At 63.5% G+C, this 268446-nt stretch overlaps 15 protein-coding genes across 31 annotated transcripts in view; 7 read left to right on the top strand and 8 right to left on the bottom strand.

Moving 5' to 3' along the window:
- Positions 1 to 7533, top strand: part of SLC12A9 (solute carrier family 12 member 9) — a 13759-nt gene extending 6226 nt beyond the window's left edge. Inside the window, exons 7-14 of the mRNA XM_084616124.1 lie at positions 511 to 622; positions 1290 to 1447; positions 1542 to 1624; positions 2305 to 2429; positions 2801 to 2993; positions 4208 to 4382; positions 5004 to 5150; positions 5533 to 7533. Coding sequence (XP_084472250.1) covers positions 511 to 622; positions 1290 to 1447; positions 1542 to 1624; positions 2305 to 2429; positions 2801 to 2993; positions 4208 to 4382; positions 5004 to 5150; positions 5533 to 6356 — 1817 coding nt within the window. The 3' untranslated portion in view covers positions 6357 to 7533. The remainder of the gene's footprint in view (positions 1 to 510; positions 623 to 1289; positions 1448 to 1541; positions 1625 to 2304; positions 2430 to 2800; positions 2994 to 4207; positions 4383 to 5003; positions 5151 to 5532) is intronic.
- A 346-nt stretch (positions 7534 to 7879) lies between these two features.
- Positions 7880 to 11174, top strand: UFSP1 (UFM1 specific peptidase 1). Its single transcript, XM_084616125.1, has 2 exons — positions 7880 to 7930; positions 9147 to 11174. The coding sequence occupies exons 1-2, from the start codon at positions 7917 to 7919 to the stop codon at positions 9844 to 9846; spliced, it is 714 nt and encodes a 237-aa protein (XP_084472251.1). The 5' UTR covers positions 7880 to 7916; the 3' UTR covers positions 9847 to 11174.
- A 163-nt stretch (positions 11175 to 11337) lies between these two features.
- Positions 11338 to 12766, bottom strand: LOC311513979 (N-acetyllactosaminide beta-1,3-N-acetylglucosaminyltransferase 4-like). Its single transcript, XM_084616195.1, has 3 exons — positions 12550 to 12766; positions 12152 to 12412; positions 11338 to 11830 (listed from the first exon to the last, which is right to left on the bottom strand). Exons 2-3 carry the CDS (start codon positions 12297 to 12299, stop codon positions 11367 to 11369), a joined length of 612 nt encoding a protein of 203 aa, XP_084472321.1. The 5' UTR covers positions 12300 to 12412; positions 12550 to 12766; the 3' UTR covers positions 11338 to 11366.
- An 8642-nt stretch (positions 12767 to 21408) lies between these two features.
- Positions 21409 to 36442, bottom strand: SRRT (serrate, RNA effector molecule). 2 transcript variants are annotated; one of them, XM_084616393.1, is made up of 20 exons: positions 36333 to 36442; positions 35500 to 35641; positions 35118 to 35246; positions 30312 to 30461; positions 30039 to 30230; positions 26919 to 27088; positions 26433 to 26602; positions 26099 to 26200; positions 25759 to 25867; positions 25403 to 25572; positions 25246 to 25307; positions 25071 to 25149; positions 24188 to 24379; positions 23779 to 23949; positions 23493 to 23646; positions 22741 to 22934; positions 22498 to 22654; positions 22063 to 22152; positions 21782 to 21878; positions 21409 to 21672 (listed from the first exon to the last, which is right to left on the bottom strand). In XM_084616393.1, exons 2-20 carry the CDS (start codon positions 35616 to 35618, stop codon positions 21597 to 21599), a joined length of 2583 nt encoding a protein of 860 aa, XP_084472519.1. In that variant the 5' UTR covers positions 35619 to 35641; positions 36333 to 36442; the 3' UTR covers positions 21409 to 21596. The 2 variants fall into 2 exon arrangements, with proteins under 2 accessions (XP_084472519.1, XP_084472520.1); XM_084616394.1 differs by having other exon boundaries at positions 30039 to 30227.
- An 8579-nt stretch (positions 36443 to 45021) lies between these two features.
- EPHB4 (EPH receptor B4) lies at positions 45022 to 65843 on the top strand. Its single transcript, XM_084616594.1, is given in 20 exon segments — positions 45022 to 45074; positions 46027 to 46458; positions 48124 to 48229; positions 50277 to 50347; positions 52116 to 52479; positions 52482 to 52799; positions 54221 to 54277; positions 54280 to 54375; positions 54964 to 55293; positions 56439 to 56560; positions 57095 to 57260; positions 58287 to 58389; positions 58554 to 58621; positions 58785 to 58898; positions 61268 to 61515; positions 61976 to 62191; positions 62761 to 62910; positions 63089 to 63282; positions 64273 to 64428; positions 64623 to 65843. Coding segments are annotated over 18 exon segments (2949 nt in total). The 5' UTR covers positions 45022 to 45074; positions 46027 to 46458; positions 48124 to 48177; the 3' UTR covers positions 64747 to 65843.
- A 9340-nt stretch (positions 65844 to 75183) lies between these two features.
- Positions 75184 to 86209, bottom strand: LOC311514009 (uncharacterized protein). 2 transcript variants are annotated; one of them, XM_084616264.1, is made up of 14 exons: positions 85861 to 86209; positions 85495 to 85635; positions 85001 to 85255; positions 84401 to 84479; positions 82673 to 82941; positions 81304 to 81388; positions 80905 to 81082; positions 79999 to 80246; positions 79624 to 79728; positions 79161 to 79280; positions 76828 to 77076; positions 76543 to 76723; positions 76252 to 76318; positions 75184 to 75675 (listed from the first exon to the last, which is right to left on the bottom strand). In XM_084616264.1, exons 3-12 carry the CDS (start codon positions 85151 to 85153, stop codon positions 76590 to 76592), a joined length of 1620 nt encoding a protein of 539 aa, XP_084472390.1. In that variant the 5' UTR covers positions 85154 to 85255; positions 85495 to 85635; positions 85861 to 86209; the 3' UTR covers positions 75184 to 75675; positions 76252 to 76318; positions 76543 to 76589. The 2 variants fall into 2 exon arrangements, with proteins under 2 accessions (XP_084472390.1, XP_084472391.1); XM_084616265.1 differs by lacking the exons at positions 75184 to 75675; positions 76252 to 76318 and having other exon boundaries at positions 76585 to 76723; positions 79635 to 79728.
- Positions 86210 to 93042: 6833 nt separating this feature from the next.
- Positions 93043 to 106066, bottom strand: ACTL6B (actin like 6B). The gene is made up of 14 exons (XM_084616434.1): positions 105939 to 106066; positions 103841 to 103917; positions 103550 to 103715; positions 101977 to 102077; positions 100079 to 100176; positions 99624 to 99718; positions 99159 to 99265; positions 98878 to 98967; positions 98428 to 98489; positions 98110 to 98224; positions 97378 to 97458; positions 97036 to 97131; positions 93585 to 93671; positions 93043 to 93205 (listed from the first exon to the last, which is right to left on the bottom strand). Exons 1-14 carry the CDS (start codon positions 105961 to 105963, stop codon positions 93125 to 93127), a joined length of 1281 nt encoding a protein of 426 aa, XP_084472560.1. The 5' UTR covers positions 105964 to 106066; the 3' UTR covers positions 93043 to 93124.
- Positions 106067 to 107944: 1878 nt separating this feature from the next.
- On the top strand, positions 107945 to 120500 carry GNB2 (G protein subunit beta 2). Of its 4 annotated transcripts, none has more exons than XM_084616335.1 (10): positions 107945 to 108072; positions 114902 to 114974; positions 115583 to 115621; positions 115723 to 115829; positions 116346 to 116409; positions 117359 to 117521; positions 117678 to 117744; positions 117932 to 118133; positions 118966 to 119182; positions 119753 to 120500. In XM_084616335.1, exons 2-10 carry the CDS (start codon positions 114918 to 114920, stop codon positions 119857 to 119859), a joined length of 1023 nt encoding a protein of 340 aa, XP_084472461.1. In that variant the 5' UTR covers positions 107945 to 108072; positions 114902 to 114917; the 3' UTR covers positions 119860 to 120500. The 4 variants fall into 4 exon arrangements, with proteins under 4 accessions (XP_084472461.1, XP_084472463.1, XP_084472462.1 ...); XM_084616337.1 differs by lacking the exon at positions 107945 to 108072 and adding an exon at positions 109071 to 109177; XM_084616336.1 differs by lacking the exon at positions 107945 to 108072 and adding an exon at positions 109073 to 109416.
- A 1214-nt stretch (positions 120501 to 121714) lies between these two features.
- GIGYF1 (GRB10 interacting GYF protein 1) lies at positions 121715 to 150089 on the bottom strand. 6 transcript variants are annotated; one of them, XR_014709810.1, is made up of 27 exons: positions 139432 to 140361; positions 138875 to 138931; positions 138682 to 138761; positions 138088 to 138217; positions 136590 to 136685; positions 136169 to 136280; positions 135846 to 135954; positions 135727 to 135767; positions 135118 to 135330; positions 134390 to 134610; positions 133996 to 134119; positions 133694 to 133888; positions 132897 to 133042; positions 132367 to 132526; positions 131245 to 131411; positions 130640 to 130755; positions 129942 to 130046; positions 129598 to 129698; positions 129437 to 129519; positions 128743 to 128871; positions 128195 to 128350; positions 126599 to 126750; positions 126300 to 126457; positions 125899 to 126062; positions 125677 to 125818; positions 123518 to 125193; positions 121715 to 123365 (listed from the first exon to the last, which is right to left on the bottom strand). XR_014709810.1 is itself a non-coding variant. In XM_084616331.1 (27 exons), the coding sequence occupies exons 4-27, from the start codon at positions 138714 to 138716 to the stop codon at positions 125141 to 125143; spliced, it is 3108 nt and encodes a 1035-aa protein (XP_084472457.1). In that variant the 5' UTR covers positions 138717 to 138761; positions 138875 to 138931; positions 139432 to 139606; positions 150046 to 150089; the 3' UTR covers positions 121715 to 125140. The 6 variants fall into 6 exon arrangements, 4 of the variants coding, with proteins under 4 accessions (XP_084472457.1, XP_084472458.1, XP_084472459.1 ...); XR_014709811.1 differs by having other exon boundaries at positions 121715 to 124203; positions 124238 to 125193; XM_084616331.1 differs by adding an exon at positions 150046 to 150089 and having other exon boundaries at positions 121715 to 125193; positions 139432 to 139606.
- Positions 150090 to 151569: 1480 nt separating this feature from the next.
- On the bottom strand, positions 151570 to 169350 carry LOC311514008 (chloride channel protein ClC-Kb-like). Its single transcript, XM_084616263.1, has 22 exons — positions 168191 to 169350; positions 167293 to 167421; positions 166916 to 167044; positions 165444 to 165583; positions 165093 to 165170; positions 164884 to 164962; positions 161677 to 161802; positions 161171 to 161255; positions 160831 to 160911; positions 160180 to 160264; positions 158029 to 158208; positions 157730 to 157799; positions 157203 to 157313; positions 156461 to 156674; positions 155559 to 155692; positions 155299 to 155426; positions 154676 to 154721; positions 154474 to 154526; positions 154179 to 154226; positions 153163 to 153267; positions 152248 to 152334; positions 151570 to 151875 (listed from the first exon to the last, which is right to left on the bottom strand). Exons 1-22 carry the CDS (start codon positions 168363 to 168365, stop codon positions 151774 to 151776), a joined length of 2385 nt encoding a protein of 794 aa, XP_084472389.1. The 5' UTR covers positions 168366 to 169350; the 3' UTR covers positions 151570 to 151773.
- A 538-nt stretch (positions 169351 to 169888) lies between these two features.
- On the top strand, positions 169889 to 172020 carry POP7 (POP7 homolog, ribonuclease P/MRP subunit). The gene is made up of 2 exons (XM_084616123.1): positions 169889 to 170101; positions 170870 to 172020. The coding sequence occupies exons 1-2, from the start codon at positions 170031 to 170033 to the stop codon at positions 171264 to 171266; spliced, it is 468 nt and encodes a 155-aa protein (XP_084472249.1). The 5' UTR covers positions 169889 to 170030; the 3' UTR covers positions 171267 to 172020.
- A 2726-nt stretch (positions 172021 to 174746) lies between these two features.
- Positions 174747 to 181963, top strand: EPO (erythropoietin). Its single transcript, XM_084616433.1, has 5 exons — positions 174747 to 175220; positions 178597 to 178727; positions 179169 to 179255; positions 179404 to 179568; positions 180692 to 181963. The coding sequence occupies exons 1-5, from the start codon at positions 175208 to 175210 to the stop codon at positions 180830 to 180832; spliced, it is 537 nt and encodes a 178-aa protein (XP_084472559.1). The 5' UTR covers positions 174747 to 175207; the 3' UTR covers positions 180833 to 181963.
- Positions 181964 to 185084: 3121 nt separating this feature from the next.
- TFR2 (transferrin receptor 2) lies at positions 185085 to 200759 on the top strand. Of its 2 annotated transcripts, none has more exons than XM_084616392.1 (19): positions 185085 to 185103; positions 189121 to 189170; positions 189340 to 189553; positions 189912 to 190107; positions 190538 to 190678; positions 190816 to 190927; positions 191606 to 191728; positions 192004 to 192120; positions 192659 to 192798; positions 192951 to 193123; positions 193375 to 193494; positions 193848 to 193930; positions 194327 to 194390; positions 195499 to 195566; positions 196249 to 196325; positions 197675 to 197759; positions 197860 to 198087; positions 199806 to 199946; positions 200118 to 200759. In XM_084616392.1, the coding sequence occupies exons 2-19, from the start codon at positions 189138 to 189140 to the stop codon at positions 200358 to 200360; spliced, it is 2358 nt and encodes a 785-aa protein (XP_084472518.1). In that variant the 5' UTR covers positions 185085 to 185103; positions 189121 to 189137; the 3' UTR covers positions 200361 to 200759. The 2 variants fall into 2 exon arrangements, with proteins under 2 accessions (XP_084472518.1, XP_084472517.1); XM_084616391.1 differs by lacking the exon at positions 185085 to 185103 and adding an exon at positions 185487 to 185550.
- Positions 200760 to 201947: 1188 nt separating this feature from the next.
- On the bottom strand, positions 201948 to 220575 carry LOC311513982 (phosphatidylinositol 4,5-bisphosphate 3-kinase catalytic subunit alpha isoform-like). 3 transcript variants are annotated; one of them, XM_084616200.1, is made up of 22 exons: positions 220129 to 220575; positions 217773 to 218031; positions 217381 to 217543; positions 217067 to 217276; positions 216410 to 216619; positions 213754 to 213996; positions 212923 to 213008; positions 212666 to 212771; positions 212285 to 212388; positions 211280 to 211414; positions 211000 to 211124; positions 210441 to 210522; positions 210125 to 210289; positions 208946 to 209049; positions 208653 to 208824; positions 205800 to 205906; positions 205336 to 205457; positions 204045 to 204123; positions 203676 to 203846; positions 203432 to 203549; positions 203157 to 203308; positions 201948 to 202472 (listed from the first exon to the last, which is right to left on the bottom strand). In XM_084616200.1, the coding sequence occupies exons 2-22, from the start codon at positions 217959 to 217961 to the stop codon at positions 202187 to 202189; spliced, it is 3129 nt and encodes a 1042-aa protein (XP_084472326.1). In that variant the 5' UTR covers positions 217962 to 218031; positions 220129 to 220575; the 3' UTR covers positions 201948 to 202186. The 3 variants fall into 3 exon arrangements, with proteins under 3 accessions (XP_084472326.1, XP_084472325.1, XP_084472327.1); XM_084616199.1 differs by having other exon boundaries at positions 212285 to 212437; positions 216410 to 216660; positions 220129 to 220445; XM_084616201.1 differs by lacking the exon at positions 210125 to 210289 and having other exon boundaries at positions 212285 to 212437; positions 216410 to 216660; positions 220129 to 220574.
- Positions 220576 to 236247: 15672 nt separating this feature from the next.
- ZCWPW1 (zinc finger CW-type and PWWP domain containing 1) lies at positions 236248 to 265197 on the bottom strand. 4 transcript variants are annotated; one of them, XM_084616387.1, is made up of 15 exons: positions 265090 to 265197; positions 262379 to 262695; positions 260672 to 260750; positions 259267 to 259333; positions 256258 to 256409; positions 255461 to 255601; positions 254644 to 254760; positions 253415 to 253535; positions 247970 to 248045; positions 247324 to 247428; positions 242479 to 242562; positions 241450 to 241522; positions 239877 to 239941; positions 238857 to 238896; positions 236248 to 237737 (listed from the first exon to the last, which is right to left on the bottom strand). In XM_084616387.1, exons 2-15 carry the CDS (start codon positions 262679 to 262681, stop codon positions 237427 to 237429), a joined length of 1734 nt encoding a protein of 577 aa, XP_084472513.1. In that variant the 5' UTR covers positions 262682 to 262695; positions 265090 to 265197; the 3' UTR covers positions 236248 to 237426. The 4 variants fall into 4 exon arrangements, with proteins under 4 accessions (XP_084472513.1, XP_084472515.1, XP_084472514.1 ...); XM_084616389.1 differs by having other exon boundaries at positions 255470 to 255601; XM_084616388.1 differs by having other exon boundaries at positions 255461 to 255598.
- Positions 265198 to 268446: the final 3249 nt, after the last annotated feature.

Here is a 268446-nt window from a genome sequence, read left to right as displayed (position 1 = left end):
GGGGGCCAGGACTCCTGGGTTCTCTCCCGGCTCTGGGTGGGCAGTGGGGGCTGGTGGGTTAGAGTGGGAGGGGGGCTGGGAGCCAGGACTCCTGGGTCCTATCCCCAGCTCTGGGAGGGGAAGGGGGGCTGGTGGGTTAGAGCAGGGGGGGCTGGGAGCCAGGACTCCTGGGTTCTCTCCCGGCTCTGGGTGGGCAGTGGGGGCTGGTGGGTTAGAGTGGGAGGGGGGGCTGGGAGCCAGGACTCCTGGGTCCCATCCCGGCTCTGGGAGGGGAGTGGGGGGCTGGTGGGTTAGAGCAGGGGGGGCTGGGGGCCAGGACTCCTGGGTCCTATCCCCGGCGCTGGGAGGGCAGTGGGGGCTGGTGGGTTAGAGCAGGGGGGGCTGGGGGCCAGGACTCCTGGGTTCTCTCCCGGCTCTGGGTGGGCAGTGGGGGCTGGTGGGTTAGAGTGGGAGAGGGGGCTGGGGGCCAGGACTCCTGGGTCCCATCCCGGCTCTGGGCTGCCGTTGCAGGGGAGTTGAGGAACGCCAGCAGCTCCATTCCCAAGGGCACCATCATCGCTGTGGTTTACACCTTCGTCATCTACTTCCTCCTCTTCCTCATGACCAGCTTCACCTGTGAGAGGTGAGTGGGGGCAGGGATGGATTCGGGGCGGGGGGGAGGGGTTGGACACCCTGCTGTTGGCACCAAGGGGAGGGGCTAAAAGCATAAGGGTGGGGCTAAAGGAGGAACTGGCCAATGGGGCGGAGCTAAGGGAGCAGGGGGTGGGGCTAGGAGCAAGCTGGTGGGGATGGGCGGAGCTTCAGGGCTGCGGTCAGGGCAGGGGTGGGAGGGAAGATGAAGGTGGAGGCGGGGCTATCGGGGATGGAGTGGCGGGGGGGGGGGAATTGCCAGGGGGCGTGGCTAATGAAATAGGGCCGGGCTAAGAGGCGGGCTGGGGGGCCGGGCTTAGGGCACAGTTCATGTGCAGAGGGTGGGGCAAAGGGGTGGGGGCTATGGATGGGTGGGGCTAGGGGTGAGGTGGGGTTCAAGCAGACAGCTAGTTGAAGTGGGTGTGGCTCATGGGAGAGGGCGTGGTTTATAAGAAGGGGGCGTGGCTCAGGGCCAGTGTAAGAGGTGCGGATCAGGCACAGAGCTCCTTGAAATGGGCGTGGCTTGCAGAGGGGGCGTGGCTTTCCAGGCCAGACTAAGATGAGGGGAAATGGGCAAGGGGCAGGGACAAGGCCTGCCGAGGGGAGCTGGGTGGCAGTGGGTGGGCGGGGCTCAAGGCCTGGCTCCGCCCCCTTTCCAGGACACTGCTGAAGGAAGACTACGGCTTCTTCCGGTCCATCAACCTGTGGCCGCCGCTGGTGCTGGTCGGGGTTTACGCCGCGTCCCTTTCGGCCTCCATGAGCTCCCTCATCGGGGCCTCCCGCATCCTGCACGCGCTGGCCAAGGACGACCTGTTCGGTGAGCCCCCCCCCCCGGCCTGTCCCGAGGAGGCCCCCCAGCCTCCCGACTCGGGTCCCTCCGTCACTCTCACGCGCTTTCCTTCCCCCCCCAGGCATCATCCTGGCTCCGGCCAAAATCGTCTCCAAGGGGGGGAACCCCTGGGTGGCCGTTCTGTACACCTGGGCCCTGGTGCAGGTAAGCGCCCCCCCACCCTACCTCCTGCTCTAACCTGGTGCCCTCCCAGAGCCGGGGAGAGAACCCAGGAGTCCTGGCTCCCAGCCCGCCCTGCTCTAACCCACCAGCCCCCACTCCCCTCCCAGAGACGGGGAGAGAACCCAGGAGTCCTGGCTCCCAGCCCCCCTGCTCTAACCCACCAGCCCCCACCACCCTCCCAGAGCCGGGGAGAGAACCCAGGCGTCCTGGCTCCCAGCCCCCCCTCCCCTCCCAGAGCCAGGGAGAGAACCCAGGAGTCCTGGCTCCCAGCCCGCCCTGCTCTAACCCACCAGCCCCCACTCCCCTCCCAGAGACGGGGAGAGAACCCAGGAGTCCTGGCTCCCAGCCCCCCTGCTCTAACCCACCAGCCCCCACCGCCCTCCCAGAGCCGGGGAGAGAACCCAGGAGTCCTGGCTCCCAGCCCCCCTGCTCTAACCCACCAGCCCCCACCGCCCTCCCAGAGCCGGGGAGAGAACCCAGGAGTCCTGGCTCCCAGCCCCCCTGCTCTAACCCACCAGCCCCCACTGCCCTCCCAGAGCCAGGGAGAGAACCCAGGAGTCCTGGCTCCCAGCCCCCCTGCTCTAACCCACCAGCCCCCACCCCCCTCCCAGAGCCGGGGAGAGAACCCAGGCGTCCTGACCCCCCCTTCTTGGTCCCCCCAGCTGGTGCTGTTCGCAGGGAAGCTGAACACCATCGCCGGGATCGTCACTGTCTTCTACCTGGTGGCGTACGCGGCCGTCGACCTGGCCTGCCTGGCGCTGGAGTGGGCCTCGGCCCCCAATTTCCGGTGTGGGGGGGCAGCTCTGGGGAAAGGGAGTGGATTTGAGGGGGGGCAGTGTCCAGGCCTGGAGAAGGCAGGGGTGGGGGTTCATAGGAAAACTTGCCAGGGTGGGGGCCAGGATCCAATTCAGGTTTTCAGAGCTCTGGGGAGGGGGGGGGGTCCGGGTGAGTTGGGGGGGCCAGGGAGCTGGGATTGGGGGCATCCCTGGTGGAGTGGGGCCTCTGTGGGGTGGGGGTGGGCTGGGATTTGGGGCATCCCTGGCGGAGGGGGCGCGTCCATGGGGCGGGAGGGGGCTGGGATTTGGGGGGTCCCTGGCGGAGGGGGGCCTCTGTGGGGTGGGGGGGCCTGTCTGTAACCCCCCATCTCTTCCCCCCCAGCCCCACCTTCCAGCTGTTCAGCTGGCACACCTGTCTGCTGGGCATCGCCAGCTGCCTGCTCATGATGTTCCTGATCAGCCCGGCGGGCGCCTCGGGCAGCCTGGTGCTGATGCTGGCCCTGCTGGGCTCCATCCACCTGCGGGCGCCCGCCAGCTCCTGGGGCTACATCAGCCAGGCCCTCATCTTCCACCAGGTACCGGGAGAGAACCCAGGCGTCCGGGCTCCCAGCCCCTGCCGCTCTGAGCCCCCCAACCCCGCTCCCCTCCCCCGAGCTGGGGAGAGAACCCAGGCGTCCAGGCTGCCACCCTCCGCCGCTCTGATCCCCCCAAACCCCCGCTCCCCTCCCCGAGCCGGGGAGAGAACCCAGGCGTCCGGGCTCCCAGCCCCTGCCGCTCTGACCCCCCCCAACCCCGCTCCCCTCCCCCGAGCCGGGGAGAGAACCCAGGCGTCCGGGCTGCCAGCCTCCGCCGCTCTGACCCCCCCAAACCCTCGCTCCCCTCCCCGAGCCGGGGAGAGAACCCAGGCGTCCGGGCTGCCAGCCTCCACCGCTCTGACCCCCCCCCCCAAACCCCCGCTCCCCTCCCCGAGCCGGGGAGAGAACCCAGGCGTCCGGGCTGCCAGCCTCCGCCGCTCTGACCCCCCCCCCAAACCCCCGCTCCCCTCCCCGAGCCGGGGAGAGAACCCAGGCGTCCGGGCTCCCAGCCCCTGCCGCTCTGACCCCCCCAACCCCGCTCCCCTCCCCCGAGCCGGGGAGAGAACCCAGGCGTCCGGGCTGCCAGCCTCCGCCGCTCTGACCCCCCCCCCCCCAAACCCCCGCTCCCCTCCCCGAGCCAGGGAGAGAACCCAGGCGTCCGGGCTGCCAGCCTCCGCCGCTCTGACCCCCCCCCACAAACCCCCGCTCCCCTCCCGGAGCCGGGGAGAGAACCCAGGAGTCCTGGCTCCAAGCCCTCCCTGCTCTGACCCACCAGCCCCCACTCCCCTCCCAGAGCCCAGGAGAGAACCCAGGTGTCCGGGCTCCCACCTCCCCCTGCTCTGACTCCCCAGCCCCTGCTCCCCTCCCAGAGCCAGGGAGAGAACCCAGGTGTCCGGGCTCCCTTCTATATCTGACCCCACCCCCTCCGACAGACCAGGGATTGGGGGGGATCCGTCAGCCATCCCCTTGCCCCTCCTCCGCCCCCCGGTACTAGGAGGAGGGTCTGTCAGCTGTGGGGGGATTGATGGGAGGGGGGGCAGTGGGGTGGCCCAAGAGCCGGGGACAGGACGGAGGCCACTGTGGGTTGTGGGGGGGGCTGGCTTCATGCCATGGGAAGATGGGGGTCTATGGGGCGGTGGGCGGAGTCGATGGGGTAGGACTTTTGGGGGGCCTGTGCCCAGCATTGGGGGCGTCTCCCTCTTTCCGCCCCCCAGGTGCGGAAATACCTGCTGCTCCTGGACGTGCGCAAGGAGCACGTGAAATTCTGGCGCCCCCAGATGCTGCTGATGGTGGCGAACCCCCGGAGCGGGGCCCAGCTCGTCCGCTTCGTCAACGACCTCAAGAAGGGGGGGCTCTTCGTGCTGGGCCACGTGGAGATCGGCGAGCTGGGTGAGGGACCCAGGCGTCCGGGCGCTTGCCACTCCCCTGCCTCGCCCCACTGAAGGAACCCAGGAGTCCTGGCTCCCAGCCCCCCCTGCTCTGACCCACCAACTCCCACTGTCCTCCCAGAGCCGGGAGAGAACCCAGGAGTCCTGGCTCCCAGCCCTCCCTGCTCTGACCCACCAGCCCCCACTGCCCTCCCAGGGCCGGGGAGAGAACCCAGGAGTCCTGGCTCCCAGCCCCCTCTGCTCTGACCCACCAGCCCCCACTGCCCTCCCAGGGCCGGGGAGAGAACTCAGGAGTCCTGGCTCCCAGCCCCCCCTGCTCTGACCCACCAGCCCCCACTGCCCTCCCAGGGCCAGGGAGAGAACCCAGGAGTCCTGGCTCCCAGCCCCCCCTGCTCTGACCCACCAGCCCCCACTGCCCTCCCAGGGCTGGGGAGAGAACCCAGGAGTCCTGGCTCCCAGCCCCCCCGCTCTGACCCACCAGCCCCCACTGCCCTCCCAGGGCCGGGGAGAGAACCCAGGAGTCCTGGCTCCAAACCCGCCCCCAGCTCTAACCCATTAGCCCCCTCCCGGAGCGGGGGAGAGAACCCAGGAGTCCTGGCTACCTTCTATTTCTGCCCCCCAGACACGATGCCCTCCGACCCCGTCCAAGCTCACTACAACTTCTGGCTCAGCCTGGTGGATAAACTCAACGTCAAGGCGTTCGTGGATCTGACCCTCTCGCCTTCGGTCCGACAGGGGACCCAGCACCTGCTGCGCATCACGGGGCTCGGTGAGTGATGTACCCGGCCGCCCCGCCCCAGAGGTGGCCGCATCTCGGCGCCGGGCGAGGGGTCCCTGGCTCTCCGGCCGCCCCGCCCCAGAGGTGGCCGCATCTCGGCGCCGGGCGAGGGGTCCCTGGCTCTCCGGCCGCCCCGCCCCAGAGGTGGCTGCATCTCGGCGCCGGGCGAGGGGTCCCTGGCTCTCCGGCCGCCCCGCCCCAGAGGTGGCCGCATCTCGGCGCCGGGCGAGGGGTCCCTAGGTCTCTGGCCGCCCCGCCCCAGAGGTGGCCGCATCTCGGCGCCGGGCGAGGGGTCCCTGGCTCTCCGGCCGCCCCGCCCCAGAGGTGGCCGCATCTCTGCCCCCACTGACCCTCTTTCTCCCCCCCCCACCAGGCGGCATGAAGCCCAACACCCTGGTGCTGGGTTTCTACGACGCCTGTGTGCCCGATGACGAGTTCCTCCGCCACCCGGCCTTCAGCCAGGCCCAGGAGCGCGACCCCTTCGGGGTGGACCAGCCGGCCCTCCAGGCCCACTTCCCCCCCGTGCGCGGGGCCGGCGCCCCCAAGGCCCTGCCGCCGGCGGAGTACGTGGCCATTGTCTCGGACGCCGTCAAGATGCACAAGAACGTCTGTCTGGCCCGCTACTTCCCGCGGCTGGACAAGGAGCGGCTCTTCTCCTGCAAGGCCGAGGGGTGCTTCGTGGACGTGTGGCCCCTCAACCTGCTGCGCCCCGACACCCCGGCCTACGTGGACGTCTGCAGCCTCTTCCTGCTCCAGCTGGCCTGCATCCTCACCATGGTCAGCTCCTGGCGGGCCGCCCGGCTCCGTCTCTTCCTGTGCGTGGAGTCGGGCGACCGGGGCTGGCTGGCCAAGGAGGAGAAGCTCAAGGAGCTGCTGGGCAAGCTGCGGATCAAGGCCGCCATCCGGGCGGTCGCCTGGGACCACGTGGTGGCCCTCCACGGCCAGCGGCCGGCGGCCGGCGAGCCCTTCCTCAACCCGGCCGCCCACCGGGTGACGGACGAGTACCTGGCGGCCGTCAACGCCCTGGTGCTGCAGCAAGGGGGCCAGGTGGCCGTGCGGTTCCTCTACTTGCCCCGGCCGCCGGCCGACACCGCCGCGTACGAGCGCTACCTGGAGCAGCTGGAGATCCTCACCCGGGACTTGGGGCCCACCCTGCTGGTGCACGGCCTGACGCCCGTCACCTGCACCGAGCTCTGAGGGGGGCCGGGCCGGAGGAGGACGGTGGGGGCAGGAGGCTTTGGGGTCTTCGCCGGCTCCCGGCGAGGGCCTGGGGAACTCCTGGAGACCGCGCCGGGACATCCGGCCTCCGGGCGACGCGCACCCCGTGGGATTAGCTGAGGGGGCCTGGCCTTCGAGCCCCCAAAACCTGGTGCCTGTAATGAGTGGGTGGAGGGGGAGACCCCCCCCCATCCCCCGCCCCCAAACTGAGGCTGCAATTCGGGGGGGGGGCTCAACCTCGCAACTGTTGGAACCCCTTTTCCCTCATTCCGCTTCTGCTGTACCCCATGATCTCTGCACCCCCCACATTCCTTCATGGCTTAGTAGGGGGTTCCCATTTTTCCCAGGTACCCCCACATCCATGCACCCCACATTCCTGCACTGCTTAGGGGGTCCTAATTTCCCAGGTACCCCCACATCCATGCACCCCATATTCCTGCACTGCTTAGGGGGTCCCCATTTCCCGAGGTACCCCCAAATCACTGCTCCCCACATATTCAATCTCCTCCCATCACTGCTTGGGATGGGGTCCCCTTTTTTTGCCCGGGGCCCCAAATCACTATCTCCTGTTCTTCCGCTGCACCTCATTCAGGGCTGTGTGGGGGTCCCCCATTTTTTCCAGGCACCCCAGATCACTGCACCCTGAATTCTCTAGGGCTGGTGGGGTCCCCAGCTGTTCCTACACTCCCCCAAAAACCCTTCGGCGCGGGGTTTGCCTCTTCTGTGCTCCCCAGTCTCTCTTCTGAGGAGGCCCCAGGCCCCCCAACGCCTGTTGCCTTAGCTCCATGCCCCCGAACTGTACAGCACTGGGGTCCCCCCTCCCGCAACAGCCCACCTTGTGGAGGGGGGTGTCCTACTCCAGCAGGGCACAAGGTGGCGCCCTTAACTAACCCAGCCGGGATTAACCCCTGGAGGGGGGGACAGAAGCTGGGGGGATCCCCAAAACCAGCCCCCCCCCCATATGCAGTTTATTTAGGCTACTAGGCTATTTTTGGTAAACAGTTCTCTCTGGGATACCTCATGTAACACAACTGACCAGCGCCCCCTGGAGGAGGGGGTAATAACACAGTAAACTAAGGGTGGGGGGAAGTTGTGGGTCGGGGAGATATTTAGACATGTATTTTAACGAGCGCACTCAATAAATGACAACGCAAAAAAGGACAGTGGCCAGTGCCTGTGTGGTTATGGATTGATTATTTGGGGGGTGGGGGCTGGGAGCCGGGACTCCTGGGTTCTCTCCCCGGCTCTGGGAGGGGGGTGGGGGCTGGTGGGTCAGAGCAGGGGGGCTGGGAGCCAGGACTCCTGGGTCCTCTCCCCGGCTCTGGGAGGGCAGTGGGGGCTGGTGGGTCAGAGCAGGGGGGCTGGGAGCCAGGACTCCTGGGTTCTCTCCCCGGCTCGGGGGTGGGAGGGGGCTGGGGGTTGGGATATGGGGCTGACTGTGCACAAGACGCTGGTCACCAAAGAGTTAACCCCGGGTGGGGGCGCACGGTGCATGCTGGGAATTGTAGGCAGAATCCAGCGCTTGGGAAAACCAGCCACATGGAGGGCGGCGGGTGAGATTTCAGTGGGGAGCCCGGACTCCTGGGTTCTCTCCCCGGCTCTGGGAGGGGGGTGGGGGCTGGTGGTTAGAGCAGGGGGGGCTGGGAGCCAGGACTCCTGGGTTCTCTCCCCGGCTCTGGGAGGGGGGTGGGGGCTGGTGGTTAGAGCAGGGGGGGCTGGGAGCCAGGACTCCTGGGTTCTCTCCCCGGCTCCGGGAGGGGAGTGGGGGCTGGTGCTGGGGGAGCCCGGACTCCTGGGTCCCCCCCATGCCGGAAGAGGGGGGGGCCCAACCACGAACATTTCCCTGCTGTTAACCCCTGGGGGCCTGGGCCAGGTCTGGCCGGGTTTCTGCTTTGAAACCCCCAAATCAGCGCATCTGGGGAGGAGGCGCATAATCTGTCTCCCCCGCCTCAACCCACCAGCACCCACAACCCTGCTACAGGGAGAACCCAGGAGTCCTGGCTCCCAGCCCCCCTGCTCTAACCACCAGCCCCCACTCCCCTCCCAGAGCCAGGGAGAGAACCCAGGAGTCCTGGCTCCCAGCCCCCCCTGCTCTAACCACCAGCCCCCACTCCCCTCCCAGAGCCAGGGAGAGAACCCAGGAGTCCTGGCTCCCAGCCCCCCCTGCTCTGACCCACCAGCCACCACTCCCCTCCCAGAGCCAGGGAGAGAACCCAGGAGTCCTGGCTCCCAGCCCCCCTGCTCTAACCACCAGCCCCCACTCCCCTCCCAGAGCCAGGGAGAGAACCCAGGAGTCCTGGCTCCCAGCCCCCCCCTGCTCTAACCACCAGCCCCCACTCCCCTCCCAGAGCCGGGGAGAGAACCCAGGAGTCCTGGCTCCCAGCCCCCCTGCTCTAACCACCAGCCCCCGCTCCCCTCCCAGAGCCAGGGAGAGAACCCAGGAGTCCTGGCTCCCAGCCCCCCTGCTCTAACCCCCCAGCCCCCACTCCCCTCCCAGAGCCGGGGAGAGAACCCAGGAGTCCTTACATTACATCCTCTTGCTCACAGAAGAGTTGAGATGTGATTTCCCTCCACACTGGGTCTGGACCTTGCTCAATCGGCCCTGCAATGTCAATGGCCTAGATTGTTCCCCACCGGTTACACCCACCCACCCCAGAGGTGGCCGCATCTCGGCGCCGGGCCAGGTGGTCCCTGTGTCACCAACCGCCCCTCCCCAGAGGTGGCTGCATCTCAGCACCTGGCCCTAATACAATTTCTCTCTCCCCGCAGGGCGGTCCCGAGGTCTCTGCTCCCCGACATTCACCAGGGCCTCCCCTTCCCGGGCTCCCCAACACGGGCCGCTCTGGTCTCCGGCTCCTACCTCTATTACCACTACGGCTGTGACGGGGTGGACGACCGGGGCTGGGGCTGTGGCTACCGGACCCTCCAGACCCTCTGCTCCTGGCTGGCGGCTGCGGGGGCCGGAGCGGGACCGGGGGGCTCCCCCAGGCCAGTCCCCTCCCTGCCTGCCATCCAGCGTGCCCTGGTGGAGATGGGGGACAAGCCCCCGGCCTTCGCCGGCTCCCAGGACTGGATCGGCACGGTGGAAGCCACCTTGTGCGTGGATCACTTTTTTGGGGTGCCGTGCAAAATCGTGCACAGCCCCCGGGGAAGTGGGCTGGGGGAGCAGGTGGGAGCCTTATATGCCCATTTCCAGGAGGGTGGGGGGCCTGTGATGCTGGGGGGTGACGCCGACAGCTCGTCCAAGGGGCTACTCGGGGTCTGCTCCATGCCCGCCGGCCACCATCTCCTCGTGCTGGATCCCCACTATTACCGGGGGGCTGGAGGCCTTGGGCGGGAGGGGATGCAGGCGGCGGGGTGGGTGCACTGGCAAGGCCTGGCCTCCTTCGACCCCGCCTCCTTCTACAATCTCTGCCTGCCGCAGTTCTGGCGGGACCCGAGTGAGGGGGGCGGCGCTGGTGAAAACTGATTCGCACGAGCGAGTGTCTCCCGGACGGCCGCCAAGGCAGTCACTGGGCCACGTGAATCTTGGTTTGCACGAGTGAGAGTCACCCAGCGCGTTGCACAAGGAAGATGTCACTAGGACTCGTGAACATTGGTTCGCACAAGCGAGAGTCACCAGGACGGCCGCCAATTGCTTTGCACAAGGAAGATGTCGCGGGGACTCATGGGGTTTGCACGAGCAAGAGGATTTTGCCCTAGGCTGCTGCTCTCCCAGCCCGACCTCATTTTGGGGCCAAACGCCGCCAGTTCAGGGATAAGGAAAGCCCCCTCCCTCCCTTCCCCCCCTGTGCTCCAGGGGAGGGCGGATGTTCAGCAGGAATGAACATTGGGACATCTCTGAGGGTGAGATTTACCTGCATTTAGTTTCCTACTGTATTAGGCTTAGACTTGCGTGTGTTTGTTTTATTTTGCTTGGTAATTTACTTTGTTCTGTGTGTCATTACTTGGAACCACTGAAATCCCACTTTGTGTATTTAATAAAATCACTTTTCACTTATTAATTAACCCAGAGCATGTATTAATATCCGGGGCAGCAAACAGCCGTGCATCTCTCTCTATCAGTGTTATAGAGGGCGAACAATTTGTAAGTTTACCCCGTATAAGCTTGATACCGAGTAAAACAGATTTATTTGGGGACCCCATTGGGATCTGGGTGCTGGCGACTGGAGCATTTCTTAAGCTGTTTTCAGTTCAGCCTGCAGCGTGTGGGGGACGTGGTTCAGACCTGGGCCCGTGTTTGCAGCAGGCGGGCGGGTCTGGCTCGACAAGACAGGGCGTGGAAGTCCCACGCTGGCAGGGAAAACGGGCTCAGGGGTAGTCCCAGCACGTCAGGAGGCAGCTCCCAAGGGGGTTTCTGTGCCCCAACTCGTCACAGGGGTGTTGCCAACACTTTTTTGGAGGACGGAGCTAAAATTCAGAGGGATCTGGATAGAACTGGGCCAAACTGAAGTTGGACAAAGACCAATGGACAGTGCTATATTTAGGGAAGAAAACCCAAATGCCCCAATTACTCCCGGGGGAATTCTGCGCCCCCAAAAGTAACAATTCCTGCTCCGGTCCTGGCAAAAAGCAACACACAGACCGAGAGAGCCTTTGTTTTCCCCTCCTCCAGCTTTGAAAGTAACTTGTCTCCTCACTGCTCATTTTCGTCAGGGGCCAGCGAGGTTATCCGAGCTTCTTAACCCTTTACAGGTGAAAGGGTTTTTCCTCTAGCCAGGAGGGATTTTAAAGGTGTTTACCTTTCCCTTGATATTTATGACACCCCCCCTGGCAAATATGTCCCTCACCCCAGCTCAGACACCCACTCCCCCTGTGGCCCTGCACCCCCACTCACACCCCCTGCCCCCATCCCCATGTGGCTCTGTGCCCCCACCCAGCCACTCCCATGTGGTCAGCGCCCCCTAGAGGGGACAGGCCCCAAGCCCCATTCCCCGCCCCCCTGAGGTAGCCAGTCCCCGCCCTGGGGCTGGGTGGGAGTTGCTGCCCCTAAGAGGGGAGAGGCCCCATCCCGTTGCACCGTTGCTCCTCGTACAACCCCCTCCACACCTCCTCCACCCTGTCCAGCGACAGCCCGTGCACCATCAGTGCCTCCGCGTACAGACACAGCTCGTCCTTCGTGCCGAAGACCCGGAATCGGTCATCATGCCGGTACCGCAGCCCGGCGGCCAGGACCAGGAAGCCGAAGTAGACGTCATCCAGCGGGAAGACGGGGATGCGCTCGGTGGCCGCGGCCAGGGCCGGGATGCTGGCCCTGGGCATGAGGAACCCGCCCCCGGAGGGGAAGAAGGGGTATTTGCCCTGGGGGAACAGGGTGGAGGAGACATGATATTTCCCAGCTCTCATCACGACTGAATGTCGCTGGATGTTACCGTGGATGACCTGGGAGGCGTTGGGTGTCTGGCCCACGTAGGTCACCAGGGCGGGGGGGTTCACAAACTCGTCGTCGTCGCCTGGAGGAAGGAAAAGACGCTAGTGAGGGTGCAGCTGGGGGCCGGATGGCCTCGCCAGAGCCCGGGAGAGAACCCAGGAGTCCTGGCTCCCAGCCCACCCATCTCTAACCCACCAGCCCCCACTGCCCACCCAGAGCTGGGGAGAAAACCCAGGAGTCCTGGCTCCCAGCCCACCCATCTCTAACCCACCAGCCCCCACTGCCCACCCAGAGCTGGGGAGAAAACCCAGGAGTCCTGGCTCCCAGCCCACCACCCATTCTGACCCACCAGCCCTCCCTCCCCTACCAGAGCTGGGTTGAGAACCCAGGCGTCCAGGCTCACCTTTGAAGATGAAATCCGCCTGCCCGCAGCGCGCCCCCACCCAGTGCAGGAAGCAGAGCTCCTTGAGTGACAGGTTGTGGTGGCTCTCGGCGAAATCCCACAGCACCACGTCCCCAAATTCCTGACTCTCCTCTTCCAGCAGCACCATGTGCCGGGGGTCGGGCGACACCCCCACGAGGAAGACGGGGCGGACCCGGTAGCCCCCCAGGAGCCTGGGCCGGGCCCAGGTGTGGCGGGCGGTGGCCCGTCTGGTGGTGGACGCTGGGTGAAAAAAGAAAAAAAAGCAGGAACTAGTCCACAGTGTGTCGTACAAACACGGAAGCAGGACTGAATATGGAACCCAGGAGTCCTGGCTGCCAGCCCGCCCTGCTCTAACCCACCCAGCCCCCACGGCTCACCGGCACCGGTAGCTTTGCAGCTGGGGGAGCTCGGTCTGGAAGGCGGCGTAATTCAAGCGGAAGGTGCAGGTCCCGTCACTCAGCTCCACCGAGCCGGGGCCGGGCTGGAGCTGGCCTGTGAGGTCTCTCTCTGCTTGAGGCTCATGGTGTAGGATAGCCAAAAAAGAACCCCAATCAGCAGGATCCGAGTGCCCCAGCGCTTCATCTCTTCTCCCCCCAGGGCTTGGCTGACAGTGAAACAAAGGGAGGCGGAAACTAGCTCAGGGTGTGTGGAACAAACACTGGGGTAGGGCTGAATATATAACTCAGCAGACCTAACACCCAGCCCCCTCCCCCCGCTCTAACCCATCAGCCCCCACTCCCCTCCCAGCGCCCGGGAGAGAACCCAGGAGTCCTGGCTCCCCGCCCCCCCTGCTCTAACCCACCAGCCCCACTCCCCTCCCAGAGCCGGGGAGAGAACCCAGGAGTCCTGGTGTGATGAAGTGGGGCTGTTCTTAAAGTTCTCTCTGAATAGTGTGTGAGTGCCTCAGTTTCCCCTATGTCTTTATTAAGTCTCTAGGTGGTGGGATAAGGGGGGGTGGGATTGTGGCAGAGCCCTAGAGGGCCAGCATGATGGTGTCTGCACAGAGAATGGCCGACACCCTGTCTCCTGGCTACTGATGGCCTGGGCCCTTCCCCCCTGCCAGGTGCCAGCTGAAAGTGTTGGCGAACAAAGAGATCAAGTGGCCTCCTGGCCTGGGATAGAGACAAAGGCCAGATGGGGGAGGGGGGGGAGAGTTTCAGTTTTGGAGCCGGCTGGGGAAATGGAGGGAGGGCCAGATGGGGCTCTGGCCTCCCTGCCCCACAAGACAGACCCGGCTGAGGGGTCCGGTTCTCTGCACCTACAAGCTCTGTGTTAGACCATGTTCTTGTCGTCTAATAAACCTTCTGTGTTACTGGCTGGCTGAGAGTCCCGTCTGACTGCGGAGTTGTGGGGCAGGACCCTCTGGCTTCCCCAGGACCCTGCCTGGGCGGACTCGCTGTGGGAAGCGCACGGAGGGGCAGAGGATGCTGAATGCTCCGAGGTCAGACCCAGGAAGGTGGAGCCGGGTGAGCTGTGTGTCCTGCAGACAGGCTGCTCCCAGAGAGGAGACTCCCCCAGAGTCCTGACTGGCTTCATAGGGAGCCGTTCCAGAGCATCGCCCGGGGACGCCGTGACACCTGGCTCCCAGCCCACTGCTTTAACTACTAGACCCCATTCCCCTCCCCCAACTGAGGAGAGGACCCAGGCGTCCTGCGGTTCCTTCAAAGATGGTAACTCCCCTCAATGTGTGCGACATTCCGTTACACAAAGCTCCAGGGTCGGGTCCCCGGCGTCCCCTGGCAAACGCGGGCAGGAAAGGTTGAAAAAAAGGAAAGCTATGGAAAGGAAAGCGACGGAAACGCCGTATCTGGCCAGGGTCCGATCAGGCGTTGATTTTCCCCTCACCCCAACACTCAGCGTTTTCAGAACTTCGCTGCTTCCTTCCTGGCCGTGTGCGGACGAAATCCGTGGGAACCCGCCGCCTCCAGCTAGGGAAAGATTGAGCCTGTCTGAACTGGCCACGGCTGAGATTTCAGCCGCGGGGCGGGAACATCCCAAATCGTTCCTTCCAGTCTGAGACGGTATCAAGTAATTAGCGGCCGATCCTCGGTGCCTGGTCTCTTCCCCGCCAGCGAGTCTGGTGTTGGGGAAAAGTGTCCCCGAATCGCTTCAGAGATCGCTTCAGGAACAGCCAGCATGGATTCACCAAGGGAAGGTCATGCCTGACTAATCTAATCGCCTTTTATGATGAGATTACTGGTTCTGTGGATGAAGGGAAAGCAGTGGATGTATTGTTTCTTGACTTTAGCAAAGCTTTTGACACGGTCTCCCATAGTATTCTTGTCAGCAAGTTAAGGAAGTATGGGCTGGATGAATGCACTATAAGGTGGGTAGAAAGCTGGCTAGATCGTCGGGCTCAACGGGTAGTGATCAATGGCTCCATGTCTAGTTGGTAGCCGGTATCAAGTGGAGTGCCCCAAGGGTCGGTCCTGGGGCCGGTTTTATTCAATATCTTCATAAATGATCTGGAGGATGGTGTGGATTGCACTCTCAGCAAATTTGCGGATGATACTAAACTGGGAGGAGTGGTAGATACGCTGGAGGGGAGGGATAGGATACAGAAGGACCTAGACCAATTGGAGGATTGGGCCAAAAGGAATCTGATGAGGTTCAATAAGGATAAGTGCAGGGTCCTGCACTTAGGACGGAAGAACCCAATGCACCGCTACAGACTAGGGACCGAATGGCTCGGCAGCAGTTCTGCGGAAAAGGACCTAGGGGTGACAGTGGACGAGAAGCTGGATATGAGTCAGCAGTGTGCCCTTGTTGCCAGGAAGGCCAATGGCATTTTGGGATGTATAAGTAGGGGCATAGCGAGCAGATCGAGGGACGTGATCGTTCCCCTCTATTCGACATTGGTGAGGCCTCATCTGGAGTACTGTGTCCAGTTTTGGGCCCCACACTTCAAGAAGGATGTGGATAAATTGGAGAGAGTCCAGCGAAGGGCAACAAAAATGATTAGGGGACTGGAACACATGAGTTATGAGGAGAGGCTGAGGGAGCTGGGATTGTTTAGCCTGCAGAAGAGAAGAATGAGGGGGGATTTGATAGCTGCTTTCAACTACCTGAAAGGGGGTTCCAAAGAGGATGGCTCTAGACTGTTCTCAATGGTAGCAGATGACAGAACGAGGAGTAATGGTCTCAAGTTGCAGTGGGGGAGGTTTAGGTTGGATATTAGGAAAAACTTTTTCACTAAGAGGGTGGTGAAACACTGGAATGCGTTACCTAGGGAGGTGGTAGAATCTCCTTCCTTAGAGGTTTTTAAGGTCAGGCTTGACAAAGCCCTGGCTGGGATGATTTAACTGGGAATTGGTCCTGCTTTGAGCAGGGGGTTGGACTAGATGACCTTCTGGGGTCCCTTCCAACCCTGATATTCTATGATTCTATGATTCTATGTGCTCCAAAGTTCACTCTTCTCTCACCTTTTTACAACCAACGTTTGCCAAGCACAGAGCCTGCGGGGTCAGCACCACTCCTAGGGCAATCAACCCCTCATGAGCAAACCTTCCTAAGGAAGCAACTAAGACCCTGAGAAGAAGACAAGACCCCAGCACAGGAGATTGGCCCAGGTTTAAGCAACAAACCTGTATGGTAAGGACGGCAATGTCCAGTGGGGTGAGGAAACCTGCTTCATCTAGATGTTGCCCAGTCTAATAGGGTTGAGAGTTTAGACTGCGTGCTTAAATTTTATTTTATTTTGGTAACCACTCTGCCTCGTTATGCTTTGACTTATAATCACTTAAAATCTATCTTTATTGTTCATAAATCTGTTTGTTTGTTCTCCCTGAAGCAGTGTGTTTGGTTTGCAGGGTGTCAGAGGCTCCCCTTGGGAGAACAAGCCTGGTATGTTTCAGCAGATCGAGGGACGTGATCCTTCCCCTCTATTCGACATTGGTGAGGCCTCATCTGGAGTACTGTGTCCAGTTTTGGGCCCACACTACAAGAAGGATGTGGAAAAATTGGAAAGAGTCCAGCGAAGGGCAACAAAAATGATGAGGGGTCTGGAACACATGACTTACGAGGAGAGGCTGAGGGAACTGGGGATGTTTAGTCTGCGGAAGAGAAGAATGAGGGGGGATTTGATAGCTGCTTTCAACTACCTGAGAGGTGGTTCCAGAGAGGATGGTTCTAGACTATTCTCAGTGGTAGAAGAGGACAGGACAAGGAGTAATGGTCTCAAGTTGCAGTGAGGGAGGTTTAGGTTGGATATTAGGAAAAACTTTTTCACTAGGAGGATGGGGAAGCACTGGAATGCGTTACCTAGGGAGGTGGTGGAATCTCCTTCCTTAGAAGTTTTTAAGGTCAGGCTTGACAAAGCCCTGGCTGGGATGATTTAATTGGAGATTGGTCCTGCTTTGGGCAGGGGGTTGGACTAGACACCTCCTGAGGTCCCTTCGAACCCTGATATTCTATGATCCTATGAATGTCTTTGTTAAATTGACGGACTCGTTTGCAGCGTCCAGAACTGGGCTCTGCAAGAGGGAGGTTCCCAGGGTTGTGTCTGGGACTGGAGATGTTGGCTAGTGTTATTTGGTTGCACAGTCCAAGGAGCAGCTGGCATGCCAGAGGCTGTGTGTGACCAGCCCAGGAGTGGGGCTTCTCGGAGCAGAGCAGGATCAGGCTGGCTCCCGGAGTCAAGGATTGGCGTGGCCCGGTAGATCACCGGTCCGGATAACAGCAGAGGGGAACGTCGCACCCTCGCACTGGTGGTGAAAATGGTCAGAGGGGGCGGGAAGTGCTCGCCGGGTGGTCACTTCTCCCGGAGAACTTTAATCCAGTCGACCACCCGCTCGAACCTGAAGTGAAACAAAGGCCGGCGGAAACTAGCCCAGGGTGTGTTGAACAAACACTGGGGCAGGGTGCAGGAAAGGGGAAGCCAGCTGCTACTGGGCTCCGCCATGGTGGCATTGGGGCTTCGGCAAGCTGGCTGAGCAGCCAAGTGCCCCCGGCTCCGGCCGCATCCCGAACACCGTCTGGGACGGGAGACTTTGTATCCGCCCCAGTCCCAAAGCCTTGCGTCTTTGCCCTTCCCGGCTGCATCCCGTCTCTGGCCGATCGCTCTCTTCTCAGGGCGAGTCTGCCCTGGCCGCCCACGACAAGATTTTGCAAGGCTGCCGTCAGCTTGTGGCCAGAACGGCCCCTAAAATCAGTGCCCCCAACAGCTTGGCCTTCGGACAGGCTTGCCGGGGCTGGGAGGCGCGGATGAGATCAGGCATTGGGGGTTTTTTCCACCCGCAAGGCAGAGACGGAAGCTGTTTCTCCGTTTGCTGTTCTGTCTTCCTGGTTTGTCTGGCCTAAAACCAGGATCCAACTTTGACGGCAACTCCTGAGATCTCTCCCCGGCTCTGGGAGGGGAGTGGGGGCTGGTGGGTTAGAGCAGGGGGGCTGGGAGCCCAGACTCCTGGGTTCTCTCCCCGGCTCCGGGAGGGGAGTCTATTGGGTTAGAGCAGGGGGCCTGGGAGACAGGACGCCTGGGTTCTCTCCCTGACTCTAGGAGGGGAGTGGGGGCGGGTGGGTTAGAGCAGGGGGGCTGGGAACCAGGACTCCTGGGTTCTCTCCCCGGCTCTGGGAGTGAAAACTGTCTCTGGGTCTGAAGCGCTCACCGGGTGGTCATTTCTCCCGGTGAATTTAGCTGGTTGCTACAATCCAACCGCCCGCCCGCTCGAATCCCCGCTGTCCTTGGGCCCCGCGCCGGCCTGCGTGTCTGGCCCAGACAGGGTTTTTTGAAACGGGAGCAGGTCTCCGGAGCCCTTTTTCGACGCTGCAGACGCTGCCCCCAGCCCTGACTTTCTGCCGCACCAATCAGAGCATCTAGTTTTCGCGCTGCACTGAACTGTCCGACAAACGACATGCAGACGAGGAGCTCGGAAAAGAACGATGTGGGGTTGGCGGGAGGTCTCCCACGAGGGTCCCACCGGGATCTGTTCTGGGTCTGGTGTTGTTTGACACCTTCCTTCACGACTTAGCTGCAGGAATCGAGAGCTGCAAACTTGGTAAGACGACAACACAAAGCTGGGGCGGGCGGGGTGGGGGGTGGGTGGGTGTTGCCAACACTTTTTGGAGGGCGGAGCTAAAATTCAGAGGGATCTGGATAGAACTGGGCCAAAGTGAAGTTGGCCAGAGACCAACTGTATTCAGGGAAGAAAACCCAAATGCCCCGATTACTCCCGGGGGGAATTCTGCACCCCCAAAAGTAACAATTCTGCACCCCCTAGTTTCAAATTTTGCATCTTTTATTCTTCAAAATCACAGGATCTAATCACACCTGTTCCAGTTATTTCTGGTCGTTTGATTCAAAATACCCGTCAGACAGCGTGTCTGTAGGAGGAGACCCACCAGGAAAGACTGAGGAAATGCTTCTGTGACAAATCGCTTCCTTACGGGCCATATTAACGCAGAGCACTGGGTAAGAATTCATTTAAACTACAATACAGAACCGTGTTCTCCGCCCCCCTCAGAAGCAGGGCAAAGGCTGGGGGGAGTCGGGGTCAGGGAGGGGGCTGAGGGGGAGGGAAGTAAATTGCAGGGAAGGAGCCTGGGGATGAAGTTGGAGGGTTGTTGGGTTTTGGTGGGGGAAAGTCTAGAACATGTGTTTTTGAGGAGGCCGGAGAACGATAGTTAGGGAGCTTCCCCCATGCAGAGCCTGGCTGCCCACTAGCCTCTCCCATTCAGTCCAGCACGTCTGCCCCTGTCCCCACGTGGCCCTGCACCCCATGTGTCCCTCCACCCCCACTCCTCCCATCCCCATGTGACCCTGCACGCCATGTGGCCCTCCACCCCCACGCCTCCCATTCCCATGTGACCCTGCACGCCATGTGGCCCTCCACCCCCACGCCTCCCATCCCCATGTGACCCTGCACGCCATGTGGCCCTCCACCCCCACGCCTCCCATCCCCATGTGGCCCTGGACCCCATGTGTCCCTCCACCCCCACGCCTCCCATCCCCATGTGACCCTGCACCCCATGTGTCCCTCCACCCCCACTCCTCCCATCCCCATGTGACCCTGCACGCCATGTGGCCCTCCACCCCCACGCCTCCCATTCCCATGTGACCCTGCACGCCATGTGGCCCTCCACCCCCACGCCTCCCATCCCCATGTGACCCTGCACGCCATGTGGCCCTCCACCCCCACGCCTCCCATCCCCATGTGGCCCTGGACCCCATGTGTCCCTCCACCCCCACGCCTCCCATCCCCATGTGACCCTGCACCCCATGTGTCCCTCCACCCCCACTCCTCCCATCCCCATGTGACCCTGCACCCCATGTGTCCCTCCACCCCCACGTGGCTCTGCACCCCATGTGTCCCTCCACCCCTACATGGCCCAGCACCCCATGTCCCTCCACCCACTCCTCCCATCCCCATGTAGCCCTGCACCCCATGTGTCCTACCACCCCCATCCATGTGTCCCTCCACCCCCCACAGACACCCACTCCTCCCCTCCCCGTGACCCTGCACCACCTCCCCACGTGTCTCTGTGCCCCCAGCCAGCCACCCCCTGTATCTGTACCCGTCCCCTTTCCCCATCCCCATGTGTGTCTGTGCCCCCGATCTCTGCCCCCCCAGCCACTCCCATCCCCCCCCCCAACTCTAACCATTGGGCTGCACCGTCCTGATAGTAGGGACGGGTCTCATGGACTCCGGCTGCTGAGCCGGACTGCCCTACACTGGATGCGGTCCACCTTAATTGTGTCACATTGGGCCTTTCTGTCCCCCCTCCAGTCTGTCCCCTGGGGTCTCGTTTTCTCTCCCAAGAAGCAGCTGGCGATGCACCGTGGGGGTCTCCTTCCGCCCAAGACATGGGGGGGGGGGGAGGGCTTCTTCCTAAGCACTCTCCTCGCTGAAGAGAGCCAGCGATCATAGTCCCCGATTTGAGGGGTGTGTGTGCCCCCCCCCATTTTGATCAAGCAAATGACAACCACATTGTGCTAATTCAGCCACCAGGAATGGATAAAAGAGACCACCTCGCTAAGGGTTTACTGGCACAAGCAGGGTTTCTGGGGTTTGGGCACCTTTTCTAAAACAGCTTATTGTGACTCAGGTCGTTAGGAAGGTTGGCTCCTCAAGAGTTGATTGCCCTCCAGAGCGGGGAGGGCCGTAGGCTGTTTGGGTTGTAAATGGCAGTTGTAAAAAGACTAGAGAAGGGTGAACGTTGGAGCCGCTCTCCGAAGTGAGTCAGCGAGATTTTTCCTGCCCCCCGACGGTGAAGAGACCAGGCATCGCGGCTCAGCCGCCTCAGACTGGAGGGAACGATGTGGGACGGTCGCGCCCCGTGGCCGAAATCTCAGCCGTGGGCGGTTCAGAGAGGAGCACGCTGGCTTGGCTAAATCTTTCCCCAGCCGGAGGCGGTGGGTTCCCACGGATTTCGTCCGCACACATCCGGGAGGGAAGGAGCGAAGTGACCCTGCTTTGGGTTCTGAAAACGCCGAGTGTTGGGGCGAGGGAAAAATCAACGCCTGGCCGGACCCTGCCAAGATACAGCGTTTCCGGCTCTTGCCTTTTTTTCCACCTTTTCCCACATGCGTTTGCCAGGGGATGCCGGGGACCCGACCCTGGAGCCTTGTATACACATTGACGGGAGTTACCATCTTTGAAGGAACTGCAGGATGCCTGGGTTCTCTCCTTGGCTGGGGAATGGGAGTAGGGGGTCTAGTAGTTAGAGCGGGGGGGGACTGGGAGCCAGGATTCCTGGGTTCTCTACCCAGCTCTGGGAGGGGAGGGTGGGTGGGATTGTGGGTTAGAGCAGGGGGGGCTGGGAGCCAGGACTCCCTGGTTTTCCCTGTATCCCCCACTCCCCCGGCTCACCACAATGCTGGAGAGAGATAGATTTTAATAACAGCAATCATTAGGTTTCAGAGTTAACTCCCCACAAACCAAAACTGATCTGTGTCTGTGGTCAGTGTGACGACAGTTCTGTTTGTCAGTGCGCAAAGGCAATGCCAGTAGATCGTGCTGCTGCACATGCGGCTTAGTGCCTTGAGTGTGTAGGACCCACAAAAATGGCTGCCTACTGGAAATGGGCAGGAGGGGAGCCAAGGAGGGCTCCTGATTGCCGCGCAGCTGTGGCGAAGGGAAGCGGAGTCGAGGTAGCAACATGACACCGTTCACTCTGGTCCCTAACCATGGCTGATTTGAAGTGTCAGGGCAGAGAAGGAATTTGAGGTATAAAATCTCCCCCCACACCCCTAGTCCCACCCATGGCCCTGTTGCTAAGCGATGCACGCTACCCAGCGGGCGTTTACATCCAGGTATTTATTGAAATCAAATAGGGACCGAAAAGGTGAAATGTACAAAAGGAAAACAGTTGGCAGTGGGGTGAGGTGGGGAATTCGGTGGCGGAGACTCGTATAAAAAACGCTGGCGGGGGGAGGGTCAGTTTGGGGGGAACAGGGTGGGGCTTAAAACAAGGGGCGGGGCCGTCTCACTCAGAAGAAATCCACGTCTTCAGGGGCATCCAGGTCTCTGTACTCGACGATCGCGCGGGGGTCGCCCCGGACCATCCTGGGGGGGGGGGAAGAGATGGAGTGGGTGAGAGCCATGGGCCCTTTCTGCCCCATATCCACCCCCCCCCAAACACCTCTCGCCGATGGGTTCACTTTTCCCCACCTACCTGTTCCGCGGTTTGTTGAGGTAACTGCCCTGCCCCCTGAAGGTGTCGTAGTTACCGCGGCCGGCGGCATAGGGGGCGTGAGGGTAGGGGGGGCCGCCTGCAGGAGGGACAGACGGACACGAGTCAGCAGAGGATACAACTCATATTGTCATCCAGGGACCCCTCGCCCGGCGCTGAGATGCGGCCACTACTGGGGTGGGGATCCCTTGCCCAACACTCAATCCCCACCCCGCTCCCAGCAGCAAGGGGCACCCCCTACTGACCCCCGTGGGCCAACTTACCACCGTATCCCATAATAGGCGGGCGCGGCTGTCCATAGGGCATGAGCCCCTGGGGTGTCTGGTGTGGGTAGGGCAGCCCAGGGGTGAGACCTGGAAGGAGGGGAAAAAAGGAAGGGCAGAGGTGTAAGACACTGGTGGTCCCAGCCCCCCGTGCTCTAACTCACCAGGCCCCCGCCCTTCCCCGAGCCGGGGAGAGAACCCAGGAGTCCTGGCTCCCAGCCCGCCCTGCTCTAACCCACCAGCCTTCACACCCCTCCCAGAGCCGGGGAGGGAACCCAGGAGTCCTGCCTCCTCCCAGGGCTCGAAGAGAACGGCAGATCCCTGCCCCATACAGCAAAACAAGACCCAGGAGAGCAGACAGCCCCTGAACTCCAGGGCCACGACACCACCTCCCCCCCGCCACCCTCTGCCCTCTCCCTGGGGGGCGCTGCATACCCTGCCCGGGCCCGGGGGGCTGGTTGGGTTTGATCTCGGGCAGCGCCGGGCGCTTGGCGTCCAGGAGGAAGCTGTTGAAAAACGACACCTCCTTCTTCACCTCCTCGATCTTCTCGGCATGCTTGTTGAAGATGTGTTTGCGCACGAACTCGGGGCCCTGCCAGGGGGCGGAGACAGGGGTGAGTGGGGGAAACCGAGGCAGGGGGAGCCCCTCACCCCACCCCCCGGATCTTCCCCACGCACCTTGAATTTCTTCCCGCTGAGCGGGCAGAGCCACTTGTCCTTGCCCAGCTCCTGGGTGTTGGCCGTGACGAATTTCTCCACCTCCTGCTCGGGGTCCTTCTTCCCCATCTTCTGGGCCTCCTCGTCCGACAGAGACTCCCGCACGGTGGAGAGCGGGGCCAGCTTCTCCTCGAAGGTCTTCTGCCACTCGGCCACTGCGGGGCGGGGAACCCAGGAGTCCTGAGCACCGGCTCCCTGGCTCCAACCCCGCTGCCCTCCCCGAGCCGGGGGGAGAACCCAGGAGTCCTGGCTGCCAGCCTGCCCTGCTCTAACCCACCAGCGCCTGCTCCCCTCCCAGAGCCAGGGAGACAACCCAGGAGTGCTGGCTCCCAGCCCCCCCGCTCTAACCACTAGCCCTCACTGCCCTCCTCTCCCCAAACTGGGGAGAGAACCCAGCAGTCCTGGTCCCCAGCCCCCCCTGCTATAACCCACCCGCCCCCACTCCCGTCCAAGAGCCAGGGAGAGAACCCAGGAGTCCTGGCTCCCAGCCCCCCCTGCTCTAACCCATGAGACCCAGCTCTCCTCCCCGAGCCAGGGAGATAACCCAGGAACCCTGGCTCCCAGCCCAGCCTGCTCTAACCACTAGCCCTCACTGCCCTCCGAGATCCAGGGAGAGAACCCAGGAGTCCTGGCTTCCAGCCCCCCCTGCTCTAACCCACCAGCCCCCACTCCTCTCCCCTGGGCGGGGGGAGAACCCCGGCGTCCGGCGGTACCTTCCCCGTGGCTGACACGGTTGGGGGGCATGGGCCCGCGCACGTGGATGATCCCGCAGCGGTTGGGCATCTCGTCCTCGTTGAGATACTCCGAGGTGTTGTAATAATCCACTGAGTGCACAATCCGCAGGTAAACCAGCAGCTTGTCCAGCACCTGGGGGGGAAAGGGGGGTCAAGTCCAGACAGGCCCCTGCCCCCCGAACCAGCCAGTCCCCACCCTGGGGCCGGAGAGGAGCCGGCGCCCCCAGAGGGGACAGGTCCCGGCCCCATTCCCCGCCCCCCTCACCTTAATGAGCTTCTCGTCCCTCTCCACGTTGATCTCGGCCGGGTTCCCCTCCTTGGGGGGCTCGTCGGCCGCCTCCCCGCTCTTGCCCAGCAGCTCCTCCTCCTCGGCGTTCACCTCCTCGATCAGGTAGTCCGTGATGTTCTTCAGGATGGGGTTCTGGGAGGGCAGGCTCTGGGGGGGGGGCACACGGGACAAGTGAGCGAACGGGGGACCCGGCCCAAAAGCCTGTGGGGCGGGGCGCCCCCCTTTAGCCGCCTCCCAGAAGCCTGTGGGGGGCACAGATGGGCCCCACTGGCCGTAGATCATGCCCCCAGAATCCTTTGCAGGGTCTCCAAGGTGTGGGGGAAGGATGCTGGGAAGCCGTGGGGCAGAGGCATGATACCCCCCCCACCCCGGCCCGTGTACTCACCGAGACCTGGGGGGCCTCGCGGGACTCCCCCGCCCCCCAGAGCTGGGTGCGGTCGTCCAGGGTGTGGATGAGCTTGGCAGCCAGCTTGATGTCATTGCGCACGATCTGCTTGTGCTGGGTGATGCCGTTGATGTTACGGACGCGGCGGGTGAGGTCGCGGTTCACGCCGGGGCTCAGCTCGCACTCCCGGAGCTGCGGGGGAGACACGGACTGAGCAGAGATGCGGCCACCTCTGGGGCAGGGCGGCCGGTGACCCGGGGACCCCTCGCCCGGCGCTGAGATGCGGCCACCTCTGGGGCGGGGCGGCTGGTGACACGGGGACCCCTTGCCCGGCGCTGAGATGTGGCCACCTCTGGGGCAGGGCGGCCGGTGACCCGGGGACCCCTCGCCCGGTGCCAAGATGCGGCCACCTCTGGGGCGGGGCGGCTGGTGACACGGGGACCCCTTGCCCAGTGCTAAGATGCGGCCACCTCTGGGGCGGGGCGGCTGGAGACCCGGGGACCCCTTGCCCAGTGCTGAGATGCGGCCACCTCTGGGGCAGGGCAGCCGGCGACCCAGGGACCCCTCGCCCGGTACTGAGATGCGGCCACCTCTGGGGCGGGGCGGCTGGTGACATGGGGACCCCTCGCCTGGTGCTGAGATGCGGCCACCTCTGGGGCGGGGCGGCTGGTTATACAGGGACAACCCCCAGAGAAGTGGGGGCATCGGGGCCAGCCCTCCTTAGAGCTGTGGCTGACATCTCCCTTTCCCAGGCAACACACAGAGCACACGGCTCTGGGGCAAGGACGAAGGTGTCCATGGACAGACCCCCGCCCCCCCCAACTCCACTCGGGCGCAGCCTCCGACACCCCCCACCCCCATGCCCCACACGCTGTGGCCTTACCCGGATGTTCTGCAGGCTCCAGCAGATCTCCTTGATGTTCACGCTCCGGTTGAAAGTCACCCAGCCCCTGCGGAAAAACCTGGCGCAGATGCCTGGAGTTAGTGCCCGGGCACACGGACCTCCCACAGCGCCCGCCTCTGCCTGGCTTCCCACCCCCCCAGTGGATGCCACCTACCTCCTCTCGGGCTGGGGGTCGGATAGGGCCACGCGCATGAAGCCGGGGTACCGCTTGCAGAGCTGCGGGGAGAGAGAGATCGGGGGGTGTTAGGAAGGGGACTGGATCTATACCCCCCACCTGCAGCCGCCCCAGAATATCAGCCCCCCCAGCTCACCGCCACGATCTCGGCCTGAGAGATATTGGGGGCGATGTTGCGCATGAAGAGGGAACAGGTCTTGTGCAGAGGGCGGGGTTTGCACTCCCCGCCGTCCTTCTCCTTGGCCTTCGTCGCCGCCACCGCCTCCTCCTCTTCCTCCTTCACCTTCTCCTCCTTGGGCTTCTCCTCTGCACCAGGCAGGACAGAGTAAGGGTGGGGCCGGCCCATGTCCCATTCCCCGCCCCACTGAGTCAGCCAGTCCCTGCCCTGTATCCCGTATCCCATTCCCCGCCCCCCTGAGCCAGCCAGTCCCCGCCTTGGGGCCGGGTGGGAGCCAGCGCCCCCTAGAGGGGACAGGCCCCTGCATGTCTCACCCTCCTTGTCCTCGGTGCGGCCGCTTTCGGACTCTGTCTCTGACTCCGAGACGCTCCCCTCATCGTAGCTGTCGTCCCCGCTGCGTTTCCGCTTCCGCTTCTTGCTGACCTGAGAGGAAAAGAGGGAGCCCGGTGACCGGCAGGAAAGGGGGCAGGGACTATGAGCAAAGGGGTGGAGTCTGCGAGAAACAGGGAGCACAGGGCAGGCAGGAACTGGCATGAAGGGGGTGGGACATGTCAGAAGGAGCACAGGGGGCAGGGCAGAGGATAAATGGGCGGGGGCCAGTCAGGAGGGGGAGGAGCAAAGGGGACCAGGAGGGGGTGGGGCTGCAGGACCCACCTTTTTGGCCTCTTTCTCAGCTTCTTCCTTCTTCTCCGGCTTCTCCTCTTCCTCCTCGGAGGACTTCTTGGCTTTCTCCTCCACCGGCTCATCACTGTCAGCCTGGGGGAGCGGGGGGCACCTGTCAGAGACTCTTCACCCCCTCCCCCCCAATGAGCAGGCCCTCCACCCTGAGGGAGCCCAGCCTGCCTCCCCCCCCACACCCGCAGGATGACAGGATAACGTCTCTCTACCCAGCTCCTTCGGATGGCACCGATCACCCTGGCGCCTGGGCGAGCGGGCCCAGTGGGGAAACTGAGGCACGTCGGAGCCAGGACTTGTCAGCTCCCCTGACCTTTTTGCCGTCCTCCTTCTTGTCCTCTTTGTCCGAGCCCTTGCGGTCGGCGTCAGACAGGCGGGCCTCGTCCTTCTTCCCCGGTTCGGCCTTGTCCTGCCTCTCCTCCTCTTCCTCCTGATCCAGGATCTTCAAGTCGTTCTCTGTGCCTCCCTCCATCTTGATAACGGCTGGGGAGGGGGGAGGAGAGGGGGAATTGGCGAGGGTCATTGTGGGGTTGTCGGCACGGCACGGGGGGGACCCCCGCCCGCCTCGGCCAAGTTGCTTCCCCACGAAGAGTAAAGAAAAGGCTGCTGCTGCAGGGGGAGGATCTCCCTTCAGCTCCAGCAGTAGAGGCCCCCGTCTTTGGACCCCAAGGTCGGGCGTTGCCTGCCTTTCGGATCCCTAGACTGACAGGGTCTTTGGATCCAAACTGTGGGTTTCAGGGTGGCTCCCCTCCCCGATATCTTTGGAACCAAAGCCCGCCCGTCCCAGGCCCCCCCTTACCGGCATCCAGCATCTTGACGATCGCGGTGGCCTTGTCGATATCCAGCTGCAAGTTCTCGAACCAGCCGTTGTCCATGAGGTAGAGGAAGACGCTGAGCCGGTTCTGCAGGGCGCCGTGGGCCTCCTGCTTCCTCTTCCCCGCTTCGTCCGGGTGGTACTTGGAGCGAAACCTTCGAGCCGGGAGGGATGGGAAAAAGGCAGACGAGGAGAGATCAGAACAGGGCGCGGCGGGAGGGACGATGCTTAGCACATGCAGGTTGCGTTGGAGAAGGGGGGAGGCGCCGTAAAAAAATTCGGGGCGGGGAGGACGTGGGGAAGCAGGGACCAGCCCCCGCCCCGGATCTTATTTATTGACGAGTTGCGCTGGACACTGGTAGGAAAAAATGAGTTCACCACATTGGTTTGTTTTTTAAAGCTACGCTCTCCGTTCGCTACCGGCCAAGCCCAGGGCAGGTTTGACCCTCTTAGCCAAGTGCCTGGTGGACGACGTTCAAATTGGAGCCCCGCTCGGATTGCGCGGAGGCAAGCGAGCCGAGAGCTGGGGGGGGGGGATTGAGGGTTCGGATGCCTGGTTTCGCTCCCCAGCAATGGCAGGGGAGCTGGGGGCCAGGACTCCTGGGTTCTCCCCCCCCCCCCGGCTGTTTAGACGGTGAGCTCTTTGTGAGCCTGGCTGGTGGCTGTCACAATACAGACAGCAACAGATCCCAGCTGGGGTCCACAAGGCCGGATCCCAGTTGGGATCAATTCCCCATCGCTCATGCGGGGCAGAACGGGGGGGCCAGATCCCCGCTGGAAACCTGGGACCCGGGGGTCTGTTCTTCAGTTCACTTCTAATCTCATGCCAATCGTTTCCCCTAGACTTTGGCTAGCTGGAGGACACGGTCTTTGGGGCAGGGAATCTGGCTGGTCCCTCGCACTTCCCACCTGTAGATTCAGTGTCCGGTCCAAACCAGGGGCTCAGATCTCGGTCGGGGGGTTGGTGGGAGCTCTAAGGCCAACCATAACACCAGAGTTTGTAACGCTATTTAGATGCCTAACTCCCCTGGGTCTCCGTGGGAATCAGACGCCTAAATTCCTTGAAATAAACCAAGATTCATGGCCGGAATTGAAGCGTTCGCTTGTTTTCGCACTGGTTTTAAAAGGGAACGTCGCTGGCGGGAAGGGGGGCAATCAAGACCCCCCGTTCCTACCTCGGGGAGGCGGGAAGGAAGAGTCGATTGTTTTCTGGTACTGTATATTTGTTTGTTTGTTTTTTAAGAGTTGAGGTCCGATCGAATAAGACAGAACACGTGTCATACATACACTCAGGATCAACTCCAGCTTTCCGACGGGAGCCTGAGAAATTCCTTCGGTGGTTTTAACCACTGGGCGCTTTATTTTGGCTACGGAGTGACGGGCACTCGTGCTCTCTCGCCGGGCGGTTTAGTTAACCGAAAACAAAACAAAAAAAATCCCGGGTTGGGTGGGTTTGTTTTTTTTCCGCGGCTGTCTGTCTGATTCCTGACCATTGTACATTCATCTACACACTGCATTGTGCTCAGTGCTCGGCCCTGGCTATCTAGCTAAAAAAAAAAAAAAACACCCAAAAAACACGGGCGAGAGAGAGGAGCCGGAAGAAAAAAAAAACCAAAAAAAATCAAGAGATTTAGATTCTCCAGGCTGACGGCAAAAGTGACTTCTGATTTTGAATTCTCTTGATTCTGGCACTTGGGAGGAGGGGAGAAAAGGGTAAGTTAACAGTTATCAGCCACACACACCCCCAAAAAAATAAAATAAATAAATTAAGAGACGGCTGCTAAAATTAAGAGAAACCTGTAAGCTAGCATCCAAGAACCACACGCACGGCTCGCCACGCAGCATCCAAGAACCACACGCAGAAGTCACCACACAGACAGTGCTCCTACATTCACTGCGGGAGGGGGGGTTTCATACACCGGATTTGTCGACAGGGGAAACTGAGGCATGGTGGATTATGCCCTCGGTCTGGAAGGGGTGTGGGGGCTGGTGGGTTAGAATGCAGGGGCTGGGAGTCAGGACTCCTGGGTTCTCTCCCCGGCTCTGGGAGAGGAGTGGGGGCTGGTGGGTCAGAGCAGGGGGGGCTGGGAGGTAGTGTTTTCTAGTGGCAAGGAGTCAGGGTGCCTGGGTTCCATACCAGGCTCAGATACATGACCGTGGGCAAATCATGTCTTTGTGCCTCAGTTTCCCCTCCTGTCCTGTTGCCTGTCTGGACTGCAAACGCTGGGACAGGGACTGTTGCGTGCTTGTGCCTGGCAGAAGGGTGGTCCCCCGATCTCAGCGGGGCCTTGTCATTGGTCATTGTCTGATGCGGCCAGCACAATGGGACCCCCAATCTCCTTTCGGTGGTGGGGAGGTCAGCGTGGCACCCTTCATGACACCCCTCCTGCACTCTTGCCCTGGGGCTTCTAGCCGCTACTGTAACGCGTCCAACAAACCATGCCCGTTTTACAGAGGGGGAAACCGAGGCAAGGGGAGCCGCTCATCAGAATCGGGAGGGCTGGCTCCTACCCCCACCTTCTCTCAGCGCTGACCCGATCCCAAACAGAACTCCGGCCACCGAGCCCACAACGCCAATGCCCGCTCAGGCACGTGGCCAAAGTGCCAAGCGATGGCTGGGACCGCGGGCCAGGGAGACCCCACAGATCTCTCGGGAACGGACACGGCCCCATAGCTGGGATCGGGGGGGGGGAATAGCTAAGAAGCTGGTGAAGCGAGGCCAGCTGCCCGGGGTTAGCCACACCCGGTTAGCCTTCGTTCTACGGCAGGGATCGGAACCACGGGTCCGTTGTGGCAATCCCCACCCCCTCTGCCTGAGATCAGAACCACTGGCCTTCCCAGCCCCCCTACGCTGGATCAGAACCGCCTGGCAGCCTCCCCCAACCTTGTCCAACCGGATCAGAACGGCAGCAACCCCCCCCACCTCCTGGCTGTGTCGGATCAGAACTCAGGGTCTGTGACTTTCAACCTCCCCGGCACCGAATCGCCCAGCCGCCCCCCAAAACTCCTGCCCTGCTGGGTCCGCCTGGTTCTGTCTCCGGGCCGGATCTCGCACGCACGCACGCACGCGGGGGATGCCGGGGCCGCGCCCTGTGGCGGACGTACCACTCCTCGTCCTTGTGCGCCAGGAAGAAATCCTGCATCTGCTGACGCCGGAAATCCAGCTTGTAATCGTTGTACCGCTTGACAGCCTCCGTCTCGTCCACCGAGTCGTCCAGGGAGAGCAGGAATTCCTTGAAGCTCTTCATGACGGGCGGGGCCATGCCGACATCCACCTCGGCGATGTTACCCAGTCTGCTTGGGGGGGCCGAGACGGTCAGTGTGCGCAGGGGAAGGGGGAGGCAGAGGTGGGGGAGGAGCAGGAAGGGGGCGAGTTACCTGGCTTGGATGGGCAGGAGATGGTGTTGCTGCATGACGTGCATATCGGGGTGCGCCCAGGGCTGGGGGGGCCCGTAGGTGGGGCCGGCGGTCGCCCCGCTATACGGCATCTCGTACCCGCTGTGGTAGGGGTCAGTGCTGTGCTCATCCCTATAGGGGGGGATAAGCAAGGGCTCAAAATCACTTTGGGCGAGGCAGGGCCAAGAGGGGCCTCGGGGCAAACAGCTGGGGTCTGCTAGAAAGCCCCAGGGTGTAACCAGTTAGTTCATTTTCCCGTTCGTTTCTCGGGTGATATTACAATTCGCTAACGCGTCACGTATAATCATCATGTTGAATACAGTTAAATTGCAGGATTATAAAAGTATAAGATTGATTAGCAATTAGAAGGGATATGGCTGAGGGCTATAAAATCATGACCGGTGCGGAGAAAGTAAGTAAGGACGTGTTATTTACTCCTCATAACAAAACAACTAGGGGTCACCCAATGAAATGAATAGGCTGCAGGTTTAACAACAAACAAAAGGAAGTATTTCTCCACCCAACGCACAGTCAACCCGTGGAACTCCTCGCCAGAGGATGTTATGAAGGCCAAGACTAGAACAGGGTTCAAAAAAAGAACTAGGTAAGCTCATGGAGGACAGGTCGATCAGCGGCTATAAGCCAGGCTGGGCAGGGATGGTGTCCCTAGCCTCTGCTTGCCAGCAGCTGGGAATGGATGACAGGGGATGGATCACTTGACGATTCCCTGTTCTGTTCCTTCCCTCTGGGGCACCTGGCATTGGATACTGGGCTAGACCGACCTTTGGTCTGACCCGCTACAGCCGTTCTTATGTTAGACAATTATCTATTACGTATCTAAGTAAATAGGGCTGAAACGCAAGGCCTGTAAGATTTTAGCTTAGCCATACTAGGCCTTAGAGTTAAGAAAACGCTTGACATAAAAGTCAGCGGTTCTCAACCAGGGGTACGTGTTCTCCAGGGGCCGCAGGGGTCTTCCAGGGGGTACATCTACCCTAGATATTTGCCTAGTTTTACAACAGGCAGCATAAAAACCACTAGAGAAGTCGGTACAAATTAAAATTTCACACAATGACTTCTTTAAATACTGCTCCGGATACTATACGCTGAAACGTAAGTACAAGATTTATATTCCAATCTATTTATTTTATAATTATATGGTACAAATGAGGAAGTCGGCAATTAATTTGTCAGTACTAGCGTGGTTGTGACGCTTGTACATTTAGGTCGGATTTTGCAAGCACATAGTTGTAAAGTGAGGGGTTTGGAAGACAAATCAGACTCCTGAAAGGGGGACAGTCGCCTGGAAAGTTTGAGAGCCACTGACATAAATGACCAACGAATGACCCTAAGCCACAAGATTACGGGGAAAAGATGTCCTCCAAAAAATTGACCCTAAAATTAATTTTGGACTACAAGATGTCTGGTAGTCACATTTTAACGCCTGCCCCAACTGATGTGTGTAAATGGTAATGAGACTCAAAGAAACTAACCCTAAGAAAAATGGGGTGCCCCAATATTCTTGGGGGACAATACAAATAAGGAAAAAAGGTCGGCCTTTTTCACACGCAGAGTGCAGATGCAGTCAGAATCACAAGATATAAGAGGGCAGTCAGATTGGACAGAGCAATCATGAGTGACTTCGGTTTCATTGCATCAAAAACCAGGTCAACGACAGGTTTTGACTTCAAAAGGGCACGTCCGGGGAGTTGAAAGGAATTAGTCGAAGAAGTCGGCTGGACCGAAAGAGCACCAGGAGGCTTGGAACATAAAAACGATCTGAAACAACGGGGGAAAACGTGTCAGGAAAGACTCCAGCCCCGGCAGGAGGAATAACGACCTCCAAGAAGCGAGGAGGAGTAACCAGAGAGCATGGAAAAAAGGGGATGACCAGCAAAGAAAGTGGTTAGAAAACACAGGACCAAAGTGAGAATGGCTAAAAGTCCTGCTGACTAGGCTCTCGCCAAGGAAATGAAAATATATACGGGTTTTTAAAGACATAGAAATAAAAAATATCAGGAAAGATGAGGTCGGGTCGCTATGCAGTGGGGATAGAGACAGTAAGAAATGATCAAAATGTGGCCCGCAAATTAAATAAATACTTGACCCCGGTTTTCAATGGGGACGTTAATATAGAATATGGATTGCCAGGATTCAGTTACTTGGTTATATAATCAAAGTAATAAAGTGAGCGCTGTCCACTTTGTATTCTGTGTTGTAATTGAAATCAATATATTTGAAAGTGCAGAAGACACCCAAAAATAGGATACAGAGGGACCTAGACAAATCGGAGGATTGCGCCAAAGGAAATCTGATGAGGTTCAACAAGGACAAGTGCAGAGTCCTGCCCTTAGGACGGAAGAATCCAATGCACCGCTACAGACTAGGGACCGAATGGCTCGGCAGCAGTTCTGCAGAAAAGGACCTAGGGGTGACAGTGGATGAGAAGCTGGATATGGATCAACAGTGTGCCCTTGTTGCCAAGAAGGCCAATAGCATTTTGGAATGTATAAGTAGGGGCATTGCCAGCAGATCGAGGGACGTGATCGTTCCCCTCTATTCGACATGGGTGAGGCCTCATCTGGAGTACTGTGTCCAGTTTTGGGCCCCACACTACAAGAAGGATGTGGAAAAATTGGAAAGAGTCCAGCACAGGGCAACAAAAATGATTAGAGGACTGGAACACATGACTTACGAGGAGAGGCTGAGGGAACTGGGGATGTTTAGTCTGCAGAAGAGAAGAATGAGGGGGGATTTGATAGCTGCTTTCAACTACCTGAAAGGGGGTTCCAAAGAGGATGGCTCTAGACTGTTCTCAGTGGTAGCAGATGACAGAACGAGGAGTGATGGTCTCAAGTTGCTGTGGGGGAGGTTTAGGTTGGATATTAGGAAAAACTTTTTCACTAGGAGGGTGGTGAAACACTGGAATGCGTTACCTAGGGAGGTGGTGGAATCTTCTTCCTTAGAAGTTTTTAAGGTCAGGCTTGACAAAGCCCTGGCTGGGATGATTTAATTGGGGATCGGTCCTGCATTGAGCAGGGGGTTGGACTAGATGACCTCCTGAGGTCCCTTCCAACCCTGATATTCTATGATTCTATGATTGTTTAATGCGATTAATCACATGGTAAATTTTTCTTTAATCGTGTGGTTATTTTTCTAAAACGAGATCAGCCCTACTTAAAACGCAAATCATCAATGCTGAGTGACCAAATATACAAACTGAACATCCTTACATCAAGCTAACTAGTTTTTAAGTTTCCTTTGCCTAGCTGTAAATTGCGATTATTGTCGGCGACGGAAATAATTTTTCATCCCTCTGCGTGAAATCGATGCGTGCAGATAAAAAGCTAATCTTTCCGAGCCTGAACCAGGGCATGACAGCAGTGTGGCTGATGGAAAAGTGCGTCTAGGAAGGAAAGTCGCCCTATCAGAGGTGGAAGAAAAACTTTAAAAAGCGTAATGCTCTCAAATCCGTGGGGAGTGGATAGTTTCCAGCCCAGAATACTGAAAGAACTGGCATGTGAGATGGTTAGTAGCAAAGATTTTGAATAAATTTATCTATTCGAGGGTAGTACCGTATGAACGGCTAAGGATCGGTCTCGGGACAGATCTTATTCAGTAGATTTGTAAATGAGCTTGGCACAAAAATAAGGAGCGTACTCATGAAATTTGCTAACGATACAGAATCGGCACAGAGGAAGAGCTAGAAGGCGGGAGTGACAGAAATGGGCAGAAATTTAATAGTCCACAACAAAAATTTCTGCTACAAGCTGGGGCCGCGTCAGCTGGAAACAGCTGAGCAGGAGAGAGACCCGGGTGTGCGGGTGCTGAGCCACCAACACGACGTGGCCGGGGAAATGGCAAAAATGCAATCTAGGCTGCATCGGGCGAGGTATTTCCAGGAGACGGAGCGAGAGAAATATTAACGCCGTTGTAGATGGCAGGGGGAAGTCCCCGTTGGAATACCGGCCGCAAATCTGGTCCCCCATATACAAGAAAGATAAATTTGAACATGAATAGTTGCGGAGAAGAGATCCTAGGACAACGAGGGTGACGGAGAACCCCGTCTTATGAGGGGAGACTGGATGAATCTGACTCGTTTAGGCTCACACATTGGGCGGGGGGGGGCTGACTGCTTTCTAGAAATACGTTAGGGCAGGCGAAGAGCTGTTGGAGCAAAAGGCCAGCATTGGATAAACTGAACAGGAACAAATTCAGGGGGGAAATACGAAAGTTTCTAACCATCCAAGGGGGCTCTGCCTCCCGATACAAGAAATGGGGGCAACCAGCAAAGTGAGTTTACACAGAGCGTGCAAATGTATAACAGGGCTGCTTGTGTTAGTGGGGGGCAGGACTTGGCAGCGCTGGGGGTCCCTTTATGTTCCTAATGCTCATGCTTCCGGGCTGCGGCCAGCCAGCATCTGAGGTCAGGAAGGGTTTGGTTTTTTTTAAATAAAACCTCAATGTATTCAGGGAGGTTATTTTTAAATTTCCTTCTTCCTTCTCTCGGGTACTTGGCTGGCTGGTTCTTGCTCATACTCTCAGGGTCTAATGGATCTTGGGGAGGGTTTCACCTTCCTCTTCAGCATGGGACACAGGACACTTGCCAGGATTATCTGGGTCTCTCTCCTTGAATAGTCTCCCTCGGGCACCTCGTCCCGCCTGCTCTCTGCCTAGGGCACATAACAGTCTAGCCTCCTTTGGCCCCACTCCAGCTGTGGCCTCTGCCAGACAGGTCAGGCCAGCCTCGACCCCCACGGGCGGGCGCAGCAGGGGGCATTCACTCACCAGTCTCGGCGCATGCGTTTCTGGGGGGGGCTGAGCTCGTGCCGGGGGGGAGAGAAACGCTCCCGGCGGTTGCGGTCGTAGTCCCGGTACTCGCCCCGGCTCCGGCGCTCCCGGCCGCGGTCCCATTCCCTGCGGGGGCAGACACACCAATCACACCCCGATATATCCCTCCGCCAGAGGACAGCTGCACTCCCCCCCCCCCGATATATCGCTCTGCTCCTGCCCCCAGCAAATCACCCCTCCATATGTACCCCTTGGGGGCAAATCACCCACCCACACGTATCCCTCCACCTTGGGAGCAAGACGTCCACACAGAGGTAACCCTTCGCCCGGGGAATCGAAGCCAGAGGCTGCTCCAGGCGCTCCCCGGACCCCCCCGCACCTGTCATTCCAGTCGTCTCGCCGCCGGTCATCGCGCTCCCGGGAGCGATCGTAGTCGCTTCTCTCCCGCCGGAACTTGTCCCGGCGCCGGCGGTCGTATTCGTCGTCGCTGTCGCCCATGGCGGCGGGAGCCGAGGAGGGAGCTGCGCGGGGGGGAGGGGGGGGAAAGGGGTGGAAACCTGGCCCGAGGCGGAGATGGGAGAAGCCAGGGCTGGAGCAGCTGGGACCCCCCTTTGGAGCCGGTGTCCCCAGCGCCTGCCCTCCCGCCCCCAGCCCCCTTACTGGCCCCCCAGCCCCCTAAGCGCAAGCCCGGCTTCTCCCCCAAACCCCAGCTCCCCTGGAAGGGAGGCAACGTCCCCCAGCCCAGCTCCCCGCAAGGCCCTTTGATGTGACCTTCCCCCCGCATCGCCTCCCCTCCCGCGGCCCTGTACCTCTTCGAGCCGGGAAACTCCCCCCCCCGGCCCGGCGCCCCGCCCCCGCCCCAAATCTCCCCCCCCGCCCCGGCCCGGCGCCCCGCCCCCACCCCAAATCTCCCCCCCCCGCCCCGGCCCGGCGCCCCGCCCCCGCCCCAAATCTCCCCCCCCCGCCCCGGCCCGGCGCCCCCCCCCGCCCCAAATCTCCCCCCCCCGGCCCGGCCCGGCGCCCCCCCCCCGCCCCAAATCTCCCCCCCCCGCCCCGGCCCGGCGCCCCCCCCGCCCCAAATCTCCCCCCGGCCCGGCGCCTCCCCCACCAAATCTCACCCCTCCCCCTCCCCCCCCCGCCCCGGCGCCCCCCCCAAATCTCACCCCTCCCCCCGGCGCCTCGCCCCCCAGCCCGGCCCCCCCCGTGTCTCACTCTCGCTCTCGGCGCTCGCGCTGCCGCCTCCGGCTCCTCCCCGTGCGCGCCCCGCTCGCTTCCTGCCGCCCGCCGGGTCCCCGGATGCGGGAGCCGGAAGCGGCGCCTCGGGGCGGAAACCGGAAGTGCCCGGACTCTATGGTTCCGGCGAGGCGCTCTGGGATGAAGGCGGAACCGCCCTCTATGGTGCCTGCGCGGGGCAGGGCGGGCGCTCTCTCTAGGGCGGGAGGACTTTGCGGGGCGGGCGGGAGACTCCTAGGCGGGGGGGGAACGCTACGGTACGGGTGAGGGGGACACTCTAGGAATTCGGGACTCTATGGTAAAAGGAGGCGGACCGAGGAGCGACGCGCTAGGGGGCAGTGCAGCCCTCTATGGTGCCGGCGGGCCGCTCTAGGTCGGGAGAACTCTATGGTGCGGGCAGGAGGGACGCTCTAGAGCGAGGTGCACCTCTATGGTAGAGTCGAGCGATGCTCTAGGAGAAGGGAGCCCACTCTCTGTCCCCGGTAGGAGAGCGGCACAGCTCGGGGCGGGGGGGGGTCTGGACGCTCTAGGGCGGTGAGACTCTATGGTGCCACGAGAGACACTCTAAACCACAGGCCAACTCTATGGTGCGACAGGAGCCGCTCTAGCCCGCTCCCCCTCTATGGCGCACAGGGAGACACTCTAGGGAGGGAAAACTCTATGATGGCCAAGCCCCCTGCCCCTCCCTCTCCCGGACTCCTGGGTTCTCTCTCCCCTGCCCTGGGAGGGGAGTGGGGGCTGGAGCAGGGGGGCTGGGAGCCAGGACTCCTGGGTTCTCTCCCTGGCTCTAGGAGGGGAGTGGGGGCTGGGGGGGTTGGAGCAGGGGGGCTGGGAGCCAGGACTCCTGGGTTCTCTCCCTGTGCCCAGTAGCCCCCCCCCCGTCCACCATCTTCCTGGTGGGTCTGATCACAGCGGGGGGGGGGGCTTAGTGGGGGTACCAGGCTGGGGGGGGGGAACGAAGCACCGAGGCAGGTGTTTTTATTAAAAATCCCAACATTTAATGTATTTCCAGTAAACAGGCAGACACTGCGAAACCCGAGGCAGGAGGGGTTGGAGCAGCGGGGCAGGCGGGGGGGAATCACAGATTTAAAGAGAAAAATCCCCCCCACCCCAAGACCGAACCCCAGGCTGCCTTCACAGGACCTCTGGGGGACGCCCCCATCTGCGGGGGCGGGAGAGACGAAAGGGGAGCCTCCCTCTTCACACCCCCCCCCCCGGGCTGGAAACATACAAGGATGCAAAAAGAAGGGGGGCAGAGTTGGCAGGCGGATGCGGGGGGTTGCAACACATCACAGAGGGTCACTGGAGGTCCAGGAGGTATCCCAGAATTCCCTGAGAAGAGGAGCGGGAGGGAGAGCGGCGTTTCCCATCATCCTCCAAGGCGGATGCTCTGGATTATCTGGAAGATAGCTGGGGGTGGGGCGGAGAAGGGTGCAGAGTGAGGCTGGTGGGCGGGGGGGGGGGGGCTCTCAGGGGCACAGCTTGGGGTAATAGGAGGGGCTTGTTCTCAGGCTCCTCCCCCTCCCAAGGGCAGCTGGGTTGTGTACCTAACTGCAGGGATGGGCAGGCCAAGGTCCAGAGGAAGTTCGAGGAGCCGAACCCCTAACTCAGGGCTGGCCTGTCTGGTCCCATTAGTAGGTTTCAGAGTCAACACCTAGGGGCACCGCTCTATCGTTGATGCTGCTGGGACAGTACATCCCCAGGGGAAGCTTCTCCCATCTCTGACATCAGTAGGGGCCAGAGTCAACAACCCCAGTCCTCCAGCTGTCACCACCACTGTTGCCATTAACCCATCACACGTCCAGCTAACTAACTTAGTTGTCAGTAGACTTCAGAATGAACACCATCCATGGGGCAGCGGCTGTTCTTAAAGGGCAGACCAAGCACCCTACATGGGAGCAGTTTATGCCTCATACGTTTCAGACTAAATTTCCACCCAAAGCGCTCTCCCAGCGCTAAGTACACTCTGAAACCTAATGATTGAATATGGCGAAACCTTCTGATATCCACGGGCAGAATGGACACATTCACGCACACGGCTCCCATCATTAGGTTGCAGAGTCAACACACTTGCATGCAGCATACACCCGTCTCTAGCTCCCAACATTAAATTTTGGGACGAACACGACACATGGGGCTGAAGTGCATCAGGGCCCCCTTTCCTTGGTTCAAGAGTTAACCCCACAATTGCCCGCATTATTAGGTTCTTGTGTAGATGTCTCGTACGGGTGGTGCTCCTGCCTCTAGTCCCAATCATCAGGTCCCGGGGTAAACAGTCTGTTCCTCTTGGATTCCCACCATTAGGCCTCAGGGTAAACACCATGCAATGAACCATGATGCCATAACTAGGAAGCAGCATCAACACCCAGGAAGGGACACGGCCTGCGTCTCTCTCACCATTAAGCTTCAGGGTGAACGCTATAAATCCTTCCCAATGGAAGGCGTCAAGAGAACAGGCAGATCTCGGTCCCTAAGGCCCCCCATCATTAGGATCCAGAGTGAACAGACCATCCCACCCGACTGACCTGAGCCACAGACCACGAACACGAACAGGGCCAGCAACCATGGCCCCACGGCGGCTTTCTCCTCTGGGGGGGCTTTCTGTGTGGGCCAGAGAGAGCGTTAGGGATGGGAAATCGCCCCCCCCAGCCCGGCGGTGCCCCCCCCGCTCCCGCCCCCCAGCCCCGCCAGTGCCCCTCCGCTCCCGCCCCCCAGCCCCGCCAGCCCTGCCGGTGCACCCCCACTCCCGCCCCCCAGCCCCGGCGGTGCCCCCCCAGCCCCCCCAGCCCGGCGGTGCCCCCCCCGCTCCCGCCCCCCAGCCCCGCCGGTGCCCCCACACTCCCGCCCCCCAGCCCCCCCAGCGCCCCCCCCGCTCCCGACCCCCAGCCCCGCCAGCCCCGCCGGTGCCCCCCCACTCCCGCCCCCCAGCCCCGCCGGTGCCCCCACACTCCCGCCCCCCAGCCCCCCCAGCGCCCCCCCCGCTCCCGACCCCCAGCCCCGCCAGCCCCGCCGGTGCCCCCCCACTCCCGCCCCCCAGCCCCGCCGGTGCCCCCACACTCCCGCCCCCCAGCCCCCCCAGCGCCCCCCCGCTCCCGACCCCCAGCCCCGCCAGCCCCGCCGGTGCCCCCCCACTCCCGCCCCCCAGCCCCGGCGGTGCCCCCCCAGCCCCCCCAGCCCGGCGGTGCCCCCCCACTCCCGCCCCCCAGCCCCGCCGGTGCCCCCCCCGCTCCCGCCCCCCAGCCCCGCCGGTGCCCCCCCGTACCGGGGCGCGGTGCAGGCCCCCGCGCTGGGTGATGCTCTTGCTGTGCCGCTCGTTGGCCACCCTCATGCGCTGCACCCCGGACATGATCCCGCCGGGCCCCCCCGCTGGCTGGCCCAGACTCCGCGCCGCTCACGGCGCATGCGCCGGGGCAGGGCGGGGGGCGCGAAGTAAGTCGCCGGGCGCCGCAGCGCGCAGGCGCCCGCCCCGCGAGAGGCGGAAGCGACGTGACGAGCTTTCGTCGCTCGCGTGACGTAGCAAGCCGGCGCTCAGCAGCCACGCGGCACCATTGCGCATGTGCGACACCTCTGGGCTCTTGCCCATGGGTGTTGTGGCGGGGGGACGCCATTTTCGAACGGCTCCTCTAATGCGCACGCGCAGCGGCTTGAAGCCAAGCTGAACGCAGTCATTGGTTCCCCCAGCGCCTCGCCCTGGGATGTCACGTGACAGGGGACCTGCGAAGCCATTTTGTCCTGCAGGCTGCATGGGCGTGGCCATCTTGGTTCCTTTTGTCATGTGATCAGGGAGCGAGGCCAATCTGGGGGAGGCCATCTTGACTCCCAGTTGTCATGTGATAAGGCGACATAAACATCCCCCCCTTGTGAAAATAAGGTGGAGGGAACCCAGGCGTCCGAGCTCCGCCCCTTCTCTCCCCCCCAGCCCAGAGTCAGGGAGAGAACCCAGGCGTCCTGGCTCCCAGCCCCCCCTGCTGTAACCCACCAGCCCCCAGTCCCCTCCCAGAGTCGAGGAGAGAACCCAGGAGTCCTGGCTCCCAACCCCCCCTGCTGTAACCCACCAGCCCCCACTCCCCTCCCAGAGTCAGGGAGAGAACCCAGGAGTCCTGGCTCCCAGCCCCCCCTGCTGTAACCCACCAGCCCCCACTCCCCTCCCAGAGTCAGGGAGAGAACCCAGGAGTCCTGGCTCCCAACCCCCCCTGCTGTAACCCACCAGCCCCCACTCCCCTCCCAGAGTCAGGGAGAGAACCCAGGAGTCCTGGCTCCCAGCCCCCCCTGCTGTAACCCACCAGCCCCCACTCCCTTCCCAGAGTCAGGGAGAGAACCCAGGAGTCCTGGCTCCCAGCCCCCCCTGCTGTAACCCACCAGCCCCCACTCCCCTCCCAGAGTCAGGGAGAGAACCCAGGAGTCCTGGCTCCCAGCCCTCTGCTCTAGATAGATTCGGGCGGTTTGGGGTTATTTGTCCCTAACTTCACGGGGGCCACAAGGAGACCACCCAAAACCCACCCCTGCCCCTCCAAACACCCCACCTCAGATCTGCCAGCCCCCCACCCCCCTCGGTGTAATCTGACAGTCAGCAGAATCCGCTCTGTTTTATTTTTTCCTCTGTCCAGGAAATTCCACCTCTGGTGCCAGACATTCATCTGCCCAGATAATTGTTCGGTTCCTGCAGGGTTGGGGGAGCGAGGGGAGGAGTGATTCCTCCTCCGGCGCGGAGATGCGGCCACCTCTGGGGCGGGGCGGCTGGTTCATTGGGGACCTCCCGCCCAGCGCTGAGATGCGGCCACCTCTGGGGCGGGGCGGCTGGTGACCCGGGGACCCCTCGCCCGGCCCTGAGATACAGTCACCTCTGGGGCGGGGCAGCCGGTAACCCAGGGACCCCTTGCCCGTCACTGAGATGCAGCCAGCTCTGGGGCGGGGCGGCTGGTGATACAGGGACCCCTCGCCCGGCGCTGAGATGCGGCCACCTCTGGGGCGGGGCACAGCTGGAGCTCCCCGCCCAGCCAACCGTGTTCACCAGGGGCCCCAGGCAGGGCAGGGCAGGGGCCACGGGACTGGCGGAGCCGGAGGAGCTGGGGAAATGAGGTGTCACATCCTGCCCTGACCCCGCTCCCCTCCCACGGAAACGGCAGAACAAAGGGTATTTCCTGACTGCCGGGAGAATAGAAACAAGGAGCAGGGACCAATGGGTAGTGTAAGGGGGGCTGGGAGCTAGGACTCCTGGGTTCTCTGCCCGGGTCTGGGAGGGGAGCGGGGTCCGGACGGTTAGAACAGGCGGGCTGGGAGCCCGGACTCCTGGGTTCTCTCCCCGGCTCTGAGGCAGGTAACTTCTGCCCACAGCTGGGCTGCAGGGACAGGATTCCCTCCTGGCTTGGCTCTGGTCTGCCCCCCTTGCCCAATGGGGGGGGCAGCGGAAGGGGCAGGGTGGGGTGTCCAGGGCCTGTTTTCCTTGGGCTCGCTGGAGCCAGGCAGGAAACCTGCTCAGAGAAGAGCAAACCACAGCCTCTGACGCAGGTCAATGCCAGGGGGCGGGGGGGGGAGAAGCCAAGGGGGCTGGACACTCTCTCAGCCCCTGGGCAGCTCCCAGCTCTGGGGGGCAGGGGAGGGCTCCTGGGTTAGAGCTGCCCACCCCTGCTCAGCACGGCCAGTCATGGCAAGGCCGAGAACCCAGGCGTCCTGGCTCCCAGCCTGCCCTGCTCTAACCCCCCAGCCCCCACTGCCGTCCCAGAGCCGGGGAGAGAACCCAGGCGTCCTGGCTCCTAGGCTGACAGCAGGTGGTCATAACAAAGCTAACAGCTCCAGCTCTGTGTGGCTGAGAGATTTGGGGTCACTGGGCAGGGAGCGGGGGGGAGGGGGAGTCGGCACCGGCTGGGCCCACATGGCCTGGGACTTGGCAACACTGACCCACAGCTGAATATGCAGCCGGGGGGCTGGGGAGTGAATGGGGCGGGGGGGGGTTGATGGATGGAGGCGGAGCGGGGTAGGGGGGATAGAGGGGGGTCGGGGGGATGGAAGGAGGTTGAGGGGGTGGAGTGGAAGAGGGGGTGGGTGGGGGGAAGGGGGGATGGAGGGAGCTTGAGGGGGGATGGAGGCTTTGGGGGGGTGGGATAGGGGGAAGACAGGGTGGGAGGTGGTGTGGGGGGAAGGATGGAGGTCGAGGGGGGATGGAGATTAGGGTGGGGGGATGGAGGGGGGACGAGGGGGTGGGAGGAGGTGTGGGGGGAAGGAGATTGGGGTGGGGGGATGGAGGGAGGGTGGGGGGACGAGGGGGTAGGAAGAGGTGTGGGGGGAAGGAGATTGGGGTGGGGGGGATGGAGGGTTTGAGGGGGGAATGGAGATTTTATACCCTGAACGTGTTCATCTCAGCCCAGACGGAGATCTGGGGCGGGCCATGGGGGGCCGTGTGACTGGCTGGTGGCAGCCTGGGCGGGGGGGCGTACATGGAGGGGGCTGTGGGGCAGGTTATGGGGCTGTGTCCTCGTTACCCCCCCCCCCATCACAGACCTATTGGTTCCAGGAACCTGCCCAATCAATCAACGCTCATTTCCCACAAGCTCGTTACCCCCCCCGATCCCGCCCCCAGCCCCACGGAAACTCCCCCCCCCCCGTCCCTGGGAAGCACCAGCGGGAGCCCCCCCATCTCCCCCGGCCTTATCTCCCCGCCCGGCCCTGCCAGGCCAGAGGGGTCAGGAAACAGACCCCTGGCTGGGGCGGGGTGGGGGGGCTGGCCCTGACCCTAGGGGGCACCGGTGCCCTGAGCCCGACCCCTGCGCCCCATAGAGGCCGTGGAGATAAATTAGTTCCAGGCCGTGCTGCGGGGGGGCAGGGCTGGGCTGGCAGGGGCTGCAGGTCGGGAGTGAGGGGCACCGGCAGGGCTGGGGGGGGCGGGGGGGGGAGCAGGGATGTTCTGTCTGACACATCTGTCCAGATGTTCCTCATTGGGCCCCTTAACGTCTCTTTTTCCCGTCCCCTCTCCGTCCCCCTTGGGAGCGGAGTTGGAGGGGGGCGGGGGGAGATACTTGCCCCACAATCCACCCCCCCACCAGGGAGGAGGAGACCAGAGCCAGGGAGAGAACCCAGGAGTCCTGGCTCCCAGCCCCGCCCTGCTCTAACCCCCCAACCCCCCACTCCCCTCCCAGAGCTGGGGAGAGAACCCAGGAGTCCTGGCTCCCAGCCCCCCCCCCAACCCACCAGCCCCCACTCCCCTCCCAGAGCTGGGGAGAGAACCCAGGTGTCCTGTCTCCCAGCCCCACCCTGCTCTAAGCCCCCAACCCCCACTCCCCTCCCAGAGCTGGGGAGAGAACCCAGGCGTCCTGGCTCCCAGCCCCCCTGCTCCACATTTCATTGTCCACCACTGACCAGGGAATCATGTGAAGAGTCCCCCTCCCCCCCGGCTCTGGGCCCCCCAGCTCTGCTGGTGCCCCTCACTCCTGACCCACAGCCCCCTGCTAGCCCTGCCCTGGGTTGCTGGAAGGGAAGGGGGGCAGACGTGAGGGGGAGGGTGGGTTCTGGGTGCTGAATAGGGAGGCATCACCCTTGAGTGTTGGCAGTACAGGGGCTTTGACACACAGCGGGTACTTCCCCTGGCAGCCAGCAGGGGGCGCATGCCCACTTTGCTGCACCTCCCCCCCCAACACACACACAGAGCACAACACAACACACTGTCCCCCGGCACAGACACACCCCACAACCTCCAACAAGCCCTCTACCCTCTCTCTCACACACACACACAAACAACGCACCCTCCAGCAACCACCTCCCCACATACACAACACAACACATCGCGCAGCCCCGGTGCACACAGCACTGCCTGCCGCAAGCTTCTACACACGCACACACAGAGATTGTAACAACCCCTGTAACACACACACAGAGACTGCAACAACCCCTGTAACACACCCCACAACCGCCAACAACCCCTGTAACACACACACACAGACACACACAGAGATTGTAACAACGCCTGTACACACACCCCACAACCTCCAACAACCCCTCCTCACACACACACAGAGACTGCAACAACCCCTGTAACACACACACACAACCTCCAACAACCCCTGTAACACACACAGAGAGACTGCAACAACCCCTGTAACACACCCCCACAACCTCCAACAACCCCTGTAACACACACACAGAGACTGCAACAACCCCTGTAACACACCCCACAACCGCCAACAACCCCTGTAACACACACAGAGAGACTGCAACAACCCCTGTAACACACCCCATACAACACAACACAACACATCACACTGCCCTGGTACACACTGCGCCGCCTGCAACAACCCCTCTACACACACACAGACTGCAACAACCCCTGTAACACCCCCCCACAACCCCTGTAACACCCCCCCCACACACACAACCCCTGTACACACACACACGCCCCATACAACACAACACATCACACTGCCCTGGTACACACAGCGCCGCCTGCAACAACCCCTCTACACACACACACACACAGACTGCAACAACCCCTGTAAACACCCCCCCTCCCCACACACAACCCCTGTAAACACACACACACACCCACAACACAACACAACACATCGCGCCGCCCCTGGTACACACAGCGCCGCCTGCAACAACCCCTCTACACACACACACACACACACAGACACCCAGAGCCCTACGTACCCCCCCACACCCCGCCCCTCCCGCAGATCCCTCCCCTCCCTCCCGCAACTGGGCGCAGAAAGTTGCGAGCCGCAACCCGGGGTGAGCGGGGGAAAGTCGCGGGCTGCGCGGGGGTTTTTTTTGGGGGGGATCCCCAGGGAGGGAGTGAAGGGGGGTCCTGGGGGGGGGATTTTCAGCCCCCACCGATCTGCAGCCGGGAGCTCAGGGCAGGGTCCCGGGGTAGCGGCTCGCGGCTGCAAGCTGGGGGGGGGGGGCGGGTCGGGTTTGCAAAGATTTGGGGTCCTCCCCAACCAGGATCTCGGGGTGCTGTCGGGCAGGGCGAAGGCTCATTGGGGGGGGCAAGATTTGGGGGGTGGGGCTGAGTTGTGCCCAGATCTGGGGCCGGGTCGGGGGGGAGAGACGAGAAAGTTATTGCAAAGAGTTTGCAGGTCTGGAAAGTGTTTTTGGGGGGTCGTTTCGCGCAAAGATCTAGGGGTCCCCCTGGAAGGATGAGGCTTTGGGGGGCTGCAGAGGTTTGGGGGGATCTTAGCCAAGGCTTAGGGGTGCAGCATTGCTTTAGCCCAGCTCAGGGTGAGCGGGATTTCTGGGGGAGGGGGGAACCACAGCTCTGCCAGAGTTTGGGGGGATTCTCAGCAAGATTTGGGGGGTCCCCTTTGAGGGCAGCGACTATGGGCAAAGCTTTGTGGGGGCAAGGCCCAGGTGTGAGGGAGGGGGGGCTCACCGGCCAGAGGCAGTGCTAGCTTATTTGGGGGTCCCTAAATATTTGGGGGTCCCAAAATATTGGGGTCCTGCTTGAGCTGTGTGGATCCCTAAGCAATTGCTTAGTCCGCTGACACCTGGCTTCAGCTTTGCTTAGTTTGGCAGTACTTTTCGCAAAGGTCTGGGGGGGTGCACTGCAGATTTGGGGGGGCCAGACAGGAATTGGGGGGGCGCTTCTTGCAAAGAGCTGGAAGGGGGACAAACTCCTGAGCCAAGCGCCAATGCCTTCCCCCTGCCTGGATGCTAGTTTTTTTTTCTTTCCTTCTTTTTCCAGCTGCCTCCAAAAATCTTGGGGTCCCCCCCTTCATTGCTTCCTTTGTCCATGGGGCTGGGGGGTCCAGCCCAGCCAGGCCCCTTCACCCCACTCGGGACCGGCTCGTGGGAGCGCCTCTAGTCTGCCCGGGGCTGCTTCATTTTTCTGGACTTGCCTATTGTCCGCGGCGCGGGATTGTTTCCGGACCAGCTATTCCAGACCCGGGCCCTTTCCTGGGGATCAAAGCGTCCCTGACGCGGGAGGTTTCCGGACCCACTGCTCTAGACCCAGGACTTTTCTGGAGCTCCGAGACGCCGGACATTTTAGGGGAACCCGGCTCAAGGAATTTCTCCAGAATCAACTTTTTGCCAGACTCTGAAAGTTTTGGAGAATCTGGTTTTGCTGGATGGACGGAGTTTGGCTCCGTTGATTTGCTAGAGGCCACATTTGTAGGTAAACCTGACCCCCACCCCCCGGGAAAGAAACTTATTTTTGAGATTATTTTTTCTAGATTGGGAGGCAAATCTGGGTTTGTTTTTTCCCCCTTGACTGGGGAGAAATCTGGGTTATTTTTCTAGCTTGGGGTGAGATCAGGGTTTAATATTTCTAGATGGGAAGAAATCTCAGTTTAACTTTTCTGGATCAGGAAAAAATCCGGGCTTAATTTTTCTGGATTGGGGCGAAATCTGGGTTTCCCCCAGATTGGGGAGAAATCTAGGGTTGATTTTTCTGAATCAGGGTGAAATCAGTTTGTTTGTTTTTCTAGATTGGGGAGAAATCAGTGTTTAATTTTTCTGGATCAGAGTGAAATCCGGGTTCCTTTTTCTAGATTGGCGGCAAAATCGGGGTTTGCTTTTTTCTAGATTGGGGAGAAATCTGGGTTCATTTTTCTGGATCAGGGTAAAATTGGGGTTTTTTTTCCTAGATCGGGGCAAAATCTGGGTTTATTTTTTTCTAGATTGGGGAGAAGTGTAGGCTTGATTTTTCTGGATCAGGGTGAAATCTGGGTTTTTTTCTGAATCAGGGTGAAATCGGTTTGTTTTTCCCCTAGATTGGGGAGAAATCTGAGTTTATTTTTTTTCTGGATCAGGGTGAAATCTGGGTTTAATTTTTTTCTAGATTGGGGATAAATTAGGGTTTAATTTTTCTGGATCAGAGCGAAATCTGTGTTCATTTTTTCTAGATTGGCGGGGAAATCAGGGTTTGATTTTTTCTAGATTGGGGAGAAATCTGGGTTCATTTTTTCTGGATCAGGGTGAAATCGGGGATTAATTTTTTCTAGATTAGCAGTGAAATCAGGATTTGCTTTCTTTCTAGATTGGGGAGAAATCTGGGTTTATTTTTTCTAGATTGTGGAGAAATCTCAGTTTAATTTTTCTGGACCAGGGTGAAAGCTGGATTTATTTTTTTTCCAAATTGGGGGTGTCAGGGTTTAATTTTTCTGGATCAGAGCGAAATCTGGGTTCATTTTTTCTAGATTAGCTGTGAAATCTGGTGATTTTTCCCCCCTAGATCGGGGCGGGGAAAACCAGGGTTTCCTTTTTTCTAGAGTTGGGGGAATCGGGGAGTCAGACAAATGTGAGGAGTTCAAACTTTCTAGACCAGGCCAAAATGGAGGGTTAAAAGGTTTTGGGTTTAGGGGACGTTCTGGGGTTTCGATTTTCGAAGACTGGGGAAAAAGTGATTGTTTCCCTCTAGACGAGGGGAAGATGGGGTGTCCATTTTGTGCTCCACGAAAGGCATTTGGGGGATTCGTTTTTCCAGATTAAAGACATTGGGCGGGGGGGGGGGGCTAATTTGCTTGTTAGCCTAGGGAGAATTTCCTCTAGATTACCAAAAATTGGGGAGGAGTGAGTTGATTTTTCCACACCAGAAATTGATTCACAGGTTAATCTTTTCCAGACTTGGTCATTTATTAGGACGTAAATATTCTTGTGGGTCGAATTTTCAGGCTATCCAGGGGTAGCTGACTCCTTCCATATAGCGGAAAATCTGGGGGATTCAATATTCCCAGATCAAGGCAGTTTGGGGGGCTGGCTTTCCGGCCGAAGGGTTATTTTTCTGGAGTAAAGTTTCCCCGATTGGGAATTTTCTCCCCCCGCCCGGTTGGTTGATCAGGATTTCGCGACAGCAGTTTTTCTCCGGCCAAGGAATTCTGGATTGCCCCGAGCCATGGAGGTCTGGCTGCTTTGTCTCTGGATCCCCCTCACTCAGGCCGTGGAAGGTGAGTGGAAATTGGGGGGATTTGGGCAGGTTTCAGTGTCTTTGGGAGCCAGGACTCCTGGGTTCTCTCCCCGGCTCTGGGAGGGGAGCGGGGGCTGGTGGGTGAGAGCAGGGGGGGCTGGGAGCCAGGACTCCTGGGTTCTCTCCCGAGCGGAGGGGGGCTGGCGGGTTGGGTTGGGGGGGGTTGCAGCCATCCATCCCGTCTGCTCAGCTCTCGCCTGGGGTTTGATTGACAGTGTTTTTTACACTAACAGAAAGTGGGCTCGGAAAAGTTCACTTCCATCTCCAAAAGTTTCTTTCTTTCTTTCTTTCTTTCTTTCTTTCTTTCTTTCTTTCTTTCTTTCTTTCTTTCTTTCTTTCTTTCTTTCTTTCTTTCTTTCTTTCTTTCTTTCTTTCTTTCTTTCTTTCTTTCTTTCTTTCATTTAAGCCCTTTCTTTCTTTCTTTCTTTCTTTCTTTCTTTCTTTCTTTCTTTCTTTCTTTCTTTCTTTCTTTCTTTCTTTCTTGCAGAAAAGGAGCAGCGCGTGGAAGCTGGCTTGTTGAAAGAGAAAACAGGCCTGGAAAGAAACGTGATGGAAAACAAGAAAAACAACAACAACCCCACCACCCACCCTCTTCCACTCTTTTCTTTCATTCTTTCTTCCTCCGGGTTTGTTCTGCTGAGTGAACATTTTTGCCTTTGAAAACTTTGTCTCCCCGCCGCCCAGCTCCTGGGGAACCTTTTCTCCTTCATTAACTCCCCCCCCCGTCTTGCTTCTTCTTTCCCCCGGCCCCCCAAAACCCTTTACAGATGTATCTTACTCCTGGATTTTGCCTCTGTCTTTTGCTCCATCCCTTTGTCCTCCAGCCTTTCAGCCCAGGACGCCTGGGTTCTCTCCCCATCTCTGGGAGGGGAGTGGGAGCTGGTGGGTTAGAGCAGGGGGGGCTGGGAGCCAGGACTCCTGGGTTCTCTCCCCAGCTCTGGGAGGGGAGTGGGGGCTGGTGGGTTAAAGCAGGGGGGGCTGGGAGCCAGGACTCCTGGGTTCTCTCCCCAGCTCTGGGAGGGGAGTGGGAGCGGGAGCTGGTGGGTTAGAGCAGGGGGGGCTGGGAGCCAGGACTCCTGGGTTCTCTTCTGAGTGTTATTCCCATGAAGTGGGAAGACCCCTCCTTGCACAGGGATTTAATCCCTTTCTCCCACCCCAATTCTTTGTGGGGCTGGCGGCATTCGAACTCACAGCCCGAGCCGGCTGGGCCGGGGTCCCGCTTTGCCCTGGCATGGAGTAGGGTGCGAATCCGGAGAGAACCCAGGAGTCCTGGCTCCCAGCACCCCCTGCTTGCAACAACCCAGCCCATTCTGGGAAGCCGGGCAGGCTCAGAGGCCGGGAGTTCGTTCACATCTGGCACGGATTTAGCCCGGGCTGGGGTCGGAGGAGAACACAGATTTCGGGGGGAGGGGTCACGCTCCGGCAGCTGGAGCCGGGAGGCCCAGAAGGGGGTGGAGGGGGGCTGGAGCTGGGGCCGGGTGGGAGCCGGCGCCCCCTAGAGGGGACAGGCCCCGGGCCCCGTTCCCCACCCCCCTGAGCCAGCCAGGCCCCGGCCAGTTGCTGGTTTCCCCGTGTGGCCCCCCCAGGCCCGACACGCCATGGGGTGGGCCAGACGCCTCGCACGGCCGTGCGAGCGTGCAGCACCAGAGCCGTGCGAAGGAGCCTGCGGGAAAGCGAGTCGGGGTCTCTGTGAGCTGCTGTGCCCCCGGGAAGGCCTCCGTGTACCCCCGGGGTACGTGCCCCCCCCCCCGGGTCAGACCCTCAGCCCGAGCAGACTCAGATTCACCATGTAATGACCCATCATGCACCACCCCACAACACCCATGAGCATGGGTGGGGGGACAAGAATTGTGTCTGCATGGGAAAGCATTTAGGGGTTCGCTGCCCGGCTCTGGGAGGGGAGCGGGGGCTGGTGGGTTAGAGCGGGGGCGGGGGGCTGGGAGCCAGGACTCCTGGGTTCTCTGCCCCTCACTCCAGACCAGCAGGGCCCCCCTTTTCTCACCCCCATCACTTTTTCTGTTTCCCAGAGACCTTGCTGAACACCCGGCTGGAGACATCGGATCTGAAGTGGACGACGTACCCCCAAACTGACGGCCAGGTGAGGGGGCTGGCGGGAAGCGGGGGCAGGTGGAGGGAGGGGGCTGGGGAGAGGGGTGCGATATTGTGTTGGAGGGGGCCAGTCGGGTCACAGGCTCTGTGAGATGGGGGGAGGCTGGGAAGGGGGATCTCAGGTTGTGGGGAGCGCAGTGGGTTCTGGGGAGGCAGGGGATGTGGGCAGGTTTGGGGGGGCATGTGGAGGAATAGGGGTGCTGGGTGTCTGGCCACCCAACTGACTGAACTATGTCCCCATCCCTGTGCTCTGCCCCCCGTCTCCTCCCCCTGCACCCATCTGCCCATCTCTCCCTCCCCCCTGGACTCGATCCCCTCATCTCCCCCTGCACCCCATCTCCAAATCACCTGCTCTCTGCCCCCGTCTCCTCCCCCTGCACCCCATCTCCGAATGGCCTGCTCTCTGCCCCTGTCTCCTCCTCCTGCCTCCCATCCCCCATCTCTCTGTCCCCCCTGCCCCCATCCCCCCATCTCCCCCTGCACCCCATCCCCCATCTCTCCCTTCCCCCTGGACCCCATCCCCTCATCTCCCCCTACACCCCATCGCCAAATCACCTGCTCTCTGCCCCCCATCTCCTCCCCCTGCCACCCATCCCCCATCTCCCCCTGCACCCCATCTCCAAATCACCTGCTCTGTGCCCCCATCTTCTCCCTTTGCACCCCATCTCCGAATTGCCTGCTCTCTGCCCCATCTCCTCCCCCTGCATCCCATCGCCCCATCTCCCCCCTGCACCCCATCTTCGAATCACCTGCTCTCTACCCCCATCGCGTCCTCCTGCCACCCATCCCCCCATCTCCCCTGCACCCCATCTCCAAATCACCTGCTCTGTGCCCCCATCTTCTCCCTTTGCACCCCATCTCCGAATCACCTGCTCTCTACCCCCATCGCCTCCTCCTGCCACCCATCCCCCATCTCCCCCTGCACCCCATCTCCAAATCACCTGCTCTCTGCCCCATCTCCCTGCCCCCCATCCCCCATCTCTCTGCCCCCCTGTCCCCATCTCCTCCCCCTGCACCCCATCCCCCATCTCTCTGCCCCCCTGCACCCCATCTCCGAATCACCTGCTCTCTAACCCCATCGCCTCCTCCTGCCCCCCATCCCCCATCTCTCTGCCCCCCCTGCCCCCGTCTCCTCCCCCTGCCCCCCATCTCTCTGCCCCCCTGTCCCCATCTCCTCCCCCTGCACCCCATCCCCCATCTCTCTGCCCCCCTGCACCCCATCTCCAAATCACCTGCTCTCTACCCCCATCGCTTCCTCCTGCCCCCCATCCCCCATCTCTCTGCCCCCCATCTCCGAATCGCCTGCTCTCTGCCCCCCGTCTCCTCCTCCTGCCCCCCATCCCCACATCTCTCTATCCCCCCTGCCCCGTCTCCTCCCCCTGGCCCCCATCCCCCATCTCTCTGCCCCCCTGCCCCCATCTCCTCCCCCTGCACCCCATCTCCGAATCGCCTGCTCTCTACCCCCATCGCCTCCTCCTGCCCCCCATCCCCCATCTCTCTGCCCCCCATCTCCGAATCGCCTGCTCTCTGCCCCCCGTCTCCTCCTCCTGCCCCCCATCCCCACATCTCTCTATCCCCCCTGCCCCGTCTCCTCCCCCTGGCCCCCATCCCCCATCTCTCTGCCCCCCTGCCCCCCATCTCCTCCCCCTGCCCCCCATCTCCGAATCGCCTGCTCTCTACCCCCATCGCCTCCTCCTGCCCCCCGTCCCCCATCTCTCTGCCCCCCATCTCCGAATCGCCTGCCCGCCCCCCGGCAGTGGGAGGAGCTGAGCGGGCTGGACGAGGAGCGCCAGCATTCGGTGCGGACCTTCGAGGTGTGCGCGGTGGAGGGCCCGGGCCGGGAGGCCTGGCTCCGCAGCGGCTTCGTGCCCCGCCGGGGGGCGGCCCACGTCTACGCCGAGCTGCGCTATACGGTGGTGGAGTGCTTCTCCCTCCCGCGCCCGGCCCGCGCCTGCAAGGAGACCTTCAACGTCTTCTTCTACGAGGCCGAGCGGGACCTGGCCACGGCCACCGACCCGCCCTGGCTGGAGAACCCCTGGGTCAAGGTGGACACGGTGGCGGCCGAGCACCTGACCCGCAAGCGCCCGGGGGCCGAGGCCACGGGCAAGGTCAACGTCAAGACCTGCGGCTGGGGCCGCTGGCCAAAGCCGGCTTCTACGTGGCCTTCCAGGACCAGGGAGCCTGCATGGCGCTCCTCGGCGTCCGGCTCTATTTCAAAAAGTGCCCCGGGGCCGTGGCCCGGCTGGCCGCCTTCCCGGAGACGGTGCCCCGGGAGCTGGTGACCCCCGTGGCCGGCGCCTGCGTGGCCGGGGCCGGACCGGAGGGGCCCGGGCCCCTCAGCATGTACTGCCGGGAGGACGGGCGCTGGGCCGAGCACGCGCCCGCCGGCTGTGTCTGCCTGGCCGGGCACCAATCCGCCGAGGGGGACACGCAGTGCCGGGGTGAGGCGCCCGGACGCCGGGGTTCGGGGGGGGGAGGCCGGACACGGGGGGGATCTGCGGGGAGGTGGGGGGCGGAGGCTGGGGTTCCGGGGTGGCCCGGATGCCTGGGTTCCCGGGATGGGAAGCCAGAGACTTGGGTTCCCGGGATGGGGACTTGGCTGCCTGTATTCTGGGGGGGGGTCAGATGCTGGGGTTCCGGGGTGGCCCGGATGCCTGGGTTCCTGGGATGGGGACTTGGCTGCCTGGATTCTGAGGCGGGGGCCGGACACTGGGCAGGGGAGGTTCAGGGGGGGAGGCCGGACACGGGGGGGCCTGTGGGGAGGTGGAGGGCAGATGCTGGGGTTCCGGGGTGGCCCGGATGCCTGGGTTCCCGGGATAGGAAGCCAGAGACTTTGGTTCCCGGGATGGGGACTTGGCTGCCTGGATTCTGGGGGGGGGTCAGATGCTGGGGTTCCGGGGTGGCCCGGATGCCTGGGTTCCTGAGATGGGGACTTGGATGCCTGGATTCTGGGGGGGGTCAGATGCTGGGGTTCCGGGGTGGCCCGGATGCCTGGGTTCCTGGGATGGGGACTTGGCTGCCTGGATTCTGAGGCGGGGGCCGGACGCTGGGGTTCGGCAGGGGAGGTTCAGGGGGGGAGGCTGGACACGGGGGGGCCTGTGGGGAGGTGGAGGGCAGATGCTGGGGTTCCGGGGTGGCCCGGATGCCTGGGTTCCCGGGATGGGGACTTGGCTGCCTGGATTCTGGGGTGGGGTCAGATGCTGGGGTTCAGGGGGACTGGATGCCAGGGTTCAGGGGGACTGGATGCCAAGGTTCGGGGGTGCCAGACACCGGGGTTCCCAGGGTGGGGGGCTCGACACCAGGGTTCTGGGGGGCTCTGGTCACTCAGGTTCTGGAGCAGCTGGATACTTGGGTTCTGGGGGCCCCGGATGCCTGGGTTCCAGGCTGGGAGGGAACAATTGTGGGTTCTCCAGCGGCGGGTCTAGGAACTAGGTGCTAGGATCTAGCTGCAAATCGGTGGGGGGCAGGACTCCTGGGTTCTCTCCCTGGGGAGCGGGAGGGTCAATCAAACCCCTCACATGGGAGGTTTGGGGGGAACATTCATCTCTCTGAGATGCAATAGGAATCCCCCCCACGGACCAGCCGCCCCCCCGGCAAAGGAGACTCTGGGACGCGGGACCTTTGAACACCTGGCCAGGGCCCCCCCAGAGCCAGAGGCTGGCGGAGAAAGAATCCAAACTATGGGTGGGGGCAGACACAAAGGGGGGACAAGTGGTGCTGGGATGCGGCCACCTCTGGGGCGGGGTTGCTGGGGACCCGGGGACTCCTCGCCCGGCGCCGAGATGCGGCCAGCTCTGGGGCGGGGGCGGTTTAACCCCTTGTTTCCCAGGAAGGAGCCGTCTGACCCTGTTTGTCTCGCCAGCCTGTGCCCCCGACACCTTCAAGGCGACGCAGGGGGAGGGCTCCTGCCAGCCCTGCCCCCCTTCAGCCATTCCTCCGCGCCCGGCTCTGCCATCTGCTCCTGCCGCAACGGGTACTTCCGCGCCCAGGCCGACCCGCCCGGCTCCCCTTGCACCAGTGAGTCGCTCGGGGGGGGGGGGGGCTGGGAGCCCGGACTCCTGGGTTCTCTCCTCGTCTCTGGGCAGGGAGTGGGGGCTGGTGGGTTAGACTGGGGGGGCTGGGAGCCCGAACTCCTGGGTTCTCTCCTCGTCTCTGGGCGGGGAGTGGGGGCTGGTGGGTTAGACTTGGGGGTTGGAAGCCCGGACTCCTGGGTTCTCTCCTTGTCTCTGGGCAGGGAGTGGGGGCTGGTGGGTTAGACTGGGGGGCTGGGAGCCAAGGGGGGCTGGCTCTGGGAGGGGAGTGGGAGCTGGTGAGTCAGAGCAGGGGGGGCTGGGAGGCAGGACTCCTGGGTTCTCTCCTCGTCTCTGGGCGGGGAGCGGGGGCTGGTGGGTTAGACTGGGGGGCTGGGAGCCAGGATGCCTGGGTTCTCTCCCTGACTCTGGGCGGGGAGTGGGGGCTGGGGGTTTAGACTGCGGGGGGCTGGGAGCCCGGACTCCTGGGTTCTCTCCTCGTCCCTGGGAGGGGAGAGGGGGCAGCGGGATTCGACCGGGGCGGGCTGGGAGCCCGGACTCCTGGGTTCTAGCTCTCTGTGCCCTCCCCCCGCAGCGACCCCCTCGGCCCCGCGCAGCATCGTGGCCCGGCTCAACGGCTCGGTGGTGGCTCTGGCCTGGAGCGAGCCCCTGGAGAGCGGGGGCCGCCGGGACGTGACCTACAACGTGCTCTGCTCCGAGTGCCCCGAGGGGCTGCCCTGCCGGCGCTGTGCCCGCCTCGGCTTGGCCCCCGGCGCCGCCGGGCTGGCAGAGCCGGGGGTGACGGTCCAGGGGCTGCAGCCCTACGTCACCTACACCTTCGAGATCCAGGCCGTCAACGGGGTGTCGCACCTGAGCCCCAACCCGCCCCAGGCCGAGCTGGTCAACGTCACCACCAGCAAGGACGGTGAGCGGCCCCCCCCGGCGCCCCCCAAGTCTGCCTCACAGCCCCCGCGGCCCCGCCAGAGCCCCTCACTCCCGAACCGCAGCCCCCCCCGGTGCCCCCCACGTCTGACTCACAGCCCCCGCGGCCCCGCCAGAGCCCCTCACTCCCGAACCACAGCCCCCCCCGGTGCCCCCCACGCCTGACCCGCAGCCCCCCCAGACCCCCTGGGCCTCCCGCGTCCGACCGGTAGCCCCCGGTGCCCCCCACGTCTGACTCACAGCCCCCGCAGCCCCCCACGTCTGACTCACAGCCCCCGCGGCCCCGCCAGTGCCCCTCGCTCCCGAACCGCAGCCCCCCCCCGGCGCCCCCCAAGTCTGACTCACAGCCCCCGCGGCCCCGCCAGAGCCCCTCGCTCCTGAACCGCAGCCCCCCCCCGGTGCCCCCCAAGTCTGACTCACAGCCCCCGCGGCCCCGCCAGAGCCCCTCGCTCCCGAACCGCAGCCCCCCCCGGTGCCCCCCACGCCTGACACGCAGCCCCCCCAGACCCCCTGGGCCTCCCGCATCCGACCAGCACCCCCCGGTGCCCCCCACGTCTGACTCACAGCCCCCGCGGCCCCGCTAGTGCCCCTCGCTCCTGAACTGCAGCCCCCCCGGTGCCCCCCGCGCCCGACCCGCAGCCCCCCCCGGTGACCCCCACGTCTGACCTGCAGCCCCCCCAGACCCCCTGGGCCTCCCGCGTCCGACTGGCACCCCCCAGTGCCCCCCACGTCTGACTCACAGCCCCCGCAGCCCCCCACGTCTGACTCACAGCCCCCGCGGCCCCGCCAGTGCCCCTCGCTCCCGAACCGCAGCCCCCCCCCCGGCGCCCCCCAAGTCTGACTCACAGCCCCCGCGGCCCCGCTAGCGCCCCTCGCTCCTGAACTGCAGCCCCCCCGGTGCCCCCCGCGCTCGACCCGCGGCCCCCCCAGACCCCTTGGGCCTCCCGTGTCCGACCGGCAGCCCCCGGTGCCCCCCACGTCTGACTCACAGCCCCCGCGGCCCCGCCAGAGCCCCTCACTCCTGAACTGCAGCCCCCCGGTGCCCCCCACGCCCGACCCGCAGCCCCCCCGGCCCCGCCGGCGCCCCTCGCTCCCGACCCGCAGCCCTGACGTGCCGTCTCCCCCCAGTGCCCCTGCCCGTGGACAGGGTCCAGGGGTCTCTCTCCCCAGCCGGGATGGTTCTGAGCTGGCCGGTGCCGCACCCCCCCAGCGGGCGCATCCTGGACTACGAGGTGAAATACTACGAGAAGGTGAGCGGGGGGAGTCGGAGGGCGGCTGTGGGGGGAGGCTCCTGGAGGGAGGGGGGCTCGGGAGGGGATGGAGAGGAGCTGGGGGAGGGGACTAAAGCTGGGGGGACCGGGCGGGGAGGGGGGGAGGGGGTCAGGGATCAGAGGTGGGGGGGGGATTGGGATGGGGCTGTGGGAGGGGGACGGAATCGGGGGAGGGGGATTGTGGTGGGGGGGAGGGGATCAGGAGGGGGGCAGATCAGGAGGCGGTTGGGGGGACAGGAGGGGGAGAGGGAGGGCACCAGGGGTGGGGATCAGGAGAGGGGTTGGGGGGGTGAGGGGAGGATCGGGAGGGGGTTGGGGGGAGGGGATCAGGAGGGGGGCTTTGGGAGCGGGAGTGGGCCATGGGAGGGGATCAGCAGGGGGCTGCGGGAGGGGGAGGGGATCGGGAGGGGGGTCGTGGGGGGTGAGGGGAGGATCAGGAGGGGGGCAGTGAGTGGGAGGGGAGGTCTCCACGACGCAGAGCTGGGACCGACCCCCCCCCTTTATCCCCCCCAGGGCGCAGCGAGCGGGGAGTCCCCCATGTTTGTGAAGGCGTCGGAGGCCCGGGTGACGCTGGACGGGCTGCGCCGTGGGGCGTCCTATGGGGTGCGGGTCCGCGCCCGCTCCGAGGCTGGCTACGGGGACTTCGGGCCGGAGTTCCTCGTTCCCGCGCAGGGCAGCGGTGAGTGACCCCCCCTGGCCGCCCCCAGCTCCGGCCCAGCCCCCCACCCCAGCCCCCCTCGGGCCTGAATTCCCCCCCCGGAGCCTCTGGCTCCCACCGGTGTCGACGCTCACGCGGGCCCCGCAAGATGCAACCAGGGCGTTGGGCCCGGGGGCCAGGTTCAGATGGTGCCAGGTTGCCCGAGGAGGAAGTTTGCACGTGGAGGACAGTTGCACGAGGAGGAAGGTTGCCCGGGGGTGCCAGGTTGCACGAGGAAGAAGGTTGGAGGTGGAGGACAGTTACACAAGGAGGAAGGTTGCACGGGGGTGCCAGGTTGCACGAGGAAGAAGGTTGGAGGTGGAGGACAGTTACACAAGGAGGAAGGTTGCACGGCGTGCCAGGTTGCATGAGGAAGAAAGTTGGAGGTGGAGGACACTTACATGAGGAGGAAGGCTGCATGGGGGTGCCAGGTTGCACGAGGAGGAAGGTTGCACGGGGGTGCCAGGTTGCACGAGGAGGAAGGTTGCACGGGAATGCCAGGTTGCACGAGGAAGAAGGTTGGAGGTGGAGGACACTTACATGAGGAGGAAGGCTGCATGGGGGTGCCAGGTTGCACGAGGAGGAAGGTTGCACGGGGGTGCCAGGTTGCACGAGGAAGACGTTTGCACGGGGTGCCAGCTTGCCCGTGATGGCAGGCTGCCGGCGAGGGTGGAGACACGATTCTCCATTGCCTGGCGGCGTGGCTGCACCCCATCTGCCACCTGGGTTCCTAGCGCCGCCCCATTCGCCTGCCAGGATCTGCCCCAGCGTCCCAGGGGCTGGCCCCCATTGCCCCCCCTGGGCAGATCAGGGCCTGGTGCCCCCCTTGTGACCTGTTCCAGTACAGCAGGTGCCCTGCCTCAGTTTCCCCACCCAGGCCCTTTGGTTTCTTGGTGCCCGCCTGGCCGGGCGGAGTCTCTCCCACTCAGCCGGGCAGGTTGGGTGGGCGGACGCTGACCTGACCCCCCCCGCCCCGGGGCAGCCCCCTGACAGCGTCTCTCTCCCCAGAGGCGGGGGGCCGGGCGGAGCAGCTGGGGCTGATCGTGGGGGCGGCCGCCGTGGGGGCCCTGCTGGTGCTGGCTGTGGTCGCAGTGGCTGTGATCTGTGTCAGGTGAGATCCCCCCCCACCTCCCCGGCGCGGGTGGGGGGCGGGACGGGGGGCAGGGCGGGGGTGGAGGGACGGGGGTGGGCGGGGTCCGGTCAGGTCCTCCCCTGGGGGGTTCGGGGCAGGGTGTCTCTTGGCTGCCCCCCGACTCTCTCTCCCTCCCCCGGCAGGAAGCACGGGGCGGGGGGCCGTGACCCCGAATACTCGGACAAACACAGCCAGTACCTCATTGGGCATGGTGAGTGGGGGGGACGGGGGGGCAGGGAAGGGGGGGTGAGGGGGTGGGTGAGGGGGCTGGCGGGGGGGGCAGGGCAGAAGCAGGGGGTGGGGGTGGGTGGCCGGCGGGGTCCCCGTCTGGGGGCTTTTGGCTCTAACTGCCCCCCCCGTGCCCCCTTACTTAGGCACCAAACTCTACATCGACCCCTTCACCTACGAGGACCCCAATGAGGCCGTGCGGGAATTCGCCAAAGAGATCGACGTCTCCTACGTGAAAATCGAGGAGGTGATCGGAGCCGGTGAGCCCTGCACCCCTAAACCGGCCCTGGGCCTCCCCCTGAGCCCTGGACCCCAGCCCCGGGCCCCCACCCCCACTTCGGAACCCCCCAAACCAGCCCCGGAACTCCCCCCGAGCCCTGGACCCCCGAACCCCCCAACCACCCCTGAACCCCCCAAACCCCCACCTCTGTACCCTGAGCCCCCAAAACCCACCTCTGTACCCCAAAACCAGTCCCCCTGAGACCCCAAAGCCACCCCTAAAACCTCAAACAGGCTCCTGAGCCTCCAAACCCACCTTGTAACCCCTAAACCAGCCTCTGAACCCCCAAACAGGTCCCTGAGCCCCCAAGCCTACCTCTGAACCCCCAAACCAGCCCCAGAACTCACCCTGAGACCTGGACCCCCCTGAACCCCCAAACCACCGCTGAACCCCCAAACCCACCTCTAAGCCCCCAAACCCACCTTTGAACCCCAAAACCAGTCCTCCCTGAGACCCCAAAACCATCTCTAAACCCCCAAACAGGCCCCTGAGCCCCCAAACCCCCTTTGCAACCCCCAAACCAGCCCCTGAACCCCCACACCCACCTCTGAACCCCCAAACAGGACCCTCAGCCCCCAAACGAGCCCCGGAACTCCCCCTAAGCCCTGGACCCCCTGAACCCCCCCAAACCACCCCATAACCCCCAAACCCACCTCTAAGCCCCCAAACCCAGCTTTGTACCCCAAAACCAGTCCCCCCTGAGACCCCAAAACCATCCCTAAACCCCCAAACAGGCCCCTGAGCCCCCAAACCTCCTTCACAACCCCCAAACTAGCCCCTGAACCCCCACACCCACCTCTGAACCCTCAAACAGGTCCCTTAGGCCCCAAACGAGCCCCAGAACTCCCCCTGAGCCCTGGACCCCCTGAACCCGCCCAACCACACCTGAACCCCCCAAACTCACCTCAGAACCCCAAAACTAGCCCCTGAACCCCCACACCCACCTCTGAACCCCCAAACAGGTCCCTGAGCCCCCAAACCCACCTCTGAACCCCCAAACCAGCCCCAGAATTCCCCCTGAACCCCCAAACCCACCCCTGAACCCCCCAAACCCACCTCTGTACCCCAAAATCAGTCCCCCGAGACCCCAAAACCATCCCTAAACCCCCAAACAGGCCCCTGAGCCCCCAAACCCACCTCTGAGCCCCCAAACCGGCCCCAAAACTCCCCCTGAGTCATGGACCCCCTGAACCCCCAAACCACCCCTGAACCCCCCCAAACCCACCTCTGTACCCCCAAACGAGCCCCCCTGAGCTCCCAAACCCATCCCTAAACCCCCAAACCGGCCCCTGAACTCCCCCTGAGCCTCAAACTCCAAACCCCCTCAACCTCCAAACCAGCCCCTGAACCCCCAACCCCCTGCATCCCTAAACCCACCTCTGAACCCCCAAACCAGCCCCTGAGCTCACCCTGAGTCCTGAACCCCACGCACCGCTAAACCGGCTCCTGAAGCGCCAAACCTGCCTCTGCCCCCCCCCAAACTCCCCCCAAACCCCCAACTCCTCCTGAACCCCAAACTGGCCCCTGCAACCCGAAACCAACCCTGCACGCCTGCAGCCCCAAACCGGTCCCTGAACTCCCAAACTGCCCCTGAGCCACCAACCCCCTGCACCCCCAAGTTCATGGCTTCTGCTCCCCCAAATCCACCGCCCCTGCAACCGGGGTCCCAGAGGGGCCGGGGGGCCCATGCTGCGGTTGCTCAATTGGGGCAATCCCCCCAAAACGGGTGGTTATTTCTAATCATTCGACCCACCTGGTTACCCAGACGCCAAATGAGCAGGTCGCCTTAAAGCGCCCCCAGCCTTTGGGCTCCCCGCTCGGCCGGGCCACGTCAAGGACGGCAAGGACGATTAGAAATCCGGTTCGTTCTCTAAGAAGTTCTTGGACACGTCGCCCCCACCAGGCCAATTAATTGGTCGCTTCTCAGCCAAATCCACTTGGAGCCGGGGACCCCTCAAGCTCGCGGCTCCGGTGGCCCCCCGGATCGGGGCCTGAGCGTTTCGCCAGCCCCCCAGCAGGCTCTGGCGAAGCCTCTTGGAAGTTAGCGCCTGGGATTGGCACCCGGCAGCTGCCCGTCTCCCGCCGTTGGCAGGCGCGGTGAAGCCGGGGGTGTCACGACATTCGCGGTGCGTCGAAACGGCGAGATTTCCTCCGTCACTGAACGAACGACTCATTTCATTCCTTCGCCTCCTTCTCTCCTTTTTCTCTCTCGGCTCGTTGGTTCTCTCCCTCTTTCTCCCCGTCTTGTTCTTCCTTTCTCATTAATCCTCTTTCTTTCTTTCTTTCTTTCTTTCTCCCCGCCTCGTTCTCTTTCTCTCTCTCTGTCTCGCTCCCCCTTTCCCGCGGCAGGGGAGTTCGGGGAGGTCTGCCGGGGCCGGCTGAAGGTGCCCGGGAAGAAGGAGAGCTGCGTGGCCATCAAGACGCTGAAGGGGGGGTACACGGAGCGGCAACGCCGGGAGTTCCTCAGCGAGGCCAGCATCATGGGGCAGTTCGAGCACCCCAACATCATCCGGCTGGAGGGGGTGGTGACCAGCAGCACCCCGGTCATGATCCTCACCGAGTTCATGGAGAACGGGGCGCTCGACTCCTTCCTGCGGGTATGGGGGACCCCAGTACGGGGGGCAGGGACCCCCAGACACCCCCAAACCACCCAGATCATGGCGAACGGGGCCCTCGGGTTCTTTTTTGGGGTACAGGAGACCCTGGAATCCAGGGCAGGGGCCCCTGACCTAAAGGGGGGACCCAAAAGCCCCCTCATGCTGTGCCCCCAGCCCTCCAGAGCAGTGCAGTGGTGTGGGCCCGCCCCCACCTCTTCTGGCCCCACCCCCTGGGGCCCCTCCCCTGCCTCTGTGACCCCACCCCGTCGGGTCCTGCCCCTGTCATCCCACCCACCCACTTGGGGCCCTGCCCCTGCCTGTGTGATCCCACCCCCGGGGTCCAGCCCCTGCTTCCGTAGCCCCGCCCCTGTCCCTGTAGCCCCACCTCCACCCCTGGGGCCCCGCCCCCTGCGCTGGGGCCCCGCCCCCTGCGCTGACCCCGCCCCCGTCTCCCCCCCAGCTGAACGAGGGGCAGTTCACGCCCATCCAGCTGGTGGGCATGCTGAGGGGCATCGCCTCGGGGATGCGCTACCTGGCCGAGATGAGCTACGTCCACCGGGACCTGGCCGCCCGCAACATCCTGGTCAACTGCAACCTGGTCTGCAAAGTCTCCGACTTCGGCCTCTCCCGCTTCCTGGAGGAGAACTCCTCCGACCCTACCTACACCAGCTCCCTGGTAGGGCCCGGACGCCGGGGTCCTCCCCGCCTTGGGGCGGGACGCTGGGTTCTCTCCCTGGGTCAGAGCAGGGGGGCTGGGAGCCAGGACGCCTGGGTTCTCTCCCCGGCTCTGGGAGGGGAGGCAAGTCCGGTGGGTCAGAGCAGGGTGGGCTGGGAGCCAGGACTCCTGGGTTCTCTCCCCGGCTCTGGGAGGGGAGCTGGGTCCCGTGGCTCAGAGCAGGGGGGGCGGGGAGCCAGGACTCCTGGGTTCTCTCCCTGGCTCTGGGAGGGGAGTGGGGGCTGGGGGGTTGGAGCAGGGGGGGCTGGGAGCCAGGACTCCTGGGTTCTCTCCCTGGCTCTGGGAGGGGAGGCGAGTCCGGTGGGTCAGAGCAGGGTGGGCTGGGAGCCAGGACTCCTGGGTTCTCTCCCTGGCTCTGGGAGGGGAGTGGGGGCTGGTGGGTCAGAGCGGGGGGGCTGGGAGCCAGGACTCCTGGGTTCTCTCCCTGGCTCTGGGAGGGGAGTGGGGGCTGGGGGGTTGGAGCAGGGGGGGCTGGGAGCCAGGACTCTCTCACCCCCCCCCCTCCCCAGGGCGGGAAGATCCCCATTCGCTGGACGGCCCCCGAGGCCATCGCTTTCCGCAAGTTCACCTCGGCCAGCGACGCCTGGAGCTACGGGATCGTCATGTGGGAGGTGATGTCCTTTGGGGAGCGGCCCTACTGGGACATGTCCAACCAGGACGTGAGTACGCCCCCCCCCACCCCCCCGCGAGCCTCCCCCCTCCTCCGCCGTGGGCTGGGTCAGAGCAGTTCTGGCTGTCACCGGCCGCCCCGCCCCAGAGGTGGCCGCATCTTGGCGCCGGGCGAGGGGTCCCCATCGAGCCCCCCCCAGCTGTGTCTGAGCCGCGCCGCCCTCGCAGGTGATCAACGCCATCGAGCAGGATTACCGCCTGCCCCCCCCGGCCGCCTGCCCCACGGCCCTGCACCAGCTCATGCTGGATTGCTGGCAGAAGGAACGAAGCGCCCGGCCCCGCTTCGCCCAGATCGTCGGCTCCCTCGACAAGCTGATCCGCAACCCGGCCACGCTGCGCATCGTCGCCCGGGACGGCGGCGGGTGAGACCCTCGGGGGCTGGGACCCGGGGGGCTGAGATATAGGGGGGCGGAGAGCGGCTGGGCCTGGAGCAGGGAGGGGGGCTGGGATATGGGGGGCTGAGAGTGGCTGGCCCCGGGCCAGGGATGGGGGGCTGGGATATGGGGGGCTGAGATATTGGGGGGGCTCAGAGCGGCTGGGCCCGGGGCAGGGAGGGGGCTGGGATATGGGGGGCTGAGAGTGGCTGGCCCCGGGCCAGGGATGGGGGGCTGGGATATGGGGGGCTGAGATATTGGGGGGGCTCAGAGCAGCTGGGTCCGGGGCAGGGAGGGGGCTGGGATATGGGGGGCTGAGAGTGGCTGGCCCTGGGCCAGGGATGGGGGGCTGAGATATGGGGGGGCTCAGAGAGGCTGGGCCTGGGCCAGGGAGGGGGGCTGGGATATGGGGGGGCTGAGAGTGGCTGGCCCCGGGCCAGGGATGGGGGGCTGGGATATGGGGGGCTGAGATATTGGGGGGGCTCAGAGCGGCTGGGCCCGGGGCAGGGAGGGGGCTGGGATATGGGGGGGCTCAGAGCAGCTGGGCCCGGGGCAGGGAGGGGGGCTGGGATATGGGGGGGCTCAGAGCAGCTGGGCCCGGGGCAGGGAGGGGGGCTGGGATATGGGGGGGCTCAGAGCGGCTGGGCCCGGGGCAGGGAGGGGCCTGGGATATGGGGGGCTGAGAGTGGCTGGCCCTGGGCCAGGGATGGGGGGCTGAGATATGGCGGGGGCTCCGAGCGGCTGGGCCCGGGGCAGGGCTGGGGGTGTTGGGGGACGGGAAGGGTGGGGTTAGGGGGCCACCTGCTCCCCTCCCCCCCTTTTCACCCCCAACCCCCTGTTCTTTTGGGGTCCCCTCGCACCTCCCCAGGGCAGGGATCCAGCCGCCGCCCCAATTCCTGCCCCCCCATGGGATAAACCCCCCCAGTCTGGGGCAGAGCAGCCCCTGTATAATGACACGAACCCGGCCCCTGCCCCCAGGCCGTCCCACCCCCTCCTGGACCAGCGGGCCCCCCACTACGCCGCCTTCGGCTCGGTCCGCGACTGGCTCCAGGCCATCAACATGGGCTGCTACGAGGAAAACTTCACCACGGCCGGATTCGGCTCCTTCGAGCTGCTCCGCCAGATCTCCAGCGAGTGAGTGACCCCGGGGCTGTGGGGTGGGGGGCACCGGCAGGGCTGGGGGGGCCAGGGGGCTGCGGGTTGGGAGTGAGGGGCACCGGCAGAGCTGGGGGGGGCAGGGCCAGGCGGGCCAGGGGGCTGCGGGTCGGGAGTGAGGGGCACCGGCAGGGCTGGGGGGCTGCTAACCTCCCATCGCTCTGCCCCCTCAGGGACCTGCTCCGAATTGGGGTGACCCTGGCCGGCCACCAGAAGAAGATTCTCTCCAGCGTCCAGAACCTGCGAATCCAGAACAAAACGGCCCCGTCCGGGGGGGCTGCCGGGAGCCGATTCTGACCCGATTTGGGGCTTGTGTCCGGCCTGGTCCCCCAGAGCTGGGAACGAACCGGGCCCCGGGGTACTAATGGGACCTGGACTGCGCTGCAGGGGCAAGTCTCGAACCCGGAACTTGGGGGACCCTTGCCCCCCCCCCCAGGGCTTGCGCTTTGCCTATCTCAGCAGGGAGAATGTCGGGGGGGGGGGTGGCCTATTGGTGGAGGGTCCCAAGATGGCCGCCCGCGGCCGAGTCCCAAGATGGCCGACGAGCCCTTCGGTCAACGGCCAAGATGGCCGCACTTCAGGCTCCCAAGATGGCCGCTCTTGCTTGGTTGCCGGGTAGTGCTCTGGACCCCATCAGGTCCCAAGATGGTGGTCGGGGTGGGGCTCCCACGATGGCCACCGCTGGTTGGGGTGACCAAGATGGCTGGTCTCCGAAGCCAGGCAACCAAGAATCCAAGATGTCTGCTCTATGGTCGGTCTCCAAGATGGCCGCCCCAGGAGCAAGATGACCGCCCTTTCGCCGGAAGCGCACCCCCCCAACCCCCGGCACCTACTTGAATCTCTAGGCCCCTCCCCCACCATTGGGGGGCCTATAAACTTGGGATGGCCCCCCCCATTAAGCCAAAGAGTGACTATGGACAACGGTGATGTCATGGCTGCCCAGTGATGTCATAGACTGGGGACGGCCAGAACGGCGGGTCACGTCATCTCCCCAGGGACTGCCTCATGATGTCATCAGGAGCGGCTCTGATGTCACAGTCGGGATCCTGCCGGGCGATGTCATCGATCTGCATCGGGAGCCCGGTGATGTCATCGTTTGGGGGCCCGTGAGGTCATCGCCGCAGGACATTGAGGGACGCTGGGGGGGGGGGCTGCTTTGTGAGGTCATCACCGGGCGCCGGGCTTTCACCTTCATATTGAAGGCGAATTTAACGGGGGGCGGGGGCTTGTTGTGATTCGCTGTTGAACCAAAGTTCGGGGTGGGGGCAAATTGGGGGGTAGGTAATTTCCAGGCTCCCCCCCCCAGAGCTGGGACAGTGTGTGGGGGAATCCCACCCGCCCGAGCTGACCTGGATTTGGGGTCCCCCCCCCCAAAATAAAGTGGGATTCACTCAGCTCTCTAAGGAAGTGGAATGAGGTAACACCTGGGGGGGGTCTATTTCACGTGGGGGCGGGGCTTCAGAGGGGCGGGGCCTGGTCCAGCCCCGCCCTCTCACGTGGGGCTGCTGGGTTTTAGGCGTCGATTGGTTCGGGGGCCACAGTGCGATCGGCGAGACACTAAACTCCGCCTCTGGGAGCCAGGACTCCTGGGTTCTCTCCCCGGCTCTGGGAGGGGAGTGGGGGCTGGTGGGTCAGAGCAGGGGGGGCTGGGAGCCAGGACTCCTGGGTTCTCTCCCCGGCTCTGGGAGGGGAGTGGGGGCTGGTGGGTCAGAGCAGGGGGGGCTGGGAGCCAGGACTCCTGGGTTCTCTCCCCGGCTCTGGGAGGGGAGTGGGGGCTGGTGGGTCAGAGCAGGGGGGGCTGGGAGCCAGGACTCCTGGGTTCTCTCCCCGGCTCTGGGAGGGGAGTGGGGGCTGGTGGGTCAGAGCAGGGGGGGCTGGGAGCCAGGACTCCTGGGTTCTCTCCCCGGCTCTGGGAGGGGAGTGGGGGCTGGTGGGTCAGAGCAGGGGGGGCTGGGAGCCAGGACTCCTGGGTTCTCTCCCCGGCTCTGGGAGGGGAGTGGGGGCTGGTGGGTCAGAGCAGGGGGGGCTGGGAGCCAGGACTCCTGGGTTCTCTCCCCGGCTCTGGGAGGGGAGTGGGGGCTGGTGGGTCAGAGCAGGGGGGGCTGGGAGCCAGGACTCCTGGGTTCTCTCCCCGGCTCTGGGAGGGGAGTGGGGGCTGGTGGGTCAGAGCAGGGGGGGCTGGGAGCCAGGACTCCTGGGTTCTCTCCCCGGCTCTGGGAGGGGAGTGGGGGCTGGTGGGTCAGAGCAGGGGGGGCTGGGAGCCAGGACTCCTGGGTTCTCTCCCTGGTTCTGGGAGGAGAGTGGGGGCTGGTGGGTCAGAGCAGGGGGGCTGGGAGCCAGGACTCCTGGGTTCTCTCCCCGGCTCTGGGAGGGAGGTGGGGTTTTTTCACCAGCTGCTGTTTATGTGACCCCCAGCAGCCAGGGCAGGAACAGGAAACGGGGGGGGGGGGAGGTGCCACCCAGGCCAAGCCCCACCCTGTGGACAATGGACAATCTGACCCATGGACTCACCCCTGCCAGAGCCGGGGAGAGAACCCAGGAGTCCTGGCTCCCAGCCCTGCCCCCGCCCCTGCCTGCTGTATTCATTCCTTACGGAGGAGTCCGTGCCAGATGCTCCCCCATTTTCAGATTTGGGGGGCGGGGGGGCGGGGAGTTCATCTTTAAAAGGGAAAGTTTGTGGAGTTGTAGCTAAGAATGTAAATAGAGGGGCCCAGCTAGCAGGGGGCTGCTGGGCGGGAGGGGGGGGGGCTGGGGGGCAGGGGGCTGCTGGGCGGGAGGGGGGGGCGCCGGCGGGGCTGGGGGGCGGGGCTGGGGGGCGGGAGTGAGGGGCGCCGGCGGGGCTGGGGGGGCTGGGGGTCGGGAGTGAGGGGCGCCGGCGGAGCTGGGGGGCAGGGGGTCGGGAGTGAGGGGCGCCGGCGGAGCTGGGGGGCAGGGGTTGGGGGTCGGGAGTGAGGGGCGCCGGCGGAGCTGGGGGGGCTGGGGGTCGGGAGTGGGGGGCGCCGGCGGAGCTGGGGGGGGCTGGGGGTCGGGAGTGAGGGGCGCCGGCGGAATGGGGGGGCTGGGGGTCGGGAGTGAGGGGCGCCGGCGGAGCTGGGGGGGGCTGGGGGTCGGGAGTGAGGGGCGCCGGCGGAATGGGGGGGCTGGGGGTCGGGAGTGAGGGGCGCCGGCGGAGCTGGGGGGGCAGGGGGCTGCTGGTCGGGAGGGGGGGGCGCCGGCGGAGTTGGGGGGGGCGGCGGGCTGGGGGTCGGGAGTGAGGGGCACCGGCGGAGCTGGGGGGGCTGGGGGTCGGGAGTGAGGGGCGCCGGCGGAGCTGGGGGGCGGGGCTGTGGGGGCAGGGGGCTGGGGGTCGGGAGTGAGGGGCGCCGGCGGAGCTGGGGGGCAGGGGGTTGGGGGTCGGGAGTGAGGGGCGCCGGCGGAGCTGGGGGGCGGGGCTGTGGGGGCAGGGGGCTGGGGGTCGGGAGTGAGGGGCACCGGGGGGGCTGGGGGTCGGGAGTGAGGGGCGCCGGCCCCCATCCGTTGCCCTGTCCCAGAAGAGGGGCCCGCTAGCTTTGGCCCGCCCTGGTTTGGCACCGACCCCACCAGATACCCCAGTAGCCCCCCCGCCCCCTTTCCCGGAGCCGCAGCCCCGCCTTCCAGGGGAGAGTCCCCGCTGCTGAGCCCCCACCCCGCTCCCTGCCCCACAGTACCCCCTAGCGCCACCCTGGGGTGCCATCAGCTTCTCCCCCTTCGGGGGCCCCTGCCAGCGCCCCCCCCCCGACTCTGGACAACAGCCCCGGCTCCACCCCGTCCCATCCCCCCTCCTGTACATTGTCACTGCCTCAGTTTCCCCACCCCCAGGGGCAGCCTCAGGGCACTCTGAGCACGGATCCCCACCAGCTCCCCCCGGCTCCGGCTGCCCCTGTCCCCCCTACCCCGAACTCTCCCATCTCGGGGTGTCTCCGAGACCCCCCCCCTCCCCGCTCCCCGCTCGAGGTCTCTGTGGATTTGGGGCCTGGCCCCAGCTGCTGAGGGTCCTGCTAGGACTGGGCTAACTGCGGGGAGAGTTTGGCTACCACCGGCCAGCCAGGGTTCCCTCCCCGGCTCTGGGAGGGGAGTGGGGGCTGGGGGGTTAGAGTGGGGGGGGGGGGGCTGGGAGCCAGGACGCCTGGGTTCTCTCCCCGGCTCTGGGAGGGGAGTGGGGGCTGGGGGGTTAGAGGGGGGGGGGGCTGGGAGCCAGGACGCCTGGGTTCTCTCCCCGGCTCTGGGAGGGGAGTGGGGGCTGGGGGGTAGAGTGTGGGGGGGGGGCTGGGAGCCAGGACGCCTGGGTTCCCTCCACGGCTCTGGGAGGGGAGTGGGGGCTGGGGGGTTAGAGTGGGGGGGGGGCTGGGAGCCAGGACGCCTGGGTTCTCTCCCCGGCTCAGGGAGGGGAGTAGGGGCTGGGGCTTAGAGCAGGGGGGGTTGGCAGCCTGGGAGCCCCCCCTGCTCTAACCCCCCAGCCCCCCCTCCCCTCCCAGAGCCGGGGAGAGAACCCAGGCGTCCGAACCAGGGATCTCTGGGGCTGGGGTAACGGGGGTTGTGGGTTGCCCCCCATCCCGTAGCACAGCGCCCCCTAGCGCCGCCCTGGGGCCAGCCCCGCCTGCCTCCCTGAAATAGAGCAACAGCGCCGCCTGGTGGCCCTTCTGTGGTACTGCGCATAAATGGCTCAACAACCGAGTGGGGCCAGGAGCCAGGACTCCTGGGTTCTCTCCCCGGCTCTGGGAAGGGACTGGGGGCTCGTGGTTTAATGCGGGGTGGGGGGCTGGGAACCAGGACTCCTGGGTTCTCTCCCTGGCTCTGGGAGGGGAGTGGGGGCCGGTGGGTGAGAGCGGGGGGGCTGGGAGCCAGGACTCCTGGGTTCTCTCCCTGGCTCTGGGAAGGGACTGGGGGCTCGTGGTTTAATGCGGGGGGGGGGGCTGGGAACCAGGACTCCTGGGTTCTCTCCCCAGCTCTGGGAGGGGAGTGGGGGCCGGTGGGTGAGAGCAGGGGGGCTGGAAGCCAGGACTCCTGGGTTCTCTCCCTGGCTCTGGGAAGGGACTGGGGGCTCATGGTTTAATGCAGGGGGGGGGGGGCTCGGAACCAGGACGCCTGGGTTCTCTCTCTGGCGGTTTCTCTCCCAGAACTAAAAGCCCCTTTAATATAAATGAAGGAAAATCCACATTTTGGGGAGGGGTATTTATTAGTTTTAGGTGCGAATCAGAGATGCGGCAGGAACCTCTCGCTTGGTGGCTGAGGGGTCCCCTTGTCTCTACGTTCCCCAAGTCGGGGTGGGGGTGGGGGATAGACCAGGAATTCTTGGCCCCCCCCTCAAAAACCAGAGCTGGCGGGGGAGCTGTGTTACAAATCCAGGCATGTCGCCTTCAGGACCCAGCCCTGGTGTCGCTTCAATGGGCTGCGTTGGGCCGGGGGGGTGGAAACCTAGGAGAGAAGGCGAAGAGATGTGGGGGTGAGTTCGTGGGGTATGGGGGGGTGAAGTTACAGGGTGGGGGGGGCAGCATCCCTAACTGGCGGAGAAACAGCTGAGCAAAGCTACACTTCAGTGTCAGGATACCATTAACCTGTGGAACTACCAGCCACTTGATTCTGTGGGCTAGGAGAGGCTGAGATTGGACGGGTGAGGTGATGGGGCTGAGGGTGGCATTATAGGGGGATAAGGGCTTGCCGTGCCCCCCCCCATAGGAGGGTGACTAGCTGAGCGTAGCTAAAGTCAAGTCAAAGCTAGGGCGTCATTAACCTGTGGAACTAGCCGCCACCGGGGACAGACGGGCTGGCGAATCTGTGGAACTACCCGCCACCGGGCGCGGCCGGCCTGGCATTAACCTATGGAATTACCCACCACCGGGCGCAGCTGGGCTGGCGTTAACCTGTGAAACTACCTGCCATCGGGTGTGGCTGGGCTGCCGTTAACCTGTGGAATGCCATGCCTCTGGATTCCACAGGGATGACACCGTCTCGGAAGGGGTGAGTAGGAAAAGGTGAGGTTGGGGGCTATGGGGAGATGGAGGGGAGTTATAGGAGGGTCTTGGGGGCAGAGCTTCCAGGCGTACAGCCGTCATTACAGGCCACTCACTGGCCAGGCAGTGTCAACCTGTGGAACTCCCCGCCACTAGATGCCGCAGTCTCCTACCTCGGGCATTAGCACCCCAGCCCGCTGAGGGTCCCGATTCGCTCCAGCTTCATCCCGAAGCAGCCCTGGGGCGCCGGCGCCTTCTTGGTCCGGCCCCGAAACTTCCTCTGGCCGTTCATGAAGTCGGCAAAGAAGCGGGCCCAGGCGGGGTTGAGGGAGGGGGGCTCGGGGCTGTCGCGCAGGGGGCGGATCCCCACCTGGGGGAAGTGGGGACTGGGGGGCACAGGGACGTCGGCAGAGAGCGGGCGGGGGAGGGCTTCGCCCCCGAAGTCACCCAGAGTCTGGGGGTGAAGAAATAGGGGACCCCATTAAAGAAACATGGCACGGACACAGGGCCCCCCCCATTATATCCCAGCCCCCAGGTGCCCCGGCACAGAGACATGGCCCCAGCTCTGGGAGGGGAGTGGGGGCTAGTGGTTAGAGGAGTGGGGGCTGGGAGCCAGGACTCCTGGGTTCCCTCCCCGGCTCTGGGAGGAGAGTCGGGGGCTGGCGGGTTAGAGCAGGGGCGGCTGGGAGCCAGGACTCCTGGGTTCTCTCCCGGCTCTGGGAGGGGAGTGGGGGCTAATGGTTAGAGGAGTGGGGGCTGGGAGCCAGGACTCCTGGGTTCCCTCCCCGGCTCTGGGAGGAGAGTCGGGGGCTGGCGGGTTAGAGCAGGGGCGGCTGGGAGCCAGGACTCCTGGGTTCTCTCCCGGCTCTGGGAGGGGAGTGGGGGCTAATGGTTAGAGGAGTGGGGGCTGGGAGCCAGGACTCCTGGGTTCCCTCCCCGGCTCTGGGAGGAGAGTCCGGGGCTGGAGGGTTAGAGCAGGGCAGCTGGGAGCCAGGACTCCTGGGTTCTCTCCCCGGCTCTGGGAGGGGAGTGGGGGCTGGTGGTTAGAGAATGTGGGGCCAGAAGCCAGGACTCCTCCCTAGCCCGGTACCTACCTTCGGGTGCCAGAGGGGGGCCGGTGAGGTGAACCGAGGGAGGAGGAGGAGGAAGAGCAGGGTGGATGAAGGCTGCATGGTCCCCACGGTGTGTGAAGGGGGGCGTCGAACCCTGGGCCGTCCCTGCGAGTGGTGGTGCTGGGGGGTCCGGCCGGGTGTCTGGGTCCCACTGGCTTCTCCTTCTCCCCGGCCCCGAGTGTATAAGGGGCCCCGAGGTGGTGACGTGCCCCCCCGGCCACTCCCTCCTGGGATACATCACCCGGGGCAACAGATCCTGGCCCCCGCTGGGGCAGGAGGGGGCGGTGGGAATGGGGGACGCAGGCCGGGGGGGCTTTTGTGCAGGGTTGTCGGGGTGATGAGTTACTGGGGGGGGGAGAGTGGGACTCTGGAAACAGACAGATGCCCCTCACTTCCGACTCGCAGCCCCTGCCCCCCAGCCCTGCCCCCCACCAGCCCTGCCAGTGCCCCCCACTCCCAACCCGCAGCCCCCTGCCAGCCCAGCCCTGCTGGTGCCCCTCACTCCCGACCCGCAGCCCCTGCCCCCCCAACCCTGAGCTGCCCCCCATCCCCCTGTGTATTATTTCCCATCTTCTCCAAGCCAAGACGGTTTCGTGACCTTTTGCCCGGAGCCCTGGGCTCCTCGCCCCCCATCCCCCCCTTTAAATCCATCACACAGGGTAACCTGGTGTGGGGCCGGAAAACATCCGGGGGGCAGAACAGGGCCAGACCCGGCGTCACTCCGCCAGCAGGTTGCCCCAGAGACCAGCCGGTGGCCCGCAGGGAATGCGGCTTCCAGCCGCTCTGGGCTGGGACGGGTTGGGGGGCTGGCTGGCTCGGGGGTGGGGGGCAGGGAATGGAGTACGGGGCCTGTCCCCTGTTGTGGGGGTGCTGGCCTCTAACAGGATGTTAGAGATCAGGCTTGGAGTTCGAGACAGGAAGTGGTTCTGGGAGTTGTCCTAAAATCCTGCCCCCCCCCCCGCCACCTGGCTCTTAATTAATGGCCTAATCCTTGGATTAACGAGCCCAGGGGGCTAATTAAGACACGGGGGGATTAGGGCCGCTCAGGCCAGGTCCAGAGCCTGCAGCCCAGCTGGGGACGAGCTGGGCCATTGTGTGGGGGGCAGCTGTGGGGGGGTCCCGGGGCTGCTTCCTTCCAGCAGGAGGCCCCGCTGAGCCAAGCCCAGCAGGGAAGGGAGGCTGCCATGGGCTGGGAAGGGGGGGGAAGCACAGCTGAGCCCTGGAGAAATGGGCGGGGGCGAGGAGAGCCCCACATGGGGAGCTGCGAGCCAGGACTCCTGGGTTCTCTCCCCAGCCCTGGGAGGGGAGCGGGGGCTGGTGAGTTAGAGCAGTGGGGGCTGGGAGCCAGGACTCCTGGGTTCTCTCCCTGGCTCGGGCAGGGGAGTGGGGTGCAGAGGGAGGCAGGGGGAAGCCCGGACTCCAGGGTTCCTGCGCCCGGCGAGCCAACAGGACGTGAGGTGCTGACAGAGGCAGCTGGCGAAGGCGCTGGGAGGCCGCGACCCGTCCCCCCCACCCCCAAACAGGCTAAAATAAAAACACTCCTGCCCCCCACCCAACTCCATGACCGAGCTGGGGGGGGGCGATGCAGGGAGACAAAGGAGCGAAGATTCCTGCCCCCCACGCGGGGTTCCCCGGCCAACCCCCTATTCACCAGCCACCAGGCTGACGTCAGAAGGGAAAGGCTCCGGGGCTGGCACCCCCCCAGAGATGGCCATTCAGGGCTGGCTCCGGGCCTGACCCACTGCTCAGCCCTGATTTAGGGCCGATGCTTGCTGGAAAGAGCGTTGGAGAAAGATGGGAGACAAAGGGACCTCCCCCCTCCTGATTTAACCCACCAGCCCCCACATCCCTCCCAGCGCCAGGGAGAAAACCCAGGAGTCTTGGCTCCCAGCCCCCCTGCTGTAACCCACCAGCCCCCGCTCCCCTCCCGGAGCCGGGGAGAGAACCCAGGAGTCCTGGCTCGCAGTGGGGTGTCTGGAGTGGAGAGGGGGGCGGACACAAGAATCGATCCCAGCCAGTCGAAGTGTAAATTTATTCTCCTGCCTTGAATGTGGCCCAGCCCTCAGGACAGACGGCCGGGAGGGACACCAGGGAAAGAACCCAGGAGTCCGGTCTCAGGAGGTGCCCGTCGCACTGGCGGGGAGGGGGGCAGGAAACAAGTAGCTGGGGGGGGCAGGGGGCCGGGGGGGGGGCTGTGGCGTGCAGAGAAAACGACACAGGATCGTTTCTGGGGACAAGACAAGACCCCCACGTTCGTTATCATGACGTAATTTGATTTATGACCGATAACTAATACCTGTGTGTAGCCCCCCCCCACAGCCCCCCACCCCCCAAATATTCTGCAGCTGCTGTATAGTTACCAGCCCTGCCTGGAGCTTGGGGGGGCCGGAGCTTGTGGCAGGGACCCGGCCAGGAAAGTCGGGCACGAGGAAGGGTCCCTGGTGGGCGTGCACCGGTGCCCTGCCACGTTGGCAGCAGAATGTTTCTGTGACGGAGCGGGACTGTTCTTAGCATTTCCTCTGAATAGTGTGGGGCTGCCTCAGTTTCCCCTAGGCCGTTCTTAAGTCTCTAGGGGGTGTGATCCTTGCAGAGCCCTAGAGGGCAGGTGTGGGCAGGGGTCTGGACACAGAGAATGGCCGACACCCTGTTTCCTGGCACCTGATGGCCTGGCCCTTCCCCCCTGCAAGGTGAGAGCTGAAGGGTTGGAGAACAAAGGAATCCGGTGACCTCCTGGCCCGGGAAAGGAACAAAGCCCAGAGGAGGAGGGGCTGGGGGGAGTTTCAGTTGGGGGCTGGCTGGGACATGGAGTGAAGGGCAGACGGGGTTGTCTGGCTCACTGCCCCCAAAATGGACCCAGCTGAGGGGTCCTGTTCTCTGTACCTACAAGCTCTGTGTTAGACCATGTTCCTGTCGTCTAATAAACCTTCTGTTTTACTGGCTGGCTGAGAGTCCCGTCTGACTGCGGAGTTGGGGGGCAGGACCCTCTGGCTGCCCCAGGACCCTGCCTGAGCGGACTCGCTGGGGGAAGTGCACGGAGGGGCAGGGGGGCTGGAGGCTCCGAGGTCAGACCCAGGAAGGGGGAAGCCGGGGGAGCTGTGTGTCCTGCAGACAGGCTGCCCCCCGAGAGGAGACTCCCCCAGAGTCCTGCCTGGCTTCGCGGGGAGCAGCTCCAGAGCATCGCCCAGGGACCCTGTGACAGTTACCCCCCCCCCCAAAAATCTGCCATCGCACCCCCCCCCCCCCTTCCTGTCAGCGCTGGGTCTTTGCTGTGTCATGGGTTCGGCGGGACTGATCCCCCCTCCAGGGCGGACCTGGCTTCCAGCCGGGGACCCAGCCTTGAGGGGGCTTCAATTGCACTTTTGTGCTTTCCGGGGTGGACTTGATTTCATCCGGCCGGGCTGGGGCTGGCGGGTGATGCCGTCCTCCAGACGGGGCCTCGTTCACACCCCTCACCCACCCGACGCCGGTTACCGCAGGGCTTGCAAAGTGGGGTGAGCCTGTTAAAATGGGGTTTGAGCTGCCCCGCGGAGAAGGGCGGGGACCGGCACCCAGGGACCAGACATTGCAATGGTGAAACAGTGCCCGGGTCCGGGATTTAAGCAGCAAATTGCCAGTGAAAGTCAATTACCCAGTACCCGGGCGTACCCCGTTTTATGAATGAATGCGGTTTCATTCATAAACTTTACTTAGGAAGTTTTATGAATAAAGCGAACAATGAAAAACAATTTCGTGGATCGGCAACCGGGGACCAGACGTTGCAATGGTGAAACAGTGCCCAGGTCCGCGATTTAAGCAGCAATCGGCTTGCCAGCGAAACTCATTTAGCCAGATCTCGGGGTACCCGGTTTTATGAATGAATGCAGTTTCATTCATAAACTTTCCTTGGGAAGTTTTATGAATAAAGTGAACAATGAAAAACAATTTTGTGGATCGGCTCTGCAAGAACCCAGGCGTCTGGCCTCAGGAGGGGCCCCTCGCCCCTGGGGGGAAATGGGTGGCCATGGGGGCTGCAGATCTCGGGTGCCACCAGCCCCGCGCCGGCCCCTCATCACGGGGGTATCGGGCTGAGCCGTCGCGGGACAGGGGCAGGCCTCAGAACCGGGTGATTTGATCCTTAGTGCCGCAGTTCGCGGGGTCCCCCTGGCCTAGAGGAGCGAGAGAGAAACAGAGTCACTGACAGATCCCTCGCCCGGCGCTGAGGTGCGCCCACCTCTGGGGCAGGGCGGCTGGTGACCCGGGGACCCCTTGCCCGGCGCTGAGATGCACCCACCTCTGGGGCAGGGCGGCTGGTGACCCAGGGTCCCCACCCCATGGATATAGCCAGGACTTTCCCACACAGATCATCAGCCAGAGCCCCAAACTTTTTGGTCTGGGAATTTCCTTAGTTTTTGTTCTGGAAATTGAACCCAGGCATCCGGGCTCCCAGGCCCCACTCACCTCCCAGAGATGGAGAGAGAACCCAGGAGTCCTGGCTCCCAGCCCCCCTGCTCTGACCCACCAGCCCCTGCTCCCCTCCCAGAGCCCGGGAGAGAACCCAGGAGTCCGGGCTCCCAGCGCCCCCTGTTCTAACCCACCAGCCCCCACTCCCCTCCCAGAGCCGGGGGGAGAACCCAGGTGTCCTGGCTCCCAGCCCCGCCCCCCAGCTCTAACCCACCAGCCCCCCCTCCCAGAGCCGGGGAGAGAACCCAGGAGTCATGGCCCCCCGTCTCTGCCCCACTCACCCGGGGCTGCTGGCCGAGGTGCCGTTGGGCGTGAGATTGTCGTCAGCGCTCTGCCCGTTGTAGTTCCCTGGAAGGGGAGGTAGGACGGAGGCATGAGGCCGGGATGGGACCCAGGCGTCCGGGTGCCAGAGGGGGGCACCAGGGGACCCAGGCATCCGGGGACCGGGGGAGCCAGGCATTTGAGCGTGATGGGGGAGAACCCGGGGACTCAGGCGTCCGAGCGGGACGGGGTGCACCAGGGGACCCAGGCATCCGGGCACCAGGGGACCCAGGCATCCGGGCCGCACTCACCGCAGAGCCCGTAGAGCCGCCCGGCATAGGATGAAGGCACCTGCACCTCAACCCGCCGGGTCCCGTCGTGCCGAACCCGCAGCCCGACGTCCGTCTGCAGCAAGGCGTAGGCACCGTTCACCCGCACCCCGAGCCGGCCCCCGGCCAGGGCCACCAGCAGGGTCACCCGCTGCCCGTCCACCTAGGGAGAGAGAGAGGGGCCGGGGCGGGAGTGAGGGGCACCGGCAGAGCTGGGGGGAGCCCACGGGGATGTGGGGCGGGACGGGGGGGGGGGGAGAATCTCACCGTCACTCAGCGCCCCTTGAGCAGCGCCACCCGGTGGCCGAACACCTCCACAGCCGCAGCGCGGACATAGGAGACCCGGGTGCTGGCCCCCCCAGTGCTCGTTGGTGGCCTCGACGGAGAAGCCGGGGAGCCCGGTGCTGGCGTTGCACGTCTGGGTCAGGGTGTAGCTGCAGGTGCCCATGAAGTGGAAGAGCCGCCCATCGAAGGTGGTGTCGTGAGAGTCCCCCGCTGCCACGCAGACCCCCCAGCCTGCGGGGACCAGCCGTTACTTGCAGCGGCCACAGCCCCCCCGCCCCAGAGGTGGCTGCATCTTAGCACCAGGCGAGGAGTCCCCATATAACCAGCTGCCCCGCCCCAGAGGTGGCCGCATCTCGGCACCGGGCGAGGGGTCCCCATATAACCAGCTGCCCCGCCCCAGAGGTGGCCGCATCTCGGCACCGGGCGAGGGGTCCCCGTGTCACCAGTTGTGACGTTATGAGTGCAATAAACCATCTCATTGAAAGGTGACAGGACCAGAAAGAGTTAATGGACTCACAGATTAGGCTAATTAGGAAGGGATGTAAACAAACGGAGGGGGGCGGGGAATGCAGCCGGCATGTCAGAGAGAGAAGGGGCGTTGTGTGTACTCCGGGCTTGTGAGGGGAGCGAACGAGTCTATTCCTAACGAGTGGTGTCTAGTCCCATGGCTCGGATTCAGAGACCACAAAAGGAAGATGAACATTTTGGGACTGTGGTCTCTCGGTCTCTCTGGAGGTCGTGGTCACCTGGATCTGAACTGTTAATGGATCAATGACCCTGTGCTAATTGCCAGGACGGAGCGGATTGTTTTCTCAGGCCAAGAGGCCGCTGGGCCCATCTAAAAACCCCCGGGGTGTGACCCGTCTTCCTCTCCGATGGGCTTTGGGTCTCCAGAAGGGGAAACCCAGAGCCGTAAGGATGGAGATCCCTGGGCGCTGCCGGGAGTCACCCCGAATATGGACCGGGACGTCGCACGCGAGGTGAATCTGTCGTCACCGGGACATGCGTCACGCGGAAAGGTCTCTTGCAGGGTGTGCTGAGCATGGTCATCCTAGTTATCTACATGTCTCGCTCTTGGAGCCGAATCTGGGGTCGTAAACTATGACTCCGAGGGCCACCCGTAATTATGGGCCATTAATGGTGGCTTAGGAGCTTGATGGCTCCCGTTAACCGGGACAATGGGTTGCAAATGGCTCTGTTCACTCACAAGGCCTCCTGTGAGCCAGGCCGGGAAGATCGGAGGCAGGGGGTGGGGGGGTCCTCCCAGGACACATGACCATGTCACGTGACACTGGACTCCATCTTTAACCTGGGGCCTTTCCGTTTAGAAGGAGGACCCAGGGAGGCAAAGGGGGTGGAGCAGAACAAAGGGGGGCTGCAGTCAGGAGAAACCCCCAAGTTACTAGCTGAGCTGGAACAAGGGCTGCCCTGGGGAACGGATGGGCCCAGACTAGGGAGGAGTCTAGCCTGCAAAAGAAGCTCATCTCGGAGGGTGAGACTTGCCTGTATTCAGTGTCTCAATGTATCAGGCTTAGACCTGCGGGTTTTTGTTTTATTTCCCTGGGTCACTTGCTTTGCTCTCTCTCTTGTTTATTAATAAACCCAAAGTGATGAATACCTGGGGGGGGGCAAACCGCAGGGCATGTCTCTCTGTCAGTGTTATGGAGGGTGGACAATTTATGCGTTGACCCCCGTCTAAGCTTGATACCGAGTAGGGGGACAGTGAGGGGTGTGGGAGGTTTGGGGGGGCTATGGGGTGTGTGGTGGTTTGGGGGAGCCATAGGGGACATGGGGGGTTGGGGGGCCATAGGGGACATGTGGGTAGTTTGGGGTGGGAGTAGGGGGCATGTGGGTAGTTTGGAGGGGCCATAGGGGACATGGGGGGTTGGGGGGCTGTAGGGGGCATGTGGGTGGTTTGGGGGGGCCATAAGGGACATGGAGGTTGGGGCTGTAGGAGGCATGTGGGTGGTTTGGGGGGCCATGGGGGGCATGTGGGTGGTTTGGGGGGCCATAGGGGGCAGTGGGGGACATGTGGGTTGGAGGGTTGTACGGGGCATGTGGGTGGTTTGGGGGGGCCATAAGGGACATGGGGGTTGGGGCTGTAGGGGGCATGTGGCTGGTTTGGGGGGCCATAGGGGGCAGTGAGGAACATGTGGGTTGGAGGGCTGTAGGGGGCATGTGGGTGGTTTGGGGGGAGTAGGGGACATGGGGGTTTGGGGGGCTGTAGGGGGCATGTGGGTAGTTTGGGGGGCTGTGGGGGGCACAGGAGGTTTGGGGGGGCTGTAGATGGGCACAAGGGGGTGTCTGTCACTCACTTGCCGACACCCCAGCTGTCCCCGAAGTCCCCGGCAGAGCCGGCCGCATGGGGAGTCCAGAAGTCATTGCCGGGGTCCCCGTTGTAGTCACCACAGAGCCCACACAGGGCACCCCAATACCTGGGGGGGGTGAGGGGGACGTCAGAGGGGGACAGAGACATAACCCCCCGCCCCCATTACCTCCCCACTCCTCCACCCCAGAGCCATGGCCCCCCACAATTCCCCCATAACCCCCCAATCTCTGCTGACCCCCAGCCCCTCCCACCCCCCAACAGCCTCCCTGCTGTTAGCCTAAAAGTGGGGGGTGTTTCTTCTGACCCCACTAACCCCTTCCAGGATCCCCGTCAACCCCTGGGACCCCCAACTTCTGTGGACCCCTCCTGACCCCCATGAGCCCCAATTCACCCCCTACCAAGCCCCTGGCCCCCCGCACGCCATGACGCCCCCCCACCCCGATACTCACTGCCGGCTGACCTGGACCTCGGCGAAGTGGTTCCCGTCGTACCAGACGACCAGCCCGAAATCCGTCCGGACCTCGGCGAACGTCCCAGACAGACGGACGGAAGCGCTGGGGGCGGGGAGGGCAGGGAGGGTCACCTGGGAGCCATTCACCTGCAAACACCAGCCCCCCCAAACCCCCCAGCCTGGGGTTAGGCAGCGATCCCCCGCCTGGCACTGCGATGCAGCCACCTCTGGGGTGAGGCAGCTCCCTGTGGCACAGCGCCCCCTAGCGCCGCCCTGGGGCCAGCCCCGCCTGCCGGGGGAGAGCGCCCCCTGCCGAGCCCCCCGCCCCGCTCCCTGCCCCACAGTGGCCCCTAGCGCCGCCCTGGGGCCGTACCTGCACCACGTGGTTCTTGAGCAGGGCGACGGTGGCCCCCGGCAGCTCCACAAACACGGCCCGGACGTAGGACACGGCGCCCTGCCCGTGCCGGGGCTCGTTGGCGGCGTGGACGGCGAAGGGGGCCAGGGCCAGGCTGGCGTTGCAGGGCTGCGCCAGGACGTTGGGGCAGGTGCCCTGGAAATCGAACTTCCTCTTGTCGAAGGTGGTGTAGTGGGGGTCGCCCGCGGCCACGCAGCTCGCGGAGTCTGGGGGCAGCCAGAGATAAGCACCAGCCCCCGCCCCGCTCCCAGAGCCGGGGAGAGAACCCAGGAGTCCTGGCTCCCAGCCCCCCCCTGCTCTAACCCACCAGCCCCCACTCCCTTCCCAAAGCCGGGGAGTGAACCCAGGAGTCCTGGCTCCCAGCCCCCCCGCTCTAACCCACCAGCCCCCACTCCCCTCCCAGAGCCGGGGAGAGAACCCAGGAGTCCTGGCTCCCAGCCCCCCCTGCTCTAACCCACCAGCCCCCACTCCCTTCCCAGAGCCGGGGAGAGAACCCAGGAGTCCTGGCTCCCAGCCCCCCCTGCTTTAACCCACCAGCGCCCACTCCCCTCCCAGAGCCGCGGCGCACTGGCAGCCTGGCCGGCAGGGCAGGTCGCAGCTGGGCTGGGGGTCGTCGCAGTGTGGGGGGCAGGCCGGGCCACAGGCCTCGTAGTGGGCCTTCGGGGGGCACGGGACGGAGGAGCCTGCAGGGGTGGGGAGCGTCCAGTCACACCACAACCCAGCGGGCCCCACCCCGGGGGGCTCTAGGGGCAGGGAGTTAGGGGGTCTGCCCCACTGACCCCCCCCCCCCGCCCAGGGGAATCTGGGCACAGGGGGAGGGGAAGGGCCGGACCACCCACCCTCTGCCTCCGTGGGGCGACGCACCTGGCAGAGTCGATGGGGTCACAGAGGGGGCTGGAGACCCAGAGGTGGGGGCGGAACCCGTTGCTATGGAGCTGGTTGCCGTTGGTGCCGGTTGCTACGGTAGCGGTTGCCGTGGTGCCGTTTGGCCTGGCAGTCCCTGCTGGGGAGGAGCCCAGCGTGGGCGGGGTAACCGGGGCTCCTAGGGTGGGGGACACGACAGAGACACACGCGAGCGGGAGGGACCCGTGTGCTGGGTTCCCCCCTGACACGGAGGGGGGGACACGTCTTGCACATGCCTGGCACACGCCCCCCCACACGGACACACACGACAATCCTGCATCTCTCTCCTGTCAGCCCATCCACCCTGCCCCAAGGATACAGCCCCCCCCCGCCAGACTGAGCCCCCCTGGCCCCCCTCACCTGGGCAGGGCCCCCTCCTCACCGACACATTGTCCAGGGCCACGTCAAGGTAGGGCAGGTTGCCCCGCACCACTTCAAAGACGATCTAATTCAACACAGCGGAGTCAGGGGCCAGCCAGCTGCTCCCTCTCCCCAGGGGCCCATCAACCCCGGCGTCCCGCCTGCCCCGAGATCAGCCCCCCTGGGCCCATCAACCCCGGCATCCCGCCTGCCCCGAGATCAGCCCCCCTGGGCCCATCAACCCCGGCATCCCGCCTGCCCCGAGATCAGCCCCCCTGGGCCCATCAACCCCAGCAACCCGCCTGCCCCGAGATCAAGCCCCCTGGGCCCATCAACCCCAGCGTCCCGCCTGTCCCGAGATCAGGCCCCCTGGGCCCATCAACCCCAGCGTCCCGCCTGTCCCGAGATCAGGCCCCCTGGGCCCATCAACCCCAGCGTCCCGCCTGCCCCGAGATCAGCCCCCCTGGGCCCAGCAACCCCGGCGTCCCGCCTGCGCCGAGATCAGCCTCCCTGGGCCCAGCAACCCCGGCGTCCCGCCTGCGCCGAGATCAGCCCCCCCTGGGCCCATCAACCCCGGCGTCCCGCCTGCCCCGAGATCAGCCCCCCTGGGCCCATCAACCCCGGCGTCCCCCCTGCGCCGAGATCAGCCCCCCCTGGGCCCATCAACCCCGGCGTCCCGCCTGCCCCGAGATCAGCCCCCCTGGGCCCATCAACCCCGGCGTCCCCCCTGCGCCGAGATCAGCCCCCCATGGCCCATCAACCCCGGCGTCCCCCCTGCGCCGAGATCAGCCCCCCTGGGCCCATCAACCCCGGCGTCCCCCCTGCGCCGAGATCAGCCCCCCTGGGCCCATCAACCCCGGCGTCCCCCCTGCGCCGAGATCAGCCCCCCTGGGCCCATCAACCCCGGCGTCCCCCCTGCGCCGAGATCAGCCCCCCTGGGCCCATCAACCCCGGCGTCCCCCCTGCGCCGAGATCAGCCCCCCTGGGCCCATCAACCCCGGCGTCCCCCCTGCGCCGAGATCAGCCCCCCTGGGCCCATCAACCCCGGCGTCCCCCCTGCGCCGAGATCAACCTCCCTGGGCCCATCAACCCCGGCGTCCCCCCTGCGCCGAGATCAGCCCCCCTGGGCCCATCAACCCCGGCGTCCCCCCTGCGCCGAGATCAGCCTCCCTGGGCCCAGCAACCCCAGCATCCGCCCTGCGCCGAGTTCAGGCTCCCGGCCCTGTCCCACCCTGCAGCAGGGAGTTCCAGGGATACCACGGCGGAAGCAGCAATGCCCCAGAGGGCTAACGAATCAGGGGACACCCTAGAATGGGGGAGGGGGGCCCCCACCCCAGCCCAACCCCCCTGCCCCCGCAATCCCGCTCACCCGAGTGGGCTGCAGGCGGCCGGCGGGCACGCTGGCGGAGCCCGGCAGCCAGGCTGGGCTCTGAAGGCCGGTGCGGGTCCAGAGGGGGAGGGCGGGGCCGGAGGGCCCCCGGGCCAGCACCCGGAGCTGGGTTCCGGTCTGCACGATGCCGGCCATGTAGCAGTAAAACACCACGCAGACGGCATCCGCGGTGCAGAAATCCCGGGACTCCAGGCTCACGGACTGGCCCAGCTGCAGGCTCCCGGCCTCGGCGTAGATGTAATAGCCCTCTGTGGGGGGGGGGGGCGGGTAGGAGGAGATGTGGGGGGGTTAACAGGAGACACGAAGAATCCCTCCCTCCATCCATCCCCACACGCGCCCGCCCGTCCATCCTTCCTTCCATCCTTCCCTCCATCCATCCCCACACGCGCCCGCCCGTCCATCCTTCCTTCCATCCCTCCCTCCATCCATCCCCCAGCATGCCTGGCTCTCCACCCGTCTATCCCTTCATCCCCGCACGCGCCCACCCGTCCATCCTTCCTTCCATCCCTCCCTCCATCCATCGCCACACGCGCCCGCCCGTCCATCCTTCCTTCCATCCCTCCCTCCATCCATCCCCACACGCGCCCGTCCGTCCATCCTTCCTTCCATCCCTCCCTCCATCCATCCCCACACGCGCCCGCCCGTCCATCCTTCCTTCCATCCCTCCCTCCATCCATCCCCACACGCGCCCGCCCGCCCGTCCATCCTTCCTTCCATCCCTGCATCCATCCTCACACGCGCCCGCCCGTCCATCCTTCCTTCCATCCCTCCCTCCATCCATCCCCACACGCGCCCGGCTCTCCACCCGTCTATCCCTTCATCCCCACACGCGCCCGCCCGTCCATCCTTCCTTCCATCCCTCCCTCCATCCATCCCCACACGCGCCCGCCCGTCCATCCTTCCTTCCATCCATCCCTCCATCCATCCCCCAGCATGCCTGGCTCTCCACCCGTCTATCCCTTCATCCCCACACGCGCCCGCCCGTCCATCCTTCCTTCCATCCCTCCCTCCATCCATCGCCACACGCGCCCGCCCGTCCATCCTTCCTTCTATCCCTGCATCCATCCTCACACGCGCCCGGCTCTCCACCCGTCTATCCCTTCATCCCCACACGCGCCCGCCCGTCCATCCTTCCTTCCATCCCTCCATCCATGCATCCCTCCCTCTCTCCCCGGACATGCCCACCTATCTATCCCAATCCACCCCCTCTATCTATCTATCTATCCCCATTTACCCCCCCAGCTCCCTGTCTGACCCCCTAAACGCCCTGTAACCCCCGCCCGTCGCTGATTCCCCCGTCTCAGCCCCTCTGCTGAGGCCCAACAGACTCGTGACACGGAACGTGCTGGCCCCGGCCGGGCACCCCACAGGGGGGCGTGTGAGGTGGCCCCGCCCTGGCCCGCCGGGCGACAAGCGGGTGAGGCTGGGCCCGAACGGGTGTGAGCCCGGCCCGGCGGTTGGGGGCAGCTGAGAAATCGCTTTTCTCCGGGCCCAGGAAAGCCACGACCCGGACGGGAGCCGGGGGTGGGGGGCAGATGCTGCCCCCCTCCCCAGGGACCCCGGAGATTAACGGGACTGAATGGGGATGTAAAAAACCAAGGAAATTCCCAGACAAAGAACTTGGGGAAGCTAAACCCCGCAGCAGGGGAAGGGGGGGATTTGAGGTGGAGGAGGCGGGGGGGCGTCCGTCCGTCTGTCTGTACGTACGGGAGCAGGGCCCCAGGCGGATGGAGACGGAGTCCAGGGCCAGGTCGAAGTCTGGGGTGCGGGCGGCTCGGAAAACAACCTGCCGGGAGGAGGAATAGACAGAGAGGGGGCTTCGGGGGGACCCCTGGGAGCCTCTCCCCCCGCCAGCCCCCCCGACCCGCCTGCCGCGACCAACCTTCCCCTTCTGCTTCCCCATGCCTCCCCACATCTTCCTACCTCCTGTCCCCAGACCCCCCCTGCCCCCCACCCTCACACCCCTCCCCCACCCAGCCCTCCTTCCCCCACCCTCATCTTCCCCTCCCCCCACCCAGCCTCCACCCCTACCCCTTCCCCACCCTCACCTTCCCCTCCCCCACCCAGCCTCCACCCCCACCCCCACCTTCCCCTCCCATCACCCAGCCTCCACCCCTCACCTTCCCCTCCCCCACCCAACCCCCTTGCCCCACCCTCACCTTCCTCACCCCATCCAGCCTCCACCCCTCTCCACCCCCTTCCCCTCCCCACCCAGCCCACCTTCCCCCCTGCAGCCCCCCACCACGCAGCCCCCCAGGCCACATGCATCAGGGTTAGGTGCTGGGTGGAATATGCCCCCCCGCTCACCTTAAAGGGCTGCTCGGGGGGGGCGCTCAGGGTGACGGCCCCCCTCAGCCAGGCCGAGCTCTGCAGTCCCGTCCGGTTCCACTGGGGGGCGCCGTAGCCGGCGGGGCCCCGGGGCAGCACCGCGAGCCAGGACCCCGCAACGTCCCCGTACATAGTAGAGGAACTCCAGGCAGACGACCGAGGCCCCCGCCAGCTCCAGACTGCGCAGCTCCACCGCCCCCGGGGCCCGGGCCACCGGGGTGACGTAAAACCCCGCTGGGGTGGGGCGAGAAACTCCTCTTAGCCAGGGACACCTCGCCCGGCGCCGAGATGCGGCCCCCTCTGGGGCGGGGCGGCTGGTTACACAGGGACCCCCCGCCCGGCGCTGAGATGCGGCCACCTCTGGGGCGGGGCGGCTGGTGACACAGGGACCCCTCGCCCGGCGCTGAGATGCGGCCACCTCTGGGGCGGGGCGGCCGGTTAGGCAGGTCTCCCACCAGCCCCACCTTTCTTACCTCTCTCGGGGGTCCCTCCCGGGGGCCCGGGGCTCTCCCCTGGAGCCAGGCCCTGGGTTCTCATCCAGTCTCCAGCATCGGGCCGGGTCCAGCGGCAGAAGGGGTGTCCGTTGTCGTCAAAGTCGCACTGTACCAGCTCGCCTGGCCGGGGGGTGAGGAGAGGGATGTGAGACCCACACGGACCTCTGGCCTCCCTCTGCCACCCACCAGGGCCCTGGGGAACAGACTCCCCCCACCATCTACTTATGGACAGAGAGGGAGGCTAAAAGCCAGAGGTTATGGGTTCAGGCAGGTGACAATTTAGCCCTCCGAGTGAGAGGGGCTTAGGGGGTGATGGGGGGGGCGGCCCGTGGGTCTGACACTCACCGACTCCAGCTGGAGGGTCGCGGGACGAATCCACCCTGCACAAAACACATGGGAATGGGGTACAGAACTGGGCCCTCCTAACCCCCTGAGCCGGGGGGTGTCACGGAGTGTGGGGGAGTCCAGGCCCTGCACCCCTCTTCCTGGGATCCACTGAGACTCTCAGCCAGCCAGTAAAACAGAAGGTTTATTGGACAACAGGAACACAGTCCACAACAGAGCTTGTGGGAACAACCAGGACCCCTCAATCACGTCCTTCTGGGGGAGCAGGGAGCTTAGACCCCAGCCCTGGGGTTCCCTGCGTTCTTCCACCCAGCCCCAAACTGAAAACTAAACCCCCCCAGCAGGTTCCCTGCTGCAGCCCCTGTTCACATTCCTGGGCAGAGGTGTTACCTCCCCCTCCCCCTCCTGGCTCAGGTGACAGGCTCTCAGGTCTCCCATCCCCAGGGCACATTCCCAGGTCAACACTCCCCCCTCCCTGCTGCGTCACATCGTCACATCTCTCCCCCCTTCGAGACTGAACTGAGCGGGGTCACGCTGACCAGTGACCTGGGGAAGTTCGGGGCCCCCTCTCCGGGACAGCGCGTCCGCTATCAGGTTGGCACTTCCCTTCACGTGGACCACGTCCATGTCGTAATCCTGCAGGAGCAGGCTCCATCTCAGGAGTTTGGCGTTGGCTCCTTTCATCTGGTGCAGCCAGGTCAGGGGAGAGTGGTCGGTGTAGACGGTGAAGTGTCGCCCGAAGAGATGGGGCTCTAGTTTCTTGAGGGCCCACACCATGGCCAGGCACTCCTTCTCGATGGCCGCGTAGTGTTGCTCCCGGGGTAGCAACTTCTTGCTCAGGTACACGACGGGGTGTCTCTCCCCTTTTTCATCCTCCTGCATTAAGACCGCCCCCAGTCCCGTGTCTGAGGCGTTGGTGAACACCACAAAGGGCTTGTCAAAGTCTGGGTTTGCCAGAACTGGGCCACTGACCAGAGCCTCCTTCAGCGCCCGGAAAGCCTCCTGGCACTGCTCGGTCCAGACCACCTTGTCTGGCTTCCCCTTCTTGCATAGCTCCGTGAGGGGGGTGGCGATGGCGCTAAAGTGGGGCACAAATCTTCGGTAGTATCCTGCCATCCCAATAAAGGCTTGGACCTGCTTTTTGGTGTGGGGAGCGGGCCAGTCTCTGATCACCTCCACCTTGGCTGGTTCCGGCTTTAGGCGGCCGCTCCCCACCCGATGGCCCAGGTAAGATACTTCCGCCATCCCCACCTTGCACTTCTCCGCTTTTACAGTCAGCCCAGCCCCCTGGAGTCGGTCCAGCACTTGTCTAACCTGGGACACGTGGTCCTCCCAGGTCTGGCTAAAGACACAGATGTCATCAATATACGCCACAGCAAAACTCTCCATCCCCCTCAGGAGCTGGTCCACCAGGCGCTGGAAGGTGGCCGGCGCTCCCTTGAGGCCGAAAGGCAGGGTCAGGAACTCATAGAGCCCCAGAGGGGTGATAAAGGCCGATTTCAGTCGGGCATCTGCATCCAGCGGCACTTGCCAGTAGCCCTTTGTAAGGTCCATGGTGGTAAGGTACCGAGCTCCTCCCAGCTTGTCTAGGAGCTCGTCCGGCCTGGGCATGGGGTAGGCATCAGATACAGTGATGGCATTGAGCTTCCGATAGTCCACACAGAACCGGACCGACCCGTCCTTTTTGGGGACCAGCACCACTGGCGAGGCCCAAGGGCTGGCAGATGGCTGGATCACCCCCAAAGCCAGCATGTCCCGGACCTCTCTTTCCAGGTCCTGAGCAGTTTTCCCTGTGACTCGGAAGGGGGAGCATCTTATCGGCGGGTGTGACCCTGTCTGCACCCGGTGGACAGTCAGATTAGTGCGTCCAGGCTGGTTGGAAAACAGCTGGCGGTACGGATGCAGCACCCCCCTGACCTCAGCTTGCTGGGCAGCGGTTAGCTGATCCGAGAGGGGAATTGTTTCCAGGGGGAAACCAGCTCTGGTTCCAGGGAATAGATCTACTAAAGGGTCATCTCCCTGCTCTTCCCACTGTCCACACACGGCCAACACCACATTCCCCCTGGCATAATATGGCTTCATCATATTCACATGGTACACGCGGCGGTGGTGCGCCCGGTTCGACAGCTCCACCACATAGTTTACCTCATTGAGCTGCTTGACGACCTTGAAAGGGCCCTCCCAGGCGGCCTGTAGTTTGTTCTTTCTCACTGGGATGAGAACCATCACCTGATCCCCGGTGGCGTAGGCACGGGCCCGTGCCGTGCGGTCATACCAGACCTTCTGCTTCCTCTGGGCTCTGGCCAGATTCTCCCTGGCCAGGCCCATGAGTTCAGCCAGTCTCTCTCGGAAGATCAGGACATACTCCACCACTGACTCTCCATCGGGAGTGGCCTTCCCCTCCCACTCGTCTCTCATCAGGTCCAGGGGGCCCCTCACCCTCCTGCCATATAACAGTTCGAAAGGCGAAAATCCGGTCGACTCCTGGGGCACCTCCCTGTACGCGAACAGCAGGTGCGGTAAGTACTTGTCCCAATCCTGCGGGTGCTGGTTCATAAAGGTTTTCAGCATCATCTTTAGCGTCCCGTTAAACCTCTCCACCAGCCCATTGGACTGGGGGTGATAAGCTGAGGCCCAGTCGTGCCGGACCCCACATTTCTCCCACAAGCACCGGAGCAGGGCCGACATGAAGTTGGAGCCTTGGTCTGTCAAGACTTCCTTGGGGAACCCCACTCGGCTGAAAATGGTCAGGAGCGCATTGGCCACGGTGTCTGCCTCAATGGAAGCTGAGGGCACTGCCTCGGGGTAGCGGGTGGCAAAATCTACCACCACCAGAATGTATTTCTTCCCCGACCGGGTCGTCCTGCTGAGAGGCCCCACGATGTCCATGGCCACCTTCTGGAAAGGCTCCTCTATGATGGGCAAAGGTCTCAAAGCCGCTTTCCCCTTGTCCCAGGCCTTCCCCACCCTCTGACAGGGGTCGCAGGATCGGCAATACTGCCGGACAGTGGTAAAGACCCCGGGCCAGTAAAAGTTCTGTAGCAACCTCTGCCGGGTGCGCCGGATTCCCTGGTGCCCTGCGAGGGGGATGTCATGGGCCAGGTACAGGAGCCTGTGGCGATACTTCTGGGGGACCCCCAGCTGCCTCCTGATCCCACAGGACTCTACTTCCCTTGTGGGAGCCCATTCTCGGTACAGGAACCCCTTCTCCCACAGGAACCTCTCCTGGCAGCCTCTCCTCATGGTCCGTCCCACACTGAGGTCGGCCAGGTCCCTGAGCTTCCGCAAGGAGGGATCTTTCCTCAACTCGGCCTGGAACTCAGCGGCTGGGGAAGGGATGGGGACCGGTTCCCTCTCACTGGCCGGGTCTGAGGCCACAGCCTCTCTGAGCCGTGCCCCTCGGTGCTCCCTCCCCACCAGGGTAGGGTCCTGCGCCTCCGGTGTGATACCCTCCCCGAGGTCAGGGCGCAGTGCCCCTCACCGGCTCTGGCTACGCGTCACAACCAGGGCGGCCTGGGGCTTGCTTGGCCAGTCCTCTAGGTCTCCCCCCATCAAAACTTCAGTGGGCAAATGGTGGTGTACCCCCACATCCTTGGGGCCCTCCTTGGCCCCCCATTTCAGGTGTACCCTTGCCACGGGCACCTTAAATGGGGTCCCGCCCACCCCTGTCAGGGTCAGATAGGTGTTGGGCACCACCCGATCTGGGGCCACCACCTCGGGCCGGGCCAGCGTCACCTCTGCGCCCGTATCCCAGTATCCATTGACCTTCCTCCCATCCACCTCCAGGGGAACAAGGCACTCTCTCCGGAGGGACAGCCCCGCGCCCACCCTGTAAACTGAGCACCCTGAGTCCAGAGCCTCCAGCCCTCTGGCGGAGCTGGCCTGGGGTACTCTTCCCTCCTGAGCAGGTGGTAAACTGGTAGGCCCCCTTTCCTGGGCCGTCTGCCCCTCGTCCAGCTGGGTCCCTACCCAGTTAACCCTGGGTAGGTTGGGTCTGCTCAGTCTGTCCCTGAGCCCGGGGCACTGGGACCGTACGTGGCCTCTCTGGCCACAGTGATAGCAGCTCAGGTCACGTTGGTCCCCTCGAGCGGGTCGGAGGGGCCCAACGCCAGGCGTTCCCCTTGGGAGGGGGTTCTCCCTATTTCCCCGCTGGGAGGCCCCCTGGTGACCCTCTCTCTGCATCGGGGGGGGCCTGTTCTTTTGGGACTCCTCCCGGCTACCCCCGACCGACTGTTCACAAACTCGTCGGCCAGCTGCCCTGCGTGCTGGGGGTTCTCGAGCTTTTTGTCCAGCAGCCACAGCCTCAGGTCGGAAGGGCACTGATCATACAGTTGCTCCAGTACGATTAGGTCCAGCAGGTCCTCTTTAGCTCGGGCCCCAGCTGTCCACTTGCGGGCATACCCCTGCATCCGGTTGGCCTGGTGTAGGTAGGTGACCTCAGGCGTTTTACGCTGACTCCGGAACCTTCTCCGGTACATCTCGGGGGTCAGCCCAAACTCACGGAGCAGGGCCTGTTTGAACAGTTCATAGTCCCCTGTCATCCGGCTGTACACCTCCACGGCTTTGGGGTCCAGTAAGGGGGTGAGGAACTGGAGCCTGTCTGCAGGGTCAACCCTGTGCATCTCGCAGGCATTCTCAAAGGCCGTCAGGAAGCTATCTATGTCCTCCCCCTCCTTCCGCTGGGCCAGGAAGCACTTATCAAAGCTCCTTGCAGTCTTGGGTCCCCCTCACGCACCGCAGCCGGGGCCCCACTGCTCCTCAGCCTGGCCAGCTCCTGTTCATGCTGTCTTTGTTTCTCCTTCTCCTGACGCTCCCTCTCCTTCTCCTGACGCTCCCTCTCCTTCTCCTGACGCTCCCTCTCCTTCTCCTGACGCTCATGTTGACGTTGTTTCTCCTCATGTTGACGTTGTTTTTCATGATCCTCCAGCTCCCTCATTTTCATCTCCCTCTCCCATTCCAGCCGCCTCCGCTCCAGGGATGGGGAGCTCCGCCGGGAGGATCCCCTGCTGGGTGCCGGGGTCAGGGTGCCCTCGGTATTCGCTGGGCTTCCCCCAACCCCTCCCCCGGACATAGGTAGGAAGGGTCTCGGGGTGTCCTCGGCAGCAGTCTGACCCCTCCCAGCCCGGTAAGGCCCCAGGGCCCACGCTGCGTCCCCCGGGCAGCTTCCCTCAGGGACAGGGATCGGGTCATCCAAGCGATCCCTCTCCTCCAACTGGGCAATCAGCTGTTCCTTGGTGGACCTCCCGATGCGCAGCCCCCTCTGCCTGCACAGCTCCACCAGGTCGCTCTTCAGGCGTTTAGCGTACATCTCCCTGCTGGCCACTCGCAGGCCGGGCAGCTTCCCACGGTTTCCAGGAAAAGCCCCTCGTGTGCCAGTCCTTCTTGAGGTCACGGACTCTTTGCCAGGGTCGAGCTGCAGACTCCTCCGCCCCTGGGACCGCTCGCTGCAATCCCCTGGGGGACCCTGTTACTGCAAAAGTCTTTCTCTCTGGTCACACATTCCCAGGGGTTAACCGCCCCCCGAAACCGTCTCTCTCTGGATCTTCAGCACGCCTGGTCCCCGTCAATTCCCCTTCCTTTTACTGCTCCCCAGTCACTTACTGCAGGAAGCGCCGTTCACGGGGTGCAGTAGATCCCACCGCTGCCACCAGTTGTCACGGAGTGTGGGGGAGTCCAGGCCCTGCCCCCCTCTTCCTGGGATCCACTGAGACTCTCAGCCAGCCAGTAAAACAGAAGGTTTATTGGACAACAGGAACAGTCCCAAACAGAGCTTGTGGGTACAACCAGGACCCCTCAATCACGTCCTTCTGGGGGAGCAGGGAGCTTAGACCCCAGCCCTGGGGTTCCCTGCGTTCTTCCACCCAGCCCCAAACTGAAACTAAACCCACCCAGCAGGTTCCCTGCTGCAGCCTCTGTTCACATTCCTGGGCGGAGGTGTCACCTCCCCCTCCCCCTCCTGGCTCAGGTGACAGGCTCTCAGGTCTCCCCTCCCCAGGGCACATTCCCAGGTCAACACTCCCCCCTCCCTGCTGAGTCACATCGTCACACTCTCCACAGCACTGGGAGGGGAGTGGGGGCTGGTGGGTTAGAGCAGGGGGGCTGGGAGCCAGGACTCCTGGGTTCTCTCCACAGCACTGGGAGTGGAGTGGGGGCTGGTGGGTTAGAACAGAGGGGCTGGGAGCCAGGACTCCTGGGTTCTCTCCACAGCACTGGGAGTGGAGTGGGGGCTGGTGGGTGAGAGCGGGGGGGCTGGGAGCCAGGACTCCTGGGTTCTCTCCACAGCACTGGGAGTGGAGTGGGGGCTGGTGGGTTAGAGCAGGGGGGCTGGGAGCCAGGACTCCTGGGTTCTCTCCACAGCACTGGGAGTGGAGTGGGGGCTGGTGGGTGAGAGCGGGGGGGCTGGGAGCCAGGACTCCTGGGTTCTCTCCACAGCACTGGGAGTGGAGTGGGGGCTGGTGGGTGAGAGCGGGGGGGCTGGGAGCCAGGACTCCTGGGTTCTCTCCACAGCACTGGGAGGGGATTGGGGTCTGGGAGCCCGGACGCTTGGGTTCCTTTCCCAGCATTATGAAGACACTGGACGGTTTTCTCCTTTTCGGACGTTTATTGCGGGCCGTTGTCTAGACGCCACGTTCGCACCCATGAAAATGAACCAAGCCAATTAACGAAGCACGTAACGAGCTCGCGATGGGCACCGGGGGGGAGGGGGGGACATGGCACAGCGAATGGGGGCCTGTGACTCGGGGAGGGGGGGAGCAGGGAAAGAATTGGGGGGGACTCTGTTCTCCCTCTGACCCACAGGGGGCGCCACCTGTCATGGGCCACCCCAGAGTCTGAACTCAAGCCCCTCTGCCACTAACAGCCCCCCCCCGCCCCACACCCACCCCATCCCTGTGCTTTCCTTTAGCCCCTGCATATAAGGGAGTTAGAAAAGGGGAGGGGGAGCCCGGACTCCTGGGTTCTTTCCCCGGCTCTGGGAGGGGAGCGGGGGCTGGTGGGTTAGAGCAGGGGGGCTGGGAGCCAGGACTCCTGGGTTCTTTCCCCGGCTCAGGGAGGGGAGCGGAGGGGGTAATGATGAAAAGACATGGGATTAGGACGAGGGGGGGGGCTTGGACCCTCCCCCAGCTTCCCCCAGCCAAAGGTCTTGTGACCATAATGGTGAGAGCTTGGGGACTGGAAGGAGAAGGGTGGGGTGGGGTGGGGAGGGGACCCTGGGGGCAGGTGCCCGCGGGAACCCCAGCCCCACCGCCAGGGGGCGCCGGCTGCATCAGGGGCATTTCCGCTCCACGCACTGCTTCCCGCCCTCCTCGTACTCCTGCTTGGAGATCCACATCTGCTGGAAGGTGCCCTGGGGAGAAGAGACCAGGATAGAACCCAGGCGTCCGGGCTCCCAGCCCCCACCCCCTGCTCTGACCCACCAGCCCCCGCTCCCCTCCCAGAGCCGGGGAGAGAACCCAGGCGTCCTGGCTCCCAGCCCCCACCCCCTGCTCTGACCCACCAGCCCCCGCTCCCCTCCCAGAGCCGGGGAGAGAACCCAGGCGTCCTGGCTCCCAGCCCCCACCCCCTGCTCTGACCCACCAGCCCCCACTCCCCTCCCGGAGCCGGGGAGAGAACCCAGGCGTCCGGGCTCCCAGCTCCCCTCCCCCGTTCTGACCCACCAGCCCCCCCTGCCCTCCCAGAGCTGGGGAGAGAACCCAGGCGTCCTGCCCCCCCGCGGGGTCACTCACTAGCGAGGCGAGGATGGACCCCCCGATCCAGGGGCTGAATCTCCGCTCCATGGTGCTGTTGCTGGCGATGAGTTTGAGGCGCATGCTCTGGGGGGACAGAGGGGGGCGGTGGGGAGCGGCCCCCGTGGGACCGGCCAGCAGGGGGCAGCGTTGTGCACACCCCTCCCCCCACAACCCCTCCACACACTCCCCACAGACCCCCAACAGCCCTTCCACACAGACACCCCACAGCCCCTCTACACCCCCGCACAGCCCCCCACAACCCCTCCACACACACACCCCCCACACCCCCACAGCCCCCCACAACCCCTCCACACAGACACCCCACAGCCCCTCTACACCCCCCCACAGCCCCCCACAACCCCTCCACACACACACCCCACAGCCCCTCTACACCCCCGCACAGCCCCCCACAACCCCTCCACACACACACCCCCCACACCCCCACAGCCCCCCACAACCCCTCCACACAGACACCCCACAGCCCCTCTACACCCCCGCACAGCCCCCCACAACCCCTCCACACAGACACCCCACAGCCCCTCTACACCCCCGCACAGCCCCCCACAACCCCTCCACACACACACACCCCACACCCCCACAGCCCCCCACAAACCCTCCACACAGACACCCCACAGCCCCTCTACACCCCCCCACAGCCCCCCACAACCCCTCCACACAGACACCCCACAGCCCCTCTACACCCCCGCACAGCCCCCCACAACCCCTCCACACACACACACCCCACACCCCCACAGCCCCCCACAACCCCTCCACACAGACACCCCACAGCCCCTCTACACCCCCCCACAGCCCCCCACAACCCCTCCACACACACACACCCCACACCCCCACAGCCCCCCACAACCCCTCCACACAGACACCCCACAGCCCCTCTACACCCCCCCACAGCCCCCCACAACCCCTCCACACAGACACCCCACAGCCCCTCTACACCCCCCCACAGCCCCCCACAACCCCTCCACACACCCCCCAACAGCCCCTCCGCACACACACCCCACACCCCCACAGCCCCCCACAACCCCTCCACACAGACACCCCACAGCCCCTCTACACCCCCGCACAGCCCCCCACAACCCCTCCACACACACACACCCCACACCCCCACAGCCCCCCACAACCCCTCCACACAGACACCCCACAGCCCCTCTACACCCCCGCACAGCCCCCCACAACCCCTCCACACAGACACCCCACAGCCCCTCTACACCCCCGCACAGCCCCCCACAACCCCTCCACACACACACCCCCCACACCCCCACAGCCCCCCACAACCCCTCCACACAGACACCCCACAGCCCCTCTACACCCCCGCACAGCCCCCCACAACCCCTCCACACACACACACCCCACACCCCCACAGCCCCCCACAACCCCTCCACACAGACACCCCACAGCCCCTCTACACCCCCCCCACAGCCCCCCACAACCCCTCCACACAGACACCCCACAGCCCCTCTACACCCCCGCACAGCCCCCCACAACCCCTCCACACACACACACCCCACACCCCCACAGCCCCCCACAACCCCTCCACACAGACACCCCACAGCCCCTCTACACCCCCCCACAGCCCCCCACAACCCCTCCACACAGACACCCCACAGCCCCTCTACACCCCCGCACAGCCCCCCACAACCCCTCCGCACACACACCCCCCACACCCCCACAGCCCCCCACAACCCCTCCACACAGACACCCCACAGCCCCTCTACACCCCCCCACAGCCCCCCACAACCCCTCCACACAGACACCCCACAGCCCCTCTACACCCCCGCACAGCCCCCCACAACCCCTCCACACACACACCCCCCACACCCCCACAGCCCCCCACAACCCCTCCACACAGACACCCCACAGCCCCTCTACACCCCCGCACAGCCCCCCACAACCCCTCCACACACACACCCCCCACACCCCCACAGCCCCCCACAACCCCTCCACACAGACACCCCACAGCCCCTCTACACCCCCCCACAGCCCCCCACAACCCCTCCACACAGACACCCCACAGCCCCTCTACACCCCCGCACAGCCCCCCACAACCCCTCCACACACACACCCCCCACACCCCCACAGCCCCCCACAACCCCTCCACACAGACACCCCACAGCCCCTCTACACCCCCCCCACAGCCTCCCACAACCCCTCCACACAGACACCCCACAGCCCCTCTACACCCCCCCCACAGCCCCCCACAACCCCTCCACACAGACACCCCACAGCCCCTCTACACCCCCCCACAGCCCCCCACAACCCCTCCACACACACACACCCCACACCCCCACAGCCCCCCACAACCCCTCCACACAGACACCCCACAGCCCCTCTACACCCCCGCACAGCCCCCCACAACCCCTCCACACACACACACCCCACACCCCCACAGCCCCCCACAACCCCTCCACACAGACACCCCACAGCCCCTCTACACCCCCGCACAGCCCCCCACAACCCCTCCACACAGACACCCCACAGCCCCTCTACACCCCCCCACAGCCCCCCACAACCCCTCCACACACCCCCCAACAGCCCCTCCGCACACACACCCCACACCCCCACAGCCCCCCACAACCCCTCCACACAGACACCCCACAGCCCCCCTGTGACGGAGCGGGACTGTTCTTAATGTTTCCTCTGAATCGTGGGGGGGTGCCTCAGTTTCCCCTAGGCAGTTCTTAAGTCTCTAGGGGGTGGGATAAGGGTGTAGGATCCTTGCAGAGCCCTAGAGGGCAGGTGTGGGCAGGGGTCTGGACACAGAGAAGGGCCGACACCCTGTTTCCTGGCCACTGATGGCCTGGGCCCTTCCCCCCTGCAAGGTGAGAGCTGAAGGGTTGGAGAACAAAGGGATCCGGTGCCCTCCTGGCCCGGGAAAGGGACAAAGCCCAGAGGAGGAGGGGCTGGGGGGAGTTTCAGTTTGGGGCTGGCTGGGACATGGAGTGAAGTGCAGACGGGGTTGTCTGGCTCACTGCCCCCTCCCAAAATGGACCCAGCTGAGGGGTCCTGTTCTCTGCACCTACAAGCTCTGTGTTAGACCATGTCCCTGTCGTCTAATAAACCTTCTGTGTTACCGGCTGGCTGAGAGTCCCGTCTGACTGCGGAGTTGGGGGGCAGGACCCTCTGGCTGCCCCAGGACCCGACCTGGGCGGACTGGCTGGGGGAAGCGCAGGGAGGGGCAGGGGGGCTGGAGGCTCCGGGGTCAGACCCAGGAAGGTGGAGCCGGAGGAGCTGTGTGTCCTGCAGACAGGCTGCCCCCCGAGAGGAGACTCCCCAGAGTCCTGCCTGGCTTCGCGGGGAGCAGGTCCAGAGCATCGCCCGGGGACCCCGGGACACCCCCACAACCCCTCCACACACACACAGACCACAACCCCAAGAATCCCCGTACACACACGCAGAGCGGAGGGAGCATTGCCCACGGGCACACACTCACGGGGGGCGTTTTCTGCGACAGCTCGCGGTTCAGCCGGTCGGTGAATCCCTGCAGCAGGGTGTTGCCCCCGGTCACAATGACGCTGCCGTAGAGACCCTGAGAATCACCGGGAGACGGTTAGTCCCGGGCCCCCCTCGTCCTTGGGCCCCCTTCGCCCCTGGGCCCCCCTCCCCCGGCGTCCCCCACCACGGGCCCATCTACCCCGGCGTCCTGCCTGCTGACCAGATCACCCTCCCCACAGGCCCAGCCAAGGGACTCCAGTTGCAGGGAGTCCCACAGGGCCCAAGGGCCCAGCCCCACACCCCACGGGGTGGGGGGAAGAGCGGGGGGGAGGGCACGCACCGGCCTGATGTCGATATCACACATGCCGATGCTGGTGGTCACCACGTGCCCGACGCCCAGCATGGTGTTACCAGAGAGACCCTGGAGAAGGGGACAGAATTGGGGGAGGGGCAAGCATTAATGGGGGGCCCTTCTGCCCTGCCCCCGGACTCCCCCTTCCCCAAATATCACACCACCATCTCCTCCCAACCCCCAGCCTCACCCTGGACAAAGTGGGGAAACTGAGGCAAGGAACGATTAAAAAAAGACAGGGGTTCTGGGAATGGGGGCTGGTGGGTTAGAGCAGGGGGGCTGGGAGCCAGGACTCCTGGGTTCTCTCCTCGGCTCTGGAAAGGGAGTGGGGGCTGGGGGGTCAGAGCAGGGGGGGCTGGGAGCCAGGACTCCTGGGTTCTCTCCCTGTCTCTGGCAGGGCAGTGGGCTGGTGGGTTAGAGCAGGGGGGGCTGGGAGCCAGGACTCCTGGGTTCTCTCCCCGGCTCCGGGAGGGGAGTGGGGGCTGGGGGGTCAGAGCGGGGGGGGCTGGGAGCCAGGACTCCTGGGTTCTCTCCCCGGCTCCGGGAGGGGAGTGGGGGCTGGGGGGTCAGAGCGGGGGGGGCTGGGACCAGGACTCCTGGGTTCTCTCCCCAGCTCTGGAAAGGGAGTGGGGGCTGGGGGGTCGGAATGGGGGAGCTGGGAGCCAGGACTCCTGGGTTCCCTCCCGGCTCTGGCTGGGGCGGGGCTGGGGGGTGACCCACCTTGACGTTGGAGGGGTCGAAGAGCCCCTCGGGGATGCGCAGCCGCTCAGCCCCATAGTCCGTGTTGTACCCGTTGGGCATCTCGTAGTGTACAGTGGGCATCTGGGCAGCCACCCTGCGGGAGGGGGGCAGAGGAGGGGCAGTGCCCCCCGCCACTTTCAGGGGGGAGGGGGCTTCCTCCCATGGCCCCACTCCAACAGACTCCCCCCACCCTGAGTGCCCAGCCCCCCTCCCTCTGGCAAAGCCCTGCCCCCCCTCCTCCCACCACCGTGCCAGCAGCTTCCCCCCCCAGTGCGCCCCCCACCCCCCAGCACTCACTGCTCGTCATATGGGGAGTCAGAGACCTGTAGCACTGAGGCCTGAAAATCCTGGATCACCTCCTGGCGGGGGGGAAGAGGATATGGGGGTCAGTGATTTGGGGAGAGAACCCAGGAGTCCTGGCTCCCAGCCCCCCATGCTCTGACCCACCGGTCCCCGCTCCCCTCCCAGAGCTGAGGAGAGAACCCAGGAGTCCTGGCTCCCAGCCCCCCCTGCTCTGACCCACCGGCCCCCGCTCCCCTCCCAGAGCCGGGGAGAGAACCCAGGCGTCCTGGCTCCCAGCCCCCCCTGCTCTGAGCCACCAGCCCCCACTCTCCTCCCAGAGCCAGGGAGAGAACCCAGGAGTCCTGGCTCCCAGCCCCCCTGCTCTGACCCACCACCCCACTCCCCTCCCAGAGCCGGGGAGAGAACCCAGGCGTCCGGCCCCCAGCCCCGCCCCCCCCAGCTCACATTGCAGGTGTAGTTGTGCCAGGACTTGGAGACCTGGGGCAGCTTCTCCTTCTTCTTCCAGTTGGGGGGGGCCCCCTCACGCACGGGGTCCTGGGGGGGCGGCAGAAAGATGGGGCAGGGGGGAGCCGTGAACCATTCCCCTCCCAGACCCCCTCCCTCCCCGCAATCCCCCCAGCCCCTCCCGCATCAACCCCCGCCTCCCCTCACCTCCCCCCCTCCTGCATTCCTGTTTTCCCCCCCAGCCCGCCACCCCCCCCACAAGGGACCCCCCCCCTCCGCACCTTGGCAGCGATCATGTAGGGGGGCACGATCTCAATGTTCATCTCCTGGAAGAGCTCCCGGCACTGCATGGAGATGAAATCCCCGGCCAGCGGCGACTTCACAATCCCTGGAACCCCCCCCCAGAGCCGGGAATGAACCCAGGAGTCCTGGCTCCCAGCCCCCCCTGCTCTAACCCACCCGCCCCCACTGCCCTACCAGAGCCAGGGAGAGAACCCAGGCGTCCTGGCTCCCAGCCCCCCCGACTCTAACCCACCAGCCCCCACTGCCCTACCAGAGCCAGGGAAAGAACCCAGGCGTCCTGGCTCCCAGCCCCCCCGACTCTAACCCACCAGCCCCCACTGCCCTACCAGAGCCAGGGAAAGAACCCAGGAGTCCTGGCTCCTAGGCCCCCCGACTCTAACCCACCAGCCCCCACTCCCCTCCCTGAGCCGGGCAGAGGACCCAGGCGTCCGGGCGGTGCCCACCTTGCTGCAGGATGTACCCGTCGTGCACGGGGATGGCCGTGGTGTGGGTGGCCCCGCTGTCCAGCACCAGCCCCGTGCTGCGCCCATTGGCAAAGCTGGCGGGGGGGGGTCAAGGGGGCAAGATGGTTCCTGGCTCTGTGGAACTCCCTGCCGCAGGAGCAGGGTGACCGCCTCGGAGCGGCTCTCTGTCCCCCTCCCCGCTGCCTGTGCCCTACACGGCCCGAGGTGCCCGCGGCCGGACCCCATGCCAGGATCCCCCCTTTTCCTCCCAGCCCCCCAAATCTTCCCTACAGCCCCCCAGTCCCTGCCCAGCTCCCCCCATCGCAGCCCCCGACATGTCCTCTCCAGCCTGCCAGCCCCATCCCAGCCCCCCAGATCCTTCCCAGCCCTCCCCCACATGTCCTTTCCACTTCTCCAGCCCCCCAGATCCCTGCCCCCGGCCCCCCCCAGGATACGCGGTGAGCACGGCGGTCTTGCAGAGGAAGAAGGCCGGGATGGCGTAATGCTCGAACATCAGCTCGGTCAGCTTCTCCCGCTTGGCCCGGGTGTTCCACTGCGGGGAGAGAGACCAGCGGTGGGGGCGCTGGGGGGCCAGGGCGGGATATCGGGGGGCAGGGGGGTGATGTGATGCCGGGGGGCGTGGGGTGGATCGGGGTGATGGTGTGCAGGGGGGGTGACGTGATGTCGGGTGGGCGTGGGGTGGATCAGGGTGATGTCGGGGTGCAGGGGGGTGGATGGGGGGGTGATGTTGGGGGTGTGGGGGATGACGTGATGTCGGGGTGCAAGGGAGTGGATCGGGGTGATGTCAGGGTGCAGGGGGGTGACATGATGTCCGGGGGCATGGGGTGGATGAGGGTGATGTCGGGGTGCAGGGGGGTGGATTGGGGTGATGTTGGGGTGCCGGGGGGTGATGTGATGTCAGGGGGTGCAGGGTGGATCGGGATGATGTCGGGGTGCGGGCAGTGACGTGATGTCGGGGTGCAAGGGAGTGGATCGGGGTGATGTCAGGGTGCAGGGGGTGACATGATGTCAGGGTGCAGGGGGATGGATCAGGGTGATGGGGTGCAGGGGGTGATGTGATGTCGGGGGCATGGGGTGGATCAGAGGTGATGGGGTGCAGGGGGTGACCTGATGGGGGACACGGGGTGGATCAGAGGTGATGTCGGGGTGCAGGGGGTGGATGGGGGGGTGATGTTGGGGGTGTGGGGGGTGACGTGATGTCGGGGTGCAAGGGAGTGGATCGGGGTGATGTCAGGGTGCAGGGGGTGACATGATGTCAGGGTGCAGGGGGATGGATCAGGGTGATGGGGTGCAGGGGGTGATGTGATGTCGGGGGCATGGGGTGGATCAGAGGTGATGGGGTGCAGGGGGTGACCTGATGGGGGACACGGGGTGGATCAGAGGTGATGTCGGGGTGCAGGGGGGTGGATGGGGGGGTGATGTTGGGGGTGTGGGGGGTGACGTGATGTCGGGGTGCAAGGGAGTGGATCGGGGTGATGTCAGGGTGCAGGGGGTGACATGATGTCAGGGTGCAGGGGGATGGATCAGGGTGATGGGGTGCAGGGGGTGATGTGATGTCGGGGGCATGGGGTGGATCGGGGTGATGTCAGGGTGCAGGGGGATGGATCAGGGTGATGGGGTGCAGGGGGTGATGTGATGTTGGGGGCATGGGGTGGATCAGAGGTGATGGGGTGCAGGGGGTGACCTGATGGGGGACACGGCGTGGATCAGAGGTGATGTCGGGGTGCAGGGGGGTGGATGGGGGGGTGATGTTGGGGGTGTGGGGGGTGACGTGATGTCGGGGTGCAAGGGAGTGGATCGGGGTGATGTCAGGGTGCAGGGGGTGACATGATGTCAGGGTGCAGGGGGATGGATCAGGGTGATGGGGTGCAGGGGGTGACGTAATGTCGGGGGCATGGGGTGGATCAGGGGGATGTCAGGGTACAGGGGGGTGACATGATGTTGGGGCATACGGGGTGGATCAGAGGTGATGGGGTGCAGGGGGTGACCTGATGGGGGACACGGGGTGGATCAGAGGTGATGTTGGGGTGCACGGGGTGACGTGAGGGGGCACAGGGGGTGGATCAGGGCTGATGTCCGGGTGCAGGGGGATGTCGGGGTGCAGGGGGCGGATCGGGGGGGATGTGACGACACAGGGGGGTGATGTGATGTCAGAGGCATGGGGTGCACCAGAGGTGATGTTGGGGTGCAGGGGGTGACGTGATGGTGCACAGGGGGTGGATCAGGGCTGATGTCCGGGTGCAGGAGGATGTCGGGGCTCAGGGGGCGGATCGGGGGGATGTGACAGCACGGGGGGGGTGACGTGATATTGGGGGGCGTGTGGGGGACCTACCGGTGCCTCGGACATGAGCACGGGGTGCAGGCCGGGCTCCGACTTGACGTGTTTGCCATAGGTGTGGTCCAGGATGGCCTGGAAACAATCCCAGTCCTCGACTGGGGGGACAGCAGCGTTGGGGGGGGGCGAGGGTACAACACGGGGAGGGGGAGGGAGAGATACGGGGGTGGGGCTCGGTTAAGGTGGCACCAACCTGCTTCCCTCCAGCTCCCCTGCACCACGTGGGGCCACCCGTGGGGGTGGGGAAGCCACTGGGGGGGGTGCCCATGGCAGGGGGTCCAGAAGCCATGGAGGGGCATGGCGGGGGGCAGGGTGGGGTCCTGTGGTGGGGGATCCTGTGGCAGGGAGGTAGCAGGGACCCGTGACGGGGGGGCCGTGGCACGGGGGTAGCGGGGGCCCGTGACGGGGGGGCTGTGGCACGGGGGTAGTGGGGGGTCATGACGGGGGGGGCCGTGGCACGGGGGTAGCGGGGGCCTGTGGCAGAGGAGTAGTGGGGGCCCGTGGCGGGGAGTAGTGGGGGGTCGGGACGGGGGGCCCGTGGCGGGGGGGCAGCAGGGGCCCATGGCAGGGTGGGCCGTGGCAGCGGGGGTCGTGACGGGGTAGGCCGTGGCGGAGGGGCAGTGGGGGCCCGTGGCGGGGGGGCCCGTGGCACAGGGGTAGCAGGGGGTCATGACGGGAAGGGCCGTGGCACGGGGGTAGCGGGGGCCCATGGCAGGGTGGGCCGTGGCAGCGGGGGTCGTGACGGGGTAGGCCGTGGCGGAGGGGCAGTGGGGGCCCGTGGCGGGGGGGCCCGTGGCACAGGGGTAGCAGGGGGTCATGACGGGAAGGGCCGTGGCACGGGGGTAGCGGGGGCCCATGGCAGGGTGGGCCGTGGCAGCGGGGGTCGTGACGGGGTAGGCCGTGGCACGGGGGTAGCGGGGGATCATGACAGGGGGGCCGTGGCACGGGGGTAGTGGGGGGTCATGACGGGGGGGGCCATGGCACGGGGGTAGCGGGGGGTCATGACGGGGGGCCGTGGCACAGGGGTAGCGGGGGCCTGTGGCAGGGGAGTAGCGGGGGCCCGTGGCGGGGAGTAGTGGGGGGTCGGGGCGGGGGGCCCGTGGCAGGGGGGCAGCAGGGGCCCATGGCAGGGTGGGCCGTGGCAGCGGGGGTCGTGACGGGGTAGGCCGTGGCACGGGGGTAGCGGGGGATCATGACAGGGGGGCCGTGGCACGGGGGTAGTGGGGGGTCATGACGGGGGGGGCCGTGGTGGGGAGTAGCGGGGGCCCGTGGCACGGGGGTAGCGGGGGGTCATGACGGGGGGCTGTGGCGGAGGGGCAGCGGGGGCCCGTGGCGGGGGGGGCCGTGGCACGGGGGGTCATGACGGGGGGCCGTGGCACAGGGGTAGCGGGGGCCCGTGGCGGGGGGTAGTGGGGGGTCGGGGCGGGGGGCCCGTGGCGGGGGGGCAGCAGGGGCCCATGGCAGGGTGGGCCGTGGCAGCGGGGGTCGTGACGGGGTAGGCCGTGGCGGAGGGGCAGCGGGGGCCCGGGGCGGGGGGCCCGGGGCGGGGCCCCGGGGGCCAGACCCTCACTCATGCCGTTCTTCAGGGGCGACAGGACCTCGGTGTTCTCCCGCGGGACGTGCAGCGAGTTGGTGTCGATGTAATAAACCTTCCCCGGCTTCTTCTCCTTCTCCCCGTCCAGATCCAGCGCCGCGTCCTCGGGGGCCAGCAGCCCCACCGTGGTGGGGAAATCCGCCTGCAACGGGGGCGGGGGGTGAGCCAGGGGGCCTGTCCCCTCTGGGGGGCCCCGGCTCCCACCCGGCCCCGGGGCAGGTTGAGGGGGCTTCCAGGGACCCCCACGTGGGGGGCCTCCGGACGTACCTTGGGGCAGTCTTCTCCGGCGTAGCCAGCTCGGACTGAGAACGAGCCGATGTCAAAGACGAGCGCCCCCACCTCATCTGGGACAGAGAGAGAGAAACACTCGGCACCCGCCACCGATGCGCCCAGCTCTGGGGCGGGGCGGCCGGTGACCCAGGGACCCCTCGCCCGGCGCCGAGATGCGCCCAGCTCTGGGGGACCCCTCGCCCGGCGCCGAGATGCGGCCACCTCTGGGGCGGGGCGGCCGGTGACCCAGGGACCCCTCGCCCGGCGCCGAGATGCGCCCAGCTCTGGGGGACCCCTCGCCCGGCGCCGAGATGCGGCCACCTCTGGGGCGGGGCGGCGGGTGACCCGGGGACCCCTCGCTCAGCACCGAGATGCGCCCACCTCTGGGGCGGGGCGGCGGGTGACCCGGGGACCCCTCGCTCAGCACCGAGATGCGCCCACCTCTGGGGCGGGGCGGCGGGTGACCCAGGGACCCCTCGTCCGGCGCCGAGATGCGGCCACCTCTGGGGCGGGGCGGCCGGTGACACAGGGACCCCTCGCCCGGCGCCGAGATGCGCCCAGCTCTGGGGGACCCCTCGCCCGGCGCCGAGATGCGGCCACCTCTGGGGCGGGGGGGCGGGTGACCCGGGGACCCCTCGCTCAGCGCCGAGATGCGCCCACCTCTGGGGCGGGGCGGCGGGTGACCCGGGGACCCCTCGTCCGGCGCCGAGATGCGGCCACCTCTGGGGCGGGGCGGCGGGTGACCCGGGGACCCCTCGCCCGGCACAGAGACGCAGACACCTCTGGGGCGGGGCGGCGGGCGACACGGGGACCCCTCGCCCGGCGCCGAGATGCGGCCACCTCTGGGGCGGGGCGGCCGGTGACCCAGGGACCCCTCGCCCGGCGCCGAGATGCGCCCAGCTCTGGGGGACCCCTCGCCCGGCGCCGAGATGCGCCCACCTCTGGGGCGGGGCGGCGGGTGACCCGGGGACCCCTCGTCCGGCGCCGAGATGCGGCCACCTCTGGGGCGGGGCGGCGGGTGACCCGGGGACCCCTCGCCCGGCACAGAGACGCAGACACCTCTGGGGCGGGGCGGCGGGTGACCCGGGGACCCCTCGCCCGGCGCCGAGATGCGCCCAGCTCTGGGGGACCCCTCGCCCGGCGCCGAGATGCGGCCACCTCTGGGGCGGGGCGGCGGGTGACCCGGGGACCCCTCGCCCGGCGCCGAGATGCGGACACCTCTGGGGCGGGGCGGCGGGTGACCCGGGGACCCCTCGCCCGGCGCCGAGATGCGGACACCTCTGGGGCGGGGCGGTGGGCGACCCGGGGACCCCTCGCCCGGCTCAGAGACGCGGACACCTCTGGGGCGGGGCGGCGGGCGACCCGGGGACCCCTCGCCCGGCGCCGAGATGCGGCCACCTCTGGGGCGGGGCGGCGGGCGACCCGGGGACCCCTCGTCCGGCGCCGAGATGCGGCCACCTCTGGGGCGCGGCGGCGGGTGACCCGGGGACCCCTCGCCCGGCGCCGAGATGCGGCCACCTCTGGGGCGGGGCGGCGGGTGACCCGGGGACCCCTCGCCCGGCGCCGAGATGCGGACACCTCTGGGGCGGGGCGGCGGGTGACCCGGGGACCCCTCGCCCGGCGCCGAGATGCGGACACCTCTGGGGCGGGGCGGTGGGCGACCCGGGGACCCCTCGCCCGGCTCAGAGACGCGGACACCTCTGGGGCGGGGCGGCGGGCGACCCGGGGACCCCTCGCCCGGCGCCGAGATGCGGCCACCTCTGGGGCGGGGCGGCGGGCGACCCGGGGACCCCTCGTCCGGCGCCGAGATGCGGCCACCTCTGGGGCGCGGCGGCGGGTGACCCGGGGACCCCTCGCCCGGCGCCGAGATGCGGCCACCTCTGGGGCGGGGCGGCGGGTGACCCGGGGACCCCTCGCCCGGCGCCGAGATGCGGCCACCTCTGGGGCGGGGCGGCTGCAAGTGTTCGATGACCCAGATCCAGCTGACCCCCCCCAACCCCTCCCCCTGCAGCACGGCGCCCCCTGGGGGCTGCATGCTGCTGCTGTGATTTATGCCTGGAAATAAAGGGGGGGGACATTAAAGGGGGCCCCTTACCTCCTCCATAGACCCCCCCACTCATCCTGCCTCCGCTGCGCCCCCTGCCCCGTGCGGCTCCTGCGGGGGGAGGGTCCCGGGTGCCGGGGCGGAGGGGGTGTGGGGGGGAGGGGCGATTCAGCACCCAGGCGGCGGGACAGCGACCGTGGATGGGGGGGGCCCGATCTGTAGAGAGGGGGTGAGGGGGAGCTTTCGTCCCCGCCAATCAGAGGCCTCACCCCCCTCCCCAAGCAGCCCCTGATTGGTCAATCGCAGAGACAATAAGTGACAATCTGGGGCTTTCTTAAAGGGGCAGGGATGGACGGCGGGCGGGAGGGGGGCGGGGAATTAGTGTCGGGGGAGGGATTTTTTTAGCGTGGGGGGTCGGGTCTCAGGTAACAATCTCCCCCTGCTATGGGTTTGCCCTTCCCCTCCCAGAGCCGGGGAGAGAACCCAGGCGTCCGGGCTCCCAGCCCCCCCTGCTCTAACCCACCAGCCCCCACTCCACTCCCAGAGCCAGGGAAAGAACCCAGGAGTCCTGGCTCCCAGCCCCCCCTGCTCTAACCACCAGCCCCCACTCCCCTCCCAGAGCCAGGGAAAGAACCCAGGAGTCCTGGCTCCCAGCCCCCCCTGCTCTAACCCACCAGTCCCCACTCCCCTCCCAGAGCCAGGGAAAGAACCCAGGAGTCCTGGCTCCCAGCCCCCCCTGCTCTAACCCACCAGCCCCCACTCCCCTCCCAGAGCCAGGGAAAGAACCCAGGAGTCCTGGCTCCCAGCCCCCCCTGCTCTCACCCACCAGCCCCCACTCCCCTCCCAGAGCCAGGGAAAGAACCCAGGAGTCCTGGCTCCCAGCCCCCCCTGCTCTAACCCACCAGCCCCCTCCTTCTATTTATTAAAATTATCTAAACATCCCTCCCCACACCCCCTCTATCCATCCCCCATCCCACCCCCCACACCCCTCTATCCACCCCCCTCCATCCGCCCGTCCCGTCCCCCGTCTATGCGTTCCCCTCTGTCCGCCCACCCCACCCCCTCTATCTATCTCCCGAGCCCTTTATACCCCCCCCCCACTTTTCATACCTGTCTCCCTATTCAGTCCTACCTCCTCTCCCCCACTTCCATACCCTGGATTATTTCAAACCAGAAAAATCCTAAATTCCTCCAGACGGGGGGCAGATACCGAGCTGGTGGGTGTAGGAATTTAACAGTGGGAGCCAGGACTCCTGGGTTCTCTCCCTGGCTCTGGGAGGGGAGTGGGGGCTGGTGGATGAGAGCTGGGGGGGGGGCTGGGAGCCAGGACTCCTGGGTTCTCTCCCTGGCTCTGGGAGGGGCGGGGAGTGGGGGCTGGTGGGTGAGAGCAGGGGGGGCTGGGAGCCAGGACTCCTGGGTTCTCTCCCTGGCTCTGGGAGGGGAGGGGAGTGGGGGCTGGTGGGTGAGAGCTGGGGGGGGGCCTGGGAGCCAGGACTCCTGGGTTCTCTCCCTGGCTCTGGGAGGGGAGGGGAGTGGGGGCTGGTGGGTGAGAGCTGGGGGGGGGGGTTGGGAGCCAGGACTCCTGGGTTCTCTCCCTGGCTCTGGGAGGGGAGTGGGGGCTGGTGGGTGAGAGCTGGGGGGGGGGGATTCGGAGCCAGGACTCCTGGGTTCTCTCCCTGGCTCTGGGAGGGGAGGGGAGTGGGGGCTGGTGGGTGAGAGCTGGGGGGGGGGGTTGGGAGCCAGGACTCCTGGGTTCTCTCCCTGGCTCTGGGAGGGGAGGGGAGTGGGGGCTGGTGGGTGAGAGCAGGGGGGGCTGGGAGCCAGGACTCCTGGGTTCTCTCTAGATCTGTCCCTGTGGTTTGCACTGTCAGCGTCAGCCCCCCGGGGGGGGTGTATGTGCGGGACAATTGACCAGGGACATGCCCCCCCACACACATTTGGTAGCAGCAGCAGCTGGCGGTGGATGGGCAGGGGAGGGGTCCCCCAATTCCCCACCCCCCCCCGCCATTGGCTGCGATCACCGCGCGGTCACCCAGCTGCACCGGGCTGCTGCTCCGGCTCCGTCCGCCCCCACCCCGCCCTGCCACCGCGCGGGGAGTAACGGGGGGGGGCTACTCCCCCCAGCCAGCAGGAGCTGCTGCGACCCCCCCCAGGACCCCAGTGCGTGTGGGGGGGACTGCACCAGGTAACCCGCCCCTTCTCTTGCTGGGGAGATAGATGTGAGATGCGTGCTTGGATGGGGGGCGCGTGGGTGGAGTCGGGGGAGGGGCTGGGAGCCAGGACGCCTGGGTTCTCCCCCCAGTTCAGAGAGGGGAGCGGGGGCTGGGGGGTGAGAGCAGGGGGGGCTGGGAGCCAGGACTCCTGGGTTCTCTCCCTGGCCCTGGGATGTGGAAAGTTCCTTGGTGAAAAGGTGCCCAAGTGAGTGGCTGGGACGCGAGCATTTCAGGGACTTGGTATAGCCCAGCTCCCCCTGCCGTTTTCGATGGTATAGTCGGAGCCCACGCACGCCCCCTTCGCCGTTGGTACAACCCACTTTCCGGGATGGTATCTCCCATCCATCCTTACCCTCCCCCGCTTTTTGGAGTTGGTCTCACCCTGCCCACCCCCGGAAGTGAATTGGTATCTCCCTTGTCTAGTTCCTTCCCTCCGCACCTCTGCAAGATGGTCTCTCCCTTCCCCCCAGGAAAAGAGATGTCTCCTATCCATAGTACCCCCCGTCTGAGAGTACCCCCCCTGCCCTGCCCGCTCAGAAAGCGACTTGGTATCTCCCACCCTTAGGTTTCCCCCGCACCACCCTGCTTCCCCAGAGAGTTGGTATCTGCCATTGTCTGCCTTCCCCCATTTGGGCATTGGTATCACCCTGCACCCCCAGGAATTGAGTTGGTTTCTCCTATTCCTAGCCATCCCCCCCCCGCTAAATGGTCTTCCCCCTCCTCCGGGGAAGTTAGTTGGTATCTACCAAAGCAAGCCCCGCCCCTTATTGTTTCCCCCCCTTCCCAGAAAGTGACTTGGTATCTGCCATTGAAAGCCTCGCTCAACCCAAGGAATGAGTTGGTATCTCCCATGGCAAGCTCCACCCTATATGGTAGATGGTTGTCACCCTGTCCCCGGGAAGTGTGTTGGTATGTGCCATTGAGAGGCCCCGCCCATGTCACCCTCACCCCCGCAAGTGAGTTGGTATCTCCCATCGGAACCCTGGGTAGCTGGTCTCACTCGGCCTTGGAGGAAGTGACTTGGTATCGCCCATCGCAAGGTCCAGATGGTATCGTCCTAGCCCCCCAGGAAGTGAGGTGGTCCCGCCCACACAGTGATTCCCCCCGCATACGGGGCACTTGGTCTGTCCCGGGCTCTGGGCGCGGTCGCCGGCAGCCGCATCACCGGGGCGGGCAGGCGGCGAACGGGCGGGGGGGGCGGATCCCTCCGCCGCTGAGTCCCGGCCCGCGCAGCGAGACCAGGCCCGAGCGGATCCTTCCGCCCAGGGGAGCGGCCCGGAAACGAGTCCCCCGGCCCCGGAACGAGGCTGCGCCAGGTACGGGGGGGGGACCCCCCAGCCCAGCGGTGCCCCGCACTCCCGACCTGCAGCCCCTGCGAGCGCAGCTGGGGGGGGCTCGGACGCCTGGGTTCTCTGCCCGGCTTCCGGGGGGGGGGGGCTCGGACGCCTGGGTTCTCTGCCCGGATTCTGGGGGGGGACCTCGGACGCCTGGATTCTCTGCCCGGATTCTGGGGGGGGACCTCGGACGCCTGGGTTCTCTGCCCGGATTCTGGGGGGGGGGGCGGCCTCGGACGCCTGGGTTCTCTGCCCGGATTCTGGGGGGGGGGCGGCCTCGGACGCCTGGGTTCTCTGCCCGGATTCTGGGGGGGGGGACCTCGGACGCCTGGGTTCTCTGCCCGGATTCTGGGGGGGGGCGGCCTCGGACGCCTGGGTTCTCTGCCCGGATTCTGGGGGGGGGGGACCTCGGACGCCTGGGTTCTCTGCCCGGATTCTGGGGGGGGGACCTCGGACGCCTGGGTTCTCTGCCCGGATTCTGGGGGGGGGACCTCGGACGCCTGGGTTCTCTGTCCGGATTCTGGGGAAGGGGGGGGGCGGCCTCGGACGCCTGGGTTCTCTGTCCGGATTCTGGGGAAGGGGGGGGCGGCCTCGGACGCCTGGGTTCTCTGTCCGGATTCTGGGGAAGGGGGGGGCGGCCTCGGACGCCTGGGTTCTCTGCCCGGATTCTGGGGAAGGGGGGGGCGGCCTCGGACGCCTGGGTTCTCTGCCCGGATTCTGGGGGGGGGGACCTCGGACGCCTGGGTTCTCTGCCCGGATTCTGGGGGGGGGGACCTCGGACGCCTGGGTTCTCTGCCCGGATTCTCGGGAAGGGGGGGGGCGGCCTGGGACGCCTGGGTTCTCTGCCCGGATTCTGGGGAAGGGGGGGGCGGCCTCGGACGCCTGGGTTCTCTGCCCGGATTCTGCGGAAGGGGGGGGCGGCCTCGGACGCCTGGGTTCTCTGCCCGGATTCTGGGGAAGGGGGGGGCGGCCTCGGACGCCTGGGTTCTCTGCCCGGATTGTGGGGAAGGGGGGGGCGGCCTCGGACGCCTGGGTTCTCTGCCCGGATTCTGGGGGGGGGGACCTCGGACGCCTGGGTTCTCTGCCCGGATTCTGGGGGGGGGGACCTCGGACGCCTGGGTTCTCTGCCCGGATTCTCGGGGGGGGGACCTCGGACGCCTGGGTTCTCTGCCCGGATTCTCGGGAAGGGGGGGGCGGCCTGGGACGCCTGGGTTCTCTGTCCGGATTCTGGGGAAGGGAGGGGCGGCCTCGGACGCCTGGGTTCTCTGCCCGGATTCTGGGGAAGGGGGGGGCGGCCTCGGACGCCTGGGTTCTCTGCCCGGATTGTGGGGAAGGGGGGGGCGGCCTGGGACGCCTGGGTTCTCTGCCCGGATTCTGGGGAAGGGGGGGGCGGCCTCGGACGCCTGGGTTCTCTGCCCGGATTGTGGGGAAGGGGGGGGCGGCCTCGGACGCCTGGGTTCTCTGCCCGGATTGTGGGGAAGGGGGGGGCGGCCTCGGACGCCTGGGTTCTCTGCCCGGATTGTGGGGAAGGGGGGGGCGGCCTGGGACGCCTGGGTTCTCTGCCCGGATTGTGGGGAAGGGGGGGGTGGCCTGGGACGCCTGGGTTCTCTGCCCGGATTCTGGGGAAGGGGGGGGCGGCCTGGGACGCCTGGGTTCTCTGCCCGGATTCTGGGGAAGGGGGGGGCGGCCTCGGACGCCTGGGTTCTCTGCCCGGATTCTGGGGAAGGGGGGGGCGGCCTGGGACGCCTGGGTTCTCTGCCCGGATTCTGGGGAAGGGGGGGGCGGCCTGGGACGCCTGGGTTCTCTGCCCGGATTCTGGGGAAGGGGGGGGCGGCCTCGGACGCCTGGGTTCTCTGCCCGGATTCTGGGGAAGGGGGGGGCGGCCTCGGACGCCTGGGTTCTCTGCCCGGATTCTGGGGAAGGGGGGGGCGGCCTCGGACGCCTGGGTTCTCTGCCCGGATTCTGGGGAAGGGGGGGGCGGCCTCGGACGCCTGGGTTCTCTGCCCGGATTCTGGGGAAGGGGGGGCGGCCTCGGACGCCTGGGTTCTCTGCCCGGATTCTGGGGAAGGGGGGGGCGGCCTGGGACGCCTGGGTTCTCTGCCCGGATTCTGGGGAAGGGGGGGGCCTCGGACGCCTGGGTTCTCTGCCCGGATTCTGGGGAAGGGGGGGGCGGCCTCGGACGCCTGGGTTCTCTGCCCGGATTCTGGGGAAGGGGGGGGCGGCCTGGGACGCCTGGGTTCTCTGCCCGGATTGTGGGGAAGGGGGGGGCGGCCTCGGACACCTGGGTTCTCTGCCCGGATTGTGGGGAAGGGGGGGGCGGCCTGGGACGCCTGGGTTCTCTGCCCGGATTGTGGGGAAGGGGGGGGCGGCCTCGGACGCCTGGGTTCTCTGCCCGGATTCTGGGGAAGGGGGGGGCGGCCTCGGACGCCTGGGTTCTCTGCCCGGATTCTGGGGAAGGGGGGGGCGGCCTCGGACACCTGGGTTCTCTGCCCGGATTCTGGGGAAGGGGGGGGCGGCCTCGGACGCCTGGGTTCTCTGCCCGGATTGTGGGGAAGGGGGGGGCGGCCTGGGACGCCTGGGTTCTCTGCCCGGATTCTGGGGAAGGGGGGGACCTCGGACGCCTGGGTTCTCTGCCCGGATTCTGGGGAAGGGGGGGCGGCCTCGGACGCCTGGGTTCTCTGCCCGGATTCTGGGGAAGGGGGGGGCGGCCTGGGACGCCTGGGTTCTCTGCCCGGATTGTGGGGAAGGGGGGGGCGGCCTCGGACGCCTGGGTTCTCTGCCCGGATTGTGGGGAAGGGGGGGCGGCCTCGGACGCCTGGGTTCTCTGCCCGGATTCTGGGGAAGGGGGGGGCGGCCTGGGACGCCTGGGTTCTCTGCCCGGATTCTGGGGAAGGGGGGGGCCTCGGACGCCTGGGTTCTCTGCCCGGATTCTGGGGAAGGGGGGGGCGGCCTCGGACGCCTGGGTTCTCTGCCCGGATTCTGGGGAAGGGGGGGGCGGCCTGGGACGCCTGGGTTCTCTGCCCGGATTCTGGGGAAGGGGGGGGCGGCCTCGGACACCTGGGTTCTCTGCCCGGATTGTGGGGAAGGGGGGGGCGGCCTCGGACGCCTGGGTTCTCTGCCCGGATTGTGGGGAAGGGGGGGGCGGCCTCGGACGCCTGGGTTCTCTGCCCGGATTCTGGGGAAGGGGGGGGCGGCCTCGGACGCCTGGGTTCTCTGCCCGGATTCTGGGGAAGGGGGGGGCGGCCTCGGACACCTGGGTTCTCTGCCCGGATTCTGGGGAAGGGGGGGGCGGCCTCGGACGCCTGGGTTCTCTGCCCGGATTGTGGGGAAGGGGGGGGCGGCCTGGGACGCCTGGGTTCTCTGCCCGGATTCTGGGGAAGGGGGGGGCCTCGGACGCCTGGGTTCTCTGCCCGGATTCTGGGGAAGGGGGGGGCGGCCTCGGACGCCTGGGTTCTCTGCCCGGATTCTGGGGAAGGGGGGGGCGGCCTCGGACACCTGGGTTCTCTGCCCGGATTCTGGGGAAGGGGGGGGCGGCCTCGGACGCCTGGGTTCTCTGCCCGGATTGTGGGGAAGGGGGGGGCGGCCTGGGACGCCTGGGTTCTCTGCCCGGATTCTGGGGAAGGGGGGGGCGGCCTGGGACGCCTGGGTTCTCTGCCCGGATTCTGGGGAAGGGGGGGACCTCGGACGCCTGGGTTCTCTGCCCGGATTCTGGGGAAGGGGGGGCGGCCTCGGACGCCTGGGTTCTCTGCCCGGATTCTGGGGAAGGGGGGGGCGGCCTCGGACGCCTGGGTTCTCTGCCCGGATTGTGGGGAAGGGGGGGCGGCCTCGGACGCCTGGGTTCTCTGCCCGGATTGTGGGGAAGGGGGGGCGGCCTCGGACGCCTGGGTTCTCTGCCCGGATTGTGGGGAAGGGGGGGCGGCCTCGGACGCCTGGGTTCTCTGCCCGGATTGTGGGGAAGGGGGGGCGGCCTCGGACGCCTGGGTTCTCTGCCCGGATTGTGGGGAAGGGGGGGGGCCTCGGACGCCTGGGTTCTCTGCCCGGATTCTGGGGGGGGCGGCCTCGGACGCCTGGGTTCTCTGCCCGGATTCTGGGGGGGGGGACCTCGGACGCCTGGGTTCTCTGCCCGGATTCTGGGGAAGGGGGGGGCCTCGGACGCCTGGGTTCTCTGCCCGGATTCTGGGGAAGGGGGGGGCGGCCTCGGACGCCTGGGTTCTCTGCCCGGATTCTGGGGAAGGGGGGGACCTCGGACGCCTGGGTTCTCTGCCCGGATTCTGGGGAAGGGGGGGGGCGGCCTCGGACGCCTGGGTTCTCTGCCCGGATTGTGGGGAAGGGGGGGGCGGCCTGGGACGCCTGGGTTCTCTGCCCGGATTGTGGGGAAGGGGGGGGCGGCCTCGGACGCCTGGGTTCTCTGCCCGGATTCTGGGGAAGGGGGGGCGGCCTCGGACGCCTGGGTTCTCTGCCCGGATTCTGGGGGGGGGGACCTCGGACGCCTGGGTTCTCTGCCCGGATTCTGGGGAAGGGGGGGCGGCCTCGGACGCCTGGGTTCTCTGCCCGGATTCTGGGGAGGGGGACCTCGGACGCCTGGGTTCTCTGCCCGGATTCTGGGGAAGGGGGGGGCCTCGGACGCCTGGGTTCTCTGCCCGGATTCTGGGGAAGGGGGGGGCGGCCTCGGACGCCTGGGTTCTCTGCCCGGATTGTGGGGAAGGGGGGGGCGGCCTGGGACGCCTGGGTTCTCTGCCCGGATTCTGGGGAAGGGGGGGGCCTCGGACGCCTGGGTTCTCTGCCCGGATTCTGGGGGGGGGGACCTCGGACGCCTGGGTTCTCTGCCCGGATTCTGGGGAAGGGGGGGGCGGCCTCGGACGCCTGGGTTCTCTGCCCGGATTGTGGGGAAGGGGGGGGCCTCGGACGCCTGGGTTCTCTGCCCGGATTCTGGGGGGGGGGACCTCGGACGCCTGGGTTCTCTGCCCGGATTCTGGGGAAGGGGGGGCGGCCTCGGACGCCTGGGTTCTCTGCCCGGATTCTGGGGAAGGGGGGGGCCTCGGACGCCTGGGTTCTCTGCCCGGATTCTGGGGAAGGGGGGGGCCTCGGACGCCTGGGTTCTCTGCCCGGATTGTGGGGAAGGGGGGGACCTCGGACGCCTGGGTTCTCTGCCCGGATTCTGGGGAAGGGGGGGGCCTCGGACGCCTGGGTTCTCTGCCCGGATTGTGGGGAAGGGGGGGGCCTCGGACGCCTGGGTTCTCTGCCCGGATTCTGGGGGGGGGGACCTCGGACGCCTGGGTTCTCTGCCCGGATTCTGGGGAAGGGGGGGCGGCCTCGGACGCCTGGGTTCTCTGCCCGGATTCTGGGGAAGGGGGGGGCCTGGGACGCCTGGGTTCTCTGCCCGGATTCTGGGGAAGGGGGGGGCCTCGGACGCCTGGGTTCTCTGCCCGGCAGGTCCGGGCTCCTGCTAACCCCCCACCCCCCGCAGGGTCCCGGCCGCGGCCATGAGCGAGCTGGAGCAGCTGCGGCAGGAGGCGGAGCAGCTGCGCATCCAGATCCGGGTGAGTGGGGGGGGGGCAGAGCCCCCCCCCGAGCGCGGAACCCAGGAGTCCTGGCCCCCAGCCCATCCCCCGCCCCCTCTCCCCTGCGCTTGTGGCTGTTTGTGTTGGTGGCAGGGCTGGGGGGGGGGGACAGCGCCCCTTGCTGTCTGCATGGGGGGGGGAGCAAGGACGCCTGGGTTCTCCCCCCTCCCCCGGCTCGGGGAGGGGAGGGGGGGCTGGGAGCCAGGACGCCTGGGTTCTCCCCCCTCCCCCGGCTCGGGGAGGGGAGGGGGGGGCTGGGAGCCAGGACGCCTGGGTTCTCCCCCCTCCCCCGGCTCGGGGAGGGGAGGGGGGGGCTGGGAGCCAGGACGCCTGGGTTCTCCCCCCCCCGGCTCGGGGAGGGGAGGGGGGGGCTGGGAGCCAGGACGCCTGGGTTCTCCCCCCCCCCCGGCTCGGGTAGGGGAGGGGGGGCCTGGGAGCCAGGACGCCTGGGTTCTCCCCCCTCCCCCGGCTCGGGGAGGGGAGGGGGGGGCTGGGAGCCAGGACGCCTGGGTTCTCCCCCCCCCGGCTCGGGGAGGGGAGTGGGCTTGGGCGGTTCGGATTTTAACCCGATGTCCGTCCCCCCCCAGGACGCGAGGAAGGCATGTGGCGACTCCACTCTGAGCCAGGTGAGCCGTGCTGGGCTGCGGCCTCGGCCCCCTTGCTGGGGTCCCTCCCTGCCCCTCCCCCGTCACTCCGCCCCTCACCTGTCTACCCCCCACCCCCCCAGATCACGGCCGGGATGGACCCCGTGGGGCGGATCCAGATGCGGACGAGACGCACCCTCCGCGGCCACCTGGCGAAAATCTACGCCATGCACTGGGGCACCGACTCCAGGTGAGAGCTCGCCCGGACGCGGCCACCTCTGGGGGGGGCGGCCGGGGACCCCGGGGCCCCCCCGCCTGGACGCGGCCACCTCTGGGGGGGGGCGGCCGGGGACCCCGGGGCCCCCCCGCCCGGCCGCGGCCTCCCCTGGGGGGGGGGCCGCCGGGGACCCCGGGGCCCCCCCGCCCGGCCGCGGCCTCCCCTGGGGGGGGCTTCAGTTCTTTCAGGCCCAGAAGCAATCGAGGATCTTTTATCCCATTGGCCGGGATCAGCTTTGGTTTTGATTGGCCCGGACTCCGGGGTTCCCGTCCCATTCCTGGGCCTGGGGAAGGCTCGAAGTGGAGTCTCCTAAATTAGAAGCATCTGGGTTCATATCTGCTCCGGGGCACCAGCCCTGCCAGGGCGGGGGGGGAAGAACCCCCCCTGCTGAGCCCCCACAGCACCCCCTGGGGCAGTGGGGCCAGCCTGCCAGCGGGGGGGGCAGGCCTCTGGTCCCCGCTGTGCTCACATGGGGTCTCTCCCCCCTAGGCTGCTGGTGAGCGCCTCACAGGATGGGAAACTCATCATCTGGGACAGTTACACCACGAATAAGGTGAGGGGGGGCAGGCCGGACCCCCGGGGGGGGAGGGGGGGGGCTCCTGCTGGCCGGTCCGGGAGTCCGATCGAGTCCAGAACTTGAAGCCTCCCGCTGGCCGGTGTCTTGCCTGCCCCAGGGCCCCTTTCCATGGGGTGCTGCCCCAGTAGGACCCCCCCCACTCTGGATCTCCCCTCCCAGGGGAACCCCCAAAGCCCACCTTGCTTCAGTGGCGATGGCCGGTGGTCCTCCAGCCCCCTTTCCTTGGGGCAGACGCAGACTGTGATGGCCACTCATCGCTGGTAAGGGGGTGGGACCAGCTGCCTCTGCCTATCCCCGGGCTGCCCCTCTGCACCCCAGTACCCCCCTTAGGCCTTAAACAAGGCCAGGCCAGAGCCTCCCTTTGCCCTTCCCGCTCCTTGGCTGGCGTGAGCCGCACCCGGCTCCTCCCCGAGCCCTTTTCACTAGGGCCAGGTGTGGCCTGGTTAGGGCGTGGCCCCACCTGTGGGTACTTCCCCCAATCAGCCCAGCCCTCCTCCACCGGGGCACATGGGCCCAGGGGGAGGGGAGGGAAGCTGGTCGGATGGCGGGGTGCCGGGGCTGATGGGCTGGGGTGGGGGGAGCTGGACGGATGGCGGGGGGGAGCTGGACGGATGGCGGGGTGCCGGGGCAGATGGGCTGGGGTGGGGGGAGCTGGACGGATGGCGGGGTGCCGGGGCAGATGGGCTGGGGTGGGGGGAGCTGGACGGATGGCGGGGGGAGCTGGACGGATGGCGGGGTGCCGGGGCAGATGGGCTGGGGTGGCGGGAGCTGGACGGATGGCGGGATGCAGGGGCCCGGCGGGGAGCAGCCGGGATGCCGGGGCCGATGGGCCCGGCGGGGAGCAGCCGGGATGCCGGGGCCGATGGGCCCGGCGGGAAGCAGCCGGGATGCCGGGGCAGATGGGCCCACCTTTCCCTCCCCCCAGGTCCACGCCATCCCGCTGCGCTCCTCCTGGGTCATGACCTGCGCCTACGCCCCGTCGGGGAACTACGTGGCTTGCGGGGGCCTGGACAACATCTGCTCCATCTACAGCCTGAAAACCCGGGAGGGGAACGTGCGTGTGAGCCGGGAGCTGCCGGGCCACACGGGTGAGCGCCCGGGCGCCGGGGTGTACTCCCGCCTGGGGGAGGGGACGGGGGTCTGGTGGTTACAGCGCGGGGGCTGGGAGCCCGGACGCCTGGGTTCCCGGCCCGGCCGGCGCCCCGGCCCCGAGCTGATCAGCATCTTGCCGTCCCCCCCGAAAGGTTACCTGTCCTGCTGCCGATTCCTTGATGACAATCAGATCATCACCAGCTCCGGGGACACGACCTGGTGAGTGCCCCCCTCCCTCCTCTGGGGAAGGGTGGGGCCGGTATAGGGGGCAGGGCTGGGGGGGGGAGAGGGTTGTGGAGTGGGGGGCGGAGCCAGTGGGATGGGGCGGGGCTGGGGGCGGGACCAGGGGCTGGGGCCTGGAGGGGCGGGGCCAGCAGCTGTCCCAGCCTCTCCCCCGCCCCCCCAGCGCGCTGTGGGACATCGAGACGGGGCAGCAGACGACGACGTTCGGGGGGCACAGCGGGGACGTGATGAGCCTGTCGCTGGCCCCCGACGCCCGGAGCTTCGTGTCCGGAGCCTGCGACGCTTCCATCAAGCTGTGGGACGTGCGGGACAGTATGTGCCGGCAGACGTTCACCGGGCACGAGTCGGACATCAACGCCGTGTGTGTGAGTGCCGGGGCCCCCCCGCGGGCCCCCCGATCCCCCTCCACCACCTCCCCCCGCACGCGGACGTTCACCGGGCACGAGTCGACATCAACGCCGCGTGTGTCCGTCCGTGGGACCCCTCAGACCCCCCAGTGTGTGTGTGTGAGCCCCGCTCCCCCAGCCCCCCCATATGCACCGAGCTTCACATAACCCCCCCAGCGCCCCCCATGGGACGGACACACCCCCGCAGCATCCCACCCAATTTAGAAATCCCACCCATCTCGGGGGAGATGTCTCCTGGGTTCTCTCCCCAGCTCTGGGAGGGTAGTGGGGGCTGGTGGTTAGAGCAGGAGGGGCTGGGAGCCCGGACGCCTGGGTTCTCTCCCCGGCTCTGGGAGGGTAGTGGGGGCTGGTGGTTAGAGCAGGGGGGGCTGGGAGCCCGGACGCCTGGGTTCTCTCCCCGGCTCTGGGTGGGGAGTGGGGGCTGGTGGTTAGAGCAGGGGGGGCTGGGAGCCAGGACTCCTGGGTTCTCTCCCCGGCTCTGGGAGGGGAGTGGGGGCTGGTGGGTGAGAGCAAGGGGGCTGGGAGCCAGGACTCCTGGGTTCTCTCCCCGGCTCTGGGTGGGGAGTGGGGGCTGGTGGTTAGAGCAGGGGGGGCTGGGAGCCAGGACTCCTGGGTTCTCTCCCTGGCTCTGGGAGGGGGGTGGGGGCTGGTGGTTAGAGCATGGGGGACTGGGGGCCAGGACTCCTGGGTTCTCTCCCCGGCTCTGGGAGGGGAGTGGGGGCTGGTGGTTAGAGCAGGGGGGCTGGGAGCCCGGACTCCTGGGTTCCCTGACGCCCCCCTCCCCGCCCAGTTCTTCCCCAACGGGAACGCCTTCACCACGGGCTCGGACGACGCCACCTGCCGGCTCTTCGACCTGCGGGCCGACCAGGAGCTCATGCTCTACTCACACGACAACATCATCTGCGGCATCACCTCGGTGGCGTTCTCCAAGAGCGGGCGCCTCCTGCTGGCCGGCTACGACGACTTCAACTGCAACATCTGGGACGCCATGAAGGGCGACCGCGCAGGTCAGCGCTGGCAGGCAGGACGCCTGGGTTCTCTCCCCGGCGCTGGGAGGGGAGTGGGGGCTGGTGGGTGAGAGCAGGGGGGCTGGGAGCCAGGACTCCTGGGTTCTCTCCCCGGCTCTGGGAGGGGAGTGGGGGCTGGTGGGTTAGAGCAGGGGGGCTGGGAGCCAGGACTCCTGAGTTCTCTCCCCGGCTCTGGGAGGGGAGGGGGGGCTGGGAGCCAGGACTCCTGGGTTCTCTCCCCAGCTCTGGGAGGGGAGTGGGGGCTGGTGGGTTAGAGCCGGGGGGCTGGGAGCCAGGACTCCTGGGTTCTCTCCCCGAGCTCTGGGAGGGGAGTGGGGGCTGGTGGGTTAGAGCCGGGGGGCTGGGAGGCAGGACGCCTGGGTTCTCTCCCCAGCGCTGGGAGGGGAGTGGGGGCTGGTGGGTTAGAGCGGGGGGGCTGGGAGGCGGGACGCCTGGGTTCTCTCCCCGGCCACTGGGAGGGCAGTGGGGGCTGGTGGTTAGAGCAGGGGGGCTGGGAGCCCGGACTCCTGGGTTCTCAGGGGCTGGCCTCACCCCCGTCTCCTCCCGCAGGGGTCCTGGCCGGCCACGACAACCGCGTGAGCTGCCTGGGGGTGACGGATGACGGGATGGCCGTAGCCACCGGCTCCTGGGACAGCTTCCTGAAAATCTGGAACTAGCCCCTTTCTGCCCCACACCCTGGGGGCGTGTCTGCCACTGGCCCCACCCACAGCAGGGAGTGGGCGTGGCTTTAGCCCCTCTGGGCCCCTCCCCTTTTAATTTCTGCCAATTTTTTTTTCTTCTTCTGATTGAAAGGAAAGAAAAACGGCCTGCTGAGTGGGCGGGGCCTGTGTCCAGCAGTGACCTTTGACCTGGGGGTGGGGCATGAGATGATTGACAGCTGGGGCAGGGTCCTGTCTGCTGTAGGGCAGAGGAGGGGAGGGTTACACCCCAATTATCCTGCCCCCTCGTACACCCTCCCCCGTGTTCCCAAGGCTCTCCGGGGGAGGAGTGGCTGATCTGCCCTGCCCACTGTGCGTGGCTCCTCCCCCATATGGGGGGGTGCACCCCAGGCTCCTGTAGCCCCTCCCACCCACCTGGGTGGGGGTGAGGGGAGAGAGCAGGCTACCGGGGTAGATGGGCCCTTGACTCTGAGTCTAAGGAGGGGCAAAGTTAGACAGGGTGGGGCCTCCTGTCCTGCCCCCCTAGGGGCTTCTCTCTCACCCTGTTGGCTGGGGAGGGGGGGCGGGGGCTGTTCTTCGCTGGGGTGTTTGTAGCCGGCTCCCGGCACCGCGTAAAACCGTAAACCGACCAAAACCAACCACCTGCCTCCCTGTTGTTACTGGGGGTCGGGGCGGAGGGTTAGAGCAGGAGGGGTTGGGAGCCAGGACGCCTGGGTTCTCTCCAGGGCTTGGGGGGAGAACAACTGTGGGGTTAAATGCCCCTAGTCACCTTGCACCCCCCTGCCCTGAAAGGGGTGGGGCTTGTAACTCTCCACTCCCCTCCCCCTTTCCCTGTTCTTTAGGGGGAGGTCCCTGCTCCTGCCCCAGAGATCATTATATTATGGGGTGGGGTTGCCAGGTGTCCAGTCCGCTGCAGTAACTGGCCTCTGCCATTGGGGGGGGGGGGGCACGAGCAGAGTGGCTGCCCCCCAGCAACTCGCATTAAGGGGGAGGGAATCACCAGCCCAGCCGCTTGGTGCTGCGGAAAGAACCCAGGAGTCCGGGTCCCTGGAGCCTGGTGTCCTTGCCCAGCTGGGGGCGGGGGAGACCCCAGGCGTATGGCTGTGTGGGGGCAGGGAATGAACCCAGGAGTCCGGGTCCCTGGAGCCTGGTGTCCTTGCCCAGCTGGGGGCGGGGGAGACCCCAGGCGTATGGCTGTGTGGGGGCAGGGAATGAACCCAGGCATCCTGATTTCAGCCCCTCCCCCTCCCCCGCTGGCAAGCACATTCAGGGATGGGCCAGTGGCTACCCTGTGCCCCCCAAGTCCTTGGGGTGGGGGGTTTACACCGCACTACCCCTGCCTGCCAGAGACCAGTGGAAATCTGTACCCAGTTTGTCACTGAGAGCATGGGGGGGGGGGAGAGAACCCCGGAGTCCTGGGTGTCAGCCCCCTCTGGAGAGGGGCTAGGAAAAGCCCCCCATCCTCCTACTAATACTTAGCAAGGGAGGCAGACATAGTGGCAGCCACTCTAGCACCTGGGGAAACTGAGGCAGGCCCCGCCTTTCCTGCTGTGGGCTGTGGACCTCGCTCCCTTAAATACCAGCACGGTTGGGGTGGTGTAAACAGATTTCAGAGATGCTCATGCCACCATCGGGGCAGGGCCAGGGCCAGACAGCCCCCCACTTCAGGGGGGTCCCCTTCAAGGCACCGGTGCATATGCAGCCCTTGCCTCCATCCCCTGGGCACTGGTTTTTGCTGGCAAAGGTTTCCCCCCCGCCTTTCTAGGGGGGGGGTTAAACACCCCTCCAAGTTTCTGTACCCCCCCAAACCGGGGGTGGAGACGGCAGAAGAAAGAGACCGGCTCTCGTGGGCGGGGGCGGGGAATATCTACAAACTTTAATTCCACGCGGGCGAGACACACACACAAGAACCAGGGGGTTCCTCCCCCTGGCTTGACCCCGCCGGGCGGCTTGAGAAATCCCCGGGGGGGGTCCCCGCGAGTCCGGCGGGCGGATGCGCATTGGCACGGCTCGCCGCCCGGCCCCCCCCCACAGCGGGTGGAAAGCGACCGAGTTCAGTTCGTTATTGCTAGATAGAAAACCCACGTCCGGCCCGGCCCGGCCCGGGGGCTGGCCACCGGGCTAATACTGCCCCGGCCTCAGTTTCCCTTTTCTTCGGAAAAAAACCCAAACACCCAATGTGGAGATAAGGCAAATTTTGCAGGAACCCGTGCGGCCGGGGAAACGCCCCCGCGGTGGATAGAAAACGTCCTGCCGGCGGCCGGTCTCCACCGTGGGGCCAGAGGAGATGGTTCGGCTCAACCCCTGTAGAGTCAGATTGCTCGGGGGTTGGGGGGGTGTAAATGCCCCCCCACCCTGCTGGATAGCCGGGGGAGAAGCGAACCGAGGAGACAGCCCTTAGCTGGAAAGGTCCGAGAGCGACAAATCACCGAATACATTCTTGTGGCAAATTCAAACACGACTGGGGGCGCGGTGAGAGCTGGTCGCCCCCCACCTGAGCCCAGTCCAGGGGGGCGGCCCAGGACTGAGGTTAGCCGGAGATCCCAGGGCGTCAGATTGTCCCCTGCTGCCCCATGTGTCCCAAGGGGTGCTCCCAGCCGGATCCGGGACACCATCAGCTCATTGGTTCCCCCCGGGACCCTCGCTGGCCCGAGGTGCGGGACCCTCGCCCACAGGTGGAGATTCAGTCGCCCCCCCGGCACCGCGGGGGCTCTGTGACACAGCAAACAGGGGTGGGGGGTAAATCCTTTGCCGGCCTATTGCACGCTGACCGCGCGGAGGCCACTACAGGCCAATACTGACTGAAGGGGGCAAAGGGGGTGAAAAACCAGATCAGGTCACATCCAAATCTTGTGTCCTTTGATCCATTGACCGAGCGAAGGAGAGGTGGGGGAAGGAGGCAGGGTAACCCCCTATTCCCGCTAACACAGTAACCATGGAACCTCACAGTATTTGCTGTAGGGCCTACCAAAACCAAGGAGGTCCCAGACCAAAAAGAAAAAAGAAACCAACCTCAACTTTCGACATACATCTCAAAAATAAAAAAAAACAAAAAAACAAGTGTCTTTGCCATTTGGTCGATTGAAAAATTCATAAACCACAAACGTTAAAAAACAAACGGAAACCCAATGGGCTGGGGGGGGGGTAACCCCAAAAGCTGCACTGGTTTGAAAAAACAAAACAAAACACAACACCAACAATCCAGAGGCGGGGGGAGGAAGAACACCCGTCAGAAACTGTAAGTCTGGCCGTTCGGCGGGACGTCTTCCACGCGGGGTTCCTGGCTCGCCGCAAACGGGGAAAAGCTTCATGGCGTCTCGCGCGAAGGCTGGGAGAACGTCCCTCCTCCCGCACACTGATTTCCAACGGGATGACTTGTGAGGGGTGGGGGGGGAAGGGGGAATAAAATAAAAACGTCTCCTCCTCGGGAAGATTTCGACGACTCGGAAAGGTACCCTGTGTAGTGGCAACCGTCCCGTGAGACACGAGGCCCCAGAGACGGGCTGTAAACAAAGAAACAACAGATCCATACGCGCAATTAAAAAAAAAAAAAATATTCAAGCCCAAATAAAAAACGAGAAAACAAACGAACCAACGGTTTCTCCCTCCCCACCAAAATCTGTACAGCTGCATTATTGAGAGAGAAATGTCTCACCTCTCCGGGTGGGGATCGGTCACAGAAAACCCAACTGTGTCTCCGTTTTTAAAAAATCTCTCTCTCTCTACCTCGAGAGAGCGTGACCGGAGCTTTATTTACTTGGGTCTAAGCCGCAGCCCCAGCCGGGTGCTGGGAGGGGCTGGCGGATTTCGGCTTTCCAATTCTTGTCCAAAGATACATTCATCAATGAGTGTGGGGCGGGGTCAAGCCCCCCCAGCCGCCGCACGCACAAAAATGCTCCTCCATCAAAAAAAAAAACAAAAAAAACAAAAAGAGAACCAAACCAACCAACAAACCCCCGCCCCAACCAAGGGCCGTTGGGTTGGGGGCGCACATCTAACGGGGCGCGGGAAAGGCTAAATAAACGAGATGCCCAGAGAGCTTAATAAAAGAAAGGGGCCTCGCAACCCCCCCAAAAAACGATGGGCAGAAGAAATCATCTTCCTATCAGCTGGGCAGCGTAATGCCCAGCGGGGCAGAGAGGAGGCTGGCTTCACGGGGCGGAGCTTGTGGGGAAAAATCCAGCTGGGGAGGCGGAGCTTGTAGAAGAAATCCAGCCGGGGAGGCGGAGCTTGATGCAGGGAGCTTGCAGGGCCTGGAAGCTTGCAGGAAGCGAGGTGAGGCGTCCGGGCGGCCCGTAACGGGGGAGCTCCGAGGCGTCCGGGCGGCCCGTAACGGGGGAGCTCCGAGGCGTCCGGGCGGCCCGTAACGGGGGACAGGAACTGGCAGGAAGCCAGGAGAGCTTTGCCGGTTAGAAGCTCGCCCTGAGCCAGGTGAGTAGCGGGAGCTCGCGGGAAGAGCACCCGGCTCCAGGGACCGGAGTCGGCTGCCGTCATTAGCGTTGCCGTTCTGCCCCACTCCTCCCGGGCACCACGAGGGAACCAACGGGAGGGGCAAGTCGGTTGTTTCACGGTTGTGCAACTTTCAAAAAAAGAAACAAACAAAAAAAACCGCAAGGTCTCTTCCAAAAAGAGAAAAACGAACATGGCGAGAGCAAACCTCCCGTGTCAAGCTGTGTATATAGCGATATTTACATCCGGCCCCGCAGCGCGAGACACCAGGCCAGCTCGCGACAAGCGGGCCGGGCAGTAAGTGCATTTCTTCAAGTTTTCTATTTTTGTGGGTTTTTTTGTTTTGTGTTTTTTTTAAATGAAATCTTCTCTTTTCCCCTTCTCGAATTTTCACGTCTCTCCTCGTCCTGTGTGAAAATAACAGTGTTTCCTAGAGCGATTTTTGTTTTGTTTTTAAAGTTTCTTTATAAAAATTTCCTCCAGAATCAACAAAAAAATCCATTTTTTCCTTTTTTTTTTTTTTTTTTATCAGTTCTTTGTAAAAAGTCTCGATAAAGTGCATCAGCGGGTTGCATTTTAAGGTGCTTCGTGTGTTGGAGAAAGAAGTGCTCACACATACTCCTCGTCCGAAGGCGGGTCGCCGGCGCCCCCTGATCCGAGCGCGCGCGCCGCCCCGCCCCCCCCGCCAGCCCCAGTGCCCCCCGCTCGCCAGGGGGCGGGGCGGAGGAAAGGGGAGGGCGCAGCACGGCCGCCTCGTCCTTTCGCAGTGCACATTCAGGTAAGACTGAATCGGTTAAGAAGGCAGCAGAGTTCCTATTGCTACGAGACCTCAGTAGTCGTCAATGCTTTCCACCTCGCCTGACGGGCCGTGCAGCGAATAGCCTGGGGGCAGAGCGGGGCACGAAGGGTTAATCGGCTGCGCAGCCCCCCCCCGGCTCTCACCCACCAGGCCCCCGCCCCTCCCAGAGCCGGGGAGAGAACCCAGGAGTCCTGGCTCCCCCTGCTCTCACCCACCAGCCCCCACCCCCCTTCCCAAGCCAGGGAGAGAACCCAGGAGTCCTGGCTCCCAGCCCCCCCCCCGCTCTCACCCACCAGCCCCCACTCCCCTCCCAGAGCCGGGGAGAGAACCCAGGCGTCCGGGCTCCCCCTGCTCTCACCCACCAGGCCCCCGCCCCTCCCAGAGCCGGGGAGAGAACATAGGAGTCCTGGCTCCCCCTGCTCTCACCCACCAGCCCCCACCCCCCTTCCCAAGCCAGGGAGAGAACCCAGGAGTCCTGGCTCCCAGCCCCTCCTGCTCTCACCCACCAGCCCCCACCCCCCTTCCCAAGCCAGGGAGAGAACCCAGGCGTCCAGGCCCCACCCTACCCAGGATGCTGGGGTCAGCGTGCAGCATGACCGGTCTCCTCTTGATCTTCACCGGCTGGCTGCCCTCGAAGGGCGGCTGTTTGGTGCCGTGGTTGGCCGGGAACGGGGAGGGCAGGTTGCTGGAGCTGAGCCAGGAGGCTTCCTGGTGGGAAGGGGGGAGGGATTAGTGCGGCGCCCCATCCCTTGCCCCTCCCCCCCTGGCAAGGGGAGAGCGCCCCCTACCTGCTGCTGCTGGCGTTGCTGGCTGGCTTTCTGCTTGGCGCGGCGCTCCAGGAACTGCTTGGCAAACTCTTTGGCTTCCGGGGTGTCGCCCAGGTAGGAGCGGATGAAGTCGTGCACGTCGTAGGGGGACTCCACCTCCTTCAGGAACGCCACCACCGTGGGGACTGCAGGGGGGGGGAAGGTGGGGGGGGGTCAAAGAGAGCCAGCCCCCGTCGCCCCCCCCCCCAAGCACCCACCCACGAGGCCGAGGAGAGGCCTGCGAGCTGCGGAAAACAGGCAGGGAGTGGGGAAACTGAGGCAGAAGGCGGGGAAACTGAGGCAGAAGGCGGGGAAACTGAGGCAGAAGGCTCCCAGCACCCCCCAGGGGCACAAGGAAGCCAGGCGTCCGGGTGCCGGCGTACCGTCGAGGTTGCTGCAGCTGTTCAGGACATGCAGCATCTGCTCGCACCACTGCGTGAAGCCGTCCTGGGGCTTGTGGATCCCCTGCAGCAGCTTCAGCAGCTTCTCCTCCTCGTCCGTCTTCTTCCGGCTCTGCCGGCCCGGCCCCCCGTAGCTGTCCCTGTGGGGGGGAGGGGTGTCAGAGAGAGCCACAGGCCCATCCCTGTGCCCCTCCTGCCCGCCCCGCAGCCCAGTCCCCCCCCGGCGGTGCCCCTCACTCCCGACCCACAGCCCCTGCCCCGCCCCCAGCCCATGGGCTCACCCGAGGGAGGGGCTGCTGCGGCTGCTCTTCAGGCCCAGGCTCCTCACATTCTTGACGCCCTCGTCCCACGGGCTGCTCTTCTCATGGCTGCTCCACAGCTGGCTGGAGTCGGCGCCCCACTGCGAGGGGCTGTTCATGCCGAGCCCCCCGTGCTGGGAAGGGAAAGCCAGGTCACCGCAACCGGGGCTGGGACGCGCCCACCTCTGGGGCGGGGCGGCAGGTGACCCGGGGACCCCTCGCCCGGCCCCGAGACGCAGCCACCTCTGGGGCAGGGCGGCTGGTTGCAGAGGGGATGGGACACTTCTCCTGGGTGGGGCAGGGCGGCGCCAAGCCTGGCTTGGGGCAGGACATGGCCGGGGCAAGGCCAGGGCAGAGCCTGGGAGTGTGGCCTGGCTGGGGGCGGGGCCAGGGCAGAGCCTGGGGGCGGGGCCAGGGCAGAGCCTGGGGGCGGGGCCAGGGCAGAGCCTGGGGGCGGGGCCTGGCTGGGGGTGGAGCCTGGCTGGGTCACAGGGGCGGAGCCTGGCTGGGGGTGGAGCCTGGCTGGGTCACAGGGGCGGAGCCTGGCTGGGGGCGGGGCCTGGCTGGGGGCGGGGCCTGGCTGGATCACGGGGGCAGGGCCTGGCTGGATCACGGGGGCAGGGCCTGGCTGGGGGCGGAGCCTGGCTGGATCACAGGGGCGGGGCCTGGCTGGGGGCGGAGCCTGGCTGGATCACAGGGGCGGGGCCTGGCTGGATCACGGGGGCGGGGCCTGGCTGGATCACGGGGGCGGGGCCTGGCTGGGGGCGGGGCCTGGCTGGGGGCGGGGCCTGGCTGGATCACGGGGGCGGGGCCTGGCTGGATCACGGGGGCGGGGCCTGGCTGGGGGCGGGGCCTGGCTGGATCACGGGGGCGGGGCCTGGCTGGGGGCGGGGCCTGGCTGGGGGCGGGGCCTGGCTGGGGGCGGGGCCTGGCTGGATCACGGGGGCGGGGCCTGGCTGGATCACGGGGGCGGGGCCTGGCTGGGGGCGGGGCCTGGCTGGATCACGGGGGCGGGGCCTGGCTGGGGGCGGGGCCTGGCTGGGGGCGGGGCCTGGCTGGATCACGGGGGCGGGGCCTGGCTGGATCACGGGGGCGGGGCCTGGCTGGATCACGGGGGCGGGGCCTGGCTGGATCACGGGGGCGGGGCCTGGCTGGATCACGGGGGCGGGGCCTGGCTGGATCACGGGGGCGGGGCCTGGCTGGATCACGGGGGCGGGGCCTGGCTGGATCACGGGGGCGGGGCCTGGCTGGGGGCGGGGCCTGGCTGGATCACGGGGGCGGGGCCTGGCTGGGGGTGGAGCCTGGCTGGATCACGGGGGCGGGGCCTGGCTGGATCACGGGGGCGGGGCCTGGCTGGGGGTGGGGCCTGGCTGGATCACGGGGGCGGGGCCTGGCTGGATCACGGGGGCGGGGCCTGGCTGGGGGCGGGGCCTGGCTGGGGGCGGGGCCTGGCTGGGGGCGGGGCCTGGCTGGATCACAGGGGCGGAGCCTGGCTGGGGGCGGAGCCTGGCTGGGGGCGGAGCCTGGCTGGGGGCGGGGCCTGGCTGGATCGCGGGGGCGGGGCCTGGGGCCACTCACCGCTCTCTGCTGCGCCCGCTGCTGCTTCTGCAGCTGCCGCTCGCTCTCCTGCAGCTCCAGCAGGGCCTTCATGCCCCCGGGGGGCTTGGCCAGGCCCCCCCAGGGCGCCACGCCCTGCGCTTGCAGCAGCTTCAGCACCAGCTCCTGCTGCCGGCACTGCGGGGAGCAGGGGCGTTACCGGGGACGGCCCAGAGCCCCCCAGCCCAGAGCGGCGCTTCGTGACCCACGGCCGCCCCCAGGAGAACAAAGTGGGGATCTGGGGACCCTGGGGGGGAGGGGGCAATGGCCCCCCTCAGACACCCGGGGTCTCTGCCTTTCATGGGAGCCCCACAACCCCTCTGGGGAGCAGATCAGGGCCCCTAAAACACAAGGGTAAACTGAGGCCCGAAGGCGTGCTAAAGGAGAAAGAACCCAGGAGTCCAGGCTCCAAGCCCCCCGCCCCGCTCTGACCCACCAGGCCCCATTCCCCTGTCAGAGCCGGGGAGAGAACCCAGGAGTCCTGCCCCAGAGCTGGGGAGAGGGTCCGTGGGGGTCAGGGGGGCCTTGACCTGTTTGCGCCGATACAGCTCCTCCTCCTCGCGCCGCTTCTGCTCCTCCTGGCGCCGCTTCTCTTCGCGCCGCTTGCGTTCCTCCTCCTCCCGCTTAGCCCTGAGCTCCGCATCGCGCCGCTCCTGGAGCTGCGGCACCCGGGGGCAGGGCGGGTCAGGGGGCCCCGGCTGGCAGAGCCCCCCACGCCACCCACCCAGCTGCCAGGGACTCGGGCAGCGCTGAGATCCCACGTAGCCCCGCTGCCGAACGGCAGCCAACTCCGCTGCTGTAACCCCTCCCAGAGCCGGGGCGAGAACCCAGGAGTCCTGGCTCCCAGCCCCCCCTGCTCTAAGCCCCCAGCCCCCCCTCCCCTCCCAGAGCCGGGGCGAGAACCCAGGAGTCCTGGCTCCCAGCCCCCCCTGCTCTAACGCCCCAGCCGCCGCTCCCCTCCCAGAGCCGGGGCGAGAACCCAGGAGTCCTGGCTCCCAGGCCCCCCTGCTCTAAGCCCCCAGCCCCCCCTCCCCTCCCAGAGCCGGGGCGAGAACCCAGGAGTCCTGGCTCCCAGCCCCCCCTGCTCTAACGCCCCAGCCGCCACTCCCCTCCCAGAGCCGGGGCGAGAACCCAGGAGTCCTGGCTCCCAGGCCCCCCTGCTCTAACCCCCCAGCCCCCACTCCCCTCCCAGAGAACCCAGGCGTCCTGGGGCCCGGCACTTACTTTCTGTTGCAGTTGCAGTTGTTCTAGGATTGGACCCTGAGTTGAAGAAGTAATTGGTATATCCCATAGACTGGCCTCACCGCCTGCGGGAGAGACGGGAGCGTCAGGCCCTGCGTGGCGCCCCCCGCTGGAGCCCCCCGGAGCTGCGCCGCCCCCCTTACCTGCGGGCTGTGAGGCTGAGGTATGCGTGTCCCACAGGGACCCTGTGTCTGGCACGGACATGGATCGGTTCATCGCCGGGATCAGGTTCTGCTCCCCAGCTCTGCAAGGCAAGGGGGGCCCCTGCTCAGCGCTGAGCTCGCCCCCCCACAGTGCCCCCGGGAGGAGAGAGAGCCTCCGCCACCCCCAGGGCCTCTCCTGTGGGGTAAGGCAGCTACTAGCCAGGGAGAACCCAGGAGTCCTGGCCAGTCAGACAATGTGCAAGTCCCCCTCTCCACCCCCCAGATGGCAGCAGGAGAGTGGGAGTCAGAGTGCGGGGAAGTGGGGGGCCAGGGGGGTCACTCACCGGGGTTTCAGAGCCTGCAGCTGCTGCAGGAAAGCCGTGAGCTGCTGCTGGGTCAGGTCCCCGGCCGCCAGCTTCTGCTGCAGCGCGCACTGGGCAAACTGCGGCCTGCGGGACGAGAGCGGCCGGGGAGTCATGGCCGGCCCCCGCCAGGGCCCCTCAGTCCCGGCCCCGGGCCCAGGCCGCGGCAGGAGGGGACGGACGGGGGGACCGGCCCCGGGCTCCGCGCCCGGCCCGCGGCAGGAGGGGACGGACGGGGGGACCGGCCCCGGGCCCCGCCCGCGGCAGGAGGGGACGGGGAATGGTGACGGGGACCGGCCCCGCGCCCCGCCCGCGGCAGGAGGGGACGGACGGGGGGACCGGCCCCGCGCCCCGCCCGCGGCAGGAGGGGACGGGGAATGGTGACGGGGACCGGCCCCGCGCCCCGCCCGCGGCAGGAGGGGACGGGGAATGGTGACGGGGACCGGCCCCGCGCCCCGCCCGCGGCAGGAGGGGACGGGGAATGGTGACGGGGACCGCTCCGCGCCCCGCCCGCGGCAGGAGGGGACGGGGAATGGTGACGGGGACCGCTCCGCGCCCCGCCCGCGGCAGGAGGGGACGGGGAATGGTGACGGGGACCGCTCCGCGCCCCGCCCGCGGCAGGAGGGGACGGACGGGGGGACCGCCCCGCGCCCAGCCCCTCCGAGGCGCCGGGACCGTACCTGTCTGGCAGGTACCTGTTGACGAGCTGCAGGAACTGCTGATGCTGAAGCTGGTGGTAGAGGGCGGCCGCGGCCAGCTCCTGCTGCTTCTTCAGCCGCTCCTGGTCCAAGTTCCCCTGGGGGCAAGCGGCAGAGACAGGCTGTGGGGCCAGTTTCAGACCCGGATGCGGGGTGGGGGGGCTCTGATCTCAGGGGCCTGTGACTCCGGGACATCTCGCTTCAACCTCCGGCCATTGGACGCTAACTAAGGATTGTGGGGGGCAAAATAAAGAGCTGGGGGGCCCCCCAAAAGGTAGATGGGGGGCCGAAGGAGACACCCTGCCACCCTTGGCTGCGGAGAGGAGCTGGGTATGTTTCGGTTTACACGACACCAGTCGCTCCCCATCTCCCTGGCCTTGCAGGACGAACCAATTCGGGTCCCCCCCGGGGCTGGGCCGAACAGGATCTCCCCGCCTGGCCTGGGGGCGGCTCTGGGATTCAGGGTGGGCGGCTGCCGAGAGCGGCAGGCTGGGCTTTCAGGGAGCTGGGGGGTCCCCCCAGGCGAGCCTGGCCCCGGGCTGGTTCGGGGACAGGGGGCGGACCCCGTCCTGGGGGGCTCGGCTCACCAGCAGCGGGGGCGGCGACGGGCCCGGAGCGAAAGGCACTCTTCCCCACATCTTGATCACCTCGCCCAGCGGCTGGAAGCCCTCGTCACAGCCTCGCTTCACCAGCAGCGACATGGTGAAATAGCCGGCCTGGAACCACTCCGCCATCTCCTGCGTGGTGAAGGGCCCTGCGGGGAGCGGAGAAACAAGGATGCTTATGCAAGGACCCCTCGCCTGGCGCAGAGATGCAGCCACCTCTGGGGCGGGGCAGCTGGTGACCCGGGGACCATCGCCCGGCGCTGAGATGCGGCCACCTCCGGGGCGGGGCGGCGGGTGACACAGGGACCCCTCGCCTGGCGCCGAGATGCGGCCACCTCTGGGGCGGGGCAGCTGGTGACCTGGGGACCCCTCGCCCGGCGCCGAGATGCGGCCACCTCCGGGGCGGGGCGGCTGGTGAGACAGGGACCCCTCGCCTGGCGCCGAGATGCGGCCACCTCTGGGGCGGGGCAGCTGGTGACCCGGGGACCATCGCCCGGCGCTGAGATGCAGCCACCTCCGGGGCAGGGCGGCGGGTGACACAGGGACCCCTCGCCTGGCGCCGAGATGCGGCCACCTCTGGGGCGGGGCAGCTGGTGACCTGGGGACCCCTCGCCCGGCGCCGAGATGCGGCCACCTCCGGGGCAGGGCAGCAGGTGACATGGGGACCCCTCGCCCGGCGCCGAGATGCGGCCACCTCCGGGGCGGGGCGGCGGGTGACACAGGGACCCCTCGCCTGGCACCGAGATGCGGCTACCTCTGGGGCGGGGCAGCTGGTGACCCGGGGACCGTCGCCCAGCGCCAAGATGCGGCCACCTCCGGGGCAGGGCAGCAGGTGACATGGGGACCCCTCGCCCGGCGCCGAGATGCGGCCACCTCCGGGGCAGGGCAGCAGGTGACATGGGGACCCCTCGCCCGGCGCCGAGATGCAGCCATCTCTGGGGCGGGGCAGCTGGTTAACAGCAGCACTGCCAGGGGGCAGACAGGGAGTTCCTGGCCGGGAATCAGCTGCCCCGCTGCCGTATGGAATCGAGAAGGGGCAGGGGGCATCTTGCAGCTCCGGGGACAGGAACCCCAGAGGAACTCCCTGCTGTGACCCCCCCACACCTTGGATCTCCCCCTGGGGGTCCTTGTAGAACCACTTCATGGCGGCCTCGTGGGAGAGGGGCAGGGCGGCAGCCGTGTTGCGAGGCTCCTGGATGGCCTGGGTGAAGCGCTCCTCGTCCATGGAGCTTTCCTGGAGCGCGGCAACCATCTTCTCGGCTTCCTGGGGTGGGGACTGAGGTGAGACCAGGCCCTGGCCACCCCCAAACCCGGGGGCACAGCAGGGCAGCGGGGAGGGCAGATTGGAAGCAGCACAGACATCACCTTGAGCTGGGGGCAGGAGGGTTCCTCTCTCTTCCCCACAGCACAGACCAGGAGTGTGGGGGGGGGGGGGGGGAGGAGAGAGAACCCAGGAGTCCTGGCTGCCAGCCCCCCCGCTCTAACCCACCAGCCCCTGCTCCCCTCCCAGAGTCGGGGGGAGAACCCAGGATTCCTGGCTCCCAGCCCCCCCTCCCTCTGCTCTAACCCACCAGTCCCCTGCTCCCCTCCCAGAGCCGGGGAGAGAACCCAGGTGTCCGGGCTCCCCCACTCACCTGCTGAAGATGTTTCATCCCATCTTCGTCCTCGGTGTCCCCGATGGAGAACTCAGTAGCAGCATTGGGGGTGGAGGAAGGGGAGGGGAGGGTGGAGACCGCGCCCGGGCTGAGCTGAGACGGGAGGCCCAGGACGCCTGGGTCCCCTGGGGAAGGAGGGAGGGAAGGGGTCACTACATGGATCCATTACCTCTTCCCCCACCCCCCCTTCCATAATGCCACCCCCTGTTTTTAGAGGGGTCCTAAGATAGGCCACGACCCCAGCCTTGGTAGCCTTCATGATGGCTCTGGGAGCTGTCATTTCAGGCTCGCCACAGACAGGCAGTCGGACAGTCTCTGCTAAAATCAGCAGGACTGAGATGAGACGTTAGTAGGTTTCAGAGTGAACACCCTTCATTAAGACGCATAGGAAGCTATTGTTTCAGGCTCTCAGCAGGCTCAGGCAGCGTTCAGCTCTCGAGAAGCATTGCAAGGGGGTGTTAAGGTAGGTGGATGGTTTCCACTGAGGTTAGCAGGAGAGGCCTGGACCATCAGTAGGTTCCAGAGTGAACATCCCATTGAGTGGGGCCGGGATCTTTTCTGCCAGGCTCTCAGCAGACTCCAGCAGCGCCCACTTCCAAAGGGGACAATGAAGACACTAGCTGTGAAAATGTCTTGGCCCTCAAGGAAGAAATGCATTCTGGGATGGGGGAGAAACCACCACCAGCCCACGCCTGTGGGGGCAGGATCGTACCAAGTCTAATAGGCTCAGGCCACCAGTGGGGGAACCCACCCTCATCTCCCCGCCCACTTGGTACCTTCCGCAGCAGGCTTCGGCTCCTTGTCGCAGGTGCCAAGGGGCGCGGCGGGGTCCGAGCCCCCCAGCAGGGTGCTCTCACATTCACTAGTGGCAGTGGCAACAGTAGCAGCAAAGGGGGGGCCCGACAGCCAGGGGGCGCCGGGCGGGGAACATCGCTTCTCCTCCGGGGCCGTCGAGGGATCCTTCCGGGCCTCTGGAGAGACAGAAAGAGAGAACGGGTTACCACCTGGGGGGCTGCCCCGAACCTCCCGACCCCCTCACAGCCAGGTGGAGTGGGGTCCCCCCACGAGCCCCCCTTACCTTTCTCAGGGGCCTCCTTCGAGCCAGGCTCCACGTCCTCCTTCCCCTCCAACCTCTCCTCATCTTCCTGCAACGGATGGAAGTCGAACACCTGCTCCTCAGGGATTGGCTCCTTGGGGCTCTTCTGTCAGAGAGGAGGAGGGGCTCAGGGGTCAGAGGTCAAGCCAGGACCCCCAAGCACATAGCAGTGGGGAAGCATCCCACCCCAAATCATGTCAATCTGATCACCGTTCTGCCCACTCCCCAGCCCAACCGACAGCAGGAGCTACCCCAAAGGACAGGGCTCAGGGGCAGGACTCCTGGGTTCTCTCCCTGGCTCTGGGAGGGGAAGGGGGGCTGGTGGGTTAGAGCAGTGGGGCTGGGAGCCAGGACTCCTGGGTCCCCCCCCCAGTACCTTGAGGGGCATGAAGGCGCCGGAGGAGTCGAAGGTGCCCATCTCCTCGTCCTCGTCGTCCATGCACCACTCGGGCAGCCCGTCCTTGTCGTCCTCGAAGCTGTCGCTGCCCCGGTGCCGCCGCCCGCCCCGGTCCTCCTCCCGCTCCCGGAAGTCGAAGTCGAACTTGCGCCGCCGGCCCTCGGGGTGCTCCCGCCAGCCGGCCGAGCGGGGGGCGCCGTCTGCGGGGGGGAGGAGGGTTACTCACTCAACAGGGGGGAGCTGGGCTGCCACGAGGGGTGCTCCCAGCCCCACCCGAAACCTCAGAACAGGGACAGGACCTCCCATGCCCTGCCCCCGCCTGTCCTATGGCCCCTCCTACCACCCATCATGGGTGGGGTCCCCCACAGGCCCCGCCCCCGCCTGTCCTATGGCCCCTCCTACCACCCATCATGGGTGGGGTCCCCCACAGGCCCCGCCCCCAGCCTGTCCTATGGCCCCTCCTACCCCACCCATCATGGGTGGGGTCCCCCACAGGCCCCGCCCCCAGCCTGTCCTATGGCCTCTCCTACCCCACCCATCATGGGTGGGGTCCCCCACAGGCCCCGCCCCCAGCCTGTCCTATGGCCCCTCCTACCCCACCCATCATGGGTGGGGTCCCCCACAGGCCCCACCCCGAGCCTGCCCCACCCACAATCCCCAGAGTCATCCCCCCCCCGCCCACGGGCAGCTTCCCCAGCAGGCCTCACCTGGGCTGGCCGACCGCCAGCGCTCGCTCTCACGCCGGGCCCCGCTCAGCCGCCAGCTGCCCCCAGCAGCCGCCCCGGCGGGGGTGGGTCCGGCACCCCCCCCCGCCTCTTCCTCCTCCTCCTGCTCCTCCCGCAGCGTCCGCCAGTTGTTGCTGTCCGAGCGGGCATAGTCCTTGCGGGGGGGCAGGGCCCCCTCCTCGAAGGGAGCCCGGGCTGGGGGGGGCAGAGGGGGAGAGGCAATCAGTGGGGGGGGGGCCGAGTCACATGTGCCCCCCACATCCAACCACCAGGGGGTCAGCCCCGCCTTCAGGGCAGCTTCTAAGGAAAGGGGGAGCCTCTCCCCCCCCCAGTAGAGCACCTGGAAGAAGGGTAGCTCCCTGTGGGGGTGGGGGACAGAGCCCCCTCTTCCTCAAGGTGTCTGGGTGTTCCCAGTAGATGGCCCCCCCAATTCTCAGGTATGACTGTGGGGACCCCCTCTTCCTGTGAATATCTCTGTAGGATCCCCGACAGACAGCCCCCCCGGTCCAGTCCTCGGGTCCCCCAGGGTGTCCCCCCAGACAGACCGGGCTGTTACAGCCCCCCCCAGCCAGGCAACCAGGAACCACCTACTTCCATCCCGCCGGGTTGGCTTCTCGAACCGCCGCTCGCCCCTGCCGGAGAGAGAAGGGGAGAGGTCAGAGCCTGGCCCCCTAATCCCCACGGGCCCCCCCAGCCCGCACCGCACTCACCTGTCATCCCAGCTTTGGCTGCGGTGGATCTCCCGGGCCCCGCGCCCAAACGCCCCCTCCGGTTCCTCCGGACTTCTTTGGTAAAACCCGCTCTCGCCTCGGCCCCGGCCTGCGGGGAGAGAGCGCTGAGACCCCGGCCTGCCAACGGGGGGCTTCCCTGGGCCAGCCCTGCCCCACTCCCAGGGTCCCGCCAGGAACAGCCCCCACCGGTCCCCGTGCACCCCCAGGGCATGGGCCCCCCTTTGTCGGTTCCCATTATCCCCGCATCCCCATCCCCCCCACCAGATCCTGGTGCCCGGACCCCCAATTCTCCCCCTAGATACCTCGGCTCCGGGTACTGCCCCTCCCCCGGGAGACTCCAGTGGGAGCGACTCCGCCTCCTTTTCCCATCAGCCTCAGCACCGCCATGCTGTTCACAGACATGGAGAAATTCCTCTGTAACAGAGCCGGGGGGCGGGGGGGTTAGCACCCAGACATCACTCCAGCCTGGCAGATCGGGGGGCCAGGCCCCTGCCCCGTTCCCCCCCCCCCCCCCCCCCGAGCCAGCCAGTGGGGTGGATAGGAGCCGGCGCCCCAAGAGGGAAAAGGCCCCATGTCCCATCCCCAGGACTGCCCCTGGGGATCTTGGTCGTAAGGGGTTCCCTTGTCTCTGCAGACCCCCCCCGATCTCTGTTGGGGGGGTGGTCTGTGCAGCCCCTGGCACAAGCAGAGGGTGTCCCCAAGGTGCTCCCCCCACCCCTCTACCTGCTCCTCCTCTGTTAGTGGGACCAGGGCCAGCGGCTGCAGCGGCTCCTCCTGGAGAATGGCAGCGAATTCCTTATCCTGGAGCTCCTCTGGGACCTGGGCGGGGACGGAGAGAGCAGCTGGGGGGGTGCGGCTGGGAGCAAACCTCCCCTGCCCCCCCCCTGCAAAAACAGCAAGGCCACCCCCTCTCTGGTGGCCTCCCCCACCCCCAAAGCCAGGGCTTTCACTTGGGGTGCACACCCCCCAGTGAATCTCGAAGGGGAGCCCCAGAGTCACACCAGGCTTGCCCTGTGGATGATCTGAACTCGGACCCCAACAGCCCTTATCCCAACCGATTAGGGGTCACCCCATTGGGCAGCCAGAACCCTGCCCCCTGGTCACCTGACATGCCATGGGCCGGCCACGGTTTGTTTTACGCCTAGGGGAATTTGGCGCCACTGCGCATGTGCAGAATTTCTGTCCTCCGCGGAGTTCTTTGATTCCCCGCAGAAGGAAGCAAAGGGAAGACACAAGAGTGGTCATGTGACTCCCCCCCAGCAGTATGTTTCGGGGGGCCCAGGGCAGGCGGCAGAGAGGCAAATCACTGTGGGGCAGGAGGCAGGACTGGGAGTACCCAGCTGCTAGCTCCTACCCTGCGCCAGCTCAGCTGCTCCTCCCAGCTGGGCTGGGGAGGACGGGACTTCCTCTTTCCCTGCACGGCTTCTGGCGCCAGGTCAGACCCACCCCAGATTTCTCCCCTGGCTGCAGGAAGCTCTGCAAACTCCCCACCCCCCACTTCCTGCACCCATCGCTCCTCAGCTGCAGGAGGAGGGATCCCTGTACAGGGAGCTGCTTCCCCTTCTGCCCATCCCCCGTCATCCCCAAACCCACTGAGCCTCACCAGCCCCCTGCACTCAGAAACCTGCCCCAGACGAGCCCCACTCCCCCACTATCTGAACCCCCACTAAACCCCCCACACCTGGACCCCCCCTCTGTTGAGCCCCAACTACCTTCACCTGCACCCCCCTGCAGAGTCCCATTACCAGAGCACCCACAAGCCCCTGTGCACCCAGATACCCCCACAGAGCCACCTGCACCCAGACTGCCCCACACAGAACCCTCTCAACCCCCACCTGGATCCCTCCACACTTGGCTCCTGCCTTGCTGAGCCTGCCTGCCCACAGCTGGCCTGGAGGGGCAGGGCCCTGGGGTGTTTCTGGGGCCGTCCCGGTCCATGCGCAGTGTCAGGTTTGGGTGCAACCTCACCACTGAGTCAGTGTCCCGGGGGGGGGGGGGGCAGAAGCTGCAGGGGGATCTCCCATCTCTGCACAACCAGTGGCCTGAGCTCCCCACTGCCAGGCTGGAGCCTCCACATTTATTTGGCATGGACTGGGCTTTGGCTACCTGCCTTGGCTGGCACCTTAAAGGCAGGGGAGGCCGGGGGTGGGGAGGGGGGGTTACAAAGCCCTTTCACAATTCCAGCCCCTGGTAGCCCCCCACCAGCCGGGCACACACGCACCTTGTTCTCTTTGACATAAAGTGCTAGCATCTCTTCTCTGCCGTAGCGATACTCAGCGAGCTTGTACTTTGGCATGGCAGGAGAGGGCGGGGGGGAAGCCACGCTCCCCCCACTGGACAGCGCGCGGAGCCTGGGGGGGCGGGACAGACAGACAGTCAGCGACAGGGCCGGGCCAACGCACATGGCTGCGTACACAGAGCGAGGCCATAAGGGCGTCTGGCCAGCTAGGAGCCTTCAAGCAGGGCTTTAGGGTTAACTTAGAATGAGTTAGAGCAGGGGGAGATGGAAGCCAGGACTCCTGGGTTCTCTGCCTGGCTTTGGGAGGGGAGTGGGGGCTGGCGGGTTAGAGCAGGGGGAGATGGAAGCCAGGACTCCTGGGTTCTCTGCCTGGCTCTGGGAGGGGAGTGGGGGCTGGCGGGTTAGAGTAGGGGGAGCTGGGAGCCAGGACTCCTGGGTTCTCTCCCAGTTTGGGGAACAGGGTCTAGTGGGTGCATTATCAACTTATTTGCCCCGAAGTTAAGGCACAACCAGTGTTTGTGGCTCTCCCTGGGCCCTGCCCCCCAGCTCCCCCGACCCCCAGTTCCCTGTGCTCACCATTCCGGTCCAAAATTGAGCGTCTCGGCGGCCATCGCCCTGTGTGTGTGCGTTGAGTTTAGCTTCTATTGTCCTACGACCTGCACAGCGAGGAAGGAAACCGGGCGATGAAAGGCGGGCGCCCCCATCCCATCACTCTGGGCTCCCTGCCCCCCACCCCGACCTCTCACAGCCCCCCATCCCCCTTCCTTACCTGCTGGCTACAGCCCCACGCCCCTCACCGTGGGAGGCTGGGCCCACGGTAGCGAACCTGCAGCCAGAAGACAGAACCCAAGGGGGGGCAGGGTTAGGATCAAGGACTATCCCCCCACTCCTCATTTCACATTCCCCCCATCCCACTGTCTCCCCCTACCCAGGCCTTCCCAGTGCAGATCAGCTGTGGGTGGGGGGTTAAGAAGGGGTGAGGCCCCCCCGCCCCCGAGGGGGAGTTCTGGATGGGAAAAGGTAGGGGCGGCTCTTGGCCGCTCTCCAAAACACCGGTCCATTTCAGATATCTACCATTACCTAAGGGATAAATAATTCTAGCCTATCCCCCCACCCCTCAACGTTACCCCCCAAAGCTTCCATATGCCTCCCCCAGGAACCAGCTCCATGGTCTATGTGATTACAGCAGGGGGGCTGGGAGCCAGGACTCCTGGGTTCTCTCCCCACCAAGTTCTGGGAGAGGAGTGGGGGCTGGTGGATTAGAGCAGGGAGGCTGGGAGCCAGGACTCCTGGGTTCTCTCCCCCCCCACCCGAAGCGTTTCTCACCAAGACGGCAGCGGCTTGCTGGTCCAAGCGCGCTGGGGGATTTCCGAGAGGAAGGGGTGGGGGATCTGTGAGCACCCGTCTCTCCGGGTCGCTTGTGGTGCAGGGGGGCTGATGAGGCTTTTGGGCCGTTCTCCCCCCACGACAGAGTCGGAAGCCGGATTCACATTGGGAAGAGCTGCTGGGGAAAGAGGGGAAGCGTTAGTCCACACGGTGATGGATTCGGGGGGGGCCACCACTGGCTTCAGACCCCTGTATCCTGCAGAGCGTAGCCCCCAGCATGTGGAGTGGAGGTAATTCTCCAGTAAAGGGCATAGGACACACAGTGGAACAATTCCCATCCCAGCCACTGGAGGGCACAAGAACATAGAGCTTCCATTGCACTGTCCTTTATGCAGGATGTAAGGCAAAGGGAACCCAGGACCCCTTACTCTAAGCCACCAGAGCCAGGGATAGAACCCAGGAGTCCTGACCCTCCACGCCCCCGCTCTAACCCACCAGACCCCAAACCAGAGCTGGGACTAGAACCCAGGACTCCTGACTCTGAGCACCCGCATCAGCATGTGGCAGGGAGATCCACAGGCTCTTTGGGGCCAGAATACCATCTGAAGCCTGCCCGGTTCCACGTCAGCCTGCCCCTGGTGCCAGCAGAGACCCAGCTGGGCCTGGGCCGGAACGGCTGCAGGCCAGGCAGCCCAGCCAGAGGCGGGAAGGTGTTGGGGGGAGAAAGAGAAGGTTGCATAACACCCATGTCAAGATTGTGGGAAACCACAAAGAGCAGAGCGGCCAATCCTCTGGCAGGGCCACCGTCGAGAGCTAACGGACAAACGCCAAACCGTGGGGCGCTTAGGCAGAGCCGGGGAGAGAACCCAGAAGTCCTGGCCCCCAGCCCCCCTGCTCTAGCCCACCAGTCCCCACTGCCCTCCCCGAGCCGGGGAGAGAACCCAGGAGTCCTGGCTCCCAGCATCCCTGCTCTAACTACACTTCGCTCCATCACTCACAAACAGCAGTTTCCCGGCCCTTCGGCCGAGGCCTTTCGGAGGCAAAGACCCCGGAGCTAGAACCTGACAGGAAACTGCCGCAGCATTTCCAGCCCGGGTACCCCTCCCAACCGCAGGCCTGGGGGGAGTGTTACCAGCTGGGGGTTTGTATCACAGCCAGGCGTATGCGAGACCTCAGCGAGGGCCCCCACCCCGGCACCACGCAGAGCCGCCAGGCCAATATCAGGGCAGCTATGAAACAGAGATAAGAATCCTGCCTTTGCCTCCTTTGACTGGGGACAGGGCCTGTCTCTTGCCGTGTGTCTGGGCAGCGCCCGGCACGACGGGGCCCTGATCTCAGCTAGGGCAGGGCCTGTCTCTCAGCCTGTGTCTGGGCAGCGCCCGGCCTCACGGGGATTTGATTGGCTTGGAGGACACAGAAATAATCCCACAGCAGGGGCATTCACGAGAATCGGATCCTGGCCAGGAGGCCAATTTCCGATCCACGTCTGGCTAAGATGCGAATAAAGCAGATCACCGTGCTGAGCTCGCTCCACGCTACGCTGTGTTCCCAGTGACCGCTAAGCCGTATCAGACCATCCAAGTTGTATCAACTTCATTTCCCCAGCGAGATTTCAGACTTGTCAACCCGAAGCGAGCGGCGCTCTGACTCCTTCCAGGAAGATATTCTCCCAGGCACACTGAAGTTACCCGTGTTCAGCTCCAGCTCATCCAGCCCCGAAAGCCCCCTCTGACATTTACACAAGTTTAACAAAAAGATTGTAATCTCCTGGGGGCAGAGACCTGGCATGATCGGGGCCCCAGTCCCTGACGTTATCTGTGATACAGCCCCCAGAAACATGTCCCAGCGAGAGGTTGAACCAGCTCCTTCTACAAAACGTGAAGATAGATACCCCCAGTCATCCCTCCCCAGCTCCAACCACTAGACCCCACTCCCATCCCACAGCTGGAGAGAGAACCCAGGAGTCCTGGCTCCCAGCACCTCCTGTTCTGACCCACCAGCCCCCACTCCCCTCCCAGAGCTGGGAATAGAACCCAGGAGTCCTGCCTCCCCACCCCAACCCAGTATGTCCCCCTCTCCATCTCGGGACAAGCTACAAAATATACAGCTGAGGTTGTGAAAAGCGAGCGACGATTTTGGGCCCCCCGACTTGTCTGATTTTCAGGGGATCAGTGCCTCAGTGCTCCAATTCCCACCCCCATGCCCATGTCTCAAGTCTGAAACCTGCCCCCCGCAAAAAAAAAAAAAAAAACACCCCAAACATTCAGTCCCCAAAAATCACCACGTGGCTTTTGGGGAATCTTTGACATTTACCAGCTGCCTTAAATTCACGGAGACGTCAAATGCCCCAGTCACAACTACGTGGGTGAAACCAGACTACGCTCTCCAACGAGCTCACAGCAAAACACGAGAAAGGGCACCACCAACCAGCCATCGCCCCACGCCTGACAGCCCGGTCCCCTTCGGAAGGCATGCCCGGGCACTTGAGTGGAGTTATGAATTTGACACTAAAAACTCATAACCTCAGACACAGGTTTTATGGCTCAATTTCAATTTCTCGCACCCCCTGCCGCTGGCTAACCCTTAATCCCCCACTCCATTTTAAGTGGTCTCCCACAACGTGGGTTAACCACTTTTGTGCAACGATCTACCCCAAAACTCAGATTGAGCTCAGACTCTCCGGTTTCCTTCCCGGCCCAAAGTTGATCCGATAAAAGAAAGTCTAATCAAAGACACTATCTCACTCACCTTGTCACCCCTGGCCCCCCCCCGCCCCCCCAGGCCTTGGTAAATATTCATAGGTCACTCCCATCAGCACCAGCCCAGTGGGCATGTCTCAAGAGCTACCAGAGGGTAGCTGGCTACTGTCTTACACTACTTTGATTGGGAGTTTTCCCGGCACAATGTTTTTGTTGTGGCTGCACCCAGCAGCCTGATGTGGGCAGTTCAAGGAAGACCACTTCCAGCACCCGGCCTTCCCTCTCCATCCCCACAGCCCGGTCTCTCTCTCTGCATCCCTTCGCCGGCTCCCGTTTCTCCGAGGCGTGAAACATCGGCTACGTGTCTTTCCTTTCCGGGCCGATCCCCTGCAACCCGTCAGCTCGCTGACGCTCAGCCTGGCGCGTCCCATCAGCCTCCATTGCTCACTGGTTCAACTTCCAAAGGAGCCTCTTCACCTTTTCTACCACAGCCCCCTCACGCCCACCTTGAAGCTCTCTTTGGTCATGACGCTTACCAAAAAACCCTCAATGGCGCTGTTCCAACACTGTCCCGTTGTTTCCATGTACCTGCTATCTCTTGTCTTACCCTTCCACTGCAAACTCTTTGGGACAGGGGCTGTCTTTTGGTTGTTTGCACTACATCCGGCACAGTGGTATAAGACCAGGGCTCTATTATGCAGCAGATTCGTAGATCACAACCGACTCGGCCGGCTTTGGAATCATCTAGCCCAGAGATACAGGAGAAACTTGGAGTTACGAACCAACAGGTCAACCACACACCTCGTTTGGAACTGGAAGTACACAATCAGGCAGTAGCAGAGACCCCAAATAAAAGGCAAATACAGGACAGTTCTGTGTTAAACTACTAAAAAAATACAGGGGAAGTTTAAAAGCAGATTTGACAACGTAAGGAAATTGTGCGCTTGTTTCATTTAAATTAAGATGGTTAAAAGCGGAATTTTTCTTCTGCGCACTAAAGTTTCAAAGCTGCATGAAGGCAATGGTCCGTGGTAAACTTTTAAGAACAATCAGAACGTTTTGTTCAGAGTTACGAACAACCTCCATTCCCCGAGTCATTCGTAATGCCGAGGTTCTCCTGTCCTCAGACCTCAGGAGCCAAATTAGCGAGCCACATTACCCAAACGAGCCACAGCAGTGCGACCATATAATTTCATTTACTATAGTGCTGGAGGTTCATATTTAACCAGTATGACAGGGAAATCATTTTTACACATTATTCTCACAGCAAATGAGCATGACCAAGTATTATTTTATCAACTACCTTTGAACAACAACACAGTAAAAGAATCCTGATGTGATATAATTATTAATCAATCACATGCTGCAAAGAGGAGACTCATTAAAAAGCCACTTGCAGCTCACGAGCCTCAGCTGGAATCTCACTGATTTAGTCTGACCACCTGGGTGACGCTGCCCGGAGAATTAATTTCTGCTTGAGCAGAGCTTTAGTAAAAATGTCCGAGGTGGCCACACAAACCAGGTAGCGATCCCAAGTCTAGCAAGACCTAAAGGCTGCCTAACCTCTAAGCTACCGGCAGCTCTTTAAAGTTAAAGCGCAAATCTAAAAACAACCCTGACTCCGTGTTCTATGTACGTGAGCTTGGAAGGATTGGATTTTTAATCAGTAAATGTTGGTAAACATCCATTTCACCAGACACATGCAAACCCGAGGAAAAAAATATTTCCACTGATAACAGAAATGTACAGAGTGGCAAAGTAAGAAAAATGCTGCTTGAAACCTTAGGAGAATTTGTCTGTTTTGACACACAACGTCAACAATGTGTTCTAACGGTTAGAAACCTCTAACTTTTTGAATCTCAACATCTACTGTCATTAAATAACGATTTAATAATTTCCCCTCAACTGTGAATTAAAAACAATAAAAATATTTTACAATGCCCTAATATAAAAATCAATATTATCCATCAAAATTAAAAAATAAAGTAAAACTTGAATTCTGCTAAACCTATACAAACAGCAAACGGTACAGACGACGAGCACAGATGGGAATAGGTTCTGGGAAAGCAGATACACATTCAAATAGACACAGTAGTTAATAAACAGGCTTGGATTTTTTTAAATAATTTTGATGGATGGTTTATTCTTAAGCATTAGTTTGATTCTCAATTTCAATTTGCACAGTTGTGCAAAATGCTGTGGTTTTATCGATTTAACTGTTCACATTTACAGGAAATTCAGAGGGGCCAGTCAGTCATCATTTAATTACCGCAGAGGGAGATTCAAAAAGTTAAAGCTTTAGAACCATTAAAAAACATCGTTAACGCCACACGTCAAAACAGACGTCAATTTCACAGGAAACACCCAACCCCTGGAAAAAATATTTCCATGGATAATTGAAATTCAGGGACAAAGTAAGAAAAATGCTGCTTGAAAACTTCTTAGTTTGATTTAAGGATAAGTTCTGAAGCTGCATTATTCTGACTTTGCTGGTCTGGAAATGTTCATTATCCATGGAAATATTTTTCCCATGGGTTGCGTGCGTCCCGTGAAATAGACAATTCTGCTATTTATAATAGAAATCTAACCTTCCAAGCCTATTAATAATAGCGCATGACCCTCTCGGCACATTTAAAAGAAATAACAAGCCTTAACACCGATCTGTATCCCTAGCCCAACTCAAACACTCAGTTCACACAAGCATTCATAAGAACAGCCAGACTGGGTCAGACCAAAGGTCTGTCTAGCCCAGTATCCAGTGCCAGGTGCCCCAGAGGGAATGGACAGAACAGGGAATCATCCAGTGATCCGTCCCTTGTCACCCATTCCCAGCTCCTGGCAAACAGAGGCTAGGGACACCATCCCCGCCCATCCTGGCTAATAGCCACTGATCGACCTGTCCTCCCTGAACTTATCTAGTTCTTTTTTGAACCCTGTTATAGTCTTGGCCTTCACAACATCCTCTGGCGAGGAGTTCCACAGGTTGACTGGTCGTTGTGTGAAAAAATACTTCCTTTTGTTTTAAACCTGCTGACTATTCATTTCATTGGGTGACCCCGATGAAGTGGGCTGTAGCCCATGAAAGCTTATGCTCAAATAAACTTGTTCGTCTCTAAGGTGCCACAAGTCCTCCGTTTCTTTTTCCCTAGTTCTTGTGTTATGAGGAGTAAATAACACGTCCTTCTTTACTTTCTCTGCACCAGTTATGATTTTATAGACCTCAGTCATATCCATACCTGTGCTCCAAACACAGCCTTCACTTTATCCCATCTCTGCTTCCCCCCACACCTGCCCCATCCAGCTCCCTCCCCCGTAACCAAACCCACCCCACTGTGGCAGTACCAGGACATTTTCAGGCATCACTTTGTTGACTCTGCCTCCGTCTGTCTGCTCTCAAAGCAGAGACCATCTACTACTTGGTGTTTGTACAGCACCTTGCGCAAGGGAGTACCTAGGACCAAGAGCAGGACCCTCTGAATAAAGACTTATTACGACACATTTCCACCACCAGAGCTAACTCACAGACGCAGTTATAACAGACGCACCTCACTCCAACTCCACAAAGCATCGCGGACAGATGAACTTTCAGATATCTTAAAGCTGGAAGGGGTCATTACTTCGTCTCATCCAACCGGCCGCATAGCATGGATCAGAGAACATTCACCCCAGGAATCCTGCACCGAACCCCCAATTTCTGCTTTTGAGACACGGAGCGTATCTTTTAAAAAGACACCCCCGATCCTGATTCAGACTCCAGGAGGTGGGTCACTGGGTCAGTTGCTCCAGTGGGTTAAATTTCCCTCCCCGGTGCAAACCCACAACTTGGTTTTAGTCTGAATTTGTCCCCTTGGAAAGATTTCTCCCCACATTAGAGCCCAGGATCAAGTCACCTCTGAACCGTCTCTTGGATAAGCCTGAACCCAGCCCCGACTTGGAATTAAAAATTTGCGGCCTCTCTGAGGGCAGCGAGATGACAACACTAAAATGGGGCCCCCGGAGCTGGGAGACCGAGCGTGAAGGTCCAACCCTGGCACTGGTGCAGACTCCTGGGGGCCATGTCTCGATTCCCCCGGCTGCACATAGAGGGAACAGACCTAGCAGACCACAGTTACTCTCTTAGGCTGGCAGTTTTCAGCTGCCCCACTGGGGTCTGGTGGTTACCCCCCGCCCCCTTGACCATACCTTACTAGGAGACAAACAGACGCGACAGCAGCAAAGGCGGCGTGAACACAAGACTTCACACCGGCCAGGACTTCATCTGCCTTTCAAACCAACGGGACCTCAGGACTCTTCTGGCACAGATTTGTACAGCGCCCGGCTCAGAGGAAGCAGCAGGACTGCACCGGGACTCAGGACCCCTGGGTTCGCTCCCCGGCAGCGCTGCCATCACCAATTGCGTGACCGCTTTCCCATCACCCTGCCTCAGTTTCCCCCCGTTATCGAGCACCACCGTGGCACGGAGGCTGCCCGCCCCCACCGCTGGCGTGGTGGGCGTAGCTAGATGGACAAAGGCATGAGGGACCATTGCAAACATCTAGTCTGAGCCGCTGCACACCCAAGGCAGAGAACTGCCCTGGAGCAGGGCTTTTAGGAAAACCGCCCTTGCTGACGGGGAACCCGCCCAATCCCGGGTCCGTCGTCCCAACGGTTTGTTACCCGCCCTGTCAGAAACGTACACCTTATTTCCAGCGTGACTTTCCCCGCCAAGAACGACCACTCACCTGCCCCCGTCCACACGGACAGACGGACGCTTCTTTGCCATCTTTCATTCCCTCCCACAGCACCCACACCAGTGGCCCATCGGGGGTGTCTGTGCGGCCCCCGGCACAACGGGGACCCCCCCCCCGGCTCTCAATCGGGCAGGGGGGTGTCTGTGCGGCCCCCGGCACAACAGGGACCCCCCCAGCTCTCAATCGGGCAGGGGGGTGTCTGTGCGGCCCCCGGCACAACAGGGACCCCCCCAGCTCTCAATCGGGCCGGGGGGTGTCTGTGCGGCCCCCGGCACAACGAGGACCCCCCCCGGCTCTCAGTCGGGCAGGGGGGTGTCTGTGCGGCCCCCGGCACAACAGGGACCCCCCCCGGCTCTCAATTGGGCAGGGGGATGTCTGTGCGGCCCCCAGCACAACAGGGACCCCCCCCCCGGCTCTCAATTGGGCAGGGGGATGTCTGTGCGGCCCCCGGCACAACGGGGAACCCCCCGATCTCAATCGGGCAGGGGGGTGTCTGTGCGGCCCCCGGCACAACGGGGACCCCCCCCGGCTCTCAATCGGGCCGGGGGGTGTCTGTGCGGCCCCCGGCACAACGGGGACCCCCCCCGGCTCTCAATCGGGCCGGGGGGTGTCTGTGCGGCCCCCGGCACAACGGGGACCCCCCCCGGCTCTCAATCGGGCCGGGGGGTGTCTGTGCGGCCCCCGGCACAACGGGGACCCCCCCCGATCTCAATCGGGCCGGGGGGTGTCTGTGCGGCCCCCGGCACAACGGGGACCCCCCCCGATCTCAATCGGGCAGGGGGGTGTCTGTGCGGCCCCCGGCACAACGGGGAACCCCCCGATCTCAATCGGGCAGGGGGGTGTCTGTGCGGCCCCCGGCACAACGGGGACCCCCCCCGGCTCTCAATCGGGCCGGGGGGTGTCTGTGCGGCCCCCGGCACAACGGGGACCCCCCCCGGCTCTCAATCGGGCCGGGGGGTGTCTGTGCGGCCCCCGGCACAACGGGGACCCCCCCCGGCTCTCAATCGGGCCGGGGGGTGTCTGTGCGGCCCCCGGCACAACGGGGACCCCCCCCGGCTCTCAATCGGGCCGGGGGGTGTCTGTGCGGCCCCCGGCACAACGGGGAACCCCCCGATCTCAATCGGGCAGGGGGGTGTCTGTGCGGCCCCCGGCACAACGGGGAACCCCCCCGGCTCTCAATCGGGCCGGGGGGTGTCTGTGCGGCCCCCGGCACAACGGGGACCCCCCCCGGCTCTCAATCGGGCCGGGGGGTGTCTGTGCGGCCCCCGGCACAACGGGGACCCCCCCCGGCTCTCAATCGGGCCGGGGGGTGTCTGTGCGGCCCCCGGCACAACGGGGACCCCCCCCGGCTCTCAATCGGGCCGGGGGGTGTCTGTGCGGCCCCCGGCACAACGGGGACCCCCCCCGGCTCTCAATCGGGCCGGGGGGTGTCTGTGCGGCCCCCGGCACAACGGGGACCCCCCCCGGCTCTCAATCGGGCCGGGGGGTGTCTGTGCGGCCCCCGGCACAACGGGGACCCCCCCCGGCTCTCAATCGGGCCGGGGGGTGTCTGTGCGGCCCCCGGCACAACGGGGACCCCCCCCGGCTCTCAATCGGGCCGGGGGGTGTCTGTGCGGCCCCCGGCACAACGGGGACCCCCCCCGATCTCAATCGGGCCGGGGGGTGTCTGTGCGGCCCCCGGCACAACGGGGACCCCCCCCGATCTCAATCGGGCAGGGGGGTGTCTGTGCGGCCCCCGGCACAACGGGGACCCCCCCCGATCTCAATCGGGCAGGGGGGTGTCTGTGCGGCCCCCGGCACAACGGGGAACCCCCCGATCTCAATCGGGCAGGGGGGTGTCTGTGCGGCCCCCGGCACAACGGGGAACCCCCCCGGCTCTCAATCGGGCCGGGGGGTGTCTGTGCGGCCCCCGGCACAACGGGGACCCCCCCCGGCTCTCAATCGGGCCGGGGGGTGTCTGTGCGGCCCCCGGCACAACGGGGACCCCCCCCGGCTCTCAATCGGGCCGGGGGGTGTCTGTGCGGCCCCCGGCACAACGGGGACCCCCCCCGGCTCTCAATCGGGCCGGGGGGTGTCTGTGCGGCCCCCGGCACAACGGGTACCCCCCCCGGCTCTCAATCGGGCAGGGGGGTGTCTGTGCGGCCCCCGGCACAACAGGGACCCCCCCTGGCTCTCAATCGGGCAGGGGGGTGTCTGTGCGGCCCCCGGCACAACGGGGACCCCCCCCCGGCTCTCAATCGGGCAGGGGGGTGTCTGTGCGGCCCCCGGCACAAGGGGGACCCCCCCCCCGGCTCTCAATCGGGCCGGGGGGTGTCTGTGCGGCCCCCGGCACAACATGGGGGGGGCCCAGAAATTCACCCAGTTTCAAGGAGACACATCAAGTCAGAAAGGCCGAGGCCGGCCGGCCCAGCAGCTGCACCAGAGGGGCAGAGAGCTCCCGACAACCCAGCCCACACCCTCCCCCCGGGGATGTGGGGGCCCCCCCCGGCCCGGGGGTAGCTAGAGAACGACCCGGCGGCCGCAGCCCGGGGAGGGGGTGGGGGGGCGGGACAGCAAGAAACAAGGGGGCTGCAGAGGCGCCCCCCTCCCAGCCCCCGGTTCGTGCAGCCGCTCAGGCAAGGGGGGTGACCAGATAAAACCCACGGGGGGGGGCGGGGGGGGCTTATCCAGGGAGGGGGGGGGGACGGGCACAGCACGCCGGGGCAGGGCGGGAGAAAAGGGGGCTCCTGGGCAGAGCAACCCCCCTCCCCGGCACTTTTGCCCCGAGCGGGGGTTGGGGGGGGGGCTGCATGTGCCCAACCCCCCCCCCCCGCCAGCCAGCGACTCGCACCCTGCTCCCCCCCCCGCACCCGCCCAGGGAAGGAGGGTTCAGTGTGAGGATGGGGGGGGAGGGGGGGTCCCCACACTCCCCCCCCGGGCCCTGCATGGGAAGGGGGCTGGGATTCTGCCCCGGGGGGGGCACATGGGGAGCAGAGCCCCCCCCCATAGCCGGGAGGGGGGAAGGGAGGCGTTTCGGGGGGGGCTCCCCCCCTCAGGGCCGGGTTAGGGAGGGGGAGGGGCTGTTGGGAAAATGGGGCGCCCCCCCCGGAATCTCCATGGCTACGGGGCCCGGGGGGGGCGGGGCCCAGGCCCGGGGGGGGGTCCCGCGGGTGGGGGGAGGGGCGGGGGGACACCCCGGGTCTCACCGCGGCGCCCGGCTCGCGGGGGGCGGGGCCTGGCGGGGGGCGGGGCCGGGGGGGGCCCTGGCCGACGGGGGGAGGCTCCGGGTCTCTCGCCGCTTCCGCCGCCGCCGCCGCCGCCTCCTCCTCTCGCCGCTTGTTTGTGTTTGTACCAAGATGGCGGCGCTGCGCCGCGTCACGTGACGGGGGAGCCCGGGGACCGCGGGGGGAGGCCGCGAGCGGGGGGGGGAGGGACGGGGTGTCACGTGACGGGGGGGGGAAGGAAACCGCCGCCCGGCTCGCGTGATGCAGGCGCGCGCGCGTCCCCAAAGCGAGGCTGCGGCAGGAGGGGGCGGGGCCGCCCCCCCAACGCCAACCGCCGCCCCGGACGCGGCGCGCGCCTGCGCCCCAGCGCGTGGGGCGGCCCCCTCACCCGCGCCGCCAGCATCACGTGACGGGGACCGGCCCTCGCGCGCGAGCCGCCTGTCCCGCCCGCTCCTCACAGGGGGGCTCGGGTCACGTGACACCTCCCCCCACCACACGCACACAAAATGGTGGTTCGCGCCTCCTAGGGTGCGCGAGACCACAACGTCCCGGCCCCAGCCGGATGACGTCACCGCCTAGCCTGGTGGGGCCATTGTCACACTGTGATGTCACCGCGGGAACAGATGATGTCACCCCCTGGCCCTGTGATGTCACTGTGCCGCCCTGTTGTGTCATCGCCAGGACCTGTGATGTCACCACGTGGCCCTGTGACGTCACCGTCCCACACTGTTCTGTCATTGCCTGGCCCTGTGATGTCACCGTCTCTGGTGTTGCCATTGTGTCAGGCTGCAAGGCCATTACATCAGCAGATGATGTCGTCGCACGGCCCTGTGATGTCATAGTGTCACTCCATAATGTCAGGGAATTGAGCTGTTCCTCCGGCCGCAATAACCCCTCGTGGCCCCCCTTGATGCCATCAAAATGACACGATGGCGCGGTGTGAGGCCCTGATGTCACCACGCTGTCATTAGGTTCCTCAACGACAACGCGCCCTTACATCTTCTGCCATGATGTCACCCCATGCAGCAGCGATGTCATTGGAACACAAAATGATGTCACCGGCCACCCTTCTGACCAAGGACAGCCCCCAGCATGTCATGGTGTCACAGCACAATGCCGTGAGGTCATCGCCTCAGCCCCCAGCACCATTGTGTGCCCTATGATGTCACTGGGGAACAACGTGACTTCCCCTGATGCACCGGTGACTTGGCATGTCACACAAGGATGTCACAAGCTAAGGCTATGATGTCACTCTGTCAGGTTATGATGTCATAACCCTATATCCGGGCACCATGACAACCACGTGTTTCACCACGAGAACCCAGGCCCCTGCTCTGACCCAGGGGTGGGTGCATCTCCAGCCCCCCACCAGTCCCCACTACCCTCCCAGAGCCCGGGAGAGAACCCAGGCGTCCTGGCTCCCAGCCCTCCCTGCTCCAACCCACCAGACCCCTAGAAAGATGGGAGTGGGGAATAAAAGAGAGACAAAAAAATGTAACCCGTTTTTTATTGGGTGATTGGGGGGGCGTTCTTCGGGGGGGCAGCACCTGAAAACGGGGGGTTAATAATTTAGGGGTCACTGGGGGGCTATTGGAACTGGGACACGGGGAGGACAAGAGAGAAAAGATGGGGACCAAGGTGCTGTGGGGGGCTTTCTCTCCCCTGCCCCTGCTCCGGGGTTTGGGGTTAGGCCGGATGTTTCGATCCCCGCTAGGCTGAGGCTCCGTTGGGGTCCCCCTCGCGTTGCCCCCCGTCATGGGGCCGGCGCCTGGCAAAGGTGCCCTTGATCGATCCCTCCACGGCGGCTTTGAGCTGTTGGGGGGCAGAGACAGCGCGTCAGGGACACCCCCGCCCCCAAACCTCTGAGCCCCCCCCGGCCCCAATTTCACCCGTGACCCCCACCTCCTTCCTCAACTTCCCTGAACCCCAAAGGTCCCCCTGCGACCCCAACATCCTCCCTGACCCCGGATTCCCCAGGATCTCCCCCCATGCCCCCTCTTGACCCCACTGTGACCCCCATGCCTTCCCACCCCCACATATGATCCCATGACCCCCCCATCTCCTCATGACCCCACGAGCTCCCTGCCCCACCCACAACCTCTCTGATCTGCTTGATCTCCCGTGTACCCCAACCCACACCCCCCATCTCCCCTCCCACCGCCCCCCATCTGCCCCCCACCCTACCTCTCGGAGGCTCACCACCCCGACCAGCCGGCCCACGTTGGTGACATAGGCTGTCCGCAGGCCCAGCAAGTTGAACAGATCATAGCACTGGGGGGGGGACGGGGGGGTCAGACGTCAAAACAAGGGGGGCGGATATTGCGGGGAGCCATATCCGCCCCCCTTGAATCAAGGTTGTGGCTCAGGGGTCGGGACATGGCAAGGGGGGCCCACAGCAATGTGGGGGGGGGGCATTAGCTGGACTTGGGGGGGCATGGGTCATAATTATATGCAAATGAGCCACACCCCATTGCATAAGCCAATTGATGTGCAACGGTCTTGTTCCCCCATTACATATGCAAATGTATGGAAAGCAGGCCTGCAAATGAGCCGGCCCTGCTAATTGCATATTTAAATTCATCTGCAACTCCTCCCAGCCTAACCGCCTATGCAAATTGCCCTACCAGCCCCTCCGCCCCTAATTGCACGTGCAAATTGATGTGCCGCGGCCTCTCACTCTAACTGCACATGCAAATTCACCTTAACACCTTCATTGCTTATGCAAATCCCTATCACCATGTATAAGCGCTTACCCCTGAGCTAATGCAAATGAGCTGCCAGCAGATTTGCATACAAAATTTAACCTCCCCAAACGTTAATTGCTCTGCGTCCAGTGTGCAGCCGATGCCAGGGACGGCCCTATTTGCATATGCAAATGCCTGCCAATCAGAGCTCTGCTCAAGCCCGCACCAGCCATTCCCCACCCACCCAGACTCGGGTCCTGGCAGGTCCGGGCTGCAGATTGCCGGCTCCCAGAATCCCTTGCGCCACCTCTGGCCGCGCGGTGGCTGCAAAGCATGCTGGGAGGGCAGAGCGGGGGGCGAGGGCGCGATATTGGGGGGACCCCCCCCGCACCCCGAGGCCGCCGGCAGCACCCACCTGGTAGAGGGTCTCGTTCTCCAGCAGGCGGTAGGGGGCTGGGTCGATGGGCAGCTCCTCCAGCCGGACCAGCTCCTGCAGCTGCTGGCACTCCCAGTCCTCCACCTGCAGCCGGGCAAAGCATCCTGGGAAATATCCCGCCGGCTCCGCCCTCCCCGGGGTCCTCCCAGAATCCTTTGCACCAGCCCCCGCCAAGCAGCCGGGGCAAAGCATCCTGGGAAATATCCTCCCCAGCTCCAGCCCCCTCTCCCGGGGTCCTCCCAGAATCCCTTGCACCTGCTCCCGCCAAGCAGCCGGGGCAAAGCATCCTGGGAAATATCCCCCCGGCTCCAGCCCCCTTCCCCGCGGTCCTCCCAGAATCCTTTGCACCAGCCCCCGCCAAGCAGCCGGGGCAAAGCATCCTGGGAAATATCCTCCCCAGCTCCAGCCCCCTCCCCCGGGGTCCTCCCAGAATCCCTTGCACCTGCTCCCGCCAAGCAGCCGGGGCAAAGCATCCTGGGAAATATCCCCCCGGCTCCAGCCCCCTTCCCCGCGGTCCTCCCAGAATCCTTTGCACCAGCCCCCGCCAAACAGCCGGGGCAAAGCATCCTGGGAAATATCCTCCCCAGCTTCAGCCCCCTCCCCCGAGGTCCTCCCAGAATCCCTTGCACCTGCTCCCACCAAGCAGCCGGGGCAAAGCATCCTGGGAAATATCCCCCCGGCTCCAGCCCCCTTCCCCGCGGTCCTCCCAGAATCCTTTGCACCAGCCCCCGCCAAACAGCCGGGGCAAAGCATCCTGGGAACACTCGAAGACGCATACAAACCCCGATAGTCTGGGGGGGCCAGTCTGAACCCCGATAGTCTGGGCCACCCGCAAGTCTGACATGTGATAGTCTGGGGCTGGGGGGGGAGATTTGAGCCTCCCCCGCCTCTTCAATCGCCCTGCAGACTCGGGGAGGGCTGGGGGAGGGTCACGTCCCCCCGACCCGGGTACCCGGGGGGGTCCCCACGGACAGGCAGCCCCGCCCTCGACATACCAAGTGATGCACGTCCTTCATCTTGACAGACAGTTGGGTGCCTCGCTCCTGCGGGGGGGGGACACGGATCAGCACCCGCAGCATCCCCATGGGGGGGCACGACAGCCCTTCCGAGCCCCCCAGTCCTCCCCTGCTGCACTCCATGGGCCTCCCTTTAACTGACCCCCACTCCCAGCCCCTGCATCTACCAATGGGCCCCCCTGCTCCCCCCTGCTTCCCCCCCATCAATGCATCCTCCCAGCCCCCACTGCATCCTCCCAAACGAGGGGGCCCCCCTTCCCTGCCCCCCCAGCACCTCCTCTTTTGATGTCTCCCCGTCGCCCGGCTCAGCAGAAACTCTCGGTGTTTCTGGAAAAGGGAGAGACACAAGGGGTGGGGGCAGGTCAGATCACCCCCCTCCCCGCCTCTGACTCTCCCCCACCATCCCAAACCATCCCCCCCAGTCTCCATGTGCCCCCCCTGCCCTGCAAAACCCCCCCAACCCCCGTCCTGCTCACCTGGCTTCTCCTCTGGGGTTCCTGAAGCGCCGTCTGCACCCAGCAGCTGCAAGGGAAAGAGTCACAGAGTCAAACCGCGGCTGCTCGCCCGGCGCTGAGATGCGCCCACCTCTGGGGCGGGGCGGCTGGTGACCGGGGACTCCTTGCCCAGCGCTGAGATGCGGCCACATCTGGGGCGGGGCGGCGGGTTTCATGGGGGCCCCTTGCCCGGCGCTGAGATGCGCCCACCTCTGGGGCGGGGCGGCTGGTGACACGGGGACCCCACACCCGGCGCCGAGATGCGGCCACCTCTGGGGCGGGGCGGCGGGTTACACGGGGACCCCTCACCCGGCGCCGAGATGCGGCCACCTCTGGGGCGGGGCGGCGGGTTACACGGGGGCCCCTCGCCCGGCGCCGAGATGCGCCCACCTCTGGGGCGGGGCGGCGGGTTACACGGGGACCCCTCGCCCGGTGCCGAGATGCGCCCACCTCTGGGGCGGGGCGGCGGGTTTCACGGGGGCCCCTCGCCCGGTGCCGAGATGCGCCCACCTCTGGGGCGGGGCGGCGGGTTTCACGGGGGCCCCTCGCCCGGCGCCGAGATGCGCCCACCTCTGGGGCGGGGCGGCGGGGCAGGCATTACTCACGGGCTGTGTGGGGCCGCTCGCCTCGGACCGCCAGAGCAGATGCTGGAATCGCTTCTCCGCGCTCAGCTGCTCCGACAGCAGCTTGGCGAGATGCTTCCGCCGGACGGAGCCCAGCAAGATCCTGGACTCTGCAGACAAGCCGGGGGGGCGGGGGGGCGTTAATGGGGCCCGGGGCCTGTCCCCTCCAGGGGGCGCCGGCTCCCCTCCGGCCCCCGGGCGAGGACTGGCTGCCTCGGAGGGTGCAGGGGGGCCACACTGACCTTGGGAGTCCACGAGGGGGAACTGTTTGAGGCTGGAGGCCTTGAGCAGCCCCCTCAGGTCCTTGTACCTGCAGCCCCGGGGCAGGAATTGGAGATCGGTGACCATGAAATCCTCCGCGTAGATGTCGTGGGCCCTGGGTGTGAGGCGGGACGGGGGGTTGAAGCCAGAGGGAGAACCCAGGAGTCCTGGCTCCCAGCCCCCACCCCCCGCTCTAACCCACCAGCCCCCCCTCCCCTCCCCGAACCAGGGAGAGAACCCAGGAGTCCTGGCCCCCAGCCCCCCCGCTCTAACCCACCAGCCCCCCCTCCCCTCCCAGAACCAGGGAGAGAACCCAGGAGTCCTGGCCCCCAGCCCCCCCCGCTCTAACCCACCAGCCCCCCCTCCCCTCCCAGAACCGGGGAGAGAACCCAGGAGTCCTGGCTCCCAGCCCCCCCTGCTCTAACCCACCAGCCCCCACTCCCCTCCCCGAACCAGGGAGAGAACCCAGGAGTCCTGGCTCCCAGCCCCCCCACTCTAACCCACCAGCCCCCCCTCCCCTCCCAGAACCAGGGAGAGAACCCAGGAGTCCTGGCCCCCAGCCCCCCCCGCTCTAACCCACCAGCCCCCCCTCCCCTCCCAGAACCAGGGAGAGAACCCAGGAGTCCTGGCTCCCAGCCCCCCCACTCTAACCCACCAGCCCCCCCTCCCCTCCCAGAACCAGGGAGAGAACCCAGGAGTCCTGGCCCCCAGGCCCCCCTGCTCTAACCCACCAGCCCCCCTCCCCTCCCAGCACTGGGGGAAGAACTCAGGAGTCCTGGCCCCCAGTCCTAACCACTAGACCCTACTCCCCTCCCAGAGCCGGGGGGAGAACCCGGGCGTCCTGGCTCCCTGCCCCGGGCGGGACCCCGGCGTCCGGGCGCACCCGCTCCGGCCCACGCCCAGCTTGGGCAAGTAGGGCAGCTGCTTGGCGATGATGATGCCGTCGAAGAAGGAGGCCTGGAGCCGCTGGCTGAGCCCGTTGGCCACCAGCACCGCGATGAGCAGGGGCAGGACGTGGGACATCTGCCCCGTCAGCTCGAACACCAGCAGGGCCGTCGACAGCGTGTGGGTCACCGCGCCCGAGTAGGCCGCCGCGCCTGGGGGGCGGGGGGGGGTGAGCCCTCGGAGCCCCCCAGAGCCCTAACGCCGCCCGCCGAGCCCCCCTGCGAGGAAGTGGGGACGTCCCAGGGGCCTGACTGGCTTCGTAGGGAGCCGTTCCAGAGCATGGCCCCGGCGACGCCGTGACCGCTGGTGTGAGCGGTGGGATCCGACGGCGCCCCTGGATCCAGCCGTAAGCCGTGAAACGAAGGGGGATTAACGAGGAGCAGGCGTGCTGAGGGCTCAGAAGGGGGCGGTTTTGGGGGGCGGTTAACCCCGGGGAGGGTGTGAGCAGGGATCCCCCTGGGGGCCGCGGGGAGGGGGCTCGGCCCTGGGAGAGGGGTGGTGACCCGGGGAAGGGGAACCGTGGGGAGCCGAGAGCACCCAGGCCCGGGAGTCCACAAAATGTGAAGAACATTCGCACTTCGTCACACCCCTGCCGAGCCCCCTGCCCCCTGCCGAGCCCCCCCCGAGCCCCCCTGCCTCCCGCCACGCCCCCCCCCGGTGCCCCCGACAGCAGCTCATACCGGCCAGGGCGTAGGCCGCGGGGCCGATGGCGATGCGGATCCCGTCGGAGACGATCCCCTCGGGGAAAACCTTGGCCATGATCTCCCCATAGAGCCGGCCCAGCCCCGCGCCTGTGGGCACAGAGCCCCCCCCACCCCCCGGAGGTTAGACGGGGACCCCCGGCCAGACCCCCCACTCCCCTGACCCAGCCCATCCTGGGATATAGGCAGGGCTGGGAGGCCGGACGCCTGGGTTCTCTCCCCGGCTCTGGGAGGGGAGCGGGGGCTGGTGGGTCAGAGCAGGGAGGGCTGGTGGGTTAGGACTCCTGGGTTCTCTCCCCGGCTCAGGGAGGGGAGCGGGGGGGCTGGGAGCCAGGACGCCTGGGTTCTCTCCCCAGCCGCTGGGAGGGGAGCGGGGGCTGGTGGGTTAGAGCAGGGGGGCTGGGGGGCAGGACTCCTGGGTTCTCTCCCTGGCTCTGGGAGGGGAGTGGGGGCTGGGGGGGTTAGAGCGGGGGATGGGCTGGGAGCCCGGACGCCTGGGTTCTCACCATAGACGAAGACGGGCAGGAAGTAGCCGGCGGGAACGACCATGGTGGTGGCCAGAAGCAGCATGAAGAACTGGGGGGAGGGATGAGTGAATGAAACAGCCCCCCCTTGCCCCCCCCTCCACTCCAGCCCCCCCCCAACACGTCGTCCCCCAGGGCCAGCCAGACACCGGGGGCGCCAGATACCAGAGGCACCCCCCTCCCCCCAGTGATGCCCCACAACGCCTCTCGTGCCCCCCTCCCCCGTCCCGGGAGCCCCCCTCCCCCGTCCCAGGAGCCCCCCACCCCCCCCGGCCCCCCACCTTGGCGAGCAGGAAGAAGCTGAGCATCTCCAGGGAGGAGAGCTGCGGGTGGGTCCACTGGAGCCAGGGGTCCCCGTAGGAGGGGTGGGGGGGCTGGCGGGAGGCATTGAGCCCCCCCAGCTCCGCCCGCCCCCAGGTGCAGTTGTTGAAGAAAGTCTCCAGCAGCTCCTTCATCGTCAGCTGGGGGGGGAGAAAGGGGGGGTGAGACGGGGAAGCGGGGGGATCCCAGCCGGGGGGGAGAAAGGGGGGTGAGACGGGGAAGCGGGGGGATCCCAGCCGGGGGGGGAGAAAGGGGGGGTGAGACGGGGAAGCGGGGGGATCCCAGCCGGGGGCGGAGAAAGGGGGGTGAGACGGGGAAGTGGGGGGATCCCAGCCGGGGGCGGAGAAAGGGGGGGTGAGACGGGGAAGCGGGGGGATCCCAGCCGGGGGGGGAGAAAGGGGGGTGAGACGGGGAAGCGGGGGGATCCCAGCCGGGGGGGGAGAAAGGGGGGTGAGACGGGGAAGCGGGGGGATCCCAGCCGGGGGGGAGAAAGGGGGGTGAGACGGGGAAGCGGGCGGGATCCCAGCCAGGGGGGGAGAAAGGGGGGGTGAGACGGGGAAGCGGGCGGGATCCCAGCCAGGGGGGGAGAAAGGGGGGGTGAGACGGGGAAGCGGGGGGATCCCAGCCGGGGGCGGAGAAAGGGGGGGTGAGACGGGGAAGCGGGGGGATCCCAGCCGGGGGGGGAGAAAGGGGGGTGAGACGGGGAAGCGGGGGGATCCCAGCCGGGGGGAGAAAGGGGGGGTGAGACGGGGAAGCGGGGGGATCCCAGCCGGGGGGGGAGAAAGGGGGGTGAGACGGGGAAGCGGGGGGATCCCAGCCGGGGGGGAGAAAGGGGGGGTGAGACGGGGAAGCGGGCGGGATCCCAGCCAGGGGGGGAGAAAGGGGGGGTGAGATGGGGAAGCGGGGGGGATCCCAGCCGGGGGGGAGAAACGGGGGGTGAGACGGGGAAGCGGGGGGATCCCAGCCGGGGGCGGAGAAAGGGGGGTGAGACGGGGAAGCGGGGGGATCCCAGCCGGGGGCGGAGAAAGGTGGGGTGAGACGGGGAAGCGGGGGGATCCCAGCCGGGGGCGGAGAAAGGGGGGGTGAGACGGGGAAGCGGGGGGATCCCAGCCGGGGGTGGAGAAAGGGGGGTGAGACGGGGAAGCGGGGGGATCCCAGCCGGGGGCGGAGAAAGGGGGTTGAGACGGGGAAGCGGGGGGATCCCAGCCGGGGGGGGGAGAAAGGGGGGTGAGACGGGGAAGCGGGGGGATCCCAGCCGGGGGCGGAGAAAGGGGGGGTGAGACGGGGAAGCGGGGGGATCCCAGCCGGGGGGGGAGAAAGGGGGGGTGAGACGGGGAAGCGGGGGGGATCCCAGCCGGGGGGGGAGAAAGGGGGGGTGAGACGGGGAAGCGGGGGGGATCCCAGCCGGGGGCGGAGAAAGGGGGTTGAGACGGGGAAGCGGGGGGATCCCAGCCGGGGGGGGGAGAAAGGGGGGTGAGACGGGGAAGCGGGGGGATCCCAGCCGGGGGCGGAGAAAGGGGGGGTGAGACGGGGAAGCGGGGGGATCCCAGCCGGGGGGGGAGAAAGGGGGGGTGAGACGGGGAAGTGGGGGGGATCCCAGCCGGGGGGGGAGAAAGGGGGGGTGAGACGGGGAAGCGGGGGGATCCCAGCCGGGGGGGGGAGAAAGGGGGGGTGAGACGGGGAAGCGGGGGGATCCCAGCCGGGGGGGAGAAAGGGGGGGTGAGACGGGGAAGTGGGGGGGATCCCAGCCGGGGGCGGAGAAAGGGGGGTGAGACGGGGAAGTGGGGGGATCCCAGCCGGGGGCGGAGAAAGGGGGGGTGAGACGGGGAAGCGGGGGGATCCCAGCCGGGGGGGGAGAAAGGGGGGGTGAGACGGGGAAGTGGGGGGGATCCCAGCCGGGGGGGGAGAAAGGGGGGGTGAGACGGGGAAGCGGGGGGATCCCAGCCGGGGGGGGGGGAGAAAGGGGGGGTGAGACGGGGAAGCGGGGGGATCCCAGCCGGGGGCGGAGAAAGGGGGGTGAGACGGGGAAGTGGGGGATCCCAGCCGGGGGTGGAGAAAGGGGGGGTGAGACAGGGAAGCGGGGGGATCCCAGCCGGGGGGGGGTTACTCACCCGCGCCCCCAGGTACTGCCCCAGCCCGTGGGGGAAGGTGACGCTCGCCAGCACCAGGGAGACCAGCCCCGCGTGGAGGATTTCGCTGCCGGGGGGGGGAGAAAACGGGGTAGATGGTAAATTAAACGGGGGGTGAAGGGGGAGCAAGGGGAGACGGGGGGCAGGGCGGCGGTGGGGCCTGGCACTGGGAGATGGGGGGCTGGGGGAGGCAGGGGGGCAATGGGGGCAGATGGGAGCAGGACGGGGGAGGGGTCTGGCACTGAGGGAATATAGGGGGGCTGTGATGGGGGCTGAGCTGATGATGGGAGGGGCTGGGGGGGAGATGGGGGCAGGGCGGAGGAGGGGCCTGGGACGGGGGGGGGCTGGGGGAGATGGGGGCAGGGCGGAGGAGGGGCCTGGCATGGGGGGGCTGGGGGGGAGATGGGGGGCAGGGCGGAGGAGGGGCCTGGCACGGGGGGCAGGGCGGAGGAGGGGCCTGGCACGGGGGGGCTGGGGGGGAGATGGGGGGCAGGGCGGAGGAGGGGCCTGGCACAGGCGGCTGGGGGGGCGATGGGGGCAGGGCGGAGGAGGGGCCTGGCACGGGGGGCTGGGGGGCGATGGGGGCTCCCCGGGGGCGGGGGGAGGGTTTGGGGGGCACCGGGGGGCACTCACCCGCGGCTCAGCCGGGCCAGGAGTGGCAGGAGGCGGCGGTGGCAGAAGAGGAAGACGCAGCAGAGACCCCCGCACAGCGCCCTGCGGGGACACGCGTCAGGGCGAACCCCGGCGTCCGGGCCCCGCGCCTCCCCACCGCACCCCCTCCCGGCCGGGAGAGAACCCAGGCGTCCTGGCCCCCAGCCCTCTGCCAGCCTCTGTCCCCTGGGCGGGGGCGGGGCCTGGCCGGCTGGGGGCGGGGCCTGGCCACAGGGGGCGGGGCCTGGCCGGCTGGGGGCGGGGCCTGGCCACAGGGGGCGGGGCCTGGCCGGCTGGGGAAGTCGGGGTCCCCCCCACTCACCCCAGCAGGGCGAACGAGAGCAGCTCGGGCAGGTCGAAGGGGAACTCGACGCGCCAGCTGGTGCTGAAGAGCACGGCCACCGTCTCTGGGGGGGGGCACCGGGGGGGCACGGTTAGTCTGGGGGGGCTGGGTCCCCCCGTCTTCCCAGCCCGGCCCCTCGCCCGGCCCTCAGCCCCCAAAGCCCTGTGATCCGGCCCCCCTGCTCCCTCCCCCGTACCCCATTTCTTCAGCCCCCCCAAAAACCCTCTGACCCCAGATCGCCCCCTCCCCTGTACCCCATTTCTCCAGCCCCCCACAACCCTCTCCCCTGGATCTCCCCCGCCCCCCAGTCCTCCAGCCCCCCACAACCCTCTCCCCGGATCTCCCCCGGCCCCCCAGTTCTCCAGCCCCCCACAACCCTCTGCCCCGGATCTCCCCGGCCCCCCAGTCCTCCAGCCCCCCCCGCCCTCTCCCCCGGCCCCCCCCGCCCCCAGTCCTCCAGCCCCCCCGCCCCCCGCCCCCCGTACCGCTCTCCCCATGGAGCAAGGGCAGCAGGCGGAAGCCGAGGGCCGCGCAGGTGGCAGAGAAGAAGCCGCGCCAATAATCCCGCAGGGCGAAGTGCGTCCCGGTCGCCTCCACGGAGAACAGCACCCCTGGGGGGCAGGGGGGGCAGCTGGGATCCGGCCCCCCGGCCCGGCCCTGAGCCCCCCGCGCGCCCCACATGCCCCTCCCGCCTGCCCGTCTCCGGCCCGCCAGGCGTCCCCGAGCCCCCCACGTGCCCCCAGACCTCCCCACGCCCCCCCAGGTCCCCCAGGGGTCCCCGAACCCCCCACGTGCCCCCAGACCTCCCCATGCGCCCCCCCGGGTCCCCCAGGGGTCCCCGAACCCCCCACGTGCCCCCAGACCTCCCCACGCGCCCCCGGGTCCCCCAGGCGTCCCCGAGCCCCCCACGTGCCCCCAGACCTCCCCACGCGCCCCCCGGGTCCCCCAAGGGTCCCCGAGCCCCCCACATACCCCCAGACCTCCCCACACGCCCCCCGGGTCCCCCAGGGGTCCCCGAACCCCCCACGTACCCCCAGACCTCCCCACGCCCCCCCGGGTCTCCCAGGGGTCCCCGAACCCCCCACGTGCCCCCAGACCTCCCCACGCGCCCCCCTGTCCCCCAGGGGTCCCTGAACCCCCCACGTGCCCCCAGACCTCCCCACGCGCCCCCCGGGTCCCCCAGGGGTCCCCGAACCCCCCACGTGCCCCCAGACCTCCCCACGCGCCCCCCTGTCCCCCAGGGGTCCCCGAACCCCCCCACGTGCCCCCAGACCTCCCCACATGCCCCCGGGTCCCCCAGGGTTCCCTGAACCCCCCCACGTGCCCCCAGACCTCCCCACGCGCCCCCGGGTCCCCCAGGCGTCCCCGAGCCCCCCACGTGCCCCCAGACCTCCCCACACGCCCCCCGGGTCCCCCAAGGGTCCCCGAGCCCCCCACGTACCCCCAGACCTCCCCACACGCCCCCCGGGTCCCCCAGGGGTCCCCAAACCCCCCACGTGCCCCCAGACCTCCCCACGCCCCCCCGGGTTCCCCAGGGGTCCCCGAACCCCCCACGTGCCCCCAGACCTCCCCACGCGCCCCCCGCGTCCCCCAGGCGTCCCCGAACCCCCCACGTGCCCCCAGACCTCCCCACGCGCCCCCCTGTCCCCCAGGCGTCACCAAGCCCCCATGTACCCCCAGACCTCCCCACACGCCCCCCTGTCCCCCAGGGGTCCCCGAACCCCCCACGTGCCCCCAGACCTCCCCACGCGCCCCCGGGTTCCCCAGGGGTCCCCGAACCCCCACATACCCCCAGACCTCCCCACGCGCCCCCGGGTCCCCCAGGCGTCCCCGAGCCCCCCACATGCCCCCAGACCTCCCCACGTGCCCCCGGGTCCCCCAGGCATCCCCGAACCCCCCACGTGTCCCCAGACCTCCCCACGCGCCCCCCCTGTCCCCCAGGCATCCCCGAACCCCCCACGTGCCCCCAGACCTCCCCACGCGCCCCCCGCGTCCCCCAGGCATCCCCGAGCCCCCCACGTACCCCCAGACCTCCCCACACGCCCCCTGGGTCCCCCAGGCGTCCCCGATCCCCCCACGTACCCCCAGACCTCCCCACGCCCCCCCCGGGTCCCCCAGGCGTCCCCGAACCCCCCACGTGCCCCCAGACCTCCCCACGCGCCCCCCGGGTCCCCCAGGCATCCCCGAGCCCCCCACGTACCCCCAGACCTCCCCACACGCCCCCTGGGTCCCCCAGGCGTCCCCGATCCCCCCACGTACCCCCAGACCTCCCCACGCCCCCCCCGGGTCCCCCAGGCGTCCCCGAACCCCCCACGTGCCCCCAGACCTCCCCACGTGCCCCCCGGGTCCCCAAGGGGTCCCCGAACCCCCCACGTGCCCCCAGACCTCCCCACGCCCCCCCCCGGGTCCCCCAGGCGTCCCCGAGCCCCCCACGTGCCCCCAGACCTCCCCACGCGCCCCCCGGGTCCCCCAGGGGTCCCCGAACCCCCCACATACCCCCAGACCTCCCCACGCCCCCCCCGGGTTCCCCAGGCTTCCCCGAGCCCCCCACGTACCCCCAGACCTCCCCACACGCCCCTCTGTCCCCCAGGGGTCCCCGAACCCCCCACGTAGCCCCAGACCTCCCCACGCGCCCCCCAGGTCCCCCAGGCGTCCCCGAACCCCCCACGTGCCCCCAGACCTCCCCACGCACCCCCTGTCCCCCAGGGGTCCCCGAACCCCCCACATGCCCCCAGACCTCCCCACGCCCCCCCGGGTCCCCCAGGTGTCCCCGAACCCCCCATGTGCCCCCAGACCTCCCCACGTGCCCCCCGGGTCCCCCAGGGGTCCCCGAACCCCCCACATGCCCCCAGACCTCCCCACGCCCCCCCGGGTCCCCCAGGGTTCCCTGAACCCCCCCATGTGCCCCCAGACCTCCCCACGCGCCCCCGGGTCCCCCAGGCGTCCCCGAGCCCCCCACATGCCCCCAGACCTCCCCACGCGCCCCCCGGGTCCCCCAGGGGTCCCCGAGCCCCCCACATGCCCCCAGACCTCCCCACGCGCCCCCCCGGGTCCCCCAGGGGTCCCCGAACCCCCCATGTGCCCCCAGACCTCCCCACGTGGCCCCCGGGTCCCCCAGGGGTCCCCGAACCCCCCACGTGCCCCCAGACCTCCCCACGCTCCCCCCAGGTCCCCCAGGGGTCCCCGAACCCCCCACGTACGCCCAGACCGCCCCACGCGCCCCCTGGGTCCCCCCAGCGTCCCCGAGCCCCCCACATACCCCCAGGCGTCCCCACGCGCCCCCCGGGTCCCCCAGGTGTCCCCGAACCTCACACACACACACCCAGATGGCCCCATGCTCCCCCCAAGTCCCCCATGCATCCCCCAAACCCCCCACATACCCCCAGACCTCCCCATGCCCCCCGGGTTCCCCAGGGGTCCCTGAACCCCCCACGTACCCCCAGACCTCCCCACGCGCCCCTCTGTCCCCCAGGCATCCCCGAGCCCCCCACGTGCCCCCAGACCGCCCCACGCACCCCCCGGGTCCCCCCAGCGTCCCCGAGCCCCCCACATACCCCCAGGCGTCCCCACGCGCCCCCCGGGTCCCCCAGGTGTCCCCGAGCCCCCCACGTACCCCCAGACCTCCCCATGCGCCCCCCGGGTCCCCCATGTGCCCTCCTCAGCCCCCCCGTGAGCGCTTTGGGGTCACTCACCTCCCACGGGGGCCACGAAGCAGCAGGCCACCCCCACGGCCGCCCCGGCCACCAACATCTCGTACTTGCGGGCCGGGTTCTGGGGGGCAGAGATGGGGGGTGAGAGGCAGGTGGGGGGCTGGGGGAAGGGCGGGAGGTGGGGGAGAGGCCAGGGGAGGGGTTGGGGGTCAGGGGAAATTTGGGGGGACCAGGGACCCCCCCGGACTCACCTCCTTGGTGCCAGCAACTCGCACCATCACCCGGCCCAGCTGGGTGGCCAGGATCGTGGCCATGTGAACAAAGGGGCCCTGGGGAGAGAACCGGGGTCACGCAGCTCCGGCCAGATCCCCCCCAATCCCCAGCCCCCCAATCCCCCTAACACACCCAGCCCCCACCTCCCAGATCCACAACCCCCCAATCCCCCACCCCCAGAGACCCCAGCCCCCCAATTCCTCCAGCCCCTGACCACCAGACATCCCCCCAGAGACCCCTCTCCCCTAGCTTCCCACAGACACCCTGTCCCCCCAATTCCTCCCAACACACCCAGCTGCCCCCCGTCCCCCCAGATCCCCCCCACTCACCACTTTGCCCAGGAAGATGGTGCTGCCGGCCCCCAGGGTGCAGATCACCCCCACCAGCTTGGCCAGGCCGGTTCGCAGGGTGAAGAACTCGCTCAGCACGACCCCCCGGAGCGTCACCTTCAGCTCGGGGATCCCGGAGCCTGGGGGGGGACGCGTCAGAGCCCCCCACGGCCCCGGAGACCCCGTGTTCACCCCCCCCACAGCCCCAGGGATTGGGGACCCTGCATTCACTCCCCCCCACAGCCCCAGGGATGGGGGACCCCACGTTCACCACCCTCGGCCCCAGGGACCCCGCGTTCACACACCCCCCATGGCCCCAGGGATCGGGGACCCCACGTTCACAGCCCCCTATGACCCGGGGATGGGGGACCCCGCATTCAGCCCCCCCACGGCCCCAGGGATCGGGGACCCCACGTTCACACCCCCCCACAGCCCCGGGGACCCCACATTCACACCCCCCCACGGCACCAGGGATCGGGGACCCCACATTCACTCCCCTTATGGCCCCAGAGATCGGGGACCCCGCGTTCACAGCCCCCCACGGCCCCAGGGATCGGGGACCCCACGTTCACCCCCCCACAGTCCCGGGGACCCCACGTTCACACCCCCCCCACGGCACCAGGGATCGGGGACCCCACATTCACTCCCCTTATGGCCCCAGAGATCGGGGACCCCACGTTCACAGCCCCCTATGACCCGGGGATGGGGGACCCTGCGTTCAGCCCCCCCACGGCCCCAGGGATCAGGGACCCCACATTCACACCCCCCCACAGCCCCGGGGACCCCACGTTCACACCCCCCCCACGGCACCAGGGATCGGGGACCCCACTTTCACTCCCCTTATGGCCCCAGAGATCGGGGACCCCGCGTCCACAGCCCCCCACGGCCCCAGGGATCGGGGACCCCACGTTCACCCCCCCACAGCCCAGGGGACCCCACGTTCACACCCCCCCACGGCACCAGGGATCGGGGACCTCACATTCACTCCCCTTATGGCCCCAGAGATCGGGGACCCTGCGTTCACAGCCCCCCACGGCCCCAGGGATCGGGGACCCCACGTTCACCCCCCCACAGCCCCGGGGACTCCACGTTCACACCCCCCCCACGGCACCAGGGATCGGGGACCCCACTTTCACTCCCCTTATGGCCCCAGAGATCGGGGACCCCGCGTTCACAGCCCCCTATGACCCGGGGATGGGGGACCCCGCGTTCAGCCCCCCCACGGCCCCAGGGATCGGGGACCCCACGTTCACACCCCCCACAGCCCCGGGGACCCCACGTTCACACACCCCCCACGGCCCCAGGGATCGGGGACCCCACTTTCACTCCCCTTATGGCCCCAGAGATCGGGGACCCCGCGTTCACAGCCCCCCACGGCCCCAGGGATGGGGGACCCCGCGTTCCCAGCCCCCCCAATGCCCCCGTCCCTGGGACCTCGGGGCTGCGGTGGGGTTGGGGGGCCCGGGCCCTACCGGCAGCCTGCGGCGAGATGTACTTGGCGACTCCAGCCGCGACCGTCATGAACCCCGTGTGGTAGAGGACCCAGGAGAAATACTGCAGGGCACGATACCCCTCCAGCGTGTCATACACCCACAGGTTGGCTGGGGGGCAAGGGGGGGGGTCAGTGCAGGGCCCCAGGGCCAGGACCCCCCCCCGCCCCCCAGCGCCGTACGGGGGGCTCCATGGAGCACCCGGGATCTGGGGCCGGGGGTCGAATGCAGGGAGGGTTCAGCGGCTCACAGGGGACCCCAAATCATGTCCCCCTCATGCTGCCCCTGCCAGCGATTCCCCCGGCCCTGGGGCCCCGCGGGATGGGGGGGCTGGGGATCGGAGGGGGGGTCGGGGGCACCTCGCTGGAACTTGGAGATGACGACGTCGAGGCCGAAGCTGATGGTCGCCATGCAGATGCCCAGGAGGAAGAGGAAGATCCAGTCCTCGCCCAGCTTCAGGATCGGGGAGCGGACGGACAGACCCAGCGCTGCCAGAGAGACGGACGGAGGCTGCCCCACACTCCCGACCCGCAGCCCCCGGCCCTGCCGGTGCCCCTCACTCCTGACCCGCAGCCCCCCCAGCCCAGCCGGTGCCCCTCACTCCCGACCCGCAGCCCCTGCCAGCCCACCCCCGCCCCCCCGGCCCTGCCGGTGCCCCTCACTCCTGACCCGCAGCCCCCCCAGCCCAGCCGGTGCCCCTCACTCCCGACCCGCAGCCCCCTGCCAGCCCAGCCCTGCCCCCCCAGCCCAGCCGGTGCCCCTCACTCCTGACCCGCAGCCCCCCCAGCCCAGCCGGTGCCCCTCACTCCCGACCCGCAGCCCCTGCCAGCCCACCCCCGCCCCCCCGGCCCTGCCGGTGCCCCTCACTCCTGACCCGCAGCCCCCCCAGCCCAGCCGGTGCCCCTCACTCCCGACCCGCAGCCCCTGCCAGCCCAGCCCCGCCCCCCCCGGCCCTGCCGGTGCCCCTCACTCCTGACCCGCAGCCCCCCCAGCCCAGCCGGTGCCCCTCACTCCCGACCTGCAGCCCCCGGCCCCGCCGGTGCCCCTCACTCCCGACCCGCAGCCCCCTGCCAGCCCAGCCCTGCCCCCCCAGCCCAGCCGGTGCCCCTCACTCCCGACCCGCAGCCCCTGCCAGCCCAGCCCCGCCCCCCCAGCCCTGCCGGTGCCCCTCACTCCAGACCCGCAGCCCCCTGCCAGCCCAGCCCTGCCCCCCCAGCTCTGCCGGTGCCCCTCACTCCCTACCCGCGGCCCCCTTACGTTTCAGAGCCTGTATCACTCTTTGCACAACCTTGCACCCCCGTGGCCGCTGGTCCCTGCCAAACAGCTTCTGGTACGTCTCCCCGAGCAGCTCACTGTCCAGGTGCTGCCCCTGGGTCCCCGGCCCCCCAACCCCCTCCTTGGCCTCCCCCTTTCTCGAGTTGCACAGCCCCATGGCCCTGACTGGCTCCAGTGGCTGGCACCCACCCCCTCTCCCTAGGGTTTATAGCCCCATCAGCCCTGCCCCACCCTGCGGGGAGCGGAACCAGCTGCCTGGAGCCAGGGACACCGGTCTGGGCCGGGCGAAGCCAGGCGGGGGGGACGACAGAAAGAGAGAGTGTGCGGAGATTAGAGGGTGGGTGTGGGGACAGACAGACAGATAGATGGGGTGGATGGGGATAGATAGATAGATAGAGGAGTGGGTGGGGATAGATAGACAGGTGGGCGATGGATGGCCAGAGGCCTGTGTCTAGGGACATACAGTGTCACTGTAGCCATGTGGGGCCCAGGGTGAGGTTAGATCTTTTCCTGGATGGACTTCTGTTGGCCTGGGGACGGACAGACAGACAGAGGCAGATTCTCTGCCAAGGCCAGCGGCTCCGATCTGGCCCCAGGGCCGGGCACTGGCCGGCTCTGCTCCGGGCAGCGAGGTTGGGGGGTGAGGGAGTTAGTGGCTAGTACCTGAGCTTTGCAAAGCTTCAGGGCATCCCCCTCCGCAGTCCCACCCTGCTGTTGTGGCAACAAACCCAGGGGAAGGGCCCCCAGCTGTCTGGAGCCTGTGGGAGTCACCTCTCCCTGGGGCACCCAGTACCAGAGGGGGGTGGGAGCCAGGACTCCTGGGTTCTCTCCCTGGCTCTGGGTTATGGATTAACAGGGGGGCAGGCGAAGGGCTGGTCTGGGTCCAAGGCGACCTTTGACTCCCCGGGAGCAAAGGCATCCTCAACAGGTGGAAAAATAAACTGGGCATGAAACTTCCAGGTGGCTCTGTCCTCGTGGGGGGGTTTGGAAACTGCCCCCCCTCCCCACCACTTTATAGGGTGGAAAGAATGTCAAGCCCCCCACCCCCGCCCCGGAATTCGGGGGGGATGGACGTGGGGGATGGACAGACAGTCCCTGCCCGGGGCTGGGGGTGGGGGGTGGAATAGTCCAGAGAGGGACCCGGGGGGCGGGGGCTTCATTCCCTTCCTGAGCTTTTCCCCCAGGGGCCCCTTTCTCCTGCCTCCCCAGAGCCCCATCTCCCCCACCCCCTGCCCCCCATGTCTCCCAAACCCCCTGTGGCCCATCTCCCCTCAACCTGCTGGGCCCCTAATCCCTGGGGCTCCCCCTCCCTCTGGGGCCCCCTCTCCCCCATAGCCCCCCATTTCCCCCAGGCTTCTCCCCCTAACCTCCCTTGTCCCCATCTCCCTCTAAACTCCCAGGCTCCCCCATTCTCCTGTAACCTCCCAGGGCCCCATCTCTCCCCTTAGCTCACCCTACTCCCTTCCAGGGCCCCCCCATCTCCCCCTAAACCCTGGACTCTTCCCCTCTGCTCCCTCAGGGGCCCCACGTCTCCCCTAACCCCCCGGGATTCCCCCTCCACCCCTCAACCTCTGGGGCCCCCATCTCCCCTAACCCCCCGGGATTCCCCCTCCACCCCCCAACATCTGGGCCCCCCATCTCCCCTAACCCTCCCGTGGAGCCCCGTCCCCTTAACCCATCCACGCGCGGTCCGGGCCGGTTGTATGAACGTTCCACGCGCGCTCCCGGCGGGTTGTATGAACGTTCCACGCGCGCTCCGGGCGGGGCGGGGGGTTTGTATGAACGTTCCACGCGCGCTCCCGGCGGGTTGTATGAACGTTCCATGCGCGCGCCGGGCCGGGGTGGAGGCGGAAGCGGAAGCGGCGGCTCGGCCTGCGCTGGGGACACGGGGAGGTGAGTGGGGGGCCGCCCCAGGGCACCTCAGTGGGGGCGGGGTGTCATTCGGGGCGCTGTGGGGGGAGGGGGAGAGTTGGGGGCAGTAGGGGAGGGGGGCCGCATGGGGCTGTGACTCTGGTTGGGGGTGGGTAGGTGGGGGGCAGGGGGATGACTGGAGGGGCGGTTCGGGAGGAGCTGGCGATGCTCTGGGGGGGCAGGGGAACGGGGGGCTGGAGGACTGGAGGGGGATTCTAGGGGGCTGGCGATGCTCTGGGGGACGTCTGGCCGGGGGGCGCTGCAGGAGGGTCGGGGGGGCTGGAGGGGGATTCTAGGGGGCTGGCGATGCTCTGGGAGAGTTGGAGGGGGCTGGCGATGCTCTGGAGGGGGATTCTAGGGGGCTGGCGATGCCCTGGGGGACGTCTGGCCGGGGGGCGCTGCAGGAGGGTCGGGGGGGCTGGAGGGGGATTCTAGGGGGCTGGCGATGCTCTGGGAGAGTTGGAGGGGGCTGGCGATGCTCTGGAGGGGGATTCTAGGGGGCTGGCGATGCTCTGGGGGACGTCTGGCCGGGGGGCGCTGCAGGAGGGTCGGGGGGGCTGGAGGGGGATTCTAGGGGGCTGGCGATGCCCTGGGGGGGGCCTGGGGGACGTCGGGACCGGGGAGAGGTGGGGGGAGCTGCGAGGGGAGGGCCGGTGGGCGCGGCGCACAGGAGGCTGGATTCGGGGGGGGCCCCGGGGCGGGGAACGTGGGGGCAGGCGGCCCTGGACTCCCCTCTCTCTCCTCCCCCAGACCCATGGCGGAGCCGGCGCCCCCCGCGGCGGAGCTGGCCCTGCGGCGCCGCCTGCCCCCCCGGCTGCCCCGGCGCCCGGGCGACGTCTACGTCAACATGAAGACGGACTTCAAGGCCCAGCTGAGCCGGTGCCAGAAGCTCCTGGGCCCGGCGGGCGGCTGCGCCGAGATCTGCATCCACGGGCTGGGCCTGGCCATCAACCGGGCCATCAACATCGCGCTGCAGCTCCAGGCGGCCGGCGCCGGTGGCCTGCGGCTGGCCGCCAACACCTCCACCGTGGAGCTGGCCGACGGGCTGGAGCCCCAGGGCGACGAGGACGGGCGCCCGCCGCTGGCCCGGGCCCGCAACAACTCCGCCATCCACATCCGGGTGTGCCGGGCCTCGCCCCCGCCCTGAGGGAGCCGAGCCGGGGCGCGGAGCCTGGCCCCCTCTCCCAGCACAGAGCCTGCTCCCCGAAAGCCCTGCCCCGGTACGGAGCCGGTCCCCGGAGCCTGGCCCCCTCTCCCGGCACGGAGCCTGCTCCCCGAAAGCCCTGCCCCGGTACGGAGCCGGTCCCCGGAGCCTGGCCCCCTCCCGGCACGGAGCCTGCTCCCCGAAAGCCCTGCCCCGGCGCAGAGCCGGTCCCCGGAGCCTGGCCCCCTCCCGGTGCGGAGCCTGCTCCCAGAAAGCCCTGCCCCGGCGCAGAGCCGGTCCCCAGAGCCTGGCCCCCTCCCGGTGCTGAGCCTGCTCCCAGAAACCCCTGCTCCAGTGCTCCGGGACAGCGCCCCAGCACACAGATGCCCCTGGAGCCTGCCCCTCACTGGCACAGAGCCACCCCCACATCCTCCCCACTGGCATGGAGCTGCCCCCACGCCAACCTGTCTGGCTACATTCATATGTGGGGGGGGGGAACGGGATCTTTAATCCCTTTCTGGACCACCTGCCACCACCCAACCACTCCCCTCCTCCCCACACCCAACCAAGACTGAATGCCTCCCCGAATTGGATGCCGGAGCCCGAGGGGATGCAGATTGTGGGGGGCACGGATTCTGACTTTGGGGTGTTGCGGGGGGCTGGGGAAAGCCGCCCCCATCCTTGCAGGGACCTGCCTCATGGCCTACATCTGTTGGATTGAACAATAAAAGCGACCAGGGTCTTGGTCAGCACTGGACTTGGGCCCCCGTGTGACATCACTTGGGGGGCACTGGCTGGCTCAGGGGGGCAGGGAACGGGGCCCGGGGCCTGTCCCTGCTGGTGGCCGGCAGCTCCAGGACCTCCCGTGGGGGGCCAGACCCTTCCTACCCAGGTCCGGTTCCTGGTACCAGCCTCGCCGCTTCATTCCCCGTGAAACCAGCCTCTAAACCCAGATCCCCCACGGCGGGGCATAAACCTGGGGGTCCGGATAGCAGCTCGCTGTAACCGGCCGCCCCGCCCCGCCCCAGAGGTGGCCGCATCTCGGCGCCGGCCGAGGGGTCCCCGTATAAACCCCCAAGACAGGCAATGAGGTGGAAATTCCCAGAGTAAGAATCTAGATACAGTGACAGAGCTGAGCATAGAACCCAGGAGTCCTGGCTCCCAGCCCCCCCTGCTCTAACCCACCAGCCCCCACTCCCCTCCCAGAGCTGGGGAGAGAACCCAGGCGTCCGGGCTCCCGGCCCTGACCCCGCCCGTCGCTGGCTGCGCGTGTCAGACACCTGGGCCAGAGGCAGAGCCCGCTCGGGGGGCAGGCTGAGTTTGGCAGCCCATGTGGGGCTGAGGGCCCCAGGCCAGGGGGCTGGCAGGGCCGGGCCCCATGCCCAGCACTGGGTTTGTGGAGCACCTGGCAGAGCTGGGATTGGGAGCCTGCATGATACTAGCGGGGGCTGGGCGGGGGGCAGGCGTCAGAGGGGGCCTGGATGGGGGGTTGGACTGGGGACAGAGGGGGGCGGGGCGGGAGGCAGGAGACATGGGAAAGCTGGGCCAGGGGGGCTATCTCGGAGTCAGAAGGGGACTGGGTGGGGGGCCCGGCAGGGTCACTCGGGGGCTGGGCAGGGCACACGGGGGCTGGGTGGGTGACCCGTGGGGTCAGAGTGGGGCTCGGTAGGTAGGGGATACGGGGGGTCCCAGCAGAGGCCACGGGGGGGCTGGGCCAGAGGTCACGGGGTCAGGGGATTTGGGGGCCTGGCAGAAGCCACGGGGGGCTGGCTGGGGGCCCAGCAGAGGGCATGGGGGGGCCAGGCAGGGCCGGTGCCCGCCCGCTCTGCCCTTTCCCCTGCTGCCCCCCGGTTGATGAGTGACCGGCCCTGGCGCCGGGGCCCGGCTCTGTTTGCCGAAGGCTACGGGGTCGATGGCCCTGGCAGCCCCACTCCCTGCAGCCCAGCACGTCTGCCCCGCTGTTATCCTTGGCCCAGGCCCAGCGCGGGTCAGCGGCCTGCAGCCGCTGGGCTGGGGGTCCTGCCACTGCCTCCCCCCACCCCACAAGGGGGGCTGGGAGCCAGGACTCCTGGGTTCTCCCCGGCTCTGGGAGGGGAGTGGGGGCTGGTGGGCTAGAGCAGGGGGACTGGGAGCCAGGACTCCTGGGTTCTCTCCAGCGTGGGGAGCAGGGTCCAGGGGTGGTGGATCCCTGCCTCCTGAAAGGCTCAGAGCGGGCCCCCCGCGGGGCTTTGGACAGGGGGCAGCTGGATGGGGGGCTCTCCAGGGGTCGCTCTCCCCAGCCAAGCCGTTCCACCTCCCTAAATATCCCCAGGCGTTCCCGTCCCGTCGGGAATGTCCCATCCTGTCCTAAGCTGGTACGCGCTGCTCTGAGCCCACTAGCCCTCCGCCCCACCCCAGAGGTGGGCACGTCTCCGCGCCGGGCGAGGGGTCCCCGTGTCACCGGCCGCCCCGCCCCAGAGGTGGCCGCATCTCAGCCCCGGGCGACGGGTCACTGGCCGCCCCGCCCCAGAGGTGGGCGCATCTCAACGCCGGGCGAGGGGTCCCCGTGTCACCGGCCGCCCCGCCCCAGAGGTGGCCGCATCTCAGCCCCGGGCGACGGGTCACTGGCCGCCCCGCCCCAGAGGTGGCCGCATCTCAGCCCCGGGCGAGGGGTCACCGGCCGCCCCGCCCCAGAGGTGGGCGCATCTCAACGCTGGCCAAGGGGTCACCGGCCGCCCCGCCCCAGAGGTGGCCGCATCTCAGCCCCGGGCGAGGGGTCACCAGCTGCCCCGCCCCAGAGGTGGCCGCATCTCAGCCCCGGGCGAGGGGTCACCGGCCGCCCCGCCCCAGAGGTGGGCGCATCTCAACGCCGGGCGAGGGGTCCCCGGGTCACCCGCCGCCCCGCCCCAGAGGTGGCTGCATCGCAGCGCCGGGTGAGGGCTCACGCGCCCCACTGGTGTGACAGACGCCTGGAGCCGCTGGCCAGCGTCAGCGTCTCGCAGACAATCAGGGCCCCATTGTTAGCGGCTTCCTCCCGCGCGGAGAGGATGGAAAATGAAGCGCTCGGTCCCTGCGGCTTCTCCAGGCAGCCCGACGCCTCTGCAGCCTGAACCCGGGTCGGAGACGCTCCCCTGGGGGGGATGGACGCACATGGGCCCCTGCGGGGACCCCCCAGCCCCGGCCTACGTGTAGCCTTCCAGGTCTGGAACCAGGGCCTGAGAGTGCGCGGTCGTGAACCCAGGAGTCCTGCCTCCCAGCCCCCCAGCCCCACTGCCCTCCCAGAGCCGGGGAGAGAACCCAGGAGTCCTGCCTCCCAGCCCCCCAGCTCTAACCACCAGACCCCAATCTCCACACAGAGGGCTGGGAGCCCGGACTCCTGGGTTCCATCCCCCGCTCTTCCAAACCCCACCCCACCTCCTGACGCCCGGGTGGGACTGACAGCTGCCACTCCAAGGCCCGGGGGGGCGGGGGGTGGGCTGGGCCCTTGGCCGCCCCTTGCGCCTGGCGACCTCGGGCCGCGAACCTGTCATGGCCTCGTGGCGCCGGGCCAGGAGCCGACGTGCGGCCGCCCGCATGGCCCTTTCCTCGAAGACGCGGCCTCCGGCGCGGGCCTGAGGAAACCCCCCGGCTTCCGGCCCTTCCCCCCCACCCCCAGCCCGGGCTCTAAAGCGCCCGGCTCCGGTCGTGGCCCCCCGGCACATTCCTGCAGCCGGACAGGCTCCTGCGACCTCGGGAAGCAGAGTTCGGATGAAACATTAACTCCCAGCTTCGCTGCCGGCTCTGTGGAGGCACGGAGCAGCGGGGAGCCAGCCGGGGGCTGGGGGGCGCTTGGCTGGGGGCCGGATCCAGGCAGGCGATGCCCCCTCCGGAGTAGCCGGGACGTCTGGGGCCCGCGGCCTCGTGGATTGCACGCCGGGATGGGAGCCCGGGGCCCCCACTAGGCCGTGAGGCGATGCAGACTGGATATGGGGAGCTCTGGTGAGTCGCTCTGCCCCGGACGCCGGGGTCCTGTCCCACGGCGAGGGAGAGGGGGAGGAGGGGTCTCGTTCGCTGGAGGCTCACTAAAGATGCACCCCCACCCCAGAAATGGGGAACAGCCCCAAACCCCAGCTCCCCGAGCCAGCCGGGACCCCCCTCCCCCCATTCTGCAGCTGGATAGGAGGCGGCGCCCCCTAGTGGGGACCGGCCCCATGCCCCATTCCCCGCTGGCCCACCTCACTCACTTTGGATCAGGCTCCAGGGTGCAAGGACTAACATGGTCGGGTTCGGGGTCTGGGATACAGAGCCAGGGGGAGAACCCAGGAGTCCTGGCTCCCAGCCCCCCCGGCTCTAACCACCAGCCCCCACTCCCCTCCCACAGCCGGGGAGAGAACCCAGGAGTCTTGGCTGCCAGCCCCCTTGCTCTAACCTACCAGACCCCATTCCTCACCTGGAGCCAGGGAGAGAACCCAGGAGTCCTGGCTGCCAGCCCCCCTGCTCTAACCCACCAGACCCCCCTCCCGTCCCACAGCCGGGGAGAGAACCCAGGAGTTCTGATTCACCCTACATACCCCCGTGTGTAGATCTGTGGGATGCAATGGGGGGGGGGCTGTGAGGCAGGGTTGGGGGTGTGTGGATGGAGACAGATGGATGGAAAGAGGTGGGGGGCCATGCGGACCGTGTAGCTCTATGGGAGAATGCCAGGGGGCCCGCGCCCCTGACCCACAACCGGGGCCCCACTCCGGGTAGCCTCCTGTGGGGGGTCCAGCCGCAGAGCCAGGGGTGCCCGGTGGCTGGCGCCGGTTTGATGAGCAGAAGCTCTCTGAAGAGCGGCCAAGGCAGGAGCGTTTCAGGCACGTCTCCAGAAGTCACCCAGTCTGGCTGCTGGCGTAGGCTCAGGACCCTTCCTGGCAGCGCCGGCTGGGGAAACCGTGTCAGGAGGATTCATGGCGCAAGCTCGGCACCGGGCTGCCAGGGAAACCAACCAGGTGATTTGGGCTGAAGCCGAGAGACCGGGGTTGGGGGGGCTGCCCGGGAGCTCCCTAGGACGAGAGGCCGACGAGTTCCAGCTCCGTGCGCCGGATCCGAAGCCTCCTTTGCCTCTGACCGATCTGAAACCGAAGCTGAAACTGGCGTCTTCCTGTGGCCGGTGGCCGAGGATGGGAAGCTCCTGGAAGGAGCGCGGGAGACCAGCTCGGCGGTTCGGGGACCGAGGCCGATGAGGGGAAGTTGAAAGAATCGGGCTTGTGAAGTCTAGCGGAGAGACAGCTGGTGTGGGGGGGGTGGGTTTGGTGATCAGCTCTCCTCTACCAGGGTAGGACGGGAAGGCCTGGGATGTTTTTAAGACCAGGTTGGGGCACAGACCCCCTCCCTGGGACAAGCAAGGGTCGCTTATGCGACGAAGTGGGAACGTCTGGGTGAAGCCGACCCGTGCCTCAGTTTCCCTCCTGTACGCTACACGGCGACCAAGAGACATAGGCGGGCAGGACAAACAGAGCCGCTGAGGACCTGGCCAAAACCGACTCGGCTCAACGCAAGGGGGGCCCCAGAGAGACGCCTCTGTGGCCTGGCTCCAAGGGCTGGGGGGCGGGACTGACAAAACCCTGGCAGAAATTGGGGGGGGGGCCCACGCGTCGCCTCGGCATGGGGGCCTGCGTGACCCAGGGAGTCCGAGCCGATGGTCGCAGCGGTTCCCTGTCCACCTGGACCGAGCCACTCCGGGGAGGCCCAAACCGGCCACCAACAACCGCCGCCCCGGACTTTGCTGCCGAATTAGCTGGCTGCCAAATCAAGAGGCGGACACTTGGGGTGGGAAAATACCCGGCCCACGGCACAGACGCGAGGACGTCCATCCATCCTCCCGCCCGCGGCCGGTACAGGAAGGCAGTGGAAACGTGCGGTCGACCCAAGGCAGCTCGTGGCGACCCGACTCTGGAAGCGTCGACCCATACATTTCGTTCCCGGCGCTCCCCCGCCCCCTCTCCGAGCAGCGTAGACGCGCAGCCGAGGAAGCTAATTCGACCCCCGGGCCCTGCTGATGCCGCACGGCTCCCGGCAACGGCGACCGTCCCACCGTGCCCCCTGCAGGAATCGCGTTGCGGAGACGGCATTACTGCATGTCGACGTAAGGTAGGTCAGCCTCACGTGGTAGCATAGACGTGGCCCAAGACAGTCGCTGACTTCTCCATGGGCATCAAGTCCTCTCCAAAGCCTACATCACGAGAAGACCTCTTGGCACCTTAATTATGGCTAATATTTGTCTTGTCTTTGAGGGCCAAACCCAACAACCAAGAGAAAGCAGCAGGATGCGGTAAGATTTCCGGCCTTATGCGGGAACCGGTTGCGTTGGGAGAACGGTGGAAGATGCCAACGGGAAAACCGAGCGACGAGACCAACGGGGATGACCAGAGGCAAGCCTGCCATGAGCGCCACGAAGAGTTGGAAGATCTAGGAAGCAGAGTGAGGAACCAGTCTTGGGGGAGGTCGGCTGCGTTGGCGAAGAGGGACGCTAAAGGTTTTATCAGGAGAAACCTCACCCACCTACTGGAGAGCCGCTTCGAGGTCCATCTGAGCTTGAATCAAGAGCGAAGGCCGTCTTCACTAGGATTGTCCAAGTCTATGCTGCCGCCGAGAGCCATCGATGCTCATGACCGCACGGGAAAAGATTTGCTCCTTTGGAAGGGCACCAAAAGCGTCCTCAAAAAGCCCGCCGCTCGCGGAAAGAAAGCGCATGATGGAGGAGCTCGGGAACTCCTCCTCTTGGGATGATACAATCAACGCAGGACTGGAAAGACAAGGAGCCAGGCCCGTAATGAAAGGAGATTGGCTCCGGGTATGGATGTTTGCTCCAAATCAAGTGTGGAGAATTTTTAACTCACGTTCATTTGTCTGACTTCGCTCTCCCCCCCACCCCGCCCCCGGTCACGGTACCGCCACCGATCGGCTCCTCGGGAATTTCCAAGCCGCTGGTTCAGTGAGGCCCGATGGAAGGTCTCCTCCCTGCCTCACGGGGGGCAGGAGCAGGAAAGGGGGGATGCAGGGATTTGCACCATGACCGCGGGGAGCTGGTGGAAGTAGCGGGCGGCTGCTCACGAGTCAGACGCACGGCGCGAGTGCAGTAGGGAGTTAATGGGAACGGCCGGGAGGGAGCGGCGCACGTAGACGGGTGTGGGGGACCGGACGGACAGACGGGAGGATGGGCGTGTGTGGGGTTCAGTGGATGGATGGATGGATGGATGGATGGAGGGAGGGGTGGGGGAGGGAGGGAGGGGGGTGGAAGGAGGGAGTGTGTAGGGATGGAGGCTGGGATGGAGGAGTGTGGGGGGATGGATGGAGGGAGGGGTCCCTCTGTCTCACAACCGTCTCCCCCACCCAGGGCTCTGTGCTTTGCCGTTGTTACTGCTGGGACTCGCTGCACTAACTTGCCCCTCCCCGCTGCACCCCATTTGCGATGCTCGAGTCATGGAGAAATTCATCAAGGAGGCCAGGGACACTGAGAACGCCATGGTACGTCCCCACCCACGTCAGCCCCAAGGGAGGGGTCCCCGGGTCACCCGCCCCGCCCCAGAGGTGGCCACGTCCCGGCGCCGGGCGAGGGGTCCCCGGGTCCCCGGCCGCCCCGCCCCAGAGGTGGCCGCGTCTCGGCGCCGGGCGAGGGGTCCCCGGGTCCCCGGCCGCCCCGCCGCAGAGGTGGCCGCGTCTCGGTGCCGGGCGAGGGGTCCCCGGGTCCCCGGCCGCCCCGCCCCAGAGGTGGCCGCGTCTCGGCGCCGGGCGAGGGGTCCCCGGGTCCCCGGCCGCCCCGCCCCAGAGGTGGCCGCGTCTCGGTGCCGGGCGAGGGGTCCCCGGGTCCCCGGCCGCCCCGCCCCAGAGGTGGCCGCGTCCCGGCGCCGGGCGAGGGGTCCCCGAAGAACCAGCTCCATGGTGTCAGGCGGTTTGGTCTCGTTACAGGAAGGTTGTACAAATTCTTGCAACTTATCAGAAGTTCTCACGGTGCCCGACACGAAAGTTAATTTTAACGAGTGGAAGAAAATGGACGTGAGTCTGAACGGGGTTGGGGGAGGTCTGAGCCAGGAGGGGGCTGGGGGTCTGATCTGGGGGGAGCTGGGTTGGGGGGACAGGGGGTCTAATCTGGGGGTGCTGGGCTGGGGGAGCCCGGGGATCTGACCCTGCCCTCCCTCCCCAGAGGCAGACGCAGGCGGCGGAGGTGTGGGGGGGGCAGGCCCTACTCTCGGCCGCCGTGCTCCGGGCCCGGGACCTGGTCCCCGACCCGTCCCTGAGCCAGCAGCTGGGCCGCACCTACAGCAACCTGCGGGGCGTCACCCAGATCCTGCGCAGCCACAACGCCCAGGTGAGGGGCACCGGGGGGCAAGGGGGGTGAACAGAATGACGGACGGATGCTGCGGGTGACTGGACAGATGGATGGACGGTGGGACGGATGGATGGAGGGATAGCTGTGTATGGTGATGGATGGACGGACAGACAGATGTATGGACGGATGGAGGGACAGATGGACGGATGGACGGATGGATGGATGGATGGATGGAGGGATGGATGGACGGATGAACAAATGGACGGACGGATGGAAGGATGGATGGATGGACGGATGAATGTGTGGATGGATGGACGGACGGACAGATGAACAAATAGATGGATGGATGGATGGCCGGATGGATGTGTGGATGGACGGATGGACAGATGGAGGGACGGATAGACAGATGAATGTGTGGATGGAGGGACGGATGGATGTGTGGATGGAGGGATGGATGGATGGAAGGACGGACGGATGTGTGGATGGATGGATGGATAGATGAATGTGTGGATGGAGGGACGGACGGATGGATGTGTGGATGGATGGATGGAGGGACGGACAGATGTGTGCATGGATGGACGGACGGATGGATGGATGGATGGATGGAGGGACGGACGGATGAACAAATGGATGGATGGACAGATGGAGGGATGGATGGATGAACGTGTGGATGGAGCGATGGACGGATGGATGTGTGGATGGATGGATGGAGGGACGGGCGGATGGATGGATGGATGGATGTGTGGATGGAGGGACGGACGGATGGAAGGACGGATGGATGTGTGGATGGACGGATGGACGGATGGAGGGACGGATGAATGTGTGGATGGAGGGACGGATGGATGGAAGGACGGATGGATGTGTGGATGGATGGATGGATGGATGGATGTGTGGATGGAGGGACGGACGGATGGATGTGTGGATGGATGGATGGAGGGACGGGCGGATGGATGTGTGGATGGATGGATGTGTGGATGGAGGGACGGACGGATGTGCGGATGGATGGATGGACGGATGGATGTGTGGATGGAGGAATGGATGGACAGACAGACAGATGAATTTGTGGAGTGGGAAGAAACACTGTGGGGGGAGATGGGTGGACAGAGGGGTAAATGTTTCCCATAAAAGTGCCCCCCTCTAACCGCCCCCCCGTCTCCCCTAGGTGGAGCCGGCCCTGCCCCCAGCCCCGCCCCCCACCCTCGGCATCCAGACTCTGGCCAAACTCCTCAGCGTCCACTCCAACTTCCTGCGGGGGCGGGTCAAGCTGTTCCTGACGGACGCCTGCCGGCCCGACGCCAGGTGAGGGGCTCCCGCCCAGCCCCGACCACCACAGCACTCCGCCCTCTCCCCCCCTCAGAACCTTCCTGGCGGCGGATGATTGACAGCCACCAATCATCCGCCCACCGGACAGCTGACATGGAGCCTCAGGAAAATCTCACTCAGTGACTGACAGCTGTCAATCATCCCAGAATCCTGGCTTACAGCAAGGAAGAGGGGGGTTTAAACTGTGATGGGTGACTGACAGCTGTCAATCAGCCCCGAAACCAGACTGCCTGGACTGTCGCCATGACACCAGAGGAGAAATACGAGGATGACTGACAGCTGTCCATCAGCCCTGGCACGGCTCGACGCACCGACTGGATCCCCCCGACAGCCAGCGGGAAACTACATCAGTGGAACTGACAGCTGTCCGTCTCTGAAGACTAGTATCCGGGGGTGGGGTGGGCAGGTGAGGAGTCCGTGCATAACCAGCCGCCCCGCCCCAGAGGTGGCCGCATCTCGGCGCCGGGCGAGGGGTCCCCGGGTCACCAGCCGCCCCGCCCCAGAGGTGGCCGCATCTCGGCGCCGGGCGAGGGGTCCCCGGGTCACCAGCCGCCCCGCCCCAGAGGTGGCCGCATCTCGGCGCCGGGCGAGGGGTCCCCGGGTCACCAGCCGCCCCGCCCCAGAGGTGGCCGCGTCTCTGTGCTGGGCGAGGGGTCCCCGGGTCACCAGCCGCCCCGCCCCAGAGGTGGCCGCATCTCGGCGCCGGGTGAGGGGTCCCCGTGTCACCAGCCGCCCCGCCCCAGAGGTGGCCGCATCTCGGCGCCGGGCGAGGAGTCCCCGGGTCACCAGCCGCCCCGCCCCAGAGGTGGCCGCATCTCGGTGCCGGGCGAGGGGTCCCCATGTCACCAGCCGCCCCGCCCCAGAGGTGGCCGCATCTCAGCGCCGGGCGAGGGGTCCCCATGTGACCCGACGCCCCGCCCCAGAGGTGGCCGCATCGCAGGGCCACTGGAGAAGGGGGACTGGGCTCGCTGACGGCTGACGGACGCGTAGGGAACCTGGACACACAAATCTCTCCAGCACTGTTTGAAACAGCGACACGGCCAGAGACTCGGAGGCCGATGCGGCGGGGGCCACAGAGTTTATATTTGATGTTAAGTTAAGGTGGAAACTATTTCGTGTCTGTCTCGTCTCTGCTAAGGGAGGGAGAGGCTGGGGTAGAGGGGCCTGTCCCGTCCGTGGGGACGCCTGCTCCCCTCCGGCCCCAGGCCGGGGAGTGGCTGGCTCGGGGGGGCGGGGAATCGGGCCCGGGGCCCGTTAGCAAGGCAGCAAGATGGACTTGGGAACGAACTGGCAGGACTCCTGGGTTCTCTCCCCGGCTCTGGGAGGGGAGCGGGAGCTGGTGGTTTGGAGAGGGGGGCTGGGAGCCAGGACTCCTGGGTTCTCTCCCATGGTATCACCCACTGAGCCCTACTTGCCCTCCTGGGTCTCCCTGTGTTTGGCAAAAGATGGTTTCAATTCCCCCCCCGGGACACTCATAGGATCAAAGCTAAGAACTTGGGGGCAGCGGTAGGATATGGGGGGGCGCTAGAAACTGCCAAGACTCTGGGCGTGACTCGTTTGCTGCAGGTGACCCCTGGACGTTCGCAAGCCGGGGGAGGGAAACCGGACAGGAGCAGCCCCACCCTCCATGGAAAGCGTTAAGTGGGGAGGGGGGAGGCGGAAGACCTCGGGGGGGGGGCGGCCCTCCCCTCCCCCCATCCTCAGGCGAGGGAGGGGTAATTCGGGGCAAGGAATGAAAACTGGGGTTGGGGGTGGGGGGCTTTGAAAGGGGTTAAAATCCATCCCTACAGGGCGTGTGGATGGACGAAGGTGCCTCCCCATGGATCCCCCCCGAGCACCGCACCCCCTAGCGCCCTGAGCCCCGCCTACCCGGGGAGAGCGCCCCCTGCCGAGCCCCCCACCCCCCGCCCTGCCCCACAGCACCCCCTAGCGCCCCGAGCCCCGCCTACCCGGGGAGAGCGCCCCCTGCCGAGCCCCCCACCCCCCACCCTGCCCCACAGCACCCCCTAGCGCCCTGAGCCCCGCCTGCCCGGGGAGAGCACCCCCTGCCGAGCCCCCGGCCCCCCTCCCTGCCCCCCAGCACCCCCTAGCGCCCCGAGCCCCGCCTACCCGGGGAGAGCGCCCCCTGCCGAGCCCCCGGCCCCCCTCCCTGCCCCACAGCACCCCCTAGCGCCCCGAGCCCCGCCTGCCCGGGGAGAGCGCCCCCTGCCGAGCCCCCCGCCCCCCTCCCTGCCCCCCAGCGCCCACTAGTGCCACCCTGGGGCCAGCCCCGCCTGCTGGGGGAGAGCGCCCCCTGCCAAGCCCCCCGCCCCCCTCCCTGCCCCCCAGCACCCCCTAGCGCTCCGAGCCCCGCCTACCCGGGGAGAGCGCCCCCTGCCGAGCCCCCGGCCCCCCTCCCTGCCCCCCAGCACCCCCTAGCGCTCCGAGCCCCGCCTACCCGGGGAGAGTGCCCCCTGCCGAGCCCCCGGCCCCCCTCCCTGCCCCACAGCACCCTCTAGCGCCCCGAGCCCCGCCTGCCCGGGGAGAGCGCCCCCTGCCGAGCCCCCCGCCCCCCTCCCTGCCCCCCAGCAACCCCTAGCGCTCCGAGCCCCGCCTGCCCGGGGAGAGCGCCCCCTGCCGAGCCCCCTGCCCCCCGCCCTGCCCCACAGCGCCCCCTAATGCCCCGAGCCCCGCCTGCCAGGGGAGAGCGCCCCCTGCTGAGCCCCCCGCCCCCCTCCCTGCCCCCCAGCACCCCCTAACGCCCCGAGCCCCGCCTGCCCGGGGAGAGCGCCCCCTGCCAAGCCCCCCGCCCCCCTCCCTGACCCACAGCGCCCCCTAGAGCCCCGAGCCCCGCCTGCCCAGGGAGAGCACCCCCTGCCGAGCCCCCCGCCCCCCGCCCTGCCCCACAGCACCCCCTAGCGCCCCCCCGCCCCGCCCCCTGCCGAGCCCCCCGCCCCGCCCCCTCCCTGCCCCCCAGCGCCCCCTAGCGCCACACGGGGGCTTCAGGCCCGTCGGGATCCAGCCCCTGTTTGTTTTTCACAAGGCAGAGCCTTGATAAGACCCCAGACTTGGTGGCACCTGGGGGGGGTGCGGGGGGGGTCAGGGTCTGCCAGGAAACCCTCGCCCTGGTCTCAGGCCCCGCCCCTCTTAACCCTTTCCCGTCTGAGCAGGGACAATCGGAGAGGGCAAAGTACCAGTCCAAAAGGGGAGGGGTGTTTAATACAAACTGCCCCCCCCACACACACCCCAGAGGTGGCCGCATCTCAGCGCCGGGCGAGGGGTCCCCGGGTCACCGGCCACCCAGCCCCAGAGGTGACCACATCTCAGCGCCAGGCGAGGGGTCCCCGGGTCACCGGCCGCCCCGCCCCAGAGGTGACCGCATCTCAGCGCCGGGCGAGGGGTCCCCGGGTCACCGGCCGCCCCGCCCCAGAGGTGACCGCATCTCAGCGCCAGGCGAGGGGTCCCCGGGTCACCGGCCGCCCCGCCCCAGAGGTGACCGCATCTCAGCGCCAGGCGAGGGGTCCCCGGGTCACCGGCCGCCCTGCCCCAGAGGTGACCGCATCTCGGCGCCGGGCGAGGGGTCCCCGGGTCACCGGCCGCCCCGCCTCAGAGGTGACCGCATCTCGGCGCCGGGCGAGGGGTCCCCGGGTCACCGGCCGCCCTGCCCCAGAGGTGACCGCATCTCGGCGCCAGGCGAGGGGTCCCCGGGTCACCGGCCGCCCCGCCCCAGAGGTGACCGCATCTCAGCGCCAGGCGAGGGGTCCCCGGGTCACCGGCCGCCCTGCCCCAGAGGTGACCGCATCTCGGCGCCGGGCGAGGGGTCCCCGGGTCACCGGCCGCCCCGCCTCAGAGGTGACCGCATCTCGGCGCCGGGCGAGGGGTCCCCGGGTCACCGGCCGCCCTGCCCCAGAGGTGACCGCATCTCGGCGCCGGGCGAGGGGTCCCCGGGTCACCGGCCGCCCTGCCCCAGAGGTGACCGCATCTCGGCGCCGGGCGAGGGGTCCCCGGGTCACCGGCCGCCCCGCCCCAGAGGTGACCGCGTCTCAGCGCCGGGCGAGGGGTCCCCGGGTCACTGGCCGCCCCGCCCCAGAGGTGGGCGTGTCTCAGCGCCGGGCGAGGGGTCCCCGGGTCACCGGCCGCCCCGCCCCAGAGGTGTCCGCATCTCAGCGCCGGGCGAGGGGTCCCCGGGTCACCGGCCGCCCCGCCCCAGAGGTGTCCGCATCTCAGCGCCGGGCGAGGGGTCCCCGGGTCACCGGCCGCCCCGCCCCAGAGGTGGGCGCATCTCTGCCGTTGGGGTAGCATGAGGCGACTTTATTCCATGCTCTGATGCACCCCACAGGCCATTGACACCCAGAAACAGCCCATTCCCTGCCCCCATGAGCCAGCCAGTCCCCGCCCTGGGGCTGGGTGGGAGCCAGCGCCCCCCCAGAGCGGACAGGCCCCGTGCCCCATTCCCTGCCCCCTTGAGCCAGCCTGCTGATGGGGTTACAGCAGCCCCTAGGCTCAGTCAGCAGTGGGGCTGTGAGGGGAGGGCCCCCCGCCCCGTTCCCTGCAGCACGGGGCCCCCTGGCACCGCCCTGGCCCAGGCAGGGCGGGGGGGCTGCGAGTGGGTCCCGGCGGGGGAGGAGGGCTGGGTGTCACTGGCGGGTGGGTGGGAGCCCGGGTTTGTATCAGACACAAACAGCAGCTTGTCAGCTCCCAGCACCCGGCACCGGCTCTGTGAGTGTCCCTGGGGGGGGAAGGGAGACGGTGGGGGGTGTGTCCTGAGAGAACCCCATAAACCCCCCACAGCGGCCTGGCCGAGCCCAGCCAGGGGGGAGACCCCTTTTACAGGGAGTTCTGATTTTCAGGGGGCTGTGGGTTGGGAGTGAGGGGCGCCGGCAGGAATGGGGGGGCAGGGCTGGGAAGGGCAGGGGCTGCGGGTCGGGAGTGAGGGGCACCGGCAGGGCTGTGGGGGGCAGGGCTGGGAAGGGCAGGGGCTGCGGGTCGGGAGTGAGGGGCGCTGGCAGGGCTGGGGGGGGCAGGGCTGGGAAGGGCAGGGGCTGCGGGTCCTGGCAGGGCTGGGGGGGGGTAGGGCTGGGGGGAGCAGGGGCTGCGGGTTGGGAGTGAGGGGCGCCGGCAGGGCTGGGGGGGGCAGGGGCTGTGAGTTGGGAGTGAGGGGCGCCGGCGGGAATGGGGGGAGCAGGGCTGGGGGGGGCAGGGGCTGCGGGTTGGGAGTGAGGGGCGCTGGCAGGGCTCGGGGGGGCAGGGCTGGGAAGGGCAGGGGCTGCGGGTCGGGAGTGAGGGGCGCCGGCAGGGCTGGGGGGAGCAGGGGCTGTGAGTTGGGAGTGAGGGGCGCCGGCGGGAATGGGGGGGCAGGGCTGGGGGGGGCAGGGGCTGCGGGTCGGGAGTGAGGGGCGCCGGCAGGAATGGGGGGGCAGGGCTGGGAAGGGCAGGGGCTGTGGGTCGGGATTGAGGGGCGCTGGCAGGGCTGGGGGGGGCAGGGGCTGCGGGTCGGGAGTGAGGGGCGCTGGCAGGGCTGGGGGGGGGCAGGGCTGGGAAGGGCAGGGGCTGCGGGTCGGGAGTGAGGGGCACCGGCGGGAATGGGGGGGGCAGGGGCTGCGGGTCGGGAGTGAGGGGCGCTGGCAGGGCTGGGGGGGGTAGGGCTGGGAAGGGCAGGGGCTGCGGGTTGGGAGTGAGGGGCGCTGGCAGGGCTCAGGGGGGCAGGGCTGGGGGGGGCAGGGGCTGCGGGTCGGGAGTGAGGGGCGCTGGCAGGGCTGGGGGGGCAGGGGCTGCGGGTCGGGAGTGAGGGGCGCCGGCGGGAATGGGGGGGGCAGGGCTGGGGGGGCAGGGGCTGCGGGTCGGGAGTGAGGGGCGCTGGCAGGGCTGGGGGGGGTAGGGCTGGGAAGGGCAGGGGCTGCGGGTCGGGAGTGAGGGGCTCCGGCAGGGCTGGGGGGGGCAGGGGCTGCGGGTCGGGAGTGAGGGGCGCCGGCGGGAATGGCGGGGGCAGGGCTGGGAAGGGCAGGGGCTGCGGGCCGGGAGTGAGGGGCACCGGCGGGAATGGGGGGGGCAGGGCTGGGGGGGCAGGGGCTGCGGGTCGGGAGTGAGGGGCGCTGGCAGGGCTGGGGGGGGTAGGGCTGGGAAGGGCAGGGGCTGCGGGTCGGGAGTGAGGGGCGCCGGCAGGGCTGGGGGGGGCAGGGGCTGCGGGTCGGGAGTGAGGGGCGCTGGCAGGGCTGGGGGGGGCAGGGCTGGGGGGGGCAGGGGCTGCGGGTCGGGAGTGAGGGGCGCCGGCGGGAATGGGGGGGGCAGGGCTGGGGGGGGCAGGGGCTGCGGGTCGGGAGTGAGGGGCGCTGGCAGGGCTGGGGGGGTAGGGCTGGGAAGGGCAGGGGCTGCGGGTCTGGAGTGAGGGGCACCGGCGGGAATGGGGGGGGCAGGGATGGGGGGGGCAGGGGCTGCGGGCCGGGAGTGAGGGGCGCCGGCGGGAATGGGGGGGGCAGGGCTGGGAAGGGCAGGGGCTGCGGGTCTGGAGTGAGGGGCACCGGCGGGAATGGGGGGGGCAGGGCTGGGAAGGGCAGGGGCTGCGGGTCGGGAGTGAGGGGCGCCGGCAGGGCTGGGGGGGGCAGGGGCTGCGGGTCGGGAGTGAGGGGCGCTGGCAGGGCTGGGGGGGGCAGGGCTGGGGGGGGCAGGGGCTGCGGGTCGGGAGTGAGGGGCGCCGGCGGGAATGGGGGGGGCAGGGCTGGGGGGGGCAGGGGCTGCGGGTCGGGAGTGAGGGGCGCTGGCAGGGCTGGGGGGGTAGGGCTGGGAAGGGCAGGGGCTGCGGGTCTGGAGTGAGGGGCACCGGCGGGAATGGGGGGGGCAGGGATGGGGGGGGCAGGGGCTGCGGGCCGGGAGTGAGGGGCGCCGGCGGGAATGGGGGGGGCAGGGCTGGGAAGGGCAGGGGCTGCGGGTCTGGAGTGAGGGGCACCGGCGGGAATGGGGGGGGCAGGGCTGGGAAGGGCAGGGGCTGCGGGTCGGGAGTGAGGGGCTCCGGCAGGGCTGGGGGGGGCAGGGGCTGCGGGTCGGGAGTGAGGGGCGCCGGCGGGAATGGGGGGGGCTGGTGTGTACGTGACTCTGGGGGACGCGGTATCAGCTCCCAGCTGCGCCCCCCGCCCCCACCCCCGGCTCTTATCACCCCAGCCAGGCTCCGGCCCTTCCCAACTCCGAGGGCCCCGAGCCGGCAGCCTCGGCCTGGGACCTCCTGCCCCAGCTTCCCCTCCCCTGGGGGGGGCAGAGATTGTCGAGTGCCCCCCACCAATCCCAGGTGCCCTCCCCCCCCATCGCCCCCCACTCCCATCAGCTCCTCCCCCAGCTCATGTGGTGGGGCGGGGGCTGGCCCCTGCTCTCCCCCATAGTGACCCCAGCAGGCTGGCGCCAGCCGGGCCAATCGATCGACCACATCAGCCTTTGAACCCGGGCTAACGGGAAAAACAAACCATCCTCCCGCCCCCCAGCCCGGCCCCCGCAGCCCCTCCCAGCCCATTCCTGCCCCCCTCCAGCCCTGCCGGTGCCCCCCACTCCCAACCCGCAGCCCCTGCTAGCCCGGCCCTGCCCCCCAGCTCGGCCGGTGCCCCTCACCCCCGACCCGCAGCCCCCTGGCAGGCCAGCCCTGCCCAATGTGACGGAGCAGGACTGTTCATAATGTTTCCTCTGAATAGTGTGGGGGTGCCTCAGTTTCCCCTGTGCAGCACGAAGCCAGGCAGGACTCTGGGGCAGTCTCCTCTCTGGGAAGGACACACAGCTCACCCGGCTTCCCCCTTCCTGGGTCTGACCAGCCTCCTCTGCCCCTCCCTGCGCTTCCCCCAGCGAGTCCACCCAGGCGGGGTCCTGGGGAAGCCAGAGGGTCCTGCCCCCCAGCTCCGCAGTCAGACGGGACCCTCAGCCAGCCGGTAACACAGAAGGTTTATTAGACGACAGGAACATGGTCTGACACAGAGCTTGTAGGTGCAGAGAACAGGACCCCTCAGCTGGGTCCATTTTGGGGGGCAGTGAGCCAGACAACCACGTCTGCCCTTCACTCCATGTCCCCAGCCAGCCCCCAACTGAAACTCCCTCCAGCCCCCCCCACGTATCCCACCCCCCAGATACTTAAGAACTGCCTAGGGGAAACTGAGGCACCCCCACACTATTCAGAGGAAACATTAAGAACAGTCCCGCTTCGTCACAGCCCCTCACTCCTGACCCACAGCCCCCTGCTGTTCTGTGGGGGGCAGGTAAAGGGGAACCCTCCTGGCTTCTTCCTGATCAGCCCCCGGGGCCTGTCTCTCTCCCCAGGGCGCGAAGAGGCTGCAATGGAGACGCTGAGGTTCCTGCTCCGCCGTGCGGTAGGGCCTGGGTTCGAATCCTCTCCCCGCTCCCCAGGGTCTGGGAGAGACCCCTACGGTGCATGCCCCCTGGCGCCCCTCACTCCCGACCCGCAGCCCCCCCAGCCCCGCTGGTGCCCCTCACTCCTGACCCCAGCCCCGCCCACCCTGATGCCCGTCTCCCCCGCAGGGCGGCGAGCGGCCCGGCCGACGCTCCTACACCATTTACCGGAACATGGAGGGGCCGGGCGGGGAGGGGGCCGGGGGCCTGGAGCTGAAGGTGGCCGAGGGGGAGGAGCAGACGCTGGCCGGGGACATGGCCGCCCTGGTGACCCCCGGCCCGCGGGACCGGACCAAGGCCCTGACCTATCTGGTGCTCAGCGCCCTGCTCATCTTCACTGTGGGTAAGCCCCGCCCCCTGCCCGACAGCCCCGCCCCTGTCCCAAGAGCCCCGCCCCCTGGTCCGAAAGCCCCGCCCTCTGACCTGAGAGCTCTGTCTCCTGGCCCGACAGCCCCGCCCCCTGGCCTGAGAGCCCTGCCCCTGCTTGACTGTCCCGCCCCCTGGCCCGGAGCTCCGCCCTCTGGCCTGACAGCTCCGCCCCCTGAGCTCACAGCCCTACCCCCTGACCCCATGCCCCGCCTCCCTGATGGACAGCCCCGCCCCTTCACAGATAGCCCCGCCTCCTGCCCGATAGCCCTGCCCCCCTCCCCTCCTCGTGTCCGTGCCCCCCCGTGCCCACGCTCCGTCTCCCCCCCGTGCAGCCTTCCTGCTGGGCTACGTGGCCCTGCGGGGCAGCTGCCCGTCGTGCGCGGGGCTGCGGGGCGACCTGCTGGCCGTGGTGAGCGACGAGGGGGCGGCCGAGGAGTCGCCGGTCCCGGGGCCCCCCCTCTACTGGGCCGACCTGAAGGAAATGTTCCAGAAATACCTGCGGGAGGACAGCATCGAGAGCACCATCCGGTGAGCCCCCCCCCGTCCCCCCACCCCCCCCCAGAGAGCCCCCTCCCCACGGGGACCCCATGGTCCTGCAGATCCTCCCACCGGGCCCCCCTATTCCACGGAGACCCCTCCCATGCCACAGAGCCCCGCCACGGGGACACCCCCTGCCCCATCAAGAAGCCCGCCCCATGGATCCCAGCCCAACCCCTAGAGACACCCCTCACCCCTACCGAGCACAGGGTCCCCCCTTCTCTGAGCCCCCCCCACAGAGACCCCAAATCCCCTACCCTGAAACTCAGCCCCCCCGCACCATCCCTCCTCAGAGACACCCCCCTCCGCCTTCAAAAACACCGGGGACCCCCTCCCCAATTCGCTAGAGGGGCGGAGGTTGGGGGGGGTCGCCTGTCCCCAGCTTCCCCCTGAGCCCTCCCCTCTTCTCCCCCCCCCGCAGGTGGGTGAGCGAGGGCCCCCACCCCCCGGGCTCGCCCCGCATGGACGCCCTGACCCACAAGGTGCTGGAGAGTTTCACCTCGTACGGGCTGGACCGAGCCTGGACCGACACCCACTACGTGGGCCTGCAGCGCCCGGACAGGTCTGACCGGGGCGGGGCCTGGGGGGCAACGGGGGGCAGAAGAGGGGACCCATGGGGGAGGGGGGATGAGGCACCCGGGGGAAAAGGGGGGGGGCCGGGCTGGCTGGGCTCTGACCCCCACCATTCCCCCCCCCCAGGGTGAACCCCAACTTCCTGCACCAGCTGGACCCGCAGGGAAATGTCCTGGAGAAACTGCCTCTGGAGGACCCCGAGATTTACTGCCCCTACAGCGCCCCCGGCAACGCCACGGTAACGGCCCCCGGCGACGCCCCGCCTCCCCCGGGCACTGCCCCTACGGCGCCCCCGGCAACGCCACGGTAACGGCCCCCGGCGACGCCCCGCCTCCCCCGGGCACAGCCCCTACGGCGCCCCCGGCAACGCCACGGTAACGGCCCCCGGCGACGCCCCGCCTCCCCCGGGCACTGCCCCTACGGCGCCCCCGGCAACGCCACGGTAACGGCCCCCGGCGACGCCCCGCCTCCCCCGGGCACTGCCCCTACGGCGCCCCGGCAACGCCACGGTAACGGCCCCCGGCGACGCCCCGCCTCCCCCAGGCACTGCCCCTACGGCGCCCCCGGCAACGCCACGGTAACGGCCCCCCGGCGACGCCCCGCCTCCCCCGGGCACTGCCCCTACGGCACCCACGGCAACGCCACGGTAACGGCCCCCGGCGACACCCCGCCTCCCCGGGGCACTGCCCCTACGGCGCCCACGGCAACGCCACGGTAACAGCCCCCGGCGACACCCCGCCTCCCCCGGGCACTGCCCCTACAGCGCCCACGGCAATGCCACGGTAACACCTCTGCTCCCCTCCTCCCATCCTGCCCCCCATCCCCACTCTGGAGCCTCCCCAGCCCTCTCTCTGCTCCTGGGGGTGCTGGTTTTGGGGGTGTCCCCCCTGCCACTCAACCCCATCTTTCTCCCCAGGGGGGGCTGGTCTACGCTAACTACGGGCGCCAGGAGGATTTCGATGTCCTGGGACAGCAGGGAGTGAACCCCCAGGGCCACCTGGTCATCGTCAGGGTGGGCCAGATCAGCTTCGCAGAGAAGGTGAGCCCGGACACCTGGGTTCCCTCCCTGGCTCTGCGAGGGGAGCGGGGGCTGGTGGGTTAGAGCAGTGGGGGCTGGGAGCCAGGACTCCTGGGTTCTCTCCCCGGCTCTGGGAGGGCAGTGGGGGCTGGCGGGTTAGAGACAGAGGGCGGGAGTTGGGAGCCCGGACTCCTGGGTTCTCTCCCCGGCTCTGGGAGGGCAGTGGGGGCTGGCGGGTTAGAGACAGAGGGCGGGAGCTGGGAGCCCGGACTCCTGGGTTCTCTCCTCTCCTCCAGGTGGCGAACGCAGACGCTGCCCAGGCCCGGGGGGTGCTGATCTACCCTGACCCCTGGGACATCCCCCAGGATCTGCGCAAAGCGGGGCTGTCCCAGAACCGGGCGGTTTACGGACACGTGAGTGCCGGAGCAGAGGGAGGGGCTGAGTGGGGACGGGTCTGCACGGGATGGAAGGGGAGCAGGGACCCAGGAGGGGGGGACATCGATCCCCGGTAGGCTAACGGAGCGGAGCGACTGAATGAGGCCCCGATGCGTAACGAATTGCAGCAGTGTGACACATAATTAATGCCCGTCCAGGCATTTGCGCCACACGGATCCCGTCCCGCTAACGATCTCTCTCTCTCTCTCTAACGAGACGACCGGCCCGCGTCCAGCCTGCTCCCGCCCCGGCGCCGGGACCACAGGGAGCTCGGACATGAGCCCGGGTTTCGATCGAACGAAAGCGCTTCAAAACTGGCTACCTGATAGATCTCCGGACGTACCTGGAGCCGGTCGCGCTCTGCGGCGGGTGGGGGGTCGGGTCCCGGGGGGGCGCTCTTTCCCCGTCTCTCGCCACGACCTGGAAGCAAACGGGTCGAGCTCAGTGGGGCAGGGAGCAGGTGGGGTGGGCGAAGCCTCCGTCCCTCACACGCTGTCTCTGCCCCCCCCCCGGCAGGTTCACATGGGGACCGGCGACCCCTACACCCCCGGCTTCCCCTCCTTCAACCACACCCAGTTCCCCCCCATCCAGTCCTCGGGGCTGCCCCGCATCCCGGCCCACCCCATCAGCGCCAGCACGGCCGCCCGCCTCCTCAGGTAAGGGGGGGAGCCAGGACGCCTGGGTTCTCTCCTCGGCTCTGGGAGGGGAGTGGGAGCTGGGGGGTTAGAGCTGGGGGGGCTGGGAGCCAGGACTCCTGGGTTCTCTCCTCGGCTCTGGGAGGGTCTGACCCTCTCCTCCCCCGCCCCAGTAAGCTGACAGGGCTGGCTGCCCCACGGGACTGGAAGGGCCGCCTGGCCGAGATCCCGTATCGCCTTGGCCCCGGGGACCCAGGCTTCCGCTTGCACCTCCAGGTGAACAATGTCAAGACTTCGACCATGATCAGTAACGTCTTCGGCTCCTTCGAGGGGCGATTTGAACCGGGTGAGGCCGGGGAGGGGACGGGGCGCAGGGGGCTCTGTGGGGTCGGGGGGAGAACAGGGGGGAGAACTGAGGTGGGGGGGGACAGGAAGTGGGCTGGGCTGGGGGGCCTGGGTGTGTGGGTTGTAGTGGGGCAGAGAGAGAGAGATGGGGGGCTGAGCCTGGGGGGGAGGCGTGCGGGACGGGGGCGGCCGGGGCTGTCGAGGGCAGGGGGGCGTTCCTTTCCCCCTAACCTCGGCTCCCTCGCCCCACAGATCACTACGTGATCATCGGGGCTCAGCGGGACTCTCTGGGCCCAGGGGCGGCCGGGTCGGGCGTCGGCACGGCCCTGCTGCTGGAGTTAGCCCGGACCTTCTCCGCCATGGTGCGCAACGGTAAGGGGGCAGGGGGCGGGGCCGTCACAGGGGGTGGGGCTGTCACCAGGTGGGGCAGGGGGCGGAGCTAGCTGAGGGGGCGGGGCTGTCACCAGGTGGGGCAGGGGGCGGGGCCGGCCCCACACGGAAACACCCCTCCCCTGTCATACCCACCCGGGCCATCAGGTGGGGACCTCGCTCCCCCAAAGAGCAGAGAGGGGAATATTCATCTGCCTGTCTAAAAAGATGGTCGCCTTAAAGGGGTGCAATAAAAGTTCCCGGGGCCCCCAGGACTCCTGGGTTCTCAGGGTGCGGGGGAGGGGGCCAGCTCCTGCCCCCCACCCCCACCCACGTCAGTCGATTTCCCTTCCCAGGCTTCCAGCTCCGGCGCACTTTGCTCTTCGCCAGCTGGGACGCAGAGGACTTCGGGCAGGTCGGCTCCACCGAATGGCTAGAGGTAACCCGGACGCCTGGGTCCCTCCTGGGGGGCTGGGGGCGAGGGGAGGGGCTTCTACCTACAGGGGCTTACCAGTCCCATCCCCTCCCCCCCAGCCAAAATACAGCTCTGGGAGGGGAGTGGGGGCCAGTGGGTTGGAGCAGGGGGGGCTGGGAGCCAGGACTCCTGGGTTCTCTCCCCAGCTCTGGGAGAGGAGGGGGGGCTGGTGGGATGGGGCGGGGCTGGGAGCCAGGACTCCTGGGTTCCTTCCCCGGCTGTCAGGAGTCAGAAGGCTCTGGGCTCCCCCTGGTGGTTCGATGCAGGAATAGCAGCTACCATGACTGATGAGATCGGGGGGGGCTGCTGACTTGGGACCCCCCCACAACTTACCCCCCCCAAACCTCCCATCCTGACCAGGGGTATCTCAGCATGCTGCACCTCAAAGCCGTGGCCTACATCAGCCTGGACAGCGCTGTGCTAGGTACGTGACTGGGGGCCCGGACTCCTGGGTTCTCTGCCGCGCTCTGGGAGGGGAGTGGGGGCTGGTGGGTTAAGTTGTCCCGGGGTCCCTGGGCGATGCTCTGGACCTGCTCCCCGCAAAGCCAGTCAGGACTCTGGGGGAGTCTCCTCTCGGGGAGCAGCCTGTCTGCAGGACACACGGCTCCCCCGGCTCCACCTTCCTGGGTCTGACGTCGGAGCCTCCAGCCTCCTTTGCCCCTCCGGGCGCTTCCCACAGCGAGTCCGCCCAGGCGGGGTCCTGGGGGGGCCAGAGGGTCCTGCCCCCCAACTCCGCAGTCAGACGTGACTCTCAGCCAACCAGTAACACAGAAGGTTTATTAGACGACAGGGACATGGTCTAACACAGAGCTTGTAGGTGCAGAGAACAGGACCCCTCAGCCGGGTCCATTCTGGGGGGCAGTGAGCCAGACAACCACGTCTGCACTTCACTCCATGTCCCAGCCAGCCCCAAACTGAAACTCCCTCCAGCCCCTCCTCCTCTGGGCTTTGTCCCTTTCCCGGGCCAGGAGGGCACCGGATCCCTTTGTTCTCCAACCCTTTAGCTCTCACCTTGCAGGGGGGAAGGGCCCAGGCCATCAGTGGCCAGGAAACAGGGTGTCGGCCCTTCTCTGTGTCCAGACCCCTGCCCACACCTGCCCTCTAGGGCTCTGCAAGGGTCATACACCCTTACCCCACCCCCTAGATACTTAAGAACTGCCTAGGGGAAACTGAGGCACCCCCACACTATTCAGAGGAAACATTAAGAACAGTCCCACTTCGTCACAGGGCTCGTGGGTTAGAGCAGGCGGGGCTGGGAGCCAGGACTCCTGGGTTCTCTCCCCGGCCCTGGGAGAGGAGTGGAGGCTAGTGAGTTAGAGGAGGCACTGTCTGCCTCAGTTTCCCCCTCTCTATTATAGACCTAACTCTATGAAGGTCCATGGGAGGCAGTGACTCCAAGGTTGGGGCTCATACCTCAGGGGATGGGGGGAGGGGCATGTCACCCCCCCAAAGTGGGGTGGAAATCGAGGTTCCACCACTGGACCCCCTACCCCCCACCTTGACCGGTTTCTCTCCCCTCTGCTGACCGTCAGGAGATGACAAATTCCACGCCAAGACCAGCCCCTTGCTGACGAGCCTGATCGAGAACATCCTCAAACAGGTGAGGGGCACCCCTGGATGCCTGGGTTCTCTCCCTGGCTCGGCGAGGGGAGTGGGGGCTGGTGGGTTAGAGCGGGGGGGCTGGGAGCCAGGACTCCTGGGTTCTCTCCCCGGCTCGGGGAGGGGAGTGGGGGCTGGTGGGTTAGAGAGGGGGGGCTGGGAGCCAGGACTCCTGGGTTCTCTCCCCGGCTCGGCGAGGGGAGTGGGGGCTGGTGGGTGAGAGCAGGGGGGCTGGGAGCCAGGACTCCTGGGTTCTCTCCCCGGCTCGGCGAGGGGAGTGGGGGCTGGTGGGTTAGAGAGGGGGGGCTGGGAGCCAGGACTCCTGGGTTCTCTCCCGGCTCGGGGAGGGGAGTGGGGGCTGGTGGGTTAGAGAGGGGGGGCTGGGAGCCAGGACTCCTGGGTTCTCTCCCCGGCTCGGGGAGGGGAGTGGGGGCCGGTGGGTTAGAGCAGGGGGGGCTGGGAGCCAGGACTCCTGGGTTCTCTCCCCGGCTCTGGGAGGCAGTGGGGGCCGGTGGCTTAGAGCGGGGGGGGGGTCAGAGGTGAGAGCTCAGGGAAGGTTCATTTAGGGTTAGAGGTGAAGGGTGTGGTGGGGTGTGCGGGGTCACAGGCCATATTGGCCTCTCTGAGGGTGGAAGGTCGGGGGTTAGAGTTCAAAGGTCACCTGTGACTCCTCCCTCCGCCAGGTCGACAGCCCGAACCGCAGCGGCCAGAGTCTCTACGAGCAGGTGACGTTCCCGGATCGGCGCTGGGCCAGCGAGGTGTAAGTGGGGCGCGACCCCCAGGGCAATGGTGACCCTTCACCTCTGACCTGTCACCACTGCCCCTGCCCTTACCCAGCGGTGACCCTTCACCTCTGACCCTTCACCTCCAACCCCTGTCCTTACCCAGCAGTGACCCTTCACCTCTGACCTGTCACCTCTGACCCTGCCCTTACCCAGCGGTGACCCTTCACCTCTGACCTGTCATCTCCAACCCGTCCTTACCCAGCGGTGACCCTTCACCTCTGACCTGTCACCTCTGACCCTGCCCTTAGCCAGCGGTGACCCTTCACCTCTGACCTGTCATCTCCAACCCGTCCTTACCCAGCGGTGACCCTTCACCTCTGACCTGTCACCTCTGACCCTGCCCTTAGCCAGCGGTGACCCTTCACCTGTGACTCTTCACCTCTCACCCCTGTCCTTCCATGCACTGACCTTACCCAATGGTGACCCTTCACCTCTGACCTTAAATACTCTCTACCTTTGCTGACCCTTCCCCTTTGACTCTGGCCCCGCCCCCTTTTCACACTGACCCCGCCCCGTAGCCTCTGACCCCCGTCACGGTGCAGGTCTCACCCCGCTGGCGCCTCCTGCTGGTCCCTCCGGGGATTGGCCCGGCCCGTCATCTGCCCCTCTCCACGGCTTCGGCCCCACGTCACTGCCCCCTTCGGGACGCTGCCCCCCGGCTGTGCCCCCCACTTCCCTCTTACCCCCCTTCCGGGGATCCCGGGCCGTGCCGGAGGGTCCAGCCACAGCCCAAAGTCTGGCTCCTCCCTGGCCATGCCGGGCCCCCCACTACTCCGGGTCCCCTGAGCCCACCCAGCACGGCTCTGGCCCCGGCGCGACCCCTGGGAGCTGGCCTGCCCTCGGCTGGGCTGCCCCCAGCAGCTGCCTCCCGCCTGGCTCCTAACGAGCCTGGCCCTAATTAGCTGCAGGTTTCCCCAGCTGCTTCTGCCCCACCCCCGGCTGGCGTGGACCCCCTGCCCCACTGCACCCCCACATCTCGGCTTAGCCCTGGCCACGCGTGCCCCTTAACCTCTGACCCCCCCAATCTGGCCAGGACTACCTCGCCCCTGCTGACCCCTAATCCCCCCAGCCCCTGACCCGCTCTGATCCCCCCCCACCCCATGCTCCAGCCAGCCCCATACACTGGGTGGGGGGGAATCTCCTGCCTGCCCCAGATCCTGCTGCCGCCCCCTGAAATCCTGAGCTGTTTGGGACTGGGAGTCCCTGATGTCAGAGCCCCCTGGGGAAGGTTTGTGAGGGGGGGCAGCCCTGGGTGGGACAATGGGGGAACCCCCAGCGCCCCCCCCCTTCTCCCGGACTCTGAACCTGCCTCTTGCCCCCCCAGGATCCAGCCCCTCGCCATGGAGAGCAGCGCCTACCCCTTCACCGCCTTCGCGGGGGTCCCGGCCGTGGAGTTCTCTTTCGTCGAGGTGAGAGACCCCCACGCCCCTCGCTCCAGACCCCCAGACCCCCGCTGGTGCCCCCCACTCCTGACCCCCAGCCCCCCCGGTCTTACCCTCTGCCCCGCAGGATGCCCGCCCCTACCCGTTCCTGCACACCCAGGACGACACCTACGAGAACCTGAATGGGATGCTCTTCGGGCGGCTGCCGGCCGTGGCCAAGTCGGTGGCCGAGGTGGTGGGGCAGCTGCTGATCCGCCTGACCCACGACCACCTGCTGCCCCTGGACTTCGGCGCCTACGGGGACGTCCTGCTGCATCGCATCGCGGAGCTCAACCCCTACAGCAGCGAGCTCAAGGTACGGCCTCGGGGCGGGGGGTCCAGCCCCCCAGGGGGATCCGGGCCTGCCCACCGATCGCCCCGGCTCTGGGAGGGGAGGGGGTCTGGCGGGATAGAGCAGGGGGGGCTGGGAGCCAGGACTCCTGGGTTCTCTCCCTGGCTCTGGGAGGGGAGTGGGGGCTGGGGGGTTAGAGCAGAGGGGGCTGGGAGCCAGGACTCCTGGGTTCTCTCCCCGGCTCTGGGTGGGGAGTGGGGGCTGGGGGGTTAGAGCAGAGGGGACTGGGAGCCCGGACTCCTGGGTTCTCTCCCTGGCTCTGGGAGGGGAGTGGGGGCTGGGGGGTTAGAGCAGAGGGGGCTGGGAGCCCGGACTCCTGGGTTCTCTCCCCGGCTCTGGGAGGGGAGTGGGGGCTGGGGGGTTAGAGCAGAGGGGGCTGGGAGCCCGGACTCCTGGGTTCTCTCCCCGGCTCTGGGAGGGGAGTGGGGGCTGGGGGGTTAGAGCAGAGGGGGCTGGGAGCCCGGACTCCTGGGTTCTCTCCCCGGCTCTGGGAGGGGAGTGGGGGCTGGGGGGTTAGAGCAGAGGGGACTGGGAGCCCGGACTCCTGGGTTCTCTCCCCGGCTCTGGGAGGGGAGTGGGGGCTGGTGGTTAAAGCAGGGGGGCTGGGAGCCCGGACTCCGGGGTTCTCTCCCCGGCTCTGGGCGGGGCGCGGGGGCTGGGGGTTTAGAGCAGAGGGGACTGGGAGCCCGGACTCCTGGGTTCTCTCCCCGGCTCTGGGAGCACAGTGGGGGCTGGGGGGTTAGAGCAGAGGGGACTGGGAGCCCGGACTCCTGGGTTCTCTCCCCGGCTCTGGGAGGGGAGTGGGGGCTGGGGGGTTAGAGCAGAGGGGGCTGGGAGCCAGGACTCCTGGGTTCTCTCCCCAGCTCTGGGAGGGGAGTGGGGGCTGGGGGGTTAGAGCAGAGGGGGCTGGGAGCCCGGACTCCTGGGTTCTCTCCCCGGCTCTGGGAGGGGAGTGGGGGCTGGGGGGTTAGAGCAGAGGGGACTGGGAGCCCGGACTCCTGGGTTCTCTCCCTGGCTCTGGGAGGGGAGTGGGGGCTGGGGGGTTAGAGCAGAGGGGACTGGGAGCCCGGACTCCTGGGTTCTCTCCCTGGCTCTGGGAGGGGAGTGGGGGCTGGGGGGGTTAAAGCAGGGGGGGCTGGGAGCCCGGACTCCTGGGTTCTCTCCCCGGCTCTGGGAGGGGAGTGGGGGCTGGGGGGTTAGAGCAGAGGGGGCTGGGAGCCAGGACTCCTGGGTTCTCTCCCCAGCTCTGGGAGGGGAGCGGGGGCTGGGGGGTTAGAGCAGAGGGGGCTGGGAGCCCGGACTCCTGGGTTCTCTCCCCGGCTCTGGGAGGGGAGTGGGGGCTGGGGGGTTAGAGCAGAGGGGGCTGGGAGCCCGGACTCCTGGGTTCTCTCCCCGGCTCTGGGAGGGGAGTGGGGGCTGGGGGGTTAGAGCAGAGGGGGCTGGGAGCCCGGACTCCTGGGTTCTCTCCCCGGCTCTGGGAGGGGAGTGGGGGCTGGTGGTTAAAGCAGGGGGGCTGGGAGCCCGGACTCCGGGGTTCTCTCCCCGGCTCTGGGCGGGGCGCGGGGGCACACGTCCGGGAGCGCAGGACGCGGGGCTGGGGGGGTCGGAAGGCCGCCGGGAGGGCTGCGGGCTGGGTTGCCTCTCTCCCCGCCCCCACTGAGCCCCCCGCCCCGGCCCCCCAGAGCCGCGGCCTGACCCTGCAGTGGATGTACTCGGCCCGGGGCGACTACACGCGGGCGGCCGAGAAGCTGCGACGGGACATCTACAGCTCGGAGGAGCGGGACGAGCGACTCAACCGGCTGCACAACGTCCGCATCATGCGGGTGAGCCGCAGGGGCGGGGGGGGCCCTGCATCGCCCCCCCTGCCCCCCCCCGGTGCACGCGTCCTTCTGCTGCGCGGACGCCTGCGATTACCCCTCGCCTGCCCCCCTGCAGCACGGGGGGGGGGTCCAGACTCTGCTAACGGCCCCCCCTTCCTCTCGCCCCCCCCCCAGGTGGAGTTCTACTTCCTGTCCCCCTACGTGGCGGCCACGGAGGCCCCCTTCCGGCACGTGCTGCACGGGCGGGGGCCCCACACGCTGCGGGCGCTGCTGGACCACCTGCGGCTGCTGCGGGCGGCCCCCGGGCGCTTCGACGAGGGGCGTTTCCGGCGCCAGCTGGCCCTGGCCACCTGGACCCTGCAGGGGGCGGCCAACGCCCTGAGCGGGGAGGTCTGGGACGTCGACATCAACTTCTGAGCCCCCCTCCCCGGGTCCTCACCCCACCTTTTCACCTAGCCCCCCGCCCCCAGAGCTGCACCCAAGGGTCACCCCTTTCTCTGCCCCCCCAACCCTGCTGCCCCCCCCCGTTAATTTATCAGTGGCAGGGCCCACTATAAATGGTTTCGTTTATTGCTACGCGATAGATTTAACCCTTTGTTGGAAGCACCAGCTTCTATACCCCCCCCCCGTTACCCATGGACATTCAGCATCCCCAGGAACCAATCACGGGCCGGCTCCCCACCACAGTCCCCGTCCCCCCCCAGCACCCCCCAAAAATCCATCCCCAGAGTGACGGGGCTGCAGCCTCTGGCGCCAGGACTCCTGGGTTCTCTCCCCGGCTCTGGGAGGGGAGTGGGGGCTGGGGGGTTAGAGCGGGGGGGGCTGGGAGCCAGGACTCCTGGGTTCTCTCCCCGGCTCTGGGAGGGGAGTGGGGGCTGGGGGGTTAGAGCAGGGGGGGGCTGGGAGCCAGGACTCCTGGGTTCTCTCCCCGCCTCTGGAAGAGGAGGGGGGGCTGGTGGGTTAGAGCAGGGGGGGCTGGGAGCCAGGACTCCTGGGTTCGCTCCTGACCTCTCTACCTAGCCTAGCTATGTGTCTGATTTCCCCCGCCCTAATGTGGGGGGGGTCCCCCCTCAGACCAGTCCAGCTGGGCAGGTGTCGCCCCTCCCACCCCTGGAGCCGGAAAGCTGAATAAAAATGGATGCTACAGCTCCCTGTGTCTATTTCCAGGGGACCCTGAACCCCCCCTCCAGATTTCCCTTGGACAGGGGGGGCGGGGAATGGGGCACGGCCCCTGGCCCCACGGGTACCAGCCCCCACGTGCAGAGCCCCCCCCCTTTATCCCCCACAGTTCAGGGCCAGTTCGGGCTTTTTAAAAAATTGTATTTTTGCAACAAGAACAAAAATTTCAAGTATCTGCCCCACCCCCAGCAGATTGGGGGGGGGCAGGATTCAAGTATCAGAGCGGGCGGGGTCTGGGTGCCCAGGTGCATGGGAGGATTTTGGGGGAGGGGGACCCAAGCTCTTTCGCCCTCAAAAAGGGAGTTAAATCCCCCTTGACTGTCCCCCCGAAAGACCAAGGGGGTCAGAGGTCAAGGGGGCAGGACGCCCCTCCAGCCCCCGCAACCAGCAGGAATCTCCGGGGGACGGTTCACCCCCTCTTTGCCCCGCCCCCTCAGTGCAGTCCCCCCCACAGGGGGAGGGGCTTAAGGCTCTCCGGCTTCTGCCCTCCCCCCTGAGGGGAGGGGCACAATGCATTTGACCCCACCCCTCACTTCCTCCTGTGAAAAGGATGGAGCTGGAAGGCCCCCTTCCCCTGGGCACACCCAGAAGGGGCGGGACTCACCCCAGGCCCCGCCCAAGGGGGAGGGGCTTAAGTGCTTGGCCGCACCCTCTGCCCCTAGCAGGCATGAGTGTCTACGCCCACCCCGCCCAAGGATGGGAGGGGCTGATGGGTCCTGCTCCCGGGGGAGGAGCAACAGAGCCCAGGCAAGAAGGGCGGGGCCTGTGCTCCTGGGAGACACCCCCCCCCGAAGTGGGAGACACCCTGCCCCCTCCCCCCCCCGTGTCGCTCACAGCCCATCCCCCTCCAGCATGGGCGGGGCTCAGGGACCTGGCTCCGCCCCAGCCTCAGCCACACGCCCAAGAAGTGAGGGTTGGGTGGCGGGTGGGGCATGAGCCCCCAGGAAGGGCGGGGCCCCGAGCAGAGGGGGCGGGGCCCTGAGCCGAGGAGGCGGGGCCCTGAGCCGAGGGGGCGGGGCCCCGAGCCGAGGGGGCGGGGCCCCGAGCCGAGGGGGCGGGGCCCCTCAGTCGTGCCCGGCCTCGCTGAGGGGCATGTGGCGGATGGTGTGGAAGATCCAGTCCATCTTGGTGGTCCAGCCGCCGTGGTGGGCTTCGTTCATCTGCTTGGTGAAGTACTCGAGCGCCTCCGGCTCCGACTTGTCGAGCGCCAGCGTCTTGCGCAGGTAGGCGATGTCGTCGAAGGACTGCAGCTCCGGCAGCCCCGAGCTCAGCATCAGCGAGAACAGGCTGATCAGCAGGTTGGCGTGGTGCCGGATGGCCAGGTAGGCCGTGTAGCACATCTCCTGGAACCTGCCGGGGCCCAGCCGGGGGTCAGGACGCCTGGGTTCTCCCCCCCGGCGCTGGGAGGGCGGGGGGGCTGGGAGCCAGGACGCCTGGGTTCTCTCCCCGGTGCTGGGAAGGGAGGGGGGGCTGGTGGGTGAGAGCGGGGGGGCTGGGAGCCAGGACGCCTGGGTTCGCTCCCGGTGCTGGGAGGGGAGCGGGGGCAGGTGGGTTAGAGCAGGGGGGGCTGGGAGCCAGGACGCCTGGGTTCTCTCCCGGCGCTGGGAGGGCAGTGGGGATAGGTGGGTTTGAGCGGGGGGGCTGGGAGCCAGGACGCCTGGGTTCTCTCCCGGCTCTGGGAGGGCAGTGGGGATAGGTGGGTTCGAGCACGAGGGCTGGGAGCTAGGACGCCTGGGTTCTCTCCCGTCGCTGGGAGGGCAGTGGGGGCTGGTGGGTTCAAGCGGGGGGGCTGGGAGCTAGGACGCCTGGGTTCTCTCCCGGCTCTGGGAGGGCAGTGGGGATAGGTGGGTTTGAGCGGGGGGGCTGGGAGCCAGGACGCCTGGGTTCTCTCCCGGCTCTGGGAGGGCAGTGGGGATAGGTGGGTTCGAGCAGGGGTGCTGGGAGCCAGGACGCCTGGGTTCTCTCCCGGCTCTGGGAGGGCAGTGGGGATAGGTGGGTTCGAGCAGGGGGGCTGGGAGCAGGAGGGGCCCTCACCTCTCGAACTCCTTGGTCTTGGTGCACTCCGGCACCCCTTTGCTGATGACGAGGAGGAAGTCCTGGGTGAGGACGAAGGGAACCCGCTCCCGCTTGTAGCCGAACTTCTTCTTCTTGTGGTCCAGGAAGTGGCCGAAGTCGATATGGAAGAGCTGGGAGAACGAGTCAGAGGATGGACGGGGCGCGGGGCCTGTGCCCTCTGGGGGGCGTCGGCTCCCCTCCGCCCCGGGGGGGGCCTGGCTGGCTCCGGGGGGCGGGGAAGGGGGAGGTCTCACCTGTCCGTCGTCCTTCACCATGATGTTGCTGTTGTGACGGTCGCCGATGCCCAGGACGAAGGTGGCCACGCAGTACCCGGCGCACGAGCGGGTGAACAGGTCGATGGCCGCGTCGTAACTGAACCAGAGCACCGGGGTGAATCAGCCCGCCCGGCCCGCCTCTGCCCAGCGCCCTGCCCCACGGCCCCCGCCTCCCGCCGGCCCCCCGAGCCCGGAGCCCCGACCCCAGCGGACCCGGCCTGACCTGTCCCCCTTGTTCTTGTCCTTCAGCCAGTGGTGCAGGGTGTGGCTGTTAAACTGCAGCGCCCCCTTCAGGCCGCCCTTGCACTGGATCTGCATGATGGTGTGGGAGCTCTTCACCACCTCGATCAGCCCCACGCAGTCCCCGATGGACAGGCAGCCGTAGGGCAGCATCCTGGGGGGCGGGCAGGAGGGAGGATGAGACAGGGACCCCTCGCCCGGCGCGGAGACGCGGCCACCTCTGGGGCGGGGCGGCCGGTGACCCGGGGACCCCTCGCCCGGCGCGGAGACGCGGCCACCTCCCCCACTGAGCCCCCCACAATTCCCGACTCCCCCCCCAGCGGAGCAGGGACGCGGGTTCCCCCTCCAGTACCGAAGGTCCAGTCCTTGGTTCTGCCACATGTTCTCCATGATCCGGATAATCTGCAGCGTCAGCATGTCCTGCCGGAGGTCTACAGCCAGAGACGGACAGACGGACTGCAGCAGCGCCCCTCACTCCCGACCCCCAGCCCCTGCCAGCCCAGCCCTGCCCCCCCCGGCCCTGCCGGTGCCCCTCACTCCCGACCCCCAGCCCCTGCCAGCCCAGCCCTGCCCCCCCCGGCCCTGCCGGTGCCCCTCACTCCCGACCCCCAGCCCCTGCCAGCCCAGCCCTGCCCCCCCCGGCCCTGCCGGTGCCCCTCACTCCCGACCCGCAGCCCCTGCCAGCCCAGCCCTGCCCCCCCAGCCCTGCCGGTGCCCCTCACTCCCGACCCGCAGCCCCTGCCAGCCCAGCCCTGCCCCCCCAGCCCTGCCGGTGCCCCTCACTCCCGACCCCCAGCCCCTGCCAGCCCAGCCCTGCCCCCCCCGGCCCTGCCGGTGCCCCTCACTCCCGACCCCCAGCCCCTGCCAGCCCAGCCCTGCCCCCCCCGGCCCTGCCGGTGCCCCTCACTCCCGACCCCCAGCCCCTGCCAGCCCAGCCCTGCCCCCCCGGCCCTGCCGGTGCCCCTCACTCCCGACCCGCAGCCCCTGCCAGCCCAGCCCTGCCCCCCCAGCCCTGCCGGTGCCCCTCACTCCCGACCCCCAGCCCCTGCCAGCCCAGCCCTGCCCCCCCCGGCCCTGCCGGCGCCCCTCACTCCCGACCCGCAGCCCCTGCCCCCCCAGCCCTGCCGGTGCCCCTCACTCCCGACCCGCAGCCCCTGCCCCCCCAGCCCTGCCGGTGCCCCTCACTCCCGACCCGCAGCCCCTGCCAGCCCAGCCCTGCCCCCCCAGCCCTGCCGGTGCCCCTCACTCCCGACCCGCAGCCCCTGCCCCCCCAGCCCTGCCGGTGCCCCTCACTCCCGACCCGCAGCCCCTGCCCCCCCAGCCCTGCCGGTGCCTCTCACTCCCAACCCCCAGCCCCTGCCAGCCCAGCCCTGCCCCCCCAGCCCTGCCGGTGCCCCTCACTCCCGACCCCCAGCCCCTGCCAGCCCAGCCCTGCCCCCCCCGGCCCTGCCGGCGCCCCTCACTCCCAACCCGCAGCCCCTGCCCCCCCAGCCCTGCCGGTGCCCCTCACTCCCGACCCGCAGCCCCTGCCCCCCCAGCCCTGCCGGTGCCCCTCACTCCCGACCCGCAGCCCCTGCCAGCCCAGCCCTGCCCTCCACAGCCCTGCCGGTGCCCCTCACTCCTGACCCGCAGCCCCCCCTCACCATCCCCGTTCTTGAAGATGATCTCATGGTTGGTGAAGAGCAGCTCCGACATGATGTCCGGATTCTCCCAGTTCAGCCAGAGCGGCCGCTTGGCCGACGACATGATCCTGCATTCGTCCAGCCTGGAAGGGTAGGGGGGACCTGTCAGGGAGAGAACCCAGGAGTCCAGGCTCCCAGCCCCTCCCCCCCCCGCTCTAACCACCAGCCCCCACTGCCCTCCCAGAGCCAGGGAGAGAACCCAGGCGTCCTGGCTCCCAGCCCCCCCCCGCTCCAACCCACCAGCCCCCACTCCCCTCCCAGAGCCAGGGAGAGAACCCAGGCGTCCTGGCTCCCAGCCCCCCCCCCGCTCCAACCCACCAGCCCCCACTCCCCTCGCAGAGCTGGGGGGAGAACCCAGGAGTCCGGGCTCCCAGCCCCCCCGGCCCTGAGCTGGGGATGGGACCCAGGAGTCCTGTGGGCCTCACCGGACATTGCCCAGCTGGTGGGCGGGGTTCAGGGGGCAGACGAAGCCCTGCAGAGCTTCCATGTAATCCGGGCGCCTCATCTGCTCCACCAGGAACTTCATCTGCATCTGGGAGAGATGGGGGGGTCAATTACTGGGGGCAGGTAAGAACCCAGGGCACAGCCCCACTCCTCCCCCACACTGGGGCAGGGGGGAGCTCCAGGATCCTGCAGGGGCGGGGACGGGGTCACAGATCTGCCTAGGGGGGAGGGGCAGGGAGGCAGATACGGGGCTCTGGTGGGGGGGAGCTGTGGGTCGGGAGCGAGGGGGGCTGCCCGGGAGCGAGGGCTCCGGCCGGGCCGGGGGTCGGGAGCGAGGGGCGCGGGCCGGGCCGGGGGTCGGGAGCGAGGGGCGCGGGCCGGGCCGGGGGTCGGGAGCGAGGGGCGCGGGCCGGGCCGGGGGTCGGGAGCGAGGGGCGCGGGCCGGGCCGGGAGCGAGGGGCGCGGGCCAGGCCGGGGGTCAGGAGCGAGGGGCGCGGGCCGGGCCGGGGGTCGGGAGCGAGGGCGCGGGCCGGGCTGGGAGGCCGGGGGTCGGGAGCGAGGGCCGGGCCGGGCCGGGCGGCCGGGGGTCGGGAGCGAGGGGCACAGGCCGGGCCGGGAGCGAGGGCGCGGGCCGGGCCGGGAGCGAGGGGCGCGGGCCGGGCCGGGCGGCCGGGGGTCAGGAGCGAGGGGCACAGGCCGGGCCGGGAGCAAGGGCGCGGGCCGGGCCGGGGGTCGGGAGCGAGGGGCGCGGGCCGGGCCGGGGGTCAGGAGCGAGGGGCGGCCGGGGGTCAGGAGCGAGGGGCGCGGGGCGGCCGGGGGTCAGGAGCGAGGGGCACAGGCCGGGCCGGGAGCGAGGGCGCGGGCCGGGCCGGGGGTCGGGAGCGAGGGGCGCGGGCCGGGCCGGGCGGCCGGGGGTCAGGAGCGAGGGGCACAGGCCGGGCCGGGAGCGAGGGGCGCGGGCCGGGCTGGGAGCGAGGGGCGCGGGCCGGGCCGGGCGGCCGGGGGTCAGGAGCGAGGGGCACAGGCCGTGCCGGGAGCGAGGGCGCGGGCCGGGCCGGGGGTCGGGAGCGAGGGGCGCGGGCCGGGCCGGGCCGGGCGGCCGGGGGTCAGGAGCGAGGGGCACAGGCCGGGCCGGGAGCGAGGGCGCGGGCCGGGCCGGGGGTCGGGAGCGAGGGGCGCGGGGCGGCCGGGGGTCAGGAGCGAGGGGCACAGGCCGGGCCGGGAGCGAGGGCGCGGGCCGGGGGTCGGGAGCGAGGGGCGCGGGCCGGGCCGGGCGGCCGGGGGTCAGGAGCGAGGGGCACAGGCCGTGCCGGGAGCGAGGGCGCGGGCCGGGCCAGGGGTCGGGAGCGAAGGGCGCGGGCCGGGCCGGGTGGCCGGGGGTCAGGAGCGAGGGGCGGGGGTCTGGAGCGAGGGCGCGGGCCGGGCCGGGGGTGGGGAGCGAGGGGCGCGGGCCGGGCCGGGCGGCCGGGGGTCAGGAGCGAGGGGCACAGGCCGGGCCGGGAGCGAGGGCGCGGGCCGGGGGTCGGGAGCGAGGGGCGCGGGCCGGGGGTCGGGAGCGAGGGGCGCGGGCCGGGGGTCGGGAGCGAGGGGTGCGGGCCGGGCCGGGCGGCCGGGGGTCAGGAGCGAGGGGCACAGGCCGTGCCGGGAGCGAGGGCGCGGGCCGGGCCGGGGGTCGGGAGCGAGGGGCGCGGGCCGGGCCGGGCGGCCGGGGGTCAGGAGCGAGGGGCGGGGGGCGGGAGCGAGGGCGCGGGCCGGGCCGGGAGTCGGGAGCGAGGGGCGCGGGCCGGGCCGGGCGGCCGGGGGTCAGGAGCGAGGGGCACAGGCCGTGCCGGGAGCGAGGGCGCGGGCCGGGCCGGGGGTCGGGAGCGAGGGGTGCGGGCCAGGCCGGGCGGCCGGGGGTCAGGAGCGAGGGGCACAGGCCGTGCCGGGAGCGAGGGCGCGGGCCGGGCCGGGGGTCGGGAGCGAGGGGTGCGGGCCAGGCCGGGCGGCCGGGGGTCAGGAGCGAGGGGCGGGGGTCGGGAGCGAGGGCGCGGGCCGGGCCGGGAGTCGGGAGCGAGGGGCGCGGGCCGGGCCGGGCGGCCGGGGGTCAGGAGCAAGGGGCACAGGCCGGGCCGGGAGCGAGGGCGCGGGCCGGGCCGGGGGTCGGGAGCGAGGGGCGCGGGCCGGGCCGGGGGTCGGGAGCGAGGGGCACAGGCCGGGCCGGGAGCGAGGGCGCGGGCCGGGCCGGGGGTCGGGAGCGAGGGGCACAGGCCGGGCCGGGGGTCGGGAGCGAGGGCGCGGGCCGGGCCGGGGGTCGGGAGCGAGGGGCGCGGGCCGGGCCGGGGGTCGGGAGCGAGGGGCACGGGCCGGGCCGGGCGGCCGGGGGTCAGGAGCGAGGGGCAGGGGTCGGGAGCGAGGGGCGCGGGCCGGGCCGGCGGTCGGGAGCGAGGGCGCGGGCCGGGCCGGGGGTCGGGAGCGAGGGCGCGGGCCGGGCCGGGGGTCGGGAGCGAGGGGCGCGGGCTGGGGGTCGGGAGCGAGGGCGCGGGCCGGGCCGGGGGTCGGGAGCGAGGGGCGCGGGCCGGGCCGGGGGTCGGGAGCGCGGGCCGGGGGTCGGGAGCGAGGGGCGCGGGCCGGGCCGGGGGTCGGGAGCGAGGGCGCGGGCCGGGCCGGGGGTCGGGAGCGCGGGCGCGGGCCGGGCCGGGGGTCGGGAGCGCGGGCGCGGGCCGGGCCGGGGGTCGGGAGCGCGGGCCGGGCCGGGCCGGGGGTCGGGAGCGAGGGCGCGGGCCGGGCCGGGGGTCGGGAGCGCGGGCCGGGCCGGGCCGGCGGTCGGGAGCGCGGGCCGGGCCGGGCGGTACCTTCGGGGTCTCGTCTCTCTTCTCCTGCCGCAGGGTGTCCGTCAGGTTGACGAGTTTCTCCATCGCCTCCACCTGCCGGTTGAGGTGTCTCAGGTACATCCCGCAGCCCCGGCAGAACGCCTCCAGCATCAGCCCGAACCGCCGGCTCACCGTCCTGCTGTGCATCTCTGACCTGCGGGGGGCGCCCCAGGCACGTCGGCCCTCGCTCCCGACCCGCAGCCCCCCGCCCAGCCCTGCCCCCCAGCCCCGGTCGGGAAGGGGGTCCCCGTTTCAGGGGGGCGGCGCCCACTCACTTGAGGTGCCAGAAGTAGAAGTGGCCGACGCGCTGGTTGGTCAAAGCCCTCCGGAGCAGGAACCGGGCCAGCGGGTTGTCCAGGTACTGCTCGTACTTCAGGACCTGCCAGGGAGGCGGAGAGACGGGCTCAGCCCGTACGCACCCTTCCCGGCCCGCTGGGGGCGCTGGGCTGCAGGGAGCAGGGCCGGGGCGACAGGCGGGGGGACGGGGGCGCGGCCGGGGCGACAGGCGGGGGAACGGGGGTGCGGCCGGGGCGCGGCCGGGGCGACAGGCGGGGGGACGGGGGCGCGGCCGGGGCGACAGGCGGGGGAACGGGGGTGCGGCCGGGGCGCGGCCGGGGCGACAGGCAGGGGGACGGGGGCGCGGCCGGGGCGACAGGCGGGGGAACGGGGGTGCGGCCGGGGCGCGGCCGGGGCGACAGGCGGGGGGACGGGGGCGCGGCCGGGGCGACAGGCGGGGGAACGGGGGCGCGGCCGGGGCGGGCCGGGGCGACAGGCGGGGGAACGGGGGTGCGGCCGGGGCGGGCCGGGGCGACAGGCGGGGGGACGGGGGCGCGGCCGGGGCGACAGGCGGGGGGACGGGGGTGCGGCCGGGGCGCGGCCGGGGCGACAGGCGGGGGGACGGGGGCGCGGCCGGGGCGACAGGCGGGGGAACGGGGGTGCGGCCGGGGCGGGCCGGGGCGACAGGCGGGGGGACGGGGGCGCGGCCGGGGCGACAGGCGGGGGGACGGGGGCGCGGCCGGGGCGGGCCGGGGCGACAGGCGGGGGGACGGGGGCGCGGCCGGGGCGACAGCCGGGGGGACGGGGGCGCGGCCGGGGCGACAGGCGGGGGAACGGGGGTGCGGCCGGGGCGCGGCCGGGGCGACAGGCGGGGGGACGGGGGCGCAGCCGGGGCGACAGGCGGGGGAACGGGGGTGCGGCCGGGGCGGGCCGGGGCGACAGGCGGGGGGACGGGGGCGCGGCCGGGGCGACAGGCGGGGGAACGGGGGTGCGGCCGGGGCGGGCCGGGGCGACAGGCGGGGGGACGGGGGCGCGGCCGGGGCGACAGGCGGGGGAACGGGGGTGCGGCCGGGGCGGGCCGGGGCGACAGGCGGGGGGACGGGGGCGCGGCCGGGGGTTGCCAGGGGGCGGGGGACGGGGGTTGGGGACGGGGGCCCGGGCGGGGGGCGCGGCGGGACCTGGACCAGCTGGATGAGGTACTGGCTCAGCTTGTCGTCCGTCAGCCCCTGGACCAGGCACCGGAGGGCGAACTCCCGCACCCGGGGGTCGGGGAAGTTACAGTCCAGCAGCTCCATGGCCAGCTCCGGCTCGATGAGGGGCCATTCCCGCAGCAGGCAGTACATCTGCGGGGCAGAGACAGGCTGGCGGGGCCGGCGGGACTCCCTGCCACCGCGTGCAGAGAGCCCCAACCCGCTCCCGCCCGTCCCCCGGGGCTCGGAGCCGGCCAGGAGGGGACACCGGGCTGGCGGCGGGGGGGGGGGGGGTTCCAGGTACCTGAGCCACCTCGTCCCGCGAATTCCACTTGACGGACAGCAGCAGCTTGGGCAGCGTCTCTGGGATGTTCACGCAGTAATGGCTGCAACAAGAGCCGGGGGGCTGAGGTTGTGCCCCCAACCTCCTGCTCAGCTCCCCTCTGCATAGGGCCGAGAACCCAGGAGTCCTGGCTCCCAGCCCCCCCTGCTCTAACCCAACAGCCCCCACTCCCCTCCCAGAGCCGGGGAGAGAACCCAGGCGTCCAGGCTCCCCAGCCCCCCCTGCTCTGACCCACCAGCCCCCACTCCCCTCCCAGAGCCAGGGAGAGAACCCAGGCGTCCTGGCTCCCAGCCCCCCCTGCTCTGACCCACCAGCCCCCACTCCCCTCCCAGAGCCAGGGAGAGAACCCAGGCGTCCTGGCTCCCAGCCCCCCCTGCTCTCACCCACCAGCCCCCACTCCCCTCCCAGAGCCGGGGAGAGAACCCAGGAGTCCTGGCTCCCAGCTCCCCCCGCTCTCACCCACCAGCCCCCACTCCCCTCCCAGAGCCGGGGAGAGAACCCAGGCGTCCGGGCTGCCTACCGGTGCCTCCAGAGGAAGTCTTTCTCCTGCTCGGTGATCTCCGACAGGGGGTCGCGGTGGCAGATGCTGCGGAGTTGCTCCAGTTCGTTCTCCAGCAGGCTGCTGTCCCGGGCCAGGCGGTTGCTCTGCAGGGTCCCCCCAAAACATCGAGTGTGCTCAGCCGCCTCCCCCTAGAGGGGACAGGCCCTGTGCCCCATTCCCTTCCCCCTGGGCCAGCCAGTCCCTGCCCTGGGGCTGGGTGGGAGCCAGCGCCCCCCAGAGGGGAAGGGCCCCCCCTTACCAGTCCTGTGAGGCAGCAGTTGAGGCCCAGCTCCCGCGACATGCTCCGGTTCGCGTGATCCTCGATTTGCGCCTCGTCGGCGAACTTCACCGCGTGGCTGAACCCGGTGAACTCGAGCTCCAGGCAGGGGGTCTCCTGGTGGAGTGAGTGGGGGGGGAAAGGGGGTCAGAACCCTAAGCACCCCCAACCCCATCCAAAGGGGACTCCCCACCCCCGGCAAAGCACCCCCAAGTCACCCCAAAAACAATGTGCTCAGACCCTTCCAATTTATGTAGGCCCTACAATAACACACAAGAGGGCCACACAGATCTATTATTGTAGCACCTACATAGATCTCCCTGTGATGTGGTCTCGTTGTCATCGGAGGGCCCCGCCATCCTGGGCAGATTATGCTGGCCCTGTGTATTTACGTAGGCCCTACCTTAACAGCCAAAACATACCGGCCCTGTGTATTTACGTAGGCCCTACCTTACCAGCCAAAACATACCGGCCCTGTGTATTTACGTAGGCCCTACCTTAACAGCCAAAACATACCGGCCCTGTGTATTTACGTAGGCCCTACCTTAACAGCCAAAACATACCGGCCCTGTGTATTTACGTAGGCCCTACTGTGATTCTGTCCGGGAGACAGCACCACTGAGGCTTGTTTACGGTTTCACAGCGGGTGTCTCTGAGTGCTTAGGCTGACCATTTTGGCCTGGTGCGTTTTGAGTAGGCCCTACCATAACCGCCAGCTGCGGGCGGAGAGAAGTTGGCTGCAATACCGCTAACCACCACGAGAGGGAGCAAATTGGGCTTCCGGCTGCAGACAGGCGAGGGGCGGTTAATAGCCAGATACCCCACTGCGGGACGGGACGGGACGGGACAGAGGTGGGGGGGCCCGGGGCCGGGCTGGTTGGGGGCTGTGGGTTGGGAGTGAGGGGCACCGGCGGAGCTAGGGGCCCAGGGCCGGGTGGGCTGGGAGTGAGGGGCACCGGCCAAGCAGGGGGGCAGGAAGACACTCACTTTGTTAGGGTTCGAGCCCCCCACACCAATGGGGTTCAGTAAGTCCTCCAGGCCGTGGGGCACCGGCCACAGGTTCAGCGCCATCTTCCCAGCCACCAAGGTATCTTTGTAATCAAAGAGATTGACGTTCCCCCACGCCAGGGGGCAGTGTTCCTGCCAGGGGGCGGGACAGAGACCATGGGGGGGTCACAGCCAGCCTGACCCCCATTCCCCGCCCCCCTGAGCCAGCCAGTCCCCGCCCTGGGGCCGGGTGGGAGCCGGCGCCCCCTAGAGGGGACAGCCCCTGTGCCCCATTCCCCGCCCCCCTGAGCCAGCCAGTCCCCGCCCTGGGGCCGGCGCCCCCCCAGATGGGACAGGCCCCTGCCCCATTCCCCCCCACACCTCTTTCGCCCCCTTGCGGCCCTTGACGGAGCAGATGGAGAGGCAGAGGCGGGCGGCACGGGGCAGGTCGGCGAGGTAGATGTCGTACGAGAGCCATTCGTTCCACCTGGGGAGAGGGACACAGGTTGAGCTCCACACCGACGGACACGGGGGGTGAGCCCCCCAGCCTGCTCCCAGCCACCCCATAACAGGGCTGGAGCCAGGGCTGAGTGCGGAGGGAGAGCACCCCCTGCCGGCCCCCCCCCCAGCCCCTCTACCTGGGGTTGGAGCAGGGAACGCGCTGGGTGTTGACGTTGTCGCAGAGGGGCTCCCCGCCGTGGTAAATCCCCGTCCGGACGTAGATCTGGGAAATGGGAGAGAAAGAGCCATCATGCCAGGGGACCCAGGAGTCCTGGCTCCCAGCCCCGCCCCGCTCTAACCCACCAGCCCCCACTGCCCTCCCAGAGCCGGGGAGAGAACCCAGGCGTCCGGGCTCCCAGCCCCCCTGCTCTAACCCACCAGCCCCCACTCCCCTCCCAGAGCCGGGGAGAGAACCCAGGAGTCCTGACTCCCAGCCCCTCCTGCTCTAACCCACCAGCCCCCACTCCCCTCCCAGAGCCGGGGAGAGAACCCAGGAGTCCTGACTCCCAGCCCCTCCTGCTCTAACCCACCAGCCCCCACTCCCCTCCCAGAGCCGGGGAGAGAACCCAGGAGTCCTGGCTCCCAGCCCCTCCTGCTCTAACCCACCAGCCCCCACTCTCCTCCCAGAGCTGGGGAGAGAACCCAGGAGTCCTGGCTCCCAGCCCCCCCTGCTCTGACCCACCAGCCCCCACTCCCCTCCCAGAGCCGGGGAGAGAACCCAGGAGTCCTGGCTCCCAGCCCCCCCTGTTCTAACCCACCAGCCCCCACTCCCCTCCCGGAGCCGGGGAGAGAACCCAGGAGTCCTGGCTCCCAGCCCCCCCTGCTCTCACCCACCAGCCCCCACTCCCCTCCCGGAGCCGGGGAGAGAACCCAGGAGTCCTGGCTCCCAGCCCCCCCTGCTCTAACCCACCAGCCCCCACTCCCCTCCCGGAGCCGGGGAGAGAACCCAGGCGTCCGGCCCCCCTCGCCTTGTCGATGTCGCGGACGTTGACGTTGACGTAGGTCGCACACAGCACGCGGATGCTCAGCAAGCTGGGGACGGACCAGAGGGAGGTGGCGGGCAGGTCCCCATTGGCATGGGCGCCGGGGCCGGCCCGGCGGGCGTAGGAGGGCAGCAGGAAGACGTTGGCCGGCAGCTGGCTGTACAGACTCTCCTTGGACATGAGCATGAGGTGGGGCAGGTGCCCCATGGCGATGCAGTTCCTCATGTACTGGGGCAGAGAGAGAGAGAGAGACAGAGCACGTTCCCACCTCGTACCGGCTGAGCGGGCGGGGGAGGCCAGGGGAGGCCGAGCGGGACCCCAGCCCTCACCTCGTACTGGCTGAGCGGCCGGGGGAGGCCGGGGGGGGCCGCGCGGGGCCCCGGCCCTCACCTCGTACTGGCTGAGCGGCCGGGGGAGGCCGGGGGGGGCCGCGCGGGGCCCCGGGCCCCGGCCCTCACCTCGTACTGGCTGAGTGGCCGGGGGAGGCCGAGCGCGGCCCCGGCCCTCACCTCGTACTGGCTGAGCGGCCGGGGGAGGCCGGGGGGGGCCGCGCGGGGCCCCGGCCCTCACCTCGTACTGGCTGAGCGGCCGGGGGAGGCCGGGGGAGGCCGAGCGGGGCCCCGGCCCTCACCTCGTACTGGCTGAGCGGGCGGGGGGGCCAAGCGGGGCCCCGGCCCTCACCTTGTACTGGCTGAGCGGGCGGGGGAGGCCGGGGGAGGCCGAGCGGGGCCCCGGCCCTCACCTTGTACTGGCTGAGCGGGCGGGGGAGGCCGGGGGAGGCCGAGCGGGGCCCCGGCCCTCACCTTGTACTGGCTGAGCGGCCGGGGGAGGCCGGGGGAGGCCGAGCGGGGCCCTGGCCCTCACCTCGTACCGGCTGAGCGGGCGGGGGAGGCCGAGCGGGGCCCCGGCCCTCACCTTGTACTGGCTGAGCGGCCGTGGGAGGCCGGGGGAGGCCGAGCGGGGCCCCAGCCCTCACCTCGTACTGGCTGAGCGGCCGGGGGAGGCCGAGTGGGGCCCCGGCCCTCACCTCGTACTGGCTGAGCGGCCGGGGGAGGCCGAGCAGGGCCCCGGCCCTCACCTCGTACCGGCTGAGCGGCCGGGGGTGGCCGGGGGAGGCCGAGCGGGGCCTCGGCCCTCACCTCGTACTGGCTGAGCGGCCGGGGGAGGCCGGGGGAGGCCGAGCGGGGCCCCGGCCCTCACCTCGTACTGGCTGAGCAGCCGGGGGAGGCTGAGCGGGGCCCCGGCCCTCACCTCGTACTGGCTGAGCGGCCGGGGGAGGCCCAGCGGGGCCCCGGCCCTCACCTCGTACCGGCTGAGCGGCCGGGGGAGGCCGAGCGGGGCCCCGGCCCTCACCTCGTACCGGCTGAGCGGGCGGGGGGGGCCGAGTGGGGCCCCAGGCCCCGGCCCTCACCTCGTACTGGCTGAGCGGCCGGGGGTGGCCGGGGGAGGCCGAGCGGGGCCCCGGCCCTCACCTCGTACTGGCTGAGCGGCCGGGGGAGGCCGGGGGAGGCCGAGCGGGGCCCCGGCCCTCACCTCGTACTGGCTGAGCGGCCGGGGGAGGCCGAGCGGGGCCCCGGCCCTCACCTCGTACTGGCTGAGCAGCCGGGGGAGGCCGAGCGGGGCCCCGGCCCTCACCTCGTACTGGCTGAGCGGCCGGGGGAGGCCCAGCGGGGCCCCGGCCCTCACCTCGTACCGGCTGAGCGGCCGGGGGAGGCCGAGCGGGGCCCCGGCCCTCACCTCGTACCGGCTGAGCGGGCGGGGGGGGCCGAGTGGGGCCCCAGGCCCCGGCCCTCACCTCGTACTGGCTGAGCGGCCGGGGGTGGCCGGGGGAGGCCGAGCGGGGCCCCGGCCCTCACCTCGTACTGGCTGAGCGGCCGGGGGAGGCCGGGGGAGGCCGAGCGGGGCCCCGGCCCTCACCTCGTACTGGCTGAGCGGCCGGGGGAGGCCGAGCGGGGCCCCGGCCCTCACCTCGTACTGGCTGAGCAGCCGGGGGAGGCCGAGCGGGGCCCCGGCCCTCACCTCGTACTGGCTGAGCGGCCGGGGGAGGCCCAGCGGGGCCCCGGCCCTCACCTCGTACCGGCTGAGCGGCCGGGGGAGGCCGAGCGGGGCCCCGGCCCTCACCTCGTACCGGCTGAGCGGGCGGGGGGGGCCGAGTGGGGCCCCAGGCCCCGGCCCTCACCTCGTACTGGCTGAGCGGCCGGGGGTGGCCGGGGGAGGCCGAGCGGGGCCCCGGCCCTCACCTCGTACTGGCTGAGCGGCCGGGGGAGGCCGAGCGGGGCCCCGGCCCTCACCTCGTACTGGCTGAGCGGCCGGGGGAGGCCGAGCGGGGCCCCGGCCCTCACCTCGTACTGGCTGAGCGGCCGGGGGAGGCCGAGCGGGGCCCCGGCCCTCACCTCGTACTGGCTGAGCGGCCAGGGGAGGCCGGGGGAGGCCGCGCGGGGCCCCGGCCCTCACCTCGTACTGGCTGAGCGGCCGGGGGAGGCCGCGCGGGGCCCCGGGCCCCGGCCCTCACCTCGTACCGGCTGAGCGGCCGGGGGAGGCCGGGGGAGGCCGAGCGGGGCCCCAGCCCTCACCTCGTACTGGCTGAGCGGCCGGGGGAGGCTGGGGGAGGCCGCGCGGGGCCCCGGGCCCCGGCCCTCACCTTGTACTGGCTGAGCGGACACTCCTGCAGCAGGTAGTCGTCGGCGCCGCACACCTTGAGCAGGTAGAGGGCCTGGTACTCCTGCAGGCAGCGTTGGAGCTGCTCGGGCGCCAGCTGCAGGCTGCGGCTGCGTTTGCGGATGGCGTCGGCGATCACCTGGGCGGGCCGCGCGTCGTGCGGGGCCGCCAGGGTGTATTTCTGCTTCTCCAGCTGCGGCGAGATGATCACCCACACGGCCACCATCAGCCGGCCTGGGGCGGGGGCCATGGGGGGGGGGCGACAGAGAAAGGGAAAATAGGGGGGCTGCCCTTTGTCCCCCATCCCAGACCCGCTTCTTCCACCCCATGGGACCCAGGCCTCCGCCACGGCACGCACACTCCGCCCCCACCCTGGGACCGCCCCACTTCCCCCATCCCCGGCACACAGCGCCCGGCCCGCCTGGACCCCCCCGCCTCACTGCCCAGGCCCCCCACTTGCCTCTGCCCCATGGGGCTCAGATCACACAGCCCCCCACTACCCCATGGCACTCAGACCCCCAGGGAGCACAGGACCCCTTCCCCCCGCCCCACGGCGCTCAGACCCCCAGGGAGCACAGGACCCCTTCCCCCCGCCCCACGGCGCTCAGACCCCCAGGGAGCACAGGAACCCCCCCCTCACCCTTGTCCAGCTTGCTGTAGACGTGTTTGGGCAGCTCGGGGCTGGACTCCACGTTGGGAGGGTAGACGTAGAGGGCCTGGCTGTGGGGCCCGCCGGCCTCCCGCGTCTCCACGGCCTCGCGGCACACGGCCAGGATGGAGCGGCGGAAATCCTGCACCTCGGGGTCCTTCACCAGCTCGAACTCGCAGATGGGCATCCCGATGGCGAAGCCTGGGTGTGGGGGGGCGGGCAGGACGAGGGGGCTGAGACCAGACAGAGCCCCCTCACCCACCACCACCTCCCCCTGTGCCGAATCTAGGCCTGGCCCCGCTCACCGATCTCCCGGTTGAGGATTTTCTCCTCCCGGTTGCCGACTGGCTCGATGACCTTGAGGATGGGCTGGAAGAGCCGCAGGTCACACAGCCGCCGGGACTCGTCGAAGAACTCCTCCCGCTCGGCCTCCTGGGTCACCCCCACGAAGATGTAGGAGGTTTCGTCCTGGGGAGGGGAGGGCACAGATGCTGCAATCCGAACCCCCACACACCAGCCCCCCGCCCCTCCCAGAGCCAGGGAGAGAACCCAGGAGTCCTGGCTCCCAGCCCCCCCGCTCTGACCCACCAGACCCCACACCCCTCCCAGAGCCAGGGAGAGAACCCAGGAGTCCGGGCTCCCAGCCCCCGCCGCTCTAACCCCCCAGCCCGGGATGGGACCCAGGCGTCCGGCTCACCTGCAGCAGGTGGAAGAGGGGGTATTTCCGGGCCTCTCGGAAGAGCTCGTGTTTGATGCCCAGCAGCGCGGCCTCACGCAGGCACTCCAGGGTGACCAGCATGCCGTTGGGGAGGCAGCAATCCACCATGATCCGGGGGGGCATGAGGTGCAGCCCCCACAGCTCCCCGGACGACGGCCGCGGCGGCATGGCTGCACCAGCGGGGGAGGACCCCTGGCCCTGCTAGAGACGCGGCCCGGGAGTAAGGCATCGGGCCCACCTGCGGAGAGAGCAGACATGCCCCTCACTCCCGGCCTGCAGCCCCCCCAGCTCCGCCGGTGCCCCTCACTCGCGACCCACCGCCCCCACGCCTGTGTTCCCCCTGCCAGCTCTCCTGATTCCCCTCAATCCTGACATGGCGAGAGACAGGCCCTGCCCCAAAAGGTTTTGTTGCCTGCTTGCAGAGAACTGGGGGCTGGGGTCAACTTGTCCCTCCCCACCGCTTTCAGGCTAGCTCACCTTCACCGGGACCCCGGCACACAGGAGCAGAGAAGCCAAAACATCCCAGCAAGCGGGGAGATCCCTCCAAGAGGAGACAGAAATTCACCAGACCTCCACTTTTGTTATTTAAACACCCCTTCTGGTTAACCCCTCACATCCCCTGTGCCTACCAACCCTTCCAGCTGGAATAACGCCCAGGAACTGCGGCGGGATCATTCGTGCCGACTCCTACCTCAGTTCCCCCGGCAGTAAAATGGGCGCAATCACACTTCTCTCTGGGTGGACTGGGCAGGGTCTCTCTCTTGGTGTCTCTCCAATCTGGGGCACAATGCGAGGCCCCTAATCTAGGTTGCGGGGGGGATCTTTGCAGCACCCGACACAAGGGTGGGGTCCCCACTCTGGCCCCGGGCCTGTCGGCAGTGCTGAGAGGTGTCTCTTTCCCCCTCGTCTATGAATTCCTCTGCCCTTGTCAGACACCCAAAAGTCGGACAGAAGCAGGAAGTGCGAATGACTGGAGAGAGACAGAAGATGAAATCTGCTGCTTTAGACACCCCCCCTCCCTGCCCCATTCCCGACCAAGATCAGGGTCCCCCATTGTGTCAGGCCGCTGCAGACCCTCTCCACCCCCGACCGAGATCAGGGGCCCCGGTGTCCCCACCCCTATGAGCTTACAATCTAAACAGACCTAGTTCAGGAAAAGGGAAACAGCAGCACAAAGAGGGTAGGGGGTGTCACGGCCCTGGCGATGCTCTGGACCTGCTCCCTACGAAGCCAGGCAAGACTCTGGGGAAGTCTCCTCTCTCAGAGCAGCCTGTCTCCAGGGCAAGAAGCTCACCCGGCTTCCCCCTTCCTGGGTCTGACCTCGGAGCATTCAGCCTCCTCTGCCCCTCCCTGCGCTTCCCACAGCGAGTCCGCCCAGGCGGGCTCCTGCGGCAGCCAGAGGGTCCTGCCCCCCAGCTCCGCAGTCAGACAGGACTCTCAGCCAGCCAGTAACACAGAAGGTTTATTAGACGACAGGAACACGGTCTAACACAGAGCTTGTAGGTGCAGAGAACAGGACCCCTCAGCCGGGTCCATTTTGGGGCCAGGGAGGTCAGAGCCCAGGCCTGGGCCTCCCTCCATTTCCCCAGCCAGACCCAAACTGAAACTCTCCCGCCCCCGCCTCTGGCCTTTGTCTCTTTCCCAGGACAGGAGGCCACCGGATCTCTTTGTTCGCCAACCCCTTCAGCTGGCACCTTGCAGGCGAGGGGCCCAGGCCATCAGTAGCCAGGGTGTCGGCCGTTCTCTGTGCAGACACCATCGCACTGGCCCTCTAGGGCTCTGCCCCAATCCCACCCCCTTATCCCACCACCTGGATACTGAAGAACTGCCTAGGGGAAACAGAGGCACCCACACAGTATTCAGAGACAACATTAAGAACATTCCCACTTTCGTCACAGGAGGCAAAGAGACATGCCCAAGGTCACCCCGGCAGCTCAGTGGTGGAGAAGGAGGCTGGGGGGGCGGAGGGGGAAGACCGATACTTTTTGAATCCCAGTGAGCCAGGTGATATGCTAGGGCCCTTCCTATCTGGAAGCAGCTCCCAGGTGACAGCCTCCCAGCCTCCCCTCATCCCCTGCCCCGCTAGAAACCAACTCCCAGCACCAGAAGGGGGCGGAGGGGGAACCCCCATGCCAGCCCAGAAATCCCCCCTTTTCTTCCCCTGCTGACCTGCGTTTTGTTTTCTTAGCTCAGGGAGCACAGGAACACCCCCCCCTAAAAAGTAAGGGGGTGGGGGGAGCTTGTCTTTCTGATCTCCCTAGATGTTACTGAGGGCTCAATAATGTTTTCTCCCCCCCTCAACCCCACCCCAGAGAGGGGGAACCTGGCTACTTACATGCTGGCTGGATCTGTGCCTTTAGTCGATTTCCTCTTGCGAAACTGACCAACTCCCACAGCCAGAAGGGGAAGGTGGGGGGGACAAAAAAAAAAAAACAGGATTTTTAGTCCCTGAACTGAGCAACTCAAGCCCCCAATGCCAAACCATCCGCACCCCCCCAGCAGCTAGGAGAGAGGACGGAGAGACATGTCTGCAGCTGTGCAAAATCCGTCTGGCTTCCCCCGCTGCATATTTCCTCCCCTGCTTCTCTCTCTGCTCAGAGTGGGAAAAGCTTTTGCAGGCAGTATCCGGGCATGGGAAGGCAGGGATTTCCGCTAGATTCACACTCACACAGCTGGGGAGGGTTCATTGGAAAATGGCACCATCAAATCAGATTCACTCTGCAGCCAGAAAGAGAGAGGCAGGCCCAGGACTTGGGGACTAGGGCCGGGGTGAGATGATTCTTGCAAGCCAGACAAATCTGCTCCTGGAAAAGGAAGGGATTTGGGCTTTTTATAAAACTTCATCGCTCTAGCCAGGGTGGCAAATCTGTCTGAGGATCAGGAGGGGGACAGAGGAGAGAGATGTCTGCAACTAGCTATACAAGGGGTACAGGGAAAGATGGAGGAAAGGTAAGTCTGGAGATAAAGCTAGATAATTTGAGTGATTGGTTAGATACAGAGGAGTGTCTGGGGAAAGACGCTGATTAGCTAGAGGAACATATAAGGGGATAGATATGTGTATAGGGTCAGGTATGGATCAAGAGAGTGCTTAATAAAACAATTTTTATTCCAGGCATTCTAGGTGGCAAACTTAATTAAGGTGGAGAAAGATTTAGTTATTGAAGTGGGACCATCCTGAGAACAGTGCGGAGTAGGTAGCTGGACACACAAGTGATGTTGTACATGGGGATGGATGAATCAAAACAGGAGCGTATCTAGGGATAGATGGCTAAATAGACCGGCGTGAAGGTGGGGTGGATGGATGGATGGATGCTGATAGAGGGCGATTCATTTGAAGAAGAAAAAAAACAACGAAGGAAATTCCCCAACTAAAATCTTTGTTACACGGGGGTTAAGATTTCGACCAATGAAAAAGAGAACAATATCGTTTAGATAGATGAGAATCAAGTACTTACATTTTTTTTTCTGAAAGAGAGGAAGTTCTCAGGCCAAAAACAAAACAAAAAAAGCATTGAACTGGAGAGCGAGAGACAGATACAGATGTGTGTGGGCAGGGATGGATGGAGAAAGGGGTGTACTGGGGGATGGAAGTAGAGGTGTCTGTGGGGGATAGATTGAGGGAGGGAGAGGAATGGATATGGGGGTGGATGGCTGGAAAGATGAGCAGATACGGGAATGGATGGTTGGATGGATGGAAAGGTGAGGCTGGAGATGGATGGAGGGGTGAGGATGGATTAAATGAATAGGCAGCAGGATTTAAACAAACAAAAGGAAGTATTTTTTCACCCAATGCACAGTCAACCTGTGGAACTCCTCACTAGAGGATGTTGTGAAGGCCAAGACTATAGCGGGGGTTCAAAAAAGAACTAGATATAAGTTCCTGGAGGATTGGTCCATCAATGGCTATTAGCCAGGATGGTGTCCCTAGCCTCTGTTTGCCAGAAGCTGGGAATGGTCAACGGAGGATGGATCACTTGATGATTCCCTGTTCTATTCCTTCCCTCTGGGGCCCCTGGCATTGGCCACTGTCAGAATCATAGAATCATAGAATATCAGGGTTGGAAGGGACCCCAGAAGGTCATCTAGTCCAACCCCCTGCTCAAAGCAGGACCAATTCCCAGTTAAATCATCCCAGCCAGGGCTTTGTCAAGCCTGACCTTAAAAACCTCTAAGGAAGGAGATTCTACCACCTCCCTAGGTAACTCATTCCAGTGTTTCACCACCCTCTTAGTGAAAAAGTTTTTCCTAATATCCAATCTAAACCTCCCCCACTGCAACTTGAGACCATTACTCCTCGTTCTATCATCTGCTACCATTGAGAACAGTCTAGAGCCATCCTCTTTGGAACCCCCTTTCAGGTAGTTGAAAGCAGCTATCAAATCCCCCCTCATTCTTCTCTTCTGCAGGCTAAACAATCCCAGCTCCCTCAGCCTCTCCTCATAAGTCATGTGTTCCAGTCCCCTAATCATTTTTGTTGCCCTTCGCTGGACTCTCTCCAATTTATCCACATCCTTCTTGAAGTGTGGGGCCCAAAACTGGACACAGTACTCCAGATGAGGCCTCACCAATGTCGAATAGAGTGGGACGATCACGTCCCTCGATCTGCTCGCTATGCCCCTACTTATACATCCCAAAATGCCATTGGCCTTCTTGGCAACAAGGGCACACTGCTGACTCATATCCAGCTTCTCGTCCACTGTCACCCCTAGGTCCTTTTCCGCAGAACTGCTGCCTAGCCATTCGGTCCCTAGTCTGTAGCTGTGCATTGGGTTCTTCCGTCCTAAGGGCAGGACCCTGCACTTATCCTTATTGAACCTCATCAGATTCCTTTTGGCCCAATCTTCCAATTGGTCTAGGTCCTTCTGTATCCTATCCCTCCCCTCCAGCGTATCTACCACTCCTCCCAGTTTAGTATCATCCGCAAATTTGCTGAGAGTGCAATCCACACCATCCTCCAGATCATTAATGAAGATATTGAATAAAACCGGCCCCAGGACCGACCCTTGGGGCACTCCACTTGATACCGGCTGCCAACTAGACATGGAGCCATTGATCAGAAGACAGGACACTGGGCCAGATGGACCTTTCATCTGACCCAGTAGGGCCGTTCTCATGTTCTATGGATGCAGGGATGGGTGGATGGATGGATGGATGGATAGAAGGGTGTGTGTGTTTGGGGATGGATGGATGGATGGATGGATGGATGGATGGATGGATAGAAGGGTGGGTGTGTTTGGGGATGGATGGATGGATGGATGGATGGATAGAAGGGTGGGTGTGTTTGGGGATGGATGGATGGATGGATGGATGGATAGAAGGGTGGGTGTGTTTGGGGATGGATGGATGGATGGATGGATGGATAGAAGGGTGGGTGTGTTTGGGGATGGATGGATGGATGGATGGATAGAAGGGTGGGTGTGTTTGGGGATGGATGGATGGATGGATGGAAGGGTGGGTGTGTTTGGGGATGGATGGATGGATGGATAGAAGGGTGGGTGTGTTTGGGGATGGATAGAAGGGTGGGTGTGTTTGGGGATGGATGGATGGATGGATAGAAGGGTGGGTGTGTTTGGGGATGGATGGATGGATGGATAGAAGGGTGGGTGTGTTTGGGGATGGATGGATGGATGGATGGATGGATGGATGGATGGATGGATAGAAGGGTGGGTGTGTTTGGGGATGGATGGATGGATGGATGGATAGAAGGGTGGGTGTGTTTGGGGATGGATGGATGGATGGATAGAAGGGTGGGTGTGTTTGGGGATGGATGGATGGATGGATAGAAGGGTGGGTGTGTTTGGGGATGGATGGATGGATGGATAGAAGGGTGGGTGTGTTTGGGGATGGATGGAGGGATGGATAGAAGGGTGGGTGTGTTTGGGGATGGATGGAGGGATGGATAGAAGGGTGGGTGTGTTTGGGGATGGATGGATAGAAGGGTGGGTGTGTTTGGGGATGGATGGATGGATGGATGGATGGATAGAAGGGTGGGTGTGTTTGGGGATGGATGGAGGGATGTGTGGGGGGATTGTAGCGAAGCGAAGACTCACTGGTGCGGCGCCTCCTGCTGGTCATCTTGGCAAATAGCTCTTGTCCAGCCCGGAGCGCCCTCTGCTGGCTGGTGTCTTGCCTGCTGCTAGCCCCATGTCCCTCCTGGACTCCGGTGCCCTTTACCTCCGGGTTCTGCCCTGCAGCACCCCCACACTCTGGGTCTCCCCTCCCAGGGGAACCCCCAACCCTCTAAACCCACCTTGCCTCAGTGGCTACTGCCAGTCGTCATCTAGCCCCCATTCTCTGGGGCAGACGCAGTCTGTGATGGCCACTCATCACTGGCAAGGGGGTTGGACCTGCTGCCTCTGCCTATCCCTGGGCCGCCCCTCTGCAGCCTCAGTACCTCTGCAGGCCTTCAACAAGGGCTCAGCCTGGGGAGCTGCCAGGCTGGAGCGTCCCAGTTCCTCTTGCCTTTCCCCAGCCCTGCTCTGCTCTGCTCTGCACTCCCCGGCAGCTAGGCCCTTCCCACTCCAGGGCTGGAGTGAGACTCCTTCAGCTCCTGCCCCCAGCCCTCTTATTAGGGCCAGTTGGGCCCTAATTGAGCTGGCCACACCTGTGGCTGCTTCCCCAATCAGCCTAGCTTGGCTGCTTTTAACCCCTGTTCTCCAGGGGTGGGGCAGCCGCCCCACTACAAGGATGGATGGGTTGATAGAGGCAGTGTGTGGGGATGGATAGAAGGAGGGGATGTGGGGATGAACGGATAGACAAAGAAGTGTAGGTAAGAGGATGGATAGCTGTGTATGGAGGATGGATGAATGGAGAATGGGGGACATGGAAGATGGATGGACTGCTAGAAAGGAGCGTATGGGGGGTAGACAGGTAGATGACACACCCTCTATAAATGTGTTGCTCCTGCCATGACGACATTGACTGTCCCACAACACAGACGCCACAACAACAGTAGACAGCCGTACAAACCCCTTGATCACAGCTATCCATCTATCACTGGCCCGCATTTAACCCGGAGACACAGTCCACTGCAGTCCAGGGGCCCCAGAGGCCGCCTTGGGGCCAGAGACTCAGATGAAGACCTGGAACCTTGTTCTTTAAGGTCTAGGGCCCCAACGCGGGCGAGACAGGCTCATGTGTTTGAGCATTTCCCCTTGATCAGACAACTCACGTGCAGAAAGTTAGACAGGTATGGAAGCTTTTGCAGGAACAGAGGCTCAGCTGGCCATCAGGACGGTGTACAACAGATCTCTCTCTTTCTCAGGGATTTCGAACCCAGACCAATCTAGCGATTTTGGACAGGAGGTTGGGTTTAGAGCTCAGCGACACTGGTTGAGTTGACCCAACTGATTCAACTGGACTCCCCCTGTTCATCTGGTGGCAAGACTTGGCTCCATGGGACTAGATTCATGAATTTTCCGGGCAAGAACAAACGGCTGGTAACCGACACACAGTATTCTTCACAGGAAGTATGATTTGGGGGTTTGACAACGACATGCCCTAACGTCAGGGAGAGCATAATAAATTGCATTTTCTTTGCATAGTCTTCAGTTGGAAGGCTTTCCTTTAACAAAGGTTTTTGCCTAGGAATTTCCTTATTTTTAAAAAAAATGAGATCAGATCCAAAGTCTACAACGGGTTTTTTTCCTCTCTCATCCAGACGATAGCCCCTTTGCATGACACCATGGCCTGTCTCGATGCCAGTAGTGCCTATCTCGCCACATTCTGCAGTGCAGCAGAGTTAGGAAGCAAATAAACAAGCTGCTATTGTGAGATTGGAAATTTACCAGGCTCTGGTATCAACCCGATTTTGTTTCCCCTTTGGGAAACATCTGATTTGGGAAATTGCTCTACATTTGTTCATTAACAAGGCCTCTTTCAAAATCCTCTGTGAGTTAAAAAGAACAGGAGGCCTTGTGGCACCTTAGAGACTAACCAATTTATTTGAGCATGAGCTTTCGTGAGCTACAGCTCACTTCATCAGATGCACACCGTGGAAACTGCAGAAGACATTATATACACAGACACCATGAAACAATACCTCCTCCCACCCCACTCTCCTGCTGGTAATAGCCCATCCAAAGTGACCACTCTCCTTACAATGTGTATGATAATCAAGGTGGGCCATTTCCAGCACAAATCCAGGTTTTCTCACCCCCCCTTTTTTTTTTTTCCAAAAACCACACACACAAACTCACTCTCCTGCTGGTAATAGTTCATCCAAAGTGACCACTCTCCTTACAATGTGTATGATAATCAAGGTGGGCCATTTCCAGCACAAATCCAGGTTTTCTCACCCCCCCCCTTTTTTTTTTCCAAAAACCACACACACAAACTCACTCTCCTGCTGGTAATAGTTCATCCAAAGTGACCACTCTCCCTACAATGTGCATGATAATCAAGGTGGGTCATTTCCAGCATAAATCCAAGTTTAACCAGAATGTCAGGGGAGGGGGGGAGTAGGAAAAAACAAGGGGAAATAGGCTACCTTGCATAATGACTTAGCCACTCCCAGTCTCTATTTAAGCCTAAATTAATAGTATCCAATTTGCAAATGAATTCCAATTCAGCAGTTTCTCGCTGGAGTCTGGATTTGAAGTTTTTTTGTCAGCAGGAGAGTGGGTGGGAGGAGGTATTGTTTCATGGTGTCTGTGTATATAAAGTCTTCTGCAGTTTCCACAGTATGCATCCGATGAAGTGAGCTGTAGCTCACGAAAGCTTATGCTCAAATAAATTGGTTAATCTCTAAGGTGCCACAAGTCCTCCTTTTCTTTTTGCGAATCCAGACTAACACGGCTGCTACTCTGAAACCTGTCATTATGCAAGGCACTGCATTTAGCCGTATGGAGTGGAAATCTATCAACTGCATGAAAAAACTTGTACAGATACAGACAGACATCATCTTCCTTTCCAAATGCAAACAGATGGACATCGTACCAAAAGGACTGAAGGTAAAAAATCCATTACAATCTACATACCACACAGACTATGCTGACAGCTTGTGCCGCACACTCTCAAAGAAACTGCGGAACCATCTGATCAACATCCCCTACAGCAAACAGGGAAAGATTAAGAATGAGCTCTCAGAACTGGATACTCTCATAAAAAACCAACCTTCCACACAAACTTCCTCGTGGCTGGACTTTACTAAAACTAGACAAGCCATTTACAACGCACACTTTGCTTCTCTACAAAAGAAAAAGGACACTAAACTTTCTAAACTACTACATGCTACAAGGGGCCACAGCAATGGTTCCCTCAACCCACCCAGCAATATTGTTAACCTATCCAACTATACTCTCAGCCCAGCAGAAGCAGCTGTTCTATCTCGGGGACTCTCCTTCTGCCCCTCCACCCCCACGAACATGATACAGTTCTGTGGTGACCTAGAATCCTATTTTCGATGTCTCCGACTCAAGGAATATTTCCAAAATACCTCTGAACAACATACTAATCCACAGAGACCTCCCTACCAACACTACAGAAAGAGGGATTCTAGGTGGACTCCTCCTGAAGGTTGAAACAGCAGACTGGACTTCTACAGAGAGTGCTTCCGCCGACGTGGATGGGCTGAAATCGTGGAAAAGCAGCATCACTTGCCCCACAACCTCAGCCGTGCAGAACACAATGCCATCCACAGCCTCAGAAACAACTCTGACATCATAATCAAAAAGGCTGACAAAGGAGGTGCTGTTGTCATCATGAATAGGTCGGAATATGAACAAGAGGCTCCTCGGCAGCTCTCCAACACCACTTTCTACAAGCCATTACCCTCTGATCCCACGGAGAGTTACCAAAAGCAACTACAGCATTTGCTCAAGAAACTTCCTGAAAAAGCACAAGATCAAATCCACACAGACACACCCCTGGAACCCCGACCTGGGATATTCTATCTGCTACCCAAGATCCATAAACGTGGAAATCCTGGGCGCCCCATCATCTCAGGCATTGGCACCCTGACAGCAGGATTGTCTGGCTATGTAGACTCCCTCCTCAGGCCCTACACTACCAGCACTCCCATTTCGAGACACCACTGACTTCCTGGGGAAACTACAATCCATCAGTGATCTTCCCGATAACACCATCCTGGCCACCATGGATGTAGAAGCCCTCTACACCAACATTCCTCACAAAGATGGACTACAAGCCGTCAAGAACACTATCCCCGATAATGTCACGGCTAACCTGGTGGCTGAACTTTGTGACTTTGTCCTTACCCATAACCATTTTACATTTGGGGACAATGTATACCTTCAGATCAGCGGCACTGCTATGGGTACCCGCATGGCCCCGCAGTATGCCAACATTTTTATGGCTGATTTAGAACAACGCTTCCTCAGCTCTCATCCCCTAACGCCCCTACTCTACTTGCGCTATATTGATGACATCTTCATCATCTGGACCCATGGAAAAGAAGCCCTTGAGGAATTCCACCATGATTTCAACAATTTCCATCCCACCATCAACCTCAGCCTGGTCCAGTCCACACAAGAGATCCACTTCCTGGACACTACAGTGCCAATAAACGATGGTCACATAAACACCACCCTATACCGGAAACCTACTGACCGTTATTCCTACCTACATGCCTCCAGCTTTCACCCTGACCACACCACGCGATCCATTGTCTACAGCCAAGCTCTGCGATACAACCGCATTGGCTCCAACCCCTCAGACAGAGACAAACACCTACAAGATCTCTATCAAGTATTCTTACAACTACAATACCCACCTGCGGAAGTGAAGAAACAGATTGATAGAGCCAGAAGAGTTCCCAGAAGTCACCTACTACAGGATAGGCCTAACAAAAAATATAACAGAATGCCACTAGCCGTCACCTTCAGCCCCCAACTGAAATCCCTCCAACGCATTATTAAGGATCTACAACCTATCCTGAAGGACGACCCATCACTCTCACAAATCTTGGGAGACAGGCCAGTCCTTGCCTACAGACAGCCCCCCAACCTGAAGCAAATACTCACCAACAACCACATACCACACAACAGAACCACTAACCCAGGAACCTATCCTTGCAACAAAGCCCGTTGCCAACTGTGCCCACATATCTATTCAGGGGACACCATCACAGGGCCTAATAACATCAGCCACACTATCAGAGGCTCGTTCACCTGTGCATCCACCAGTGTGATATATGCCATCATGGGCCAGCAATGCCCCTCTGCCATGTACATTGGTCAAACTGGACAGTCTCTACGTAAAAGAATAAATGGACACAAATCAGATGTCAAGAATTATAACATTCATAAACCAGTCGGAGAACACTTCAATCTCTCTGGTCACGCAATCACAGACACGAAGGTCGCTATCTTAAAACAAAAAAACTTCAAATCCAGACTCCATCGAGAAACTGCTGAATTGGAATTCATTTGCAAATTGGATACTATTAATTTAGGCTTAAATAGAGACTGGGAGTGGCTAAGTCATTATGCAAGGTAACCTATTTCCCCTTGTTTTTTCCTACCCCCGCACCATACGTTCTGGTTAAACTTGGATTTGTGCTGGAAATGGCCCACCTTGATTATCGTGCACATTGTAGGGAGAGTGGTCACTTTGGATAAGCTTTTACCAGCAGGAGAGTGAGTTTGTGTGTGGGGGGGGGTGGGGGGTGAGAAAACCTGGATTTGTGCTGGAAATGGCCCACCTTGATTATCATGCACATTGCAGGGAGAGTGGTCACTTTGGATAAGCTTTTACCAGCAGGAGAGTGAGTTTGTGTGTGTGTGGGTTTTTGTTTTTTTTGGGGGGGGGGTGAGAAAACCTGGATTTGTGCTGGAAATGGCCCACCTTGTTTTTCATACACATTGTAAGGAGAGTGGTCACTTTGGATAAGCTATTACCAGCAGGAGAGTGAGTTTGTGTGTGTGGTTTTTGGAAAAAAAAAAGGGGGGGGGGTGAGAAAACCTGGATTTGTGCTGGAAATGGCCCAACTTGATTATCATACACATTGTAAGGAGAGTGATCACTTTAGATAAGCTATTACCAGCAGGAGAGTGGGGTGGGAGGGGGTATTGTTTCATGGTCTCTGTGTGTATATAATGTCTTCTGCAGTTTCCACGGTATGCATCCGATGAAGTGAGCTGTAGCTCACGAAAGCTCATGCTCAAATAAATTGGTTAGTCTCTAAGGTGCCACAAGTCCTCCTTTTCTTTTTGCGAATACAGACTAACACGGCTGTTACTCTGAAATCTGTGAGATAGGTACTGTTTAAAAGCCTGGATCCCAGGGCTCACCTCTCCTAAGATGCAATGAATCTTCAAACAGAAGCATCTTAACTCATTTGGTTTGGTTACGATGGAGGAGCATGGGCTGGCCATGTGTAGAGAACAGGAGATTGGAGATTTACTGCTGCCAGCATTTCACTGGGTGGCCTGCGGCAAGGCACAGCTGCAAAACTGGCCACTGTATTTTGATTTCCCGTTGCCAAAATGATCAGTAATAGTATTCTACTACTACTCGCTCCTGCGGAGATCGGGGCCCCATTGTGCCAGGTGCTGCAGACACTGAGTGATTGACAGTCTCTGCGTGGAATGGCTTACCAAAACGGCAGATGAAATTCAGTGTTGATAACTGCAAAGTAATGCACCTTGGAAAAAAAATAATCCCAACTATACATACAAACCAATGGGGTCTAAATGAGCTGTTACCACTCAAGAAAGAGATCTTGGAGTCCTTGTGGATAGTTCTCTGGAAACATCCACTCAATGTGCAGCGGCCGTCAAAAAAGCGAACAGAAAGTTGGGAATCATGAGGAAAGGGAGAGATAATAAGACAGAAAATATCATATTGCCACTGTATAAATCCATGGTACGCCCACAGCTTGAAAACTGCGCGCAGATGTGGTCGCCCCATCTCAGAAAAGATATACTGGAATTGGAAAAGTTGCAGAGAAGGGCAACAAAAATGATGAGGGGTATGGAACGGCTTCCGTATGACGAGAGATTAATAAGACCAGGACTTTTCAGCTTGGAAAAGAGAGGACTAAGGGGGATGTGCTAGAGGTCTATAAAATCGTGAAAGGTGTGGAGAAAGTGAGCAGGGAAGTATTATTGATCCCTTTGCATAACACAAGAACTAGGGGGTCACCAAATGAAATTAATAGGCAGCAGGTTTAAAACAAACAGAAGGAAGTATTTCTTCACACAACACACAGTCAACCTGGGGAACTCCTTGCTAGGGGATGTTGTGAAGGCCAAAAGTATAACAGGGTTCTAAAAAGAATTAGACAAGTTCATGGAGGATAGGTCCATCAATGGCTATCAGCCAGGATAGTCACGTATGCAACCCCAACCTCTGGGTGTCCCTGAACCTCCAACTGCCAGACACTTTGGAGTGGACAACGTGATGGATCACATGATAATTGCCCTGTTCTGTTCATTCCCTCTGAACCATCTGGCACCGGCCACTGTCGGAAACAGGACGATGGGCCATTGCTCTGACCCAGTGTGGCCGTTCACAGTGGTTGAGGTCACAGAGCAGGTGAGCCCAGGTGTTCCGTCTTCCCAGCCCAGCACCTAAACCATACTGCATGATGTATTAATGTAACATAAGAGCAGCCACACCGGGTCAGACCAAAGGTTCATCGAGCCCAGTGTCTTGTCTTCTGACAGCGGCCAATGCCAGGTGCCCCAGAGGGAATGAACAGAACAGGGAATCATCAAGTGATCCATCCCCTGTCACCCATCCCCAGCTTCTGGCAAACAGGGGCTAGGGCCACCATCCCTGCCCATCCTGGCTAATAGCCATTGATGGACCTGTCCGCCATGAACTTATCTAGCTCCTTTTTGAACCCTGTTCTAGTGTTGACCTTCACAACGTCCCCTGGCAAGGAGTTCCACAGGTTGGCTTCTGCTAGATCTAGTGCATCTCTTTTAGAAAGAGTGACCCAGTCCTGATTAACAGACTCCAAGCGATGGAGAACCCAGTTCTAATGGTCAATTCCCTTCCCGGTTAAAAATGTGCACCTTATTTCCAGCCTGAATTTGTCAGCTTCCAGCTGCTGCTAGATTAAGAGATCTTCTCCTCGCACAGGGGATGGATTCACTTCTTCACCTTCTCTTCCACCAGCTAAACAAACCAAGCATCGTACGTCTGCAATGTGAGGGAGAGGACTCAGGCAATCTTAACACTCGCTACCGACTGACTTGCAGCTGCTAAGGAAGGTTGTTATTGACGCATCACGGAGAGGCTTCCTGCACTTCGAGAGAAACATATTTTCCCAGAGCCCAGCTCTTTTTTTAAAAGCAAAAATACTTTTACGAATCATGCACCTTGATTTATCTGAGAGGAAACTGCACAGAATCTGGGAGATGTAAATAAACCAGCACGACGTGATAAAACAGGGTCTAGATATTTAGCAAATGACAGAAGGAAAGTGGGGGTGGATACAGACCTTGCCTGGGAATTTACTTCGAGAGCCAGAGGTCAAATAGTTTAGCCATGAGGGATTCCCTGGCTTTAAGCATAACGCATTGGTTCTGCACACTCATACATCCGTGATCCCGACAGTGAATTTCGGGATGGGATACAGGATCCATTGAAGTCATTGGAGTTACAACGCCGGCCTAAATTTTGATCTTCCGTGGCTTTGGTCGATTAGGAAATTCTTGTCACTTTTCTTCATGGTATAAGAAGCAGGGATGTGTTGTGGATGAGATATTAGATTGCAAGTCAGGATGCCTGGGTCCTATTTCCACCTGTGCTCTGTGGCTCGGCTTCCCCCTTTATTTAGACTGTCAGTTTTTTAGGACAGGGGCTCTTTCTATGTATGGATACAGTGTCTGAAATAACAGGGGGCACTCTGCCTGGGTCTGCAAAGAGCCTGAACCAATTGCAATGAGAGGTAGAAAAGCCCCGAGTGTAACTGACACAGTGACAGCCAGAGACAAATGCTCTGAGAGGAGGGCGTGGCCCTTAGCGTAACTGACACAACGCTGCCTGAGTCTGCAGAGAGCCTGAAACACTGTCATTCTCCTTGGTATGTCGGCTCTAAAATTCAGCGATGACCTTTCGGTGCTGACGGGGCATGTTTCAGAGACGATCATTTTAGCAGGTGGATTGGGGGAGACAGCAGGTGGGAGTGAGACCCCAACGGGCTGGAAATTGGGAGCTGCTGTGGTGGGAAAAAAAATGCAGAGGGAAGAACAGAAGAGAGACAGATGGGGAAGGAGAGAAGCAGAGAAAAGAGGGATGGGGGAAAGAAAGGATACAAAGGAGAGAGAGCAGTGACCTAAAATGGGAACACAATTCCACACCAAATCCTACCATAAAGTACCCGAACAAGCCATCCCCAGCAGTTTAGGCACTTGATCACTCTGACCCATCCATTGGAGATCACCGTGTGAATCCTAAATTTAGACCTTAGACCATAATTTATCATGAAATCTGGCCCTCTGGCCCAAATTGAGCCTGACACCCTTGATTTAGACACCTGAGGCCCCCCTTTATGCATCCAATAGCGCAACTGAGAATTAGACTCATAAAGAACCAATGGCCATGGGAGTCAAAGCCAAACTAATTCAAATACGAAATGAGACACACATTTGCAACAGGGCAGGCCATTAACTACCTCATCAATTTCGACCACGGCTCGCTTAAAACCCGACACACGCACCAAAATTCACAGGGCACAAGGCCATTCACAAGTGAAACCTAACCTTCACAGAGCTGTTGGGGGCATGGGGGGATAATCTACAGTGTGTCTTCACCTTTTCCGCTCAGGAATCTGATCTCAATCCCGGTTTTCTGCTTTTGAAAACTGTCAAGAAAAAAGCCTGTATGTTGTTTTTCGTTCTGGTTTGTTTTGGGGGGTTTTTTTGGTTGTTGTTTTTTTACAGCTGCTGCATGATGTAGCTGCTAAGACTGACTCCTGGCATGGCAACAATGCCAGCATTGTGCGGCACTGGCATTTTAAAAGCGTTAGGCCGAGCGCCTGAGAGGAGGCAATCGGGTTTCTGTACCTGCAACGGTGGGTGAATGTGGAGAGGAGATACGGGACGGTGACACTTTTGAGCGGTGGGGATTACGTTGGCTCAGAGCAGTGTTTTGAACGCTTGGAAGGAGTGGCGTCTGGTGTTTGCAATGAAGGGGTGTAATTTGGTTCTTTTGTGCTACCCCCATGCTCTGCCACTACGCTTGCAGTGGGACTTTGGGCAAGTCATTTCCTTTCTCTGCCCCTAGTCAGACTGTGAGCTCATGCGGAAAAATGCCTGGCACAATGGGAGGCCCTGACCTTGGGTGGTGGAAGTGCCCGGCATGAGGGGGGCCCCGATCTCGAACAAAGAGGTATTCTCAGTAAGAGGGTCTGTGCTGCGCCTGACACAACAGGGCCCCTGATCCTGGTTGGGCTCTCTGGTAGCTACGGTCATACTAAATCATAACAATACAATAAACACCTACTCCACCGAGCTGGTGAGACGTGATGGATTGTTGACAGTCCAGAATAAAGTGTCACACCTTTAGACTCGGAACGTTCTCCCCAAAGAACTGGTTCAATTCTCATTGCTGGAGACATTTAAAACTAGGCAAAGTGGCAAGAAAAACACACCATCAGAATTGACGTCGCACCAGCCAAGATAGACAGAGGAGAGACAATCTACCAAAATGGAGCTTTTCCACCTCTGGGCCCAATCCAGAGCTGATGGAAAAAACTCCTCTGCAGTTTACAACCTTCTACGATTGGATGAGAGAACCCAGCGGCTCCTGGAGTTTGATGACATCTGATGTTAGGGCAGAAGAATCAGAAGGCCACTGTTTGGTTTTATCTTGTCCTTTCTCTGGGATGTTTTGGCAAAGCAGTGGTAAGCCTTGGATTTTTGCTGGTCTGTTTCTTTATTGGGTCCTCTGATCCTTCCTTTTCCTCTTCTCTTTTCATACACATTTTACTTCACGTAGGCTAATTTATCCCTGATTGCCTTGGCTTGACGTTGGACCTTCTCAAAATTCACCCATGCCATAATGCGCCCAGAAAACTGTCACTCCTGAGCTTGGCAGGTGGTGAGTTGTCATGGCTGCTCCTGACTAGGAGGATTGGGCCAAAAGAAATCTGATGAGGTTCAACAAGCACAAGTGCAGAGTCCTGCCCTTAGGACGGAAGAATCCCAGGCACTGCTACAGGCTGGGGACTGACTGGCTAAGCAGCAGTTCTGCAGAAAAGGACCTGGGGATTAAAGTGGATGAGAAGCTGGATATGAGTCAGCAGTATTCCCTTGTTGCCAAGAAGGCTCACGGCATATTGGGCTGGATTAGTAGGAGCTTTGCCAGTAGATCGAGGGAAGTGATTATTCCCCTCTATTCAGCACTGGTGAGGCCACATCTGGAGTACTGCATCCAGTTTTGGGCCCCACCACTACAGAAAGGATGTGGACAAATTGGAGAGTCTCGTGGAGGGCAACAAGGGGGGCTGGTGCACATGACTTACGAGGAGAGGCTGAGGGAACTGGGCTTATTTAGTCTGCAGAAGAGAAGCGTGAGGGGGGATTTGACAGCAGCCTTCAACCACCTGAAGGGGGGTTCCAAAGGGGATGGAGCTCGGCTGTTCTCAGTGGTGGCAGATGACAGAACAAGGAGTAATGGTCTCACGTTGCAGTGGGGGAGATCTAGGTTGGATATTAGGAAACACTATTTCACTAGGAGGGTGGTAAAGCGCTGGAATGCGTTACCTAGGGAGGTGGTGGAATCTCCTTCCTTAGAGGTTTTTAAGGCCCAGCTTGACAAAGCCCTGGCTGGGAAGATTCAGTTGGGGTTGGTCCTGCTTTGAGCAGGGGATTGAACTAGATAACTCCTGAGGTCTCTTCCAACCCTAGTTTCTATGATTGTATGATTAGCTAAGAAATGACTCCATGTGCTAGGCACTAGAAAATATAAAGATGGTCCCTGCCCCAGCGAGCTGACAGTCTAAGTCTAGGACAAGTGGTGAGAGACAGACACAAGGAAACAATGCCATAACGTTGGCCAGCATGATGGGCAGTGGTCTTTTATCAAATGATCTCTAGTCTGACATCAATTTACACTAGTTGAGTACCAGCTCCTATGGATTATTATTGTCTCTGCTGGCTAGAGTAAAACACCATTCGGTTCTTCAGTACTCTGCCACCTTAAGATGAAGAGGCCCAGTATAAAATTCACACTTACAAAAATATCCAGGCAATCAAAGCTTTGTTGTATTAGGAACCTAACTACGCGTGTCGAGATTTAAAGAGTAATCAGAGAACCTTTCACTGAATCACAACTGGTACATCCTAGGAACGATTTTAGATTCCCTACAGTCTCTTTCTCAGGTCCCTGTGACTCCCCTTGTTCCTTCCAAATATCTGTAGATGCTTATGTCATGTCTGAGTCATTATTTAGTCAAGCTACTGTGATTGGTGTGGGTGGGTGTGGAAAACCAAATCGTTGTGATGCAACAATAAAAACAATGAAGTTAAAGACACTGTAATGAAACAAGAATTTGATTTTTATCACACTTTAGCTTATCTACAACCAGGTAACAAGAACCCAGCCTGACTGAACAGAATCTGCAGGATTTTATTAACATGTAAACCGTTACAGAACGCACTTGTAAATGAGTGTTTAACCGGATGGTGGTCACAGCCATAAACTCCTTAAGACCTAGTTCTGCCACCCTTATTCAACCCTTAACTTGGACTAAACTCTCTGCGTGAAATTTATCTCTGTGGATAAGGTCTATTTATGTCCACTTCAGAGGGTTGGTTCTCTCTACAGGGCAAATTTCACACTAGTGGATGAATATAAGCCAGTCTTTTTTACAAGTTTGTAACAGATAAATATAAAACCACAAATCCAGCAACTAGTTAAACACAACAGTAGCAACTAGGAAGTCCAGGTATCACTGTTTTGTATCTCAGATACCTACTCTTTATGCAAGGGCTTAATAAATACGGAATTTCACCAGCAGCATACGGATAGGTTTGCAAGGAGTTAGAACATAACAGATTATAGAAGAGAAACATGGGAATCTAGATCAAGGACTCTGATGCCAAGTGCTTTCAGATCTGGATACCCAGTTCCTGTCAATTTTACCATCAGGCGACTTTGGAAATTTCAGCCTTAATGTACCATTTTTACAAATAAAGGCAACAATTTATACACAGGGGGTCTATCTGTAGCTGATGTAAATTCCATTGACGCCGCCGCACACCAACTGAAGATCTGGCCCCGTCAACCAACCCCTGTTAACCAATTCCTTGAGTGATCAAAAACTGTTTTGTTTTGTTTTTAAATCACTTGTTGCCAGTGGGATCTAAGGAAACAACACACTACGTGAGGCTGGCAGAATTAAAACAAGATCCAGCACCCTAATTTTAAGAAAACGGGTAAAGTCACTTATTGTGGATTTTTTTCCCTATCTTCACAGATGAATATTTGAGACGTAGGAGAGGGAAACCTTTATAGCCAGAGCTGGATGTTAAAATCCACATTTGCTGTCCCAACGGTCTCAGATCTTCATCAAACATAAACCAAGTTTAAAACTAGATTGAATTTCTTTTCCAATATACCAGCCACTTTTCTGGAGCGCTTTCTAATTTTTCTCTAATCACCACAACCTTCAGGGAGGTAGCTCTGCTGCCCCACAGCAGGTTTGTTGTTTCAACGGCTACTCTTCAAACAAGACCAGGGAACACTCTTCCGAGGATTCGTTTTTCTCTGCTTCCTGGCTCCCACGTGCTTCCTTGGCCTTCTCTAGCTCCCCCACTTCCTGGAATTCCTCAAAGATCTCATCACTGCTGCTTGACCTTGGGTGGCTTCTGATGGTATTGTCTTTCACCTGTAACATCTTCACCAGCTCCGGCTTCAAGCCGTCTCGACGGCACGGCATCAGGTTAACTCTGCTGCCTCCTGCTGGCGGTTTGGGCTGGCTGGATCCTGAGCTGTTGCTTCCCAGAATGGTGAACTTTTTCTTAAAGCCTACAAAGAAGAGAGACCAACGCAGTCCTCAGAATCCAACAGGGAAAAGGAAGAATGAATCATACCAGAGACCCACAAACTTTCCACACTCTCCCACTGGGAAATGAAGTGATGAGTCAACATAGCCTCATAGATCGGGATTCTCCAAACTTTCCCCATAAGATCCCCAAGGCACAGGGACAGAATGCCAAGATAAATCCATTAAAGGCTCCATTACTACAAAAGAATGGCCATACTGGGTCAGACCAAGGGTCCATCTAGCCCAGTGTCCTGTCTTCCAACTGTGGCCAAGGCCAAGCGCTTCAGAGGGAATGAACAGAACAGACAATCATTGAGTGATCCATCCCGTCGTCCACTCCCAGCTTCTCTGATTTGCACTCCTACTCCAACGTGTTTACACTGCTCCCTGCCGAGGCTGGGAGGGGCGCCTGATCTCTGGGTCCATTCAATCCTTGGCCTCATGGCTGAAGTGGCTAGCCAGGAGGCCAGCTGGTGCCAGCCGTGACGGGAGGGAATTGAACTGAGACAAAAGCACTCAGTTTCCAATCAGACGCAACCTCTTTATCCACCTACAGATTCCTCCTCTAAACTCTCCTTTACCGTGATGTCGACAAAATACTTGACCACGGCTAGGCTGCTGGTATGCTAAGACCTCTGCCTGCCACGCTAACCCACACTGCCTCACTGTCTGCTTGTATTCGCCCTTCTGTCTGTCCCTATCTCTTGTCTTAGACTTAGACTGTAAACCCCTTGGGGCAGGGATCGTCTTTTTATTCTGTGTTTGTACAGAGCCTGGCACAATGGTGCAATGGTAACACAGTAGAAGTAATTATAACAATACTAACCAGTAGACCATGCCTCCCTCAAAAACAAGTGATGGTGCTGTTTGGGAAGAAAGGATCAGCTGTCTGAAGCAGATACAAATTTCATCCTGGCTGATTTGGACAAGTAGACATGAGTTTAAGGCAACTGAAAGGCAAATTCCCAATTCCTCCTGCCCCATGAAAGCCAGGATGGTAGGAGAGTGAGCAATTCTAATGTAAGTATCACACCCCAAGGCTTCTTAATTTGTGACTTTACCTTACTTGCAACATGGCTACAACGGTTGGTGTCACTAACCTTTCAGAGAAGTTTTCTCCTTGAAATCTGAAGTCGCAACCTAGAACCCAAGTATGGGTTAGTCAAACATGAAAGCGAATATATATATAATTCGAGGGCTAGAAAAGGCGCCTTGTAGTGACATAGTAAGGACATGGTCTATCTAGCTTATCTGAGATGATATCATCACAGTCTATGAATAGCTGCCCGGGAAGAAGATCTCTGAAAAGGGCTCTTTAATCCAGCAGATAAAAGCAGAGCAAGATCCAACACACAACGAATTCAGGCTGGAACTAAGGGGTACGTTTTTAACAGGAAGAGTAATTAACCACTGGAAACACTGACCGAGGGATGTGGTAGATGTGCCAACACTTGACGTCTTTAAATCATTGTTAGACTGTAAGCTCATTTTCTCTCTGTTAGGGCAGAGCTGACTGAAATACAAATCTTAAAAAGAAATGAATGAATTATACAGTTCCTTGATGCGACTTGATGTAGTCCTCACTGATTAGCTCAAAGCACATTAATGGTATGCAAATTAATACAAATTAGCCTGGTCCACATGGACAGTTAGCTCATGTGAGACTAGGGCAGGGGTAGATTCACAAACCAGCATACCACAAACAAATTGTTCATGTAGACAAGAATTTAAGTGTCTTATGCAAAGTTACAGAGCAAGTGATACGAACCTGGGTTTCACAAATCCCAGTATCTGTTAGGAAGAAATCCAGTTTTGTTTGAGGGTCTTTTGAAGATCCACAATTTAAAGACGCTTCAGCAGCCAGCCCTTGGAACTCCTTCTGCTTTTGTCTGCGAGATCTTCTCTTATTCGCTTGGATAAACTAAACAAACTGAGTATCCCCTAGGGGCTAACAGTCCAATAATCTTTGTGGGCATGGTTGTAGCTGACAGCATTGGTGATACATTTACTATATGGCATTTTTGTTAGGGCGGGTGTGGGGAGAGACAGAATCAATGGAGAAACAAGAGAACAAACCCCCTTCTTTTAGACCATCTTTTCCCATCTCCTGTTTGACGTACCATATTCTCATTTCCATCACAGGTCTGGTTCTCCTCACTGGGCTCACAGTCCACGTTGAATAGCTCTAGAAGACAAGAACAATAATAACTCACTCTCCAGAGCACACGTTTTAACACCTTACAACAAACTTACTGCAGATTTGAACCAGCTTACCTGGTTCTCACATCAAATCCTAGCAGATGTATCATTATTCCAATGTTCCAATGGTTAATTTCCACTAAAAAAATGGCACCTTATTTGCCATCTGAATTTGTCTAGTTTCAACTTCCAGCCACTGAATCTTGCTTACCTTTGTCTGGTCGACTGAAAAGTCCAGTAATATTATCAACTTTCTGTTCTGCTGGTACTTCTATGCTGAGATCAAGTCAGCTCTTCGCCTTCTCTTTGTTAAGCTAAATAGATTCGGCTCTTGGAGTCTTTCCCAATCCTGGAATCATTCTCAAGGCTCTTTTCTGACCCCTCTCCAATTGATCAACATCCTTGTTGGTTTCTGAACACCAGCACTCCAGCAGCAGTCGCACCCGCACCAAATACAGAGAGAATAAAACCACCTTGCTGCTACTTTTGGTCACAGGGCCGCATGGGGAGTTCCCACTACCAATCTCGCCTTTATTCAGTTCCTTGCCATACCACAAACTTTATGTGGAACCTTAGGGAAATCACCTAAAATCTCTCCGTGCCTCAGTTTCCCCATTGAAAAATGGGAGTCATTCACAAATTCTAAAGCCAGATGGGACCACCATGATCCTCTAATCAGACCTCCTTTAAAAAACAGGCTGCTAATGTTTTCTTTGCGTGAAAATCATGCTACAGGACAACCACACAAGACTTAGCAGGTACTCTAGCCAGTGAAGGCTGGGATTTTCATTAAATCTGCCTCCTTAGCTCCTCTGAGATGGGAGTGCTGAACACAATCCTGACCCACTGCTAGACAGACACCAGTGGCTGGAATTACCGTTATTTTTAAATGAGCTGCTTTACAATAGCACCTATGGTCCCTGACTGAAACAGTTTACAGTCTAAATAAACAACAAAGAACGACAGAGGTTCTGCAGCCTGTGTCATACAGGAGGTCAGACAAGATAATCATCAGAAGGATGTTGAAAGACTGAAGAGGGGGCAGAGAAGAGCTACTGAAAGGATTGGAGGGCTGGAAAAAATGCCAGAGAGAGTGAGAGGCGTAAAGAAGCTTGCTCAGTTTAGCTTATGAAAAGAAGATGGAGAGGTGACTCGATTGCGATGTTGGGAGAAAATCCTGGGTACTAAAGGGCTCTTTAATCTAGCAGAGAAAGGCAGAAAAGAAACAGCGTCTGGAGCTAAAGACAGACAGGTTCAAATCACAAATAAGGCACCGATTTTTTCCCCGTGTGGGTGATTAAGTATTGGAACAAACTTCCCAGGGCAGCAGTGGATTCCCCACCACTTCCTCTCTTCCAATCCCAACTGGAAGATGCTTTTGTCCTGCACAAGTTAGTGGGGTCAATACAGTGGGACCTGGGTGAAATTCTTCAGCAATTTGCAATTTGACCTGTGGGATATCGAGGGGGAAAGCTCCAGGCTACAGCACCATACCTTCCGAGTCCTCATGACCTAGCAATCCTCCCTCACTGGATCGACTGACGAACCCAAATCTCATCACTCTCTCCTGCGGGAGGGCAAGAAAAAGGAGACATCTGTTGAAATCCTGGCAGCGGTGGGTCGAATCCACCGAGTGACTGCCTCCTTGAATGACCAGGATTTAACTTCAAACGCACCAACAGGGCAAAGGTCGTAGGGTCAACATGAGGGACTGCAGGCAGAGAACCCCAGACAAGACCCACTGCTCCGAGAAGGCGTCTAGATGTTCAGAGGACACTGTATGGACAAGGGACCAGGAAACAGCCCCATAGCCATAAAGAACCATTACCGCATTCTGAATAAGGCCCTCTTCTTCCAGAACCAAAAGCATCTACACAGGGAGTTAATCAGGCTCAGTGACTCAGGAATAATTCCGTGTGTAGACAACCCCACACCTCCTCATCTCAAAGCATTTTACAACCATTGTATGATTAACCTTCACGATACCACTCCGAGGGAAACTAAATCACCAGATGGTTGCCCAAGGAGGAACAACAGGGGAGAAGAACCCAGGAGTCCTGACTCCCAGCTCCGCTTTTTTCTAACCACTAGAGCCCACTCCCCAACCAGAGCCGGGGAGAGAACCCAGGAATCCTGACTCCAGCTCCCCCTGCTCTAAATGACCAGACCCCATCCGCATTCCAGAGCCAGGAAAAGAACCCAGGAGTCCTTATTCCAAGCTCCCCCTCACTCAGGCTTTAGCCTGTATCCCAGCCAGCTCAAGTTACTAGCATCATAGAAGATGAGTGATGTGTGGAGGAGGGTTGAGTTAACAGGCGCACTCGATCAACCTAATACGAGTTAACCATGCTGTGAAGATGAAGCCTATCTGATCCCAGATCCAAAGGGCAAGCAAGTGTTCGCCCCCCAAAGCCCACGGGGGCCACAGGGAAACCTGCAAAGATGCTCCGACCGCTGGAAGGCCAGCGGGTGCCTGGATGGATGACAACTGGTCTCACCTCAGCAGCCCGGCGGCGTTCATACCTGAATGCTGATCCACTCGGCTTCCTTCGCCATCTTCACGGCAGCATCCAGTTTCTGGCGGTAATCTTTGCTCCTGAGCATCTTCTGAAAGAGCAAGAGATAGTTGGCCTTCCCGTGGCGCATAAAATGCGTCAAAACTTTCTTTCTTTCTTTCTCTCTCCCCCCCCCCCCACCAGGGCCAGTGACAATAAGAAAGACACAGCCCACTCCTCTGTGAAGGGGCAGGACATAAATCTTTCTGGTACCGCCAGCTCCTTGCTCGGGGAAAAATTCACCCGAGGACAGGAACATCACCAGATGTTTGTTCAGCTGTCTAGCACAATTGGGTCCTGGTCTGTCCCCGGTGTGGGGAGATCGGGGGACACTAGGTGGGGGGGAAGGGGAATGGGGGGCACACAGAGCCGCCCAGTGTGAGTGTCAGAAGTCCCTGAAACCGAGGCAAGCAGGGTGGCACACAGAGAACCCCTGAGGGGGAATGGAGGGATCCGACGAGGTGTTCACTACTCGGGCCACTGCGTGTGTGACCCTTTAGTTGCATTAACTTAGCACCCAGAAGCTCCAGTCAAGGACTGTGGCCCCAGTGTGCTGGGCACGGCTCACAGAGCAAGAAACAGTCCCTACGCCAAAGAGTGTACCGTCTAGACAAACAAAGGCAGAATTGAATCCAGCGCTCCAGCAAGTCCTCCTGACCCAGAGGCCATGGGTATGATGAATCACAGGACCACAAACAGACACCCTTGCCTTATCTAGAAATCAAGAGGAAGCACATTTCCTAAACAGTTATGCACCAGCTGATTTTTAAAGGGACTGAAAAAATAGAGCATAGCCGTAAAAAATGGAGGGGAAAAGGGGCAGAAAAGAGTCTTGCATGTGATACAGAGCGTCAGGAACTAGATCTTCCTGCTCCTGAACCAACTTCCATGGCTGCGGGTGTGTGCAGGCCTCGTGCATCAGTGCCGGAGAGTTTTCCCCAGTGGTGCCCATAGGGGCAGCCCCGCCCAATGCCAATGAGTTAAGCTGTAAGTGAGGGTATAAACCGCAGAGACGCCCCATCCCTCCTGCAGTTCCGACACACCAGAACTCCGTAGCAGATGCCAACGCATTGGCTAAGGAAGGTGAGTCATGCAGTAGACGTATGCAATCCAGCCCAAATAACCAACGGTCACCAGCAGGTAGGTAGCCATTTTTATTTCTTTGAGTGCTTGTGTATGTCCATGACATGGTAGCTGATTCCCAATCTGCTACGCCAGGAGGAGGGGCTTGGAGTCTCATTGGAAGAGGGACAATAGGACTGCCTTGTCCACATTTGCCTTGAAGTGGCTGACAATGAGTGATGTCTGGTGAGAGTGTGGACTGACAAATGTCCACAATTGAGAGGTGAGCCAGAAAGGCTGCCAAGGCTGAACCTGCTCTCTTCGAGGGCGCCGTGAGTCTATCTCTGAGTTATTGGATGATACGCCTCCATGTGTTCCACGTGTGACACAAAGAGATGGGAAGATGCCAGGAAGGCTTTGTCCTGTCCAGGTAGAAAGCCAATGCGTGACAAACACTGAGCCTGGGGGGTGGAGGGGGTTCTCTCTTATCCCTGGTGGTATGCGGTTTTGGAAAGAAGACTTGGAAGGTAGACAGATTTGTTCATGTGCAAGTCAGAGGCCACCTTGGAGAGGAATTTAGGGTGTGGCCTAAGCTGGACCTTGTCCTTGTAGAAAACTGTGTACGATGGATCCGTGACCAATGCATCTAGTATCCCTACTCTACTGGCAAAGGGGGTGGCCACTAATAATGCGACCTTTGCTGATAGGTGCAGAAAAGATCACGGTGCCTAGGGCTCCGAAGAAGGGTCCATAAGCGCAGACAAGACCAAAGTCAAGTTCCAAGATGATGTTGGTTCTCTGACCGCTGGAAATAATCTATCCAGACCTTTCAAATATCTGATTGCCATCGGGTGAGGAAAAAAACCAGCCTTGGCATCTATTCGAGGATGAAAAGCCAAAATGGTTGCTAGAGCACATTAACAGGAGTTGAGTGTTAAACCCAACTACTTTATTTGCTAAAGATATTCCAGGGTTGTGTGAATGTTAGCCTGAGTTGGAGACACATTATGGAGAGCCATCCAAATGGAGAAACGCTTCGTAAGTAGTTCCCGTGGAAGGTTTCCTACTGTTAAGAGGAATGTTCTGGACAGCTGTTGAAAAATGGGTTTCCCCCTACACATAACCACTGATGAACCATGCTGTAAGGTGCAACAGCTGAAGATTTGGTGCAACATTCGCCCACGGTTCTGCGTTAGGAGGTCTTTGGCCGCTGGTGACAGTAAGGACAGATTGCGGAAGTCTGAATACCTCATCTGTCTCCACCAAGCAGGAGCTATAAGGATTATTTGACTGCGCTCTTGCTTGAGTTTGATAATAACCATCAGGAGTACTGGTGAGAAAACACACAGGAGGTCCTTGTCCCATGGAAACAGGAAAGTGTCCAATATCGATCCAGGGCTGTGAGATCTTCTGGAGCAGGAATGGGGACTATGACCCATAAACCCCTCATTGCCAACCAGCAAGGAGATTACAAGAATATCCTGATGCTAGTATGTACATTGTGATTCACCAAAGAGTATCATGTAAGGTCTTAAATGCAAGCCAAGAGTATGTAAGGTCTTAAATGAAAGGCAAGATCATTTGCATCATTGTGAAATGCCTGTACAAATATTATGTAAGGAGTTATGTATGAATGTATGCAAAAAATAAGCTCTCGAAGTCTGTGTTAAGGCAGGTTTCTCCAGACAAAGGATGTTTATTCTACTTGTCTCTGTCAGTCCACATGTAAAATAAGCATTGTAGGTTAACATGACGGGGAGCCATTTACACACGAAGCAGCAGGGGCATGTGAATACGGCCGGTAGGCAGCACACCGGAGATCATCCCGACTCTGAGATAAACAACGAGCTTTGGAGAATATAAGGAGAAGCCAAGGGAGACACCACTTTATCCTGCACCTAGGATGTGATCGGGCAGTGTGATTACATTCATGAAAATGGGATCTCAACCAGGCTTGGTTGCAATGCTGCAAAGGATATTTGAGTAAGATAAACTGATTTAGCCTGTTTAGTCTCTAAGAACCATGTTATGGTTTTATTTTAGATGTCACCCTTCTGTTTCCATTATCCTCGCTCGCTATCTCTTAAATCTTGATCTTTGATAATACACTTACGATTGGTTTCACTATGAATATATCTCAGTGCTGTGATATTTTAGAAGGCGAGCCTGAGTTGAATCAAACAAGCTGGTGTGTGCGCCGTTCCCTTGGGAGTGTGGGAGTGTGAGGAGTGTGAGAGCTGGACGCTACAGGGGAATGCTTCAAAGGGACATGAGGACAGGGGTGCACCTATTGTTAACCTGCACGGCAGAGGAAGAGGAAGAGAAGAGAAGACTGCTGGGCAGCGAACAGACCGGATGTGTCAGGGTGAGGACACCCAGCCTCCCTCTTGCTGGACCTGGGGCAGGCAGGTAAGATGGTGACTCACAGTCCTGGGTAGCCTAGAACAGTCACAGGGACATCACCTGTTCTGTCAGGTTGCAAATAGGGCCACGGATGGAAAACCTCCTACGTGAAACACCCATGCCAGAAAGTTTGTGTTGAGGGACCACGCCAGGTCTAAACTGAAAGATCTGTTCAGATGGTCCATTAATCCATTTGGATACACCAATTCCATAATTGACTGCCTCCTGGCAAAGGCTGCTGGACCTGGCACTGCTTTGCTGGTTCACTTAAAACATTGCTGTGGTGTTGAGAGAACCTGGGCCATCTGGCCTTGGATATGAGACTGGAATTTCAAGTGATCCATCCCGTCATCCAGCCCCAGCTTCTGGCAGAGGTTTACAGACACCCAGAGAATGGGGTTGCGTTCCTGACCATCTTGGATAATAGCCATTGATGGACCTATCCTCCAGGGACTTATCTATTTCTTTTTTGAAAAGTTATACTTTTATACAGTATACAGTTATACTTTTGGCCTTCACAACATCCCCTGGCAATGAATTCCACAGGTGACTGTGTGTTTTGTGAAGAAATACTTCCTTTTGGTTGTTTTAAACCTGCTGCCTATTAATTTCATTGGGTCACTTCTACTTCTCGTGTTATGCAAAGGGGAAAATAATACTTCCCTATGCACTTTCTCCTCACCATTCATGATTTTATAGACCTTTATCACATCTATTCTTGGTCGTCTCTTTTTAGAGTCCCAAGGCTTTTTAATCTCCCATGATATGGAAGCTGTTCCATAGCCTTAATCATTTTTGTTGCCCTCCTCTGCATCTTTTCCAATTCTAAGATATCTTTTTTGAGATGGGGTGACCAGATCTGCACACAGTATTCAAGATGTGGGTGTACCACGGATTTATATAATGGCATTATGATATCTTCTGTCTTGTTATCTATCCCCTTCCTAATGGTTCCGAACACTGTTAGCTTTTTCGACTGCCACTGCCCATTGAGCAGATGTTTTCAGAGAACTATCCACGATGACAACAAGATGTCCTTCTTGAGTGTTAACAGCCTGATTTAGACCCCATCGCTTTTGTCCATGTAGCTGAGTTTATTTTTTCCAATGTGCATTAATATGTACTTATCAGCATTGAATTTCGTCTGCCATTTTGTTGCCCAGTCACCCAGTTTAATGAGACCCCTTTGTTGCTCTTCACAGTCTTCTTTGGACATAACTATTTTCAGTAATTTTGTATCATCTGCAGATTTTGCCACCTCACTGTTTACCCCCTTTTCCAGATCATTCATGAATATGTTGAACAGCACTGGTCCCAGTGCGGATCCTTGGGGAAACTCGCTATTTACCAAACCCAGGCTCTCTGTGGAAAACTCATGGAAGTTCCTCAGCATGGTCGCAGAGATCCAGGCGCGGCAGACAGCTTCTCCGAAAAACGTCACATGGTACTTGGACTGAAAAGAGAAATGGACAGGGCTGAGTTAACTTTGTGTCAGATTGTTACATTAACTCCTAGAGACAGACAAGGTGGGTGAGGTGTCCCTGTTAAATCCATGGTGTCTGGTTGATGTCCTCAGTGAGGTAACCCTTTCAGTGGGACGAAGGGTTTGGTTGGCATGGAATTGTAGGGGAGATTACAGAGAGAGCATCCTTTGTTCTGGGAGGCTGATAAATGACCAGACAAGGTGTATATGGACTTGGCAGAAGCTGTGCCAGCCACCCCAGTAATATGAGATGGGGAAGTCTGTAATAATGAGGGGGGAAGGTATGGAGGAGTACACACAGAGCCCTGCCATGGGGAGGGGAGGTGGGAACAGGGGTAAGGAGAATGGGCGGCACACATAGCCACTGGCATGGGGATGAGGAGCTGCAGGGAGACCCCAACATAGGAGGGGATGAGAGGGTGGCACACAGGGTGGAACAGAGCCCTCTGGTGGGTGTAATGAGCTCACAAAGTGTGTGACCCCCCCTTGTGTAAAATACAATACCGCTTACAGGAAGAGAATCCAACCGGGATGAAAAGAGGAAATACTCCCCGATGTCAGGGTCACACTCCACCATGGCAGGCCACCTGCATGCACCACAAAAGGGGAACATCAGTATGGTCAGGCCATTAATTTTCTGATTTCCTCTGAGATGTTAACACATGAAAAAGGTGGGAGTTGGTTTACATGGTACCAACAGTTAGAGCACTATTCAGTCAATCTGCTCCGTCCATCGCTGAAATCAAGTGCTTTAAGGATCCTTAGAAAAAAGGGATGCAACACAATAAAGTGTGAGGAAGGTAACGAGATAGAGACACGCAGCCAGCGGCTGTGTTTTCGACTGTAGTCAACTTAGGCCAGCTGGCCCCTGAAATGTCAATGCTTTCTACAAGGGAACAAGAAATGGAACTAGTGCATCTAATAAAAACATTTGTGGTGATCTGTTGACACAGCGATCTCTGAGGTAGCCCAGCAAGTTGTGTTGGTAAAGTATATCTTCCAGAAAAACATCCAGTCTGCATTTGAAGAGATTAAGAGATGACTATCCACCCCTTCTTCCCTTGGGAGTTTGTTCTGTTGGTTATTCACCTGTGCTGTAAAAAGCACTTCCTTATTTCTCATTCGACTTCCAGCCACTGATTTTTGTTCTGTTGTTCTTCACTAGAGTAACGAGCCTTTTAGTACCCTGTGTTTTCTCCCCAGGAAGATACTTAGACTCCAAGATCAAGTCACCGTTCAGTCTTCATTTTTATAAACTAGGCAGACTGAGCTCCTTCCGGGCTTGTCTACAGTACTGCTAAAGTTGATGTTACTCACGTCACTCGGGGGTGTGGAAAACCCCCGCCCAAGCAATGTAAGTTACATCGACTTAAAGCGGTCTCTACAATGTGCTATGTTGGCGGCAGACGATCTCCGGCCAACATATCTTCCACCTCTTGGTAGTGGCAGTAGTGAAGACAAGCCCTAAATCTCTGAATTATTTTGGGGGCAGTCCCATGGCCTGCATTATATAGGAGGCCAGACTACATGATCACAATGGTTCCTTCTTGCCTCTGAATCTATGAATCTCTGAGTCAACAGATCAGCACATGCCACACAGTGCAAGTTTTTGGGATGTCGTTCTGTTTCATAAGGCCTTGTTGGCGGATTTTGTCAGGACAGCTATCCCAGTATAGTTGTACTGGTAAACCCTCTACCATGAACGCAGTTGTATCAGGGCAAAAGCACTTACACCAGTAAAGCTTATGTTGGTTCCCCTGTCCTGGTATAGGCATGGTTATCCCAGTATAATCACGTTTACATTAAGACTTTGGATATGTCTGCGTTACAGAGACTATCCCCGCAGAACCCTGGAGTGCAGACGCCGCCTAGCCTGACAAAGGGGGGGGTTTGGTTGCTGTAGGAACATCACTTCCCCAAACAAAGTTAGCTATTGCTATGTCTATACTTCAAATGCTACAGCGGCACAGCTGCCCCGACTTATGCAATTAAGCCGACCTAATTTTCTAGTGTAGATCAGGCCTACCTTAATGGTCACAGCTGCGTCTATGCTAGGTTTTTTCACACTCCTGACCAAAGCAGCCATAGAATAGAATATCAGAGTTGGAAGGGCCATGCCGATGTAACTTTTCAGTATAGCCCAGGGCCTTCCCTGGCATAGCTCAGTCAGTTAAAAAAAAAAAAAAAAAAAGATCACACCCCTAACCAACATCCCTGTGCTGGGAAAATGTAAGTATAGACTCAACCTTCTTGTTGCTGAGTGTGACGATGTGACGCAGCAGGGAGGGGGGAGTGTTGACCTGGGAATGTGCCCTGGGGATGGGAGACCTGAGAGCCTGTCACCTGAGCCAGGAGGGGGTGGGGGAGGTAACACCTCTGCCCAGGAATGTGAAGAGGCTGCAGGAGAGAGTTGCTGGGGGGGGTTAGTTTCAGTTTGGGGCTGGGTGGAAGAACGCAGGGAACCCCAGGGCTGGGGTCTAAGCTCCCTGCTCCCCCAGAAGGACTTGACTGAGGGGTCCTGGTTGTACCCACAAGCTCTGTTTTGGACTGTGTTCCTGTCGTCTAAAAAATCTCCGTTTTACTGGCTGGCTGAGAGTCTCAGTGAATCCCAGGAAGAGGGGTGCAGGGCCTGGACTCCCCCACACTCCGTGACACTGAGGTCCTGAGGTTTTAATAGCCATCTGCCATCATAAAATCTTTAAATTCATGGGCCTGGCAAAACTCCTGCTAACAGCAACGGGAGAGGAACTGGGAGCTGTTTCCCTTCCAGCTTGTGCAGTCCTAGCGAGTAAGAATCGATTTGTCTTTTAAGCACGGCACCCTTCAAATTCAGTCCAACACCCGCCCGTGCATGGGTCTCCCTACATGCATCTCCCTGCAGAGGCGAAGCGCCTGGGGGAGCCTACGCTGAGCGACTGAGTTACTGAGATTTGCCAGCTTCCTGTCAGGGGAAGAGGCCTCTGTCTGTGTTTTTCAGCTGAAGACAGCAGCTGTGGCTGCAGAGTGCCCAGAAAGGCCAGGGGACGCTTGGACAGCGCAGCGAGGGATTCCAGCAGAGTCAGCTGTTGTAAAGACCGCAGCAAGCCAGCCTCAACTGGAGAGTTTTTCGCTGCCATCTCTTTGATCCCACCGGTGTGGAATAAAACAAGATCATGTGGGACGCAGGCCAGGCTTTCTGCACTGCAGCTTGTATTCCCAGCCTCCGGCTCCCCAAGCTGACGTGGGCTAACGAGCATGTCCCAAAAGGGGATGTGAGCACACCATGCTGCCACACAACTGATATCTGCTGGCATTTCTAGCCTCTTTCACCTGTGAAGATCACAGGACATCTGAAACACTGATACACACATATTACACGGGCATCACTTCCCCCACTGTTGAGATGCAGCCACCGCTGGGGTGGGGCACAGCAGCAGATAAACGGTGCACAGCAACACAGCACTTTGGGGTGGGAAATGAAGAAAGATTTTCCTATCCACCTGAAACTGGAAGGGAGAATTTGGGGAGGCAGAATGGAATGAGCAGCGGGAATTTTACTTGTGAAGAGTAGATGTGATCTTTGGTTTTACATCTGACTCAGAGGACAGTTTTCAGAGTAACAGCCGTGTTAGTCTGTATTCGCAAAAAGAAAAGGAGTACTTGTGGCACCTTAGAGACTAACCAATTTATTTGAGCATGAGCTTTCGTGAGCTACAGCTCACTTCATCAGATGTATGCCGTGGAAACTGCAGCAGACTTTATATATACACAGAGAATATGAAAAAATACCTCCTCCCACCCCATTGTCCAGCTGGTAATAGCTTATCTAAAGTGATCATCAGGTGGGCCATTTCCAGCACAAATCCAGGTTTTCTCACCCTCCACCCCACCACACAAATTCACTCTCCTGCTGGATTTGTGCTGGAAATGGCCCACCTGATGATCACTTTAGATAAGCTATTACCAGCTGGACAATGGGGTGGGAGGAGGTATTTTTTCATATTCTCTGTGTATATATAAAGTCTGCTGCAGTTTCCACGGCATACATCTGATGAAGTGAGCTGTAGCTCACGAAAGCTCATGCTCAAATAAATTGGTTAGTCTCTAAGGTGCCACAAGTACTCCTTTTCTTTCAGAGGACAGTGGCACCAGTATTTCCCTACATAACACCAGAGGCCATGGGTGGAAGGGATTTTGAAAGGTACTGCAGTGGGACTCACCCCTTGCTTCCCAGCTCTGCCTCAGTCTCTGTGTGTGAACCATCTCGGGTCTGTCTTCACGGCAGAGTTAGCCTGGGTGTTTTAGCCTAGCCTAGCTCTGAGCAGCCACTCTGCAGAGCCATATCCGAGGTGCTGAGTTCTCACCGGTACTGAGATCCCCCGTGCATTGCCAGGACTTCGGGGGCACATCTCGTGGTCCTTAGCGCGGCAGTAAGATGAGCCACTCTATGATTCGTCCTCAGTGAGTTGTGGGTGAACGTGAACCTGTCTGTCCTTCTGAGCACACAGGGGGAATTGTGGCAAGGAGCTAGAGGACTATCAGCCCCTCCTCACCGCAAAGTGCCAGGTTACCAGACTGAATGAAAGCCTTACTCAGGCTTTACCCTGTACCCCAGCCAGGCCAGCGAGCCCAGATTCAAAAGCACCACTAAACTCGGGTCAGAGGATTTTGTGTGTGGATGGGAGCTGGGATAAGGGAAACAGTGGAGTAAGAGCCCAGGTTATCTGTGCAGTGAAGACATATCCCCAGTGTCCCTAGGCCTCAGCTCTTCCCCCTTCAGGAAAATAACCCTGTGCTTGTCTTATTTATTTAGCCTGTGAGCTTGCTGGGGCAGGGACTGTCTCTCACTACCTGTCTGTGCAGCGCCCAGCCCTGATCTCCAATGGCGCTTCCGTGTTATTTTTAATTATTTATTGTCACGGAGTCCCTGGGCGATGCTCTGGAACTGCTCCCCATGAAGCCAGTCAGGACTCTGGGGCAGTCGCCTTCCTGTGAGCAGCCTGTCTGCAGGACACACAGCTCACCCGGCTTCCACCTTCCCGGGTCTGACCTCAGAGCCTTCAGCCTCCTCTGCCCCTCCCTGCGCTTGCCCCAGCGAGTCCGCTCAGGCAGGGTCCTGGGGAAGCCAGAGGGTCCTGCCCCCCAACTCTGCAGTCAGATGGGACTCTCAGCCAGCCAGTAACACAGAAGGTTTATTAGACGACAGGGACATGGTCTAACACAGAGCTTGTAGGTGCAGAGAACAGGACCCCTCAGCTGGGTCCATTTTGGGGGCAGTGAGCCAGACAACCCCGTCTGACCTTCACTCTATGTCTCCAGCCAGCCTCAAACTGCCACCTCCCTCCAGCCCCTCCTCCTCTGGGCTTTGTTCCTTTCCCGGGCCAGGAGGTCACCTGATCCCTTTGTTCTCCAACCCTTTAGCTCTCACCTTGCAGGGGGGGAGGGCCAGGCCATCCGTGGCCAGGAAACAGGGTGTCGGCCCTTCTCTGTGTCCAGACCCCTGCCCACACCTGCCCTCTAGGGCTCTGCAATGATCATACACCCTTACCCCACCCCCTAGATATTTTAGAACTGCCTAGGGGAAACTGAGGCACCCCCACACTATTCAGAGGAAACATTAAGAACAGTCCCACTTAGTCACACTTATATAAGAGGAACACCAAGAGGCCTAACCCGAGATCAGGGCCCGCATTGTGCCAGGCTCAGCGTGACCAAAGAGCTGACCGTCTGAAGAGACAAACGCCAGCGTTTGAGAGGAGAAACTGAGGCCCGGGGCAGTGACGTAATTTTGCCAATGTCACTCGGCAGCCAGGAACAGATCCCAAGTTTCTGCAATCCCAATCCAGCACTCTATCCCAAGTGGGATAAGTGGGCCACACTATGGTTTACAAGCGCACTGTGCAGTCTATTTTCAAAAGCTTCTACCTCTGTTTATAGTTAAGTGGCTTAACATTTTACCAGCATTATTGACACCTACCATGGGTAGCCAAACTGTTTGGCCCATATGATTGACCCAGGCACATAGGAAGCATACACGACCTCGTTTTCAGATCCCGACCACGTCTCCTCGGGTACATCGCAGCTGTTGTACTCCAGGTCTGTGATAAACAAACCACACCAACCATCACAGCTGAGCGGGAAATAGCCTCCCATGGGAAATTCTGAGAATTGTGACATTTTGTTTAATTTCAAGTCAGGGCCCAAAGTAGAAATATCAGAATTTTTCATGAAATGAAATATTTCATTTCAACCTTACCATATTGTTTTGTTTCAACTTTATTGTTTTGATTCATCTAACATAATATAATGCAATATAACATAATACAAACGTCAAACTGATAACGCTGAAACGAAGCTTTCAACCTTGTCGAAATGAAACCTGCCTCGCAATGAGAGACTAAAGAAACTCAATCCGTTTAGTTCAAGGAGCAGGTTAAGACGTGACTTCATCAGAGTACTTGCATGGGGAAAAGGTTTCTAATACCAGACAGCTTTTTTAATCTAGTACACAGGTGGATTTTAAATGAAGGCTGGATGTCTTTCTCAAAGACCTGTTATAGCTCAAACAGAAGTTATGCACAAGGTGAAATTCTCCACTTTGTGCTACACAGGAAGTCTGACTAGGTGTTCAGAATGGCCCCTAAAAAGTCTATGAATCTGTTTATCCTCAGGTAGTGTAAATCAGCATTGCTGACTTCACTGAAGCCAATGAATGATTTGCTAATTCTGAATGTCAGGACACCTGGAGGAGAAATCCTCCTGGCCTGTTGGAGTAGGAACAATGGAAAGGTGATTTTTGCCTTAGAATTGCAATCAGGTTGGATCTACAGCCTCAGCGCCAACCAGGAAAAATTTCAAGACTTCTCGGCACTTGCAAGCAGGACTGAATTTTCAAAAGAGAGTGAAACCCATTTCAGGTTTCCAAAGCTCTCAGGCCAGCGGGAAGGAGAGCTTTTGGGGAAAATCCAGCCCTAAACATCCCTTGTTTGTGTGACTAAATGGGAGGTGAATGGCCTGGAAAAGCTGCTCTCTAGGCCCTACTGTGGAGGATTTTTGTGACAAGGACACATGTGCTTTAGAATTTAGACTGAAGCTTTAGAATTTAAACTTGTTCCCGCCCCACAACCAATCAAATGGTCACTAGCAGCTTGGGCTAGATTTGAGCTGGTGACCTAGAGGTCAAAAAAAGGCCACTCTCCTGTTTACCTGTGTTTTGGCTGCATGTCCAGTCTTCGGGAAGAACAGAGGGATCAATATCACTGCTAAGACGGCGCCATTTCTCACAGCTGGGATAAGAACACTGGACCCACGCCACGCACTGATCTACAGCACAACAACACAAACACACAGCAGCTTCAGGGGCCTACTACTAGCACCCAGCACAAACCGGAGGCTCCGAAATCACAAGTCAAAGACACGGAACCTGAGGAAATGTAGTTAATCTCATCATTGGTGAAACCACCACTAAACAGGGTGACTTAACGGGCATCACTAATTTGATAGAACTCTATTGGATGAGCTAGCCTAAGCCCGTGTGGCAGACGACATGATCACATAGATCCTTTCTGGCCTTGGAACCTACGAATCCTCTAGCCTAGGACTTGCCAAACCTGTCAGTTTCCTGCAGTGCCACAAGCTTCCTATATGGCCTGCGGCAAGTCACCTCGCTGTGCCTCAGTTTCCCACCTGTACCATAGGGATAACCTACCCTATAGAGCTGCTGTGAGGATAAACACATCAAAGAGTGTGATGTGCCTTGAGATCTACTGATTTCTAAGTTTGGGGTTATTAAACTATGAAGGCCATTTTTATGCTGAATGGGAACATTCCTACATAATCCAGATTCACACCTTTAATGAATCCAGATTAATTTTCTTGAGTGTAAACAAGGCCTCCCCATGGTTTTGGAAGGTGTGGGGCTAGCCCCAGTGCCAAATCTGGAAGTCTCCACATTTATTCAATTTACACCCAGGTTTTCCTTCCCCCTCCCCTGGTGTTAAACTTTCAGAAACACAGGACTGACTGAGCTCACTGAAAGTGCTTTCTCCTCCTTCCTCTGTTTCCTCTTGGTCAGCGATCAGGGTGTAGCCTTGAACTATTTTCTTCGGCTCTCCTTTCCGTTGACGCTTACGCCTTTCTTTGTTTGCTTCCGTGCTCTCATCTGCTAGCGACCAAGAGAAAACACCAGACTCAAAAACACAGACGGGGTGGTGGGGGCAGAGGCTGTTGTAACACAACAGGTGATGGAGTTATTGTTTGTCTTGATGGGGCTCTGGTTTCAGTCACTGATCCCAGCGGGGGCGGGGGGGAGGGGGTGTCACCTTCCAGCAGCTACTTTCTTCCCTCTTATTCCTGCATCCCCATCGGGCTCGAAGAGCTAAGGCACAAGTCTTCCCACATGGCAGGTCAAAGTCATGGGCCTGCTGGTGAGTGAGCACACTTCTCTCAGGCTTAAAAACTCCTTCACATCTCTGCTTCCATCCAGGAAACACACTGCAGTGCAGAGGGCTAGGACAAAGGCCAGTGTGGCACTTAAAATCCTACTTCAGCCCCGGCTTAAAGAAACTGTCTGCTGTTATTGGTTTCTACTGTGTTCAAGGAAACAAGACATTCTTTGTAAACAAGCAGGATTGCACCAAAGAAACACCTGACTTGGATCATCAGTTTCTCATCCTCACCCGGCAAGGCCCCAAACACTGGCTCACCGCTAAGGCCAAAGAAGCACCAATCCCCATCCGTCTTCATAGGAGAGAGACTTTGATGCAGTGGCCCACTATAATTACAAATGTACGTCTGTATTTGCACACACAAAAGACTTACGCAGTTCCTTTCTCATCTTGTTTAAAGAAAGTTTATTGCGTTTCTTTGCTTTGGGCAGAGACTCTTTTAGGTCCACGGCAGAGACTGTTCCTTTGGGCTCATCGCTGTGCTGAACCAAATTCCCTGCAGGTAGGGAGGTCTCCAAAGTCTCCCTAAAACAAATATTGGCGAGGATCAATTCATGGCTGTTATTTATTGTTTGGATTACCTGCTGGTGCTGTACAGACACACAACAAAAAGACGACACCTTGACTCACCGTTAACAGGAGGTTAACCTATCATAAAGGTGACAGTACACCTGCCTACACCAATATGAGAGAGAGACTATGGAGATATAGATAGATCACATTAGCACCTTGTGTCATCAGTTACATTGCTGCAAAACAGATGTGAAAAGACAACGGTTCTCATTTCACATCCGTTTTGCCCAGGGGGCAAGTGGGGGATCGGGTCTCTGCACCCCTTTGAATATCTTGCTTTTCGTTTTTTTCAGCATTCTCAAGCAGCTACTTTTGGGTGGATAATATTTTTACAGAGAACATGCACCATCTAGAGGCCAGACCATAACTTACGCTTCTAAAGCAGGTGTATTCCCCTTCCAGCTTCCCCTGCAAAAATGAAGTTAAAAAGGGCAAAAGGTCTGAGTCGATAAGCTAAACAAACATGAGAAGGCTGGCTTGTTTATAGGCAACACATGGGAATGGTAACAGTTTCATGCTCCGTGAGAATGGCAGTGATATACATTTGGGTTCCTTTGGTGATCGCAAGGCGCTCGGGACATTTTAATTGAAGTCTCACAGCATTCCCTGTGAAACACAGTCACAGAGAAGGGAAGAAAGAGGCAGAGCCAGGAAGGGAATCTAGGAAATCTGACATCCAGTTCTCTGTTCTCACTGCTAAACCTTCCCCCTCCCGCTGCTCTAACCCACTGGACCCCACTCCTCTCCCACAGCCAGGGATAGGACCCAGGAGTCCTGAATCCCATTCCCTCCTGCTCCAACTTCTACATCACACTCCCCTACCAGAACTCTGAATAAAACCCAGGGATCCTGATCCCAACTCCCCCCTGCTTTCCCTAAATAGCTGGGCAATAGAACCCAGGACTCCTGCCTCCCAGCCCCACTGCTGCTCTGATCCACGAGAACGAATGGAAATATGGATTAATACCATTGATTACATCTAAGGTGGCAGGACCCAAAGGTCCCTGTGCACCAGGAACAGCATGTACACACCGTGGGAGACGGTCCCTGCCCCCAAAAGTTTGTACAACTCCCAAGAAACTCTGTGGCAGCTGGCGTCAACCCGACATGTCTACATTTCACATCCCCGTTTCTACATAGATCTGAATCACAATTTTTCAGAACATCAGCTCAAATTGTTGACACTTTTCCCCAACTGGGGAGGAACGTGAGCGTCGAAATATCCAGATTTCATGAGCTGACTGAGTCCAGTTCAAGGGCGCGGCCCTTTTCTGCTTCATGGCCTGGGCCCAGGGTATGCGGGACGGGAACTGTGGGCGACCAGTCTTCTCAGAGCCAGCTACAGGAAGTCAGGACCATCCCAACCCCAGGAGCACTCCCTCCCTTCTTGGAAAGAAGCACAGAGCAGCAGGTGGAGGTATTGGACAACCCTACCAACCCAAGACCCTCCAGCACACGTGCGATCCTGCCCTTGGGGAGAGGATGAGAGAACAAAGCACTTGAGACCAGCGTTAGTCATGTCACTTACTAATATAACCACAACAGCAGTACAAAGGAGAACGGTTTTCCTTATCTTTATACGAGGGTCATGGAACTGGGATAAGACCCTGGACAGAACAGAGGAGACCTGCCACAGGGCAGAAATGCCACTTTTCGCTTTTGGATTCCTTCAGCTTTAACCTCAATTGTTAAAGTTTCTGGCTGCTCTGGTTTTTCCAGACTCTCTTTTCAATAACAGGGCCCACCACCCCTCCCTGGCCGTCTCTTCCCTGCTCCCCTGACTGTTCACACTGGCCTGACTCTGTCACTCTTTCTCATGGGTTCTTTTCCCTCTGTTTCTATGGCTACAGATAAGGGATGCCTCCCCTGTGTTTGCCCACCGAGCACTATTTGGAAACAACTAGCTAGAAGGAGGAGAAGAGCATATTCTGTAACCTTGGTTCACACACCTCGTAGATAGGCTTTACCGACGGGACTTATGGAATTTGGGCCAGGTCCTCCAGTGGTGGTGATCTGAGTAAATGGAGTTACACCGGTTTACACAAGGCGGGGAACTCGCCCTTTGGCTGAAGGGTGTATTTCTCAGGGTAACTGGCCCTACAATCTTAACGCAAGTGTAAAAGGTCGTAGACTCACTGGCACAGCACCTCCTGCTGGTTGCCTCGGGAATTAGCTCTTTCAGCCCCGGAGCGCCCTCTGCTGGCCAGTGTCTCGCCTGCCTCAGGCCCCTGTGTCCCTCCCAGACCTCGGTGCCCTTTACCTCGGGGTTCTGCCCCAGCAGTACCCCCACACTCCAGGTCTCCCCTCCCAGGGGAACCCCCAACCCCCTAAACCCACCTTGCCTCAGTGGCTACTGCCAGTCGTCATCTAGCCCCCATTCCCTGGGGCAAACTGCAGACTGTAACAGCTACTCATCACTGGCAAGGGGGTCAGACCAGCTGCCTCTGCCTATCCCCGGGCTGCCCCTCTACACCCCAGTACCCCTTAGACCTTAAACAAGTCCTCAGCCTGGGCAGTTGCCAGGCTGGAGCCCCCCCAGCTCCCCTTTGCCCTTCCCCAGCACTGCTCTGCATCAGGTACCCTGTGCTCCCCAGCAGCTAGGTCCTTCCCACTCCCAGCTGGAGTGAGACTCTGCCTTCTTATTAGGGCCAGCTGAGCCCTGATCGAGCTGGCCACACCTGTGGTCAGCTACTCAGTCAGCTTCCCTCAGCTGTTCTCACTCTTCTTATCTCAGGAGCGGGGTAACCGTCCTGCTACAGCCAGGCATAAGACAATATACTGCAGAATAATGGGACTGATATAAACTCACCTCTTTAAACCTTGTTGTTCTGCCACCTCGGTAGCTTCTACCTCTTGAAATGTCCTCTTGGACTCTTCTGCAAATTGAGATTAGAGCTCTGTAAACCTCACACATTTTGTCTGGCAGCTTGTGCCTAGATGGTCATAATTTCATGAGGCGTCACACATTGAAAGGTTGGATGCTGACCCAGGTAATAACTGGACTACGGAGGGAAATGCATTTCCGGATTCCAACAGATTTTCTGCATGCTGTCATTTCAGCTCAACAGGCTGCAACCCTGCAAAGTGACTCCCTACGTAGCCCCGTTAAATAATAATACAAATCAATAATATCTAGCTTTTCTACAGCACTCATCAGAAGAGAGCTCAAGGTGCTTTACAAAGGAGGTGAGTATCATTATTCCCATTTTAAAGGTGGCAAAACTAAGGCACAGCGCAGGGAAGCGATTTGCCCATGGTCACGCAGCAGGCCACATCTCCTAGTTGTGGGACAGTGCTCTACGCACTAGGCCATGCTGCCGTTGAGTTTTCACAGGCCCCAGGTTAAGCACGTGCTTGAGTCTTTAAGAGGATTTATTTGCTTTAAGGTCAGAAGGGAGCATTATGATGATCCAGTCTGATCTTGCACCTAACACAAGCTGTGAATTCCTACCAAACGATTCTGCTGCAGAAAGTCGGGCCAAGTCTAAACTAAGAAAGTTATTCACTGCTGATAACCAGCGATTTTTGCTAGCACAGATCAGGACTGGCGTCGCTCAGAGTTAGCCTGCAATACAGGGGTGTTTATTTCTTTACACCTCCAAAGGCACAAGACATAAAGTGGACCTAAAATCGAAAACAGACACACAAAATATTTAAGCAGGAAACTTACAATGCTGTGGGATGGGGACAATTATCTTTATATTACCTCAATTTCACGATGCCTTGTTTCTGATGGAAATGATTTCTCGGAGTCAACATAAAGTGAGGGGAGGGTCCACTTAATTTGCGTGAAACCTTATGTGCTTTGCCAAGATGCCCCCAGCACGCGGAGAGCCCAAGACAAAAGCCATGGCATGGTGATTCGGGCATGGTGGCCTTTGTTTTGACATGCCAAGGGAACAAGATTCTCTTAATTGGGCCCCGGGCCAGATCCTCAGCTGGTATAACTCCATCAAAGAAGTGATGTCAATTTACTCCAGCTCACGATCAGGACTCATTATGTTTTTAAACTGCTGAAGAAGCTAAAATCCTAGCTTTCAGGCATGTTGAGGACATATTTTAGCCCGTTAAAAGGGACAGGAAACAATTCGGATCTACAAAATGTCTGGCTCATCCAAATAAATACTTCACAGGGCACCAATTTAGCTGTTCTCATTTTAGGTTTCACGAGACGAGCTTCTCTTGGGGTTGCTCAAGAGGCCCTGTCGACTTACCCATACACTCTTGCAAGGACTTCTGCAGCACACACTGGACAATTTCCTCAAACTGCAAGTCGGAGAGGTGACACATCTCCTACAAAGAGAGGGCAGAGTGAGTGACAAATGGCATCATCCGTTAACAGCTGGACTTAACCCTAACAGAGATCCAATAAGTGTTCTTTTAATTTAGCAAATTTAGAGCTGCTCCACAGGGCTTCTGTTAGGGATCAAGCTCCTGGACACCTCTGCCCTCTGAGAAGTTTCCATGATTTGGGGGCTTCTGAGATCGCTTTTAGGGCTACATAACACCATCCTTTGTTAATATTTACTTTCAGTCACGAGCCGGGATGTTATTATTCATAGCACTGTCAAAGAGACACGCCAAATCCTGGGAAATAACATTATTAATATTTAATGCGACGATGTAGCACTATTCCTACTGAAAACACTTTGCATGCTTTAATCCACAGAATACCCCACACAAGGCAGGTTATGTGTCTTAGGGTGGACCCCGACTGTGAGCCTAGGTTCCCACACAGCCGTAAAAAGCTCAGTATGTTAAGGTTATCAAAATGAACGCCAAGAGATTACTTGATCACAGTGTATCAGTACTTTAACGGGGAGAAAATTCCACATACTAAAGGGCTCTTTAATCTACCGGAGAAAAGCAGGACCAAAACTAGCAGCTGGAATTTAAAGTCAGACACATTCAAATGAGAAATGAGTTACAATAGTTTTTAAACAGTGCAGGTAAACAAACTCCCACGTGCAGGGGTGGAGTCTCCATTTCTGGAAGCCTTCCAATCGAGACTGGAGCCTTTCTGGAAGATGTTTTAGTCCAGCACAAGCAATTGGGCCCAATACAGGAGAAGTGGGTGAAAGTCTATGACCTGCGTTACGCAGAAGGTCTCTTTCGGCTGCAGAATCTACAAGATGGATCGAGGTGAGAGTACCATGTATACAATAACCTGCCAGCGACTCAGGAACGTCAAATGGGCACAGGGGATCAAATCCCGAAATGCCCATCCTGGCCCCACAACAGACACCTGAGAAGGTCTGGGTTTTCATCACACTCTGGCAACATTTTTCGAGCCAATAAAAGTCTCGTTGAACCAAAAATGGCAACATCAGAGTTATAGAGTTTAAGCCTCCAAAAGGGACCACTAGATCAGTGGCTCTCAACCTTTCCAGGCGACTGTACCCCTTTCAGGAGCCTGATTTGTCTTGCGTATCCCCAAGTTACACCTCACTTTAAAAGGACATGCTTACAAAACCAGACATAAAAATACAAGGGCTCATGTCCAGTAACAACCCCACTTCTTGGATCAGGTTTATTCACATAAAACAAACTCAAAAGTCTCTTCCTCGCCAGTCTCACACTGAGTGTCTTCCTGCTCCTTCCTGTCCTGGCCTTCTCTGCAGGCCTCCTTCCCCGCCAGTGTCTCATCTGGCTTCCCCAACTCAGGTGCCTGCAGGAGCCTTCTTATGCCAGTATCTGCAGGCATCTGCCAACATCCACCTGCAAACCCTTCTCTCTCCAGGACTCTTCCTTACATACTCCAGGTCTGATTGTGTCACCTGGCCCTCCGCATTCCCCCAATCTGGGGAGAAGAGTTGGCTATTGGAATAAGCAGGGCTGAGCCAGTTTTTAGAGATACAACTATATAGGAACTAATGAAAGGAAAGTTTTATTCATGTTATTAGATTCTGACATGAAATCACCTTAGCTGATGCTCTGCTTGAGTTCCTTTTGGCTCTCTTTTCTACATCTTGGGCTGTTTCTGGACCTTTCACGTGGCCCATATCCTCTTCCTTTGTTACCCTAGATTTCTTCCACCTCTTCACATCAGTGTCCGGATGGCCCGCTTTCAGTTTTGTTTCAGTTGAGTCGCTTGTCCCTTGGCTCAGCAGGTAGGTCATCGCCTCTTTTGCCCTAGTGTCCTCCTTTCTCCCATGATGCTCAGGTCCTTCCCGCAAAGAAAGGACATGGGGTTTTGCCAACGGAGGGGCAAACGTTTTCTTCATCGTCTTCCCAAGTGCTGAAATTAAAGCAAGAAAGAAACACAATGCAGCACCCCACCACTAATCACAAATACCTCTGACACTGAACTCTGATCTTGTGGACACATAAAAGTTACACCCATTTGTCCATCCCTTGAGTGTAGAATCTTAAATTGATTTAAAAGGGCCATATAGATTTAGGTTACATCCAGACAAGCATACACGCATTTAACTACCTCCTCTATTACTTGCGGTCTTTATATGAAAACTGGATCTATTTCTAGAAGACACTCTCTAGCTCAGACAGAAGCTATGGGCATTGTGCAGAAATTAATGGGTGAGGCTCCCCATCCTGTGCCAATGTCATACAGGAGGTCAGACTAGATGGTCAAAATGATCTTTTCTGGACTTAATATCTATGAATCTATTAACTGAATTGATTTCTAAATTGAAGCAGGTTTTGTGTGAGAAATGCCTTCTTTTCTTTTCCATCACTTAAGTGTTTCCCAGTTTGCCAGTGGCACAAAGTGGCCAAGTGAATTAACTGTCATATGTTAATTAAAGCCAATGGACCTAAATCTCAAGTCTATTGTAAGGTCTCTTTATACTTCTAGGAACTTTGTATAAATGAGAATCAGGTTCAAGAGCTCCTTTGGTTGCTAGGATCCAGAGTCCTCCTGGTCCAAAGACCTCTCTCTACAAATGTATTTATTGCTACTGTTATTACACTTATGTCAGTGTAAATACAAAGAGGTGTAGTCAATTTACTGGAATTACTTTGGATTTAAACCAGAGTACATTACTGTGCATTCTTTTCATTGTGTTAGCTGTACACACGTAACAAAAGATGGCGTCTGTTCCAAAGAGCTCATAATCTAAGGCCCTAATTCAGCAAGACACTTAAGACGCGCTTAAACCCCGGGGGAGTTAATGGGAATTAAAGATGTGTTTATACACTTGGGTGGGGAGGCATGGACTGCTGAAATGGGCGCCCAAGTGAGGCTAAAGTTTGCCCTGATTGATAGTGAGCTAGCTAAATGTTTAACAACTTATAGCACACAGGAATGTCGTGAGGATGAAATGTTTACATGCCTCTTATGGAACATTTGCCGAACCCTGTAGGCCAGATCCTCAGCTGGTGTAAGCAGCTGATTTACACCAGGTGAGGCTTTGAAGTGTATGTATGGAAAGGGATTACCCAACGCCCTGCAATGTGGTGGCAACAAGAGGTGGCTCTTAAGACCCTTGTGTCTCTGGAGGATGCTTGCGATGGGCGTTAATCCGGCCTGCGAAGCCCAACTCTCCCCTCACACTGGGCCTCTGCTTTACACAAGTATACCTCGGTTGATTCTAGTGGAGTGACTCCAGATGTACACCAGTGTGAGCGAAAGCAGAATTGGTCCCGGATGTGTGGAAAGGAGGGATCAACAGGGCATCCCATGGCTCTTGTGTTGTGCAAAATGGGGTGAAAACCATGCCCATGTTCAACTCCATTTCCACTGAACACCCTATTAAAAATAGGGGTGCCATATCTATCTAGCATTATTTTCTCTCCTCCTAAGCACGCCTCTCCCATGAGACAACGACTAGGGAGTTTTGAGTATTTTGGACAACCATGGGCAACCAAGATCCACATTGGCACCTTTTATGAGGTAAAATAGACATGATTTTTTTAGCTTTTTTGCCCTGCCAGTGTTACCATCTTCGTGCTTTTCTGGCCAGGATGGGGGAGGCAAATAGGCACGAGGTTGGCACATTTTTGGTGCAGCCATGGTAGCGACTAGGGCACCATATTGATACAACAGACAATGCCATGCAGCGGGGCGACCAGGCCGTATATCAACACCTTTCATGAGGTAAAACAGACATGGGCATTTAGGTTTTTTGGCCCTCCCATGTCTACACATTGGCACGTTTTAAGCACAGGAGCATCTGGGCGCCATATTAGAACAGGAAGCAACACCAAGCAGGGGAGCAACCTGGCCCCCTGTGGACACTTTTATGGGGTAAAAGAGACACAGTTATTAGGGTTTTTTGGCCTTCCCGTGAGATGACGTCGGCACGTTTTGTGTGCAGGGGGCACCATCTTGACACAGGAGGCAACGCCAAGCCAGGGACGACCGGGCCCACTTTTCGAGAGGTAAAACAGACAGTTATCTTGGCGTATTGGCTCCCTGGCGACGCCATACTGGCATCGGTCCCTGGCGCCATATTGACCCAGGAAGGCAGGCCATGGAAGGGGAGGGGCGACTGAGCCTTTTCATGAGGTAAACCAGGCGCGGGGAGGCAATGGGTACCGAAATGGGGCGTGTTTGACCCAAGCCAGGGTCCCTCTATTAGCCTCAACAGGTGGGGACAGTTTTGGCGCCTTTTTTCCTTCAGCGCGCGCGCGCGCGCGCGCTCCCTCCCCCCACCGCCGCGCGCGCGCGCACCCTCAAACCGCCCTTGAGCCTCACGCGCTCCTAACGGCCGGGGGAGGGAGGGAGGGAGGGAAAGAAACTCCAGTGCGCACGCGCCACCTCCTCAGCACGGCAGCTGCTCTGTCTCCGCGCCGACAAAGCTAGCTTGAGGCCGGCTCCGTGCGCATGCGCGGTCATCTGAAGGGGGGCGCGGAAAGGACGCGTGCGTCTGTCGAACTCACTGCGCATGCTCGTCTTGGCAAAGGCGGGGGTTGGGGTTGCGCATGCGCATTGCCTTAAGTGTGGGGTACTAAGTAGCCATGCTGGTGACCACGTGGTTTTCATTATGTGCTGACCCTATAGATTATGGACCCTATAGGGGGGCTATATTATTATTAGTTATACACTAGGGATCTGTAGATGGACTGGAGGTATAGATTATGGACTTTATGGAGGTTTATATTATAATTATATATATGAGCCTGTGGGTCTGTATATGGGCTGACCCTATAGATTATGGACCCTATGGCTCAGTATAGGGACCCTTAAAGTATGGATTTTAAACATCTTTAGGTTATAGGTCTTGGTGTGTGGGCTGGCCCTGTATAGGGACCCTTGGTGGCTATATGTGGGCTGAGATACGGATCCTGCAGGTCTGCATATGGGTCAACCACCTCAAGCCTGGATGCAGTAGGCCTGCATATACCTTTATCATTTATATTATGCACCCCCATGGATCTGTATAGGTCCCTAGACCTTATGGGTCTGAAAAAGGGTCTCTCTTTTTCCCTACATCTGTGAGGCCCAATGGATTTGTCTATTATAGACCTGTGTAGACAAATTTTTGACAAGTATACTATGGGGGCAATTTAACCATTCCTATCCTGAAATAAATTTACTTGATCCTAATAATATATATATTATTTGAAAACCAACTAAGCCTTTAATTACATGGAAAGGCACGCTTTATGGGACATTGAGCACACAGACCCTGAGGGATAGCTCAGTGGTTTGAGCATTGGCCTGCTAAACCCAGGGTTGTGAGTTCAATCCTTGAGGGAGCCATTTAGGGATCTGGGCCAAAAATTGGGGATTGGTCCTGCTTCAAGCAGGAGGTTGGACTAGATGACCTCCTGAGGTTCCTTCCAACCCTAACCTTCTATGATTCAGCCATGGTGTACGTAGCAGAACACTGACTCACCACCTCCTGCTGGTCATCCAGGAATTAGCTGGATTCCAGCACTCGGAGCACCTCCTGGTGGCCTGTTTCTCTTCTGTCCCAGACCCCAGTGCCCTTTACCTTGGGGTTCTGCCCACAGCAGTACCCCCTGTGGGCCTCAGTGGCTATGGCAGTCATCATCTAGCCCCCGCTCCCTGGGGCAGACTGCAGTCTGTAATGGCCACTCATCACTGGCAAGGCAGTTGGACTAGCTGCCTCTGCAGCCTCAGTACCTCCTTAGGCCTTAAACAAGGCCTCAGCCTGGGGAGTTGCCAGTTCCTCTTTCCTTTCCCCTGTCCTGCTTCCAGTATCCTGTGCTCCAAGGCAGCCAGGTCCTTCCCACCTCAAGGCTGGAGTAAGACTCTGACCCAGCTCCTCCCTAACAGCTGTCTTATTAGGGCCAGCTGGGCCCTGATTGAGCTGGCCACACCTGTGGTCAGCTACTCAGCCAAGTCTCACTCCTCTTATCTCAGGAGCAGCGTAACCGCCCCTCTACATGCACTTTATGGGACACTGAGCACACAGACCCTGATTCAGCCATGGTATACATATAGCCTCACTGATATCTGGCCCGCAAAACCTTTGTAACGCAGCTTGATCTTACATCAGTTTTAGAGATGATGTTAAATGTGATATTCAATACGCAAAACTCTAATGTGTACAGCTATTGATTAATTCAATGAGATACACACCACAGTTACATCAAGATAGGGTGACCAGATGTCCCGATTTTATAGGGACCGTCCCGATTTTGGGGTGTTTTCTTATATAGGCTCCTGTTACACCTGTCCCGATTTTTCACATTTGCTGTCTGGTCACCCTACATCAAGGAACTGCAAACCACATATTCAGCCTTACCCATGCCCTTAGTATTGTATTACGTAGAGACAGGTTTCAGAGTAACAGCCGTGTTAGTCTGTAATCGCAAAAAGAAAAGGAGGATTTGTGGCACCTTAGAGACTAACCAATTTATTTGAGCATAAGCTTTCGTACTCCTTTTCTTATTACTTAGAGAGATACAGATTTGTATATAACCTAAGGCAAGTCACTTAGTTCCACCTCTGTCTGCCCACTCTGTTTTCCTTCTCACCCCTTGCCTGTCTTATCTGTTTAGACTGTAAAATCTTTGGGACAGGGGATGACTCTCACTATGTGCATCCTGGGACCTGTAGTCTCAGACCAGGCAGGTGTAAGCGGACAGACCCTTTGTCTGGTATTAAACTGGACAGCCCTGCTTTTCTAGGGTCTGTTCCCTACCCAGTATTCAGACAAAACCATATCTGCTTTTCTCTGATATTGGATGAAGGGGGTGCCTGTTTTTAAGAGGTCCTGCCCCAAGTGGCATGATCTTCCATGCAACATGTGTCTTGAAGTCATTCGGGCTGCAGCAGGGTCACGCCAGCAGGGGCAAGTGGGACCTTGATGTGTGAGTGGCCACCCGGGGCAGGTGCCTCCAATAACGTGTTCATCTTCCAGCCAGTCCCCCCTTCACTGGGAGGGCTGGTGTCAGGGTGCGAGAGGTAGCGGGACCGCTCCTGGGGCATAGGTCAGGGGTCAGAGGTGAGAGATCAAATGGGCCAAGAATCCCGCATCCCGCCCCGGAGGTGGAAGATCGGGAATGGGGAGAGGAAATTACAGAGGTCAGAGGTAGGAGGGGGGTCAAGGGTCAGAGGTCAGGCTCATTCACTTGGCGTGACAAGCCCAGTGACCTCCCTGGGGTGACCCGGCAGGGGTCAGAGGTCATAGTTCACTCAGCAAAGGCAGGGCAGGTGACCCCCCCACCTTCTGAGGGGTCAGAGGTCAGAGTTCCCTAATTGGGGTGAAAGGTCAGGGAGGGAGGGGGGCTCCCCTCCTGCTCACTCCTAGGGGAGGCCAGGTGGTGCCCCCCTCCTATAAAGGGGGAGGGGGAGCATATATTTACAGCCTGGCGGGGAAAATTCGTTCTGCGCAGGCGCAGAGTCCGCCCCAGCGGGAAGAGGTAAAAACTACAAGTCCCAGAATGCCTTGCGACTCTCCGACCACGTGACTGTTGCCCACAGCCTCTGGGCGGGGGCTTGATATTGGAGGTGAAAAACAACGAGCGGGCTCTGAATTCACCGTTCACACGGGGCGCGGCCTGGGGTTTACTCCCGCGCGCCAGGCGAGACGGAGCCGGGTGCAAAACGGCCCAG

Source organism: Lepidochelys olivacea (assembly GCF_965140295.1).
Source record: "Lepidochelys olivacea isolate rLepOli2 genome assembly, chromosome: 28".
NCBI classification, from domain to species: domain Eukaryota; kingdom Metazoa; phylum Chordata; order Testudines; family Cheloniidae; genus Lepidochelys; species Lepidochelys olivacea.
Note: the sequence above shows the minus strand (reverse complement) of the source record. Positions and strands in the feature narration are given on the sequence as shown.

What these genes read in the sequence shown, in the direction of transcription:
- LOC311513982 (XM_084616199.1), bottom strand. Translation starts at nt 217,961, where the DNA reads ATGCCGCCGCGGCCGTCGTCCGGGGAGCTGTGGGGGCTGCACCTCATG. An exon ending in GTCCGCTCAGCCAGTACAAG is followed by an intron (nt 213,997 to 216,409) that starts GTGAGGGCCGGG and finishes TCTCTGCCCCAG; the next exon opens with TACATGAGGAACTGCATCGC. An exon ending in TGGTGAAGGACGACGGACAG is followed by an intron (nt 203,309 to 203,431) that starts GTGAGACCTCCC and finishes TCGTTCTCCCAG; the next exon opens with CTCTTCCATATCGACTTCGG.
- LOC311513979 (XM_084616195.1), bottom strand. Translation starts at nt 12,299, where the DNA reads ATGGTGCTGCTGGAAGAGGAGAGTCAGGAATTTGGGGACGTGGTGCTG. An exon ending in GGCGGATTTCATCTTCAAAG is followed by an intron (nt 11,831 to 12,151) that starts GTGAGCCTGGAC and finishes TCCTTCCTCCAG; the next exon opens with GCGACGACGACGAGTTTGTG.
- ACTL6B (XM_084616434.1), bottom strand. Translation starts at nt 105,963, where the DNA reads ATGAGTGGGGGGGTCTATGGAGGAG. An exon ending in TGCTCATGTCCGAGGCACCG is followed by an intron (nt 100,177 to 101,976) that starts GTAGGTCCCCCA and finishes CTCTCCCCGCAG; the next exon opens with TGGAACACCCGGGCCAAGCG. An exon ending in GACTCCCCATATGACGAGCA is followed by an intron (nt 98,225 to 98,427) that starts GTGAGTGCTGGG and finishes CCCCTCCCGCAG; the next exon opens with GGTGGCTGCCCAGATGCCCA.
- LOC311514008 (XM_084616263.1), bottom strand. Translation starts at nt 168,365, where the DNA reads ATGGGGCTGTGCAACTCGAGAAAGGGGGAGGCCAAGGAGGGGGTTGGG. An exon ending in CTTGCTCCATGGGGAGAGCG is followed by an intron (nt 161,256 to 161,676) that starts GTACGGGGGGCG and finishes GCCCCCCCCCAG; the next exon opens with AGACGGTGGCCGTGCTCTTC. An exon ending in AACCCCAGAGGAGAAGCCAG is followed by an intron (nt 154,527 to 154,675) that starts GTGAGCAGGACG and finishes TCCCTTTTCCAG; the next exon opens with AAACACCGAGAGTTTCTGCT.
- POP7 (XM_084616123.1), top strand. Translation starts at nt 170,031, where the DNA reads ATGCGCGCGCCGGGCCGGGGTGGAGGCGGAAGCGGAAGCGGCGGCTCG. An exon ending in TGCGCTGGGGACACGGGGAG is followed by an intron (nt 170,102 to 170,869) that starts GTGAGTGGGGGG and finishes CTCCTCCCCCAG; the next exon opens with ACCCATGGCGGAGCCGGCGC.
- GIGYF1 (XM_084616331.1), bottom strand. Translation starts at nt 138,716, where the DNA reads ATGGCCGCCGAGACGCTCAATTTTGGACCGGAATG. An exon ending in AGCCAAAGCTGGGATGACAG is followed by an intron (nt 135,768 to 135,845) that starts GTGAGTGCGGTG and finishes TCTCTCCGGCAG; the next exon opens with GGGCGAGCGGCGGTTCGAGA. An exon ending in AACAGGTACCTGCCAGACAG is followed by an intron (nt 130,047 to 130,639) that starts GTACGGTCCCGG and finishes CTCGTCCCGCAG; the next exon opens with GCCGCAGTTTGCCCAGTGCG.
- GNB2 (XM_084616335.1), top strand. Translation starts at nt 114,918, where the DNA reads ATGAGCGAGCTGGAGCAGCTGCGGCAGGAGGCGGAGCAGCTGCGCATC. An exon ending in GCGACTCCACTCTGAGCCAG is followed by an intron (nt 115,622 to 115,722) that starts GTGAGCCGTGCT and finishes CCACCCCCCCAG; the next exon opens with ATCACGGCCGGGATGGACCC. An exon ending in CATGAAGGGCGACCGCGCAG is followed by an intron (nt 119,183 to 119,752) that starts GTCAGCGCTGGC and finishes CTCCTCCCGCAG; the next exon opens with GGGTCCTGGCCGGCCACGAC.
- ZCWPW1 (XM_084616387.1), bottom strand. Translation starts at nt 262,681, where the DNA reads ATGAAGAAAACGTTTGCCCCTCCGTTGGCAAAACCCCATGTCCTTTCT. An exon ending in CAAGCAGAGCATCAGCTAAG is followed by an intron (nt 260,751 to 262,378) that starts GTGATTTCATGT and finishes CTCTCTTTGTAG; the next exon opens with GAGATGTGTCACCTCTCCGA. An exon ending in GGAGAAAACTTCTCTGAAAG is followed by an intron (nt 237,738 to 238,856) that starts GTTAGTGACACC and finishes TCTTCTTTGTAG; the next exon opens with GCTTTAAGAAAAAGTTCACC.
- SRRT (XM_084616393.1), bottom strand. Translation starts at nt 35,618, where the DNA reads ATGGGCGACAGCGACGACGAATACGACCGCCGGCGCCGGGACAAGTTC. An exon ending in CGAGACGACTGGAATGACAG is followed by an intron (nt 35,247 to 35,499) that starts GTGCGGGGGGGT and finishes CTGCCCCCGCAG; the next exon opens with GGAATGGGACCGCGGCCGGG. An exon ending in GCGAGGCCCCCCAGGTCTCG is followed by an intron (nt 23,950 to 24,187) that starts GTGAGTACACGG and finishes CCCCCCCCCCAG; the next exon opens with AGCCTGCCCTCCCAGAACCC.
- EPO (XM_084616433.1), top strand. An exon ending in GGGACACTGAGAACGCCATG is followed by an intron (nt 178,728 to 179,168) that starts GTACGTCCCCAC and finishes GTCTCGTTACAG; the next exon opens with GAAGGTTGTACAAATTCTTG. An exon ending in ACGAGTGGAAGAAAATGGAC is followed by an intron (nt 179,256 to 179,403) that starts GTGAGTCTGAAC and finishes CTCCCTCCCCAG; the next exon opens with AGGCAGACGCAGGCGGCGGA.
- TFR2 (XM_084616392.1), top strand. Translation starts at nt 189,138, where the DNA reads ATGGAGACGCTGAGGTTCCTGCTCCGCCGTGCG. An exon ending in AGATCAGCTTCGCAGAGAAG is followed by an intron (nt 191,729 to 192,003) that starts GTGAGCCCGGAC and finishes CCTCTCCTCCAG; the next exon opens with GTGGCGAACGCAGACGCTGC. An exon ending in CGGCGCTGGGCCAGCGAGGT is followed by an intron (nt 196,326 to 197,674) that starts GTAAGTGGGGCG and finishes TTGCCCCCCCAG; the next exon opens with GATCCAGCCCCTCGCCATGG.
- LOC311514009 (XM_084616264.1), bottom strand. Translation starts at nt 85,153, where the DNA reads ATGTACGGGGACGTTGCGGGGTCCTGGCTCGCGGTGCTGCCCCGGGGC. An exon ending in CCCCCGAGCAGCCCTTTAAG is followed by an intron (nt 84,480 to 85,000) that starts GTGAGCGGGGGG and finishes TCCTCCCGGCAG; the next exon opens with GTTGTTTTCCGAGCCGCCCG. An exon ending in GAGGAGGGGGCCCTGCCCAG is followed by an intron (nt 81,083 to 81,303) that starts GTGAGGGGGGCC and finishes CCCCCACCCTAG; the next exon opens with GAGCCCCGGTTACCCCGCCC.